The sequence below is a fragment of the Pipistrellus hanaki genome (assembly GCF_964339955.1).
Source record: "Pipistrellus hanaki genome assembly, chromosome: 1".
Taxonomy (NCBI): domain Eukaryota; kingdom Metazoa; phylum Chordata; class Mammalia; order Chiroptera; family Vespertilionidae; genus Pipistrellus; species Pipistrellus hanaki.
Genome location: NC_140503.1, coordinates 24487834 through 24731626, shown reverse-complemented (window position 1 = coordinate 24731626; position 243793 = coordinate 24487834). Strand labels below are relative to the sequence as shown.

Genomic DNA, 243793 nt, shown 5'->3' with positions numbered 1-243793 from the left:
GAAATGAGGTGGAAATAGCACCATGAGATGCACATTCCATCTCAAACAAAGGTGTCATGAGGGGCTGTATTATGGAGAGATAACTCCTTGAGGAGAAGCTAAGGATGTCATTAAAGAAATAACAATGTCATGAGCAAAGCCTCATGGTCTAGCAGGGCAGGGAGGGCACCAGTCTGGCTCTGAGAACTAGTTAGTGTGGCATCTAGATTAGTACCCACTTCCTCTTCTGAACCCCATTTCCCATTCTCTATGGTTCACCCCAGCTTCTTTTGACGAAATCTAACATCTGAATAACCCAGAAATGATGGCAGTCTCCATGATCATGACTCAATTTCTTATTCCCTTTCTCTCCCTCATCCTCCCCTCTTCCTTCCCTCCTTGCAAAAATGACTCAAAAAGGGGACATATGGGTACAAATGGGTTTCACGATTTTACGTCTACCATTTCATTGGTTAAAGGACACTTTTCATTTTGAATTTAATGAGTGTCAAAAAGCCAAACAAGTCTTTACCCAAACCCTCCTCCCTGCCTGCCTTGCTGGGTTGTGTCCTGTTGAGCTCCATACCTTAGCCGTGCTAACTCTTAATCCCATTTCACACACCCCTCATGCCTTTGTGCAATTTCCTTTTTTGTCTGTCCTTCAACACCAAGCCCCCTTGCCAAGGCAAATCACTGTTCTTCCTTCAAGATCCTACTTTCTCCTTGGAGTCTTTCCCAGTTCCAGGCTGGGTAAGGGTTTCCTTCCGTTGTGTCCCCATGGCGCTCTGCTTATGCCCCTAGATCATGCTTGATACAGAATTCCAACTCTCCTTTGCACCTTGGTGGCTCATATGCTTCGATGCTCCTTCCCATCACTTAGCTCTGGGAAGGGGCACTAGAACATACAGTGCACTCGCCACCCTCCCTTACCCGAGTTGTTCAGACCAGGAGCAGATGCCTGACCCAAAGGGACCAGTGCACAGGCACCCCAACCACTGTGACACAGCCTTCTACAAAGGATTCTGCTTCCTGGGAATGGCCTTGGAGGTGGGGCATTGGTCACATTCTCTTCACTGGGATGTTCCAGTTGGTCATTGGGCTGTGAGGTCATGATAGAGCACTGGGGCTGGTGGCTGTGCTGGACCTTGGGCAAGACAAGCAAAGCAGAGAAGCAGCTTGGGAGGGGAGGGGCCAGGCTCACAGGGAGAAGGAAGCAATGATGAGGAGACTATGTGCATTGGGGGAGGGAGCCAGGGGCCCTACAGGATTTCAGACTCCTGTGGCCTGCCATGTCTCCTGCCTTGGGTAGTAGAGCCCCACCCCATAGGCCTTCTAAATATTGCCTCCCTCCATTTTCTGAATGGGTTTCAGTTCCTTGTAACCAAAAGAGCCTTGGTTAAAAGAAGTTTTACCTCCCCCTCGGGACTGCGAGATTCTTGAGGTCGGGAACTTTATCTTACTCTTTCTGCATCAACAGAATGGAGTTCAATGCATAGAAATACATTTGTTGAATGAATGCTGAGCAATCAAATGAATGAGTAGGCCTACTGGTAATGAACACAGGGCATTGCTTGTGTCGCTGGGATCCTGCCCCTCCACACCTTTTAATACAAAAAACTCCTTTCCCTTTCATCATCGCAACTCCACTGCTTATGTCTTCCAGCACCTGGAGTCCGGACTCTGACAAGTGGAATATCCCCGAGGTTCTTTTCGCTTTAAAAACACCAGGCCTGGTACATTGGCATCTGAGGAGACAACAGAGACACATGGGAGATAACAATAGAAGACGGTACACCTGCTCCAGAAGAAACGTGGGGAGAAGCAAGCTGTTTGTAGAGAGATATAAGTATAGTTTTTATTTTATTTTTTTTTAAACCAACCCAACATTTCCACTGGCAACTGTCAACATAGCTTATGACATGAGCGCTGAATCTTTTTAGTTATTTCTTTTTCTTAAAAAATGTGTTTAAAATTAAACAGGTTTTTTATTTTATTTTCCCCCCTTAAAAATGTTTTTATGTCAATGCAGAAAGCCTGAAGATCTGTGGGCAGTTTTGTGTGTGTGTATGTGTGTGTGTGTGTGTGTGTGAAGCCAGGTCCTTTCAAAGTTTGCTGGGAGAAGCTCTAGAGGGCAGGACAATCTCTTTTTCTATAAACTCGGGCTCCATGGGATTATGGCAACTAAGATTCCTCCTACTGGGACGAGAAATAGCCCACAGGCTTAAAAAAAGAGCTTTAGGAGGTTTTAAACCAAGCAGGAATGTGGGAGACGGGGAGAAATTACAGCTCCCATCTTGTGAAAACGCTTTCAAACTTGGCCTAGGGGCCCAGGAGAGGTGAAAGGGACCCCTTGCCTTCTTATAAACCTCTATGTTTTTGCATTACCTCAAGAAATACAGCCAGACCGCTTAGTACGGTGCATGACAGTGAAGGGTGGGGCGAAGCTGACCTTTCTCAGAAGCACTGGCATTTTAAATATCTTTGCCCTTAAGTATCTCCCTAGTGGGACATCCCATCTCTCCTGGCTCAGATACAAAGCCAAAGATAGTACTCACGAAGGTGAAAACCCATTTTGTGTCCCCAGCTGCCCTCTGCCATCCCACACCACTCCTATTTCTGTCCCTTGTCTCCATTGGGCTGGCCTTCCTGCAGAAGAAAGAACATGGAGACATGGCCAGCAGGAGACAGAATTTGAAAGGCCCGGGCAAGGAAGAGAACAATGACTGCTTCTTTTGAACTTTGACATCCATCTCCTGCCACCACCCCACACGGATCTTTGGTGCCCCGCGTGGGTGTGCAAGATCTCTTCCACCCAGAGATGAAAAGGAGATGGGGGACAGGGCCTCGAGGGGGGCTGAGAGGCAGCTGTCACCTGCTGAGAGTGGGAGAGTGTGTGTCTGACAATTCACGCCTCTGCCCACTGGCTCAAACCTTGGGTTCCTCCACAGAGCCCAGCGCCTTTGTCACGAATGTCAGGGAGAAAAGACAAAATGAACGGACGACGAGCAAAACCTGACGGGAAAACGAAAGCAACCATGATAATGATTCCAATGAGGAGAGAGCCCCAAACCAGCCACATGGCTGAGACTGATTTCCACCACCCGCCAGGTGAGTGAGGACAGCGGTGCATCCAATAGCGCAGACAGGAGGAGCCCTGCCCTGATGACAGTAGAAGCACAGGAGGAGTCAGAAGGTGAAATAGAAGATGGTGAAGGGATCTGACCTTGGCTACAGGTCAGAGACATGGCGGAGCGGCGGGGGGGGGGGGGGGGGGGGCGCGCGAATGGGTGGAGGTGGATTTGTTGCTGTTGTTGGTTTGTACTGAATTAAATACTTGGTAGTGTGGGTGTTTCCCCCATTCTGTCTGATTGCTGAAGACTCTGCCCTTTCGGATCACCGCCGCCGCGGTGGAGGTCGGGTGAAGTCCCTGGGGCTCGGGTCCCGAAGCCACCTCTCCAGGGCTGCTCATCCCCGAGAGGTCCCTGGGGGTGGGGGGGTACCCTTCTCTCTGGAGAAGTCGTAGGCCTGCCCTGCCAGAGGCAGTGTCTGTGGCTCAGAACCCCTTGATGTAACAGTAGGCCTCCAGTGAGGCAAAGAGTATGTAGAGGAGCCACAGGGTCACAAAGAGCCCCGTCGTGGCCAGCTTGCAGCCCCGGGGGCCACCCAGCTCCCCGCCCAGGTGGGGCCGCCGGCGGTACAGGAGCACGCTGATGCAGACGAACGCGAAGATGGTGAAGAGGGTGACGAAGAAGGCCAGCGTGCCCGCAGACACGCGGAACTCCTCTCCCTGCATGGCCCAGTAGATGGCGGCCACGGACCAGGCCAGGCCAAGGCCCAGGAAGACGTTGACGGCGTTGCTGCCAGTGACATTGCCGATGGAGGCGTCTGCATACATATCGTGCATGGCGGCGGCTTTGCTGGCAAAGGTATCTGGAAAAGGGCAGAGAACAGATGGGAGCTGGAGGAAGGCTGAGACGAGGCGGGCCTGCCTTTGCGTGTGTCCAAAGGGCAGCTCGGACCGGCGGGCTGAGCCTGGGAAGCAGAGGCAGCTCTGCGACTAGCAAGCTGTGTGGCCTTGGCCAAGTCACGTTATTCCTCTGAGCTTCCTGTTCCTCGCCTGTCGGAGTCTGAGAGGTTTCTAAGGGCCTTTCTGGTCCTGCTGTTTACCAAGTGGGTTTGCTGTTCCCTTTTGACTAATTTTTTCAGGAAGGGAAGTTTGTTATCCCATAATACCTCCCTGGGGAACCTTGACATCCTGGGAAGCTGCTCAGAGTAGAGGCCTGCCTATGACTGTCACCTGGGGCGTTTTGCTCACGTGACACAGACAGCTTATTGCTCAGTGCCTGTGGGCTCAGCACGGCAGGTGTGGACAGAAGACGCACTGGGGAACCGCAATGGGGACGTGCAGGTGAGCCCTCGAAGCTGGTGTCTAGCACAGGGCCCACAGGCTGTTTGATGTAGATGTGGCCATGGAGTGTAGACCCAGGAGGGACTGTCAGGAACGATCTAGCCACCCTTTTATTTTGTAAGTAAGGAAAATAAGGGTCAAGGAATCTACCCAAAGTCAAATGGGAAATCAGCAAGAGATTTGACCCTAAAAGCCTCCCAAGGGCCCTTTGCATACCATCACTTTACATCCAAAGCGTTGTAGCCAAAGCCACAGAATCAGCTGGGGAGACCATGGCACAACCTCCTTTGAGCCCCTAAAACTGCCAGCTGCTCCCTGGGACAACTGCAAGAACTTGGAAGTGGCCCCAACTCCCCTGCCGCTGTCCTGGCTGGCCTCCTTGCCACTTTTCTCAGAGCTCCCAGAGAAAACATCTTGCCTTTGCTTGCCCATGACCTTGCTTTTTTGCCTCTGGTCCTCAGCAATTTCTTCCTTTGCCTAATCCGGTGGAAGACACTTTGTACTCACAGGTGTCCTTAGCAGAATGCTTGTGGGAATTTCTATTGTGACACCTTCAAGCAGGCTAGTCTTTAGCCTCTCAGGGACTGCCAGAGGGAAATATGCTTTGAATTACATTGTTTGCAATCTATTCATATAACGTGGAAGTTACTAAACTGGGTCACTTATGCAGATAACTTAACCCCTGTGGGCCTCGGTTTCCTCATCTGTCAAATGGGCATAATAGCTACCCGTATGGAATAAGATTGTGGTGAGCATTACAGGGACAAAACACATAAACTGCATAGTGCCTGCTGTTATATCAAGGTGCCCAAGAAATGTTAGCTGTCATTAGAATTGTTATCATTAATCTCTGGTTGACCCCTGTGCACCTTAGTGGCAGAGGGTGTGTTAAGCTCAGATCTGAGATAGTAAAGAAGACAACGAGGCAAAGGGTCACGCGAGCCCAGTGACATCCTCTTTGCAGACCCAAGCACCCTGCACTCTCACCTGGCACAGAGGTGCCAAATGCCACGAAAACAACAGCTGTGACCGAGTCCTTGAGGCCGATGGTGCAGCCAAAGTGGGAGGCCAGGTCCCCGATGATGGCTGTGAGCACACCGATGATGAGGATGGAGACGAAGAAGCAGGCCCAGCCACTGCAGTACTCTGTGGGGGGCACGCAGGCAAACAGAACCTTCCAGAAGACCGTCAGGAAGTGCATGACGTAGTCAAAGCAGGAGGGCAGCTTCTCCTCGCCTGATTCATCCTCCTCCTCATCCCCAGCTGGAGGCAAGACAAACAGGCCCAGGAGAGGGCAGCGAGGTCAGGGCCCACTCTTGAGAAAGTCGAGTCTAACCCCCATCACGAGCACAGTCAGCTGAGGGAGGCTCTAGAGCTCTCCCCGGCAGCCTGTGCGGGCCAGGGCGTGGCATCGGAAAACAGCTGAGAAATGGGAAACGAGCTGGGGTGTCCCATTGGTCAATGTGAATGCAGGGCACAGAGGAATGAGCAAGAGAGGAAAGAGATTAAGAACTAGCAGGGCAGGACACAAGGGGTGCAAGGCAGTGGAGGTGAGAGGTGGGGGGAGCGGGCTATACTGGTTGTCTAGGTGACATCAGCAGCGTGCCCACTCTCCACTGGACACCAGTAGGGCTCCTCTAGGATTTTCCTGACATGGCAACTGCAATAACCTCGTGGTTCTGGTTGCTAACCATCCCCAGAGGGACGGCTGTCATTCCAGATCATGTGGGAGCACCAGAGAGCCAGCGCCATCCTCTGAACACCCCACGGGACAGAGCGGGCCTGGGCTCCGCGTGTCCTTGCCAGGAAACGTGGGCAGACTTGCCCATTCAGCAGCCCGGGATCAGAGGATATGCTGAGGCACGCTGGCGCCTCGTCAAGGGCAACCTCTGTAATGCTTCGGCACAACCCAGGGAAGCCGGGTTTCCAAAGAGCAGGAGTCAGGACACTTGCGTCCCAATTGCAACTCTGCCACGGAGAGAATCTGTAACCTGGAGTAAGTCACCTCTTGTTTCTGAACTTCCTTTCCCTTTGAAAAGGGAGGGCGTTAGAGTGTGTGCCCTAGATTCCATGTACTGTCTCTTTAGGGGCAAAGTAAGGTCACCCGAGGGGGAACTGGGAGCTTCAGAAGCAGGCCAGGTGAAAGTGGGCCAGCGGCCACCACAGCAGCGGCCCTCCCTCCCTGGCTGTGCTTTACAGTGGCTCTGGGGCCTTGGGATAGGACCCCATGGGTTGCTATGACAACAAAGTCTCACGAAAAGAGAAAAGGCAGTACAAGGAGGGCTCAGTGGTGCTGAGAGGCTATATTGGTGGTGGTGATGAGAGCCCTGGCATCCCATTCCAACAGGTCCGCGGGCCTTTGGGATGCTGGCTACACTGTGGTCCCCCAGAGGGGACCCATCAGTAAATGCTGCAGGAGAGGGATTATCCAGGGTGGAGATGTGTTAGAGTGGGAAAGCAAATGTTTCAAAAACTCCAAATCCCAAGTTCACAATTCAGGGGTAAAACTGGAACAAAACTCTGGGTCCATTTTTTACAAAAATGAGGACCAAATTAATGAGAGGAAGGAATGGTGGAACCAGAATTGATGGAGCTTGTGGTTAGTACCAGACTAAGTAGCTACATTTCATACAAGTGGATATTATCCTCATAGAGTGATACCTTTCTGCTGACTTCTCTGAGAAAGGTAGCAAAAGTTCCCTTTTTGGGTAAGGAAATTGAGGCCCAGATAGGACAACTTATCCCAGTTTGGATGGCAGAACGAGGTCTTGAGCCAGAGATAGCCCTGCTGTTTTAGTTGTTCCATGATCGCTTCCCAATGGAAACGAGCTGGGGGGTCGCATTGGTCAATCTGATCTAGTGAAACAGACAAGCATCTGGGCTAGAGCTTAGGAAGACCAGGCATAGATCTTCCCAGAAATTGACAGGCTGTTGATGTGGCTGTTTTATTCCTCTGGTGTTACCTGCTTCTCCAAGCAAGGCCTGTGCCCATCCTGAGATCCTCTTACCTGCACTGACAGTGATGGCCTCCATGAATTGGTCCCTCCAGGAATGGGTCCCCACGACCAAGGCCATATTTGTCTTCTTGATCAGTTTGTCCACTGTTTTCTGTCAGGGAGATACAGACTTGGAACCATGAGGTTAGAATGCTCAGAACCACGGAGGAGTCTGGTGTTTCAAGGGAATGAAAGACGCCCTCCATCCCAGGGCGCTCTGTATGCATTCTGCAAGTTACGGATAGGATGGCCTTGGGGGTAGCTACTGGGGCAGTTCTTCCATTTCTCTTTTCTTTGGCTGTGACTGCTGACATTGGATATTTAGAGCAATACAATAGAGAACAATAGTGATGATATCAATAAACCTTGCTCTGGAGTAGTAAATTTTAGTATTTTTGTTTTAAAAAATACAATTAAGCTATAGCAATGACACGCCTAGAGGCTTTAGAGCTCATTTATTCCATACTAGAGACCCATTGCATGAAAATTCTTGCAAGAATAGGCCTTCCTTCCCCTGGCTTTGCTCCCAGCCTCCTGGGAGCTGCCAAGTCCCCACTTCCGGCCAGAGCACCGCTCTTGTAGCTCCCTCTGCCCCCACCTCTCACCCCTCATAGCAGGCATCCTGCCCTGCCTGCTCTGGGCCTGCATATGCAAATTAACCTGCCATCTTTGTTGGGTTAATTTGCATACTTGCTGCTGATTGGCTGTGGGCATAGTGGAGGTATGGTCAATTCACATGTTTGTCTATTATTAGGTAAGATAGATAGATATTGTGTGTCCTTATAATATTCCTCGGATACAAAATGTCAGCACTACAAGTTCACAAATTCAGTGTAAAATGGAATCAAAACCCTGGGTTGTCTCCCTCCCACCAGTCTATTACTCAATTTGACTTCACTTATGGCCTGACCTTGAACTCATAGGACTCTTCAATGATGACCTCTAGTTTGGGGTGTTTACCCAATACTGGCTTTCCCATTTCTGCTATTCTCTTGGCTTCCTCTTCCTCCGGAGTCAGCTTCCTGTCTGTCACCTCTGCAACAAAACAAAACCAGAGCAGCTTCAGCACACTCTCTATTCTCTTAAACATCTAACACTAAAGAGTAGTAGGCCTGGACAGTGGGCAAAAAGCATGTAGCTCTTGGGATTGGGGATTCTGTGTACTTTGGGTGCCTCTTTCTATAAAGCACTGGACACTTTATGACCATCAGACCATCAAAGGCTTCTTTGCTGGTCTGGCGTAAGCACTCTTCTTTCTATTTTATACCTCAGTGAGCAACCTGACCTTCTGAGAAATTCCTCCAAGGAAAGTCAGTCCCTAAGTTGTTTGGTCAGATATGGGAGAGATAGGAGCTTATCTCTGGACCTTTAACAATTTTGAACTGTTGTGCCTGACTGTTCAGCTACTCCATGTAAGAGTTCTTGAAGGTCAGAGGCACATTTAATATAAGGGTAATGTCCACTGGTTCATAGTAACATTGGCTTCCAGCACTCTTGGCACTGTCCCCTTTATAAAGGAGAAATTAGGACTGTTTCCAGGAATATCTACATTTCATACAAATGGGTATTATCCTCACAATGAGAAACTTGAAAGATTTCCCCAAAAAACTTCATGGTTTTCCAACAGGAAGCAGGCATGCTTCTTTTGGAACACAAATATTTGTTCAAAAACACAACAAAAGAGAGATCTTCCTTTACTTCCTCTGAAGGTATTCCTTTGTCCCTCAGCATCTTGACTCATTTACATGTGGGAGAGTTAGAAATTTTTTCCACTTCAACTGGAAAGTCCATTTTAAGACCCCTTCACCACGAAGACCTGTGTTCTGGATTACAGTGATATAGAGATGGAATATTTTTATTTCCATTTAATTAGATAATTGGTCTTGGCAGCCTGTTTCTTTCAGAGCTTGTTTAAATGTTTTCCCATCCAAGTCCACATTCTTGCATGCAATTGCTTCTTTTGTTCCGTTCCTTAGCTGCTTTTGCTCCACATAGTGAGTAGCCTAGGGAAATCCTCTGGTCTTTGGATAATTTCAAGGACAAAATGGGTCAGAGGCCAAGAAGATCTTCTCTGTCTTGGGAATTGGTGAGACGTGGGGAGGGGTTAGACTCAAGCTCTTGAGGTTGCAAGGAAAGGAATTCACTGAGTGGACTCTAAGCCAAAGGTCTAAGTTACCAAGCAAATAGCCCATTTTATGTATGGATTTTCTCAGTCAGCCTGAATGAAGATGGTAAGAGAGTGCACAGAGGATTCCTGAGCTGGCTGTTTTACTCAGGGCTCTGGCACCAAACACAGAAGGCAATTCCAAAATGCTTGGGAGCTGTCCGTGGTGCTGTCCTAATGTTAGTGCTGGTGAGGCTTTCAGCAATAATTATTTCTCCAGGTTCTGTGTTCCTCTGTATACTTCTAAGTCAGCAGATACCTTCTAGCAGCCTGGATTCTTTAAATTCTTTAATTATGAGTCTCTCCTTAGTTAAATTTGAAGGTAAATCTGGGTACATCCAGAGTTCTGGTTATAAAATTAGCAATCCTAGAAGCCAGACTGCAAGTCATTCTGAGAAAAAGCCTTTGGAAAAAGACATAGATTCCTTAAAAGCATGAGTACTCTTTTCCTCTACCTGTGGATTTTGGCAACACATAACAATGACTATTATAGCAGTGACAGTATTATCCCCCCCCCAATTCCTCCATGTCAGACTTTATATGTGCCACAAGAACTATATACCAATATAATGAGTTCCCCAGTGACATATAAATGTACCTGTCTAACCCCATGTTTAGCAATCAATCTAGCATTATATCCACCTGGAAGAATATTGATCAACCTATTGACCTGTCCACCCTGTGGTGATAGCCAGTTTTTCCATCTAGTTTTCCTGCAGAAATGTCTTTGACAAATAACCAATCCTCTATCTTTGTATCTCCCTCAGCCACAGATATATATATTCCATTTAAATCAACTCTCACTTAGTGTCTTGGTTTTATAATAATTCCCCCCCTTTTTATATTTTTGTAATAATCATTCCTTGTGTTCAAATTAATTTCTGGAGTAATAAATCTCAAACCTAAAAGATCATAGTGATTCTGATCATTTGTTTATGTGACTCTTCAGAAATTTCAAGTAAAGAGAATAAATGGCAAGTGATGTTGATATTCAGACTGGCTAAATAAACTCTCAAATATAGAAAAAGGAGGAGGGGAAAGAGAGAGGCAGAAAGGAATAGAGAGGGAGGTAGAGAGAGAATAGAATGGAAAATTGAGCAAATATTGGAAGAATAAAGAGCTTGCCAGGCCTGACAGGAATAAATTGCCAGGGATGCTCTACAGACATCCTCGGGAAGAAGTGGGGTGACACCACCCGTGCTCTCACTCCCAGGTCCCTGCACTCGGTGCAGTAGCTCAGAATGAACATATTTACTCTCTGTCTTTCACCACCAGGCACTGTTAGTCATGCTCGCCTGTCCTTCCAGGAAAATCCAAACAAAGATTTAAAATTCCCAGTGAATATAATGTCTAACCAATGGCTCCTAAATTAAAGGTTTAGCAGGTTTGGATTGAAAGATCTAGGAAATACTGTAATACCTTCTTTTCCTTTTTAAGCTTCTATTCGTGTTTGTGCAAATATGCTAAAAGTATAAAGAAGCTTAAGTTAAATCCCAGTCTTTTTTTTTTTTTTTTTTTTTTTTTTTGTGTGTGTGTGTGTGTGTGTGTGTGTGTGTGTGTATGACCTGTGGGAGGTGGAGGCAAAAGTTAGAACAAAGAAGCCCAAATATATTCTCAGGCAAGAGGCTGAGTGAGGTGGGGAAGGAACACCCAGTGCTAGACATCAATACCCTGGGAGACTAGTGGAAAATACAGGGTTGGAAATAGTCCTTATCCTATTGGTATGAAGAAGGAACAAGAGGCCAAGGATGTTGGAGTCATTGTTTTTTCAGGGAGTGAAAATGGAGGGGTTTGCCTACATTTTTTGTTTAAGGTTCCAAAGCAAATGTCCTTACAATGTACACTTCCCCTTTCTCAAACCCAGGGAGTAGCGAATCGGTGGCTTTGAACACCAATGAATTCTATAAGATGCTTTGCCTCTTAAATGACCTGAACTTTTCATATGTTCAAAGAACTTATAAAATGTAAAATGTTCTCTCAAAATATATTGAGACAAATGGTAGTGCTCACTTCACCTGTACCACAAGCTATGGTGTTGCTGGATGAGATGGACACGCTTTCCTATCTGCTCAGAGCTAACTCTTTACCATTGGGCCCCACTGATCCAAGCACATGGTTCTGTCCAAGTAGGTGTATGTTCTCCGACAGGCTTGAGATTCTGCATGAGAATCCCTCTAAAAGAGAATCTCCGAAATTTCTATTTCCAGCCGGACAATTATCCCCACCCTCCATTATATCTCAATTCTTCTTGCTGTTCATAGCACATGTGACTTCACGTATCGGTGGCAAATAAATCAAAGTTCTAGCAATTTAAACCTCAGCTGTGCTAACATGGAAGATCTCCAGGATCAGTAAAATTCCAGATTCTTAAAAAATTGCTTTTCACCATCTCACAGAAGCTCCTGATTCTTTTTCCCTGGATCACTCAAAAGATCAAAGTATTTTCTTTCAAATGCCATCATGATCCTATTGGGAGATTCAGCTTTAACTTCTCACCTCCTCTCTTGCCTCACGGTCTGAGATGGCAGATAAATGAAGACTCGGAAGAAGCCTATGATCCACTATCCCTTCCTAGTCCCCAAAAGGACCAGCCTAGACCTTTGCCCACGAACACCAACAGAAACGGTGTTCGAGATATTGTCTATTTCTTTACAATTACTTCAAGTGAGGAAATAAATCTCGTGGCCTTTAGGAGAACTTGTCAGGTTAACTTGAGCTTACAGTTCCTATTAAATAAATCAAAGGACATTAGTCTTAACCTGAATAAATGGCATTGGCAAGAAGTAGAAAGGAGAGGGAGGCAAGGCACCTCTTACCTGGAGACAACAGGAGCGCTGTTTGCGAATGGATACCAGACAAGGGGGAGAGAGAAAAGGAAAGAGCATTAAGGTCCCATCTTGAAAGTATCCCCAGGCTTTGTGGTTGCAGCAACAGAAAAAGCAGGGAGCTTAGTAGGTGAGAGCTCTGCAGCCACATGCAAAAGGCAGCGCTTGGAGCATGCGCAGCAGCAGCAGCAACAAGAGGTGGGAGCCGCTGAAGAGACTGCTGAGCACCAGGGCCCTGCAGTTATGAGAGGTTTCCCCACACCTTCTCTGCAGCTCTGAGGGTCAAGGGATAGAGGAGTAAGGATGGGGGACCAAGTGGGCGAAGTAGAGACATGGTTGGCCCTAAGCTAAGGAATCAGGTTATCACATCCATTCTGGAAAGGAGTGAGAATCCAGAATGCCAGAGTAGCTGGCTCATCTGTGGAGAATATGACTCTGGGGCTTGAATAGGAGCTCAGGGCATTGAGTAATGTTGTACTAGAGCGGAACCAGGCCCCATTTTTGTCTTCTATCCCTAACCTCATAAATTAGATCATGCTCAGCCTCCCAGTGCTCATAACATTTTCACGGCCACAGATGGCTTCATAGCTACTGTGTTTGCCAGAACTTCGAATTCCCCTGAGAGAAAGACCTGCAGAACGTTTTCCTTGAGTGTGTTTTTAAAAATAGATGTAGCCTGGAAGTCAGGGCCGTGCACTCCCCCCATTTTGGGTCGCCTGTGCCTGGTGGTCACTGCAACTAGTAGTTGTTCAATAAAAGTTTGCTATTTGCTAAATGCTTTGGCAATTATATTTTTTCATAAATCCTGTGGTGTTACATCTCTGGATGGTGGCCTTTATGTTCCAAAATTCTTTAGAAATACAACTCAGACCTGTGACCCGTCATCCCATAGTCACAGTTCCTGAAGACACGTGGATCCAGGATATTTATGGTATAAATTCAGGGAGAACAGCAAATGACTTTTTCTGTCTTCTACCATATGGAATTCCAAGGGGTAATGGATCAATGAATCTCCTTACCACAATGAGATTATAGATGATAGATAGATAGATAGATAGATAGATAGATAGATAGATAGTTCATTCTGTTCTTCTTATAAATCTGCATGAAAGAGCCCCTCCTGGGCCCCATTTCAAGTGGAGACCGGAGATCCAAACACCTGGTAGGTCAGACAAGGGACAACTCCTATTAAAGATTCTTGCTGCCCTCTTTTTCAGTCTGACATGCATCCCAACACCAGGATCATCCCTAGCACAGCCAGATGGCTTGCAGTCAGCTGCAATTCCATCATTCTCTGCTCATTCTCTACATGAATCTGAGACCTACCACCTAGCAGTTAAAGATGGGTCAGTGAGTTCCATTTCTTCCAGCTTTGAGTGGCACCATACCCTCCAGGTGTTGCTCCTGCTGTTGCTGCTGAGAGATGCTGAAGCTAAACTTTTATCTATATTGATTCCTGGGGTCAGGTGAGAGTCCTTTATCCCCCTGCTCAGATACCCCAGGGGCAAGCAGGAAACAACACAGCTCTGTGAGTAACTGGAAGCATCTGGGCAGCTTGTCATGGGGAACCCGTGAGTGTAGTAAGAGGAGGCACAAACAGGCCCTATTTGGGGGGTGTGGGAGTGCTTTCTCTTCCCAACTCAGACTTTCCATGTCCAGGCCCAGGCCCAACAGCCTTGACTGTGCTACTCAGCATTGCTCTCAGAAGTCCATTCTAGACCCCAATACTTACTCTATACCAAGACAACGATGTTTCCTAGTCATCCTCCCTTTTCTCATCCCCCAGCTTGTCCAAAACTTTAAACCTCGCCTCTGAAATCTGGTCTGTTTTCCAAGAATACAATCTCCTATTTCAAATCCAGTCCTTTACTTTTCTTTTTTGAGAATGCAATTATCATTTTGACCATTCAGAGACTACGCTACTCAGAATGCCTAAGACTCTTCCATGCAGCAGTGATAATGAAAAGCAATCTCCACTGTACTACTTCTCACTCCAAGAACAGCAGGGAATTCTAGAAATCAGGATGGATTTTCATTTGATTCTGAGTCTATATACTCAAGCGTTATGACCTTTCACTTTATGGTCTGATGCTAAAATATGGAAAGAACTGAAGAAACCAAAAATTAACCCATAGACCAGTGGTCGGCAAACCTGAAATGTGGCTCTTCCACAAAATACCACAGCCTGGGCGAGTCTATTTTGAAAAAGTGGCATTAGAAGAAGTTTAAAAAATTTGGCTCTCAAAAGAAATTTTAATCGTTGTACTGTTGATATTTGGCTCTGTTGACTAGTGAGTTTGCCTACCACTGCCATAGACAATAGAACAGGAAGCTAGGAAAGGGACATCTTTTCTATTGGCACCTTTCATCTTGGCATCTTGGTCATTGGGAAGAACTGGGGTATATCACACGGATAGCTAGATGAAATTTTTGTACCTATGCTCAACAACTCCACCCCCCCTCCCCACATCTCCCCCCCCCCCCCCAGGTCTAGGCTCCACCAGGGATTTACTGACATCTCCTTGGACAGAGAATCTAGTGCAACACAAAGGGGTTCTCAGACATAGGGAATCCACAGGTGTTTGTGTTTGACCATCTCTCTCTCCTGCTGTTGGTAGGAATTTGTTGGGGAGGCAGAAAAGAAGAGCCCCTTTACTGGTGAAATAAAGTTATGGACAGATTTCCAACCTATTTGTCTTGTCCAGAGCCACTGCCTTCTTTCCAGCTACTCTGGAAAGATATGGTCCTTTTGCTGCTTTCATTTACACCTAAGTTCTTGGGACTTGAAAACTAATTAAGCTAGTAATTGCTGCATCCAGCCAGTCATGAGGATGTAGAGTAAATGCACAAGGGAGGTGGGAATGATGTAGGGCAGGTATTGAGGCAATTTCTGAGAATATTCTCAGTGGCAGAATTTGGAGGGTTGGCAGGAATACAATCTGGGAAGCAATGGAGCCAGAGGTTTTTTTGTTTTTGTTTTTTGTTTTTCTTTCTTTCTTCCAGCACTCTTTGGCAGTCATGATCATGGCAGCATCTTATTGAGTGGCCAAGGAGAGAATGAGTAATAGAAGATGGAGCAGGCTTCTGCTTCTAGAATACCAGATGGGTCCAAACCAGTATGGGCATAGAAGTGATCCAGTCTGCAGAGGGAGTCCACAGGAGACAATGAGAACTGATCAAGCCTATGGGTCTGAAAAGAAGACCTGTCAGTGAAATATAGTTCTTTGGAAGTTTAGTTGCCAAATCACTTAGATCTGTCCTTGGATGAAAGGATTTATGATACAAATACGAAGAAGCTGCAGAACCATCACACTTTCTGACAAACAGGTGGGTCTGTTCAATCTTCCACAAAACTCCCAGCAGCATATGTCTCTTGGAGGGAAGTGAGAATGTCCTCCTCTTGGTATTTCCCAAGGGTACTCTTACCCATTCCCATACATATTTGTCCCAACACTTTCCAAGTAGTGGCTTCCAATCATTTTCTTCAAGGGAAGAAATCTTTCCTTACCTCTACCGTGGCTGCAACATAACCAATCCCTTAGGAATGGAACCCTGGCAGGTGTTCCAAGAGGCAGCATGTCCAGAAGGAAGGAGATGAGGCCACTTCTCTGGTGTGGGATCCGGGTTATCTTGGGAGCTGAGTGATATGCTCATTTGCAGATATGAAGCAAAGGCAGCCTTCTGTGAACCATTCAACACCGGTTTCTCAAGAATCAGCACCAGCTTCACCATTTAGAGTCCCTTCTCCAATTGGAAAAGTCAATACTCTGGGCCTGCTCATTATCAGTCCTTCTCCAGGGCTAAGGAGACTTCCTTCCCTTTGCAGACTCTCAATTTTCTGCTTTAAATATTGTCTTATCCTAAAGTAGCTTGAATCAAGTACCCTACCTTGCACTAGGAACAGAGGTAGAATGGGATGGGGTGGAATGCCAAGGAGAGGAAGAATAGCTCAGGATTGCAGATTACAACCTCAGAAGCCAGTTCTCTCTCTCAGAGAGTTCTCAGAAGCTGTGGCCTCTGACAAATGGCATACCTTTTTATGCCACTGTCTACCCAACTGTGAAATAGCCGGATAAAACACTTACCTCCATGAAGGGCAGAGGGGCCTATGGGACACTCTGCAAGTGAAAAACCTGCCAAGCATTCAACGGAGGTTGGGGAACGCAGCAGAAAACGGTCAAAGCATCATTGCAACATGGGCCCCAGACCCCCATCAGACCCTCCCCCATTCAATCCAGGCTAGAGAGTGAGGGGTGGGAGGGGAAGAAGGCAGGGAAGGGGCACCAGCATGCATTGCATCACATTCCTTTATTTTTTTCTTCTCCTCCCCACCCACCAAGGAATCCCCACATTTACAGGTTATTGTGTGTGTGAGGGGGGGGGGGGGCAGGGGGCTGCAGGGGAGAGTGCAGAGGACAGTGGTAATCAAATCATTGGAGCACAAGGCGGAAGTAACTCATGAGGGTAATGAGGAGCCGAGGCTGCAGTGTTGCCCAAAAGGTGGTAAAGGAGGACTTGGAAATAAACTTAGGCTGAGAAGGCAGAGATGATACCGAAACAGGGTGAGAGCGAGAATACAGGAGGGAAAAGAATAAAAAAAAGTATGTTGGTCAAAAGGAGGAAGGAGGAAAAGGGAGAAAAAACAGGGAGAAAAAATATAGTTGCTTTTTTCGTTGTTGCTTTTCAGTTTGTTTAAAATTTTTTTCTTTTTGTTGTCTTATTTTTTTTTTTTTAAAGAATCTCACACCTGATATTCCACGTTCCATCCTTTTCGGTTCACCAAGGGCAATGAAGAAATTCTCTTGCCTTTCGTATTCCTCCTCATCTATTATTTTAACCCTTATGGTTTTCCTGTAGGGACAACAAGAGAGAGAGTGTGTGTCGAATGGGTCGGCAAATTGGTTGGTCACTTGGATCACAGCCTTTAAAATCATCTCCCATCACTCTTGGCATGCAGCCCAGTCCCGCCATGGTGGCTTTGATAAGACTAAGGTGGATTGGATTGTTCTGATATTTTAAAAAATGGTCTTAGATTTTTTTGTCTTCTTGGTCATAGTTGTCCTTATGGATGAGAGGAAAAGAGAGCCAGGAGGCAAAGAGGGCAAAAAGATGAAAGGGATCCAGAAGGAAGTGGTAAGGGGGAAAGGGCTGATGGTGGGGAGGAGTCATCTCAGATCCTGCTGATGGTTAGTAGCAAGTGAGTTGGGCAACACATTCCATTGGGTGTCACATGGTAACAGTGGCATTTCTTTGGGCAGCAGGTAAACTACTGGTCCACTGGGTCTGACCCAGGCCCCATCTACTACAGGAAATATGTCAACAGTACCTAGCCAGGGACTTATTTCCATTCCTTGTGTATATACCCATTTCTTATGTGAGCCTCATAAAGAAAATTTCTTAAGGAAAGTATAAGGAAGGGAAATGAGAGAGAGAGAGAGAGAGAGAGAGAGAGAGAGAGAGAGAGGAGAGAAAGCAAGGAGGGTGAAATCCTATGATCTCATTCTTTATCTCACAGGGCTTCCATGGTGGAAACTAACATAAGATGTTTTAGTACTATCTGATATAGGACTCCTTTACTATTTATACCTGATGAAGTCCTGGGAAAGTGTGGAGAAAATTATGTAAATCATCACATTTTATATCCCAAGGATCCAAGGGACAAGGTGACGGGGGTCTCTGTTCATTTCTGGGCATCTCAACAGTACACTGTGTCCTTTAAAAACAAGTCATCAGAGAATCAAAGTTTTCTTGAAAATAGCTCTCCCCTGAAGACTGGCATGAGACTGGCACGGGCCCATCATCATGTAGTTGCTGTGTGCGTTTGGATCTCCCTGTGTGACTCCTCCATGGAACCAAGTGGAGTTGGTAGGTCTCAACAGTGAGTCATGCTTTTTTTTTTTTCTTTCTTTTTTTTTTTTCTTCTCTCTCTCTCTCTGGACTTAAATGCTTACCAAAGGGCAAAGAAGTGCTAAATAAATAATAGCCTAAGTGCCTCTGAGGCTCCTCCTCCATTTTAAAGGCAGGCTCAACTTTGCTTTGTATGAAAAAGTAGGCTGATCGGAGTTGGTTTGTTAGGCACAGGACTTGCTGATGTGTGTGTGTGTGTGTGTGTGTGTGTGTGTTGTGAGTCACTTTTTGGTCACCTTTCTAGCACTCTTTTGGACACCTTGCTTACTGGAAAAGACAAAACTCACTGATCGTCAAGAAGCATTTTCTGGGAACTTCTCCCTAGGCCCCAGACCCTCGGCTGTCTACGAGATGTGAGCCCAGCCTGCTGTCCCACTGCAGGGACTCGACTGTGTGATGGGAGCGGGCTGCTGTATGACCATGGGAATGGCCTGAAGGGATATGATTGACAGTTCTGCCAGGGAAGGTGTATTGCTGCAAATACTAGCAGCTCCCCCAGCACAGTGTTATCTTTCCAGAAGAGAATTTTCGGGCTTCCCTCTTAGAGGCCTGGAGTGTATGGGTCATTTAAGTTGGAGGCAAAAGCTCCATCTACTCTTTGACTTCTTGGTGAAGCTTCCACTCAGGACAGAATCCTCTTTCCCACTCCTGTAACTCTCTGCCTCTTTATCTAGATGCTCCTCATAGGGAGAGCAGAGAACTACCAATAGGTCTTTGACCTAGACCTGGAACTCAAACTTGTGCTTTCAGCTCTATCAAGGTCAGGGAGAGAAACACACCTTGATAGCAGGGGATGTAGCAGAGAAGATGGCTCCCGAGGCCTGCACTGGGGAATGGGAAGAACCACAAACAGAATCTAAATCTAAATACAGTGATTCTCAATGCCCAGGGACTATAAGCTCAGCCCTGAGAATAAGTGCCCCATGGAAATTTGTGCTGAGAGCCTGGGTGAATTTTCAAGGGCTGCTGTCCTGCCTGGCGCTGTGCTATCTGGTCTTTTTCTTTCCTGTATATTAAGCTGTTTAGGAGAATTAGGGAGCTTCATACACATACTCTCAGGGCTGTGGCTCTCTCCCTCTCTATCTCTCTCTCTCAGTTTTTCCAATATCCATTTACCCATCTTACAAAAATTACCACTGGCTCTTGAGCATCCCTCTTACAGATACCATGTGACAGGCTGGCAGATGTTAGGAACAGCTGGGAGCAAAGAGAGAAGAGGGAGAGAGAAAAAAAGAGAACAAGAAAGGAAACAAGGGGAAGGGAACCAGAGAGGTAAAAGAAAAGGGCAGAGGAGACAAACAGATTGGAGGAAGAAAGAAACAAAAGAGGAGAGAAGAATGTTAACGTTAGTGTGGAGGACAGGGTACTACACCTTTCTGAAAACTCATATCCACCATGCGGGGGCCCATCATCTCAATGAAGTAATTCTTGTTTTTCTGATACGCCTCACCATCAATTACCTTGATGGGAAATGTTTTGCTGTGGATGGAAAAAATAAGTAACATAAGCAAGGAGTAGAGTGGGGAGGGAGGGCAAGCCAGGCAGAAGAAGAAACAGGAAGAGAAGGAAACAGTGAAAAAGTCCAGAAAGGTCAAAGTTTGCCCCAACACCACAGGGCATAAAGGACAGGGGCTGCCCCAATCCCCTCCCGGCTTCACTGGACCCCTCTTGGGCTTCTTGTGGCTTCAGGATATGACCAGATATGAAGGCTGGAAAGTTCACAGGCTTTACAGTCAAAGGTTCTGGGTTCTGGTCCTAGAATTGCTATGTGACCTTGGACAAATACTTTAACCGGTACACAAGCAGGTTGAATAATGCTTACACATCCCAGGGCAGTTCAAGAGCCATGAAATACTACACATATAATGGCTTAGGCATTTAGGTCCTCCCACAATGCTTGCTGCCTTATCCAGGTGATGTGGATCTGAAAGCTTTATTTTATAGTAAAAGGGGAGGGGGAGTTGGCCGGTGGGAGTCTTGCGGGAAAATAGCAGGACTTCTCCCTTTCTCTGGGCAGTGACTGTCACAGGGAGCCCAGGAGGCTCCATTCGGTTGAGTTGCACATCTTGGGAATCCACAATGGGCCTCAGAAGCTACCGAGGCTCGCTCTCTCCAAATGAGCTTTGCAGCCCCAGGGAAACATGGACCAGGTCACATTAACTCCAGCGTACTCTGAATTGTGATGAGCTTATAAACCCTACGGTGATATTGTGACTAGCACAATCATATTGGTTTTTATATTAAAAGGTGTTATTTTGCTAATTTAAACATTGAAAAATATAAACCAATTTTAGTAACCCTGTTTCATTTTTGGTTTTTGTATTTTTTTTTTTTTTCTATATTACTAGGAGCTTTGAAAAACAAAGACAGACCTGGGCCAGGCCTCTTCCAACCTTTGCTTAATGATAGGGATATTTCAGGACTGGACCTGAGTCAAGCTGTTTAGGCCTGGCCCCGGGGGTGTGAGATATTGCTGGATGCTGAATCTCCCTCAGCCATAGGAAGGATGGGGTCACGCAGAAACCCTGTCAGCTGCCTGTGGGCATGCCCTCTTTCAGACTTAGAGACCTGGCTTTTGTTGGGGAGACTAAGGCCTTCAGATCCTCCTGTTATTTTTTGTTATGAAGTAGGAATATCTTTACATTCTGACGACCTCTCTGCTCTTTTTCAAATCACCCTGAGAGCTGGGTGTCTACAGAGCTTCCTTTGTCCACACTGTCAATCCCACAGAAGCAGATGTGAGTTCATGGCTCCTGAAGTGGATGTAACAACAGTTACTAATTCACCCTGGCCCCCAGTGCCCAATGCTTCAAAAACAAAGACTTCATCACCTCCTTACTTGCTAGAAAGCACCCACCCCTGGCTACAGACACACCTGGCTAGCCACCATTGGAAGGTGAATGTTCAACCTCCAAAAGGCCACAACACTTTGCCTTTCCTTCCTCTGGCATTGGGAGTGGAGACTGACGCCTGGGGTCTCATCCAACCCCCACCGCTCATTAGCTGATAACATTGGGCAATTCGCCAAACCTCTCCAAGTCTCATTTGTAAAGTGGAGTACTAGAACCTACCTATAGTGCTCTTAAATGAGATCATGCATGGGAAGTGCTTGACGGTGCATGTTTCCCTAGAAAGTGTTTAATAACTAGCAACCCTGGTTACTAAGAGCAGCATGACCTAGTTGGTGGTTTGAGAGTAATATATAAGGGGATCTTATCATTTCCAGCCATTAAGTCAAAAAATAAGGGAAAATCAATAAATAAGACTGTTGACCCAAGATATGGTACAGGCTGGAAATAGAAATTAGGTTAAGAAAGAACTGGCTAAAGCAGTATGCTAGATCCCAAATGGGTTGAGGGGCTTGGAACGTGAAGGGTGGTAGGATGGAGAGCAACTCTCATAATCTCCCAAAATCTGGTCCTATGCCCTTGTCCTCAACAAGCTCTGGGCTAGACAGATCACATGTTATAAAACATAACCTGACTTGTGCTTCTTATGGCTTTCAGTGACCAGATAAACAGAATACAAGAAGCCACAAACAACTTTGTAGAAGATAGGGAAATGAGGACAGACATTAGGTAGTGGCAAGAGGAATTTGGGTTAGCTAGCTGGAACCACTTGTTGGAGGGTGTTATGCGTGGAGGAGGTGGGTGTGAGATGCCCTCATGAGATCATTCTTAGGGAAGGCACCACATCTGTTTGAACATAAGGTGTCACCTTGCCTGAAGCCTAGAGAAATCCCTTGCAGCTCTTGAAAACTGAGAAAGTTCTCAGTTCTGCTCAAGCCACAAATGAGGCCCAAGAATATTTAAATTCCATTGGAGTCACCAGCCAGGTCTTGAGTTCTCTTTCTAAACTTATTCTTCCCCATTTCCATCAATGGCACCATCATCTATCAAATTGCTCAAGAACCAAACCTGGAATCACCCTTAATTCTTTCCTTTCCCTCTTCCCCTACCCCCTCCTTCTTCCAACCCTAATTTATTAATTGCCACAATCATTCCCTCCACTATCAAGACCTGCATCAAAACACCATTACTTCTCCCTTGGACTTTGCATTAGCCTCCTAAGAGATTTTTTGGCTCCTGCCTTTGCCCTCTATTTGTAAATCCTTCCCTGTATAACAACAAAGATTAGCTATTAAAAATGCAATCCAAAACCATAATTAGATAAATACAAAATCCTAGGACCTTGTATGATACAGGTGCTGTTGATCTCTCTGACTTCATTCATAACATTCTCCCCTTGGCCTTTCTGTTCCTTAAATCAAGACCTTTCCCACTTAGGGCATCATCTTTGCTGTTCTCCTGGTCTGGGTCTATGCTTATCTTCAACCTTTGAGTCTCCACATATACATCATCTCCTCGGAGAGGCCTTCCATGGCCACATTATCTCCTTGGATTTTTTTCCTCCCCTCTCCATCATGGGTCATTTTCCACCATGGTCCCTCTGCTCAGTCCCTCCAGTGCACTAATCACAGCTGAAGTTAGCTAGTTAGTTTATAAACTTACTTGTTTATAGTCTCTCTGTCCACACTAGACTGTGAGTGCCATGAGGATGGGAAACTTGTCTCAAATTTGCCTCTGTAGTCCTAGTACCTGGCATAGAGGAGCCCTCCCTCAACAATGACTTGCTGAGTGACTAACTGTGAATTTCTAACACACTTGAGGCTTCATGAAATTGATCTACTTTGTCCCTAATATAACTCATTAGGGACAAAAAAAAAATTAAAAGCTATGATGATGGAATGTCTAAGGATTCTCAGGGAAACCAAGAGGCCAGAATCCCAATGCTATTGAACTATACTCTTAGTTTATTAGCCTGCTAATTGGTTCAGTCCATGGGAGAGCTCTCTAACAGCAAGCCAGGATCTAACTTAAGGGTTTAGGCTAAGGGTTTTGGACCCTAAGTCTCTCCTATTCCCAATTGCTCTTTCGGTCCCTGTGGTACTTACTAAATGGTCATGGAGTCAGTTTATCCAGAGCAGCTGTTTCTTGAGGCAGGAATGCTTCTGAGGCTCCAGGGACTGCCCCTGCCTCGCTCTGAGCCATCTGCTGCAGGAGGTGTGAAAAAGCTTGCCGCATTCCCAGCTAAGACCTGGCTGTGCTGCTAGGGAGATGCTCCTAGGAGATCTCCCACCAACAGCCCAGAAGGGATTAGAGAACACATTGCTGAGCTTCCTGGCTGCCCCTCAGAAGATTCCGTTGCACTGAAGACATCCAATTCCAAATCAGGCCTCTCTGTGCTCAGGGTACTACAACCACTGAGTTCCTCTGGGGTGGAAGAGGGAGGGAGTCGTATTTACTTGTTGAATGACTTCTACAGGGATGTAAGCTAATACATGCATTTACATTATATTCAGCACCATGAGAACTTTCTTGTTTCATGCTTATTTAAACTGGGAAATATATCCATTATTCCTTCCCCTTTAAAAAAGATGAGACAGCCCCGCCGGCCTGGCTCAGTGTTTGAGTGCTGACATATGAACCAGGAGGTCATGGTTTGATTCCCAGCCCAAGTTTCGAGCTCAATCCCCAGTGTGGGGCATACAGGGGACAGCTGATCAATGATTCTTTCTCATCATTTATGTTTCTATCTCCCTCTCTAAAATCTATAAAAATGTATTTTTTTAAAAATCAAAAGACAAGACAATGATGCTCAGGGAAGTTAAGCAACTTGCCCATAGTAACAGAGCTGGTAAGCAACAGAGCTGGGATTTTAGTATATGTCTCCTATTACTCCTATAAGCTAATTTCCTACAAGCAAATGGGTAAATTCTAGGTACTACCCCCAAGCTGTGGCCGCAGTGAGGGACCACAGCATTCTCCCATTTAAATTCAGGCAGCACAGGCAGATAATAAGTGAGTGTGCCTCTGCACTGTGGTGTGAGTAGGTGGCTTCCTAACCCTTTGGCCCTCCCTTGCTAGAAATAATCTCTAAATAATCTCTGACTCTGGTGACCTCGTCCCTCCTGATTCCTCTGAAGAGTCTCTTCACCAGATCAAGAAGGGCTCCTTTTCATCATTTCTAAATTTACACTGGCTGCTCCTTGACCCGGGGCTATAGAAGAGAGCTGATGGCAGAGCTTTTAGCCTTTCCACAGGAGTCTTCAGAAGCCTCACATTTCTGTGTTGGGTTCTTTTTTTAGTCTTTATCTTCCTGGTTGGGAATCAGCAGCTCCCATCTCTTCTCTGGCAGGTTTTTGGCTCTGAACCAGGACAAAAAGCCCCTCCCACTTCCAACAGTTTTCTGTCAGCCCACCACTGCCACCCTCTTCACCCCACCAAGGTCTGGGGAAAGGCTCCTTGTCCCATGAGGAGGCTTAGGATGCTCCCACTTACTTTCCCTTGTAGATAGGGTCCCCCAAAACAGTGCTTCTCAAACTCTGGGGTGCTTATGTATCCCCTGGGGAATCTTGTTAAATGAAGATTCTGGTTCAGAAGGTCTGGGTGGGGCCTGAGATTCTGCATTTCTCACAAACTTTTTGGAGAAGTCTAACTCTTAAAAATGTAGGTGAAAGGAGGCAGCTGCTGGCTGTTGCTGGTTGGGAAAAGGTGGGGGGGGGGCTAGAATCAGCATGTAGCACATCAACCAAAAGCTTGAGTCATTAGGTCCATTCTGGCACTACGTCTTGAGAAGGACACTGAAATATACCCAGAATAGGGTGACTAAGATGATGAAGGGCCTAAAAACCACTTTTTAAAATAATTTATTAAAATGTATATAGTGCTCGCTTTGTGCCAGGCACTGTTCTATTCACTTATATTAATTTCATCCTCACAACAAATCTGTGAGATAGGAACATGCCAGGCAAGATATAATACTATTGTCTCCATTTACACATTATCACATTTTATCTTCACCAACACGGTACTGTTTTTGTTTTTTGTTTTTTGTTTTTTTAATCTCCATCTTACAGATGAAGAACCAGAGGCCCAGAAAAGTTAAGAGACTTGCCTAAAGCCAGAGCTAAATAAGTGGCAGAACTGGGGTTCAAATTTCAGACAGAGTGGCTCTAAAGATTGTATTTCTAACTGACATGTGGATCCAGAGCAGAGATTCTCCAGGGGGCGATGACAGTCCCTCCAAGCAGTTGTCACCAGTGCTGCTTCGGAAAGACTGGGGCCCCTGGCAGGAAGGCAGGCACTACCTCTACCACACAGCATCACACCAGGGAGGCGAGCCTGCTTAGAGGAGAGTGATTGTCCCACTCCTGGTGGCATTGAAAAGTAAAACGGTAAACATGCATCCAGGGGCCATAGAAAGGACCCTGCATGCTACCTGAGATCAAGTAGATGACCTATGAAGATCTACACCCAGTGGTCTACTGGTAAACCAGCCATTCAAGGGTGGGAGGAGGAATCTTGATTTGGGCTGTGCGCCTTCCACAGTATAAATTACTCCCACCATAGTCAATTTTAAGCTACTAATAGTTTTAATTACCAGCTTGCAAAATTCCTAAACATGTAACAATCAGCTCTTGTGAACTGGTGGGAGCCACTTGCAATATACGACTGACAAAGTCAGATTCTACCAAAATGTGTGAGAGAGGTTAGGAAGAGGAAAGGCAGTTCTGATTGATTTACACATTATTTGACCACATGCTAGCGTTTGCTCAAAGTGGGTCACTATCTGATAAAGTACGATATTAATGTGCTTATTCAAGCAAGCCTTTGGGGACAAAAAAGGTTCAAAGGTTTGGCTTTTGAACGCAGGTGGGTGAGGAAGCTGTGCTAGGTTGACTTTCTAAAATGTCTCACTAACAATGCTCTGCCCGAATCCCTGGAACCTGTGATTATGGTGAGATGTCACTCCCATCATGTTATCTGACACAGTTGTTATATGCCACAGCCAACCTTTAAATAGGGAGTTCATCCAGGTAGGCCTGATCTAGTCACATGGAAAGCAGAGATCTTTCTCAGGCTGCAGAGGAAGGGGAATCCAGAGGGATTCCTGCATCTCTTCCAAACATGAGAAGGATTCAATACGCTATTTCTGATTTGAAGATGGAGGGTGTCATACAGCAAGGAACAGGGCCCTTCAGACCTCAAGCCACAAGAAATAGGATTCTGCCAATAACCTCAATGAACTCAGAAGCAGACACTTCCTCAGAGCTTGATAAGAGCCTGGCCAGCCAACACCTTGATTCTAGCCTTGAGCAGAAACCCAGACACACTATACCTGGACTTGTGAGCTGTAGAACCGAGACATAATAAGTGGGTATTGTGCTCTGTCTCTAAGTTTATGAAAATTTGTTACACAGCAATAGCCAACTAATATGGGAGGCTTGTGTGCTTTATGGACAGAGCCATATGATCTCTTGGAACTGTCTTGCAGTATCTATTTGGTAATCAGAATAGTTGGGCCTGATGGCAGGGCCACTGCTAGGCTCTATAGCACATTCATGCAAGGTTGAGAAAAGATACAACCTGGATATATACCGCTCATATACCTCCCAGGTGCCTTCCTCTGGCTTGATAGCAGCATGGTAGAGTGCAGGGCTTGGCACAGAGAACGCTGGCTCAATGTCAGCCTCCACTCAGGGGCCTTTATGCCGTGCACAGCTGGCACAACTGCAGGCAGCAGACCTGCTTGGCAGACTCGCCTGATTCACTGTTCACCTACATGAACCCACAGAAATATGGGACAGGCTAAGGAGAGAGATGAATTTCATTGAAGAACTTCCTACAACCGGTGGGTGGGAGGATGAGCAGGCAGAGAGGTACAAAGTAGGAGGGAAGGGTGTATGAATGTGTATGAACCATGCTGCTTACAACTTCTCCATACCTATGACTAGTTGGGCTGATCAAAGAAACCCCACAAAGCTTTGGTTTCTCCGAGGCAAAATGTAAGAACATTTTGTCTCCACTGACAAATAAGATCTGTAGACGCATACACCCAGGTGTTTGAAGACTTGACACTGACACTATCCATCCTGGAATGTCTGGCTCATCACCAGGTAGCATAGCTGGTGATCCACCCCTGGCTTTCCTGAAGACCCCCTTTCCCAGTGCCTGTAGAGCACCTTACATTTGGCTAAAGGGAAAGGGCATCTGATGCCAGTAGAGGCAAAGTGGTGGCAAAACCCCAAAAGGGCCACTCTGTTTCTCAAAGGTCCCTGCAAAGTGAGGGGACTTTCAATGTTTTTTAAAAAGGCAGTCTTCTCAAGTAGGCACCTTCCTTTTTGAAGCTGCCTTGAAGGGCAGCTCTATCGGGTAGAAAAGATTTTATTTTATTTTTAAAAAAAATATATTTTATTGATTTTGTTCAGAGAGGAAGGGAGAGAGATAGAGAGTTAGAAACATTGATGAGAGAGAGAGTCATCAATCAGCTGCCTCTTGCACACATCCTACTGGGGATATGCCCGCAACCAAGGTACATGCCCTTGACCGGAATCGAAACCGGGTCCCTTCAGTCCCCAAGCCGATGCTCTATCCATTGAGCCAAACCGGTTTCGGCAAGATTTTAACTCACAAATTTTTATCCTCTCCACCTTTTCATAGAGGATAAAGACTAAACTCTTCATCCAAGGAATTGGAAGTTCTCTGTAATGTCCATCCATCCATCCATCCATCCACCCACCCACCCACACACCCATTTATTTATCTGAAGCATATTCCTGTTATCATGAAATGTATAATCTAGTGGTGTGAACATGTATACAAAGCACCCCTTTTGCACCTCCCCTTAGTTTGCTTATGCGGAATTTCCATGGGGTAGTGAGTAATACTAAGCTCTAGGAAATTTAGTACCTTCATGGAGGAAATCAACTTACTAACACTGTCCAGGCAGCTCAAATTGGTCTCGTATTGAGAATACCACAAACCTCAAGGAGGCTCCTAAGCTTTACTGTTGCTTATGGCCACATGCAAAGATAAGTGTGTGTGTGTGTGTGTGTGTGTGTGTGTGAACGCGCTTTGCTAGTACAAGAGTCCTCTCATCTCTTTAGGCCACAATAGATCACTCTTACTCTTTGCTGCCCTATGGTGGGGAGTGCTTTATGCTCCTGAATGGATGAGTATACATGTGATCAAGACATATACTAATTTAATGCAATATTTTTAAATGTAACTATTTAAAAAAAAAAAACCTGCAAGAAATCCAGGATGAACAAGATGTCAAAATTTTACATAAAGACAGGACCCGAGCCTGCACTCACATGACTCATCTCACCCTAATCCCCATCCACTCTCATGTCACTGTGCCTGTGGTGTAAGGAGAGGACATGGGACTGAAAGGCAAAGGCCCAGAGCTTGAGTTCTGCTGCTGCTTCTACTCTGCTGCCTTCTCCAGGCCCTTCCCACTCTGAGCCCAGACAGGGACAAGAGGCCTTATTTCTTTCTTAGGATTTTTATGAGTAACAATATAAACAAAAAACCACAACCCTTGTTTTTGGAAACCACAAATCTTAATCAGCTGTGTGTCTGAATGTATATGTATATGTGAGTGTGTGTATGTGTCTGTGTGTATGTATATGTGCAATAGCCACCCCATCTGGCTCCTGCTTCCATTTATTTAGCCCTGTTACTCCTTCAACATTCCTCCTTCAACAGTCAAAATGCTTTTAATATTTTTAAAGAAAATAAAAACATATCACTCCCCCACTGACTGCAGAACCTGACTTACGACTTAACGTGATTATCCTGATAGACATACTGTGTCAGAGCTTGCTAATGCCCTGATTCTGTTCTTACACATATTCTTCAGAGCACAGTCATTGGGCTACTCTCACACAAAGGCCACTTCAGCCGCTCCCCTCTGTTCCCAGACAAATCTAAACTCCTTTGGCCTCCAAAACATGCATAAAGGGAGTCACCTTGGCTAGAACCTGGTTGCTGTCACCTCGGATATTCATTCATGCCATCAGTTAAGTGGTGACTGATGCCATAAAAATAATTATCCAATAATGATTCATAACAATTAGTGCTGTGGATGAAAAAAAAGGGGCCACATGCTATCCTGACAAGCTCAGGGAAGACCTGCATTGCAGCCTTGCAAACTCAGAGACCTCAAGAAACAGCAAAGGATGGTCTGAAATGAAAACTTTAACTAAAAGTGGTGTCAAGACCCTGACAAGGGTAATCATGGGGAATCATGTCCTAAGCCAGTATCTTCCCTGACAAAGGTCAATCTTCACCTTAATTGAGCATGTCTTTTTGCATATAAGATAACATATCTCTGAAATGTCAGGGTAACTTGTAACTTCCCCTTTTCCAGACCCTTCAGGGCACAACCGAATGGTGTCGGGGCCCTGGGACAGAGACCATAATTTCCTTCATTATTATTAGTATCATGTTAATTATTGACTGTTAACTATCTTGCACCCACCTAAGTTAAAGAAATATGTGTCTATCATTTTACTTTTTATCCAATTCCAGAGGTTTCCCAGCTTTGCTTCCTCCTGCCACCCTAATCTATCACCAATGGAGTTCTTGTAACCCACGTAAGTCTCTTTCTTTAATTGTAATGTATAAAACAAGGCGAAAAACTGCCATTCTCTGGAGCATTATCCCAATCCATTGAGATTCTGCTTCCCGGCAATTGTCGACAGTTTTGCTCAAATAAACTCACAAAAATTCTTTACAGGACTGACTGTTTTTAAATGAACAGTGGTTACGAGTATGGCCTTGGGTGGGGCTATCTGGATTCAGTACTTAAAGAGTTTTAGGACATTTTACAAATTCCTTAATCTCTATTGTAGGAAATGGACCTCTGTGATACTTCTGGAGCACCAGTAGGCTTTTGATGGAATTTGCTGAATTCCTCCAGGGCAAAAAGAATGTAGGGAGGAGGGGAGAGGAACAAAGAACTGTACACCTGGGCCAGCATCATGATGGAAACCCTGTTTGCCTCAGTTAGACAGGGGAAGTGGAGGCAGCTGGGCCTCTGACCAATTTTTTTAAATGGCCCATCTGGAGAGATCAAGACCTCCTCAACGGATGAGAAAACAGGTGACCGATAGTACTCAGCCAATGGGGAACCAGAGGAGGGACTAAATAAATAGGCTATGTTCCCTGCTCCAGGTGTACCTGTACAATGGGATGTAAACCTGCTCTCAAAGAGTGTATTCAGCTTCTGTGTTATTTACACAGATGAGCATTTTCTCACATCTTTGAGCTTCAATTTCCTGCAAAAATTAAACCTATCTCATAGGGTTTTGAGTGGACTAAATGAGACAATGCAAGTAAACCTCCTAGTATAGTAACCAGAATAGAATGAGCAGTCATACACAGAAAGACAAATACCATATGATCTCACTTATATGTAGGGGGAAAAAATCATAGATACAGAGAACAGATGGATGGTTGTCAAAGGCAAGTGCAAAATGAATGAAGGAGGTCAAAAGGCACAAACTTCCAAGTAAGTCCTGGGATGTAATGTACAGCATGGCGACTACAGTTAATAATGCTGTATTGCATAGTTGGAAGTTTGCTAAGAGAGTAAGTCTTAAAAGTTCTCATCACAAGAAAAAAATTGCAGTTACTTGTGGTGATGAATCTTAACTAGACTTATTGTGCTGATCACTTCACAATATATACACATATCAAATCATTGTTGGATACCTAAAACTACAATAATGTTACAAGTCAACAATATCTCAATAAAATATATAAACATTAAAAATATAAGCAGTCATACTGTCGTACCTCAGAGGGAAGGTGGGGGAGGATATGTGGATGGGAAGAGATCAACCAAAGAACTTAAATGCATATGTCCATAACCCATGGACACAGACAATAGGGTGGTGAAGGCCTGAGGTAGTGAGGTGGGGAGGGGCTAAAAGAGGTCCATGGGATACGGGAGAAGATATATGTAATACTTCCAACAATAAAGATTTAAAAATAAAAAAATAAAGATAATTGCTGGTACAAGTAAAAATAAAAATAAGCAGTCATAAATGTTACTTAACTTGATATTAGTCTGTTGTTTAAGTTATAACTGAAGCAACCAATAAAAGGGTTATTCTCTTCAGAATAGGTTCAAAAGAGGGTGAGATAGTTGGGAGTTTGACAAGTGCTAGTTTGGAACCAGGCAGGGAAATTCCTGAACTCTGTGCTCTGGACTGAGGAAGAATTACAGACAAAGGGATGGGCCTGGAGAGGAAGGTGTGCATTTCCTCAACGTCATTCCTCACGTTCCTACCCCTGCACATGGACCTTGGCTTGCCTTTAGGAAGTCTGTTTGGAAATGAGGATTATCTTTCTCCTGCACCTGCTGCCCCAATGTTAGCTGCATGCTTTTCAGAAGGTAACCTTCCCTACCATCCTATACTGCTCTTTGTTCTCTCCTGGGGTGGGAGCCCAGGGGTGTGTGTGTGGGGGGGGGGGGGGGGGGGTTTGGTGGTGGTGTGTGCAGAGACAACTTATTTGCATATTTTCATCCCATTGGTTAGAGAAGGGCCTACTGGGGTCCTGTCTGATCTTCAGGGGAGATTATGTGTGGAAGGACCAACAGTATGGATTGGTCCTACAAAAGGCTCCTCAACCTTGGAGGAGGAGTTCTCACTAGAGGTCAAGTGTGTGGGCACAGCATTTGAATTCACTTCCTTCTAGCCTGATCCTGGCTGCTCTTGTTGACAGATAAACCCCATTCACATGCTTCCCCCCCCCGCCCCCCCCACACACACACACAGATGTAAGAATCTAGTTCTGCAGGCCCAATCAGTGGCAATTTCTTAAGCTCCTTCCCCACCCGGCCCTCACCTCACCACTTCTCCTGAGCTATGACTTCCTAACTAGATGAGGTGGTGACAGGAATGTTCCTCTTACAGAACACATCCGCCCTTCCTCCAGTTGCCACCTCTCAACCCCGGTTCAGGGCCAAAATGTTTGCAGTCAATATTCATTGCAAGAGAGACTTCAGCATATTCTTCTTCTCACGGTGGAAATAAAACGAGCTTCGGAAAGTCTGGGTTCACAGAGAGGCAGTGGCCGGCTGACGGGAGCCTGCCCCAATGCCCCTGAACCCTCAGGTAGAAACAGGTTTGCTTACACTGCACCTCTGTGGGCTGCTGCCTTTCCAATGGCATTCCAGGCATGCAGTGGTTAGGCGTAGCGTTCCACCTGAAATGGAAGGCGGTGGCGTCCCAGGATGATAACAGAAAACATAACGACGGTGACAGTAATATAATACCTTTAAAATTCTACATCTGCCTGGAGGCCCTTTAATCAAGGATTTCTAAGCACATCCCCCAGATCTTTCCCATTCATCTGCACCACATCCCCGGGAAAGAGCTGGCAGGGAGGGAGGTAGCAGCGCACTACAAATAGAGCACCGTATCATTATCTTTCATGCGAACACTATGTATTTAGACAGCATTTCTCTAAAGAGCTAAAGGGCTCCACACACATTATATTATCTAATTCTAGCTCATTCATACAGCATCCCCCATATTTGCTGCCTTGCAGGTACTTTGGAAAAGCCTTGGATCCACACAAGCTCACAGCTGTAATGCCTACTCCTCTCCGCCCATTCCTGATTGACTCACAAGCACTTCCCAGTGCTGCCCCTGCTGACCTTAAGGAGCCAAGACCACAGCACGACTCACCTCCTCTACATAGCACATGCTCGCTTTTATGCCAGTGACACCAAGGGCTATAGGGAAAAGCCATATACAATTTCTGTTGAACCGCACTTGGGTTTAGTTGGCTGGGTTGTGAAAGCTCCGTCTCTGTAGCTCTCAGATGGACTTCCTGGTTATGGTGAAGACACAAGGCAGGCTTTCGGTTTGCAGGGTGCTTTGATCACACTGGCCCAAGACCCACACTGAGCTTCTAACATAATCTCTCCATTCACCTTGAAAGTGCACATTACCCTGAAACCTGATCGAGTGGGCTTTTTCATGTGTAAGAGCTCCTGTATTTCCCTTCTGCTGACACCGTCAGGGAGCTGATGTTCTGTTCTGTATTTACAGTACTTCTCACAGTTGTAAAGAATCAATCAAGTGTGTAATTATTTCCTTATTTGTCTTTCCCATTGCCCTAGTCTCTACAAGGACTGGAGCTGTATTTGCTCTCATTGTCTTCATATCTCCAGACTGAAGCATGTGTCCGATGCTTAAAAATACGTGTTGAATAAATAAATGAGGGAATGAGGGACGGTATAAATCACAGTGAGCATTCTCTAGTTTAGTTTCTAATCACGCCCTTTTTGCATTGGCTTAAGTCCCATTTGAGGGCATCATAAGGGCCTCCACTCCCACTGCACATCATCATGTGGTCTCACCAGCCGCCCCCTTCATTCTCCAAGCCCTGGGGGAGCACACAGTGGTTTCTTAAGTAGAAGTCATATATTTGCCTTCCCCTCCCCATCTGCATCCCATTAGGCCTCGTCTCTTCCAATAATTTAATGGAGGTCTGGCCTCAGCTTATTCGTTTGACCTTCTCAAAAACCCAGCATCCCCTCAACAAACCTTCTTGCCTACACTACAAAGCTGAATGAGACAGTGTTTCCCCACTTTCTTCCTGGGAACAAGCCTAGTTTGAGCATCTTCCAAACTCCAGCGTTGCGATGCCATTCGCATAACATTTTGTGGTAGAAAAACACAAACTTTGGGGTCCCAGAGATGTGAGTTAAAAGTCTGAGCCTGTTGCTTACATACAAGCCATATGACCTTCACCAAGTTCCTAGCCTCTTTGAGCTTTGATGTCTTCAGCAGTAACTTGGAGAAGGTAGAATCCATTGGGTGGTGTGAGCTAAATGAGAAGACAGGGGCAGCAGGCTCAGTAAATGACTGTGCCCATCCTACCCCTCTATCCTTGACCCTTCCTTGACTCACCCTCCCCTTGGCTGCCACTCATCCTTTGGATGCTCCTAGCTGTCACCCCCTACGTTTTAGACTACATGCTGAAAGTGTTGAGACTCAGACTATATTTAGATGTCTTCGCTCTTTTATTTTTTATACCACTGTGTCGCTATGGTGATGGGGGGAGGGAGCAGGGGAAGGACAGTCTGAAAGGAAGAATGGAGCTCAGCCATGAAGATCAGTGGGTCTGGCCGGGGACCGTTCCTAGTGAGCTGATGCTCTCTGAGGACCCTTGTCTGTGCATTCCATCAGGCCAAGAGAAAGGAGGAGGCACTGCCTCGTAAAAGCTCTCAAGAAAAAAGGAGCTAAAGGGCCTGACTGCGGAAAGCTGCTCGCGCCTCTGGCCCAGCCACATCCTTGGCTCTGGGAGCCTTCCGCAGGTGGTTTCTCTAGCGATAGTCAGAGGACAGCAAACGGGGCTGGATGGAGGAATGACATCGCAATGCTGAAGATTGGAAGATGCTCAAACTAGATTTGTTATCAGGAAGAAAGTGGGGAAACACTGTCACATTCAGCTCTGGGTAGTTTGGGGGCAAAACAACAGGGTCCAGCGGACCAATGTCATCATGGATTCAGTCCCTGGGGGAACCCAAGTTTCATAAGGGCAGAGAGGAAGAGAAGGCTCCTTCATTCATGTGCAACACTCCACACACTCACTGGATTTTAATGTGGGCATGGCAGATTCAAGGCTGATGATAAAAACCTGCACTGTAAAGCCCAGTGTTCCTAAAGTGTTACTCAGACATCATTTCACTGGATTCTCAAAACATCGTGGTGAAGTAGATTACCTTTTCAGGAGGAGATGGCCCAAGAGAGGCTGGGGACTTGCCCAAGGTCACACAGCTGGTAAAGAGCAGAGCAGAGGTTTGAACCCAGGCTACCTGGATTCCAAATCCAATGCCCTTTGCAGTATTCCGATGGCTGGCAAAACCAACTTTTAGAGCCACAGAAAATGTGTGTGAAGAAGGCAGCCTATAGAGAAGTGTGACCAAGCCCAAGCAACTGGGCAACACTGGCCAAGGCACTCCCTGCTGTTTTGATTGTTGACAACAACACGGTCATTAATCACCGAATCTGTTTTAATTAAATGATCCTGAATAAGACCGTATCATCCTGGCTATTTCCCAAGGCAGACGTGGTGTCCCCACATGATTGGGCATCTTCTCTGTTTCACACAGTTTCCTGTCCTGTGGCCTAAGAAAGGCTGGAAAGTGGCTTTTGCAGCATAGTCTCTTGTTAGAGCAGCTTCAATGCTTGTTGCTGTCCACCTTCTGGGGCTTGAGAATAGGAATCCCGGGGGTAAGTGATTATCTTATCTTTTTACCCTGCTGGTCATTATTCAGCCAAGCTTCACACATTTCTGCCTTTTCAATTTTTCCTCACACTCTGTCTAGTCAAGTTTCTAAAGAAGGGAACTTGTCACAAAAGCCATCAGACAGAACACTTAGCATTTTCCTCACACACACGCACTTTCAAAGTACTTTTCCACCTCTCTCCGGTGTTCAGTCTCTAGAGGGGATGTGGTTTCTGGGAGGATGGCATTTAAGAGAAAGGAACATGGAACATTTTCCAGAATTGCCTGATGGGGACTCAGAAAATAGTCACTGAGGAAGAAGAGAAATGGAATTTGAGAAGAAATTAGGGACCTGCCTGAGGGGTAAAACAACAACAAACCAACCTGGATTGTAGGTCTGAAGAGTCCTAGGTCTCCGAATTTCCATAATTTTGTTTCCCAGGTGGCACTTGAAGATTTTGAGAGACAAAAAGCAGGGGAGGAAGAAGATGCTTATGTGTTGTTTATAAAGTGGATGGTGAAAGGGGAGATCTGGCTGGACAAACCATATAGTAGGGGAGAGATGGGTAATGAGTGCTTCCTGGACTTCAGTTCAATTACATTTATAAACCATTATTGAGCCTCTATGGACAAAGCATGTGATAGGTGTTAGGGAATGAAGTAGTCACTAAGTGAATAAGACATTTTACCCCAAAGAGCCTGGCATGACACACATGACAGATGTTGGGGAACAGTGAGCTAGAAGCCCTCATTGCCAAACTCATAGCTTACAGATCTGTCTGTAACTCTCTTGAGTTCTAGTTTTGGGAAGGGGAGAAGACTGATGTCCCATTTTTCCATGCACATCAAGATGAACACACACAACACACACACACACACACACACACACACACACACACACACAAACACAGTACTACTACTAATAATATTGAGACACATGCAAGACATTATCATTTTCCCTTTCCTTCCACACATCCTCCCTGGACCTGTGTGCTGTTGACAGGAAGGAGAAATGCTGACCTGACTCCTCCTAGACAGTTTGTATTGAGGATTATTTAGTGTGATGCCTCTAGGGCCCTTCTCTCGCCTTTAACCTACTCACCTCCCCACCTGCATACCTGCATTGGCCCACATTGACTGAACCTCTACAATATGCCCAGCACTGTGTTTGGCACTTAGTAAATGTCAGGCATTTAAATGGCATAGATGCCATACATAATAAGATGCTATGCTACACAGAGATAAAGAGTTTCCCTCCTCTTCAAGATTTCACAGCCCAACGGGGAGGGCGAACATGTAAGCAGATGTTTATACTGAAAACTCAGGGTGACTTCTGTAACTGGGAAGGACCTCGGGCCTTTGAAGTTCCTGTATGTCCTAAACCACTTATCGTTTCAAAATAATGATGACAGCTAATACTTACATCTCATTTAATATGTTCCAGGCACTGTTTTAAGAGCTTTACATGTGCCGAAATCGGTTTGGCTCAGCGGTAGAGCGTCAGTCTGCGGACTGAAAGGTCCCAGGTTCGATTCTGGTCAAGGGCATTGTGTTGGTTGCGGTCACATCCCCGGTAGGGGGTGTGCAAGAGGCGGCTGGTCGATGTTTCTCTCTCATCGATGTTTCTAGCTCTCTATCTCTCTCCCTTCCTCTCTGTAAAAAATCAATAAAATATATATATATATATATATATATATATATATATATATATATATATATATATTTATATATATAAAGAGCTTTATATGTGTTAACTCATCAGATTCCCACAACCCAACAGGGTAGGAACTATTATTTTTTATCTTCTTTTAGGGATGATAAAACTGAGGCACCTTCCCAAGGTCACACAGCTAAAAAACTACAGAGAACTTGTACTGAGATGGTTTAGCTCCATAGTCCAGGGCCTTAACCACCATATTATACTGCCTTTCAAATGAGATCATTAAAACTGCTTTTACATGAGGCAGAAGGAGATTTTGGTCTCCATCATCCACTGTCTCCTTTGGTTTTCTCTGGCTTCCTTACACCCAGCACTTATCAAGTGTTCCTCATATACCAGGCACTGTGTTAAGTGCTTTCAACACATCTTGTAACCTTCATTACAGCTAGATAAGACGGCCCTAGCAGTGCACCTGTCATGGACTGAATGGTTGTATGCTCTCAAAATTTTACAGTTTCAAGAACAAGGACAAGTTTTTCCAGTTCCCACAGCCTAAGACTAAGACCAGGCATGCCAAGCCTTCTGCTTTGGAAATGAGTCTGTACCCACCTCGTGCTAAGTCTGAATCAGATTCCGTAAACCAGACCTGCGACTCCATGGAGCCAGTGCCAAGTTAGCAAGCACTTGGAGGGAAGACGATGGGAATATCAGCCAATGATCCCCTTGTAGCTCCAAAGGCCCTGAATCACTGAAGCCTGTGGCTGCTGCTGGTGTCAGCTTCCACAGGTATCACTAACCAAAGCACAGGTCTCACTGTGTTGGATGATGATCCAAGAAAATTCTCAAGGATCTCTAGCCATCTACCCAATTTTTAAAATCATGACCCAAAAGGGGAAATAATTCAGGATTGTCCTTCCTCTAGATGTCCTGGCCAAAGTTCACACTAGCATATTATTCAGATAGCCATCATAAAGATGAGAGAAGGAAGACAGTTTGGAGTGAAGAATAGAGAACAGGCAGACAGGCAGATGGTACTCTGTAAGAATAAATGCCTTCCTAGAAAGGCTCTTGGGTTGCCGTGCAACTTACATTCATCTCCTTAAACTTCCTGGAACATTGGCTACTCGTGCACATTATCTATCTATCAACAGCCAAGCAGTCATATAAACACTGTCCATCAATGGCCACAGGGGCTTATGTCCAACAAGTTCAGACACTTGCCACTCAACCTCATTTATCTTCATATTTTTTATTGCTCTGCTATATAAAAAAAAAATCTTGAGTGCTATAATCGCCTCTTTTTTCCTGTCTTAAGCAATGAATCTCTATCAAATACTCAATTCCATTTTCTCGATGTACAAAAACATCCCTTGAGTTGCCATTCACAATTTTAGCTCTTAGGTAAATCAAACAAATTCAAAACAGTTGCTACAAGAGCCAAAATGGGAAGAAAAAAAAAAACACCCAAAAACTCAGCACCATCACTTATATGAATTTACTTCATGGAATTTGAGCTCTGTGTACTGTTAGTCATTTCTATTTTATAAAAGAAACACACAAGCCAGAACTTTGCAGTCCCTCTAATTGCCAAGTAGGAAATTAGCTAACAGGTCTTCTGGATATTTATGGTGTATATATGCATGCATGGAATTGTGCTAGAAACTGACAAATTATAGGTCTGATTGTCTGCCAAGAATGCACTATATGTGCCTAATAGGCAGTATTTGATAGCTATAGAATAGGAGCTACGGGAAGTGTGCAGTCAGTGGAGAGAATGATCACTTCATAAGTATTTATTAAGAATACAGCCAAGCTAGTGTGGCTCAGTGGTTGAGCGTCGACCTATGAACCAGGAGGTCATGATTTGATTCCTGGTCAGGGCACATGACTGGGTTGCAGGCTCAATCCCCAGTAGGGGGAATGCGGGAGGCAGCAGATCAATGATTCTCTCTCATCATTGATATTTCTATCTCTCTTTCCCTCTCCCTTCCTCTCTGAAATCAATTAAAAAATATATTTTAAAAAATAATGCATAAGGTTCAGGATGTGAGGTGAAGAAGAGGAGAGAAGGTTACAAACAGTACAGTTCTGAAAGAAGAAAATACAAAGTACTTTCAGCAGACCATGGGTAGACCATATGGCCAGAGCAGGAGGATGGTGAAAACACGTAAGAAGTGACATATATTTATAGTTGGTGATGCTCTCTCAGTAATAACAAAACCTCTTACTTAGATAGGAGGGCTTTGGGAATTCTATTCATCTCAGCAGATTTTCTGGAGAAGTTGATGCCACCATCTCCTATGGATACTGCTGTTTCTTTCCTAAGGGTTGGCTGACCAGCACAATTCTCAAAGCTGCATCAGCCAGGAATGAGTCTGTCCTCCCTGTTATCCTCAGGTAATGGTCTCTTCCCCCGCAGGTGATAAAACCCTTCCCTGCTGCTTCCTGCTACTGTCTGCTGACATCTGAGTCAGTTGCCTCAGATGTAACATTGAAGACTTTGGTACTTGGCTCACAATCTTCCCACCAGCATCCCTGGTGATGCTAGTGGCCCCAAGGTGACTAATGCAAAATCCTTTGACCTTCTCATCTTTAATGACTTCGCCATTGCTTCAGCCATCTCTCTCAAGTCTACACCCTGAGCTCTGCCATCACCGAGAACAGCTCCACCTCTGAAATAAACATTCACACAGACCAAAACTGGACTCACATGCTTTCCCAAGACCGTTTCTCCTCCTGTGATCCATATGTCAGTGGACATTCACTGTCCACTCACTCTGCATCCTGGATCACTCTCCTGCCTACCCCCACTTCCAATCAGGCATCAAGTCCTGTTGTTTCTACTACTTACAGCCTAGGAACACAATTTCTCCTTTCCATTCCCTCGTAAAACTCACGCCATCACCTTTGGCCTGGGTTCCAATAATAGTCTCCTAACTCATCACCCTGATCTAATTCATGCCCAATCACTCAGTTGCATTCTCCCAACACAGCTGTAGCCATCTGTTCAAGTTGCAAATCTCATTAGGGCCTCCTCCCCCTTTTAATGGTTCTTTGCTGTCCTCCAAACTTAAGCATGCTGAAAAGGCCCTTTTCTGGAATGCCGTTTCTTGCCCAGTCCCTGTACATCCTCAGAATCTCTGGCACCCCCTTCTCTGAGAACCTTTCCCCCATTTCCCTGGACTGGTTTGGTGAGTCTCTCATATCCTTCCTCAGTAGTCTGTGCTTGCTTCTGTGATGACACTTATCACACTTAATTGCAAGTGCTTGCTTGTGAGGCCATCTTCAACACCAAGCACAGTTTCCAGAATGTAGCAGGAGTTCATAAACACTTGTGAAATGAACGAACAAATGAATGAATGAAGAAAACATTTGAATGCAGAAATTGGAGGTAAGACAAAGTTAAAAATAAATTTAAGGTTTCATACTGGGTGGGGAAGGTGGGAGTGATGGAGCAATGGACAGAGAGAGGGACATCTAGAAGTAGAGGAACTGGTTTTGGTGAATGAAACTGATGCTTTCAATTTGGACATGCTAACTGGAAGGTTGTGGGTAAACATAAGGGAACAGAGCTTAGGAGACACAGATGTGGGATTTATACACAAAGAAGATATCTTAAGTAATCCACATAGAAGATGTCTTCACTATAGAATTCATAGAGAAAAGAGCACTGTGCAGCGGCTTCTTCATGAAGGAAGTTTTAGCAGTTACCCAGATGATTCAGGTCTTTTTCTTTTCTGAATAATTATCTCCATTAAAATTTTTTTTTAAAGATCTGCTCTGTGTGTGTTTCCTCCTAACAACTCTCTCTCTCTCTCTCTCTCTCTCTCTCTCTCTCTCTCTCTCTCTCTCTCTCTCTTTGAGCATATTTTGCAAACTCCAGCTGTTAATAACCTCATCACACAGTCAGGCCATTATGACTTCCAATGGCTGGAGTTTTTTTAAATTACATTTTCATTGACTTTAGAGAGGAAGGGAGAGGAAGAGGGAGAGAGAGAATAATGAGAGAGAATCATTGATCAGCTGCCTCCTGCACACCCCCTACTGGGGATCAAACCAGCAACCCGAGCATATGTCCTGACGGGGAATAGGACCGAGACCTCCTACTTCATAGGTTGACGCTCAACCACTGAGCCACACAGGCCAGGCTGTTGCTTGTTTTTATGCAGAGTGGTGACTATTTTTCAATTGGCATTTACTATTTCCCCTTAAAAGATAATTTCTTTAATCAACATTGGCTGGCTATTGATCCACCCATGTTTTATAAAAAAAAAATATATATATATATATATTCTTGTTCACTCTCCCTCCTGCCTCCTCTTCATAAGAAATTCTACATTCTGAATTTTCATCTCCTCCATTTCAAATGAATATTTGTGAGCCCTTAAACATATCACATAACATAAGCACATCCTTATTGCGCCTACTTGTCAATCTCAAAAGCTCAGTCCTATCAGTGGGTGAGAGTACAGCACATTGGCATGTCACAAGGGCTACATTTTACCACTGGAAGCCAAAATCAGCCAACATTTTCCAATTGTAAGTATAAATGTTTTATTTAGCAAAATAACAATTATCTTTCAGAGTTGAAATATAAAATACAAGGGAGCTGGACAAATCTGATAATGTTCTTTCTTGGCAAGGGAAGAATCTTATCTTTTGGAAGAACTGTGCTCTTTATTCTAGATAAGTTCAATATGCCACACTTATGAATCCTACAGAATGACTACAAATGTCCTTGATGACTGTGGACCGCTGGGTGCAGACCTGTGTCGAGTATAAAAGTGCCTCCCTGTTGTGTGAGCTGCCCTGGTGAAATCTGGAAGTGTAGCAAAAACTCCCTTCTAGGGATAAAGCCTTTTGAGGGGCCATGAACTGCTTTGATAATTCATGTACCTTTTTATCAGAAAATCGTGCATGCTCACAAACAATATTTTGTATGTAACTTCAGAGGGTTCACAGACCCTTTGAAAACCCAGCCATTGGTCTCCTAAGGGCCCCTATGCTCCAGGATAATGATCCATTGTGGATGGGGGAGGGATTTCAGGAACCTCAGAATGTACAAAAAACAGCTGCAACGAAAATGTGAACTGCTGGGCAGTAGCTCCAGCTCCCGGAAGGGGATGCCTGGCTGTGTGCAATCTCGCCCAGCATGGCACTGAGCGGGCTGCCCTCTTTCCTTCTGCAGGATACCAACTTTCCTGCCCATTCTGTTATGAGATTTTATTTTATGTCAGCACAGCTCTGGTTTTATGATGGAAGTCAGCACAAAATAGCTTCTTCCAAACAAAAGTTTGCCTTATGGTCATTTCAGCTAAAACAAACCCCCTTTTTAGGAAGAGGGAGGGGAGGCGAGGAGGAGGCCCCCGTGCTCTTTCTGCCTCTTCCAGCTTCTTCCCCACCAAATCCTGGCTCCTCAGCTTCTCTAATATCTTCCTGTCCCTTGACCTCTACTCACTTTTATCAGATCTCATTTCCTTTTATTGAAGCTGGCACCTGGAAATCCTCTATCAGTTCCAACCTTTCAAATATCTTGTATTTCTCTCATTCCACATTGCTTTGCACATGTGTGATGTCTGGGTCCCACACCATTCTGGAGAATCCTAAAGGGCAGCTTGGTGCTCTAGATCATCTGAGTCAGCATCTCCTATGTCCATTCATCCCTTTTAACTTGAGGCAACAATCTCCTGCCATCAATGATTTTTTTCAAACTTCACTGACCTTTAATTTTTCATAATCATATTTGAAAGTGTGACCTAAAAAAATATGCCAACTTAAGCAACCACTAATTACAAACTATGCTGTGGTCAACTGTGCCCATCTCACCAGCCTCCTCCTAAAGGCATTCACTAAGACTTTGTGAGTACAGGAAACAGGAAAGCTCTTTAGTTACTGAGACAATTTGAGATTTTTATCTCTCTCCAAAGGAAAATCCTCTAAAACACCATTATGCTACAGATATAGTTATCAAGCCAACATTTCTCGACGTGTTACTTGTTATTCAATATTTCCTAACCCATATACTTTGTTCAGGCTGTCCTTTGATTCTGCTCCTAAAAAAAAAAAAATCTTTCAGGGTTCCTGAGATCCTGACTCCACGAATGTTTCTGAAGAACCTTTATTGTTCTGTCCTTAACATCAGGGCCTTCCTGCCCTGTCTATTGAACCTGGGCCTTCAGCAATACTCAGCTACTTGCCCTTCGCAGGTTCTCACAGTCTTCTTCGAATTTGCTAAGGTGGTTGTTTCTGTCTGGAGAGCTCTTCCTCCCTTGTAGTGATGCCTGCCCCTCCTCACCCTAATCCGGACCCACATGGATGCCCCTCCTCTGGATCTCAAGGCTCTTGTGTCATAGAGCTCATGGCACAGTGTTATCATGTGACTTACTCGACTGTACCACACACACACACATACACACACACACACACTCACTCACTCACTCACTCACTCACACATCTCACTAGACTGGGAGCTCCTTCAGTCCTTCAGATCAAGGACTGCATATTATCTGTCACCTAGCTCATGCACCTCCTTCCTCCAACCCTCTACTTTAGAGTATATTCATTCCTCTCATTCTAACCAACTGAGCTGCCATCTTCTTACACATCCTCCCTCCCTGGAAGAGTGACTGGTCTACGTGGCCTCTGACACCAGAGGGACAGACTATCTTTAAGCTAAAGATGTGAGCCTGGCGACAGCCTGCAACCTTATCCAGCCCCGTGGAGGGGACCAGTCTGGCAGAAGAAAGCTAACATCAAAGGAGAAGACAGGAAGCATCCAGGAGACATTCCTGGCTGTGGTCATCCCTGGGACTGCTCTGTCCATGCTTTGCTTATCTGAGCCAGTGAGTCCCTTTCTCCAGAGCAAATGCAAGTTGGGAAGCCAACTTTGCCAAAGACAGGGAGGGGCAAAGTAATATTGGCCACCTTCTTCATGTTTCTATACATGAAGAAGGTGGCTCCATAATTGAAAAGGGGGCTCCATACACCTAGCTGTTGTTAGTTCAAAGCCTGAAACTGTGTCTGTTATCATGTGGACCCAGTAACAGCGGTGACAGTGACCAAGTCTGCCATATGACAGTGAGCACGTCATACTACTGGGTTAGCAGTATGAGAATCCCACCTGAGAGTGTACAGTAAAGTGACTCAACACACATTCTGAGCATCTATTTGGGTCTGAGTTTGTTCTCTTGGTATTTGATCAACCATCCTGCAGAAATGTTGGCAAACTATTCTTATCTAACCAAGAATAATTAGCTCTTCCAGGACACAGCCCTGAAAGACCAAATGAGGGAGAGTGTAACATGCGCACTCAGTGATGGACAGGCTCAATGGCTGCCCAGCTGGCTTCCTATTTGCATGGTGCATAGACCATTGGGCATGGGAGAGAAGACAGCTGAGATGGACGTGGTCTAGCAGCTGTGTAGCTCTGGAGAAGTAACTTAACTGCTCTGGACTGTGTTTGCCCGTTTGCCAAGTGTAGACACTCACTTTGCGGCACTCACGGGACCACTGAAAGGATGCGATGAGAGAGCACATATGGTAGCACCTTGCTGTTGTTGCCAAATCCTTTCTAGGAGAATCCTGTCAGGCCCTTCTCTAAACACAGAGGCCACTGCAGGGCTGGCGGGGCTTCTCTAATAAACACATGGTCTGAGGCGGACAACTGTTCAGGAGCTGGCCCCGTGCACCTTTGTCGAGGAACTCAGGTGGGCCCTTCTGCTTGCTTGCTTCTCCTCCTGGCTCCAGTGCCAAAACAAGCTTCTGGGCACTTCTCTGTCTGCCACTGCTCAGAAATTCTATCCGCTTAGCCTTTGGTCAGGAAAGCAGTCTCTAGTCCATCCCTTGGTACCTGCCCTAGCTAACGAGCTGGGCGGAACCTCACAGGTGCCTGCAGCTTGTGCAATATCCAGGATGTTTCTGTCTTACGGCCAGCCCTGCCTAAGACCCAGTGATGACAACTGGCCAGACGGTCTGGGCCAGCATGGGCAAGGTGCCTGGGGGCGCTGTCCAGCCCCCACTCTGCTTCTTTCCTTGCTGACCTTTGCATAAATAGCTTCCAGCAGCTTCCCAATCCGCTTGACTGAAAGGGGACACCTCTGACACCCATTGCACCCCCCAATCCTCCCCCAGGAGAGGCAGTGGTAGAAAAACAGCCCTGCCACCACCAGGAGAACCAGCACAAGGAACACAGCCTTGCTGTGGCACATTTCTAGCCTGTAAAATGGGGATCGTAAAACCCAGCCCCAGTCATGTGCTCAGTAGGTACTCAGTAACCCCCGTTTCCTTTCCCATCTCCCCCACCAGTTATAAAACCAGCAGCCACCCCATCCCTGGGATATCATACATCTCTGGCAGAAAAGTGCATGCAGACCCAAATCCACAAATGAAATTATTTTCAACAATATAAATTTGGGGGTGGGGCGGGGATCTATCTCCTTATCTCCATGACCTGCTGAAACCCAAATTCTAGAGTCTGCATCCTCCCTCCCCCCAACAATGGGGGATGCAGCATGAGCTCAGGTCCTCCCCGGGAGTGGGAAGTGAGGGTGGGGGGAGCAGGGCTCACTCTGGCAGCCTGGCTCCGGATGAAGACAGACTGTCCCCCCTGCTGCTGGCGGGAAGGAGTTCCATGCTGGGTACAGCTCAGCAAAGCCCCAGGCTGGCGGGCTGGCGGTGTGTGACAGCCACAAACATAATTCCCGTCTGCAGAGGCTGCTTATGTTTCCAGAGCACTTTATCTTCTTTCATCTGCTTCCCCCACTACAATAGCCATGTGACACGGGCATTATCGTTCCCATCTGACAGACGGGGAAATGAAGCAGAGAGCAGCAGCGTGGCGAGTGGCTGTTAGGAATCAGACGGAGCAGTGCTCACATCCTGGCTCAGCTGCGTGACCTTGAACTCGCGGCTAACCCTCTGGCCCCAATTTGCTTGTCTGTGCTATGGGCCCGAAGGCGCTCACCTCTCATGGGATTGTTGGGAGGTTTATGAGCTTGTCATGTGGTGAGGAGAAGGGAGGCTCTGCAGACCTGTATCTAAAGCCAAGAGCGGAGGTGCCAGTTCCCAAAGGGCACCTCCCGGCAGATCTGCAGAGAGCTGGTCCCGGGCCCAGGTGTCCTTATCCAGAGCCTGAGCTCTTCCAAACTTCACCTGGAGTGCTTCCCCGCTGGGCTCTTGAACTGAGTGGATCCTAAAAGGAACCCTAGGGCCCTCTGGCCAGCCAGCACTGTGTGGGCGGCTGCAGAGCAAAATAGAGAAAACACACACTTCCTTTGGGTTTGGATACCGTATCTGCCACTCCTCCGACAGACACAAAGGCCGGAGATCTGCATCCCCATCTGGCTCACTTTGTGCCTCGGTTCCTCCATCTGTGGAAAGGTCGCGACTCACTTCTGCCCTGACCTTGGAAGCCGTCATGTTGGACCATGACAGCAGCTTCCTGCCCAGGCTCCCTGCGGCACATGGTCTTGGCAGCTGTGTCTTTTTTCCAATTTCCTGCCCATCACCTGGGCCCCTGAGCCCATGTTTTCTCCTGGGAATGTGGAGTTTGAAGGACACCGTGGCTGCCTGAAGCCAGAGGTAGACTGGGAGTGTCGATGCAGGTTTCTCCAGGGACAGGAAGAATCCGTGAAAGATGGGCCAGAGGTGAGGAGAAATGAGGCAGCGGCGTGAGAAAAGCAGGAGGAACCCACTGGGTTCCAGAGGAAAAGACGACAACATCCCAGTTCCGGTTGGGCCTCAGAAGGCCCGTTTGCCTAACTTGGGTTCTGCAAGGTACCTCTGTATCTTACGCATCCTGCCTTTTTTAGAGCTAGATTTGGTGGGTTCCTGCTTCTGGTCACCAAAGGAGAGTGACAAGGACAAGGCACTTGCCCTGATTAAATCAGTCGTCGGCTGTTCCTGGTGCTGCCCAGTTGTCACCGCACCCGACCACCACCCTGGGCCCTACTGGTCATCTCTGAAGGTGAGCCCTTGGCAATGAGCACTCAGGCCAGTGTAGACCAGGAAGACGGCCTACGCTTTATTGTACAAGAAGACTGCAGCTGACCCTTCTCCATCTTTTCCTTGGACGTTCCCAAAGGGGAGGCAATACGGATGGTGACTAAGAGCACAGGTTCTGGAGCCAGACAGTACAGTTTCGCATCACAGTTCCAACCACTTCCTGGCTGTGTGACCTTGAGGAAGTTACTATACCTCTCTGTGCCTCAGTTTACTCATCTGTAAAATGAGGCTATTTATGGTACTTATCTCAGGGATGCTGTAAAGGTTGAGGCACTTGGTATAATAAATAAATCCTCAACACACATCTGTGATTTTCATGTCCTAAACACAACAGAGAGAGCATTTAGAACAGAGACCATGGCAGGCAGGGCTGTGAGTGGAGTGTGAGTTCATCATCTCCACTTAGGTTTTGGGAGAGATACAGAGGGAAGTGAGTCACTTCAGGGAACACCGAGGCTTTGAAGAGGGACAGATTGAAAGATAGATCATCTTGCCGAAACCGGTTTGGCTCTGGATAGAGCGTCAGCGTGTGGACTGAAAGGTCCCAGGTTCGATTCCTGTCAAGGGCATGTATCTTGGTTGTAGGCACATCCCCAATGGAGGATGTGCAGGAGGCAGCTGATTGATGTTTCTCTCTCATCGATGTTTCTAACTCTCTATCCCTCTCCCTTCCTCTCTGTAAAAAGTCAATAAAATATATTAAAAGAAAAAAAAAAAAGAAAGAAAAATAGATCATTCAAGAGACTGGCAGGTAAAGAAGGAAGCAGCTTGCCGAGCTCAAGGAAGGCCCTCAGAGCCACCCCTCTGGAGAGAGACCGGAGGAAACAGTGGGAAATGAAATGCAGTCCCCAGAGGAGAAGCCGGACTGTGGGGCTGGGCAGGAGAGGAAACCCTGCTGCCCGAAAATGTGAAGGGGGCACAGACCTACTAGCCATGTTGGGGGCCACGGGGCACTTGAGAGAGATGAGGCAATCAAAACCACTGGAAACATGAGAAGAATGGCAAAGCAGGGGAGTCAGAATGAAGCTAGTGCAAACCTTAACTGTAAAGATTTTTATGAATTTGGATACCGCCCTCAGAAAAATCTTTAAAGAAGGAAAAAAAAAAAAAAAGCCCACGTCTTTGAGGATGAATGAAATCCCTGCGGCACATCTGCAGACTGCTTTCAGCTCATCAATACAAAGTTACTATAAATGGGTCTGTGCACAGAAAGAGGCTGAAAATGTATGACAGGCCAATGAGACGTTACTGATTTAGAGCCGCGGCTTCTCAAAGCGGGCGGCTTGACTACAAAACCTGGCCCTGCTGCTCTGTGACCTTGAGCAATCTCTCAACTTCTCTGAGCCTCAGTTTCCCTGACTGCAGAATGGAGATAGTGAGAATTTAGCCCATAGAATTGGAGGCGGGGGGGGGGGGAGGGGGGGGAATCAGTTAATTCCTAAAATATCATGTGACCACAGTAAGGGTTCAATGAGCATTAGCCATTCTCTCTGCCTGTGGTTTTTCTTTCTTTATATGGTGTCTCACACACACACACACACACACACACACACACACACACTTCAACAACCAACCCATTACCAAGTGCTCTCTTGAGTGCAGGGGCAGGTGAGGGCACAGTCTGGCTGAAGAACGGACACAAAACTTCTGAGGAGCCCAGCAGCCCAGGGATGAACTTGGTATAAGGTTCCATCATCATATGCCCTGTCTGACCCCCGGTCCTGACTTTGGGTGTAAACCTCCAATGTGTTAAGACACCCTCACCTCCCTGCTGTCACTCTGCGGCCACCACACACTACAGACCCCGAGCACCAGCCCTCTGCCTGCTGCTCTCCCTCCCCTGCCCCTCTGCCCCCGGGAGGGGAAATCCCTGGGCAGCGGCATCCGCCAGTCACACTCCCTGGGTTAAGTGATGCCCTGGCTGGGCCGACTGAGCTCATGGAAAGGGAGATTAGAGGCTCCCTGACATGTGACCAGGACAGTTGGCATGGCGAGTGTCCATGGGCGTCCAGTAGGATGCAGCCAGCCAGGAGCAGTGTCGCCAGAAGCCCAAGGGGTGAAACCCTCCCCTGCTGAGGTTTGCCTTCCTTTCCTACCTCTCTTTTTTAAAATCTTCCCTCTGTCCATACTGTCCCCTCTCCCAACCCCTATCTCATTACACAACTGCACGGGCTAAAAATACTTCTGGCAGCCGTGATCAGACCCAAACTGAGCAAGATGCAGATTTAATGAGGCTTCCATAAAAACAAGGCTCCTTTTCCAGGCAGAAGAATGTGTCTGCGCCAGGAAAAGGGGGCGGGCAAGGAGCGAGCGTGAGGCGAGGAGCTGGAGACGCTGGTTAGATGCTGGCTGGCCCTGCGGCCTTTCTGGAAGGGACTCAGCGCACAGCTGGGGACTGCACCCGCCGGAGACGGTCAGCCGTCCTGGTCAGGAGCATCCTCAGAGCCACACTGTGAGCTCAGCAAAGGGACCTCCAGCTTCTCCCAGGCCGGGGATAAACGTGTCCCTCAGACAGTCAAACACTTGGCAGCTAAAAAATAAATGATAACACGAACATGAAAAGCTGCTGACTCCAGAGTTCCTGTTAGTGCAGAGATCATAACCAAGAGGGTGAAGAGGAGGCAGGTTGAGAAGGGTCAGGCAGACGTGAAGACAATGTCTGCCATGTTTCCTTCTCCAGGAGAAGCCATCTCCCTCCAGCCGGCAGTTCTCTGGGCTGCTGCAGGCCTGAGGTTCTAAGGCAGGGGTCCTCAAACTTTTTAAAGTGGGGGCCAGATCACGGTCCCTCAGAGAGCTGGAGGGCCGGACTATATGAACTACTAATTCCTACTGTAACACCTCGGCTGCGCTCACTGCCCAAAAAACCTGGCGGGCCGGATCAGACTCCTCTGCGGGCCGCATGTGGCCCGCGGGCCGTAGTTTGAAGACCCCTGTTCTAAGGGGATCTCAAAGGGAAAGGTGAGCCCATCCTTCCATGGCTCAGCTGCCAGGGGGTTAAAGTGACCCGCGGATTCATCTCACCAGAGCAAGGATAGGACCTATTGTAATTGGTTACCTTTCCCAGGCCCTTGCTGTTTTTCTGGCCAATTCCCATTGGAAATACTGAGTTTTCCCAACCTGAGAAACAGTGTGTGTGTGTGTGTGTGTGTGTGTGTGTGTGTGTGTGTGTGTGTGCGTGATGATTAAAAGCAGGGGTCAGCAAACTATGGCCCGCAAGCCAAATCCAAACCAAATTTGGCCCATGACCTCTTGGTGTGGCTAGTGGTTTCAGAATGGCTTTTACTTTGTTAAAGGGATGCAAAAGCAGGAAGAAAGAATAGGAGACAGAGACCACATATTACCTCCAAAGACCAAGATGCTATCTCCTCTTTACAGAAATCCTTTGCCAAGCCCTGATGAAGAGTGAAGGCTATGGAATGAGACAGACAGATTTAGGTCCAAATCTCAGCTCCTCCACAGACAGGCTCAATTAATTTATGGAATTTATCTCTCCGTGTCTCAGTTTTCCCCGTTGTAAAGTTAGGCTCATAGTACTTGTCTCACAGAGAATGAAGATACCAGTTTCGCATCATGTTGGTTGCATAAATGCTCTATAAATGGTAAGCAGAACTACATCGGGAAAGTGAGAAAGCATGGCAGAAAAATGATCTAGATTCTTCTCCGGGATTACCCCAATTGCAAATACTCTTTCCCTCGGTTTGGACTATAAGACTGGTTTGGGAACTAGGGTCCTGAGATTTTTGAGGTGTTCCGTGGATGCCGGCATTCTGGGCCATGAGTCTGACAACAGCCCTGATGATAAATACCTAAAGCCAGAATTTACAATTCACCCAAGTCACTGCCTTACAGCTTGTGCTCCAAGTCTGACCTTGTTATGCACAAGACCTACTAAAGCCATTGCCATCCTGTTGAGAGCCCTGTGCTGACTTTCCTACGGCTTTCAGAACTGTGAGACAGCAGGAAAGTATCCAAGAACATGCAGCGAGAGATCAGACAACTTTTAATAGGGCAAACACTAGCCTATCTTGTCCTCGTCTTTACCTTTCCCAAAAGATTGATAGATAAATGAGTTCAAGAGCCCCAAAGAGATACTAACACTGCATTCATTCATAACTTGGAATAAACCACGCAGCTACTGAGCCAAAGTGCTTCTGAGAAGACAGTGCTGATAAGATCAAGGTGAAGGCCGGATCAGCCATTTGGCTTAGTGTGGTCACAAACTCAGATGGTGTTCCCGGCAAGTTGTCATGTGAAGGTCCATGCTGGTCACAGAAAGTAGCTGGATGGAAGATGTGGACTCAGCACCTTCTATCTAGGGAAAACAGCACACAAATAACCACAGTTCTTCCTAGATTGACGGCTGGGTTTTGGCACGGTCTTTATTGGCTTAAAATAAAAAGAGGCATTAGAAAATTTTGAGATATATTTTTTGCAACAACAAAAAAAGCCAGCAACTTTAAATTGTAACAGGATGGCAGGCCAAGCCTGGGAATGGGAATGTGCCCCATGTGGGAGCTGATAAGGGCAAATGATTGGGCGCCTGCACCGTTTCCTCTGTGCTCACTGCCTCCTCTAAGGGCCCTGAGCACCAACAGGATTCCAATCTGAAAAACTTAGAACCTGCTTCAAAAAGATGACTCTACTTTGTGCACATGTCCCCCTATAAGGTTAGAGAAACCCAGAAGAAAGGGAGACCAGTGTAATAAAACAAGAAAAAAGATATAAAAGGTATACAAGTAGAAAAAAAGTAAAACTACTCAGAGACAACATGATTGTTTATATAAAAAGTCTTTAAAATATATATAAAACAACTATTAGTTGCTAATAAGTAAATTTAGCAAGGTTGTGGGACATGAGGCCAATGTACAAGACTCAATTGTATTTCTATACACTAGCAGCAAACAATTGGAATATAAAATTTTTCAAAAAATATTTTAAATGTTTAACATAGCATCAAAAATGTAAAAATCCTTTGAAATAAGTTTAAGAAAATATATGTAATACATCTATACTGAAAACCCTGAAACATTCCTGAGGGAAATCAATGATCTAAACAAATGAAGAGACGCATTATGCTCATGGGCTAAAAGTCTCAGTGTTGTTAAGATTTCAGTTCCCTCCAAATTGGCTTATACACTCAACACCATGTTTCCAATTATCATCACAACCAGCTTTCTAAGTAAAAATTGATAGATAAGCTGATTCTGACACGTATATGGAGATGCAAAGGACCTAGAATAATCTTTGAACAAGAAGTACAAAGTTGAGGAACTCCCACTGCTTACTAAAATGCCACAGTAATGATGCCGGTGTGGTACTGCCAAAAGGATAGACATTAAATATCTGTGTTTTCCAAAGGTCTTAGGCTCTACAGCAGCGGTTCTCAACCTGTGAGTTGCTACCCACAGGTTGAGAACCTTTAGCAGGGTCGTCTAAGACCATTGGAAAACACGGATATTTATATTATGATTCATAACAGTAGCAAAATTACAGTTATGAAGTAGCAACAAAAATAATTCTATGGTTGGGGATCACCACAACATGAGGAACTGTATTAAAGGGTCGCGGCATTAGAAAGATTGAGAACCACTGGACTAAATGAAATTTACTTTGCAACTTTGTTGTGCTAATAGTCTCTCATGCATTTTTAATTTTGTTTCAAGAAATAGAGAAGCCTTCCTAAAAAATGAACTACATTCATTATCTGTAAATGGAACTCAAGTTTCATAGTAGCAGGAATCGTAGCATTTGCAGAGGCCTTTAGAAACTGGAGAATCTTCAGAATACAAATCATCATCCCATACATTGTTGACTTAGAAAGTTCGCATATCATTAACTCTGTCCTAGTAATTTTAAAATTATGATATTGCCGCTGATTGCAATGAGGATGGTAATTACTTTTCTAGGAAGGAGGCTAATGTGCCAGCTAGAAAGCCAGGGTGGGACAGTGATATCACTAGTCACCTGGGAATTTCCTGATGATGGAAGAGCTCAAGGTTAGGCCCACGTTCGATTATATCGACTGGTGCCTGGCCCACTGCCAGATTGTGAAGATTTGAGGAGGCAGACGCTCTGTTACTTGACTTTGTATCCCCAATACCAAGCACAGGACCTGATCCAAAGGAGAAAAGTTCTCAGGGAGAATTTTCAGAGACATTCAGATTTTAGCTGGGTCACAAAGGATGAGAGAAAACTCCTCCAGTGACCAATGCCATTACTGGCTAATGTACCAGGTAGAACAAAGATGACCAGTCAGGATCCCACAAGTAGTCTAGTTTGGAGGGGCAACAGAGTAATGGAGGAGAGATAAAAGCTGAAGCTGGAAGGTAGGTTAGGTGTAGTTGTTCTGACCTCAACAGCACAGCATGTAATTTGGGGGTTCTGTATCTCTTCATTTGGTAAGCAAGTTCTTATGTTGTTCCCAGGCTAAAGGTGGTACAGAAATGGGAAATCAGTCACAGCAAAGCCAGATTTCTTATACATCTACTGTGGCTGATACATTTTCTCAGAAATAGACTAGCACGTTTCACACTTGGGTTGTAATAAATGTTGCCAGCAGCGGCTGAGTGCTTGTAGACAAGCATCTACACATCAGATCTTATCAGCAAGGGCACTCGGGGCATTTTCAGTCTCAGTGTGGGGAGACATTTGGCTTGCCCTGTGCACAAAGCCTTGGGACATTTCCAGTAAAAGCCAACCTCTTGATTTGTAGAGATACTACAGTAGGTTAATTCATGCCAATCCCATTCGATGGGGTCCTAACATTATCACAGCAGCTCAAAGGGCCATAGCTTATCTTTTGATACAAGCTGATTTGCACAATAGGGGTGAAAGATGGGTGCATCTGCAAACTCAGGACCGAAGTCTTCATTTCTGCACATCTTTTTATGCCAGAAATGACTCCAGCGAAAGCTTCCTGCAATCCTTTTAAATTTGGGGTTGGGATAGAAAAGGATTAAAGGGAGACTGAGGTACCACAGGAAACAAATTCTGCCATCCAGATAATTTCCCTTGTCTTTCTCTATTTTCTTTTCCAAAAACTTCGTTTCATCTTTCAGGGCAGGTCTTACAATCTCTCTCTCTCTCTCTCTCTCTCTCTCTCTCTCTCTCTCTCTCTCTCTCTCTCTCTCATGTTTGGCATCAATGAATGTGTTTGCCCTTAGCTCTGCTTCTCTGGGACATGCTTACAATGACTTCCAAAAGGGTAGCTTTCCTCCCCGTCACGCCCATTGGTAGGCTGTCTGATAGCAAGAGCTTTTTCTGTCTGATTCATGGTCAGTTCCCCAAGGCCTGGTACAGCTGGTACATAGTGAGGCTCAGTAAAAATTCATGGAAGCACCGGATGAGCAGCCCAAGTTATTTCTGAGATTTTCTCTCCTGTGTGTGTCTCAGCTGAAGGTTGTGGGTTAGGATCAAGGGCTCTCTGCGTCCTTCCCTCTTATCCCTACAGTGTCCCTATCGCAACAGCTTGTTTTCCCTTGCTGTCTCGTTTCCTCTGAGACCAGACAGATCTCTGGGCTCCTCCCAAAGCAAAATGCCCTCTTTATGAATCAAAGATCTGTCTCCCAGGGTTTGGCAGTAGCACCCACTCTGAATTAGAACAGCTGCCACTCACAGTGATGTAGTACAAGTGTACCAGAGTTTAAGAAGCTGCCATCCTTAGATAAATTAGCTTTTAAATAGCAATTACATTATTTTTAGAACATGAAAGTACCTTAGAATTTGCCATGGTTGCCCAGTGCATTGAGAAGAAAATCTAAACTCCTTACTGTGGACTGTGGGGCCCATCTAGCTCTGCACCTGATCTCTTGTGCTGCCATACTGGCCGTCCTTCATTTTCATCTCTCCTCCAAGCTCTTCGCCACCTTTGCATTTGATGTCTCTCTGCCTGGATTGCTTTCTTCTCTATCTGCCAGTTGAGTTCATTATGAAGTGCACCTGTGATTTTCAAGGCAGTGCCCTTTATTTTCTGTAGAACACTAGCACCTTTCACAGATTGTAACTTATATACTTATTTATGACTTATGCCCATCTTTCCCAGTGGGCTGAAAATTCCTCAAGAGGAGGGACTTTATTTTTATTGCTACTGCATTCCCATCACCTGGCACAGTTCCTGGTGCATAAATGATTCTTGTTAAATGTTTTTTAATGAAGGGATAAATAAAGAATCTACCCTCCCTGGCCATCTTTCCTCCTTCTTCTCAATGCAGAAGTAGCTTCTGCAATATCCCTGACAGTTGAGGTGTCCGGCTGCTCTGAGTGTAATCGAGTTGCTTCAGGCCCACAATATCCTTCCTCTAAAGCCCACTGACTGGCTTTAGCTTTGCAATATGGAGACACCTAAATGAAGTCACCTCTTACTCTTCCATGGGTCAATTTTTCAAATACTAGAATCTTTCAAGCCACCGTGACAACCCAAATTACTGCGTTCATCCTGTCTTATGTTCATCACTAATGTCTGCGATAGATTCTGTTACTTTAAGCAAAATGATGTATTACCAAACCAATTTTAACATATTAACATATTTATATAAATGAGAACATATTTTAACATATTTATATAAATGAGAACAAAGTTCCTACAGCATCTCATAAACATTATAATGAGACGATGTTGGATGAATGACATTATTTGAGGATCTGGTATAATTCACAATATAGTATGACCAGTGTACAAATAATCATAGCAGGAGACTGAATATGATTGGAGACAAGAGAAAAACAAAGAAGGGCCCAAAGACAGTGGAGTATTGGCCAACAATTTACCTGTTGTGATCTGTTTCCAAAATGTGTCAAGGAATAATAAATATTTACCCTTCCCAGTACTGTGAGGCTTGAGAAAATGCATGTGAAAACCTTTTGGAAACTGTGAAATACTGTTCAAACATAAGGTAACAGTGGTGATGATGATGAGGGATAAATTTTAAAGTATGTCCTGAATTTTAGTGGGCAGTGCCAGATGATGCAGGAGTGGGGCAGGTGGGACCATTATGCTGAAGGGCGTAGCACCCCGAGCCAAGACACAGAGGCTGAAAGAACCAGGAGTGTTGGCATCCTGAGCAAATACAGGGAGCAGTGGGACATGCAGGGAGGCCAGATGGAGGCCAGTCTGAGTCTTCTGCCACCGAAGAACTCTTTTGTTTTTAATTAGGATGGAGTCATGCTCCCGTAAACTCAGACTTTGAGCAGTACTTTGGATTTTTTTTTTTTCCCCCTGTCACTGTTTAAGTTGGTATTGGCTCAGAAAAGAACCTATTGCAGGTCTAGATAGTAATCTATTGCAGTGGTCCAAATGAAAAATATAATTAAAGCCTCATTGGTGGTATTGGGAATGAAAAAGAAAAGTTTTGAAGAATAGTATGGGTCTGGAAGCCAGAGTATTTGACCACTGAATGAGATGATAGGCTCAAAAATGACTTCTGAGTGACCAGGAAAATAGTGCTGCCAGGGACAGCAGCCAAGGCATACAAGGAGTAGAGGTGAAGTAGAAGATATGGAAGGGAGAGCCCTAAGGTGGCCCCCAGGTCACACAGAAGGTGGCAGGTGGATGCACACATCTGGTGCAGAGATAAAGAGCACAGAAAAGGAAGAGTACTTGAGAAAGATCAAGTTCAACTTTAGGTATGTTGAAAATGAGGTGTCTGTTGGACATCAAGACAGAGCTAGAGAAGAGAGACTGAAAATCAGTGGAGAGGTCTGGGCTGAGGATAAGAATTTGTGAGCCATCAGCATATGGGTGTTTGTTGAAATTGTAGCATGTAGGATGAGGAGAGAAAGTGGCCAACAACAGTGGTAAAAGGAAGGTGAGCCAGCCAAAGATGTTGAGAAGGAAAAGTTGGAGAGGTAGGAAGAAAACTTGGGTCCAAGCAGGTTGAAAGTTTTAAGAAGAGAGTGAGTGGTCAGCAGTGATAAATGCTGAAGAGAGCATGTGACCATGTTAGCTGTGTGTGTGTGTGTGTGTGTGTGTGTGTGTGTGTGTGTGTGTTAAGATGCAAAAACTTAAATTAAGTATGAGACTATGTGTGATGCTTTAAAATTATTTTTAAATATATTTTTTATTAATCTCAGAGAGGAAGGGAGAGGGAGAGAAAGATAGACACATCAATGACAAGAAGAGAATCATCTATCACTGCCTCCTGCACGCCCCCTACTGGGGATCAAGCCCGCAACCTGGGCCATGTGCCCTGACCGGGAATTGAACTGGCTAAAATTAGTTTTTGAGATGTCTTTAATGTCAATAGAGAGAAGACAATGGGATTTGTTGATGGTGGAAGTCCCTAGCGGTTTCACATTAGGGGGTGAGGGCAATAGCCTCCAAAAGTATGCTGAGGTGGAAGGAATGACTATTGACAATTCAGTAAAAAAAATCTGAAGGCCAAGGGAAAGATCAATAGTGTCTAAGGAATGTGTTTGTCTGTTGGCTTGGTTTCATTTTATTGAAACAGACCTAAGCCTGCTTATAGAAAAGACACTGAGAATGGGGAGGAAAGGAAGCACAGGAAGGGAGAGATTGAGACAGCAGCCAGGGAGATAAGAGTTCAAGGAGTAATGTGCCTGGGGTTGCCCAAAAGGCTGGGGTCAAGAGCTCAGATGAAGAGTCCCTTTGATAAGCAAGAGGTGCACACCTAACCTCAGACATGGGATGCATAGAGGGATTCCAGGTGAAGAGAGAAGGTAAGAGTGCTCTCATTAGTGTCTAGAGTAAATCACCAATTGAAGGTGAGGCAGGTGGATGGGTTTGGAGACTTGAGAAAGGTTTGAAACAGTCTTTGAGAAGGTGGGACAGCAGCCAACAAGAGAGGAATACAAGGCTGCTGCATAGCCATAATGGTTAGGGTGGGACTAGGGAGCAGGGTTTGCAGTGAGACCATCTCAGGTTTAACAACTTCTCAACAGCTAGAAGTGGGAATGAAGAAAATAGGCAGTGAGTAACCCATGACTGGGGGTTTCTGGCTCTTCCAATTTGTTCTAATGTGGCTCCCAGACACCTCTCCATCCTGGCTGAATGAGTTCCCCAGGGCTGCTGTAACAAAGGACCACACATTGGGTTGTCTGAAAAAAATAGAAATTTATGGCCTCACAGTTCTAGAGGCTAAAAGTTTGAAATCAAAGTGTCAGCAGGGCCATGTTCCCTCTGAAGGCTCTAGGGAGGCGGCTCCTTCTGTGTTTCTCACTAACTTCTGGTGATTGCTAACAATCCTTGCTATTCCCTGGCTAACGCAGGGTGGGACAAAACTGGGTTTACAGTCATTCATATGGCAAATTACACAATAATTAGTGAATAGTCATATAAGAATAAACTATGTGTTTGCCTCATCCTATAGATTCATCACTCCAATCTCTGCCTCTGTCATAACATGACCTCCCCCGTCAGTCTGTGTCTCTGTCTCTTCTCCTCTTCTTACAGAACATCAGTCATATTGGACTTAGGGCCCAGCCTACTCTGGTATAATTTTAAATATTATATCTGCAAAGACCTTATTTCTAAATAAGGTTACATTGTGAGGTAGACATAAACTTTTGGGGAACACTATTCATCTAAGCACACTGGTCTTTGTGCCCAGTGGAGACACTAGCATGGGTCTTGAAATAGTGTCTAGACCTGAATGTATAATGCTATGATCAGAGGAGAAAGCATATGGAATTTGCCAACTTTGATAGAGCTAAGTACTCTTCCTACTCCTTCCTTTTGTGTTCCTTTATTTATAAAGTCATTTGTATTCCAGAAAGAGCTCTTATGTAGCCATTCTTATCTCAATATTAATCCCTTAACACAGAGAAAATGATCCTGCTAAAGAGAAAGGGAGATTAAAAATGAGGCAAATTACTAAACTGTTAGCACTATAACCACAGGCCAAGTCAACATTCACAGATAGAACCAGTATTGCCTAAATCAGTTCAGAACCCACCTCTGGTCTATCTCATTCACTTATAACAAGTTCAAGGTCAAATCCAAATTCAGCAGTCTAACCTGAATATGGCAGAGAGGGCATTGTTTGTTTGTTTGTTTGTTTGTTTGTTTTACATTGTTGGTTGTTGGTAAAATTTTCTTCTGTGAAGATTTGATAGTAAGTCTCATGAACTATGCCTTTCTAGATGGCATTCATAACCCAGAAAAACTTTTGCCTTTTTCTGTAAGAAAATTTATAAAATAAAACCCTAGGTTCTTTTTTGTTGGCTTATTTTAATTTTTCAATTAGAGTTGATATTCAATATTATATTGTGACTTGGACACTTAGGGTAGGTCAGGTTGTATCAACAAAGGTAACCGAGAAGTCTTAAAGGAAAGGATTTAAACAGAAAGAATCTAGCCATGCATGGAGCACATGACATTTCAGTTCTGGGCTTTAGCACTGTTGACATCTGAGGATCATCTAGGATTTTAGAGATGAAAGGGACATGAGGATCATTTAGTTCAACCTTCTCATTTCGCCGATGAGGAAACTGATAGGGGAAGCAACCAGTTCGAGGACACATGAAGAGCTTTTAGCAGAGCTGGGAATAAACTCAGGTCACTTGATTGTTGGCCTATATGCAACAGTCACCTGACTGTTCCACTCTATGCAACTGCACCTGAAAGAGACAGGTATGTGCAGGAGAGTGAACCCAGGTCTTACATATGTCTGTGGTGATTTACTTGGCATCCTCCAACCCCCTCTTCAAAATTCAGGTTCAGAAATATGAGGGATAAAATTCTTGGAGGTGTATGGGTTTTAAAAAGCATTCTCTAAACAGCTCTTCTCCCTAGCTCCATCCCTACCACCTTTGGCAATTCTATTAAAAATAGCTTTGACTTGAAGTTGGCCTGGAGATCATTATCTACTCTGCAATTATACAAGCCCTCAACTGAAGCCATTACCATAGCAAGCAAAATCTGAGAGGGAAGCTGAATCCCTGCTGGGATGTGCAGATTCCTCACCGAGGGACAGGGACGGAAGGAAGGAGGGAGAGAAGAGAGGAGGGAGGGAGGGAGGGATGGAGGGTGGGAGGGAGGGATGGAGGATGAGGGAGGGAGGATGAGTGAGAGAGTGGAGAGGTGGAACTTCCTAATCTCTGCCACCTCCTAGGAGACTGGGCAGGTCTGATAGGAAACTTCACAGTGATATCCTAACCTCTAAAGTGATAATATTAACAGAAGTAAAGGGGAGGAAATTAGGTTTAAATTAGGCCATGAGGGTGGAGCAACAATGATGGCTCTATGAGTGCCCTTATAAGAAGAGGAAGAGACACCAGAGCTTTCTCTGTCCACTATGTGAGGATATATAGCGAGAAGGCTGCCACCTTCAACTCAGAGAGTGGGCCCTCTCCAGACACTAAATCTGCTGGCACCTTGATCTTGTACTTCCCAGCCTCCAGAAATAATGTCTGTTGTTTAAGCACCCATTCTATGATATTTTTGTTATAGCAGCCCAAGCTGACTAAGACACTCACACAACCAATAATTCATCTCAAGAATCATATGATGTCCCAGCTTACCAGCAACCTCAGATCTCATCCTGTTTAACATTCTCACTTCACAGCAGAGAGTAAAAGTAAATTGCTGAAGACCACCTAGGCTGCTTCGTGGCCAATACAGTTTCTCAGGCCGGAAGCTAAAAGCAGTGGAACGTACCAGATAGGAGCCTGTGCTCTGGAGCAGCAGTCGCTAACCGGTCCATGAGGTCAGAAAGGTTGGTGACCGCTACTCTGGAGTTAAGACTTAACTTTTGGATTTACCACCAACTACTTATGTAATCTTACATTGTGAGTTATAACATAGAGTTATGTTACATCTCTACAGTCAGCTTTTTCATCTGTACATTGAGGATGATAACCTTACAGGGTTGGTGTAATGAAATAATACTTAGCACATTGCCTGGCAAATAATACATGTTGTATGAATGCCAGCTTTGTGATGAAAACCAACAAAGATTCATCTCCCCTTCCACAGTGTGGAGTTGCTGCTGGGATGTAGCTGACCAGCCAGAGACCACTTTTGCCAGCTTCTCTTGCACTAAGCAGGGCAGACTGAGTGACCACCAGAGGAGAGGAAGTAGAAGTGATGTGTGACACTGCTGGGCCAGAGGGCTAAGTGACAGGTATAAAGACCGCCCTCCTCTATCGGCTGGATTGTGCCAGAGCAATTCTACAGCCCAATGTGGTGGAGCAAATGGAAGCAGCCTGTGTCCCTGAGAAATGGCTCAGAGAAGAACCAAGCTATTTGCCTGTGTATGAGTAAGACACAAACTTAATATGTAAGGTTGTTACAGCAGCTAGTATGAAGTACCCTGACTAATATGTTAGGTTGTTACAGCGACTAGTATGAAGCACTCTGACTAATATGCTGTTGCTATTATTATGAAAGCATGATATATTTTCAGAAAATGAAAGGGAAAAATAGACTGTTTAACCAGTGTGACTCTTGGCTACAAGTTCTGGGTTTGAAGGTGAAAAAGGTGTGCATTTGCAACACCCATACCCGCACTAACAATGCTGAAAACTCCATAAATGCACAACTAGTCACGCAAACAAGGTTGCAGGGTAGAGTGTGAAATATGGAGAAGAGCCAACAGCCACCTTCTGGTTGAAAGGACTCAACCCTCTGAGGAAAACAGAGCCCCTTCCTCCGTTGTCATGGGAACAGCTCAGCAGCGCTCTGGATGCTCTGCAGGAGGCTGCCTTGGAGCAGAGCTGGAGAGAGGGCTTTCTTTCCAAAGGAGGAGGAAGGCTGCTTCTGAAAAAGGAATCCTGTCAGCCCTTCTGATTCTTGCAGGGGCTGGGAGTGGTTCCCTGGACTCTGGGCCAAGGGCCTCTATTTTTTTTCTCACAGCATCGCCCAGCTGGCAAGAGAAGGGCAATCACTCCAAATGATTATGGAACCAAGTTCTCTGTTTAAAGATAAACTCACTCAGGAGGAGTGGTTTCCTCATCTCTACTGGTAAAGCTGTACCTCTGCTCCAGGACAGGATGACTGAGTACCCCTTGTCTGAAGAAGCAAAGCTAACCACCAGAGAAGATTTGGGGCAGGGGTGGGGGAGGCAGATGTGTGAATGGGGACAGGGAGCAGCCACAAGTCTCCGTGTGACTATGGAGTTCTTTAGAGTCCCACTCCCACACCACACATTCACACCAAGATTGGCAACAATTATTGTCTCCTGACCCGTCTTTCTTTTCGCTCTGTTTCACAGAAGACTCATTTCTCAGCCCACTCCCAGCTGCTTCTGACTCAGACACACCCCCGGGGCCACAGTCCCACACCCAGTCCTATGAAGAGCTCCAGCCTGACTGGGTCAAGGACGGTGGGGAGGGCTCTGAGGGCACAGCAGTTAAAAGCCTGAGCTCTGCTGTCAGACAAGCCTGGCCCTGTGACCTGAGTCAGGAAACTAAGCCTCTGAGCCTCAGTTTCCTCATCTGTAAGATGGACAGTAATACTATCTACTTCATAAGACTCCTAGGGGTATTCTATGATATATTGCATGGATATCATTTAGCCAGAGACCTGGAGCATAATGCCAACTTAATGAATGTAGACTTGGCAACAACAACAACAAAAATAGTTTAGACTAAATGATCTCAATGGTTTTCCTGATTGGAGGAATCTGTGATTTCTATCCCCACTTCCTGGAAAGAAAATGTATTATGAATCTCTTCCATAGTTAAGGTTATTTCAACAATTGTTTAAATGTTTTATTCACTCTCCTTTTCTTATTCTCCTTTATAAATAATTGTTTATGCTAAAAACAAAAAACAGAAAGAAAGAAATACAATAAAATGTGAACAGTGTATTTGGTAGCTGGACACTATGTGGGATGGTTTATTTTCTTTTATGCTAGAAACAAACTGCTTTAAAAAAGTGTATTATTCAACATTCCATGTGATCTCTGCTCTCTTTTGGACATCAACTTAAGAGATCTTAAACATTGCCCAACTTTAATTATCTCTTCCACAGAGAATAATTTCAAGTCTCCATTTCCAGCCTGACTTCCCTCCCAGACTCAGGGCCAGCATACATCCATGTGGATGAGCCAGAAGAATCCATAATTGATCAATTGCTTGTGGTTTCTTACTGTTTACAAAGCCCTGCTACACTTGTGTTTTTAACGCTCAAAATAACCCTGTGATATGACTATTAGTATCACCACCCCATTTTACAACGGAGATAAATTAAAAGGCTAATCTACTCCATTTCTATTTCATTCAGAGATAAAGGATGGAACCAGGAATTTCAACCCAGGCATGTCGATGCCACTTCACAACAGGTTGTTTTTGTTGTTTTTAAATAAATCTTTATTGTTGAAAGTACACAACAGGTTTTTCCCATTGGTATAATGTCTGGACATCCCAAGTTAATGATCTCTCCACTAAATCTAGTGATTTCTCTGGCGTCTCTCTTCTCACCAACAGCATCACCATGTCCTCACTCACTCAGTCCCCAAACCTGATAACCATCTGAGTTCTCTTACTTTTCTCTAGCGTTTCATTCTATTAATCATGAGGCCCCATCAACTCTTCTCTTTCAATGTCTCTCAAATTGTCCCTTTTCTCAATGTCCACTGTGACTCCTGATGCTCAGGCCCTATACATCCTAATGACTCAACTCTGCAATCGCCTCCCAATTGGTCTCACTAACTGCAGTCTCTTTGTCCTTCATAGTAACCTGGTTAATCTTATTTATAGTCTCTTATCCAAAAACTTCAGTCAGTCTTGATTGGCAACAAAATAAAGTTTAAAATCTCTATCACCTAAACCTATAATCCTTGCTTTAATTCTTATTTCCCTACTTAGTATTCAACTCTATCCATATACCTATGACCTGTCTGAGACCAGTAAGTGGGTTTCTTCCCAGGTGCCAAGAGATCAAAAGGTGATGTCTGCCTGGAGCTCTGGGTTGAAAAAGCTTATGAGACCATATTTGGGTCAGGGGAAAAGGTGCTAAGTCAATCAGCAATATCTGCCCTTGTCAAAACAATGGGGAGAAGGTGGCATTCCATTCTTATCGCTTATTTTTCCTATTAGTAGGAAGCTCATCTAGACCATGACCTTGGTTTTGTTCCCTCCTCTAACTCCCCTGCAGCCACTTGACACAGTGCCTTGTATGTAGCAGAGCAAATAGTAGGAAGCCAGTAAATATTTTGAAGTTGAACCATACATTTTTCTGAACTCATTTTGAGCTACAACAAGGCAGAGGCCCCATAAGATAGAGCAGTGGCTCCCAACCCTGGGGAGCTTTTTAAAAAAGCACTGATGTCTGGGTCTCATTCCCGTAGGTTCCGACTTAATTAGCTTGGGCAGGATTCATCACTAGTAGTTTTTAGAGCTTCCCCAAGGTTGAGAACCATTGGTTGAAGAAAAGGGAAGTGGGATTCTGAAGTCCTGGTGTTAGTGAGTAGCTGTGTCATCATGAACAAATCACTGTACTTCAGTGGGTCTCCATTTCACAGGTTAGAAAAAAAGGTGGTTTTACTGCATTGTATTTAAGGTACATCCAAGTTATAACAGTTTTTCTTTCTATTTTAGAAAGAGTTTCTCTCCACCAGCAGAGTCCAGCTATTATATTGGAAATCTAAAAGCCTTCATCAAAGGCTCCCAGAATTAGAAGAAATGGGAAACCTAAAGTGTATTCTTTTCCCTACCCCCAATGGAAACATTGTTTCTCAAATCAATCAATCAATCAATGAGGTTACCTGGGGTTATTAAGCTCCACCCATTCTTAGCATCTTCCACCCATTCATTTCTGCCTTCTATTTCCCTAGTAATGGCTCCCAAATTCATTTCCAAGTAATTTACACGCACATTAGACTAGAAGAAGACAGAAAAGATTGGTGATAGAGGAAGGAGAAGGGGTTGGGGAGTAAATAGAATCCAAGACACCTACAGTTGAGTATCAAATGTTCTGTTCTTTGAAAACAGAGTCTGGGTGGTGCTAATACTGGGTCTGTAGAGGACATGGTGAATGTGGACTTGGTAAAGGTCAGACATCTGGGCATGGTGTGCTGAGCAGGCAGACTTTCTGAACCTCCCAGGGAGCATAGTGCTTTATTGACAGGCCTTGCAAACCAGTGTTCTTTAGCCATCTCCTCGGGGTTAGCTCTCAGCTCTAACTGTTCTCCTTTTGTGAGCATGATCAGTGGTTGCTGAAGGCTGCTGATAGTGATGGCAATTGGGTTAAGCAGAGTCCTGCCTAGGACCAGCACCAGAAGGCTCTTCCCTGTGCTAGACATTTTTTGCTCAGTTCCACCTCAATGACCTTCTCTGATGGCAGCCACTTTGTTATATGCTCACCAAACATGGCTTCCCAGAATGTGGACAATCCAGTCCACCCGATTTTACAGCTGAGGAAATCAGGCCCTTCTATAGAAGGGACTTGCCTGTGTTTGTCCATTAGGCGGGGAGTAGCATCATGGCACTCTGATGGTGTGTGCCTAGGTCTGAAAGGTAACAGGAGGAGAAGGGACACCACAGAGTTAGCCTTTGGCCTCTTCTTTAAATGCTAAATTAAACCCTTTGTGATTTCCTCTACTCCCATGTCTTCAGTCTCAAAGTCACTCTTATAGCCCTAGCTCTGAACCTAACCTGAATGCCAGGTCCATATTTCCACTTGTCTACATTTTCCCATATATGTCCCATTACTGTCTCAAAAACAATATGCCCCAAAGGGAACTCATCATTAATCCCCAAATACCTCACAAACTTGCTCTCTACTTTTATATTTTCCATCTTATTTAAGGGCAATTCTATCCATTCTGTCATGTTGGATTAAAACTATGCAATCATATTTTTACTCTACACTCTTATTTTCCCTCTATAGTACCACCTAATCTCTAAATATATTGGTTATCATCATAGAATGCCTTATGACCCATCTATTACTATCTATTTCAATAAACAAACCTAGGCCCCCATCATCCTTCACCTTCATTACTTTGATAGCTCCTTAATTGATTCCTTAATCCTCTTTCTGCCCCTTATCCATCCTCCATATCGCTGGCAGACTAACCCTTCAAGAATCAAAATGAACTTTTGTTGTGACTTATGGCCTATAATGACCAAGTCCTTTAGCCTGTTGTCCAGGGACTACAATTCGGTCATACTCTGAAGTTCTCTCACTCTATACCCTGCTCCAGTCTCACTGTACTACTCACTCCTTCCTCAATGGGCTCCACAATTCCTCCTCTTGACCAGAAATGTTCTTCCTTCCATATCATCTTGATAAATCCCTACTTCTTCTTTAAGACTCGCTTCTTTAATGAAGTCATCTCTCATCCCACATATTCTCCCAGACTGATGACTTTAACATTTTAGTTAGATTGATGACATGCTGGTTATTAGGACTATGACAAAAAAAAAAAAAAAAATGCTAGAAGAAGCAGTGTAAAAAAGCAAAACCATATAAAACCTGGAGAAGGTTGTCGTAGGGCAGCCTCCTTTAACACATTTTCTTTCTCTCAGTCAATGGGGCCCAGCCTCAGGCTGTTAAAATCCTATCACCTTGTAATTTTTCCTTTGTATTTCTATTTTAGCTCTTGCCATCTGTCTTTCATGATAGGTGTCGGTATAACAGTTTTCCTTCCCTAGCAGCTTAAAGATTCATGCAGAGAGAACTGAAAAGTCTGATCATTAGGGTGCCTTGACATTTGTCAATGGTATCACCAGGTTATTAGCCTCTGTTGTACTTATGGGCACAGGGGTTGTGGTGCGAACTGTAAGGGGTGGCTGCATATAGGAAGTATGTCCCATTACTGGCTTGGAGTCTGGGCCTAAATACCCATGTATAACTCCTTGACACTAGGCCAGACAAGCTTCAGGAGATGCATATTCCTATATAGGGTAGACCTAAATATAATTCCTCTCTACACTCAACCCAATCTCAAAATCATACTCTTCTCAAGCTTGAAAAGCCACACTCAATGCCAGTGAATAGAGGACAGAGTTCAACAGAGTATGGGGAAACCCAAGGAACCTTCCTTATCCTCCTAGGGAAGCACCTACAGAAAACATGTGTCTCGGAATCTGACCATTCTTATCTGGACATCCTCCCAGATGTAAAGGAGGAGGAATCACAGCGAGGAAACTTCCTCCAGAGGCTACCATTACATAGTAACTTCTATCACCGTGAGTCAGGTGCCTGTGCTAAGAGCTTTACACACATCGTCTCACTTAATCATCTCAGCAATCTTATGTGGGTATTAATGTTATCATCCTTGTTTTACAGAGAAGAAAATGTTTATAGAAGTTTTCATTTTGTAATTCCTAAAACAGAGCATTTAGTAAGCTTCATTCATGTTTTAACGTATTTATTGAGTATTGAGTATTTTACTACTGTGCTACACATTGTGGGAGAAATAAGGATGAATCAGATATGCTCCCTGACCCGAGAAGTTCACAGGCCAGTCGAGAAGACAGTTAAATATTTAAGTAAACCAGATTTTGTTAGGGAGATGGACAGGTTGGCACTGACTCAGAAGTCTCACATAGAAAAGAGAATTTGGTCCAGGGGCTTGGCAAGATAGGTAAATTTCAAAAGGCAGATATAGGAAGGCATGTGCTTTCTGGGAAACTAAACTGTGGACTCCTTGAGGGCAGAAGCAAATCTTTTATGCGTAGTTCAATTCAACAGATTTTTTAAAAATCAAGCATCTTCTATGTACCTGCAGGGCAGTATGTGAATGAAGAGGGGGTAGAATATAAAGATAAATAAGATCAAGTCCTCGACCTCAGACCTCTGGGCAAATTTCTTCCTTAGTCAGTAGCATATTTCTTTCTCTAGCCACCCAAGGAGTCTTCTCCTCCTCCTCCTTCCCTCCATGAACACTTGGCCTACTTGTTCATTTGACTCATCTGCCTGGTCTAGGTCAAACATCCAGAACAGCATCTGGGACTGTAATTCTGAGACCTAAAAGACTAGGAAAAGGAGTTCCATATCCTGAAATATTTAGAAGTCATTTACTGAGCCTATGCCTGCCCATGTTTCAGAAGAGATTTAATAACCTTCCTTAATGATACTCAACTCACTTAAAATTCACCTGCTAATCCACATGTTCACACCCTTAATGGAGATGCAACAATGCTGATGTCTAGGAAGGACAGGACACTGGCTTTCCAAGATTTACTTTTACACTGTGAATGCGTGTGTGTGCACATGTGAGCTCGTGTGTACGTGTACATGTGTAGGTGTAATGGCACGTGTAGGTCCAAGTGACACTTTTCAGGCTCACCATCCACAATGGAGGAACCAGGTCTGGTTTCCTGCTGCCCTGTAAGGGTGACATCCATGTCCAGGGAACCACCGCATGCCTGACTAATTGGTCTGAATGGCAAGGCAAGCCCTCTGGGAATCCCCAGGGACTTGTCTGAGAAGAGCTATGAACAGTCATAATAACAAAGGCAGAAAAAAATAACAACAGTCCATCTTGGCGCCCTGGCTGTAAATGGCTCATTTACTCTGGCAAGAGGAATGGAGTTTTAATGACAAATTGTAATGCCGCACAGCAGGCTTGGTTATGTGCTGTAAATTATTTTGAAAGAGGCACTATGCCATAATAAAAAAAAAAAAAATTTTTTTAAAAGATTGTTCTCGGCTGTGGAGCCTGGACTGAGCCGTGGAATGAGGGCAATTGGAATCCCCTATCCTCACATCCACCCCCTTCCAACATTTTTCTGCTCCCTCTCCAGGTCTATCTTGTCTGTCTCCTGGACGCTGGAGACACTGCATTCCAGTCTGGCTCTGCCACATACTAGGAGCATTAGTTTACTTTGGTGACCATGTGAGGAATGGACGTGGAGGGGGGAAGGCTAAAGACACCAAGACCATTTAGGAAGCTGCTGTAGGAAAAGAAAATGGAGCTGATGAATGCCTGACATAGGGGTGGTGATGGGCAGATGGAAAGAAGGGGGTGAATTATTGGAGGCCATTCTGAAACACACCTATTAGAAAAGTTGTTAGGGAAACAGACATGGGATTTGATTGGATGCGAAGCAAAACAAGGGTGGCTTGAAAGAATCCCAGGTTACTAGCTCGGGTGACAAGGGGTAGGTGTAAGGTGATGCTACCAACTGAGGAAGAGGCAGTTCCATGAAGAACATAATTGTGAGGAATGCCTGTGAGACATTCAGGTAGAGATGTCTAGCAACAAAATATATGGATAAAGAGATAAATTTGGGTCTTATCAATTCAGAAATTGTGGGCAAAACCTGAGTGGATAAAATAGATCAAGGACACTGTATAGCAAGGAAGCAAAGATGAGACCCTGAGGAGCATCAATTTGAATGAGGCATGATGGAGAACAAGCTACCAGCAAAAGAGGCAGAGGCAGAATGAGAAGAACCACGAGAATGCTCTGGTCTGGAGCACATGGGAGTAAGGAGCATCAGGAAGGCCAGTGATCCACAGTGTCAACCCCTGCAGAGAAGTCTTAGACGATCTCAGAGATGGCAGAGGGCCAAGGAATGAAGGGAGATGGGGGCATAGCAACATTAAGATGTCTGAGAAGCTTGGATTGGAGTTGGAGGTTGGAGAGGGAAGGAGCTGAAATGATGTAGGAGAGGTGGCAGAGGGTAGAGCTTCTGCAATGCTCTGGGGTCAAATATAACTTAGTTAGACTCTCAGCTTCCATACAACTGTGTGCTTGTAGTAGATGATTTTTTTTTTATTGTTGCTAATCCTCACCGAGGATATTGCTTTTATTGTTTTTTTTTGTTTTTGTTTTTGTTTTTTTAGAGAGAGTTGAAAGGACGGGAAGACACACAGAGAGTGAAACAATGATGTGAGAGAGACACACCTACTGTTTGCCTCCAAACGCACCCCACCTGGGCCAGGGATCGAACCTGCAACTGATCCTTTGACCAGAGATGAATCTGGAACCCTTCAGTTAGCAGAACAACACTCTACCACTGAACCAAACCAGGCAGGGATCCAAGCTTGTTTCTTCATCAGTAAGATTAATATAGTTAAAGCTAGACTATAGGATGTACAGTAGGTGCTCTATATATGGAGCTACAGGAGGACACGAGTTCATAGGAAGAGTTTTCTAAAAGACAGAAGGGATAGGGACTGGTAGAACAAATTCAGGGACTGGCCCCAGTGACGTCAAGTTGTGCAGTTCAAGTGCTACTCATTTCTCTTGCTGAAAATGAGAGAAATTGTGGGTTTCCCAGTTCACTGCACTTGAACCGAGATGTGTTGGTCACAGAATGTGACAGAGTCTGTAATTGTTTATGAAGGCACTATGTCTGTGTGAAAATCAGGGTGAAGTTTAAGGATAATAGAAAGTCAAGATCTTAGTGATTGTTTAGAAGTGACAAGGACAGTGAGGAAACGACAAAGTAGAAACAAGATGAAAAATGAAACAAGGTCATGAGGAAGGAGGGAGCGAGTAGGGTCAAGGGCTGTCTTTGAACAGGAAGAGGGACATCCCCCTGCACAACCTTCATGGGAAAATTCCCAAGTAAGCAGATTCTCATCTGGGGGAAGGGAGAATGGGATAAGAATGGTTAGCGATCTTCCAAGTTGCCTGATCATCACGTAAAGGAAAAGCTAGAGTCCAGAAAGCTAGATTTCCATACACTACATGCATAGTTGATGCTGAGCTAAAGCAGAACTTGAATCCTTTGCCTCTTTCCATGGCATCTGTTTAATTGAAACGAATTAAAAAACAAAAAGTTGGCTTGCCTTGCCTTGATGAATTCCCCTCCTGGCGATCCCTCCTTGCTGGGTTGGAATGGGAAAGAGGAAACCAGACAAGAAATGAAAGCCCTCCATCTATATAAATTCAGGAAGTGCTGCAGGCTTCACTGTAATATTTAGAGGCCCACCTCCTTGCACTATATACGACTTTAGTTTATTAGTGGGGATCCTCGTATGTTAGTGCTGAAAAAAACCCACAATTGCTTGGGAAGAGGCAACTCATTTTACAGATGAAGAAAGCAGTTTGCCAAGCATACAAGGAATCCAGGGCCAAACTGAGACTAGAATTGAGGTGTTCAGACTCCCAGCCACAGGAGTGCCATTGTGTGTGTGAGGTGTGGGCAAGCAAGCAGAGCTCTGGCAGCTTCAACTGGCTGCTCTAAGCAGCTCAGAAGGCATATTTGGAGGAGACAGGAAGCCCTTTGTCCCATTCTTCAGTTGCATCTCAGGGCAGCCTTATGAGGTGAGGATCTTGGCAATGGGTATTCAGAGAGGGGTGTCTAGATTGACCAGATAAATGCAGCTCTTTGCTTTCCTGCTGAATACCTGGCACAGTGAGCAAGTGTGTGTTGTTTGTTGGTCTCTAGTGAGGAGAGACGAGACAGTGTTTGCAGGAGCACAGGTAACCTCAGCCCATCCTCGGGCATCTGGGGATTCACCACAGGACAGAATGAGACCTTCGAATACCTTTCTTGGGGCCAGCCAGCAATTCGCCTGTCTCTGCTGCCTGCCTCTCACAACACCTTCAGCTTCCCTGCTTATCACTGACTGCTGTCTTTGGAGTCTAACTTATTGCTGGGATTGACACTCAATAAAAGCCAAGGTAAAACGTGAGCTAAGAAATCCTTCTCCACCAACCAATAGCACCTACCATTCGCTTAGCACCTTTAATGGAATGGCCTTTGCCATTTGTTCAAGCTAAGAATAATGAAGCCGTGAGGGAAAAGATAAAAATAAACAATGGGATGTAAGTGATGCTTAAAACTCTTTGGGGATCCCAGCTCAGGCAGAATAACCTCCACTCAACAGGCTGGACAAGTGGTCCAGATAACAACCCTGAGGTGATCTGCCCATAGTTGGTGGGCCCTGATGCCACTCCTTCCTTCACTATCACCCAGATAAAGACACAAGACGTCTGGGGGCCCTTTCTGGTGCAGGAAAATGCCTTAACATTTTCTTAGGTGGTAATTTATTCAGAGTAAGGTTCATTGACGCTTAAGAGGAACTGATACTCAGCAGGTCTTGGTCAAGTCCATGCATGGGAAGGAGAACCCAGGATGGGGCAACAGCACATCTAATGGCGGGATCAATGAGGTCATACTATGCTGAGTACCAAAACCAGGAGGCCACTCTTGATGGAGATCATCCCAAATGCCCCATTCAGCTGATATGACAGGAATTCAAACACAAAAGGGCTTGTGGAGACACAAGCTTAAGGGATGTTTTGTTGAAAACCCAGCTCTGATAGAAGCAAAATTCTGGGATATAGAAGAGCTGAGGTCCTAGTGAAGTAGGATGGTCCCCTAATCCAGTATCCCTGGTGTCCTTATAAAACAGAGGAGCATGCCAAGTGGTGACAAAGGCAAGTTGGAGTGACGCAGCTGCAAGTCCAGGGACGCCGAAGCCTGCCGTTGACCCTTCAGAAGCTGGGAAAGAGGCAAAGAAGGGTCCTCTGTGGTGGAAGTGTGGCTCTGTGACACCTTACTTTCAGCCTGCTGGCCTCCACAGAAGTGAGACAATAATTCCTGGTTGTTTGAAGCCTTGTTTGTGGTACTTGGTTTACAGCAGCCCTGGGAAACGCACACCCATGGCTTCTATGAACGTGTGTGATGAAGTTCCTGCCTACTCCAGTGAACCCCCTTTATGCCATCTCACCCTTCCTCTGGTCACCCTGGATTTTTCAAGTTCTAGAACACAGTAGAGCCCATCTCTCTTTTAAGGCCTTTGTATGTGTTAGTCCTTTCCCAGAGAACATTACTCTTCCAGATGTTCATGTAATTGGCATTTTCTTATCTGGTTTTGCTTAAAGTGTCTACTTCAGAGAGGCCCTTCCAGGCCATCTTGCTTTATTCCTTCACAGCACCATTCTTGACCTAAAGGTGTTCAATTTTTTTAAAATATATATTTTTATTGATTTTTTACAGAGAGGAAGGGAGAGAGATAGAGAGCTAGAAACGTCGATGAGAGAGAAACATTGACCAGCTTCCTCTTGCACACTCCCTACCGGGGATGTGCCCTTGACCGGAATCGAACCTGGGACATTTCAGTCTGCAAACAGACTCTCTACCACTGAGCCAAACCGGTTTCGGCAATTTTTTTTAAAGCTGTTTGTTTACCTTACTCTTCCACTAGACTGTCAGCTGCATAAGGGCATGGGCCATTCAAGTAGGCATACTATTCTAAGCCAAATTCACGGTCACTGTCATGAAGGAGTTTGTTTACCAATACATTCTTGGCTTTTCACACAGTGCTTGGCACAAACTACTCAATGACTATGCTTTTAATGAATGAATGGGTGGATGGATGGTGACTACACTGAAGGCTCCTCCTGTTATATCTCCCTGTATTGAAGGAAAGAGCACCCACTATGAGGCACAGAGGGCCAATCAATGTAGTTGATAGAATATTTTTGTTGGAATCAGAAATAGAATTAGGAACCAGGCCACTAAGACTTGAAACTCATGCTTTTTCTATCAGCGTATGCTAAGAATATCACGAAAATCTGTTTATATGTCAAGTTTTTATAAATAAAATCATATTTTAGAACTACTGAGGGGGCTGACCACTTAAAAGGAATCCTGAGGTAAACCAATTTATAAAATGAGCAACAATTTCCTAACTCATAATTTGTGAAAATTCAGTCTTGTGACTATTGAGGTAGTTGGTATCCAGGCCAACCGTGATTCCTGCTTTGAAAACACAATGATATGTATTTGTACCACTTGCTCAGAGGTGGATACATTTTCAATACAGACTCCTTGCTGTCACCCCCTTTTTCAGGGTTGGATGCCAAATGCAATGATCTGTTAAAACAACAACACCCACCAGTCTGTCTGATTTGAGAACTGGTGGTGACAATCTTTTATTTTTTGCCAATTTGGAAATTTCCCAGCACCTTGTTAATTTGACTCTCTGGGGAAAATGGGATCTTCAGTTCACCTTTGTGCGGGAGAACGATGATGACTTAGTACAGCCTGTCCTCTAAGCCAGTCTCCTCGCTCTCCTCCCTGTGCTTGGCCATGATTCATTTCCACAGTACCCCAATCCATCACGCCTCTCAATCCCCTCACACACCTCTCCTGATGCTCTGCAAGGAGGGGAAATGCATGGCAGGTGTTCCCTGGGAGCTCACTTTCAGGACAAAGGAGGCAACAGGGTAGAGGGTGGCCCTGCCACAATGCCAGCAGCTGAAGCCTCTGCCCTGGGGAGAGCGGAGGGTGCAGGTGCTGGAAGAGCTTCCTCACGGCCTATGTGACTCTCTTGGAGCAATGGGTCCCAGGAGGAGAGGAGAAGAGCTTGTGGCTCCTCCAATAAAGGGAGTGGCTGCTGAGCACTGGGCTCTCAATCCCTAGAATGTAAGCACCTCAGGGCAGTAGTCTTACCTGCTCTGCTCACTACTGCATCTTCAGTACCTAGAATGGTAGGGACTCAGACATCATTGTTGACTGAAGGGATAGACAGAATGAGTGAATAATCCTGAAGGCTTCCCACTAGCCATATGCAATAGCTTAGATGTGACAGACCCTTCTTTGAACCTGTGGTTTCTTCCTGCTCTGAACTCATATCTTCGCCCACTGTGCCACCTACCTAGATCAAGCAGACTGAATCCTAGTTCCACCTCTCCCGTAACTGCACCAACTACAAACTCCTGGAAGGTAGGGACTTGTTCTGCTTACAACTCTTTCCTTGGTCCCCATACTTGAAGCAATCCAATCACGTGTCCTGACTTGGAGTTCAGAAAAGGTGGCCTCTATGGCTTAGCCCAGAGCCCTGCATAGAGCAGGCCCCAGGAAACACTTGCAGAATGAGAGAGTTTAGGTTGTGTCTTCCAGGCTCCCGGGTGGGATAAGGACATAGGGCAGAGAGCCAAGGTCTCAGTGCTTCATTTGTCTTGCTGTGTGAGGACACACAAAGGGTCCTAGTCACCTTGAAGGTTAAGCAAAGAGGAAATCCATACAGTAGGCCTCCTGTTGGCTACCACCTGGAAAACACCCGCACAGTGCCAGGCCCTATGCTAATATGCATTTCCTATTTACCAGGATGTTAGATGGAACTTCTCCTGCTGTTCCAAAATTGGCAGTTGGAGTACAGGGCTCAGTCAAAAAGGCCTTAAGTCTCCCCAGACTTAAAGAAAGCAGTCCAGGCCAGAAACCTCCCTCAGGACTTTGCAAAAGGCAGTTGAGCTGGCTCTGGCCACGCCCTCTCCTAGCCACCACTCCAGGAAGCCCCCTTTCAGGTCTATAAAACAGGACAGGAGGGACGCTGAGCTGTTGACCAGGGGGAAGATATGTGGCTTCTCCCTCTCCTTTCATAAGGAAAGAAGTGCTTTCTCTCACTGTTGCCAAGACAAGTGAAGGGGCACCAAGAAAATTATTCAGAAATATTAGGGGTACCTCCAAGAAGAGGACACTGGTGTTTCACTCCCAGTGGATATTTTGCATGTCAGTTTGGTACTGCCACTACGCTGAGCAGAGCAAAGATTTAAGAGAGTTCTTGAAAGAGCTAAGTTGAGACCTAAGAGTTGGGGGTGGGGCCATACGGGGACACTGGATGCATGTTTGCTGCTTCTTGCCCAGCGGGTGGCCCCAGGGAGCTAGCTAGGTGAGGGGGAATATCTGTGCCATGTCCTAATGTCCCTCCCATTCCTCCTTGCCTCTGGGTATCAGATGTTACGAAAGAGGGGCCCAAAGGGTGGAGAGGAGCTGGGAAGCTGCCCAGGCAGCATCCCCCCTAGAGGTTGGGGGAAGAGGCCTGGCCTAAGGGAAGTGTGACTGCCCCTCTCCTAGTAGGTCTGCAGTGACTGTAGAGCTGTATCCACAACACTGGAAGCCAGAGGGAGTGACAACCCAAGACATTTTTCCTGTCCCCCAACCTTGACCCAAAGCATCAGAGGGGTTTCAGCCTAAAAGGTGGCCAGAGTGGCAGTGTCCCAGGGCTGACCACACATTCCCATTGCTACTCCGAGAACCAGAGGGACAAGCAGTGGTTCGCCCTTGAAGCCTCCCCTTGAGTCATGAACCTGACTACGCTGGGGGAGGGGATCCTCAAATGAGATTTGAGATTGGCACTTTACACTAGATGGACAGGATAATTTAACAACAGAAGTTGCCAGGAAATCATGGATTCTATCCAAGAGGTCATTAAAGTGCACGCCCCAGAGAGGGAGGGCAATTCAACATGAGGCTTTTGGAGACAGTGAGTGAGGATAAAACTGTGCTGTATACGTCTTGAGTTCAGACTGCGTAACGATCTACTTACACATGGTTATATCACTGTGTACTTACAGCGGCCACATAAAGTGTGATATACAATCCTCACTGAAGAAAGAAATCAAAGTCTATGGAGGTAAAATAATTTGCTGAAAGCCACACAGGAACAGGTACCAGTGCTCTCAACTTTTATAGAACATTAATCCCATTCCTTCCTGTGGACTGAGCTCCAGATGTGTTCAAAGGCAGACACTATGGAGGATTCAGAGGATGAATTAGGGGCAGGCAGCAGTGGATTTGTTCTGGTACCACATCTCACCTGGGATTGTAGGCCAGTGATTGAATGAGTCTAAGCCTCCTCCTTTTCCTCCTCTATAAAATGGGCAAAGTACCTACCACCAAGGCATTGTGAGGATTTGGTAACACTTTTGCGTAGGCCTAGTAGGTAATGCATAAATACATTAATACTAATTCTTTCAGCCCTCTTCTTGAAAGCCTCACTTAAAGTGTACCCTCCTCCTTTATCTCCCTGTGGAGGTAGGATCTTCAAACTGAAACCTTTATCTGCAGCACTGGGCACTTCCCACAAACTGCTTTGCATATGTTTAGTTTCCTTACCATCTGTCAGGGGTCCTCAAACTTTTTAAAGTGGGGGCCAGATCACGGTCCCTCAGAGAGCTGGAGGGCCGGACTATATGAACTACTAATTCCTACTGTAACATCTCGGCTGCGCTCACTGCCCAAAAAACATGGCGGGCCGGATCAGACTCCTCTACCATAAGCTACTTAAGGGTGGAACCATATTCCCACTTCTCTCTATGCTCTAGCGCTGTGGTCCGCAAACTGCGGCTTTCGAGCCACATGCGGTTCTTTGGTCCCTTGAGTGTGGCTCTTCCACAAAATACCACGGCCTGGGCTAGTCTATTTTGAAGAAGTGGTGTTAGAAGAAGTTAAAGTTTAAAAAATTTGGCTCTCAAAAGAAATTTCAGTCGTTTTACTGTTGATATTTGGTTCTGTTGACTAATGAGTTTGCCGACCACTGCTCTAGCGGCTAGAGTCTAGCCCAACGCAACGCCTCAGCTGAGATGTTTGTCTGAGAAACAGCTGGGAAAACTGAGGCCTATGGAGGAGAAAGAGGATGATGATAATAATGCTGATCGTAACAACAACTAATTTATTGAGCAAATACTCTGTATCAGGCATGGTACTAGGTACTTTAAATGCATTCTCTCATGGACTCCTTCCATCAACCCTGGCTAACAGGGTTATTTTGCTGGTGGGATAGCTGAATGGCCTTAACTAACATTTTTCAAGAGCTTACCATATGCACAGACACTGTTCAAAGTGTATTCAATGTGTATTATCCTATTTAGACCGTACTGCAAATCTATATGATAGATACTAGCATGCCCATTTTATGGGTAGAAAAGTAGAGAAGTGTATATGTTAAATAGATTGCTCAAAGTGGTGTACTTAGGAAATGAAAGCTCCAAGATTCAGAGCCTTGACATTTGTCTCCAAAGCACAGCCTTAACTCCTGTGTTCTAGTGCTAAGGGTTAGGTGACTTGCCAGAACATGTGTAGCTAATAAAGGACAGTTTGGAGATTTGTGCTCCCTGGCTCTCAAGTTCAGTCAGGTCCACTGTCTTTCGGTAGAAACAAGACTCCAAAGCAGAAGTTCATAAATACATCACTTGCCTGTTTCAGTCTGTGGAGCTCTTCACAGGACCAAAGAGTTCGTGAGGCCCCTCCTAACCACTTGTCAACCGGACAACCTCTCCTCAGACTTAGTGGGAAGATTGGTGAGGCTTCAGATATGACACCAGGGGCATATGCCCTAGCTTCAACTGATCATAAATCAATGTTCACCATGAGAAGTTAAATGCTGTGATTTTAGGAATAGTACCATCCTACAGAGCCATCCCTGATATCCTCCTCTTACACCCCTTAGGAACTCAGTACCTTTCGTATATCTGCTCTCTCCTCTACCTGGCTGACCTCATAGTGAGCTTTTCTTTCATCTTGTGATCTGTTTTCTCTGAAAAGGGTGCTCACTTGGCCTCTACTCCTGGGATTTGTAGATCCTTCCCAATGGCTTCCCTACCACCAATGACAAGAACCCTGCCATAGAGTCCAGCTCCACAGAGTCCAGTCCAGCACCTAATGGCCAACACAGACCCATGTGCAGCCAAAGAGAGAAATCAGCTATTGCCCCTTCCTGGGTAGGGCTGACTCCAGAGACCCCATGAAAGAAGTAGGTCTGGTATGTAGGATAATTTTTTGATTGATTCACATAACTGCTATGGACAGACAGGCTTCCAATATCTCTCCAACAATCAGCCCTGGCTTTATTGGGAGATACTATACCCCACTCTCTCATATACCAGAAAAGAAGCTAGAATCCATTAACAACTCAGATTCATGTGGAAGTAGGGTGGGGTTGATGGGGGTGGAGGAGCAGATGAACATTGCTTTATCTCTGAAAGATTCTTCATTTGACCCTAGGGCTCCCTGAAATATGACTTAACTTCTACACAAGTATTTGTGAGTTTATGTATAAGGCATTCAGGTAATTCTTTGCTAGAGTTAGTTTGAGGCTGCATTCTTGGACCCAAACCAACCTTGTGTAGGCTAGTTGATTTCTCCCAAAGACTAACACAGGAATGACACTTGATTTTCTCTTGGGATTCGTATTGAAATTCCATATTGCCTTCTGATCATTATATTCATTTATGAATGGAATATATTCCCCAGAAGACCTAACACAAAAGTAATTCTCTGGATGTTATGTGTTTTTTTTTATGGAGGGTCCTCTTGTTCTTTATCTTAAGTGACTTTTCCCCCCCATCAAGTCTAGAGGGCAAGATTCTGTCCTATACATTGAATTAGATTAAGCATAATCTAGATTCTTCTGCTCCCTTAAAAAAAGGGGGGGGGGGCACAGTTCTAGAAGTTTTCCCCAAAGAATGTAAAATTAACTCATTGTCTTTGCCTCACCAACAAAGTTTTGGTCTGGGGGCTGCACCCATTGAATGATCTAATCATTGAGCACAAATATGAATGGCATTGAAGTGTCTTCCTGAACTTCATTCTGTCCCCACCTACCTCCAGGTAACTCTGTGGGGGCATATTCATCCCTCCACAGTTCCCACGGTCCACAAATGAGAGCTGTTGGAGATTAGTTTTTACTTCTAAACAGTGATCTCAGATTATTTACTTGGTGACATAAAATTCCTAACATTTCAACATTAACTGTTGAAGGCCCAGCCCACAGCAGCTGAGTGAGCACGTATTCATGAGCTCAGAATTACTCCATGTAGACTTCACAGTGATCCCATGAGGAGGTCCTACCATTGTCCCCACTTTACAAATTAAGGATTTATTAAGTTTAGAAAGATTAAGTAACTTGACCAAGGTCACTACATGGTGGCCTGAAGATTTAAACCCAGTTGTGCTGGGACCAGGGCCTGGGAGCACCTCTGGAGTGCAGAGAGACACTCTAGAGCAGCAGTTCTCAACTCCGTGTATTAGGATCACTTGGGTTGTTTTTAAAATATACTGATGCCTGGGCCCACCTCAGCCCAGTGAAGTCAGAATCTCTAGAGGGAGAGACTGTAAAGAGGAGCCAGGCTGAGAACCACTCGCACACAGGAATGAGCTGAACTCATGCCTCCCTGAGTGTTCAAAATTGAGATCCCAGAGTTGATGTGAGTTCTAACAGCAACAATAACTTGGTTTTTCCCTGCAAAACCTGAGTGTTCTAAAATCCCTCAATTACTCTGCCTCTTCTCTCCCCACTGAGAACCAGTAGCTCTATCCCCTTTTATTTGGATTCTAAACGTAACATGGCTGTTAGCTGTGGACATAGCTCACAGCACCCAGTTGCTTATCCTCTGTGAATTTTCTCCCTGCACCCATGCCCCTCTCACTGTCCCTCCTCCAGAATTAGTCATTCCTTCTTGTAAGTTCCACAAAACTATGATCATCCATCCCGTAGAGTACTTATCTCATTGTACTTATCTCACTGTTTATAAAGAGTTTTCTCTACCCAACCCCCAGACTGTGAGTTACACAGGAACTGGGGCTGTGTCTGAATAGTCTCTGTACCCCCACTGTGTAACAAAGCATTAAGCACAGAGAACAGACGTCTGGTTGGAAAAATACCTTTAGACATAAAGAGCTAAATTCTGGTACCAGAAAAATCTTTAGAGAAATCTTTCTCCTTCTGTTGCCACAACCTCTCCTTCCTTCACCTCCCTTTGATACAGACTTTTTACAGGAAGCAAAAAACAAAAGTAATTCCCACCCTTCAAGGTTTGGCTCAAAACCTATCTCCAAAAAAAGATGTCTCTTGGATTGCCCCCAACGCTCGTAATGATCTCTTCTGGTGAATTTTTAAAGTCATCACCGTCTGCGTAATTCAGTTGTCAATCGCCTTCTTCTGTTACTGTCATCAATAGTTGTTTTTCTTCAATGCTGATAGGTGGATGTCTTACCTTCCTAACCAGGAGGTGAACTCCATGAATTTAGGGACTGTCTCTAAAGTGGTAGACCATTTTGTTGGCTCTCTTGCTTGATATCTCCTGACAAACTGTAAGCTCTGTGAGGCCTGACACTCTCTGACATGACCCTTCAGAGGCAGCCCCAGGCTGGCACAGGTCAGGAGCTCAGTGGGGCTGTGCTAAATGAAGACACTTGGTAACCCCTCCTAGCCCAGTGCCCTGAACTTCCTAGGTACTCACTAATCATATATACTGACTGGGTGTGAAATGAAAAAGCAGAGTTCTTATTCTGAGATGTGGTTCCTATGACACACAGAAATTCTAAGATTAAGCCTTATTTCCTTTTCTTTTTTAGCTTTTTGTAAATGCTTATTGGCTCTGAAATGGAAGTATCAGGGAAGAATCCCTCATCCACTCCCAAATTCCTTCCATATCAATTTGACACAAAGCCTCTAAACCTTCAGTTCAAATCTCTGGATGCATACATCTCCGTGATTAAATTCAACAAGTCATTGCGGGGAAAAGACCGTGGAGCCAGCTGGGCTGGTTGGTGGCTGCACACGCACACTCGCTCCTAGGTAGGACTTCTAAATATGGAATCAGGAGTGCTACTTAACTTCTTAATGAAGGAAACAGAGATGCAGCTCAGCTGTGCCAGCTAGGAAACACAGGTTTCTGCCCTGTTTTTTTCTGATTTGATGATTCAGTAGGGTCCCCCACAGATGGCAGGCTTGGTACCCAAAGGCAGCCACATTGCCAAACAGATCGCTGTTTTCTGCTTTCCTTTGGTGCAGTGAAAGTGGGGTGGGGAAAGGGGGACAAAAGAAACAAATGAGTTCACCTGCCCCAGAAAATCGTCGCACCACCCTGTCGCCCAACACCAAATCCCAGGCCCCGTTTTCCGCCTCACAGCTGCTGCTGCCTGGCACACACAGCTGTTGCCACCGTCTTCTACTGAGCTGCGGTTAGCAGGGTAGGAAGAAGGGGAAGGGCTCCTATGTCACTGATGAGGGGGCACGAAGACAGGCGCTCAGCAAAACTGGCTTCAGAGCAGGTGAGCAGAAGGAAGGAGGGCAGAGCCAGGTGACAGTGGGCCCCAATGTCGGAATCGGAGGCTAAGGTAGCCTTTGGAACACCCAAGTGTGTCTCAATGCCACCACCAGCTGGACCCGGTTGCCATCCTTCACCACAGGCCGAAGAAAGGGCATCTTGTTTGGCCAACCCACACCCAGCTCCAGCCACATGGGCATCACCCCTTTGGCAATCTTTGAACTGTAACAGCTGCTGTGGATGTCTCAGCACTACAGGCAGCTCCGAAGATCTGTAACATCCATGATGCCATGGCCAAGGAGTGCAAGCTAAACTACCTTTGCCAGGAATCTGGGTCTGCAACAAGGCTGGAGGGTGGGGGTGGTGGGGGTGAGGGCTGAATCACTGTATTCAGAAGGCTCGGGGCTCCCCCAACTATTCTTTTTCTTAGTAAAGAGTGATGGGCAGATAGGTTTTGGGGGTTTTTTGTTTTTTGTTTTTTTTAATCAGTAGTGACTCTGTTTAGCTCTTTTAATGGTGCCTTAGAAGAGTTGTGAGATATTATTGAGGGAATAAATGCTCTCCAAAGAGGCCCAGCAACAGAAAAGGGAGAAGGGCCATTACTTCCGACCCTTGTCTAGCTCCTCAATATGGTTATTAAAAAATATTAGAAAAAGATTTGAGGGAACAAGTAACCTATCTGTTTTATATATATATATTATTTCTAAAATTTGGGTCACCTAACTCCCTGCTCTCAGGGGAGCTCGACCACTGTGATGCTCTGCCTTCTTGTTCCATCTCACGCTGTAAACCAGTGTCTTTTGCAGTCTATTTAGGGCCAGGTTTTTCACATGTTGATGGGTCTTTTGTTGACGGTGGTGATTGTGCTGTTTAAAGTGGCCCCCCAAGTAGAGTGTTGAAGTGCCGGCTAGTGTTTGATGTGCCTACGGAGAAAATATGGGTGTTAGATGAGCTGTGTTTGGACATGACCTGTAGTGCTGTGGCTGTGAGTTTACTGTTAACTAGCCATGGGTATATATTAAGTAAAGTGCCTCTAAACAGAAACCCATTTAAAACAAGGTCTCATCAGTTAGTGGAAATGCTGCAACCAGAGGCTCACAGAAACCTAACTCTGTATTTCCTCATGAGAAATACTTCAGTATCACTAATTTGGTGTTTTCAACAACTTTATGGAACGTAACCATTGCAAATCACAAGAATCGACTCTACTTTTTGGCATAATTTGACAACTCAGAATGGTTTTCTATGGTATTTCGAATCATAGAGACTGCAGGATAAGTGAGCAACGAAAAGAAGGGTAGACAGGAAACGGTTGTATTACACAGCATGAAGGTGAAGAGCATCAGCTTTGGGGGCAAGGGGACCTGTATTTGAGTCCTGACTTTGCCACTCCTTCGTTGTATGAGTTTTTTCTTGCCGTGTAACTAATTACCACAAACAACATTGACCATTACCTTTCGATTTCCATGGATCAAGAGTGTAGGCACAACGTAGCCATAGTCAAGATGTCAGTTGGGGCTGCTGTCCTGCCTGAGGCTCGGGGTCTTTTCCAAATTCTAGTGGCTGCTGGCAGAATTAATTTCCTTGCCACTGCAGAACGTGCACCTTGCTTCCTCGAGGCCGGCAGGAAAGAGACTCTCATCTCTTTTAAAGAGCTCATCCAATTGGTCAGGTCCCCCTAAAATGATTTCCCTTCAAGTCAAGGCTTAAAAGTCAACCAGTTAGGAACCCCAATTACAACTGCGGAATCCCTTCACCTTTGCCTTGTAACATAATCACAGCATATGACCATTGCCATGTTCCCAGTAGGTGACTGTCTTGGTTACGTAAGATGAAGGCAAGGGTGAGTCATCTCCGAATTCAAGGATGAAAAAGAAAGGGATGAGGCCCTGAGTAGGAAATCCAGAATGAGGCTGGAAAAGATGCCGTTCTTGGGTCCATGAACTTCCTATTCTGGGTGGCGTCGGGGAAGGCGCAGCACCTTGGGCAGCACTAGGGCGAGTATTGCTTGTCTTGCTCCAGATCACAGCCACCAAGAGCAGGCTGCTCCATCTGCAGGAGCCCAGGCCCTATAGGCTTGTGGTTTGCATCACGGGAGCCCACATATGGGACTCCACTCTGAAATGGTAGTTGTTCTATTTAAGCTTCCTGATCAGCAACAGGCGCTGGGGTAGAGGGTGTACCCTGGGGCCTGGAAGGCAGCTTGAGTGAGAGAGGCCTCAACACTGCCTATAGGCGCTCAGAGACCTGCCCAGGAGCCCTCAGGAACCTGTACTGTAATTAGTATAGTCGTCCCAGCCCCAGTGTTCCACTGGCAAGTAATTTCACATGTAATTATCCTCACAACAAAAAAGATTTTCCCCATCCTCCTCCCTGCCCTTCCTCCTCCTTTCTCTACGTACCTTCTTTCTTCCCCTTCAACTCCCAAACAAATCCAGGAACGTCCACATCAGGATGCAGAGGAATTGACCTCAAGGTCACCTTCTACCCTGGCCTGGGGCTGCTCTCTCCTTGGAGAGCAGCCTGTCATGTTCCCTGACACCGTCAAAGAAAGCTCGGATGGCATTCCCCTCCACCTTCCTTCAGACAAGACTCTTTGACTTTCTATCTTTAGATCAACTGTCTCTTCCTAAAAACTCACCTTGGGCCCAGGGAGGGACGAGAATTATTGCCGAAGGAAACTGAGCAAAACGCTGGCCCACGGAGGTCAGACCAGCTGTGACGTGGCCAAGATTCAATTAACTACTTAATAAATTACTAGCACCTGACACACCTGATGAGTAATTTAGGCTCGACATCATGTTGAACGCTTTGTGGTTGTGTTCAGTCCTTGCAACAACCCTATGTTGTTATCCACATTATGTAGATGAGTAAAAGGAAAAGTTAGATAACTTTCCCCAGATCACATCACCAATCAGTAGCCAGCATGGTCTGTGTGACACCTGGTCCAAGCATTTAATCGCCCTGCTCTGTTACCCTATTTGTAGTTGGGCTTCTACCCACATTGTTGCTCTCACAGTTTGGTTATTTGCTATTGGCAATTGCATTGTGCAAACGATAAAGCAAAATATCCAGCTCCCTGGAATTCATTCAGCGTCCCCTACTCAGCTGTCCGTGCTGCCAGCCATGGCTTGCTTTTTCAGACAAGCCTGCCTCGCTTTGCAGAGGGAAGCAGGTAACATATCCACATTTCGGGACAAGCAAACCTGCATCTCTGAAGCAGTTGCAAAGCATCAGTAAACTCCAAAGGGAGAGAAGATCTGGAGAATGAGACCCTCAGTTGCCTCCCCAGTCACAACATGAAAACTCTTAACTACACACTGGGCATCATTGCCAACAGCCCAGAGTTCAGCCTTTGGAAGGGTAGAAGACGAGAAATGGGCCAGTATTCCTAGAGCATCAGCCACAGTCCCTGGGAAGTTAAGAACGTTCAATGGACCAGGACTAAGGAGACTGGAAGATAGGAGACCAATATAATACCTATAATAACATAACTAAACTGATTGGGCTTGTGGCTTAGAGAAAGTGGCCATTTTATTTTTTATTTTTGGGCCCTCATCTAACTTGCCAATAGGAATTGAAAGGTTTACAAACCCAGTTCATCTGTAACGAAGCTTCTAAATGAGCTCTGGCCTCCTGCTGTCTCAAAGCCTAGAAACAGCTAATCTCAGAGGGAGCACTGGTCTCACACTCCCTCCTCCTATCCCACCCCCCACTCCTTTGGCCATCAGTGAGAGGTCCCCCATGCACTGAAGTCTACACAAGGCATCATGCAGAGCTTGGGTATTCATTCCCAATAGCTCCTCTAACAAATTACCATAAACTTGGTGGCATAAAACAACAGAAATTTATTCTGGAAGCTGAAGTCTGAAATCAAAGTATCAGCAGTGTTGATGGCTCCCTCGGAGGTTCTGGGAGAGTCTACTCTATGCTTCTCTCCTGGCTTTGGGCATTTGTCCAAAATTCTGGTGTCCTTTGGTTTGTAGCTGCATCACTCTGCATCTCTGTCTCTGTCGTCATATGGCCTTCTCGTAAGGATGCCAGACACACCTGGGATCGAGGGCCACCCCCCGCTGATGAGTATAACCTCACCACAACTAAGCTCATCTGCAAGGCTACTTCCAAATAAGGCCGAGTTCTGAGGTTCTGGGTGGATGTGAATTTTGGAAGGGGGACTCTATTCAACCCAATGGCAGTTTTGGCAGATCCCACACTACAGCAGGGAAAGGATTTGAGCTTCTCAAGAGGAGGGGACCATGCAGGTGGGGAGGTGAGGGGAGACCACCCTGAGCAGTCAGTATCCATGGCGGACTGAGGCACTGCCCCTGCATTTGAAACATTTCCCAGAAATCAAGCCCAAAGGAGCCAAGGAAGTCACGCAGAAAACAAAGGCAACTTCCCCCATTGCTCAAAACACAGCAGCCAGCCTTTCTTCCAAAGTGCACCATTTGAATTATCCAGGTAAAATGCCAGGTAATTCAAATAATCTTACTCTGCATCCTCCCCACCCCCCACTTCCAAGCTACATGAAAAATAGGTAAATGCCTTCAATCTCTCCTTTCATCTCCCTTTTAACCCTCGGAGAGATGGGGACACCCAGGAGCTCAGGCCATGAGGCCTTCCACTTAGCCTCCCAGATAATCCCAGGCAGGAGATCTCAGGGCAAAAAGCCTCATGGTCCCCAAGGCAACCCTTTCTGCTAGTGGGGACCCGTTTCTGAGGCCTTCAGAGAAGGGCTGTGCAGAACTGCATCTAATCTGGGCTAAGCAGATTAGTTCCCTCCCAGCAAAAGGTTCTGGGCTGCTGAGCAGGGCGCAGTGGCAGGGGGCTGTCATTACAAGGCCCAGATAGGACATAATTACATGCTCCCTGAAAGGAGCTCCTAATTGAATTACAGGGTGTCCCCTGAGCATCAAAGGCAGCCGGGGCTCAGAGGTGGCCCATCAGCCCACGAACTGGTGTGGGGCAGGGCTCAGGCTGTGGAGTTGCTCAGGGACGCCCAAGCCCAGAGCACAAGGGAGGGGGAGAGGGGTGTATTCTCTAGTCCCATGTCCCCTGGGCTTGCTGCAACCTGGAGGAGGTACAGAGCCAGAGGGCATGCCAAAAATTCACTCCATTCATTCATTCATTCGTTCACTCATTTGTTCATTCAGAAGACATTTTTTGTGTGTCCCTACAATGCAGGGGTGGGGAACATCCCGCCCTAGGAACGTGTAAGGCCCAAGAAATCATTAGATCTGGCCCTGCCAAGGCATTAGGGGTGAATTAAATGTTTGACTAAATATAGCAGGCTAATTTTCAAGTTGATAATTTTTTATGGCCTTCGAATGATGTTATAAATATAAAAATAGCCCTTGGTTCCTCACCCTGCTATAATGGGACACAGAATGAGGCACTCAGCGGGACCCGGGGAAGAACCAGGCATGGCTGTGGTCTGAGGATATGGTCTTCCTGGGGACCATTTACTCCTGAGGCCATCTTCTACCTACAGCTGTGTGTGCTGTACAAGCCAGAGCCAACTGCCCATTCTCTCAAGTCCTTCTGGTTGCCTGGAGGGGGTGTGCAATTATTCCAGTTTAAATTCTTTTGAATGACACTGAACGGAATCCCGAACAAAGGCAGGGGCAGTGCCTCTGTGTGGCCATAGCCCTCCGAGTTCCCCTCTTTTACAACAACTCTCATACCCTCCTCTTCTCCCCCAGACTGGGAACTCCCTGAGGACAGGGGCTGTGCCTTTTCTCACTATGCTCAATCCACAGAATGAGCTCAGCAAGAGTCTCTAATTGGATCCTCAGCAACTGACATCCTCCTCCCGCCCTTGCCCGTCCCCCCTCACCCAATTGCTTCCTGCCTCATTGATTTGGAGGCCACTCACATGCTCTGCAGGGGCTTTCAGTGAGACACCCCCCGCCATCCCCTGCTCTCTTCTATCAGCTCCCCCTCAAACCCTTGATCCTGGATGCCTTCAGATATCATGGAGACATCAAAGGAGACCCCCTGAATCTCAGCCCATGGTCCTCAGCCAGACTCGCCCTGTTTCCCAGGCAGCAGGGTAAAGCACTGCCAGCTGGTAGTTTCTGGTGGTGATGTGACATCAGCAAGGACCATCTGTACACTGGCTGGGGCAAAGGTGGATCTCTGTCAGCCGTCCAGGGTGATGAACCCAGATTTCTGAACTGGCGTCAAGGAGTCCACTAGCCTTTGCCAAGTTCCCTGGGCTTAGCTGTCCCCAGTTAAGAAGAAAGACCAGTCTGGCTGTTAAGGAAGAGATTTGAAGTGCGCTCTTAGCTTCTTCCATAGGAGGGGAGGGAAGCCTGATGCTTTCAGCCTCCATACCTTATTCTGATGCTAAAATATGTAACACAATAGAAAGATCACGTGACTTCAAACATCTAGGTTTTGATACTAACTCTTAAAAGTTGCTTGCTCTAGGGTAAATTATTTAATCTTTCATAGACTCAATCACCTAATTTGAAAAAAAAAAAAAAAAGGTAATATTAACCCTAAAGGTATAACAATATCCTTATACTTTTTTTTTAATATTTTCTTATAAATATTACAAGTTTTATTAAGTAAGAAAAATAACCACAATAGTAATCTACCCCCCACCCCAGATCTGAACAGTGTTAAAGCCCTGGTAACCAACAGTGTGCCACGGATTCTGATATTTCTCTAGAATATTATGCTATTATGCTCTCCCCCTGGGGCCACTCTCATCAAAACCACTTTAAACTACTAGATTCCAGAATTTTCAAAGCATTGTACATGTATCAGTTCCTTTGAAAGTTGGCCTTTGGCTATATTCATTCTACTCTCTCCCAACCCTCCCAAAAGAGGAAATATATGTTCTTCCAGCAGTCTTCATAGGTTAATTAAAATGTCATTTCTCAAAAAAAAAAAAATATATATATATATATATATTTAAAATAAAAATTAAAAATGTCATTTCTCTCAGCTTTGGGTAGAACTACATTAACTCACTAGTTATCTGTTGCTATATGTTATTAAAACAATGGAAATCTAATTACTTTTCAGCTCATAATCTTCTAAAACATGGATTCCATAAAGAGGGCAGATGGTATGAATGGTATGAATCTGGTCTGTGGTACGAATCTGGTCGGGATCTGCTGATCAACTTTATGAAACCCACTAGATCAGTAGGGGTTCTGGAATATTCTGGTCTATTAGGAACTTATTTGCTTCATGTGTCCAATAGGAACGTATGTCCTTGTGGATTCCCCCTGGGTTGTGTAGGATGAGGAAGAGTGTGAGTTGATGCATTTTCCTCATTAGGATTAGCACAGTATTGACAGGATCATGGTGACTTCATGCTAATAATGCAGACTCCTAGATTCTTTATCCCATTAAATTCTCTCCATCTCTCATCCCTAGACTGGCATTGACAGGTATTTGGCCTTTTCTTTTCACATGCACAGTTGAGCCCAGACACAGACTCAATAATCCCTCTCAAGATACCCCTGGACAGCCACTACTATCTGACTTAGTGGACATAAAAGGCATTCTATTGTACTCCCCAGCCTGTGCCCTGGGACATGGGCACCTGACGTCACGCACTGAGGTGAGAATGCTCTGGCTTCCAGGGAGTTCCTGGAAAAGCATCAAATTACAGCACCAAAGATAAAGATGGGACGCCTGCTGGATCCAGCTAAGGCCAGCTGACCAGCTGACCAGATGTCCAGTAGGGGAAGGGTGAGGCAGAGAAGGCTGTCATCTGCCCTTGGCGAGCAAGAACGACAGGGAAACTTTCTGTTTCTGTCTGGGACACAGGCTGCTCTGGAAACCCAAACCCTGGAAGAGACATTAAAAGTGACTCAGTCCCCAAATATTGTACCTGAGAATGACAGCAGATTATCTTCTGACGCTAGTGTCCTGGAAAGGACAGAGCAGAAGAGGGAGAGAAATGACCCTGGTAGCCTTGAGATTTGTGTCACTGAGCACCAGGCCCTATGTATGTATTCTGTTGATCTAGGCAGAGGCCAGCTTAATCTTGGCTGTTGAGTCAGTGGTCAGCTTGATGGATCTGATGGGGCTAGAAGCTCAAGAAGTGGCTATTCTTCTCATTCTCTAGCTTATTGCCTCAGCATAGACCCTTGTAAAACCAATGCTCTCTCTACCTGCAAACCTTATATAATGTGTCCGTTTCGAAGAGATAGATGACTGTCCCACCTTACTTAGTAGGGACTTCCTTCTAAGTGACATTGAGCACCACTTACAGATCCAACCGCTTAGGTAGCTTACCATGGAATCCCCAAGACAACTTCATTTTCCACCCTACCACTCAGTATCTTGGAGAGGATTGTTGAGGCTGACTACTGTTGGGTTGGGGTGGGGCAGAGAGGAGCTTGGCTTGACACAGGGCAACCAACATGTATCTGGCCAGTGGTCTTCACATGGCCAAGTTGGGGAAATGGTGGGGAGAGGGGGGGGGAGAGTGGGGAGCATGAAGGAGAATCAGATTCTCTCTCTTGTAAATCTGAGCTAGAAAAATAGAAAGATATTTCCAGGTAGGAGTTGAAAGCATTATGGAGGAGAAGCAGTGAGATAGGACTGCTGGTCATAGAGGTATTGCAAGGTGGAAGCCATGAGGGAGAAAGCCACAGAGAGAAGCAAAGAAGCCAGGAGGCAGAGACCACATGGCCTACAGGGGAGCACATAAGAAAGAGAAGGTGGTCCCAGGGCACCCTCAGCCTCTGATGGTTCTCTGGTATCAGTTTCAGTCTATTTTGGATCCTCACAGCTCAACCATCTTGTCTTAACATCCAGTAGGCACTCTGTGGTGAAGGAGAAAAGAGCACCACTGGGAGTGGTTTGTTTCCTGGGAGATATCAGTCTTCTTGGCTGATATCTACTTATCGTGATGATAGTTCTTTCCATTGAAATGTCAGGCTTTCTTAAGGGATACACAGCTCACTCTTGATCACTCAAGGAAATCGTAGATCAGACAGTGGACGGAAGGCAGCCCAACTACAGATGCCAACAGTGTGAAGAAAGGGGCTATAGGGACTAGAATAAGAATAAAAGAGGAGACAGGACAAGAAGAAATGGGGTGGAAGGCACTGAGTGTGAGCAGGACTGGACACCACAGCACCAGTGCCTGCAGCATATACAGTAGAAAACGAAAATATGCAGCAGGAGGTGTGTGTGTGTGTGTGTGTGTGTGAGAGAGAGAGAGAGAGAGAGAGAGAGAGAGAGAGAACACAAACAGAAAGTAAGGTATGATCAGGGAAATACAGATTTGCAGACATGAAGACTTGCAGCCTGGGCCATGGTTAGTGAGGGTAGCACAGTACACCCCACATCACCACAGTTCATCTGGTGGTAGGAGGGTTCACAAGGAGAATTCACGTGTGTTACACAAAGAGAAAATCAACAGACCACAAGCTCTGGAAAAAGATGGACTACTAGGGAGAAAGGGCAGTATTAGTCACCCATAATCTGTAATTTGTTCTACTGCCATATTCTGAGTATTAAGTTACTATCACGATGTCACTCCTTTTGAAAGAATCAACAAACAAACGTACAACAGAGTGTTGTCTGTATCACAAATAACTGGTTTTGTGAAACCTAACAACCAAGTGATAAATGAACTGGACTCCATCAGTGACAGGTTAACCAGGCTGTGTCTAGGCATGCTGAGCCATTGCTGGAATGGGTCAGGATGGTGCCACATCAATGATCAAACTTAAATATAACACACACACATAGATTTCATAAAAGCAAATTCCTCCATAATGAATAAGTTTCACTTTCAACTTGATCTACTCTACTTCTCCAGGTAATTTCCTACTTGGGTACCTGGTAGGTGATAGGGGTGAGACTATAATTTCTATGCATAATGGTAACTACCTGAGAATGTGTATCCTATGCTTTCCTTCATGGTCACGTAGCAAAACTCTCAAATCATTTGATTCCTCCAAAATGCTTCTAGCCTGTGCAGAACTTAAATATGGGGAGTTTGCTCTATTTGTACATCAAGGCATTCTCTCTCCAATAATCAATTATATCCTACTGGCTCTAGGCCAGGGTTTCCTATTGTATTCTAGAAGCACAATTTACCCTCTCCTTTTCAAAACAACAAGAAAATAACACCTTGAATAAGCTGAAGACCATAGCTCTAAATTTCTACTACCTTCCTTGCAGAGTTGCCGCAGGCAGAGCCAAAAGGTGGAGAAGGAATGAGTGCTCATACACCATCCAAATACATCTGGGAAGTTGATGAAAAGTTGGACAACGTGGAAGAGTCCTCCCCACTTACCCACATCACTTTGCCCAAGTGTCCCTTTCCATCACTCTTGTGAGTGAATGAGGAAACTTTGATCTTACGAGCTAAGAGTTGAGACAAAATAAGCAAGGCCATGGCAGGATCGCCATTGGTACCCCTTTATTATTACTGCCTGAGGTCCCAACTAGCACCTCTCCAAGCAGTGCACAGGAGGGCCTGCACTGGGCATCAGCCTGCTTCATTCTCTCACTGGCCAATCATGTGGTCAATCACAATGTGCCTTCTCCTAAAGCCAACCTGACATTCTCCCTCATAGGATCTCCAACCCTGCAACTCTGAGCTTTCCGGAGGATGAGTTTGTGTGAGAAGACCGGGGCGGGCATGCATATGGTTCCTGACTAAGGCAGGGAGAGGGGTGCTGCCTGATCCAGTGTTGTCTGAGGACCCTGCACCCTTAGGCCTAAAACAAATGAACTAGGAAGGCTCTGGACTTGCAGTGATTTCTGCAGACATGTAACATTTAAGTAGATTCGGGGCGATTTGTGGATCCTGGAGTTGGAATATGTCCTTCTTTGCTATAATTTTTGACAATTTCAGTAAGAAAGAAAAAATTATCAGGGTGCGGGACCTTTCTGGGTATAATATTCAAAGCTCTGCTAAAAAGGCCACATAGCCTGTGACACTCCTTTAGGCCCAGAAGAACTATCGTTGAAAAATCCACTAGAAATGTCCCACTGTGCTAAGTTCCCCCATTCGGCAACTGGCATAGACATGGATTTTCTTCTTCAGGTCAACTCAAAGCCAAGTACATAGTTCCACCACGAGTTCCATGGAGCCATGGGTCCTGGTGACCGACTGGCTACCTAAAGCTGGGGACAGAGCTTGTCACTGGAAGTCGAGCACTGAGGCAGAGACCAGGGGAAAGGGAGGATACTGGCCCTTAGAGAATGATCACCACCTCCATCTGACTCCCACCTTCACACCACTTGCAGCTCATGGCTTTTCTTAAGCACAGAAAAGGCATTCTGAAGGCAAGTGACCTCCCTGGGTGGCAGGAAAGAGAGGATCCTAACACTCTTCTGAATCAAAGAAAAAAAAGGAAGGGGGTTTGGGGGGAGGGACACACTTCCAGTTTCAGACAAGTTGGAGAATGTTTACGTTGTGTCCAGAGCACTCCAAACTTTCCTAAGTTTTGATGGAGAGGTCCCTAAGGGTTGAAATGGCAAGGATCAACCACCCCTGGTGGAGAATGGCCTGCATCATTGTGAAAACATTTCATTATTTCATGGAACAAGGTCTTTGTCTGTAGTTTATCAGCAAGGCCTGAAAGATGTCACCTTTTCTCAGTAAAAGATTGCTAAGTTAAAGTTGTGTGTGTGTGTGTGTGTGTGTGTGTGTGTGTGTGTGTGTGTGTAATTTCTATGGGTTCAATATTTTCCTTCTAAACAGTCTCAAGGTGAACCAAGAGGTTTAAAATAGTGCATAATATATTCTTAGTGTTGGTTAAGATATTAGTCACATAATATTCTTGGATTTGTATTTCCAGAGCATCTTCCACACAAGAATTTCCATCTCCTTTCCAAAGCTAATGTTTTTCTGATGGGTTAAAATAAAATGGAAAAGTCCAAAGATATTAAATCTGTGCCCTTTAAAAACTCCTTTCTAACTCTAACTTTCTTTCCTAGACAGCTGCTGGACAAGTTACTTTCCCTCTCTGAATCCAGCTTCATCATTCATGAAAATGGGAGATTAGACACCTTCCAGCATTTTTTCCCCACAAGATGTTTTATTTTTAAAATACATTAGTATTGGTTTCAGAGAGGAAGGGAGAGGAAGAAATAGAAACATCAATGATGAGAGAGAATCATTGTCTGACTGCCTCCTCCATGCCCCACACTGCAATGTGCCCTGACTGGGAATGAAACCATGACCCCCTGGGTCATAGGCTGATGCTCCCTGAGCCATGCCAGCCAGGCACCTTCCAGCTTTAACAGTCTAATTTTGTTGGGAAATATGTGGTCCAGCTAATACACCATTCTTCTTCAGAAGAGGCCTGGGCTGTTTAATTACAGCAGATCTTGGTATTTGCATATTTGACATCTGTGGTTTTGACTACTCCCAGAGACCCCAAAGGTCTATGAGCTCCAGTAATCTGTTATGTTGCAGTGGCGTGCCATGAGCCTGGGCTACAGGAGCTAGTCACGTGTTCAGTGAGTGAGATTAACGTGCTGGCAGAACCCACAACTCTGTGAGGTTTTGCTATTGTCAGCTCAAAGGCCACGATTCTCATCATGGACAGCAGTGGTAGTAAAAAAAAAGGTAGGGATTCTTCTCAATAGTATCCCTCTCAAATGTCAAGAGTTTATTGTAATGTGAGTTTAAATTAATCATGTACCCACCCCATGTCATCTATTTCACTACTATCCCAATGGCTACTCTGAAAACTTTAGTGGTGTCATGCATACAACAAGGATATTTTATTCTTCTTTTATTGAACTTATTTCAACCATATGCCTCTCCCAACCTGTCTACCTGTATCTTCTCCACCTGAGAAGAAGATCCTTGCAAGTGGGGATGCCAGCTTGTCTTTATTATCTCCAGAGTCCCTAGCAATGTACCTGGCACACAGCAGATATTTAATGAACATCTATTGAATGTCTGAGCACCTTCTATGAGCAAGCGTTGTGCATTTTCTTCATATTTGAATGTAGTACTTATCACACACCTGCAGGTTAGATACCATGATTCCTATCATCCCAACAAACTATCTGGGACTCAGATAGGTGAAGTGACGTGTTCAAAGTTACACAGCTGGTGATTGATGGATTCGCACCTGTCTGTCAAGATTCAAAGTTCATGTTTTTTCCATCTCACCATCTTTGAAGAAGGAAAGCATAAAGCCAAATAAGTGAATTCACAGATCCAACATTATTGATAGAGCATAAGCCCGGCTTCACCTGGATAGATTTAGAGGAGTGTGGTGGGGGCAAAACTGACAATGCTACTAGGCTTGGTGGGCAAATAGAGCTACATAAAGAGGGAAGGATGAGAAAGTGTCAGTGTTGCCGGCATCACACAGCTTCTGTCTAAGTATCCTGAGGGCTTCAACTCTAAGTTGGGACCAATGGCATCAGGAGGTTGTTAGAAATGTAGAATCTCAAGCCCTATTCTAGACATTTTGAAACATAATCTGCATTTTAGAAAAATCTGTGTGTGGTTCATCAGCACATTAAAATCCGAGAAACACCACTCTCAAGATAGTCTACGGTCCTTCCTGGCTCTAATCATTTAATATTTTAGGAGTTGAGACTAGGAATCTTCATGATAGCCCAAAACTAGCATGCTTATTAATGTGGGTCACACAGAGATCCAAGCAACCTGATCCCCTCCACAGCGTCTTCTGAAGAATATTGTTAATTCATCGATATTACTATCAATGGCCTCATTCACTGAGCACATACCATGTATAAGGAACAGTGCATACAATATCTTATATCATCATTAACAGTTCTGCAAGAAACATTATTATCCCCTTTTTACCAATGACAAAATAATCTCAAATTAATAAAATTCCCCAAAACTACATGGTTAAATCTATAATAGAGACAAAACCCTAACCCAGAGTATTTAGAGTTTGTGGTTTTTCGGCTGCATTATACTGCCTCCAGTAAAACTTAAAGTATCAAGCATAGGGACGCAATGTGAGGAGAGACTAGCAGGTTTTGGACTCCATCTTCTGCAATGAAGAAGATCCAAGGGGTAGTCTAAATCTACGAAGGTCTAAAAAATAATGCACAGGAGTAGATGGGAGCATAGACTTGTTCATCTAATCCTAGAATACCTGAACCAGAATCTCAAATGTGTGGAGGTTGAGATACATTTAGCACCAATATCACCCAGAAGTGACCATCCATGAAGCATAGTTACATTCAAGTTGAAAATGCAGATGGGAAAGTTTAGTATATTTAGAGATCCTAGGTGCACAATTGATTATTCATGGGACAAAGAAATCTGGAACCAAGCTTCTGCTCTCTCAAAAACTACCCTTCAGTGCCATTGGTGAGTAGGTACCGAACTAAAGGAACCACAAGTCTGTCAAATTATGGCCAATGCTGTGGTCTTGATGTCATTTAATGCCTGACAGTAACCTCTTATATACTGACATTGCCATAAATGTGTATGAAATCTCACGGAGTTGTCTTCCCAGCATAGGCCTGTCCTTCATTTGTATGTATAAACACTCTCCCCAGAGCACATATAAATGGATCATATTTTATAGATGGTACATGTTTTTACTTACGCTAACAAATGACTATCCTTCCCAGCAAAATGACTAAACAGAGCTCTAATAAATCAATTTGTCAGTGGCTATTTCACTTCAGGAAACAATATCCCCTGACCCATCTTTGGCTGGTGCAAACATGACCTACATTGAGTGGCCTATGTCAATAGTACAAAAAAATCCTAGAGCTGGAGGCACTGTAAAAAGTTCTGGCCCTGCCTGCATGCAAGAAAAGTGTTGTTATTCCCACTTTACAGATGAGACTATTTAGTTCTAGAGCTGAGACTAAATGACTTGCCCAAAGTCACCTTATTAGGAAGAATCTGAAAGAACAAGAGCAGAGTTTCCTGAATGACTCACTCAGCTCTGTTGTCAGCAGAATTCAACCTCTTTTAAGCCCTGTCCCAAGGCTGGACCTGGGGAGAAGCTCGTCTATGGCATCTCTTTTTCAGATCTATGGATCCTCTTTCCCATGAGTTCCTCTGCTCTACTGGAAATTTATGTTTTCACCTCCCACTGAAAATGTTTCTTGGAGCAGTTTGACACACACACCCCCATTTCTATATACCTCCTTTGCTCTTCACACCTTCTCCTGCCACTGCTTATTGTTTGTGGTCACCACAGGAACTCAAAGACAAGGTTCCCCTTTCTCATCCCCATCCTTCTTGGCCACCCTGGAAAGTCTGCCCTCCCATAAGCTGCAAATCCTGGGGGAAGTCATTCTATCTTCTCAGCTATCTATCTGAAAGAGGACAGAGGGTCCAGCATAAGAAGGTTCAATGGGGAGAGTTACAGAGGCAATACAGATGTAATACCCAGAGTATGAGAAGGACTAAAAGGGGCCTTAACCTAAAAACTATTTCAGGAAAATCCCAGGCTGTGAAAAGAGATGACCACACAGAAGATGTGTTTTCTCCCACAATTCTCAAAAGGCATCTCCTTCACTGTTTAGACAGAATTTGGAGCTTAGACCTGTGACTAAAGACAGTGGCTGCTGCCCTGGGAGCTCTGCTCCTCCAACATACCTCCAGTACTCAAGCCATACTGACTCATCTCACCTAGACTAGGCAAGCCTCATTGAAGAGCCTACAAGCATTTAAACAGATTGCAAAGATTCAATCAATTTTGCAATTTCCAAATTGAAGGAGAGGTACCTGATATCTGGTTGTACAATACTACTACAATATGGCACTGGGGCGGAGGTGGGGGGGGGGGGGGAGCCAGTGTCACTTGTTTTCTTGAGGATGTCCTGATTGGGCTATCACTGTCTCAGAGTGAAAAGGATTGGCTTCAAAGCTCATAGAATCTCTTGGCACAAGGAGAGCAGGAAGGAGACACCCAAGTAATCTCCTAGCTCTTGCTTAATCACAAGAATTCTCCAAAATCTGATATCAAAATTTCTGTCACCCCACACCTCCACCAGCCATCAGGTTGTGTTTCAGTAGACAAAAATCGGTGTCCTGAGATCCTATCTCAGGATTCCTTGCCTAGAAACATTTTTAAAGAGAGAAAACTAAAGGAGAGTTTGGAAGCAGAAACTGCCAGTAGTGTCTGCTGATCCTGCGTACCTGTGATGGAACCAAAGTTTTATATTAACACAAAGCCAAGGAAAATTTTAAAAAGTGGTGCAGAAGGATAGAAGGATATGGCAAGGGATAGCAGGGGATAGAATACTGAAAGTTACTTACACAGTTTCATTATTCTTGAACTCCAACTCCCCATATATGTCTTCAAAATCCTCACCACCACCCCTGGCTGTCCCTTCCACTGTCCTAAAGGGGACGATGACTGTGCCGTTGGCACCTGATGTCCGCAGAACCTTGACCTCCATGACACCAATACTCTCACTGATACGAATAGTGTCACATTCAAAAGTGAAGATGCCTGCATGGTCATCATCCAAGATAGTGACTTTGGCCACACAAGGGGACACCAGGACAGCCCTGGAAGGCAAGGGAAGATTATTCAGTATTGTTGGAGCCATCCCTTCCTCTTGCTGCTCATCCTCTATGCGGACATTGCTTAACCTCACAAAGAAGTATTCGTCCTCCTCAAAAATGTCATCATCAATGATGCCCACAGAGAACTCCTTCTTGGTCTCTCCTGGCTTCAGAACCAGGGTGCCCTCTGTGAACTCATAGTCAGCCCCTGCATTGGCAGAACCATCTTCTGTTTTGTAGTCCACATACATGATCTTGGATGTGTCCCCCCCTTTCCTCACCACTGTCAGGAGTACAGCCCCACAGTTCTCCAGGCAATGGTAAGAGCATGGGTCAAAGAAGACCTTGGAGGCAAAGTCCTCAGGCTGATCAGCGTGCACCTCACTCATAGCAGCGGACTTCTTGGCTTGCTCTGCAGCATGTTTCTTCAGGATATTGCCTGCACCAATCATCATACGGATGGCTTGAATCCGGTAGAAGGCGCGGCTCTTCTGTTGATGGGAAAGAGCATAGTAATTGGCCATCTCTACCAGCTGATCTAAGTCCTTCTCTGGATATTTTTGCTTCAGATCCTTGAGAATCCGGATCATCTCCCTTCGGGACTCATCCACTTCTTTCCCTTCTGGTGGCACCAGATTCCCATCTAGAAAGTGGGAATTCATCATTTTCCCATCCATCTCAATGCTCTTGGAGTGGCCACCCTCTGTCTCTATGATAATTCCTCGGTGTTTATCTGTACGGTACCTTTTGTGCATGTATTTGTAGAACAGCAGTCTCCTATCTGCTATCCAGGCCAGAAGCACACACACTGGGAAAAAAAAGAGAGTGAGGAGGCCTTCCCAAACCTGGACCACACCAGGAGAGAAGACTGCCAGGATCATATAGAGCCAGATATAGGCAAAGATGCTCCAAGCAGCAGTGACAAAGAACACTCGTAGGTGCTTGATCTTACGAGTCTCTCCATCAGGGATCACGTACACACAGATGGCAATGATGATGAACATGTTGTAGGATGCACTGCCTACGATGGTAGAAGGTCCCAGATCACCAGCAATGAACCCGTGACCACACACCTCAATTAAAGTGAGGAGGATCTCAGGAGCAGAGGAACCCAGAGCCATAAGGGTCAGGTTGGAGACAGTTTCATTCCATATCCGAATCATTGTTGTGCTGGTCTCTCCATTGGGCTTTTTGATTGTCACTTCTGTCTCTTGAGAAGTAATGACTTCAATAGATGCCATGAAGCGGTCAGCAATGATGGATACCCCAAGGAACATGTATATCAGGGCCACAAAATAGACAATGACCCTGGCAATCTTATCCCCAAGGGAAGGGTTCTCCGGGTACCAGATTGGTAATATGACACCCTCCTTGCATTCCAATGACCCCCAACAGGATTCATTGTTCTGCCCTGTGCTGGGCACATCCTCTGAGCCACCAGTCTCTGCTCGAAGACCATTCAGGAAGAGTACAAAAGTTATCAGCCCAAAATGGAGGAAGGCAGAGGTGAGAGGCTGCAACCTTAACCACGCCATACATGAGACTTAGCCACTGGCTTCCACTGCAGCACCAATGGTCCTCCTGACAGGCCAGAGACCTAGAAAAGACCAGAGAGGTAGGAAAAGGCATGAGGAAAAGGGAGACAGCAATGGCAGATTCCCACCAATACAAACGGGTATTTCATCTTGGATAACATATTGCACTAACATATGGGGCAGTCTCTCACTTGGAAAAATACATATCAGTGGGAGACACAAATAGCTGCTGTGTCCTCAGGACCATCTGGTGGAGACTCGGTTGTAGAATGGCTTAAAATAGCTGGGAATATTGGTAATGGAAACATAAGTGATGCCATCTTGTCCTGTCTCCCAACCCTACTGTTATCTGTGAGAGTTCTCAAGATCAACTTAAGCCCAGGTGTTGCTCAGTGGTTGAGAGTCGACTTATGAACCAGGAGTTCACAGTTCAATACCCAGTCAGAGCTCATGCCCAAATTTCGGCCTTGATCCTCAATAGGAGGCATGCAGGAGGCAGCTGATTAATGATTCTCTCTCATTATTGAAGCTACTATCTCTCCCACCCCTTCCTCTCTTAAATCAATAAAAATATATTTTTAAAAAGAATCAACTTAAAATAGGCCAAAGATGGCCTGAATTTTCATCCCCACTTATACTATTTCTAGGGTTTTCAGTCTTCTTTACCTCAATGTTATCATACTCAAGAATCTTGCATAACATAGGTTTGCAAGACTTGAACTTATCATAAGCTAAACTCCAAAATAGAACAACACCTTGTCTATGTGTAATTGAGCCCTCAATGCAAAACTTCTGCAGGCAATCTGTAATTCTGAGATTGCTTGGAAAATCGAGAGGATTGATTCTGTAGTGAGTGCTTCCTGCAGTGTAGCTAAAACAAAGTCCTATAAGTTGTGCCTAAGACCCAGTCCACAGCAGCTCTTAGCCCTCGAGCAAAACATGCTTATGAAACAGTTTTGGTTTCCAGTTACAGGAAGATGAAGATCAGTCAGCCACTCAAATTCCAAACCAAATCCTGAAAGAGCCAAGTGGTAGAAATCACTATTGATAAAACGTGCAAGTGGCTCTCAAATGTTTTTAACTGGAGACAAGATTTCGGGGTGAAATGCAGCCTCGTCTGGAGGCTTCGAGCCATTAAAAGGTGAATTCAGAAGAATGGAAAGAAACACAACTGAAACTAAGACTCATCCTTCCACTCATTGCCTCATTCAGGTCAAATGAGAATGCAAATAACCATGCAATAGCTTTATTTTATTTATTTATTTGTTTATTTATTTATTATTTATTTGGCTGGGTACAGTGAACTTTATTGATGGTGCACAACAAAGTAGGGCTCCCTACGCCCCTCACCATCTTCAGGGGGTCTGGGATGGAAACGGTGGTCAGGAGATTCTCAGTGTGTCCAGGGACTGATCCAGGGCAAGGACTCCCCAGCAGCTGAGGGCCTTTCTTCCTCTACCATGCAATAGCTTAAAAAAAAAAAAAAAAAAAAAAAAAAAAAAAAAAAAAAAAGACTACTTGCCAATTTTTCTTCTATTGTTATAACCATGTTGGGAACTTCTAGTAATAGAGAAATGCTCATTTCTATCCACACCTGCTCCTCCTCCTCTGCTGTTTCCCATCTCAGAAAATAACACCTTCATCCACCCAGTTACTCCTGCTAGTCTTCAAGCCTTCCTCTCTGACCTGCCCCTTATCCAATCAAGCACTAGATCCTATGAACTATTCCTTGGTCTCTATCACCACCATCACAGCCCAGAACACCATTACTCCTCACCTGATGAATTTATGCAGCAACCACCAAACTGAACTCACCACTCCAATTCTTGCCATTTTCTAATAGTATATGTCCTCTTATAGCCACACTAATCTGTTTTTAAAAAGCAAAACAGCCCTAGCTGGCTTGGCTCAGTGAATAGAGCGTCAGCCTGTGGACTGAAGAGTCCCAGGTTCGATTCTGGCCAAGGACACATGCCTGGGTTGTGGGCTCAATCCCCAGCGGGGGTGTGCAGGAGGCAAAAGATCAATGATTCTCTTTTATCATGGATGTTTCTATCTCCTTCTCTCTTCCTCTCTGAAATCAATAAAGAAATATATTTAAAAAAACAAAAACAAAAACAGAACAAAGACTTACACTACCACTTCCTTCTTTCCCCCCTTTATCTCCTGCTACTCATTCTCTTACTGCACTTCAGCAACCATGAACTTCATATCAGGTTGTTTTCCACCTCAGGACGTTTGCACATGACATCATCCATGCATTCCTGAAATGACTGTTTCTTCTTTGCATCCCCATTCTTTTTTCTTTTTTTTAAATATATATTTTATTGATTTTGTACAGAGAGGAAGAGAGAGGGATACAGAGTTAGAAACATCGATGAGAGAGAATCATCGATCAGCTGCCTCCTGCACACCCCCTACCGGGGATGTGCCCGCAACCCATGTACATGCCCTTGACCGGAATCGAACCCGGGACCTTTCAGTCCCCAAGCTGACGCTCTTATCCATTGAGCCAAACCGGTCTCGGCTGCATCCCCATTCTTAACAATCCAGATCATAGCTTAAGTTGCCTTCTCAAGAAAACTTTCCTTCGCCCCCCACAAATGGTCCAACTCCTTCTGTTATGTTCTCTCATCACACTCTTTTTCTTTCACAGCATTTATAAAGCTTTGAGGTTACCTGTATTTTGTGTGAGATTATATGATTAATGTCCAACTTATCTAATAAACTATGAATGACACAAAGGCAAAGACTATGTCTATTCTGTTTATCATGGTATCTATCCTAATAGTGAGATAGTTAGTGTTCAGTAAGTATATGTTTTTGGAATAAATATATGTAGTCACTAAGGAAGCTTATTCAGTGCTATAACTGAATTATGTCTATCCCTTCCACCCCCACACATCCAAGAGTTGAAGCCTTAAGCCTCAATGTGAGATAGGGCTTTTAAGAGGGAATGAAGGTATAATGAGGTCACAGGGTGGGGCCCTACCCTGATAAGATTGGTGACCTTATAAAAAGAGAGAGAGGGTAGAAAAGAGGGGATAGAGGGGAAATGGAGGTGGAGAGGGGAGAGAGAGGGGGAGAAGGAGCAATCTACCTTTTGTAGACATAGCAAGTGGCCATCTGCAAGCCAGGAAGACAGCTCTTGCCAGAAACGGAATTGGCCAACACCTTGATATTGGACTCCCAGCCTCCATAACTGTGAGAAAATTAATTTCTGTTGTTTAAGCCACCCAGTCTATGGTATTTTGTTATGGCAGCCTGAGCAGACCAACACCACTCCAATGCTGGCCTTCTTTAAAGCCATTTTATGATCTGAGCAGAGCCATTTGTTTTAGAAACAGAACATACAAATACCATAGACAAATTCTCACTCTGTTTTAGAGGTTATATAGGACCTCTTTAAACTCCCAAGGCTTGTACTCAAAGAAAAGTTCTCTTCGGACATAGTACGCCTTGGTGCATGCCTTCCTCCCAAAGGGCTGGGTTGATTAACTTGGTTTCTTATTCCCCAGAATGGCAGCCACGTGCTGAGGCCCACATTCCCCATGAGTCATCCATCGTAGCAGGTGTTTGGGGCTCTGACCTCACTCTGAAGAGAAAAAGTTACAAGAATGACTAGAAGAGCAGAGTGGTTGAAGGTGTTCAGCATCCATATTCAAAAGATTGAAAAAGCTCTCATAATCTGTGATGTACACAGAGACCCCATTCACAGGTTTAACAATCACTCACCCTGGAGAGATATGGATAGAGACAGATCTTGGCACCCTGCCTTGACCTCTGGAAACCCCATACCTTGTAGATTCTGATAAGCCCCATGCAGGAGGAGACAGAAGGTGGGCACAGCTGGAGCAGTTCTTTGATCAAGAGCCAACAAGGTGACAGGAGGTGGCAGCTGGATAGACCAGCCAGCCCCAGGAAGCCAGGCTAGCCACAGGTTAGGGAAGAAAGCTGGCCTTCTGCAGTCAAAGGACACGGAACACTGAGGTAGTGCAGTTATCCTGATTAACAGGGACAAGGACTCCTACTTCTCTTACCCACCAGGAGAGTCAAGGAGGATCATGGTCTTTGTTCTGCTCAGTCTTATGGACACCTGTGGCAACAAGTTTCTATGGAAAATAAGCTATCATGTGGTCAGAATCAGAGGCCAGTTTAGAAAGACTTTTCCCTAAGAAAACAGATGAACTGAAGGAAAGGATAAAAGAATACAAGGCAAGAAGGACGCCAGTAAATGCCTGCACCAGGTTTTTGGAACTGAAGGTAGAAAAATGACCTGTGAATTCCCAGTTGTTCTTTCCAGCCTTATCCAGAAATGGTTTCTGCCTCAGGTTTTGGAGGGAGAGGGACACCTCTCATGACCAAGCCAATGGTGCTTCCAACACCAATTGAAACAGATCCCAACATCCTGGGGGCCCATCCCAGCCCTTAGAAACCCAAGTGTTTCTAGAAGGCTCTTCATCAGCCCTAAGGCATACTCAGGAATATGACTCAGCTAGCGATCCCTGAGAACCACCCCAAATGATGAAGATATTAATAACAGCAAAAATAACACTTAAAACTGACTATTGTGGGGTAATGCTAAGTACTTCTTCAGTTAATCTTCATAACAATCCTGTGATATTTGTACTATTTTTATTCCACCTTAGTTTTAGTAAACTAAGGCTTAGTTAAGTCATTTCCTCCAATTATAAAGCAAGGAAGTAGGAGAATCAGAACTCACACAGAGCCATAAATGGTTTGGCTCAGTGGATAGAGCGTCAGCCTGTGGACTGAAGGGTCCAGGTTCAATTCTAGTCAAGGGCATGTACCTTGGTTGCAGGCACATCCCCAGTGGGGGGTGTGCAGGAGGCAGCTGATTGATGCTTCTGTCTCATCAATGTTTCTAACTCTCTATCCCTCTCCCTTCCCCTCTGTAAAAAAATCAATAAAATAAATCTTAAAAAAAAAAAAAAAAAAAAAAAAAAAAAAGAACTCACACAGAGATGACATAAAATGGTCTGGTCTGGTTTTCACCACTCCATTTTACTAAGATGTCTCACTTTGTTAGAAAATGTCCATAACCCCCATCAGCTTCCAGTCCCCTGTGGGTCTTAGGAACAATATGACAGCCCCACACATCCTAACAGGAGAGACTAGCTATTTGGTACACTGGCTAGTTGTCCAATGCAGTTTCCCACCCAAATATTCTTCCATCGGTTCAAGTTGACAAAAAATAACAAAAGCAGGTGAATTGCCAGGCCTGATACTAGAGGCTGGTGGGGAAAATGAAAAATAAGATACCTGGTTTGCCCTCAAGGGTACTATCCAGCAGGGAGGGAGAGCTGCACAAACAGGCACACTTACTATATAATAAGAGAGAACATGAGGAGGGCTCGGAACCAGCCTGGGGAGTCAGGGAGGCATGCTGATGGAGGTGATCTCTGAAATGAGTCTTCAAGCATGAGTGAGCTTCAGTCAAAAAAAAAAAAAAAAAAAAGTGGGAAGGGTATTCGAGTCAAAGAGAACGGCCTAAGCAAAGACTCGAAGACATGGGGAAGCCTGCTGTGTGTGGGGGATTACAAGGAGGCCTGTGGGAAGTGGGAGGGACAGAGGATGAGTGTTCAGAAAACTGGACACGCAGGGAGGGCTCAATTTATGGCATTGTATATGCCAGGCTGAGAAGATGGGGTGGTATCCTAAGGGCAGGGAAAAGCCAATGATAGGATTTTAAACAGAAGAATGACATGGTCTGGTTTGTAGTTCAGAAAAAACCAATTCAGCTAAAGGGTTTAGGCATGGCTGTAAGAGGGACAAGACCAGAGCAGGAAGATCAGTTAGAAATCCTTTGGAAATAGAACAGATACAGATGAAGAGGGCAGGCCTAGTGTGTAGACAGTCTGCAGATGATGACCCTCTGTACCCATGTCACATTCCTCTTCCTCAGCTGAATGGATGCCCCAGCTCAGCCCACGGCCTCTCATCTCCTTCCTGGATTATTTTCCGAACACCCCCCAGGCCATCTGCAAGGTGCCTGTGTCCTCAGCAGTAGCTCTTGACATCTTTTAATATCACTGGCAAATTTAATTAAAGTCACTGTTCCTCTGCTCTTCCAGATCATTAATAAAACAGTGCCACCAGGCCAGACTGAGCAAATTCTCCCTCTGCTACGCCCTCCACTTTCTCCAATAGGAACACTGCTCCAGGGCTGTCACCAGTTTGTGTAGAGTCGTTCTCTGCTTCTAAATCTGGGCTCCTACACAGGCATCACAGCCAATTTACACTAAAATTTTAGGTGCAGTCAGGCTGCACTGGATCCAACGTGTCACTCGAGTCCAAGAGCACTGCATCTTCGTCACTTCCTCTGTCTACAGAGCATGCGGGTCAGTGCAGAGCCCTCTCTTTCTATGGCCATGTTCTCCCCCCTACCCCCGCGCCAGAAACACAGGAACTAAGTCCCTTGCACTTCCAAGAGTGGGAAATATGTGACCTCAGCTGCTTAGGCGGTTTGGTTGTCACCACTGGAACTTGCATCTCAGGAGGAAAACGTAACGAAGCTGTTTTTTGTGCATTATCTCTTTGAATCTTTATAGCAAAGGAAGTACTATTATCATCATGCCTTTTTACAGACAAGCAAATATGAGCTCGTAAAGATTAGTTTGCCCAAGATCACAGTTATTAAGTAGAAAAATAAGTATTTGATTCTGGAAGCCTTACTCCAGAACACATGGTTTTAACCGTGCTGGATATGTACTTAGGGTTTAGGGGAGTCTTTGAGCAAGGTCCTGGAGAGGGCAGGGAGAGTCTTTCTGGAAATGGAGGCTTCACCACAAGAATGGAGGCTCTGCATACTCCAGGGCAGCCTAGAGCAGTGAAAGAGCCCCAAATGTGAAAGCAGGGGGAAAGAATTTTCTTCCCAGCCATGCCTCAGCAAGCTGTGAGACTTTGAAGAGTCTGTGAACCTCTCGGGGCATTAGCTTCCCTATCCAGAAAAATTCATATCAGGCTGGATGATCTCCACAGTTCCATTAAGACAAAGATGCTTTGAGTGCAGGCAGCCTGTCTCTCAAAAGGCAAAGAAGGGATAGACACAGTTGAGTTGGGCCTGAGTAATGTGAGAGCCAGGTACAGACTTGAGACTCCCCAAGAGACCTCAGTGGATAAGAGAGTAAGTTAAGATTGGGTGGTAGAAAAGGGGAGCCCAAAAGAAAGTCAAGGAGGGCCTACCTTCTGGATTTACCAAAAGCTCCTTGGATCAAGTCCATTTTTTGAACAGCTACTCTTTCAATGCCCATTTGGGGCCAAGCAGATGTGCTGGTGATTGGGAATACAGCCATGGATGAGCTATACTATATCCCCAACCTTAGAGAGTTCATCTTCTGAGGGACAGAGACAAGCAAGTAATTACGGGAGTAATAGATTACAATGATGTCATGGGAAGTGATATCTTTTTCTCGAGCTGCTCTGAGCTCTCAGGTTGGTTGCTACACAGCTCCTTCAACCATGTGGTCAGTGGCTGCAATGCATCATGGCTTTAGAACACAGAGAATCTTGCCATAGTACATGATACAATATTTGACTGTTCCTGATTCTCCGATTTCATGCAACTGTACTATTTTGCCTTCCCCAAAGCCCCTCAAACCCTTGTGGCATCCAAACAACATGACAACTTCATGGAACCCTGCTGACATTTTCCCAGGCACTACCATCCCAGTGGAACCCCCCTGAATGGTCCAGGCACCAGCAGGCCTCCATCTCCTTGTGTTCAGGACTTTAAAAATGACAGCAAAAGTCACATCTACTCATTTGGTACCTACTCTATGGCCAGCACTGTGTTAGGCACTTTTATAGCTGTTATTTAATCCCTAAGGACCCCACAATAAGACAGAGATTGCTGTCTGTTTTAGAAATGAGGAGTCTTGGGCTCAAAGACAGATAATTCACCAAAGGTCCACTAGCTGAGCGAGGGACACCGCTGGGCTGTGAAACTTGGTTTATCTATTACCAAAGACTGTTAATCTCCTATGCCTCCCCTAAAAGTCTAGGTTTCAAAGCCTTGTTGATTCTATGATTCTTTAGGTTTACCAGGCTCTGTGGAAGCCAGACCATTTTGCCCTATGCAAGACCTTAATAGATCTGGGGAGGCACAAACGGTGACAGGGTGGGCCAGAGAAATGGGAAAAGGAAGGGCTTTGCCCACTTAAGTTCCACTTCTCCCACTGCTGGATTTATATCTGCATTCAAGTCATCCTCCAAGGCGGAGGCACTACCAGCAGTAGGTCCACATGCTAGAGAGGTTGTGCATTAGAATAACTTTGAAGCTCTAAAAAAGACAGACAGCTGGATCCTACTCGAGACCTAAGTTTTAGACTCTCTGGGAGGGGAGCCTAGATATTTAGTTGTTTTTTTTAAAAAAAGTTCCTTGGTTGATTTTGAGTACACCCAAACTGGAGAATCCAGGGAGAGAAGACAAGGAACATAGCCTACGATACATTTGCATCTCAGAGATTCCAACCATTAGGGACTTTCTTTGGACCAGGAAAAGGACTCTCGGTGTATCATGAGCTGACTCACAAATGGGTCCCACAAAGCCTTTCTAATCTGGGCAATGAACAAACATCCTATCCTCCTGCACTCTCACTTTCATACCTTGCCAAAGATAGTCAGCATCAACTCCCTACTCACATAAGTAGATTTTCCCTCTGTTTCTCCCTAAGCCTGCTGTCTGCTTGGTTTACACTTTTACTAAAGAAATGTAGAAGACCCAGGGTTCCCTAATCTTCACAGGAATATGATGCTACTCATCCATGTTCAGCAAGACATGTTTCTAGTTGTTTTTCTTTAAGGATAATGTCTTAGGTTAACTCGGCCACACTTTTCCTCGGGGCTTCTTTGTTTGTTCATTCATTTTGTTCATTTATTTATTCATGCATACATGCATGCATTTGCATGAAACCCAGTCTGTATGTCACAGGTTGGCTTTCACTAAATTATACTGGAAAAATGCACCCAACTCATTTTTTTGCACACTCAAAACAAACAAACAAACAAACAAACAAATAACTACATAAAAATTCCTAGAAGGTAGAAATTTTTGTCTGTTTGGTATTTATGTATCCCCAGTGCCTATAACAGTGCCTGCTATGTAGTAGGTGTTCAATATTTATTTATTGAATGAATAGATAATTGATTAAAGTATGCAAAAATAGAAGGCATAACATCCAGTAATTTTTCCCACTCTTGGCAGTGTTCAAATGGAGCATCCCATCTGTCAGGGATGCTATGAGCAATGTTTTTCAAATTTCAGTAAGATGAACAAAATATAATTCCTGACTAGGAACACACTTCACTGGAGAACAGTGACAGAAAACCAATTACAACAAAACAAGGATTAGGTTTGGAAGCATTTGCAATGCACCAACAAGCTCAGAGGAAGAAAGCTCTAAGGCTGCCTGAGATTGTCAGGGCCAGTCCATGAACCAGGTAACTTTAGACCTAGGATCTGGAGAATGAACAGGAGTGAACTGGGTAGAAGCCAGTGCATCTCACACAATGGTAACAAAGCCCAGGCTAAAGAGAATGACAGCCTGGATGAGCCGGGTGGGTAAAGGACAAGGCATTTGAAAAAAGCTGCAAAGGTGAGGACTAGGTCAGAAAAAGGCCTGTATGCCCAGCGAAGGAATTAGGGCATCATCTTGGAGGCAATCAGGAACCACTGAAAGTTTTTGATCAGAGGAGGGATAATATCAATGTTTTCCCTTTGAATAGCAGATGTAGAGTGATGACAGCATGGACCTTGTGTAGGTGAATAAAGCAGGGAAAGAGTTGGAGGCAGAAAGACTAGTTCAGAGTCTCTCACGGCCTTTGAGAGAGACGTGATCAGAACCTAAGCAGAGGCAAGGAGTGCAGGCCTGCTGAGGAAGGAGTGGATTTAAGAGCTCTTTCAAAAGTAGAATCAAAAAAGAGTGCCGGAGAGAAGCCAAGATGGCTGCTCGGGTAGGCAACTAGCCGCAGCCGCACACAACAATTTTAATAAAATACAACTAAAATATAAAATGGACATTACCCAGAACTACAGGAAAGTCGACTGACTGGAAATCCTACAACAAGAAGCAAGGAGAAAACCAGAAGGAAGCACGGAGGAGCTGTAAAAGCCTAAGGTACGGAGACACGCGGCGCGCGGAGAGGACGGAGCCGGAGAGGAGGGAGGCCGAGTGCCTGGCGGGCGTTCCCTAGCGGAAAGGAGATAAAACTCCGACTGTGCTGGGCCCCTGACTGCTCTGAACCCCAGATCTGGGCCAGACCCCGGGAACTCAGGCTCAGCCATAGGGAGCTGGGCTGTAAGTCGGAACCCCGGGGTAGCGGAGAAAGGAGGTCCCGGAGGCGCGCACACAGCGCCCAGAGAAGGGACGGTCGGCTGTGCCGCGGGATTGCCCTGACGGGAAGGAGACTGGGGCTCCAGACTGCTGTGAACGCCACCTCCAACTCCACTTCCAACTGAACTGAACCCCAATACCGGGCTCATTGTGGGAGAGCATAGACTGTTTGGCAGCAGGCGAAAATTGAGGGCACCTTTCTCTCAGAGGCGCCGGCAGCGAGCACTGAAGGACCCGCATAGGGCGGGGCTGACGGAAGCCAAAGCTGCAGGCTCCACCCTGAAACCCCGTCCCATCTGTAACTGCGAAATGCGACAACAAAATAGATCACAAACGAAAGAAATGGAGGACAAAAAGCGTCTGGATATAGAGTTCAAATCTACGCTTATAAGGTTTTTCAAGAATTTCCTAGAAAAGATGGATAAGGCCTATGAGGATATGAAAAGAGATCAACTAGAATTAATAAGGAGTCAACAAGAAATGATAAGGGATCAACAAGAAATAAAGTATACATTGTCTGAAATAAAAAATATTCTACAGAGTCCTAAAAACAGAAGGGAAGATCGCAAGAATCAAGTCAAAGATTTGGAACATAAAGAGCCAGAAGACACTCCTCCACAGAAGCTAGAAGGCAAGAGAATCCAGAAAATTGAAGATAATGTAAGAAACCTCTGGGACAACTTCAAGCGAACCAACATCAGAATTATGGGGGTTCCAGAAGATGAGAGAGAGCAAGATATCGAAAACATACTGAAAGAAATAGTGACAGAAAACTTCCCCCACCTGGTGAAAGAATCTGACTTACAAGTCCAGGAAGCGCACAGAACTCCAAACAAAAGGAATCCAAAGAGGACCACACCGAGACACATCATTATTAAAATTCCAAGAGCAAAAGATAAAGAGAGAATACTAAAAGAAGCAAGAGCAAAGAAGGTAGTAACTTATAAAGGAGCACCTATACGACTGTCAGCTGACTTCTCAACAGAAACCATGCAGGCCAGAAGGGAATGGCAAGAAATATTCAAGGTGATGAATAGCAAGAACCTACAGCCAAAAATAAGCTACCCAGCAAAGCTATCACTCAGAATCGAAGGCCAGATAAAGAGCTTCACTAATAAAAAAAAGCTAAAGGAGTTCATCACCACCAAACCAGAATTATATGAATTGCTGAAGGGGGTTCTTTCAGAAGAGAAAGTAAACAAAGATAAAAATTATGAACAACAAATACGTAATTATCAACAAGTGAATCTAAAAACCAAGGAAATTAAAAAAATCTGATGAACAATATTAACTGTTGAATATAATAGAATCAGAGGTATGGAAGGGGAGTGAACTGATGATTCTTGGGGAAAAGGGGAGAGGGGGGCGTGGGAAGAGACTGAACATAAACTGTGCACCTATGGATGAGGACAATGGGGAGAGGGGAAAGGGCAGAGGGTGGGGTGGGAACCTGGTGGAGGAGAGAAATGGGGGAAGGGAACATTTGTAATAATATGAAAAATAAAAACTTATTTAAAAAAAAAAAAAGTAGAATCAATACATGCTGGAGACCAATTGAAAACAGAAGATGATGGTAAAAGAGGAATTAAGAGGCATAGCAAGGACCTTTAGGCACCTTGTATCAGGCACCTTCATCATCCCAATGGGCCTGCAAAGTTCCTCCTCATTCAGGGATCTCCAGGCCCAAAGAAATGGAAGCTGATGGAATCAACATAAAAAAAAAAACCATTGAACGTCGATACATGTTTGGCTTCAGGAATGTCCTGTGACTGTGAGATCAATGAGGCCAGTGAGAGTTCTGGGCGCTCCAGGGAGACAGCAGGAAGGCTCTGGACTTCAAGCAAGGCACCAGAGTGCAGTCTCATCGCCATAACTATTTGTTGATTCAATAGTCCAGACGATGATAAGCTCTGGAGATGCAGGTCTCTGCCGTGGAGAAGTGCAAAGAAAAGTACAGAAGATCAGTATCTGAATGTGGGTTCTGGGAGTCATGAACACTAGCTGAAAGCATCATGGAGGTGGATTTCTCATGTCTATTTCAAAGAAGAACACAGTTTCGCAAAGAAGAAAATGAACTCATGGGAGGTACTGCCCCTATGAAATACTGCTACCAAAAAAATAAAAAATAAAAAAAAATAAAAATAAAAAAAATAAAATAAAAGCTTTTTTTTAATCCTCACCTGAGGACATGTTTTTATTGATTTTAGAGAGAGAGGAAGGGAGAGAGAAACATTTGGTGTAAGAGAAACAGCAATGAGTTGCCTCTTGTAGGTACCCCAACCAAGGATGGAACCCGCAACCTAGGTATGTGCCCTGAGGGGGAATCAAACCCACACCCTTTTGGTGTATAGGACAATGCTCCAGTCAACCGAGCCACCTGGACAGAACTAAAAAGTATTTTTAAAAGCTCCAAAATATTGAGATGAACTCAAGTCCTAGAGTGACTACAAGAAAGCCTGGTTCTGCCTACGGATTTGTTCATTGGGCACTTGCTATGTGCCCATCACAGTTGTAGATTCCGTGAGGATCATTTCTGCCTAGATGTGCTCCCATATTTATGAGTGCCAACGGTTTGACCCACTCGGATCTAGCTGCCGGAGATTCACATTATACCTCACATCTAGACTACTATAGTAGCTTCCCCTCTTGCCCCATCTCTTACAGTCTACTTGCCACAAAACAGCCAAAAATGTCTTTTAAATGTAAATCTAATAGATCATGCCATTCTTTGCAACTCCTCCTCCTGAAGAAACTCCCACGCCCTTACTGGACTCCTAACCCACGGCCCTTAACTCCTGCCACTCCGATGGAGGTGGAATCCTCTAAGTTTCCACTCCGATGGAGGTGGAATCCTCTAAGTTTCCAGAATACACCAAGCAAGCACCTGCCCTTGGACCTTGGCACTGACTGTTCCCTCTGCTTGGAACACCCTTACAGAAAGATCGCCGTAGGTCACCTTTTCAGTTGCATTCATGTCTCAGTCGCCCCTTTCTCAGAGGCTTCCCCCACTCCTCTGATCTAAAGGTGATCCTGTGTCTGCTCCCCAACACTGTCACCACTTTTCATATCACTTGCTGAGCTCGTCACTGTTTCTACTTGTCCACTGCTCTGTCACAGAATACAAACTCTATGATAGAAGGAAACGTGTCCCTTTGCTGACCACAGTATGAATGGAACCAAGCAGAGTGAATGCCGGTACTTGTCGAGCGGATCAATGTTAAGTCTGCAGGATTAAGTGTGGACAGATGCACCTGTGAGGGAAGACTTCAGAATTGCTGGGAGAGGTCAATGGTGAAAGCCAGACCTCAGACAGCAGGCAGTTTTGTTCATTCAGCAAATCAACAGGACCACATAGTCTGTGGGTGGCAATTCTGAGTTGTTACAAAACACAATTCCTTCCTCTGCTGCAGGCCTCTCATTGGCACCTTTTCTCCACAGTGTGTGGCATAATGATAACCCATATTTATAGTGCATTGTTAATTCAATAAATATCAAGCAATTCTATGTGCCAATCGTTTATAAAGGCCTTCTCACTCACATGATTTCATTTAATCCTCTTGTAAGGATCTTCGTACAGATGAAGAAACCGTAGCTCAGTTAATTGCCAAGAGTCTCCATGTCAACAATTAATGGATCCAGAACCAAGCTTTGGTCCCCTGGTTGCCAGAGGTCTCCTTCCACCAGGCCTAAAGCAGTGTCATGTCAGCAAGGACCAGGAACAATCATCCCCTGCCCCTACAAGGAAATCAGGCTGGGTCAGGACAACCTTAGGGGGCACTGTTCCTGACCCTGCCTGTTCCCCAGAGGGAAGCACCTGGGCCCTAGCTCTTGTGGTCACCCATAGAGAGAGTGCCAACACCCTTCTGCCCTGTTACCCACCCAGAGGGCAGCTGGTGATTAGCTGCCTTTATATTCCTTTTCCTCAGCTCATTCTCCAGGAGCTTGCTTTATTTTAATGCCATTTAATTTCTCTTAATTTTTAGGTGTTGAAATAACAGGATTAACTTATATCATTGCCTGAATGAAGAACAAATGGATGCTGGCAAGCAGTCAAAGTCACCTCTCTGAGACATGGCTAGGGTATTTTCTGGTACAATCAACTATGAGGGTTCCCTGCACCCCTCTTTCACAAGAGTGGGTAGGAGCAGATGCCTAGGGTTCTCAGCAGCTCTACCACTGAATTTGCTGCTGTGCTCACTCCCCACTCTTCTAATGATTCTCCCTGAAGTTGATACTCTGATTAATTCCTTCTGAGAGCCTGGAAGCACTGGCTCAGGATGACTCTTCCAGCCGGTGGGCTGGGCCCCTGGATAACTACTGAGCAGAGTGGTTCCACACAGAATCTACAGGGCTCTAAATGCATCCTTCCTGGATGGAAAAGAAATGACAGAAGCTCAGAAGTAGAGGCAGGACTGGCTGGAGCCTTTGGGGGCCTAGAGCACCACTAGGCATTCTGGGAATGCCTTAGAGTGTTGCAGTGGGGGAGGGCAGTGACTCCACATGGCAGTGCCAACCTAGGGGCATCAGGGCACTTAGCCAGCTTGGGGTCCCTCACCCTCAGACAGTCAAGGTGGCTGGGCATGTTGACCATTACAGATCCGATGGGACAACAGATAAACTGGGAGCTTCAAATTGCAGGTAGAAGGTACTATTGGCACTAAAAGTATCTTAGCAGGAGGCAATCCACTGAGTGTGGAACAAGCTTCACCATACAGAACTGTCAGGCCAGGGAGGTTGCTTAAAAGTCAACACATCCAACATAACCTCTTTGATAGATAAGGAATGCAAGGCCCAAAGAGCATAAGTGGGTCTTGCCTATGATTGTCAGGAAAGATAAGGACTAAAACATAACCTTCTCACCACCAGTTCAGCGCTGTTTCCGTGACACCTCGTTGCCTGTTCCTCGCTTGATTTTTTTACTCCACCACTGGCCTCTTTTTTGATAAATGGCATAGACACCCCCTGCTTTCTTGACCTTGTTTCACCTGCATCAAAAGTGAGGCAGGAGAGAGAGAACCAAGTTGACAGTGTAGGTAAATACCTGTACTTGCCACCTCCCACAACCATATCAAAATTACAACTAAAATACAGAATCCTCATCCAGAACCACCAGAAAGCTGACTGAATGAAAGTCCTACTAGAGAAGTAAAGAATAAAGCACACTAAGACTGGTAGGAGACTCAGAGGTATGGAACGGGCTGGCCTGGGCACCCACAGGGGTCACTATTTTAATTGGGAGGGAGATCGTCTTTGGAGGTTGCCCAGAGGAGCAAGGGGTCCCAGCCTCACACCAAATCCCCAGCCCAGGGTCCCAGAGCTGTAAAGAGAAGTTCCTATGGGCAGTAAGAACTATGGGCTGTAAAAACCAGTGTGGATTGGGGCTCAGTGACATAGAGGCTGCTGGAGACCCAGCTGCTCCTCTTAAAAGGCCGGCACCACAAATTGAACTTACAAGGTCCTGCTTCCTCTGAGCTCCAGTGCTAGGTGAGGCAATGGGGGACCCAGACACATATGAGGAGAAACTGGACTGTCTGGCATGGGGGCAGGAACTCAGGGGTGACTTTCTCCCAGAGGTGCTCACAGCAGTCATTGGCCCTATGCTAGTACCTTCCTGGTCACAGGGCTGAAGGGCAGCCATTTCTGTTTGCTCCGCCTTGGTGATTCCCTGAGACCTCACCCCACCCAATTTACAACCCCACTCAAGCTGCTTACACCAGCTGCTCAGGCTAAAACCTGTCAAACAAGCTGCAGCTGGGACAAAGAGTCCCAAACCTATCAATAAAAAGGCCCAAGACCCAGCACCAGGACCAGCCTGCCTTGGTTCACAGCTGGGTCTCGTCTGGGCACTTCCAAAACCCCATACAAAAAGGAGGAATCTACAGATCTCTCTTTAGCTCTGATGGGTGGCCCCAAGCATTGGCTGGATGTATTCTTTCCTGGAGACCCAAAAGCCAGTGTACCCAGTGGTCAGTGTCAGACAGACCATACCAGATTACAGCTCTACACATCCATAAGCGACACACTCAAGGGGCAGACTCAGTGAGCACAAAAGCCCCACTGAAGCAAGACCTGCTACATAGGGAGACCAGCAGCTCTCCCACTTTATTAGCATCTGGTCCCCTCAGCCAATTGGCCTGGAGATAAATTCCTCCCAGTGACACCAATAGCAATCAAGTCTCAACTACAACAAAACTGTGCATACAGCCCACAAAGGGGTACACCTAGAGTGTCCACCTCAGGTGATTGGGGAGGTTGAGCCACTGGGCCCTATAGGACACCTAGTACACAAGGCCACTCTATCAACTCAAGGAGACATAGCAGCTCTACCAATACATAGAAACCAACACAGGGAAGCAGCCAAAATGCATACAAAAGCAGACAAAGAAACATGTCACAAATAAAAGAAATGGAAGAAAGAAAACTACTAGATATATAGTTCAAACCACAATTATAAAGTTATTCAAGAATCTTCTAGAAACCTCCAAGGGACTTAGTGAGACTTTCAAGAATCTTAGCAAGAATGGCAAAAAAAAAAAAAAAAAAAAAAAAAAAAAAAAAAAAAAAAAAAAAAAAAAGGAAAAGGACCAGTCAGAAATTAAGCATACACTGACTGAAATAAAGAATAATATTTCAGAGTTCCACAGACCACTGCTGGTCCGTGAGGTCCTAAAGGTTGGCGACCACTGATTAAAGGAAGCCTTTGGAGCAGCGGTTGCCAACCAGTAGTCCTCGAACCACTGGGGTCCATGAAGTCTGAAAGGTTGGCGACCACTGGACTAGAGGATCCCAAGAATCAAATCAACAATTTGAAATATGAGGAAGCAAAAAACACCCAACCAGAAGAGCAAAAAGAAAAAAGTATCCAAAACTATGAAGTCAGTGTAAGGAGCCTCTGGGACAACTTCAAGTGTACCAACATCTGAATTATGGGAGTGCCAAAAGAAGAGAGAGAGCAAGATATTGAAAACCTATTTGAAGAAATAATGACAGAAAACTTCCCCTACCTGGTGAAAGAAATATATGTACAAGTCCAGGAAGCATAGAGAACGTCAAACAAGAGGACCACACCAAGACACATCATAATTAAAATGCCAAGGGCTAAAGACAAAGAGAGAATCTTAAAAGCACCAAGAGAAAAACAATTAGTTACCTACAAAGGAGTGCCTATATAACTGTCAGCTGATTTCTCAACAAAAACTATGCATGCCTGCCCTAGTCGGTTTGGCTCAGTGGATAGAGCATTGGCCTTTGGGACTAAAGGGTCGCAGGTTCAATTCTGGTCAAGGGCACATGCTGGGGTTGTGGGTTCCATCTCCCCAGAAGGGAACGTGCAAGGGGCAGCCAATCAATGATTCTCTCTCATCATTGATGCTTTTATCTCTTTATCCCTCTCCCTTCCTCTTTGAAATCAATAAAAATATATAAAAATTTTAAAAAGAAGTTAAAAAAACAAAAAACTATGCAGGCCAGAAGGGAGTGGCAAGAAATATTCAAAGTGATGAATATTTAACCAAGATTATGCAACCCAGCAAAGCTATCATTTAGAATTGAAGGACAGATAAAGAGCTCCACATACAAGAAAAAGCTAAAGGAGTTCATCACCGCCAAACCAGTATGATATGAAATGCTGAAGGGTATTCTTTAAGAAGAGGAAGAAGAAGAAAAAAGATAAGAAATATGAACAACAAAATGGCAACAAATACATATCTATCAACAACTGAATCTAAAACCAAATGAATAGAAATCTAATGAACAGAATAAACAGGTGAATAAAATATTATAGAATCAGAGGCATGGAAATGAAACAGACTGAGGAATCTCAGAAGGGAGAGGGAGTGGGGAGCAGGAAGAAATTAAACCACGATCTTATATGCATATATGCATTACCTATGGACACAGACAATAGGGTGGCAAAGACCTGGGGTGGGGTGGGAACCAGGTGGAGGGGAGCTATGGGGGGAAAAAGGAAGGACATTTGTAATAATCTCAGCAATAAATATTTTTTTGAAAAGTGAGGCAGGTTACTACTCATTTATTTGCTCCTTTATTTTCCAGTGAATACCCCATGTGTTTCAGGTATCATTGCAACAGGGAGTAGGGGAAAGAAAAAGCACTTGGTCCAGGAGGTGGGGTGAGCCCAAGCAAAAACAACAACAAATAACCTCCTCCCCCACATTTCAATAGGTGTAAGGACCACATGAAAAATAGATGCTGTGCTCTCAAAATTCGGAGGAAGCCTCCCCATCAGGAAGAGCCGTTTGTATTGGACAGTAACGGGCAGGTGGGTTCTCAGTGAAAGGTACACCGTGAATAAAGCACAGAAGGAAAAAGGCCAAGTTTACCGAGGTGCCCCATGGAAAATGGAAAATGTGAGACCAGACATGGCGTGGTGAGCCATGCCACGGAGGGCCTTGAATATGAGCAGTTGGGACTGCTGCAAATATTGGGAGGCCCTTCAAGGGTTTGTTTGTTTGTTTGTTTTTTCTGGAAAATGACAAGCCTAGAAGGACGTTTTAGGAGAGGAATCCTGTAACAGGCCTGAACATTAATTGGAGGGGGAGGCTGAAGTTGGAAAGATGTCAGAAAGCTATTTTTATAGTATCATAGCAACTACTTACTACAGGTCAAGAAGCATTCTGCAACAGAATAGCTGCCAGGTGGTACACACACACACACACACACACACACACACACACACACAGATGCTGGCTGCTTTAATAACAATAATTGCTATTATCGTCATTATTATGTAGCAAGTCACCAAATCTATACTCAGGTTGTAGTAAGATGGATAGAATGGGAGGGGGAGAGGGGAGGGACTTAACAGAATTAGCAATTCTTGGGGGACGAGGGAGAGGAGTCAGCAATAAACGTGGGGTTTTTGAGCCAGTGTGACTGGAAGTGGGCTGGTGCCATCAGTGAAAAGTGGGAAGTCAGGAGGAGCAGCACCTTAAAACACGTTAGCAAGAATTCAACTTGGGGAGCTGACAGGAAAGCCTTTTGGAGGCACTGCGCAAGTGGCTGGAAACAAGACTCACTGGGATTGTAGAGCTGGAGTGACAGACCTGGAACTATCGGCACTGGAGTAACAGCACACACCATTGCAGGAGATGCTGAGGGCTAATGGAAAAGGGGAAACCGAGGGGAAGGAGAGGATATTGGAGAGTGGAAGAGGCAAGAGAATGAGTGGGACTCAGAGAGTTCAGTGCGAGAGAAGTCAAAAGGGGGAAGTTTTAAGAACTACTGGGCAATCTTCTCTGATGGGGGGGGGAGGGGTAGATTAGATAAATAGATGATTGACAGATAAATAGATAGATGACAGATAGATAGGTCATCAGGAGGAAGTTGTTATGTTTTGGAGAATAAGAAGTCCTTGGTGGATGCCAGTTTGCCAGAGATGAAGAAAAGCGGGAAAGCAAGGGCCTGAATGAATGATGAGGAAATAAAAACGGGTGATTACTCTAAAACTCCAAGAGTTTTTTGTAAGTAAGAGGGGAAAAGAGCATGATGGGGGGGATGGAATTAGACAAGTGATGTTCATTTAGGACAGGGTTTGAGGGCAGGGCCGGGTGGATCCTGAGCACTATGCAGAAGGGGGAGGAAGACTAGTGACAGGGAAGGATGAAGAACAAAGTGGGGAGGACAGGGTGCAAAGGAAGAACATCAACCAAGCTCACACGGTTTGGCTTCATTCCACAGGATGGACATAGCAGTGCGTGACTTTGAGGTCCTCCCCTCTCAAGTGACTTGGGAACTACCACATGAAAGCCAGGGCAGGATGATGGTTTCCAGCCCCACTTCCGGATCCAGTCCCTCACATGGCCTATTGTTCTTGCGTACAACCAGAAAAGCACTATTTATCATTCCAAATATCGATGTCATCCATGCTACTTGGCTCATTCCAAATTACATCCAGGACGAAATAGAGCTGTTTTCTTGGAACTGACTCTGTGTACCATATCTGAATACTCTTGATGTTGGAATTAGCCTTTATTCATTCTTCATATTACCAAAACATAGGCATACACAGACATGTGTGATTCTTCCCATCTAGATATCTTTGCTCAGTTGTATCTATGGATATACATACTTCTTACCCTTCCAGACTCCTTCCCCAGCCCCCAGAGATCTCTTATCTCTGGGGGTTCTCCTTGCAGCCCAGGAGGCCAGGAAGTATGTTTTACACATGCTGGAGCCACTTTTTTCTTTCCCCAGGTGTGACCTGCCCAGTGCTGGGTTTAGAGTGCCCATTCAAAAACCAGACAACCAATCTCACTAAAAATAGTGGAACTTCTCTCAGGTCCACCCAAGCTGTTGCAAATGGTAAAAGTTCTTCCTTTCTTATAGCTGCGTACTATTCTATTGTGTAAATGCACCACAGCTTTTTTTTTTTTTTTAATATAATACATTCATCTGCTTTGTATGCTAAAACAGAAAGGGGGGCACTTGCATATGCATATATGCATAACCCATGGATACATACAATAAGATGGTGAAGGCCTGGGGCGGGGGAGGGGAGGGCGGGGAGCAGGCTAGAAGAGGTCAATGGCAGGGGGAGGGGGAGCTTGGAGAGTGGATGTATATAATATTTTCAACAAAGATTTTTTTAAATAATAAAATAGTAGAACTTCTTTCTAGAAGGGCAACTCTTCTTTGTATGCTAAAACAGAGAGAGGAATCCCCTATCCTCCTTCACAGCCACCAAGACAATGATACACTACGGCTTCTACCACAGCCTCCTAACGCTCTGCCTCCCTCTCTCTCTACATCCCAGTCTCCGCATACTCTCTGAAATACAAATCTGGCCCTGCACTTTGATACTGAAAACTTCCCTTAGCTCCCAAAGGAAATTCAGTGGAAATAATTAACATGGAGTACCAGCCCTTCGAAGTTTGGCCCCTAGAGCTTCTCAAAACTCATCTCCCTGAATTTTAGCCTCTGGCTTCAGTCATTTGGAAGAGTGCTCATCCAATACTGATCCCTTCCCTCATAACACTTTCTCCCCCACTCCACCCCTCCATACTTTCACCAAAGCCAACTCCCACCCATCCTTTCCTTCTGAGATTTAGAAATCTGTTGTCCCTAGGAAGCCCGCCTTAAGCCACATAGAGAGGTGATCTTCCGATATGCTTCCATTGTGCCCAGGATTTACCCTCCACTAAAAGGAGTCATTTTATTTTATTTTATTTATTTTTTTTCCCCAATAATTTTATTTTATTATGAGAGTTCTTGAGCATATTTGTACCTACTATATCAGCATATTTAAATAAAATATAATGATGTGCTAGTGATATATCTTAACATGTTTATGTTCAGTGCCATCATTTTATTTTATTTTATTTTATTTTAATTTATTTATTTATTTATTTATTTTTTACATATTTTCTTGATTTTTTTTTTATTGCCCCCCTCCCTCCCTCCCACACATCCCCTCCATCCCCATAGTTTTATGTCCATTGGTTGTACTTATATGCATTTATACAAGTCCTTCGGTTGATCTATTATCTCCCCCTGATATCCCTACCCTCCCCACTGTAATTTGACAGTCTGCCTGTTGCTTTACTTTCTCTATATCTGTCTCTTGGTTCATCAGTTTATAAAGATCTTTATCATCCACCGATGTGTGAGGTCATGTGGTGTTTCTCTTTCGTTGATTGGCTTATTTCACTCAGCATGATGCTCTCCAATTCCATCCAGGTTGCTGCAAATGATGAGAATTCCTTCTTCTTTATGGCAGCATAGTATTCCATTGTGTAGATGTACCATAGTTTTTGGATCCAATCATCTGCTGACGGGCACCTAGGCTGTTTCCAAATTCTGGCTATTGTAGATTGTGCTGCTATGAACATAGGGGTGCATATATCCTTTCTGATTGGTGTTTCTAGTTTCTTGGGATATATTCCTAGAAGTGGGATTACTGGGTCAAATGGGAGTTCCATTTTCAGTTTTTTGAGGAAACTCCACACTGTTCTCCACAGTGGTTGCACCAGTCTGCATTCCCACCAGCAGTGCACGAGGGTTCCTTTTTCTCCGCAACCTCGCCAACACTTGTCGTTTGTTGATTTGTTGATGTTGGCCATTCTGACAGGTGTGAGATGGTACCGCATTGTTGTTTTGATTTGCACCTCTCGGATAATTAGTGACTTTGAGCATGTTTTCATGTGCCTTTTGGCCTAAAAGGAGTCATTTTATATAGATGGTCATTGCCTGTTAACTGCTGAAATGAATGTGTGTTTATGAGGAAAGGGACCATTCTCTTTTCTTTGCCTCTGTACCCAGCAAATACCTGGCAGAGTAGGTTGTTGTTGAATATTTATTGAATAAACTAGAGGCCCGGTGCACAAAATTGATTTATTGGGGGGGGGGGGGGGTCCTCAGCCTGGTCTGCACCATCTCAGAGACCAGGAGCCCTCAGAAGATGTCTGACTGACAGCTTAGAGTGGGGAGGGGGCCTAAGCTGTCAATCGGACATCTTTAGCTCTGTCACAAAGGCAGGAGAGGCTTCTGGTGAGCCCAGCTACTGGTTGAGTGGCACTCCCCTTGTGGGAGCGCACCGACCACCAGGGGGAAGCTCCTGCATTGTGTGTCTGTCCCCTGGTGGTCAGTGCACGTCATAGTGACCGGACATTCTGCTATTCAGTTAATTTGCATATTAGCCTTTTATTATATAGGGTAACTGATTGAATAAGTAAATGAATGCTTTTTCTTTTGGAGTCAAATGTATTTCTGAACGGCACCCAATATTTGAACCTCTAGACAAAGCAAGGAGACTTGAGTGAAAAGGGACTTATCTTCCATTCTTATCTGACCTTGGTAGCTTGAAGAAAAGCCAAGATGTGTGACAGATTCCCCCAAGTCCAGATTGTGGCAATTCAAACCATAGAACAGTGCCTACGATGACCATCCATGGACAATACCAGCAACTGTACCCAGAGCCTGTATAAGGAACCGCCTTGCACAAAGATAAGAGGACACTGCCTGGGCCTTACGGCCTCAGCCCAGGGAGCAGCCTGGGGGAAGGGAATGTTTTTACAGGGCCAGTTTGATAACTCTCTTCTCCCTTCTCTGACCAGAAGGCTGTGGAGGGCAGTGCAAGAGATGCTAATGTGGAGCTCAGAGGAGCATGAGCAGAGAGGAGATGTATCTCCTCCCTCCAAGTCTGTTTGTTTAATATAACAATACTGAATAAATACTCTACGGTGGGCACAGTGCTAGGCCCTGGGGATACAATGTGAGTAAATTCACCAGCTGTCTTTCCTCCCTCCCTGCAGCTTACGGTCTAAAGGTGTAACTGGCATTATTCAATCACATTCATAAATTTAATGTACATCTTTAAATTTCTTTAAAATAACTGGTTCAGGTTATCCTATATAATCAAAGGCTAATGTGCACATCTACCGAACGGCTATGACACACACTGACCACCAGAAGGCAGATGCTCAACACAGGAGCTAATCCCTGGTGGTCAGTGCGATCCCACAGGAGGAGCACCACTCAGCCAGAAGCCAGGTTCAGAGCTGGCGAATGCAGTGGCAGTGACAGGAACATCTCCCACCTCCATGGCAGCAACTGCCAGCTTAGGCCTTCTCCCTAAGCTATCAGTCAGACATCCCCCAAGGGCTCCCAGACTGTGAGAGGGTACGGGCCATGCTGAGAGACCCTCCCTCCCTCCCAAGTGCATGAATTTCATGCTCCAGGCCTCTAGTAGGTCTATAAAATAAAGGAATCTGCCCCAAAGAAGGCCTGGGAGGCTCCCTGGAGGAGGTAACCAAAGGAGTAAGTCCTGCCCTGCCTTTGTGCAAGGGGTGAACAGGAGGACATTAGACACCCAGGGGGGTTGAAGTTCAGGAGAAGAAACAGCCTTCCCACCTTCACTCAGTTCAAGAACCACTTCAACCAAGTTCAGTTCCCTAGGTTCCATCTGCTGCTCTTCAACCCACATCTATATTCTACTTAAAGAAAAACGAGGCTGTGGTGTGGACTTCTGTGTGGGGACTGCCCATAGGAAATGCAGACTGCAGTGAGAGGCTGGGGGACCCACCCCTCGGCTAGTCACCCAAGCTCTGATCACTCACCATCCTCATTTGAAGAACTGCAAGGCATGAGGGACAAGTTCCTCTCCAACTGGGACCCAGTGCGGCAGGGAAAGAGGAGCCAGTGCGAGGCCAGGTGCCCAGACCGAGGGAACTGACCCCCTATTTCAGGAAGAGCCTGGCGCAGCAGCTATATTTGAAAATCGAGGTAAACAAGAGCTCGGCTCAAGCGGATGGGACACAACAGCTGTGGAAGATTAATCACATGCGGCTGTAAGTCACCAGGTCGCCAGAGGCCCCGGGCTTCCCTCTCGGTGCCCCAGCAGTGGGCCAGCTGTGCTCCTCACACCCACCCCCAACTCCCTCCTCTTGGGTGTTTCTTGACCACCCAGGAGCTCTACACCTTGCTCCCTCCCAGCTGCGGCCTGCGTTTGGGGGGGGGGGGGGGGGCGCGGGGGCGGGAATGGTCCCTAATTTCAGTCCTGCCCAGGAAACAGACCACCAAAACCTTCTGTGTTTGCTTTTCAATCGTCTGAGGGGAGAGAACCAAGGGGAAGGGGGACCAGGCGAGCAGCGAGCCGGTAAATTTATGGCACTGCATTAAAGGCGTTTGTGCTATTTAACCACACTCAAACCCTCCTGGGTTAAAAATAAAACACGGTGGATGAAGACGAAAAGCTTCTTTTTTTCCCCTGGATTAAATGGCTTTCTTTATGTCCTCCAATGGCTTGGGCACTCAAGGGAGGTCAGGCAGGGTCTGCAGGAGCAGATCTAGCTTCTGAATGAGGGCGTGTGTGCGTGTGCATGTGTGCGTGTGTGCGTGTGTGTGTGTGTGTGTGTGTGTGTGTGTGTGATGCAGGGAGCGGGTGGTGGAGGGGTAGTTACATACTTCGCTTCTCTCCACCTGGCCCGGGACCGCCCAGACCACCGCCGTCTGGAGGGCACGGAACCGGAGACCCTCCTCCTCTCCCCGCCTAGGCCGCCGCGGGGGGGGGGGGGGGGGGGGTGCGGGCGGGCGCGCTGGGGTCGCAGTTCCCGACCCGCCGCCGCGGGGTCCGGACGTTGGGGGGCGCGCGTGCCGGTGTGCACGCGGGCGCGCGCCGGCTGGATGAACGCGGCCCCCTCCAGGCCCCCACGCCCGCGGGCACTCGGCGCCTCCGGGGCACCGCACGCCTGGCACAGCCAGCACACACGCATCCGGCGCGCAGCACAGCAGGCTGCTTCCCACTGCGCACCCGCCACCAGCCCGGCCGCACACACATGGCCAGGCACCTCCAGCTCCGCTCCCTCCCTCACCCCTCACCCCTGCTAGACTCTCTGCCAGAAGCGCGCACACCCCCCACCCCCAACACCGCATCCCAAACGTACACTTTCCGGGGCGCCCTCCCCCACCTCGTCAGGCACTAAGACCCTCGGGAAGGCAGTGCCTATGGATGCTCTAGAGACAGAACTTAATTAGCACCATTCTTCACGAGCTGGAGAGCCCTCTTGGGGACACGCTCAAGCCCCCCAACCTCTGCCTCCCCTGCCTCGGCCACCCGCTGCGGGGGAAGGGCAAGAGGCTCACCCGTTACTCACCGTGTCTTCCCGGTCGGTCCCCCCGAGCGGAGTGGACAAATGAAGGGGGGAGGAAGGCGTGCGAAGCCCCCCTCGGCCGGGCTCCTCACCGGCGGCCGCCGCCGCTCATCGCCCCCGCGGGCTGCCCGCCGGCCGCAGCCGCGTCCGGGGCATGTCAGTCGGCCGCCGGCTGCCGCGGCTCGTGGGCTCGCAGCTGTCAGCGGGCAGAGGGGCAGCGCATCTGGAGCGCGAGGGCCGGGCTGGGGCTGGGGCCGGGGCGGGGCGCGTGGGGAGGGGTCCCTCGGCGCGGATCTCAGGAGCAGGGAAAACCCGCCCAAGACCCCGCCGCAAACCCCCGACCCCGGGCTCCGGACTAAGCCCGGGAGAGGCCCGGAGTCCCGGCCGCCGGCTGCAGGGGATCCCTGCCTGCCGGGAGGGGCAGGAAGGCGGGCAGCCGGCGCGTACCCGTGGCTCCGAGGGACCCCCCGGATTGCAGGCGCGGCGCCGGGGTTTCCCGGGGCTGGGAGAGCGCCGGCTCCCCTCCTCGCGCGCCGTCACCGCGAGCGACGTCTCGGCCTCGCCGCGCACGGAGGGGACGCGCGGAGGGGCTGGTTTCTGGGAGAGCCGAGAGCTTTGCCCACTAAGCTGCAGCAAGAAGCCAAATCAAAAAGCCAATCTCTGAGCCCGCACGGCGAGCGTCACCCTATCAGCTGGGAGAGAGCGCGCTGCGCGCAGTGACAAGCCGCGCGTCTGCATCCTCGCCTGGCCGTGGGGGGAATTTTCAGATCGCTCCCCGGCCGGCGGGGTGGAAGTCCAACCTGCACTTCGTTGAGTCCAGAGAGACCTGAGGACGAATGCAGATACCACCCCTCGCCCGGGCCGCCCACCCATCCGTCGGAGCCTGGCGCCCTGCTCCTCCGGGCCAGCGGTGCTTGGGAGACGGCGGCGCGTCCTGACCTGGATTCCTCCGAGTCCCGAGCTCCGGGCAGCCGGCAGGGAGGGCGGGCAACGGGCGCGCGGCACCGGCTTTCCCCTTGTCCTTAGGAGACGCCGTCTGCAATTCCAATTCTGAAATTGAGTTTTCCACCAAACGTCTGTGGTTTTTAAATATAGCAGGGGGACGATTACCCAGGCGGGGTCCACCCAGGCCTAGGGGGGGGGGGGGGGGGGAGGAGTTGAGGAGGGTGGAGGTTGGCAGTGGAGGGAAAATAAAACTCCTTTCCTCTTCCCCCCTCCCACCCCCTGCTGTTCTTGGTGCAGAACTCAGTCTGTCATTTTCTCAACCCAAATCAAACAACAGCTTGTGAGAGACGCTTGGGTGAGCGCTGGTATGTTTTGGTTTGGGGTTTTTAAGGCTAAAAATAAGAGGGGGCTGCCTCCCAAATTGCTGCTTACTCTGAGCCTGGAGCCTGGAAGAGAGATGGTCCTTTGATGCAGCAGCAGAACTAGGGTTTGGGGCTTGGCTCGGGCGAAGTGTACACAAGTAGCCTTATATCAGATGCCTGTAATTTCTGCTATATTTGTCAGGCGTGGTCCTGGAGGCGGGCAGGCCCCTCCTAAGAGTGGGGTTTCACCTCCCTAGGACATCGATGGCGTTACACAGATATAAAATGATCATGATGGCTGCCCTTTTGTAGAGATACCCTATGCAGATTCTGGGACAGAATATAAGAGGGGGGCGTTGTTTCTCTCAGGCCTCTGCTACCTAAACCAAGTGTGCGGGGCCAACAATACTTCCCAATTACCAGCACCTCTTTAGGGCCCGGGGCTTTGCTACTGAATTTATTCAACTCTTGCTAAAGGCGGAGTGACTTGTGCGTGTTCTCTGCGTTCTGGGTAGACTGAAATAACAAAACCCAACTCAATATACTGAGCCTCTGTGTCCTCACCAGTAAGATGCGAGTAATAATAATAACATCCACCTCAAGGAGTTGTGAAGATTCAGTGAGATTACAGTCGGGTATAGAGTAATTCCCAAGTATGTGAATTCTCTTTCTCCTCCCAACCCTGCTTCTCTCCCACCGGAAGTCCTACCCCCGACTTCCTACTGTGTTCACTACATGGAGTTTCTCATCTATTTCCTCCTCTCTACTACATGCATGCAGGGCTGGAAAACAGTAAATTTGATGACAGTTGGCCTTTGATTTCTGCCATTATTTATTTCTTTATTTCTGGTTGTGCTAGAATTCAAGAGCATTGTCGCAGGAAAGCCAGCAAGCAAACCACTGACAGTCAGCATTTAGAGCAAGAGCCACAAACTTCATTTTAAGCTGGGAGGACACTGACGCCCAAAGAAGGGAGGGGATTCGATCCAATCACAGAACCCTACAAGGGTAGAATCTGTTATGGGCTGAACTGTGCTGCCCCTCCCCACCCCCAAATGTGTATGTTGAAGTGGTAACCTCCAATAGCTCAGAAAGTGACTGGAAAGGGTAATTAAGTTAAAGTGGGCTTGTTATGGTGCGCCCTCACTGAATGACTGCGTCCCTCCACGCAGACAGAGGGACGACCATGTCAAAATAAAGCAGGAAGCCAGCCATCTGCAAGCTGAGAAGAGAGGCTTCAGAAGAAACCAAGCCTGCTGGTTCCTTGATCTTAGACTTCTAACCTCCAGAGCGTAAGTAAATAAGTTTCTGTTTTTAAGCCACCCAGTCAGCGGTAATTTGTTATGGCAGCCCTAGCAGGCTAATACAGAGTCCAAGTATTCTGGCTGATTCTATGAGTCCTTAATTAGACTCCAACTTCAAGGAGTTACCTAGGGTTATTTGGAATCTTGAAACAGGCTGGATTTTATACTTTAACAAAAAGGAAGCAAGGACACCAGCTCTTATTGGATGCCTGCTATGACCCTGTACTATGTGTTGTTGTTTTAAATATATTTTTATTGATTTCAGAGAGGAAGGGAGAGGAAGAGAGAGATAGAAACATCAATGATGAGAGAGAATCATTGATTGGCTACCTCCTGCACACCTCCTACTGGGAATCCAGCCTGCAATCAGGCATGTGCCCTTGACCAGAATCGAATCCGGGACCCTTCAGTCCTCAGGCCAGCACTCTGCCCACTGAGCCAAATCAGCTAGGGCTGTACTATCTGTTTTTACATGTATTATGTCACTCAACAAAAACAAATTTATGGAACACCTTCTATGTGCCAAATACTATTCTAGTGTGGGGATAAAACTGAATAATGAAGATAAAAATCCCTGCCCTCATGGAACCTATATTTTAAAATCTTTTTAAAATTCTAGAGCATGAATGGACCTGAAAAGTATTATGCAAAGCAAAATAAACCAGGCAGACAAAGTATCACATGATCTCACTCACATGTGAAATCTAATCCTACCTAATAAGAGTAATATGCAAATTAATCATCACTCCACTACACCCATAAGCCATGCCCACCAGCCATGCCCACCAGCCAATCTGGAGCAAATATGCAAATAAACCCATACAAGATGGTTACAGCCACAGAGAGCAGGAGGGATGCCTGGTTTCCCCTGCAATGGAGGAAGCCAAGCTTTCTGCCTGCCCTTGCTGGCCTAGACCTCCACTCAATGCTACAAAGTTTCAATTATAGAAGGTAAATAAATTCCAACAAAAACGGCTGCCACCACCAAGCGAGCAGAAGGCCTGGCTCTGCTCCAGGCTACAAAGTTTTAATTGTAGAAGATATATAAATCCCAGATACCAGGACCTCGGCTTGGGTCACCAGGGGGCATGGCTGGCCTGCAAACCACCACAAGCCCTTCACCCAGGCCACTCCACACCCCAAGGGAACCCCCACCCTGATCTAGGACATCCTTCAGGGCAAACCAGCAGGCTCCCACCCATCCTATCTAATAAGAGTATGCAGATTGACCATCCAACACACAATATGGTTAACCCCATGTGATCAAAGATCCTGCCCCCATGTGGACACAAGATGGCCACCACAAGATGGCCAGCAGAGGAGGGCAGTTGGGAGGGACCAGGCCGGCAGAGGAGGGAAGTTGGGGGTGACCAGGCTTGCATGGGATGGCAGTTAGAGGCAAACAGACTGGCAGGGGAGCAGTTAGGCATCAATCAGGCTGGCAGGGAAGTGGTTAGGGGTGATCAGGCTGGCAGGTGGAGGCAGTTAGGGGCAATCAGGAAGGCAGGCAGGCGAGTAGTTGGGAGCCAGCAGTCCTGGATTGTGAGAGAGATGTCCCACTGAGATCGGGCCTAAACAGGCAATTAGACATCCCTCGATGTCCCAGATTGGAGAGGGTGCAGGCTGGGGTGAGAGACACCCTCCACCCCACACGAATTTCGTGTACTGGGCCTCTAGTGAACAAAATAAACTGATGAACAAAATAGATCCAGAGACATAGAAGCATGGAACAGACTAATCAATTTCAGAAAGAAGGTGGGGGTGGGGCAGTGAGTTGGGAGTGAATAACAGGAAAAACCTATCCTATATAATAAAAGCCCAATATGCTAAGTATCCAGTCATCCAGTCATCTGTTCAATCAAAGCATAATATGCTAAGGCCACTCAACCACTTGCTGTGACCGTGCAGTGACCACCAGGGGGCAGACAGTCATCCAGTTGATCCATCGCTATGACATACACTGACCACCAGGGGGAAGATGCTCCAACCAGTAGGATAGCTTTCTGCTGGGGTCCAGCCGATTGGAACTGAGGTGGGCTGGACATGCCCTAAAACCCTCTCAAAGCCCCTCCCCCTGGCTGGCCCCGCCCCGGTGGGCCCCCATCAGGGTGGGCCGGCCAGACCCCACCTGTGCATGAATTCATGCATTGGGCCTCTAATATGTATATATGAACACAGACAATAGAGGCCTGAGAGGGGCAGTTGTGGGGTGGAGGGAATCAATGGGGGGTGGGGGTGGACAAAGGAGACATCTGTAATATTTTCAACAATAAAGAATAAATTAAATGCAAAAAATATATGTATTTTTAAAATTATATTAAAATGAACTTTTTAAAAAAGTATTTTACTTTGTATCCAGTTAACTTATTTAATATTTAAATAATAGCCTAACATTTATGGAAAACTAACAAAGGGCTAGCCATTGTTCTAAGTATTTTATGTGTACTAGAGGCCCAGTGCATGAAATTTGTGCACAGGGGAGGCTATGTCTGTCAGCCCAGCCTGGACCTAAATGGGCAGTTGGACATCCCTCTCACAATCCAGGACTACTGGCTCCCAACCACTCACCTGCTTGTCTGCCTGATTGTCCCTAACCACTCCCCTCCAAGCTGATCGACACCTAACTGCTCCCCTGCCAGCCTGGTCACCCTCAACTACCCTCCCCTGCTAGCCTAGTTCCTCCCAACTGTCCTCCCCTACAGGCCTGGTTACCCCCAACTGCCCTCTGCTGCTGGCCCAGTTACCCCTAACTGCCCTCCCCTGCATGCCTGATAGCCCCCAACTGCTCTCCCCTGCTGGTCTGGTCACCCCCAACTGCTCTCTCTTGCAGGCCTGGTCCCTTCTAATTGCCCTCCCCTGCTGGCCTGATCACCCACAACTGCCTTCCCCTGCTGGCCATCTTGTGGCGGCCATCTTGTATCTACCTGGGGGTGGCCATATTTGACCACATGGGGGGCCATCTTGTGTGTTGGAGTGATGGTCAATTTGCATTTTGCCTCTTTATTATATAGGATTAGCTCATTTAATTCTCATAATAGCCCTATAAGGTAGACCAGTTACATCTAAGGTAGATATATAAATTCTATAGATGAGAAAAGTGAAACAAAGTAGAATTTCTTAGATTGTTTTTCTAGGAAAACAATCTTCTAACCTGAAAATAAAAATTTTACTATTTACCAATATTTATAATTTTTCATTTTGTTTTCTTATGTTGGCTAAAACTTATAAAACAATATTGAATAACAAAAAAGAATAGGCATCTTTGTCTATAAAATATTAAAGGAATTAATATGCAAGTACATTCTATTTGTGCAAGTATCTTCCATCCTTAAAGAAATCCTTTCTCCTGACCCTCTCATAAGAAGTCCAAAGGAAAGTGATCTCAGGGTAATTCAGCAGGTCAGTAATGTAATCCAGGATATAAGACATTTCTATTCGACTGTTCCTGGCATGTTGACTTTTCCCCTCATGTTTGTAAGTTCCAGAGTTGGTAAGAGGTTTTAATGCAGGACTAGCTGTTCCATTTTGTTGAGGGAGAAAAACTTATCACAGACCTGAATTAAGTATCACTTAATTAGTGTTATTAGGCCCCACAGGATTTCTGCCATTGTGGGCTTCTTCGGGTCACTGACCTTGGACACTAGTTATAGTCTCTGAAGTTCAAAGGTGAGGTCCAAGTGGGGAAGAACAGGTTTCAATTATGATGAAGTGCACAAAGAAAGCCATTTGCAACAACGTGGATCAACCTGGAGGCCATGCTAACTGAAATAAGCCACACAGAGAAAGACAAATACTGTATCTTATATAGAGAGTCTAAAAAAGTCAAACTCATGGGACCAAAGAATAGAATAGTGGTTGCCATGGGGTATGAGATGGAGGAAATGGGGAGACGTTGGTCAAGGGGTACTTTCAGTTGTAAGATTAATAAGTTCTGGGAGTCTAATGCACAGAATGATGCTATAGTTAACAATACTGTATGCTTAAAATTTGCTGAGAGAAGATGTTAAATGTTCTCACCACAAAAGTATAGATTATATTAAGTCATCACATTGCACACCTTAAAAGAATAATGTCATACAACCTAAATATATGCAAATTTTATTTGTCAATCATATCTCAGTAAAGCTGGCAAAAAAAGAACACAAGGAGACACCTGGGAAAGGTTGAGGCTCTAAGGGGATTCCCCAGGGGAAAGATTGAAGGAAATGAAGTAGACACAAATACAATTAAAAGTCTGGCAGTGAACAAGATAAGAGAGGGACAAACGTATTCAACATCAGATTCTGAGTTACTGCAACTTAGTGATGGGAGCTAAAGCGGCCACGAAATCGCCTTCTCAAGTGAGTTGAGGGGGACAATTTCTTCATTCATTGATGACACAATTATTCACTGAAAGCTGACTACACCTACATGCCAGTGTCCGGGTATGGAGATTCAGCAGTGAACGAGAAAGTTCCTGCTCTCACTGTGCTTCTGTGTCCAAGGGAGATAATCAACAAGTAAACTTAGGTGTGTTTTTATAAAACTTAAAATGAGAATAAGTGACACAAAGAAAACTCAAGCCAGATGGAAGGCTGTGGTGGGCATGTTTTAGCAATCTAGACTGAATTCTCTGAGAAGGTCTCTCAGAAGAGGTTAACACTTGAGCAGTTAACAGGCATCAGTGGAGTGAAGGAGTGAGCCTTTTGCAGATGTGGGGGCGGAGGAGCAGTGGTCGGGATGGAGGAATGAGAAGAGCCTAGAGAATGATGGGGGAGAGCAGAAGGAGACAAGGGAAAACCTACTGAGGAGGAGCCAGGCAGCCAGGAGTCCCTGAGGCTTTAACTTGATCTCATTTTCTTTAAATACCTTCTACCTCGGATACTGTATCATTCCTCCTCTTGGTGTAAGTAGTCCTCTTCCTAATGAAGGGCTGTTTCCTTGGGTAGGTGGGTGGGGGGTGGACTCTGTTGCCCACCAGCAAGGTACTTTGTATATTGCCTATCTTTTGTCTATAGCTTAGAAGTAAACAGATCTATAAATAGCAAAGTCTGACCCTGGTCAGCTGGCTCAGTTGGAGCATCCTCCCATACACCAAAAGGTTGTGGGTTCAATTCTCCATCAGAGCACATACCTAGGTTGTGGGTTCGATGCCTGATAGGGGCACACACAGGAGCAACCAATCAATCTTTCTCTCTCCCCTCGATGTTTTTCTCTCTCTCCCCTCACCCCCTTCCTGAAAAATCAATAAAAACATAGCCTGGGTGAGAATGAAAAAATAAAAATCACAAAATCTCAGTGGAGCACCAAGATTAACTTGCCAAGCTCTACATCGAACCAAAAGCAGCAGGAAGCCAGACAGAACAGCTCCAAACACCCTGAGCAGTCTCTTCCCCTGAGAAGTCATCACAAAACTTGTGATCTTGATCTACTCGTATTGACGATTCTCTGCTTCACCAGCAAGAAAGGCGATTCCCGATGAAAAGAAGACAGCCCTTGAAAGGTTTGCTCCTCTCAAGATGGTGAACAGTATGTACCAGCTGTTGCAACTGCATCTTCTTCCGTGTCACTGATTTTTAAAAAAGAGGGGGGGAAAGGACATTACATAATTATGAAAGAAATATTGCTGGGAAATTAGACATTCAGAAAAGTATAAAGAAAAATTATCCAAATATCATCACCTGGAAGTAACTATTAAGGTCCTAATTTTAAATAATTACATTCTTAATATACTAAAAATGGGGTCATTTTGTATCCTAATTTTAAATTAGCATTATTTAGTCATTACTTCCCCATTGACACTACCTTTTAATTCCACAAGCTGGGTTGGAGGCTCTAGTGACACCAAGGGAGATAGTGCAGAGAGGGTATGGCTCTCGAAGTCCAAGCTCACCTCCCATGTGGTTGCTTTCTGAGGTAAACACCACCATGCTACAACCTTGGCAGCTTCTTGGCTCTCCTCTCCCGTTCATAAGAGGCTATCATACAAAGAGGATAGGGGAGACTCAGAGATCTAGAAAGAGCAGATTATTTTATTTGGTGTAGAGCAGTTGATCAGACTTGTTTCAATACATAACACATTGCTGAGGAACACACACATACACTCCCACACAAACGATATTTAAAATTTTTTCACTGCCCATATCATTGCACACACATCCTGACTTTTGCCCTAACAAGTGGGCCTTTTTAACTAGGAAAACTGACTGATTCATACTCTTAAGAGACAGGGAGAGCTGTCTTCAGCAAAGATACTATCAGATTGTTCTCTGCCTGACTTAGAACTACAATTTCAGTTGCCTCCTTATACTAGTATTTGGCTCATCCTCTTAATGGTACTTGTAATGAGTTTAGCCTATAGAGGCTTTTAATTGGCTTTTGTATTCCTACAATTTTGGTGTCTTTGTTATTTCTTTCATTCTTATCATAGCCAAGTCTAAAGAAGCCTATCAAAGACCAAGGCCACTACTTATTAAAGAAGCTAATCATAGCATAGAGGTAACTTTATTGTTGTTTTTATCAGAGCACAATATCATATGATCTTCCATATCACATGAGCTGCTTGTCCCACAGAATTTCTCCTTTTTTAAAAAAAGCACTTAAAAAGTAGGAATAAAAAGGCTAAATACACATAAATTGTGACTGGCCTAAACCAATCTTGGGGGTTTTAAAACCCCCTTGCCAGATACTTTTCAGCTGTCTTACAGTTAGGGATGGCCATGTGATCCAGTTCCCATATGGGCTAGGACAAAATCTGTAAGATATTTCCTTCCAAATGAATGGAAAAAGTATTTTTCCTTTGCCTGCTTTTATCACTTTTGATAGTAATATGAAGTGTTAATGCCTAGAGCTGTGTTAGCCATCTCGTGACTGGATGGTTGATGACATTTTTTAATATTCTTTTTTTCTTTTTCTTAATTTTTTTAAATTTATTTCAGAGAGGAAGGGAGAGAGATAGAGAAATAGAAACATCAATGATGAGAGAGAATCATTGACTGGCTGCCTCCTGCACGTCCCCAGCTGGGGGGAATCGAGCCTGCAACCCTGGCATGTGCCCTTGGCAAGAATCAAACCAGGGATCCTTTAGTCCACAGGCTGATGCTCTATCCACTAAACCAAGCCGGCTAGGGCTGCTGATGACATTTTTGAGTTGCCAATCATTTCTGGAACTGCCCACTTTAAATATCTTTCTTAAAAAACAAGGACATTTTGCCTGGCCAGTGTGGCTCAGTACTTGAGTATTGACCCATGAAGCAAGCACTAGTTCAATTCCTGGTCAGAGAACATGCTAGATTGCTGGCTCCATCCCCAGTACGGGGTGTAACTGATCAACATTTCTATCTCTTCCCTTCTCCCTTCCTCTCTCTAAAATCAATGAAACACATATAAAAAAAGAAACAAGAACATTTCTTATGGTTTAAGGCACCCTTTCTTGCAAGTAAACCTATCCTAATTGATACCTGCCCAGGGTGCCAGTGAGTGAGAGTTTCAACTTTCCTTTTTTTTTTTTTCTTTTTTTAATTTTATTGATTTTTTACAGAGAGGAAGGGAGAGAGATAGAGAGCTAGAAACGTCGATGAGAGAGAAATATCGACCAGCTGCCTCTTGCACACCCCCCACCGGGGATGCGCCCGCAACCAAGGTACATGCCCTTGACCAGAATCGAACCCGGGACCTTTCAGTGGTAGGCTGACGCTCTATCACTGAGGCAAACCGGTTTCGGCAAGAGTTTCAACTTTTCTGAAGGGCAGCCGAAATACTGTAGTAATACAAAACTACAAACTGACAAATTCTATTTCAGGAGTTGACAAACTGGGTGAACAGGATGCACTGCATTGATCTTTCAACTGGTAGACGCTGATCTCTCCAAAAGGTGGACAGACTTAGATCAAAGAGTGAGCAAAAAGGAACCAACCAGAACCTATAACCTAAGATACCTTACATACAGAGAATGTGGCACACTCTTCAAACATTTTCTCTGTTGCCGAAATCGGTTTGGCTCAATGGATAGAGCGTCGGCTTGGGGACTGAAGGGACCCGGGTTCGATTCCGGTGAAGGACATGTACCTTGGTTGCTGGCATATCCCCAGTAGGGGGTGTGCAAGAGGCAGCTGATCGATGACTCTCCCTCATCGATGTTTCTAGCTCTCTATCTCTCTCCCTTCCTCTCTGTACAAAATCAATAAAAAATAAAAAATAAACATTTTCTCTGTTAAATCTAAGATATGTTGGCATTAATATTTATGTTTCCATCAATGCCTAGTGGGAAAAGGTTAATCTATCCTATATAATAAAAGGCCAATATGCAAATTGACTGAAGAGCAGAACCACTGGTTGCTATGACATACACTGATCACCAGAGGGCAGATGCTCGATGCAGAAGCTGTCCCTGGTGGTCAGTGTGCTCCCACAGGGGGAGCACTGCTCAGCCAGAAGCTGGGCTCATGGCTGGCTAGCACAGCAGCATTGGTGGGAGCCTTTCCTGCCTCTGCAGCAGTGCTGAAGATGTCCAACTGATGGCTTAAAGATGTCCAACTGTTGGACGTCCCCTGAGGGCTCCTGGGCTGTGAAAGGGTGCAGTCCAGGCTGAGGGACTTCCCTCTGAGTGCACAAATTTCGTGAACCAGGCCTCTAGTAAGTATAAAAACAGAGAGTTACATTCATGATTACAGACTTTTCAAAGAACTTGGGACAGGCACTGAGGAAGAGCATGGAGTTTAGCCTGAGCATGCATCCATCTCAAAGTAGATGGTACAAGTTGTGCATTTTTCAGGGTCAAAGGAAATTATAAAAAAAGTATCTCTTGATTTCATCTACTTTATAACTAAACATTTTAATTTCCATCTATTTTTAGTGAATGAATGATTCATTTTACAAATTCATTCACTGACCGTTTTAAATAGTCATCTTCCTTACTGCACCTAACATACTTTTGGATCTATAAAAAACTGAATATGTTATCTCTTCAGGAACATGGTGTTAGGAAGTTCCTGAACTTTGAAGTCTGACCAGAAAGAATTCAAATTTTCTGCTCTTAACCATCTGTGACTTTGAACATATACTCCTTTATTTCTTTGAGCCTCATTTTATAAATGAGGATAATAATACAATACAAATGGCTGTTGGGTGATTTAAGTAAAGAATGTAAAGTATAAGACACACTGTAGATATTATAAGTAATAGTCTTTGTGTCAATTAAGTTCTAACTGGAAATAAGTGGAACATTCAAATTAGGATATTTTAAGATTTTCTTTCTTACAAATGGATTATTTCCAAAGGTGGGCAAGACTTAGAACTACATCTAAAAAAAAATTATGATAATAATCCCAAGGTAAACAAATAAACCTGCTCTCCGAATTTTATTTATAAGAGTGTTTATAACATCACTTTTGTCTTAGGGAGTCTCAGAAAATAATGTAGATGTCAAGTATAGGCAACTGTTACATTCATACAGAATATAATAAACCAGAAAAACAATATTGTAAAAGTAAATGTATTGACATCAAATACATTAGTAATACAGTGAAAAGAGCTGATTTTAAGATACTATGGAGAGACTCTTTCTGTTAAAATTATATATGTACATCCTATCTAATAAAAGGTTAATATGCAAATTGACTGTCACTCCAACACACAAGATGGCTGCCCCCATGTGGTCAAAGATCACTGCCCCATGTGGACACAAGATGGCCACCACAAGATGGCCAGCAGGGGAGAGCAATTGGGAGGGACCAGGCCTGCAAGGAAGGGCAATTAGGGGCAATCAGGCTTGCATGGGAGGGTAGTTAGGGGTGACTGGGCTGGCAGATGAGGGCTGTTGGGTGTGACCAGGCCTCCAGGGAAGGGCAGTTGGGGGGGATCAGGCCTGCAGGAGAGGGCAGTTGGGGAGGAGGTCTAGGTCTGCAGGGGAGGGCAGCTGGGGGTGATCAGGCCGACAGGGGAAGGCAGTTAGGGGCAATAGGACCAGCAGGGGAGCAGGTAGGCATCAATCAGGCTGGCAGAGGAGTGGTTAGGGGGTGATCAGGCTGGCAGGCAGAGGGATTAGGGACAATCAGGCAGGCAAGTGGTTGGAAGCCAGCAGTCCTAGATTATGAGAGAGATGTGTGTCGGGCATCCCTTGAGGGGTCCCAGATTAGAGACGGTGCAGGCTGGGCTAAGGGACACCCACCCCCCACCTCCCACCCCCGTGCACAAAGTTCGTGCAGTTATATTTATAATCTAAATTTATATCTAGATATGATTATTTAAAGCCAGGCTTTAGGATTCTTTGGAAATCTTTTATAAATTGCCAACTTTTTTTCCAGTCCTGACTTAATTGATTTTATCTTTTTGGGGGGAGGTGGCGGCGGGGAGGGGAGAGATAGGGCTTCTCATGTGTGTTTGAATCAGAAATATGTCTGAGATGCTGTGACTTCTTTGGAGTGAGGTGCATGGTGAATGTGGGAAAAGGCTGTTTCTTCCTTGTGTGAATTTAGAGAGCACTACCTTGCAACAAGTGTTGCTTGTTCCTTTCTGGTTAATTATGTGCAGGATATCTGGAGCCAGGAAACTGAAAACTGCAGGAAGGATGTGAGGCAGGATCTTCCCTTTAGAATAGAGACTATAAAAAGTAATTGGACTGGCCACACTTTAGCTCACCATGGGCTGGATGATTGATGTCCCTGTGCAGAATTGCTTAGGGCAGAATAACCCAGAAAGCACAGCTGCTCTCTTGTTATGATCTGATCTAATTGTCTGGCTTAATCTATCTAATGGTGGAGGGATGGAGTTCTGTCTACAGCAAGGAATGCAAACTGAAGTGCTTACACTGTAGTAATAATTATAGTAGGAAGCACTTATCATGCCAAAGAGTGTTCTAAGGGTTTACTTGATTACTTTAAATCCTCAAAAATCCCTCTGAAGAAGATAGTATTATTACTAACTCAATATTATACTAGTAAACTAAAGAAAACTATACACAAGAGGTTAAGTAACTTGTCTAAGGTTACAGAGCCATAAGTATCTAGGGGAAGAAGTTGGAAAACAAAACTTTACTAGTGAATGCTGGTAACTGTTGATAGCCTTTGACCATTTCCTGAATTCAGAAAATAATTCATATGTTTGCAAACAGGAATAAAGACAATAGAAAATATAAAAATCCATGGACTTTTAGAAATAAAAACAAAACAAACAAACAAACAAAAAAACCACTACCTTACCACCCTAAAATGTAAAAATGAAGTGTAATAAAATCTTTGAGTAACAAAGGCTAATTATAACACAATTTTGAAGCAGAGGTCAAATTAAAAGTGTGCCCTTTATAACTTTGTGAAAACCATTAGATGGATTAAGGACTTCAGGGCAAAAGGCCAATTAGGGTGTGGTGCCCCAAAAATTGCTTATTCAGATAAAACAACTTATGTATCTTCCCCAGTGACCTCTAATAGACCCAGGTTACTTGGTATTAAAGGGGTTGGGAAGCCAAAACCAGTTTGGCTCAGTGGATAGAGCATCGGCCTGCGGACTGAAGGGTCCCGGGTTCGATTCTGGTCAGGGGCATGTACCTTGGCTGCGGGCACATCACCAGAAGGGAGTGTGCAAGAGGTGGCTGGTTGATGTTTCTCTCTCATCGATGTTTCTAGCTTTCTATCCCTCTCCCTTCCTCTCTGTAAAAATCAATAAAATATATTTTTAAAAAAGGGGGTTGGGAATTAGAATATATGTATGTGAGAAAAGAGGAACACCCTAAGAAAGTACATCTTATAAAAAACCATGGATATCTGGCACATATAGCTGATTGGAATAAAATAGATAGGGAGTCTGTTGAATTTTTGGTAGTTTTATTGCCAGAGGAAATAGGGCAAGAAAACACTAAGAAAATCATGATCCAAAAGGAGGATCTGTTGCCCTCTATTTCAGAGGTGGTCAAGAAGGACAAAGGAAAAGGAAATTTTTTTTTTCCAGAAGGTAGAGTCAGGGCCACAAAGAATAATGGAACAAGAAATCCCTCAATTCTCTGTAGAGCAACTGAATCAAGGAACATTCCTCGCCTCAAATATGGAGGGCGTTAGCAATATTTGCCCACCAAAATTTCAAAATCCCTATGAAGCAAATGCAGATAGCCTTACAGAATCTAAGATTTACTTCTCACTCACATTGCATGCCAGTCTTCAGTTGGCTTTAGATATTCAATCTCAGATCAAGACCCAAGGAATTGCTTCAATCTGGCACACCACATTACTGTAGCAGAGAGCAACTCAGAACAACAATGTGACCCAGAAGTTGCACATTTAATTATACTAACTTTTAATTGCTAAAAAAAAAGAAATCAATCAATCACATGGCCAAGCCTATTAATGTACTTAGGCATTAATGGGGTTAGAAGTACAATATAATACTTCAACAGGAGCAGGCCTAGAAGAGAGGGGCCTTATAAGGAGGAGTTATTAGGAAAGGTCAGTGAATATTTTTATAATAAAATTATCTACGGTATCAAATGTAAAACTGATCCTAATAAATGGAATTTGTCTAAACTATCTAATTAGAAGTCAAAGACTATCAGACTAGATTAAAAATAATCCAACTGTATGGTCTTTGTAAGTGCCTCACCCAAAACATTTGAGCAGAGAAAGTCTAAAAGTCAAGGCCTGGGGAAAACTAACAAGGAAATCTTGTGTAACTATACTAGTATCATACAAAATATGAGATTTTAAATCAAAAAAGTATTTCTAGTGATAAAGATGGACACTACATAAAAATAAAAACTTCATTAGGAAAATATAGCAGTTCTAAACTTATGCTCTTAATAGCATAGTCTCATAATATATGAACAAATTTGCTATCTTAAAGGAAGATTTTAACTTAATTTCCTCACAGTAAATTAAAAGGACCAAAAATATAAGGATATAAAATAAATCTATACAACACAACAAGCTTAATAAAAAAGATAAGTATAGAACACCACACTCAACAGCAGCAGAATATATTCTTTTCAAGCACAAAATATTTATGATAGTTCATAAACAAATCGCAATAAATTTCAAGCAATTCATATCATATAGAACACGTATTTGACAATGATAAAATTAAGTTAAAAATCAATAACAACAGACAAGTAGAAATATTGCCATGTATTTGGAAAGTTTATTTGTGGGTTAAAAAAAATGTCTTAATGAAAATCAGAAACTTCTTAGATTTGAATGATAGTCATATTCAGTACTTGGGAGATACTGCTAAAGTCTTATTTTGAGGAAAATTATATATTCCTAAAAAAGCACAAAAGAGGCTCAACATTAACGAGCTAAGCATTCCATCTTTAGACATTAGGAGGGAAATAGAATAAACTTTACAAAAGCAGAAAAGATATAATCAAAATTTTAAAGGAAGAAATAACATAATTACATGAGATATCTTGGACCAAACACAATCATGGGCTGCATGTTTTAGACGAATCAACATATCAACAGCATCTTTTACAGTCCATCCTCATAACTATACTTACCAAAAAGGAAAGAAAAAAAAGAAATTGTAAGGGAATGAGGGGAAACCACAGAGGCTAAGGGAAGAAGCAAAGCAAGAGTGTGGTTTCAGCTCGGGGTAGCCCAAGTATGTCAAACTCAAAGGCTAACATGGGCCAAATAAACAGGGTCTAAGTTTATGTGGGCTGCACAAAAACAAAGCTTCAATTTTCATAGAAACGTAGGTTTATTTCGATTAGGGGCATGCTGAGTACAAAGGGCTGAAATAAATGAGTAATTGTTAACGTAAAATAATAAAACATTTTAATAAAAATTAATATTTTTTCTTGAACATTAACTTACCAGACACTGAATAACTGCACAAATTAAACATAACGCAAATAAACCTATTTTTCTTGTTCTCCGAAAGTGAAATATTTCCTGTTGCGCACATCAAACAAGTCAGTCCAAGACTAATGACACGGCAATCGGTTGCTAAAATAGTCCCTGCTGGTATTAAGTGGAGAGAAATGGTGCACCTGCATGTGAGGCGCATAAGGGAAATGAATACAACACCATTATAGTAATCAGTCATTAGCGAACATTGTAAAAATTAAATTTGAAATTTTTATTAAAATGCTTCTTACATAGCATCATATTGGGGGGGGGGGGGGCCACAAAAATATTCGTTATGGGCCACATGCAGCCCACAGGCCGCAAGTTTGACATGCTTGGTATAGCCTCAGCCTGAAATCTCCAGGAGCTCTAATGCATACAACACACCACCGTCTTTGCACATGGCGACAAGGATGTGAGGCTTTTGTACCTCCCTATCAGGCAATAGGCAGTCACTGTTTACTGACTGTTACAGAGATGAGTGGAGCATAACTTCCAGACACCTCCTGGTGATGTTGCTCCAATCTACTAAGGGCAAGCTTCCAGAAAATGTTGCAGGTGTGAGCCATTAGTAGCATCATGTGAGGCACCTGGAGAAGAGTGGGCACACAGAATCAATATAATGAGACCCAGGAGATCTAGACAGAGCACCAACATCGTCTGCTCTGCTCCACCCCTTGTACCACTCAGGTCCACTTGCTTTGCACATTAGGTTCACTCCATTCTTTTACAACTTCTCCAGGATTCTGGTTGATCACAATTTGAAAGAAGCCAGAGACAATATGTAGATGATGAGTGTGGTTATGTTCCAACAAAAAGTTTGTAAAATAGCAGCAAGCCATGTTTGGCCTCTCAACCATAGTTTGCTAACCTCTGCTTTAACCTTCACACTGTATCTGAAGGACAGTGCTCCATGTTTATAGGATATCATCTCCAAGCTGTTGCTTCAGCTGTGTTTCGTAGAGGCCATTCCATTGCTCTATCAGGCTAGCAGTGCATGAATGATATGGAATGTAGCAGCACCAGTGAATCACACAGGCATGTGCCCACTACTGAATCTTTTTTCATAAATTCAGTCCCTTGATTTGAAGTGAGAGTATGTGGAAGATCCCACATCAGTGAATCAGATGCTCTCTGAGCCCCTGAGTAGAGGTGCTGACCACTTTCAAAGCAGATATGAAAGGTAAATTCACACTTAGAAAATACGTCAATCTTATTCAAAATGAATTGCTGTCCTTTCCAGGGGGCAAGGGGTCTTATGTTATCAAGTGCCACTAAGTGGCTGGTTGATCTCCTCAAGGATTCATGATCAAAGGCATAGTATCAGACTCTGTTGTTGGCAGGTATGGTGGCAGAGGTAGCAACGTCAGCTTTGGTGAGGGATGCCATGCTTTTGTGCCCATGTATAGCCTTTATCTCTGCCATAATGGCTCCTCAATTCATGAGCCCATTAATCAGCACTGTGGTAACCGTGAGTGTGGCTGGTTGACATCTCCATTGCAACTCTCCTTCTGATGCTTTCTAGAGATCCCATAAGATGTCTTAACCACCGATATTTCTAGGATCACCACAGGATCATCTAAGGAAGTATCTTCTAGTGGACTAACGCCACCGTGGCTTTATCCAGAAGGACGTCCAGAAGGTCATTTGGCTGGCTGATCTAATTAGCATCTTACACTTTTATTTTTATAGAAGAATAGGGATGGCCTTTGAAGAGGGGCAAGTCTCCCGAGAACCATGAGAGTATGACCTGTTAGCAATATCACTGGCAGCAGCTGGGGGGTGGGTATGCCAAACTGGTAAAAGGACCCCAGGAGATCTGGGTGGGGCACCAACAGCATCTGCTACACTGACCAAGCTGGGTTTGTCTCATAAACAGAGGAGTGGATTAGAATGCTAATCTAAAATTAATCTTTGTAACTCATCACATTAACATCTTAAAGGAGAAATATAAGATAATCACCTCAATAGATGGGGGAAATTTCAATCATTCCATGTCCACCATAATAACAATGTTATTAGCAAACTAAGACTAGAAATAGATGAGCCCTGGGTAGTGTGGCTCAGTTGATTGTCATCCCATGCACCAAAAGGTTGTGGGCTTAATCCTAGGTAGGGAACCTGCAGAAGGCAACTGATTCATGTTTTGCTCTCACATCAATGTTTTTCTCTCTCTCCCTCTCCTCTCCTCTTAAAAAAAAAAAATCCATTTACAAATTTTTTAAAGAAGTAAGTGAAGGCAAACACTATAGTGATATCTGATATGCATATACATAACAGGTTTTTGTTTTGTCTTGCTTTAGGGGGAAACTTGGAATACTTCGGCAAGACAAGGTCCAATTCCTTTTTCTCATAATCCAATGCAGAGATAAGCAGGGGCCAGAGCACTGTTGGATGGAGGTGTGGTTCTACAATGGGGGACAGGGAGATGTGTACTATATAGCCTTGCTATAAGGCTTATAATTATTTACTAGAGGCCTGGTGGATGAAATTCATGCACGGCGGGGGGGTGGAGGGGGGGGAGGGGAGCATCAGTCTGGCCTACATCCTCTCACAATCCAGGACCCCTTGGGGGATGTCCGATTACTGGTTTAGGCCTGATCCCACAGGGATTCCTTTGTGGGACAGAGCCTAACTGGCAGGATAGTGTCTAACTGGCAGTTGGACATCCCTCTCGCAATCTGGGACGGCTAGCTCCTAACAGTTCACCTGCCTACCTGCCTGATCATCCCTAAGCCCTTGCCTGCCTGCCTGATAGCCCCTAACCACTCTTCCTGCCTGCTTGCCTGATTGCCCCTAACCACCTCTGCCTTTCCCCGCCCCCCGCCACCGTGGCTTTATCCAGAAGGACGTCTAGAAGGTCATTTGGCTGTCTGATCTAATTAGCATCTTACACTTTTATTATTATAGAAGAATAGGGATGGCCTTTAGTGTAGAAAGTATAGTTAGCAAGCAATTGAATAGATGGCAGCAGTTCAGTAATTTGTTTGCCACGATCTCCTGCCCCTTTGCTATCCTAACATCCATACAAGGATCAGAGCAGCCTGTATGCAGGGAATAATCAGTCAGGACCTAGACACTAAGACAGCTAGGTTTAGAAACCAGTCAGTCAGATAATTATCATGAAACTTCAGCTGCTTTTATTGATCTTTTTTTTTTAAACAACCTCATTAAGATATAATTTATATACCATAACATTAATCTATTTTAAGTATATAAATGAACTTTACTGTAACTTTAGTTATACAAACACCCCTCCACAACCTAATTTTAGAACATTTCCATCACTTAAAAAGAAACCTCATGTTCATTTACAGCCATTTTCCATTCCCATTCCCAACCCTAGAAAACACTAATCTATTTGCCTTTTTTGGACATTTAACATAAATAGAACAATACAATGTGTTTCTTTGTGGTTGGCTTTTTTTCACTGAGTATAATAATGGTTTTGTAGTCATCCATGTAGTAGCATGTGTCAGTAATTCATTCTTTTTTACTTGTAAGACTATACCATATTTTATTTATTCATTTACCAGGTGATAAACATTTAGGTTGTTTCCACTTTTTGGCTATTGTGAAAAATGCCACCATGATAATTGTGTTCAAGTCTTTGTACGGTCATGTTTCCATGTTTACTGATAACCTTAGGGAAATTCGATTCAGGCACCTTGAGGAAGAAGAGTATCCAGTCCTGAAAAAGTTAGGCTCAGGCTTACTCCTCCAGCTGAACTGGGGAGAGGAAGTGTTCCCAGTCCCAACTATTTTATAGTCAGGCAACCAAAGGGCACCTCAGGATCACCATCAGTCAATGTAGAGGATCTACAAAAAGTCTATATACTTACTTTATGGTAAAACCTCCTTTTTACAATCAGGAACAAGACATTTCTATACAGCATTGCACTGAAGGTTCTAGCCAGTTAAAGGCAAGAAAAAGAGTTAAAAGATGCAAGGCCTGGAAAGGAAGAATCAAAACTGTTATTATTTAGAGCCCTGACCAATGTGGCTCAGTTGGTTGGGCATCAAGTGCAGCAAAAAGCTGCCGGTTTGATTCCCAGTCAGGACACAAGGTTGCAGCTCCACCCCAATAGGGGACATGCAGGAGCTATGTTTCTCATTCTTCCTCTCCCTTCCTCTCTCCCGCTAAAATCAATTTATTTTAAAGCTTAAAAAAAATGTTATTTAGAGACACAGAGAAAAATCAAAATAATTTTTAGATAAATTATTGGAACGAGTTTGTAAACTCTTTGAATTTTTGTAAACTGAATCTGGAAACAAAACCAAGATATACAAGTCAGTTTATTTTATATAACCATCAAAACACAACTTTTAAAATGTAAAACCTAATTTAGGAAAAGATTACATTTACAATAGCATATAAAAATGAAGTAGCTAGAAATAAATCTAACTAAAAATATGCAAGCCCTTCCTGGGGAAAACAAGAAGACTTTCTTTAAGGACAATAAAGATGACTTGGACAAATGGGGAATTATGCCATATTTATATATAGGTAAATTCAAGACTGCAAAAATATGTCAATAATTTTCAAGTACTCCTCCTGAATTGACTTATAGATTCAATTCAATCTCATTAAAAGTGTAATAAGTTTTTGGTTGTTGTTTGCTTTAGGGTTGTTTTTGTTTTTGTTTTTGGTTAGTGGCTTAATAAGCTGTTTCTAAAATTTCTATGTAACAGCAAATGACTAAGAATAGTTAGGAAACTCCTAAAGAAAAATAATAAAGTGCAAGTATTTTTCTAGTAGATATCAAGGCTTATAACTAAGCCAAATTCACAAGCCCAAATTGTACTTGTACAGAAAGAGACAAAAAAAAAAAAAAAAAAGACGATTAAATCAGTCAGAATAGAGAACTCTGAAAACAGACCACATGTACAGACAGCATAAATTACAAATTTTTGACTTTTTAATGGTGTGAAAGTAGAAACTGACTGAACCTAAACTATGATTTTCAGTGGTTTAGGTGTCTTGAATGCAACTTGTGACAATTTCAACTTACATTGGGTTTATTAGGACATAATCCTATGGTAAATCAAGAAACATCTGAATTTGCAAACTTGACTTATGTGAGAGGCGATAATATGGATCAGTGAGTTAAGAACCTTTAAATAAATGGTGCTAGAAAAATTATTTACCCAAACAGTCAAATATAAAAGTGGAATGCCATCCTGGCCAATGCTCAGTGGTTAGAGCATTGGCCTATGGACTGAAGGATCTCAGTTTGATTCCCAGTCAAGGGCACATAGCTCAGTTGCAGGCTCGATCCCCGCACCTCTGTCCCTGTACACTCCCCACCTCCAGGAATTGGGGCACCTGTGATGGGAACCAATTGATGCATCTCTCTCACATCAATGTTTCTCTATTCCCTTCCTCCCTCCCTTCCACTCTCTCTAAAAATCAATGGAAAAAATATACTTGAGTGAGGATTAACAACAACTAAAAAAATGGAATGTCAAATTTTACAGTCACTTTGGAAATCAATTTGTCACCATTAAATAAAACTAAAACTGAGGATATTGTATAATCCAGAAATTCCACTGTTGGCCAAACATGCTGGAGAAACTCTTACACATTTTCATCAGACTTTATGTGCCCTTGTTCATAGCAATATTACATGTAAGAACAAAAGATAAGGAAAATTCAAATCTCTACTGAAAGAGGAATCCATAAGTTACTTGTAATATATTAATTCAATGGACATACAACATAGTAGAGAAAATGAATGCATTCACCTACATGAATGAACATGAATAAAACTTTCAAAAGTAGTATTGAAAAGAAAAAGCACCCAATTAGTATGCACAATATGATTTCATCTATATTAGTTAATAAACATGCAAATCAAAACAATATATAATTTAGGGATACTTACATCTGTGATTAAAATGTAAAAATAAAATAAGAGGAGTGATAATCAAATAACCAAATATCCAGGGTAATTAATACCCTGATTAACCGGGAGATTGTTTATGAAGAGTGAGGCATGAAATCAGGGAAAAGCACTTCAAATATATAGGTAATGTTCTATTTCTTAGGTTTGGTGATAGGTCTAGTATTTTTCAAAATTGCTACTTTTATACTTTAATCATAAAATATTCTTTTGTGTATTATACATTAAATATTTAATAAAAATCACTGCAGATATAGTGTAGGGATGGACCCTATTCAAGCCAAAGATCTCAAAATCTGGTTTCAATGTATATATACATACACCAAGAAGGTATGAAAAGATTATTACTCACATAATGAGAGCCGGGTGGCTCCAAACAGGCCCAATAATGGCTTGAGAGAGAGCAGGAAAAGAGGTTGGTTTGGGGTTTTTATGGTGACCAGGGAGGGTGACTCGAACAAAAGTTCCCGTGCATGGTTTAAACTTCAAAGAAAGATCATGTGGGCTTTCTTATCAGCATGCCCACCTGTGGGCCAAAGAGGGGAAAGGGAAAGGTGAGGCTTAAAAGATGCCAGTTAAACATCAAAAAATGGAGTCACACTCTTTATTACAAAAATATTTCAGACAAAAATGTATAGGGAACAAAGTGGTATCTGCCATTTAAAAAAAAATGCAGATTGAAGAGAGAGGGAGAGACAGAAACATCAATGATGAGAGAGAATCATTGATTGGCTGCCTCCTGCACGCCTCCTACTGGGGAGTGAGCCTGCAGCCCTGACATGTGCCCAGACCAGGAATCAAACCGTGACCTCCTGGTACATAGTTCAACGCTCAATCACTGAGCCACATTTGCTAGGCTATCTGCCATTTTAGAAATAACATGTCTGCGGAGAAAAGAATGTCACTTCTCCCATTCTTCTCCCCAGGAATACTCCACTAGAATAACTATGGTCAAATTGTTAATTTGGTAGAAATTTAAATTATTTACTATTCCACACAAGAAACCGAATATCAAGAGGGATTATGACTATAACATAAGTCAGCTACCGAGTCCTGTGGAGTGAAAAGAGTAAGAATTATTCATGAATGAAATTATTTATCCTGGGATTATGCAATAGAGTAAATATCATGTGGGTCTCTGGTAGTACATTCTTTACCATCATGGGAGTGAAGAAGTTCTCTAACTTTACACCAACTCACTACAAATGAACACCAGGCCTAAAGTTTTCCCAGAAGAAAGTAATTCATTCTTACTGAAAAGAGACAGACAATGAATGACAAGTGTACATCAATTTTTGAACCACCTACAGTAGAATTAAAGTTGAAGAAACAGATTGCTAAAATATTCTGCATTCATGAAGATTGGAATCGTGGGATGAGTAAAGAATGAGAAGAGAGAGTAAGTTCAAACTGGAAATATTTGAGGAACTTTTAGAAAGAGAATTGTATACCCTAAAATTCTAAGTTGCTAGCACAAATGAAATGCAAATTCCTTTATCTCATCCCCCACCCCGCCCAATCTTTAGTAGTCTTACACACACATACCCTTTTGAATTCGTCTGAAAAAAACGAAAAGTCTGAGCTCAACATCTGGTTTGATGTTTAATATCAGGTCAGCAAAATTATAATACTGTAAAAAAAACTTATTATGAACTAAATGGCGTTCTAAGCTTTTTACATACACTAATGTATTTAAGTGTTGAGAAGTGTCAAAGTCATATTTAAGAAGTCAAGATCATGCATCAGATCATGCAAGATCAACATCAAGCAAGGTAAAGATTAGCTGCTGAATAAGTTAAAATCCAAATTGAGCAAGACGTGAGGGATATATTGAGATAAACAGTTCAGTACAGCAGCAGTGATCAGACTCATAGCAGAATGCAAAAGTGGCTTTTAAATGGCCATGGCATGTGCTGCAAGAATAAGGGCCTTTTAAAACTGCTTCTTTCTAGGAAACACAACAGTCTTCTAGTTGCTTCTCCCCCGTTCCAGTGCTATCCTCTTCCTACCCATCCTCTATACCAGCGGTCGGCAAACTCATTAGTCAATAGAGCCAAATATCAACAGTACAACGACTGAAATTTCTTTTGAGAGACAAATTTTTTAAAACTTAAACCTCTTCTAACGCCACTTCTTCAAAACAGGCTCATCCAGGCTGTGGTATTTTGTGGAAGAGCCACACTCAAGGTGCCAAAGAACCGCATATGGCTCTCGAGCCTCGGTTTGCCGACCACAGTTCTATACTGTTGTCAAAATCATCTCAATAAAATGCAAGCTTGAGTTTTTCACATCTCTGCTTGATGCTTTTTAATCCTCACCACCTCCAAAAGTCATCTCTAAACCTGTAAATATGACATACCCTATCACTTGTTGTCAAGGTCCCAACTGCCTCTTCAGTCTCATTTTCTAGCACTCTTCCTGTGCCACCGTACTGAACCATATCTGTTCTCCAAACATGCTCTCTTCTCTCACACCTCTTGCAGGCATACATGTTGATACCTGTGCTGCTAATGTCCTTCCCTATTTCAGGCAGCTGGGGCAATCCTATTCATGCTTCCACACTCAGCTTCACAATCACTTGCTCTGGGACTCCTCATGCTTTTTTTTTTTTTTTTTTTTTTTTTTTTTTAATAAACCCAGTTTCTTTTTTTTAAATTGAGAAGAAGGAAGAGAGAAAGAAACATCAATTATGAGAGAGAATCATTGATTATCCTGCATGCCCCCTACTGAGGATCAAGCCCTGACAGGGAATCAAACCATGATTTCCTGGTTCTTAGGTCAATGCTCAACCATTGAGCAACCCAGGCCAGACCTCCTCATTCTTTTACACTTTAAGCCTGCTGAGCCTTTGTTGTGCTTCCATAGTGATTTGAAAATGTTTACATTAGAACACTTACTGCATTCCACTGCTTTTTAATTCTTAAAATATTGTGATATATAAAATACAAACAAAAAAGTGTATGTCAAAACTGTAAGGCTCAATGAATGATCACAAAGCACACTCATGTAACCATCACCCAGAGCACACTTTCCTGAGGGTCAGAGGTCAATGATTTAGGCTTTGTAGATATATGAACTCTGTCACTACTGCTTAATTCAGTTGTAGCAAAAGCTGTGACAGACAACAGTAAACAAAAGGATATGGATGTGTTTCTATAGGGATTTTATTAACAAAAACAGAAGCAAGACCAGATTTGACCTGACCTAGTTCAATTCCCATGTAATCCTTCATGGATGCCTATTTCCTAACCTTCCCAAAAGATAAACATGATTGTGACATATATAGTAATTGCTATTTTTCTTAATTTTACCATGAATCCCTAAATACAGTTTATTTTTGATATTTCTATAAATGGAACTTATATATTCTTTCATATTTGACTTTCTCACTTCCTATTACACTTATGAAATTAATCTATGTTACTGCAAATAACTATAGTTATAGTTCTTCTATTTTCATTGTTGTAAAGTATTCATTATGTAAATTTATTTTTTCATTCTACTGATAATGGGTATTTGGGTGATTTTGGTTTTTTATTGCTATGAATTATTATTATGCGGCTATGAACAATCTTATTATGTATTGATACACAGGCTCATATTTCAGTTTCCAAATTAATGGTTCCAATTTATATTCCATTAGCAGTGTGTGAAAGTTCTAGTTGCTCCACATCCTTCTGATTCCTGCTTTTCTCCTTTTTAAATTTTAGCCATTCTGTCAGCTGTGTAGTGGTATTTCAATGTGGTTTTAATTTGCATTTCTTTCTCTGATTAATGAAACTGAACTCTTTCCACATTTGTTTTGGCCATTTGGATATCCTCCTTTGTGAAACTTTGTCCTTAACTTATCGATTTATAAGTTCATTTTACTTTCTGGACACAAGCCTTTTATTGATTGTATATGTGGCAAATATCTTCTCCCAATATAAAGTTTGTCTTTTCTCTTTCTTTATGTTATCTTTTGGTAAGCATCAGTTCTTAATTTTAACTGTACACTTATCAACATTTTCTTTTACAATGATTTTATGTTACACCTAAGAATTATGTTTCTGCATTGAATAGATTATCTACTATTATCTAAAAACTATGGGCCCAGTGCATGAATTCATGCACCTTGAAAGGAACTGTGGGTCTCGAGGCTGCAATGGGCAGGTTTTGGCCCATCCTCCTCACCCCTGCCCAGTCCTTTCCACTGCGGCCCCCAGTACTCTGTCTGCCAGCAGCCCAGGTCCTGCCACCACTGCTCCCATGTGCTGAGGTCACCCGCCTGCTTGCGCTCGCTGATTGCGCAGGGCGATTAGAGCTGGCAGCAGCAGTGATACGAAGAGGGCCAGCACCAGCAGCGGGTGCAGGCAGCAGCTGCCAGCCCAAATCACCCCTCAGGAGTAGGAGGTAAAGAAGCCCTGAGGGGTGATCAGGGCCAGCAGCCGCTGCTCACATGCTGACCAAGCTGAGTGATGGAGGCTGGCACTGGGTGCTGGCAGTGGGTGCAAGCGGGGCTGGCACCAGCAGTGGGTGCAAGGACCTGGCAGGACCTCAGTGCATGGGAACAAAGAATTTTCAGTTACCACCAGAGGCTTGCCCCAATGACAATGATTGGTGCCCTGCCTGGTCTGGCACCCTCACTCACCTGCTCCACCATCCCACCACGTCCAATGCCCACCATGTTATGTACTCTGCCGTCTGCTGCCAACACCCATCATGTTCCCTGCACACCCCATGGTGGTCAGCACACGTCATAGCGACTGCTTGTTCAGTTGTTCTGCCGTTCAGTCTATTTGCATGTTAGGGTCATATATATATATATATATATATATATTAACCCTTTACATGTGATATATAAATAATGGAATATTGATTTCATGTGGTGTGGGATAGAAGTCAAGATTTTATTTTTTGCCATGTAAATATTTTATTTATCTCAACACTAGATATTTAAAAAATCTTCCTTTACATAGTATTTTATAATGCCTTAATTTTTTTTAAATAATTGACATACATAACGGTAGGTCTTTTAGTTCCTGGAATCTCTATTATTTTTAGTCATGTCTATTTGACTATCCTTGCTCATGTACCTTAATTACTGGTCTTGGGCAAATCTTGGTCCTTTGACTTTCCATCTAAAAAATACTTATTAATGGACAGACCCCCCCCCCCCCCGCAAAAAAAAAAAAAAAAAAAAAATGAAGGAAAATGAGAGAGGCAAGTTAGCAAAAAAAAAATAGAAGCACATCGGATTTATGTAAGACAACAGAGTTTTTAGAAAGCAGGAAATCAGCATTGGTAGCATATACAGTCAGAGTGAATAAAAATGACCAAGTACTGAATTTAGAAAGTGAAAGGTCACTGATGATATCATTCAGGGAATCTTAGAGAATGAACGGGTAGAGAAGAAGCTCAAGCAGAAAATTTATTATTGGGGGTGAGGGGAGAATGTTAATAGAAAAGGAGAAAACTATTGATGTATACCTGGTACTATAAAAACACTCCTCTGTATGTTATTCCATAAAAATTACTAATATTTATCAGAAGAAATAATCTACCTTGAAGATGTAACAGTAATTATGAAGCATATATAAATAATATGATGCTCTATTCTAGTACTTTTGTTGGGTGTAAGATCATTGAATACTTTTGTCTGCCTAACTCCAACTGTGCTCATAAGCCAATTAATATATTTGACAAGACATCAAAGATAAGGCTTATAACCCTTCCCCCAAACAGACTATTTTATGTTGAAAATGAAGTGATCATATCCTTGGCTCCATTAGTATAATTGAACTTAATTTTGATTGAAAGGCCTACCTCCTGTTTCAAACCTTTATCCTAATTATGCTGTTACAAGGACTGCAAAAGCAAGCAACTTGCCCCAAATCACACAGCAAATAAAGGGAACTGTCTGGATTCCAACTCGGTCAAGGCCTGATTTCAAGGCCTAATCCTTCCAGTTACACCAGTGTTAACTTGTGTTCCCTCGAGCAATGGGAACAGTCCCCACTCTCTGGGCGCTTCCTGAGGATTGGACAGGAACACATGAAGACTCCACCGACTGTCCTGGGAGCGGTAACGTACTGAGGGTCCGTACAAAGAGTTATAGAAGCAAAAAGGAGAACACAACTATCACTTTGGGAGTATACCGCTTAGCAGACACTGTGCTAAACTCTATAAATATCCTTAGAGCTATGTGAAATACGAATTAATCCCATTTCAAAGACTAGGAAACTGGGGCATGAAGATGTCCCAAATTGTACAATTATTAAGTAACTGCGTTTGGCCCCAGCGATCCTGAGAAGCTGCACGCTGTAAGAATTGGGAAATGCAGGCTCTGTAATCACCAGACTTGGGTTAAAATTTGGCTCTGCTGTATGTTGTTACCTTCTGCGAGCCTCTGGGCCTTAGGGAGGGCGGTCTAAAAACCCGCTATCCATCCACCCCCTGGTGGGGCCAGGTTCCCGGGGTGTAGCCACCCGCGTTAGATTGCGCGACATCCGCTCCCACCCAGCGGGCCCCGCCCCTTCCGGAGTCCGCCCCACGCTGCTTCCTCCAGCCGCTGGCTCTCACCTCTCCCATCACCGTCCCCGACATCCGGACAGCGGAACGCCGTAGCCAATATCTGCGGCTCAAGCTCCTTCGAGGACAAGGACTCAGGCTCTCAGATCGGGGTCCTCCGGGGGGACCTCCGCCCGACGCGAGCTATCGATCCATTGTCACTCACTTAGGCATCCCCCGGAAATGGCAGCGCGAACATTTGGTTCCGGCACGCCGGCGTGTAATTGGAATTTCGAGATTTGAATTCCTAATCGCCTTTACCATCAAACTGATGGAGAAACCAGTATTTCCCGTGTTCCAGCTCTTGACTAATGTCTTCTGAAAACACTCCCAGTTAGCCACTCAATAAAACCAGCCAAGGGGAAAAAATTTTATTGTAAAGCCAGCACTCTAGCCTCTGGCTATTTATGGCATGGGGAGTTTACAAGCTTAATTTTTATTTTTAAGTGCTACGAAAGGTTCGGTTGATTGGTAGCAAACAGCCTACTGTCTTGATATAATTGGATCGTTAATGCTAGTGCTTTTGCTGCCAATTTTTTGTCTTTAATCTTTAGTCATTTATGAATATGAATTTCCTGCTCATTCAACAACCATCCAACACACCTTGCAGGTCATCAGAAGGCTCACGGAAAACAGAGATGAAAAGATATAGGATCCCTGCCCTAAAGAAGCCAGCAATCTAATAGGCACACAAATGAACGTGTGCCTAAAGTACATCGGTAGCTTAGGAAACGGGCCCCCACAGGGGCCGTTGGCCAGGGTGAGTCAGAGAAAGCCTCACCTATCAAATATTGAGATTACAATAATATAGAGTGTAGGTGAGCAGAGTAACATTTCCCACAGTATCCCAAAAATCTTTCCATTTGTCTTCGTTTCTCTTTTGCCACTGAAACATATCTAGTTTATTTTCTTACTATCTTTCCATCTATTTAAGTAGTCTTTAAGTGGTCTCCACAGGAGAAATTCCTAACTGCCAATAACACATGTCTGCAAGACTATGGGGTCAAATATGAAAAGAAAAAAAGAAAAAAAGAAAAAAAGGAAAGAAACCATTGTAATTCTCAAGTCTTATCTTTGACACAGTTGAAAGTTACCTAAAAGATATAAATGACAGGAACCTCCTGCTTTTGCATACAATATTCATTCTGATTTTCTTAGCAAGGGAATTTCAGGCCTTTTGTAATATAATAGACCTGATTCCTGCTACTATGCCCTTTTCACTACAAACGCCATCCTAGAGGAGACACAATTCCCTGAGTGTTCTGACTAGCTTCGGAGTATACATGTTTCCAGTATTTTTTCTTCAAAGGACTTATTTTCCTACTGTAAATGAGTGCCTATCGGGAATATAATCCCTACCATCCCGGTGTGTTTTTGTGTGTTGTAGCATACCATAAAACTGATTTGAGCAAAGAGGCTGAAACCTGAATATTCATTAGTTGATGAAATCAAAGAGAGCTTAAGTGATCCCATTTCCAGCACAAAATTCAGTACGTATCTAACTCTTTAATTTATCTTTTTCATTTTATAGAAATAGGAGTTAAGCTTGGGTTAATTCCCATTCCCAGAAAAACACAATATAATTATAATTTGGCTCAACCATGGTAATATAACTCTCACTCCAGGGATCCCAGACTGAGCTGGAGCAGCCAAGTCTATTCGGCTCACAGATATGGGAAGCAGGCAGCAAAATCTTCCCTGTGAACCTTCAGACTCCCTCTCCTTTAACTGACTCGCCAAGTGCCAGGAATATAATCCCCCAAAGAGAAGAGCCCTTCTATGCTGGTGCTCCTCTCCCTGTCCCCTCCCCCTGCCTCATTATCTACCTGCTGCAGCAGCTCCGGGCTTTGGGAGAGACCTACACATCGAGATGGTAGGTGACCTGGGGAAGGCAATGTGAAATTAAACCAACTCCTTTGGGGGTTCGGGGGGAACATTTGTCATAACAGATAAGAATAAATGGTTTCAGGACTTTGATCTCTCTGGATATAGATTGGGATATGAAATGAAATATAGGTGCGTCTGGGTACTAAAAATTTTAATGAGTTATTTCAAGATTATTTCATCAGCCACAAGCAGTTCAAAACTGATCCCTCTCTTCCCCAAGTTCTCATTCCTCATGAACAGAGGAGAGGAAGAAATGGGGTTTGGGATTTGGGAGTGGAGCCAGATGTGTTGGAAGGTAAAAGGTGGGAATGCTGATTTTCTACCTATTACATGTTACACACACACACACACACACACACACACACACACACACCACAGTGTCACAAGACAAGATGGCCTTCCTATGAAATCCATTCCCAACTTGGAACCTGTGGTCTGACATAAACCTGAGAAAGTCCAAGATCTCCTCTAGGTAGTGTCCTATGGTCTTGGCTTGCCCTCTGGTGGTGTCAAACTCAGTGTCGTATGGTCTTAGCTCGCCCTCTGGTGGTGTCAAACAGTGACTCCAAGGCTTTCTCACACCAAGGGGATTTCTGATGGCAGCATGACAGACCAAAATTAGGCCTATTTAAACCTACTCAAAGACTAGCCTCCATTCACCATCTACAGGAAATCAGACATCCCATCCCAGAAACCTTTGTCCATTTTCATTCTATCATTTATAATGCTTCCAGCAGGTTGAACATTTAAGGGTTAAAAGGCAGAAAAACAACCAGAGAAAATTGTTTCAACTTGACAATATTTACCATCTGTAAATAGAATATTTTCCATCTACTACCGTATTTCCCTGAAAATAAGACATCCTCCGAAAATAAGACCTACTAACAGGTTTCCTTCTGAGTGAAATATAAGGCATCCCCCGAAAATAAAACTAAACATGAGAGATTTGGTCCACTGATTCTTGGATTGGTATGATGATGTTCCAGGAGATGATGACATGATTGTCATTAAATAAATGAGTAAATTCTTGATACTGTAGGATTCACAGTTTGTCTGGTTTGTGTTGACAACTACCGTACTACCGTATCATACACAGGTAATAAATTTCCTTTATTTTCATTTAACAATAAATGTGTACCGTATTCTTCTTCATGGAAAAATAAGACATCCCCTAAAAATAAGACTTAGCGCATCTTTGGGAGCAAAAATTAATATAAGACACTATCTTATTTTTGGGGAAACAGGGTAGTTAATAATAATAATAGCTACCATTTTATCACCTATATTTTCTTTGCCTAATTGACACAGACAACTACAAAATTCCAATTCACAGATGAGATGACTGAAACTCAAGTGGGTTATGTAATTTGTGTAAAATTAGAATTTGCAATCTGACAAACAGACAGAGCCATGATTCCAATTAAGGTCTGTTAGTCTGCATGGTTTCCCACTGCACTTTGCTGTTTGCAGGAGGAATATATGAGATCACTTAGAGACATATTTCCACACAGGGGATGTGCCCACAACCAAGGTATATACCCTTGATCAGTATTGAACCTGGGACCCTTCAGTCTGCAGGCCAACGCTCTATCCACTGAGGCAAACCAGTTAGGACTAAAGTACTATTTTAGATGTGACATTTTGTTAAGAACTTTTGTTGTCACTAATAATCCTTTTCTATTTAATAATGATAGCTATGCCAGTTACTGAGTGCTTTCTCTATGCCAGTTATTGTTCTAAAAGCCTTATATAACTAAATCACATTAACTCTACTATTATTATCATTTCCATTTTCCACATGAGCAAACTGAGGCAGGAAGCAACTAAATAACTTCCCCAAGATAATGCACACATATACATTAAATATATGTATATTTAATTCACACAATATAATGTTCTCCTCACTATGGTGGATAGAAAGGAGCTTATGTGCAGAGGATCTGGAGAGAAGTGCTGAGCTTTGCAGAAGCTGGGGAAAGACTTGCTGTGCATATGAGAGTAATGAGTTAGGGGGAGAAAAGCATGCATTGGGAGTGTATCAGTTAAGAGCAAGAGAAGATGCAGAAACAGAAAAATCAGGATCCATCAAGGCTGGGCCCTACATAGGAAAATGGCCAAGTGAGAAGAGGATGGTTGCCCATAATGAACATTGTGGGAAACATTTAATCAGAGGATTTCCTAAGTTATTCATTATATGGTGTGCAGTGTAAACCATTTCTTCTCTATGAAACCTAAAGTAAATATTACATTTATTATTAATACTTTGTGTCAGGAAGCTGAATTTTCTTTAGGGTGGGGAAGTTAAAAACAATGATAACATACCAATCAACTGCATTATGAACTGAAATGCTACCATGGATTCTCAAAGGCAAATGTATCAGTGCCTTAAATCAACATATTAATTCCTCACCAGGAACTTTGAAAGACCTTCCACAGCAAGTCAGCTCAGAAAGCACGGTTGTGAGAAAGAAAAGAGAGAAAAGATTGGACAGGGTAATTAAAAGAAACATTCTCTGCCCTTGAAGTTGAGTCTTACCAAATGCTACTGCCACCCTTGTAAGTGAATACACCTATAAGTGCTGAAGTCTTTTATTAGTTATAATGGTTTTTAGTGGATTCCTTAGAATGTTCTACACATATAGGATCATGGCATCTACAAGTATAGGTCATTTTACTTGCTTCCAGTCTAGATGTTTATTTTCTTTCCCCGCTCCTCATCGACCTGGCTACAACCTCCAGTTCAACCTTGAGTAGCAGTGATGAGAGCAGACATTCTTGTCTTCTCTGTGTTCTTAGAGGAGAGCGCTCATTTTTTTGCCTATGAAATATGATGTTAGCTGTGAGCTAGATTTTTTGTTGTTGTTGTCAATGCCTTAAATCGGGTTGAATATGTTTCTTTCTACTGGTTTGTTTTTATCATAAAGAGATGTCAAAATTTGTGATGTTTTTCTGCATCTGGATATGATCATGTGGGTTTTGTTGTTGTTTGGTCCTTAAGTCTATTGACATAGTGTATTATATAATTTTTGATTAATCTTGCATTCCTGAATGTCTCACTTGATCATGCTGTATATTCCTTTCTATATGTCACTGCATTAGATTTGTAAGTATTTTGTTGAGCATCTTTTAAATTTACATTCTTAAAAGATATTGGTTGCCCTAGCTGGATTTGCTCAGTGGATAGAGTGTCAGCCTGAAATTGAAGGTTCCTGGGTTCAATTCTGGCCAAAGGCACATGCCTGGATTATGGGCTCAATTCCCAGGGTGGGTGTGCAGGAGGCAGCCAATCACTGATTCTCTCTCATAATTGATGTTTCCATCTCTCTCTCCCTCTCCCTTCCTCTCTGAAATCAATAAAAAAAATAATTAAACTGAAAAAAGATTTTAAAAGAGATTCCTCAGTAGCTCTGATGTCTTTACCTTGTGATGTTTTTGTATTAGAATAATACTAGCCTCATAGGGAAGTGTTCCATTTTCTTCTATTTTTTTTTTTTTTTTTTGGGGGGGGGATTAATACTAATTCTTCTTTTGAATATTTGGTGGAATTCACCAACAAAGCCATCTGGGTCTGAGCTTTTCTTGTGGGTATTTTTTTTTTCTAAAATATTTTATTTACTTCAGAGAGGGAGGGAGATAGAAACATCAATGATGAGAGAGAAGCATTGACTGGCTGCCTCCTGCACGCCCCCTATTGGGGATCGAGCCTGTGACCTCCTGGTTCATAGGCCGATTCTCAAACTCTGAGCCATGCTGGCCAGCTCTTGTGGGTATTTTTAAAATACTAATTCAATTTTCTATTCAGATTTATATTCCTTTTTTAATTTTTTTTTAATTTCAGGGAGAAAAGGAAAAGAGATAGAAACATCAATGCGAGAGAATCACAGATCGGCTGCTTCCTGCATGCTCCCCACTGGGGATCGAGCCAGCAACCCGGGCATGTGCCCTCACCGTGACTAAAAATCAAATGGTGATCTCTGGTTAATAGGTCAATCTCAATCACTAAGCCATGCCGGTGGGGCTTATATTCCTTAAATCAGTTTTGGTAGTTTGTGTCTTTTCAGAAATTTATATAATCAAAATTATCTAATTTATTGGCATATAATTGTTCAAAGCATCCCCTCATAGTTCTTTATTTCTCTAAGGCTGCTAGTAATGTCCCTCTTTCATTCCTGATTTTAATAAGAAATCTTTTTATTTTGGTAAAACTAAAGGCTTGCCAATTTTATCAGGTTTTTTTGGGGGGGGGTTTTTTTAAACAACTTTTGGTTTTAGTGCTTCAAGTATTTTGCTGCTGTGTCACTAGGTGCAATTACATTAAATATTGTTCTCCTTGGAGAATTTACTTCTTTATCCTCTTCATCCCTGACAGTTCTCCTTGCTCTGAAGACTGCTTTGCCTGAAATTAAATATTTCTTGCTCCTTTCCCCTCCTTTTCTCTTCCTCTCTTCCTTCTCCTTCCCTCCCTCCCTTCCTTGTTTCCTTCTTCTTTCTACAGTCATGTCTGCCCTATTGATGACCCATCAAAGGCATTAATTTCTGATGTTTTTAATTTCTAGAATTTCCTTTTTATTCTCAAAACTTCCATTTTTCAGCTAACATTTCCCAACTATTCTTGCATATTGCGTACTTTTTCCACTAGAGCTCTAAGCTCTATTCGTCAGTGATTTTAAATTATCTCAGTCTGATAATTCCAACATCCCTGCCATATATGAATGACTCTAATGCTTGATTTATTGCAAACAGTGCTTATTCTACTAGTAGTATGCCTTGCAGTTTTTGTTGAGTTGGACATGATATCCACTGGACTTGAATGACATAGCACTAATGTGGAGGGAGAAACATTCTATGGTCTTATGATTAGGTCCCAGTCTTTTAGTGATCATGGGCCCCTGAGATGGACCTTCACAACTGCTTCTCAGTCCCCACTCCCATTTAGGTGAGACAGGAAGGCTAGAGGGGGCTGGAGTTGGGTATTTCCTTTACCCCATTCGGTTAGATTCTGGGAAAACCCAGTACGATTTGGCTCTAGTTAAAAGTTTCCTCTGAGGCCAGGCTTTTCTTCGAGAACAGAATTCAGGGAGTGGGCATACGTATTTCTGAATAACTACTTCCCCCTTCCCTGCTGAAAACACAAGGACATTTTTCTCTGATAGTTGCTGTGAGGAGCTGGTGGACTCCAGGAAGTAAAACTTGCAAACGTGTACCCGCAGCCTGGTACCTGGTAATGAGTTAATTACCCTTTAAATTATTCCCAGAGGTGGTTTCCCCTCCTGTAACGTGTGATTTTCTATATTTGTCTCAAGTGTTCAGAGAGGTGGGTTTTGTTTTGTTTTTTTTTTGTTTTTTTTTTGTCCTGTTATAACATGGATTAAAGAATAGTCATGGATGTTGTTTTTCAGCTTTTTTTCTCTGTTAGGATTGGAGTTATGATTTCCAAGGTTCCTATAATGTTGAAATGGAAACCAGAAATCTCCTACTTTGTTTTTTAAGAAACGGCCAAGACATTTCCCAGACTGGTCATACCATTTATTACACCAGCAAAGTAGTTTCTCCACATCCTTGTCAGCATTTGGTATTGTCAGTTTTTTAAATTTTAGATGTTCTAACAGATGTGTAGCTACTTATCGATGGAAGCTAAATTTGTATTTCCCAATGGCTAGTTTATTTGCCATCCATAAATCTTCTTCAGTAAAATGTCTCTTTTGCCCATTTTCTAATTGGATTGTTTTTAACTGTTTCATTTTCAGAGTTCTTTATATATCCCAACTATGCATCTTTTGCCAGATATGAGACAATATTTCCTCATTCTGAAGATTGGATTTTTATCCTTCCAACAGGGTTTTTGGAAAGCAAAGGCTTTTAATTTGATGAAGTATCCAATTTTTCAAGTTTTTCTTTATGAACTTTTTGGTAAGAACGATGCACTAGGTCCTAATAACTTTATTTTTTTTCCTAAAAGTTTAAGTTAGAGGCATGGTGCACAAATTAATGCACAGGTGGGGTTCCTGGCCTGGCGAGTGATCAGGGCCGATTGGGGCCATCTCACCCAGTTCCAATCAGGGCTGATGGGGGCCAGCCAGCCAGGAAGGGACTGTGGGAGGGATCCAGGGCAAATCTGACCCTTTTGCCCAGCAAGTTAACCTACCAGTCAAAGCATCTGCCCCCTGATGGTCAGTGCATGACATAGTGCCTGGTTTAGCAGTCAACCGTTCAGTCAGACACTTAGCATATTACACTTTTATTATACTATCTAGAAGCCCAGTGCACGAATTCATGCACTGGTGGGGTCCAGCCGGCCTGGCCTGATCAGGGCCAATTGGGTGAGGCCAGCCAGGGGGAGGGGATATGGGAGGTTGGCCAGCCGGCCCCACCCACAATCAGGGTGAGGGATCCGATCAAGAATGGGGCTGGCCGAGGGGGGGAGGGGAACAGGGTGGGGAGGCCCGCAAGCAGTTAGCCGGCTGGCCGGGCCGGCCCGGCCCCTTGGTCAAACTCCTGGTCAAATTCCTGTTTGAAGAGACATTTGCATATTAGCCTTTTATTTCATAGAATAGGATTTAAATCTGATCCATTTCAAGTTAGTTTTTATACAAGGAGTGAAGCTTAAGTAGAGATTTAGTTTTGTTTTGTTTTTGCCTATGAAACTCAATTACTCCCTTAGATAACTAAGTCTTATAAATCATGTCTAGCACAAATTATCCACTAGGTAATCAGCTTGCTTTGCTTTTTGTTAACATTAACCCCACTGAAAACAGAGATTTTTGTTGTTGTTATTATAAATCCTCACAGGAGGATATTTTTCCATTGCTTTTGGAGTGCTCCCTTCGATAGCTCAGCTGGTAGAGCGGAGGACTGTAGCCACTTCCTGTCTAGCTATCCATTGCTTTGGAGAGACTAGAAGGGAGAGAAGAGAGAGTGGGAGAAAGAAACATCGATGTGAGAGGGACACATTGAGTGGTTGCCTCCCGCACACACCCCAACCAGGGCTGGGGAAAGAACCTGCAACCCAGGTACATACCCTTGACCAGTAACTAAACCTACAACCCTTCAGTGTGCAGGCTGACACACTAACCATTGAGCAACACGAACCAGGGCAAAAATAGGGATTTTTATTGGGGAAGAGGTGGGTGGATTTATAATTTTTTTTGGCAATTATGTAGAGAAACAAGGCTAACAGAAAGAAAACTGAGAACAAAAAAAACTAACTTTCCTCAGTTCTACCCTTTTGCCTAGCAATTATGTATTCGGGTACTCCTATATTGGGTGCGTATATGTTTACCAGTTATTTCTTCTTGATGGATTGCTCCCTTTAGTATTATGAAGTGGCCTTCTTTATCTCTTATGTCCTTCACTTTGAGATCTAATTTGTCAGATATAAGTACTGCTACCCCAGCTTTTTTTTCATTTACATTTGCCGGAAAAACCTTTTTCCATCCCTTCACCCTCAGTCTGTGTGTGTCTTCTTTTTCTGAGGTGGTTTTCTTGTAGATAGCTGATATATGGGTCATGTTTTCTTATCCAATCTGTTACCGTGTCTTTTGATGGGCATTTAATCCATTTACATTTAAAGTTATTATTGATAGGTACTTGTTTGTCGCCATTTTTATTCTTTACCCCTGTGTTCCTTCTTTGCTTCCTATTTCTTTTTTTTTTATAGCAGACCCTTTAGCATTTCTTGCATTGCTGGTTTGGTGGTAATAAACACCCTTAATCCTTTTTTGTCTGTAAGCTCCTGATTTCACCCTCAATTTTGATTGATAGCCTTGCTGAGTACAGTATTCTTGGATTCTGACCCTTCCTTTGCATGACTTTGTATATTTCATTCCCTTCCTTTCTGGCCTGATGTGTTTCTTTTGAGAAACCAGTCGCTAGTCTGATGGGGTATCCTTTGTAGGTAACTTTGTCTCTCTGGCTGCTTTTAAGATTCTTACTTTGTCATTGGTGTTTGTCAATTTAGTTATAATGAGCCTTGGCACTGGCCTTTTGGGGTTCATTTTGCTTGGGACTCTGTGAACTTCTTGGGACGTTTTCTGTCATTATTTTCTGTCATTATTTCTTCAAACAGGTTTTCTATTCCTTGCTCAGTTTCCTCTCCTTCTGGAACCCCTATTACACAGTTGTTTTGTTTCATGGTGACCCAAAGTTCCCTTATTTCTTCTTGGTTCTTCTTCATTTCCTCTTGGTTCTTACACATATTGTCGAATTTGTCTTCCATTCTTTTCAGCCACCTTATGACCATTTCTCTGAATTCTTTCTCTGACAGGTTGCTTGCCTCCATTTCATTTACTTCCCTTTTCTGGTGATGCCTGCTTTTCTTTCATATTTGGGCTGTTTCTTTGTCTTCCCATGATCTCTCTTCTCTGGGTGTCTGGTTATGTAGTTCTCTCTCTCTTGTGTTGATTTAAAGGCACAAAATACAACACAACAAGGTACAATGCACAAGGCACTGAACACAAATGTATTCATGAAATTAATAACCCAAAATAAAGGTGACCAGAGAAATGAAAATTAGAGGAGAGAAAGAAGAAGAGAAAAAAAGAGTGCAAAAATGAAGTTGGGAAAAGGAAAAAAAAAGAGAGAAAAGAAAGAGAGTAAGAAAGAAGAGGGGGAAAAAAAACTATATATATGGGGAGAAAACTCCAATAGAACAGCCATTAATACTAACAAATGCCAGCAAACAGTACCTGGAGATGAATGCAAACTACAAACAACAACTAATATCAAGCGAGGTGAGGGAAAACAGAAGCAAAACAAAAAAACAAAAAGCAAAACAATCTCACAAACAAGCATAAAAAAACAATATAATAAAAAAATCTAGCAAATAACAACAAAAGGACATAGAAAAAAAATTTTTGAATAGTGAAGAAAGAGGAGAGGAGTGTATGAACTTGGAGCAGGGGATTGGAATTTAGATGTATAAGTAGGGTGAAATTTTAACAGGGGGTAAAAAGAAGGAATAGAGAAAATCTAATGCAGGAATAGGGTAAGAAAAACAGGACAACAGCCGAAGCCGGTTTGGCTCAGTGGTAGAGCGTCGGTCTGCAGACTGAAAGGTACCAGGTTCGATTCCGGTCAAGGGCATGTACATTGGTTGTGGGCACATCCCCGGTAGGGGGTGTGCAAGAGGCAGCTGGTCGATGTTTCTCTCTCATCGACGTTTCTGGCTCTCTATCTCTCTCCCTTCCTCCTCTCTGTGAAATATCAATAAAATATATTTAAAAAAAAAAACAAAACAAAACAGGACAACAAAAGGGGAAAAATGAGGAAGAGAGTGTTGGCATAAAGGTAAAGTTGAGAGAGAGTAAAATGATGCTAAAGGAAAGATGAAAAAGGTAAAATAGTAGTAGTAATAATACTGATTGAAAATAAAAATGTATTAAAAAGGTAAAATCAAGTGAAAAAAGAAAAAAAATTATTTCTTAAGTAAAAGATGAAAAGATAAAAATAAAAATGTGCCGCAGTGAAGGTCATACACTTCCTCTACTATTCTGTTTGGCACACCTGTTTCCTAGTCAGGACATTATTGAAGTTCCCTGCGTTCTATTACTCCTCAGTGTTGTAAGTCACAGTCCTGATTTTTAAGCAAACAATATGTCTTTATTTCTTATATTCCTTTATTTGTGTTTACACAAGAGTCAATTTGTGATTCAACCCCTGGGTGGCAGTGTTTCTGGATTGACCTCGGGGTCTATAGGTACTCTCTAGCTAGTGTTTAGATTTTGTTTTCCCAGTGGCACTTAATACTGGTGTGGGGGAGTGGGTTGCCCCAAAGCTGGTTCTCTGATGGTTATTCCCTGCTGATTCCCAGGTTCCAGAAAAACAACTTTCCCCTGTAGTCTCAGAATTTTCACAATTGGGTGATGCTATGTATTGGGCTTAGTAATCAAAAGCAAGGATTTAAAGAGAGAGAAAAAAGAGCCAGAGTAAGCATTTGAACTCCGGGGCTGCACACAAATGCGTGCAAGACTGTGCAGTCTTTTTTTCCCCTTGAGTCTAAGCAGCCAGCACACTTTTTAAAAATTTTAGGCTGTTTTTTTGCACACAGATCAAAATGGGTTGCTTTATAGAGTTCCCCTCTGTTAGCAGCTCTGCAGACCCCCTTCTACATTCATGGATCATGCCAGCACCAACAGCCACGGATTTTTCTAGGCGCAGACTTCCCTATGTTCTCCAGCTCCCGCCATGCACGTTTCTCTCTCCTGCTGGGACCACAGACCTTATCTTATCCCATGAAAAATCTGACCATTCCGACAGTGTATAGCTCTTCTGAATCCACATGCTTGTGCCCCTTGGGGACTGGTGTTCTTGGGTTTGCAGCTGTTCTGTGGGGCCGTAGTTGTAGAATCCCCAGGCTTTCCAGGCTTCCAATAACATCCACTTTCCCCTTCAAGATGGCGCGGTCTCTGCATCCAAGCCAGTAGCTCCGGGAGGGAACCCAGTAGCAGTGGGGGCTGCCTAGTCAGGGGAGCCCCGTCCAGCAGTCCCCCCTGAGTCTCCTGGAGAATAGCTGTCCCTCAACTCACCAACAAACATTCCCTGTGCACTCACACACTCTCCTTTTGTTTTCTCATTCACACACTATCTTGCAGTCTGCCTTCCTGTCAGCAGCCATCTTCTTCCTCTTTCCTCGCCTAGCATTTCGATCATAGCAAATGCTGGCCCAGCCATATAGCTCAGTTAGTTAGAGCGTTGTCCCAACATGCCAAGGTTATGGGTACAATCCCCATTCAGGGCACATACCAGAAGCAACTAATGAATGCATAAATAAGTTGTACAACAAATCAATGTTTTTCTATCTTTCTCCCTCTCTCCTGTTCTCTCTCTGTCTGTCTGCCTCTCTCACTCTCTCTAATCAATAAAAAATAAAATAGATCATAGCAAACACTAAGTTTTAAAAAAAATTATAATTTGCATGTAATCATGTTAAGGCATAAGCATATCTTAAATCAGGGTTTCTCAAAATACAGTCATCTGTGGATTATCTGAACAAATTTTCCATATCTGCATATAATATGCAATACCTCATCACTTCTGTTTTAACCAGGAACAATATAATTATCTTAACACATATTGATGGTCTCAATACAATCATTAAGTGATGCTTTGGAGACTGATTAAGTACACCATGTAAGATACTAGAAATAAAAACAAGATTTTTATCAATATTACTTTCCTACATAGGTTTAACATATGGCATTACTATGAGAATTTAGATCCAGACCTACAATTCTCATTAGGAATAAAATTGAAGTATCAAAATATTGCCCCAAAATATTGGTGGAAAAGAAATATGGATACGTATTTGTTAGTGAAAAAAAAGTGACAGTTTTTAAGTAGCAATGTTCACATTTTTATTGAGTGCTATAAAATATATGTTTGCAAATGGCAGAGTTGGGAAGCAAAAACTTGAACCTGATCTTTAATCATAATTATCTGTCACCAAATTACTCACAACCAGCCTTCTGCAGATCTGGAATTTTCTTTCCACCAGACAGGAGTATGTAGTGGAAAATCAGTTGATAACATTAAAAAAAAAGAACCAACATAGTCAAGCTGTCTTAGTCTTCAGGGTTTCTGGATTTCGTCCTTGGAGGAGGTCAGGATCTTCCCAAGGCCTGGGTCCTCGAATATTCTTCCAGTCATCAAAAGCAGACTCCTTTATTTTCTATAGAGCCACAAAAATTAAAGTATATAAGAGTCCTGTGGCTTTGATTAGGACATCATGAATGAATGAATGAATGAATGAATGAGTGAATGGAAAGAATCCAATAGGCCCTTAATTATAATGTTAGCAACAACAAAAAAATCACTGCATATAAAGCATAACAACTAAACATATTTCTTAGGATTTGGAATTTTTCTTACTTCTATTTATGTAAATGCCTACCTTTTTCTTTATCAGGATAAATTATTCTATTAAATAGGGGGAAAAAAAGAGTGCACATGCTTTTTTGAAAGCACAAAGAAAGAGAAGAAGCTAGGAAAACAAAAGTCTGGCTGGTCCAGCATAATAATGACTAGCATGGGTTAGCATGAGTGATAGTAGTAAATGAGAGGAAAAGAACAAAGGTGGAGACCCTGAAGTCTGCTGGAAGGAAAAAAAACACAGACCAAGATGATTTGTCCTGCACCTGAGAAATGAGCATGGATTTAAGGATGAAAAAACATTCCTTATAGCTGCCATGAGCAAAACTCTTTCAGGTAATAAAAACTAGTCAACTACAGTTGGATCCCTGTATCTTTAGTTATTGTGAAGTGTCTCCCAGGAATAAAAGTAGGATAAAAGGGAAGAACATGAGTGTTTCTTCACCTTCTTGCAGTAACTTTCATTCACCTGCTTTCATTGTTCTGGAGCAATTTAGTGAATTAAATAGAAAAAGAGGCTCAGAGAACACAGGCCACCTTATGTCCAGAGACAAGAAATAACATACATTTACAATGAATTTCTAGCTTTATTCTTTTACAGTAATGAACTGTATCACCTTGGACTATCTGGGCACTAATTCCCTCATATTCATAAATAATAATAGAACGGTTGGACCAAATGATCTACGTGGTTTCTTCAGTTAGCAATTTATAGGTTTCTAAAAGAACTAAAATCTACTCTGAGACAAACCCTCCACAGCATCATTACTAACCTAGTGCTTATATATTGAGAAGTAGAAAGTTATAGTTTTAACAAAATAAGAGGGAAGTAGTGAATGAAATCATTCTCTAAATTTCACTTATAGTTTTATCAGGAGTTTATAATAGATATAGATATAGATATAGATGAGCAAATTTTTATTAATGTGCAAGAAAAAAAGTAAATTTTCTTTTTTTTTTAAAATATATTTTTTATTGATTTTATACAGAGAGGAAGGGAGAGAGATAGAGAGTTAGAAACATCGATGAGAGAGAGTCATCAATCAGCTGCCTCTTGCACACCCCCTACTGGGGATATGCCCGCAACCAAGGTACATGCCCTTGACCGGAATCGAACCTGGGACCCTTCAGTCCCCAAGCCGACGCTCTATCCACTGAGCCAAACCGGTCCCGGCGAAAAAAAGTAAATTTTCAAGTATAGTTATGAAATGATCCATTTATAAAAAGGTTTTAAGAAAGGATAATGGTCTTCACCCAGATAACATAAGACACTCATGCTCAAGATAATTTAAGAATAATTCTTAGATGGGATGCAAAGTTGACAGCTCAGCCGAAACCGGTTTGGCTCAGTGGACAGAGCGTCGGCCTGCAGACTGAAAGGTCCCAAGTTCGATTCCGGGCAAGGGCATGTACCTTGGCTGCGGGCACATCCCCAGTAGGGGGTGTGCAGGAGGCAGCTGATCAATGATTCCCTCTCATAGATGTTTCTAACTCTCTATCCCTCTCTCTTCCTCTCTGTAAAAAATCAATAAAATGTGTGTGTGTTTTTTTAAGTGTTATTTAAAAAAAAAAGTTGATAGAACAACTTCATGTAAAAGTGCTCCAGTCTTCAGAGATCTTTGGAGAATAGAAGATTCCCTATAGGATTCTGCAATATACACAGCATAACTGATTTTTCAAAACACATAGTCACTGAAGTTTAGGCTATACATGTCTGAGCAAGATCACCTAAGGCTCACGAATTAACAGCCAACTGCTATAGAACTGACTGGAGAACAGAGTCAAGAAGTACTGAGGAAAAGCTGTGTCAATATTGGGTTTTCAGCCCTGTCAGAACGACTTAATACTAGTTGCTACCTTGACATCCAGTTGAGATCCCAAAAAGGCTGCTCTTTAGGAGTAAGAATTATGCCGAGAGGAAGACCTACTTTGTACTCACCCAAAAAGCTTAAAACCAAGTAAGCTCCGACAAGATCCTTTGAGGGGACAATTTGGAGAATGAGACTACAAAGAGGGGTTTAGGAAAAACCACAGCCTTTCCACAGTTTCTCCCTTATAAAGTATAAACTAAGTTCAAAATGATCAGCCGATAATTAAATTGCCTGCTAAAAGTTCAAATTTCTTCAATGTATTATTCACAATGTCCACCTTTCAATAAAAAATGTCCAAACACACAAAGACATGGAAAAATACAGGGCGGACAAAAGTAGGTTTACATAGTACAGATAAATAATACATTAATCTATATATATAAAAGCCTAAGCAACCGTTATGACCAAACTAGAACCAGTCGACCAGTCACTATGATGCGCATTGACCAACAGAGTCCCCCAGTCCCCTACTTTTGCCTACCCTTGTATAATCCAGCAAAAAAAATGAACTAAAAGAGATAGAGAACATCTTCCCTCACATTCTATATTACAAGGTAATACTTATTACTCTTTGATTTTTTTGCTAATAAAATTGGTAGAAAGTGACACCTCATTATAATTTTAACTAACATTCCTATTATAAATTGAGCATCTCTTCATATGTTTAAGAAATGTATTTATTTTCCTTCCCTTGAATCTTTTTAAAAATATATTTCTATTGATTTTAGAGAGGATAAGAGAGGGAGAGATAGAAATATCTTAGATAGAAATTACAGGGAATCATTGATCAGCTGCCTCCTGAATGCCCCCTGAGGATGGAGCCCACAAGCCAGGCATGTATCCTGACCGGAATAGAACCGTTGACTTCCTGGTTCATAGGCTGACACTCAACTATTGAGCAATACCAGCCAGGCTCCTCTGAACTCTTTACATGCTTTGCCCATGTTCCCACTGACCAACTGAATGGCTGAACTTTTCCACATTGATTTGCATACGTTCTTCATATTTCAACTAGAGGACAGGTGCATGAAAATTCATGCACTGGACAAAGGGTCCCTCAGCCCGGCCTGCCCCTTTTCACAGTCCGGGAGCCCTCAGGGGTAGGAGGTGACCTGGCAGATCAGGGGAAGGCACACCCCATCACACCTCTGCTGCTGCCTCTGCTGGCAGTGCAAGCCTCAGCTGGCCCTGATTACCTGAGCCTCGGGCAGCCCTGGATGGCTAGGCAGCCACCATCTGAGGCTTCTCTGCACCTCAGGCCGGCCCTGTAGGGGATTGGGGGACTCTGAAATCAATAAAAATATATATTTTTTAAAAAGATGAATAATTTTTTCTGCACTGTTAATAATTTAAGTTTACCTTAAGGCAGACACTAACAAAGAAGATTGTTAAAGAGAGACTATATTAACACTGTACCTCATACTCTGATTCCAATGACACTTGATTCATTTTCAGTTTTTTTTCTAATTCAGGATCAATCTGTAAAAAGAGAAAGAAAAGCCATATGTTAAGTCTGTAGAATTAATTTTCAATTTAAAGTTATATAAGGGACGGCTAGGATGGCATTGAAGATTATAAACACATGGCAAAATCTCCACCATCCATCCATCCATCCAATCGCATAACGGTAACTGATGTAGTAGTATCACTACCACTACTAACAGCAGCTAATACTTACTGAGTACTTGTTATGTGCCAAGCATTTTGGGACATACAATATTACCTCTTTTAATCCTCACAAAAACCTGAAATAAGAATGATTATTATGATCACAAGTAAGGTTAATAGGATACAGGGAATTGGAATATTTTGTCAAAGAGGCAGAACTTGACTCTGAACCTTGGCCCTCTGCCTCCAGAGATACATGCTATTAACCACCACCCTAAATTATTACTTAGAAATGTTATAAAAATAAATAGAATGTTGCTCTTAAAAACGAAAGAGAACACCTTCCATATGCTGTAAACAAAGAACTATCTATGAAAAAATTCAACGGGAGTCCACAGTAATAAATAGGAGTTGACGCCATAGTGCCTGTGTATGGCAAAATCTTTGGGATAGCTGAATGTGACTGAACATAGCTTAAGATCAAATTAGTACTAGAAATACAACCTGAGGATTACACTCGAATGATGCACAAAGAGATGGGATGAATGAAAGAAAAGGTATATTATGAAAGCTAGATGCAAAAGTTCCAACACACGTCTATTAGAAGTTTCAGAATTAGAGAGTAAAAGAGAATGGAATAAGGGCAATAATTAAATAATTAATCAGTAATTAAATGAATCATATATAGAAAAAAATAAGTCCTTAGACTGAAATACCACAATAAAAGATAGCCATAAGAAAATAAACAAAAGCCCATTCTTAGTCAAATAATAGCAAAGTTTTAAAATATTAAGGATAAAAAGAAAGTCTGAAAAGAATAATAAGAATGAAAAAACAGCTTATTTAAAAAGGGATGAGAATTAGAAAAAAGACTGTTGATCAGCAATTTAAAATGCTAAAATAAAATGAAAGTATTCTTCAATATTGATTATCGAGAGATTACTTTGAACCTCAATTTTACTGTTACTATATTCTCATTTCTTCTTTCTTGGCTTCTACTTGATTGAGGTTTTCTCTATCACCGTTTTGAGCGGTAGAAATGCACACAGCATATCAATAATCCCAGGAAATATTGAATTCATCTATTAAATAGTTTTTTTCAGACTGAAATTTTTAGAAATCCAGCTATATACCATACTATTTATAAGAAATGTACTTAAAAAATATTGAAAACACAAAGTTGAAGGCAGAAGACCAGAAAAATGATGCAACACAAAAAAATACTAGTGGGGGTGGGGGTTCAATACATAGCAATATTTTTAATGGACAAAAGTTTCAAGGTAAACAGCATCAAAAAAGAACACTTTATATCGATAAACGCAACAATTTTTCAAGATGTTAGAATTATAAAATATTATGTGACCACAACTGCTTTGAAATTTACACAATAAGAAATACAAAAAAAAAACATACTATAGGAGCTTAACATATCTTTCCCAGAAAGTAATAGATTAGGCAGATGATAGATATTATTTTTAAAAGTAAAATAATTATGTTCTTTTTCTAATAGGTCTATACAGAATTTTGAACCCAACAAATTTAGATTGCTACCATCCCCTCAAATATACACACTAATGTCATATAACTGTTCCCACTCCCCAAACATCCTTCTTTAGCTGAAGATGGTACTTAGGGTGATAGCTTAGACCATTTTGGGAAAAGTCTTACTAAGTTTTTCTGGGTATCGCCCATGTATACAGGAGGTATACATATTATTAAACTTCTGTTTGTTTTTCTCTTGTTAATCTGTCTTTCAGGGAGAATCTCAGCCAAGAACCTGAAAGGGTAAAGGAAAAATTATTTTCCTCCCCTACAATTGATTCAATCACTCTGAAAAATAGTTTAGAAATTATATACATACCCTATACCCTAGCAATTCTTTTTTTGCACACGTGCAACAAAAGAAACAAATAAGAATGTTCAGAGCAGCATTATTTTCACTAGACAAAAAAAAATACAAATCAACCCGATTGTCTACCAGGTAAAATAAATAAAAAATTATAATACTTAGTGGAATACCACCTAGCAATGAAAGAATCATGGGATCAGCAAGTATGGTCCATAGACAAAATCTATTGTAAAAATTAATAAAAAGAAACCTCATTTAAAATCAAGTTGGAAAACCAGAAGGGGTAACTCACAAGATCCACACTCATCATGAAGCCCAACAGGAAGAACTCGGTTTATAATAGTTCTCCCAATTTCCTCTTTTCCTCCCAATCTCAAATTCTTTTTTCTATATTTTGTAGTATGATCCGTTTTGATTAACTCCCTAACCCAGTTGTAAGTGTCCTTCCATCTGCCATTAAAATAACAGTTATATATATATGTGTGCGTGTGTGCATATATATATCTATATATATGGAAAGAAGAGGAAGAGAGAGATAAAAACATCAATGATGAAAGAGAATTATTGATTTGCTGCCTCCTGCATGCCCCACATTGGGGATCGAATCCGCAACCCAGGCATGTGCCCTGACCAGGAATCAAACTGTGACCTCCTGTTCATAGGTCAATACTCAACCATTGAGCTATGCTGGTCCAGCTAGCTTTCTTTTTCAGAGATGTCTGGATCATACTGGCATTGGTTATTATTATTTTTCTCATTTCCATTATCTGAATCTTAGAAAACCTGGTCACAATATTTATAATGTTAAAAATTAAACTAGCACTTTTCTTACAAAGTACAACAAACAAAGCAAAAAAAAAAAAAAAGACTGGTAATGCTCAGAATTACAACACATTTAACGGCACACTTCTATCATATTACTTGGCATGATGCAACAATGGATGACCTATTATTACAAATCCATGGTTGTCAGCATTAGGAATCGGGAGATAAAAGAGCAATTGCCACTAAGGAAGGCAGATAAACTATGTCATATCTATTTCACACTAAAAATTTGACAGCTATTGCTTTCAGTTTATTTTCTTAGCCCATCTCATGGTTTCTATTTTTTTCTTTTCCAATTAACCATTTGCCTGCCATAAGCATCTATAGACCAACTTTAAAATCATTGTTTGTGAGAATTTTCAACCAAAAATATTCAAGATCACCCGAATTGTAATATATTTATTTTTATAGTATTTATTGTAAATTTTTTAAATTAAATTCAAAATATCATGGCGTGTGGGAATGGTTTCCATTTTGGACACGTGGCAGTTAACTGGTTAAAACAATTTATTTTTTAATTATAGTTTATACACCTATTAGTTTCTGCTTTACAACATAGTGATTCCAACATTCATAAACCTTACAAAGTGATCACTGCAATAAGTCTAGTAACCACCTGTCACCATACATAGTTATTACGATATTTTTATGATCTCATGGCTAGATGGGCCAAGACATTCTAAAGTTCTAGAAAACTCTGTTCCCTATGCTGTACATCCCATCCCTGTGTCCTCTCATTGCTTCTTTTCTTCCCTTTCAGCCTTCTATATACATGACTAAAAAGCAGGAACTTTTATGTCCTGGGATGCTGGACTTTCAGTCCTAAAATCAGGACAGTTCCAGGGAAACTAGCATGGCTGATTATCCTGAACCAATACCATCTTTATCCATCCCAAAACTTCTCTGCTGAACTTACCCTCTCTTGCTTCGTCTCAACCAAATATGTCCTCTCAACCCCACTTTTTACCCTCCTTGACTTTAACCTCAGCAAACTCGCCCTCTTGACTCCCTTGATTTCAACTCATGTAGCACCTGTCAATCTCAACCAATTTTATCCACCTCTTCCTCCCTACCGTTTGAACACAACCTCACCCAAACAATGACTCTTGACTTCACCTCAGTTTGACTTCTCAACATCAACCTCTCAGTCTCAGTAGGTCTTGCCCTCTGATCCTTGTCACCTGAACTCTGTCCTCTCCCCCTCCTTCCATAGGCCGTGACCAACCATACCTCCCATCCTGGACTCCTCTTGCTCTCTTAACCTCCAACAACCTTGTCTCTCACTTCAATCAACCCTTTTCTCTCAACTGTACCTTTGTTCTCTTTACTTTAACCCTATCTTCTAGACCCCATTATCCCAATCTCCCTCTTTGTCTTTCCTTAACTGAGTGATGACCATCACCATTTATTGAATCCTCATAACCAAAACCTCTAATCATCTAAGGTTTATTCATATTTTTATATTATGTACATCAATCACATCAGTAACCAAATACTATCAATTTGCTGCTAAACTTTTTTTCTGAAACCGTTTATTTCCATCTTGATTGTACATGTTTTATTTATTTCAGGTTCCATTATTGTTCATCTATACTACTGCCAAACAACAGGTCTCTTCACCTCCAGTTGAAATAATCTCTTCTCTCCATCTTGCTCCCCCAAACACCATCATCCATCCTGTCCTCTTGTTACAGGGGAGTTATTTCCAAGATGAAAATTTGACCACATGTCTAATACTCCCTCCCCTCTGTGCTATAGAATAATAATCATTTCTACCATTCAGCTCTTACTCATTCTTAAAACTTTAATTCAAAGGTTGATACCTCTAGGAAACCTTCTTGAATACCCTTCCCAAGTCTAAACTGAAGTTCTAGTAATGTTTTACACAAAATCTTAATATAGCATTTTTCTCAGCATCTATATATATATAAAAGCCTAATATGCTAATGGCCCTTCCAACCATTTGACTAGTCACTATGACATGCACTGACCACCAGAGGGCAGACGCTCCAACCAGTAGGTTAGCTTGCTGCTGGGGTCTGGTGATCAGGACTTGGCGAGAGGGGTCGGACATACTCTGGAGCCCTTGTGTGGACCCCCTCTTGCCCCAAACATGCACCAGTAGGGTTCCTCAGCCCTGCCTGCATCCTCTAGCAATCCTTCAGGGGATGTTTGAGAGTCAATATCAGCCTGATCCCTGTAGGCCAGGCCCAGGGACCCCACTGGTACACAAATCTGCAAACTGGGCCTCTAGGTGTTATATGTTTGGATACATATTTATATTTAGATGTCTTCCAATCTTGATTATGCAATAAGCTTTGTAAGAACCAATTTCTTAAATCTTTATCTATAGGATCTAAGACATAATAAATATGATAAATATTCAATTATTTTTCAAATATGTACATGTCTGCCCTGGCCAATGTTGCTCAGTGTTTATAACATCGGCCCAAGCACTGAAGGGTTGTGGATTCAATCCCCAGCCCTGGTCAGGGCACATTCAGGAGGCAACCACTGGATATGTCTCTCTCATAAATGTCTCTCTCTCTTTTTTACTTTCTCCCCATCTCTCTCTCCCTTCCTCCCCCTCTCTCTAAAAAAAAAATCAATGGGGAAAAAAATATTCTTCGGTGAGGATTAACAACAGAAAATGTACATCATTCCACTTCCAAAAGTCAGATTATTATAATTTTCATCTTAAAGCAAAAGGGGGAAAAAATCCTCAATAAAATAATGGGGAATGCTAATAGAAAATTTTTTAATTTGGTTGATAAGTGTTCTATTCCCTTACAGAAACCATTGTACCACATACTTTTAAAATTAATGTAATATTTATTCAAAACATATTGTCTTTAAGATTAGTTAGAGTTGATGTTTCTCTTAAAAATCAAAATTAACTGAGAACATTGAATACTCTTTATTTTTGCATCCATGTTACTGAGGTCTGTTAATGAAATATATATATTCCTTGGGAAAAAATTTCCAATATCAGATGTGTGTTACAAACAAAAACTACCTCCTTATCAATCAACCAGAGTTCTTATGTAACATTTGGCTTAAATTTGACAGTAATTATGTAACCACAGAGTGTGAGAATACTAGCTCTACCCCTCAACAGCCATGTGACCTTAGACAAGTTATTAAACTCTCTAAACTTCAGTGTCCTCACCTGTAAAATAAAAACAACCATATACATATGAACCAGTACAGTCCTTCCACAAAGGCATACCTATAAAGATCGGTATAACTATTTATTATGAAAAACAATTTTTTTAGTTACTAATGATGCATAGCAATATAATGTATAAAATTAGTAGTATTAATATGAAATAGCTAATTTATAACTAAAGTAATAAAATGGAGTGAAATTGTTGTCCCATATTCTTTAGTCCCTTCTAAATCCTAAAAACAACTATACCAGAGCACGTTGTGGCAGAAAGCTAACAACATTGCAAATTTTCTAGTGAATGAGGAGAAAGATTAGTAAATTCTTCACATTTCATGATTCATTTCCAAGTGATCATTAATGTTATTTTGATAGAGCCCAATCACTAATATATCAGCCTTGAAAAGCTAGATAAAACTCAGACTGCTTAGTATACTGAGTATACACATCTCCTAAAACAGTACATACATATACACAGACATACATCAATCCCAAATACAGTTCTTACTTTAATCTTCACAGCATCATAACGGATTTGTGAAAACTCACGAAGACCAAAAGAACCTCCAACAACCAACAACTGAAACAAAGAAAGGGAACAATTAAACAAAATAGAAGGGCAGAATTCAGTCTACCTGTAGATCACTTATCTAAATGCCAATAGTGACAGATTATACAAATCTTTAGATTATTTTCCCATTCATCTATCAGAGTAGATGCTTTATGTACTGTCACTGGGAAACATTTTAGCACATTACCAAATACCAAAACCAGTACCCCATACCTTATGGTTTAAATAATATCATCACAAGCATTATATTAGTTGATCCTTACAAAAGACCCATGAAATAAAGAAAAAAATCCATTTAATAAATGACTTGTTCATTATCATAATGGATATCACCAGGATAAAATTCTGGTCTCATTTCTTTAGGACCAATGGGAGAGCATTTTTCTCCATTATCTTACGAAGCGATAAGAGTCTCATGAAATATGCCATACTTCTCAGTATATGGTCAATCTCAAAAGAGCCCTCAAATTGTTCTTGCTGCTTTATCATCTCCTCCAATAACCTAATGAGCTTTAATTCCTCATCCTAAAGCTGCAAAAGTATAACAACTTGGAAAACATTAAGTTTAATCTCTACCTTTCTTTATTATCAAAACCAGTGTCCCGGTACATGGATTCGTGTACAATGAAAGGAAATTAATTAAAAGAAATATTTTAATATCACTATTCGCCCTTTCTCTATCATAGAAGTGTCAAACCAAATTCACGATCAACAATAACAGATAAAAACACATGCCCTAGCTGGTTTGGCTCAGTGGATAGAGTATTGGACTGCAGACTGGAAGGCCCCAGGTATGATTCCGGTCAAGGGCACATGCTCGGATTGCAGGATCAATCCTCCAGTAGGGGGCCTGCAGGAGGCAGCCAATCAATGATACTCTCTCATCATTAATGTTTCTATCTCTCTGTCCCTTCCTCTCTGAAATCAACAAAAAAGAAAAAAAAAATTTTTTTAAAGAAACGCACACAAGTGTTTGGCATCAGTGAGAGCTTTATATGTATCTCGCATGTGCGAGTTAACCTAGCCTTAATAAACTTGCTTAATTAAACCTACTTTCTGATGTAGCTAAGCTTTTTTTCAGTCCAGTGAAGCAGCCCAGCTTCTCTTCCAGGTAATTGTCAGCCACACAGCAGTAAATATCAACACGAAGTATATTATTATTGTAGATCGCGCAGAGAGAACAAAGGATAAAATATTTAACTGCAGCAGTGTTTGACTATATTCTGGGCAGTGAGAAAACCTGAAGTCATTTTCAAGGTCCACCATTTCTTACTTCTTTTCAGTTGGGTCAAGTTTCTAAGCTTTCTAAATCTCCGTTTTCCAGCTAATGAAAAGAAAATAGGATTTGACCAAGTCTCCTATCTATCTACTCAAGGACTTCTGTGAGGATCAAATGAGATGAGGCACATGAAAATGCTTCACAAATATTTGGTTAAAAAGTGTAAAATGTTTGCACCTGGCTATAAAGCAAGTCATGTTCCTGGGCTGAAGAAACTCTGAGGCTAGTCGCTAGGGAGAGGAAACTGGGTGTTGCTATGTGACGTCATTATCTGGCAACCATTTCCAGACTGAGCTGGGCTGTGGGCCCCATTTTATGCCATAGTGTCTTGGCAGCATTGGCTGTAATTTGGTGGGATGTTGCTCTGGGGTGGTGGTGGGGCCTGTATCCCACTTGGGGGAAGCTGAGTATTGATTTGTTGGCGCCGGTCCAGTGTGCTGTTTATTTTTAAATGGCCAGTGTGCATTACAGCAGCTCCTGTGTTGAGTGTCTGCCCCCTGGTGGTCAGTGCGCGTCACACCGACTGGTCAGAGGGAAGGATGGACACTTAGCCTTTTATATATAGATATTAATATTACCAACTAAAGAAATACAAACATATATGAAGCATCATGACATAAAAAGCTATAAATTTTGAAAATGGAATACCAACAAAACCCAATAAATGACCACATAAAAATTTAAAACATCAATCCCAACAAATACATGAAATTAAAACAACACAGCCCCAGCCAGCTTGGCTCAGTGCATAGAGCATTAGCCCGAGGACGGAAGGGTCCTGAGGACGGAAGGGTCCCGGGTTTGGTTTGGGTTCAGTTCTGGTCAAGGACGAGTACCTTGGTTGCAAGCTCAATCCCCAGCCCTGGTCAGGGCACATGTGGGAGGCAACCAATAGATGTGTCTCTCTCCTAGTGATGTTTCTCTCTCTCTGTTACTCCCCCTCCCACTCTAAAAATCAATGGAAATATATCCTCGGGTGAGGATTAATAAAAATAAAGTCAAAAGACCACAAATCAGCTATATATCTGTTATATATAATCAGTTAATATTTGCAATGTCAATATGTAAGAATTTTTTGTAAAATGAAATATTTTATCTTTGTTTCAATGTAAAGACACTCCCCTGGTTTTCCTAACTCCTTCCCAGTTTCCTTCTATTCATTCCCCACCTTTACAATCTTCACACCTTCTACCTGTTCACGACCAACACTAAGACCCTACGTGATGTCTTCCAGTTCCATGGATTTAACTATAGTCCCTATGACCTAACAACCTCCAAATATACATTTTCAATGGGAAATATCCCCCTGAACTGAAGATCTGCCTTCCTATGGGACATCTCAACTTAAAAATCTAACAGTATATACAAATTGACTTTTTTTTTTTTTTTTTTTTTTTAAGCCTCTTGAATTTTACTCCAACACACCCTTTCTGCCCCAACCTGCCCCTAACCAATCTTTCATGTCCCGGAAAAACGTCAATTCCTTTTATCCATCTCAAGCCAACTTCTTTGGAGTCATCTTTAGCTCCTCTCATTCCTTTCTCAAATCAGTTCATCCCTGAGCTGTCACCTCAACTTTTCAAAATATTTCTTGAGTCTGACAATTTCTGACTTTTGTCCTTCTCTGCCCACCGGAATCACAGGACCCAAGTTATGGTCTGGTCTTTGTCCCGGGTTCCTGGAAGGGAGCTAGTAACCTGGGATTTCCTAAGTTCTTTAAAAAATATAAACATCGGCCAAAACTGATTTGGCTCAGTGGATAGAGTTGGTCTGCAGACTGAAAGGTCCCAGGTTCGATTCCAGTCAGGGGCATGTACATTGGTTGCAGGCACATCCCCAATAGGGGGTGTGCAGGAGGCAGCTGGTCGATGTTTCTCTCTCATCGATGTTTCTAGCTCTCTGTCCCTCTCCCTTCCTCTCTGTAAAAAAATCAATAAAATATATATTAAATAAATGAAATAAAAAATATAAACATCGACCTTGCGAGGGCTGCTACGACGGGGTAGGCGCCGTGCTGACCACTCAGCTCACAAGGCTTTACCGGACTCCACAGCAGCCTGGGAGAAGCCAGTTCACAAACTGGGACCCTGAAAAAGGGAGGTGCCCGAAGCTGTGCCGTTAAATGAAGTAAATCCGTCTCGTTTGAGTGACCCCGCGTCTCGTCCAGCCGTAGAGGGGAGGGGTAAAGTACAGGGCGGTTCAGCAATCCTTCAGATTTGGATTACAATCCGGTTCTCGCGTCGCTCCCTGAAGCAGCAGGAATGGAGGGATGGAAGGAGAGCGGACTCGCGAGGCCATTACCCGCCGGAAGAGACGAGAACAGGGCTGACTCAAAGCTCCAACCTTTCCGAGCCCAGGGTACAGCCCCAGACTCTCCCTGGACAGGCTGCCCGCTCCCTCCACCCAGACAAGCTTGAGGTCCCACCCCTCCCACAATCCCGCCCCACTCTCTCCTCCCGGACTCACCAACATGGGGACCCCGTAGCGAAGGGTCTTGTTCTTGCGCAAGGCGCGCGTCACCGCGTGTGTAAGCATGACGGGCCCCTCCGACCCGCGTGGACGCCCGGCCAAGCAGGCCCGGCGCGGCCTCGCCGCCGCCTAGCGAATCCCAGGGGTTCAACCTCCCCTCCAGACAGGGACGTCCCGGACTCACCACCTTCCCTTGCCCTCCCAGGCTGGGTCCGCCCCCGTCGGGCTTCCGCCAGACAAAAGCAATCAACTCGTCGTAACATACTTGCGCGTCCGCCCGGAAACTCGAGCGCCGGAGCTTTGGTTCCGCACGCTGGCTGGGTATAGGGACCTAAGGATTTGAATGTTGTTTGTACTCCTGGGCAAGTGATATGGTAACCGGTACCTCCCACGATCTGAGTCTAAACCAGTGTCTTCTCAGAACACTCCCTGGGACTTACTTTTTAAAGGAAAAAGTAAAGTGGGAGATCGTTTCTCTGGCTATTTGTGGGATGAGGAGTTTACTAGCTTAATATCGATTTTTTAGAAATACATAAATTGCCACAAACGGTTAGGCTGAATGGTAATCGATATAGTGTCGTGCTATCACCGAACCTTTAATGCTTTTACTGTGAAATGGCCTGTAATCTTCATTCATGAATGCCAATTCTACAGTCATCCAAATGAGCACACCTTTCTGCAGGTCATTAGAAGGCTCCAGGAACATAAAGATGAAATATAGGATCCTTGCCTTAAAGAAGCTGGCAATCTAACTGGCATTCAAATGAACATGTGTCTAACTGATGTGATAGTTTAGGGAACCGCCCCCAGGTGCCATTGGCCGGGGTCAGTAAGAGAAAGCCTCACCTACCAAGTACTACACAGTCACTTCAATTTTCTTAGCAAGGAATCTAAGGCCTTTAGTAATATGACTAACTTTGGCCTGTCTTTTCTGCCACTCTTCCTCTTTCACTCCATACTCCAGCCTGGAGGAGATATTATTCCAAGTATTCCATAAACTTCCACATCTTCAAAATGCAGCTTCAGCTCTAACCGGTTTGGCTCATTGGATAGAGCATCCGCCTGTGGACTGAAGGGTCCCAGTGAGGCAGCCAATCAATGATTCTTTCTCATCATTGCCTCTCCTCTCTCTCTCTCTCCTCTCTCTCTCTCTCTCTCTCTCTCTCTCTCTCTCTCTCTCTCTCTCTCTCTCTCTCTCTCTCTCTCTCTCTCTCTCTCTCTCTCTCTCTCTCTCTTCCTGCCTCCTTTCTATCCTCCCTCCTTCCCTCCCTCTCTGAAATCAATGAAAAATATTTTTGTAAACAAGAGGAGAAAGCTATCAATCCTTTCTTATTTTTTCTTCTATCTGCACCCAGTGATACACTATTTTTTGTAACTAGTAGTACGGAATTGTTCCATGAATAAGTTTTCTACATACATTACTTTCTTCTTAAACTCAAGAGACAAGGGCAGTATGGTCGAGTATAAGGAACACAGAACAAGTTCTGCTTTTGGCTTCAAATCTTGAGTGTTAAAACACAATGACACTAACAAGGGGACAGGAACTTTGCCTCTGTAACGTTCTCTTTTTCCATCTTTAAAACAGGAGAATGATTTCAATCTAATAAGGTTGTGTTTTGTTTTTTTAAACACTAAGAGACTCCGACTACAAAGTGCCTGGTGAGTATAGAATATCACTAGTATTTTTATGTGAGTCCTTGAATTTTGAGTGGTGTCCTGGCCATGCCAGGGCTCAGTCAGGTCTGACAATGGTCATTCTTCAACTCATTTCCAGAATGACATGAGGGGAAATTTTTGTTGGACTTTCTCTGGCTTTCTTGGAGGGTAAAAGATTTAAACACACACACACACACACACACACACACACACACCCCACACACACACACCTAGAAAATGTGTCAAAGTTCTTCAGTCTGGAACTCAAAAGAGACCAACATTTGGGTGCTTTCTCCTCTCAGATTTACTCCTGAAAGTCCATCGCAACCTGCAATAATCTTTGTTAGTGGTCCTCAAACTCTGGTCTGGCAGGGCCTGCTGCTTTTGTAAGTAAAGTTTTCCTGGAATACAGCCACACTTTTGCTTAGTTACAATCTATGGTTGTTATCACACTAAAACTGCAAAGAACCAAGGCCCATAAGCCTTACATATTTACTATCTGGTCCTTTACGAAAAAGTTTGCTGAGCCCTGGTTTTTGCTGTTCAAATTCTAGTTTCTTTCTGCGAAGGATTGAAAAGGATCACCAACTCCTTGCACTACCTCCCATCAAGGGGTGGAGTTTAGGGCCCCTTTCATGGTGACTCTGGGCTTGGTCTGGTGAATAGGACATCAGCAACGTGAAGGATGCAAAGCTTGATTCGTGTTTTCCACATTGGGGCTGGCCTTCTAGAAAACACTTCTCTAAGACCCCCCTCCCCTGGCCCAGTCTGTGAGGATCCCGGTCTAGTGGATTGTAAGATGAAAGGCAATGTGGAGAAGAACCAAGTCGCTTAGCTAGTAGCCAGCACTAATGTCCAGGACTACCTATGCTCTGCTCTGCCATCAGAGAAATGCAGCTGCATGTGAGCCCAGGTGCTATCAGGAGGAGAAACACTCAGGCAGCCCATAGAATCTTTTAAAAGTTTATTAAAATATTGTTTTAAGTCACTTAATTTTCCAGTGGCTTGTTATATAGTTGATAACTGACATCTGTTCTTCGCCCATCAGGTAGAAGGTGGCCATTGTGTACACTCAGCAGATACGGATATGCACTTGGACTCCAGGCCTGCACTTCACTTAAGCTCTGTGACAGAGCCATAATGACCAGAGTAAACTGCCTTTCCTGTTCACATCATAGTCAGCGATAAGCAGAATCAATATTCAGTTCTGACAAATCCTTTTTCATCCTATGGTGCAAACTCATTTCTGCCTCTATGTACCTTTTATGGCTTTGGGGGATGAAGGGGCCAGAAGTAAGATACTAAAGATTGGCAATTGCCTTCAAATGTTGTATGCAAATACAGAAGAGTACAGCTATTACTATTTTGTACCTAATGTAGCCAATTCTCTATTATCCGAAATGGAAGGCTGAGCTAGCATGGTTCAGTAAACCTTCATTTTCTGGATTGCTGAGAAGTGAACTCCTCATTGGCTTTAAGTAAATTCCCAGATCTAGAACTAGCTAGCTATGTATCATGAGTAAGTTAACCTCTTTAAACCATGAGTTACCTTATCTGTAAAATGGGATTGCTGATACTATGTTGCATAATTAGTAAAGACTTCTTTATCTTAGTTATGCAAAAGAGCACCCAGGGCAGTACCTAGCACAATGGAGACTCGGGACAGTACAGAGCCATGGTTATGAATGCAGGTTCTAGCTGTATGACTTGGGTGGATTAATCTCTCAATGCCTTGCTCATCTCACTGTGAAATGGGAATAGTGACAACAGTTGTTGTGAGGCTTACATGAACACATGCTTAGGACAGTAGCTGAAATGTTGAAAAGAGCTCAATAATTGTGAGCCAGTTAACAGTGGCACATGACAGTGCCTTTCCTTATCCTCTTAATCAAAGCTAAGCTCAAATTGACCATTTCGGTTTTTCTTTCCTCTTTCCATTGTTTTGTCAGAGGCACTACCTTTAAGGAGTTGGCAAAAAGAAATTTAGTAGTCTCCAAAATAAGGTGGAAAAATTATAAAGACCACTGACAAGTGCAACAAGTTTTTATTAAATGCCAATATTGAGTGAGGCACAGTTGAACCTTATTTGCTCTATCTGGTATCAAATAGCAAAGCTTAGGAAATTATCACCTACTTGACGGCCTCACTAACATATTTAATCTGTAGTTATATTCCCTAGAAGATAGTTTTATGACCATGTATCTTCCAAGATGCTACAAGGCATCTACTTGCTATTTAGATCCAGGAACGCAATGTGACACTAGGATCAAAGTAGAAATAAAGCAAAATAAAATAAGGTTCATAAAGAAAATAATCTTATAAGAACTAATATGGCCCATGGATAAAAATGCACAAATATCCAGCAATAATAGTTTCATATTCAAATCAGCATTGCAGATACAGAATTAAAATGGAATTGTGTGATTCCATTTGCCAATCTGCAAATGAAGAATTATTCAACTTTCCTGATTGGCATTAAATACATTTAATAATTACAGTAACTACAAAGTTCTTTTGTACATGACTCTGTTAATGATCGATTTGCATCTGAAAACATTACCCAATCCTCTCCCTTTTCACTCAGCAAAAAGAACATGAACAGTAAGGACAACATTTAAAGAAACAAGACCTGGTGTTTGGTATAACTTGATTCCTTAGACACAGCAATGCATTCTTGCATATTATTACATTATCATTAAGTGCATCAGGTAAGAGATTAGGTGCTTTGTAGCCCAAATATAAATATCAACATCAGGCAAGAGTTTGTGGCAGTTAAGAACCTGGTTCCAATCAGAACAGAATTCCTTAAAATACTGGCTCCCTTTTTTATCACAATTACCCTTTTAAATGTAAATGCTGATTCTGGTCTCTAAGATTTGCAGATAAAAGAGAAACAGCAAAAGCTTACCCAAGATCATAATCACCTCCCAACTTATTAGAGCTGAGAGGTAAAGAGTTTCATAACTCAATATTCTGCTTCTTGGTGATGTTAAAAAAATAATTTAACATCAAGATCACCAATAAATACCACACTTTCCAATAATGAAATTTTAGCTTAAGAGTGACTATATGTTATCTTTGTATCTTCAGCACCTAGCATGCACTCATTTGCCGAGGGAAAAGAAAACCCTCATCTGTACAAAAATAAGTTTGGCTAGATTTGACTACAATAAAATCTTCATTGGCTCCACATGAAATTACATCCTAACTTGCTTATTTACACAATAAAAACAATGTCCAATGTCAAAAAACATACTTCTCTAGAACTATTGAAATTTGTCTCAGAAAAGCTCATTTAATTGAATTTGATGTTAGATCTTTCTCAGATTATTCTGTGGCATCTCTCAATTATGCATGAAGCTTGCAACACACTTGTATAGTCAATCAGTTCCTTTGGTCTTTATTTAAGACCCAACGAGAGAAGATGGAAGTGGATTGAGATTTAAAAAAAAAAAAAAGAAAAAAGAAAAAAAAAAGCGAGTTTTGTATATGTTCATGTAGTGGATATATTCAAGATATAAAGATGAAATAGAAAGAGCACTTAGGCAGCAAAGCAAGGGTGTGATCTGTGTTAAGTGAGCGCACCTCCCTGAGCCTTGTCTTCTCATCTGAGACAAATACATCCTAGCATCTTCCTGGTTCCTTCTGCTGCAGTGTTCTAGTTTGCCTCTGATTGAACAGGTGCACAACCTGAAATGCCACTACATTTTGCTGGAGGTTGATCAGTCATTAGCAAATGAGAAGCCAACAAATGTTCTGCTTCTTATTCCATTTATACTTTGGGCAGAAGCTCATGGAGAGCTGGACTCTAAAAAAGCCCGAGTGGCCTGGCCAGCATTGACCCAGGAATCAAGAGGTCACCAGTTCGATTTCTAGTCAGGGCACATGCCCGGGTCGTAGCCTCGATCCCTAGGAGCGGTAATCAATGATTCTCTCTTATCACTGATATTTCTCTCTTTAAAAATCAATAAAACACATTTTTAAGTAAAAGAAGTAGAGGGGAAATTGCAATATAAGCTTCCATTTTGAGAAAATGAAAAGGCCCAAGTGAAATCCTCATTTTTGGCTGGAGCCATGTCTGTATATAACTTAAATGGTGTCTGGGTTTAAATGCCATGGAGTATTTTTTGTTTTGTGGTTTTCTTTGTGTTTTTTCTCATTTACTGATACTGCAGACTAGAATCACCTGGTAAACTTTATTTTATGATGCCTGACTTCCACACCCAGAGAGTCTATTGAATTGGCCTAGATACAGCCCAGGCATCAGAAGTCTTATAAGCTCTCCAGGTGATTCTAACCTGAGAAAATGGGGATATTTATTGGCATTCAGAAGTGATTCTTAAACTTTAGCTGAATCCATCACCTGGAGGGATTATTACAGATTGCTGGGTGCCCTATTCAATAGGTGTGGGATAAAGCCCAAGAACTTGTTTTTCTAGCAAGTTCTCAGTGATGTTGATGCTGATACTTTTAACCAGAGACCTCACTTTGAGAACCACTGCAGTGAGGAAATATCACTGATGGTGGCACCTGAAGACCTGAGTTTAAACACTGATTCTATTACCACCTATGCGATCTTAGGAAAGTAATTTTATTCTCTTTAGTGTCTTTATAACAATACTTAGATTTCAGAGTTGTGAGGCATGAACCAATAGTGTTACCAATCAGGGTTTAGTACAGTACCTGGCACAAATGCAGTAACAAACATTAATCTCCCTTTTCCATTACACATGACTAGAAGGTGTGGTTAATTAAATTAACAAAACAGATTAAAACTTGGCAGGAAATGAAAATAGACAATTGAAGCAAACAATGTCTTATTAGGATTATATGTACAATATAGAATGATATAGAGAAGTGTTCTAAGTACATGGCCTTAAAAATACTTTCTTTTTAAAAACTTTGAACACAATAATTTAGGTAGTAGAAATAATACAATCTATAAAATGGCAGGAATATTCGATTCAATTCAGAAAGAACATGGATTTTTTTTTTTTAAAAAGACCTACAATGGATTCTGACATCTAAAATGTAGTCTTCCAGAGAATGAGAAATAAAAACATAGCACACCTGCCTAAAATGTTAATATATTGATCTTTAGATGCTATTTAAATCCAGGGAAAACCAAAGTTAAAATGCATCAGAATCCCTATTATCAACCAAAGCAAAATTTCTACCAGAGATGGGATAGGTGTTCTCTTTATTTACATACACCAACAAATAAGGATAGAGCGAGCTTTCCTTCCTGCTTGCGCTCTGCTTCGTTCAGTATGTATGTCTCAGGTCCTCTCAAGAGTGAATGTGCACACCCTGCAGTGAACCCTGGGAGGCCAGCAGGCCCCTACAGAAGTGAAATGGCTACACACACTTCAGGTACAGGGAGGACCCCGAGACTGAGCCTCCACAGTGGGCAGATTGAGGTGAGAACTGGAATACTGTCAGTGTTTCTCTGAGGAATGTACAAATGCCAATTGTCTCTAGGTGAACAGTTCAGGTTTAAAGGCATAAGTCACATCAGGATTGTTTAAAGCAAGTTTCTCCCTATAGGAATAGCTGACCCAGAGGCACGGTCTTACTGGGATTTTTACTTTGAAAAGCCTTCCCTTTCCACTCTGGCCTGGTGTCTTGATGCGATAGCTTTCTTTTTTCTGAATACCTTTTAAAAAAATGTGATGGCTGCATTGTGTTGTGCATAGTACCATTTCTTTTATTATTGTGTTCAACTGTCACTTAACCTGATAACATGTGACTTTTCCTAACTAGACTGTGAGCTCCTCAAGGGTCCTTAACTTGTCCCCTTCCTCCAGGGATCTTTCTCAATGATAGTTGCTCAGTTCTCAGTAACTGTTCCCTGTGGCTGAATGCAGCGTACATTTGACACCAAACTTACATTGCCCTGACTATGCAGATTCCATTTTTATGGATATACATTTGGTTCCCAACTGGAACAAACAAACAAAAAACACCTTTAGGATGGAGGCAATATGTATTTTCTTTCTTTGTAAAAGTGTCTTAACAAAGCTGATGTCCAATCAACATTTGTAAAACACTTGTTAGAACATCTATGCTAAAAAATAGACACAACTGCTTGCCTGAGGGGAAGTCCTCCCGCTCTTGTTGTCAAGACTGTATGGACAAAGCCTACAGCCTAGCTAGTATGTTTGGAAGATGGAAATGGTTTTCTTAAAGCCAGGAAATTAGGCTCGCTTCAGCTCTCCTTACTGCTTTAAAGCCACCCTTCAATACCACTGACACAGGACGGCTCCCACCTCATTAACCTTAGTATTCCCCAACATCCGTTCACCTGCAGCTTTCTCTCAAGGTTTCCCTAGGAAACCTCCCTCCCCCTAAAACAAACTCTTTTCTTCACCTTCCCTGCAAAATGGTTCATTCATTAAAACCATAACCAGTGTTTCGTGGTTTGTTTGTTTTTAAATAAATAAATAAACTAGCAATCCAAACTCTCTAAACTGAACTGAATCAGAAGCAAGGCTGGTTTCATGCCTACCCTCCGGAGAGCAGTTTCCTCGCTCAGAGTTTGCCTGTTATCAGCCCCCGGAGAGGGGCTGGCAGCCTGGGGGTTCAGGCACCACCTCGGAGGCACTATCTTTTTCCTCTTTGGAGTTTCTTCACTGCGTTGTTTTGGCCCCATCATAACAGCTCTGACCACAATCATTCCGGCTGATCCTTTTACAGGCTGTGAGGTATCAAAAAAGTCACTAAGATAGGCCAGAGATTGGTAAGATTGATCTCTAAAGCTTGAAGGTTTTCTGACAGATTGACTTGCGCAAAGACGGATTATGGCATTTTGCCTCAACTTCACCTTAACTGTTATGAGAAATAAGAATTCTAAGACTTTAAACTAGTTGCTTCAGTTTCCTTCCTTTTTCTTAGGACTCAAACTGGGCATCCTGTCGGGCTCACTCTCTTAATCCCTCAATTAAGGTATCACCCCTTCCACCAGAAATCTAGAAACCAGAGCAGCTTCCTACCTCTTCAACTCTCCATAAGGCTTCACTATTATACTATCATTTATGCATATATGTGTATACATGTGTAAATATATATATTTGTTTTTTAAAAAGTAAAAATGGTCTCCTCGTTGTATTTTGTTTGATGTAGGCACCCAAGTATGTCATTAGAAAGTAAATAAAGGCCACAAAAATTTCCCAAGGAAGATCATTAGAAAGAAAAATCCTCTCTTCCTCTTATATCGCACAGCTGGCCTTTGAGGCAAGCCAGCTAAGAAAACACGTATCACCATGGTGACGGGAAGACTGGACTTTTCCCTTTGGTTGCAGCTGATTCTGTTGGCGGTCCTAGGAAAACACATAACTCCTCATTTGTCCTAAGCAAGTTTTTCTTCAGCTTTCCTTCAAACAAAGCCTTTACTCTCCCATCAGAAAACGAGGACTTGGAGATTTTGAAGAGCCAGGTTCTGGTTGGGAAGCAGTCTCTTTAAATCATGTGTGAGCTATGCAGAGAGAGGGCTAGAGACGGGAGAATGGCAGGGGAGGAGGAGGAGAGGAAGGAAGAAATGTTATCTTCATCAGGAGCACTGGAAGAAAGCGAGCTTTTCAAAGTTATTGCCGGTATCTCATCAAGGCCCAGGCTCCCAGCATGGTGAGGGCAAACAGTGGCACCAGCACCACAGGCATGGGAATACCGCTCGGCTCCCCTTCGCCTCGATGTCCTAGGGGGCCATTTTGCACCTGTAACTGGAAGGGAAAGAAAAATGTTAACTCTAGTGAATAATGTGCGTTTACCACAACTGAAATGTCCGGGTTGACACATTACCAGGGTCTATGACTACCCAAAGCTGCAAACCCAAGCACTATCTAGCAGTGTGTGTCCTCTTGGTTTGTCCTCACTATATATGTCAATGTCACTGATTCTTCGGAAACAAAGTAAGTCTGATGGGGCGACATTTGCCTTTTCTGTGCTACTGACCTAAAGGGACCCCTGGGAATAAGCCAGATAACCTCTTTCTGCTTTTGTACTGCCTCCACCAAGCTATTTGTGTATCAACTCAGGAAATGAAGATATGAGATGAAGTCTGCAGATCCTATAGGAAACCTGAAAATTATTGGGTAGGACAGGGGGGATGTTTACTTAGAAAGAATCAGTCAGTAGAGTGCAATAAGAGCAGATCTGAGCAATGTTTATTTAAATTATCTGTTATATAAGCTGAAACTGGTTTGGCTCAGTGGATAGAGCGTTGGTCCGTGGACTGGAGGGTCCCGGGTTCCATTCCGGTCAAGGGCATGTACCGTGGTTGCGGGCACATCCCCGGCAGGGGGCGTGCAGGAGGCAGCTGGTCGATGTTTCTCTCTCATCGACGTTTCTAGCTCTCTATCCCTCTCCCTTCCTCTCTGTGGAAAATCAATAAAATATATTTTTAAAAATAGTAATAAATTATCTGTTATATAAGCATAAAGTGCATAAGGGGTAATTCCATTATTTCCAACTCAAAAGGCACCCCACTCCCTCCTAAGATGAGGTTGTGTCCTCCCTCCCCTATTTTGCGAACTGGACACAAATAAAGGTGAAACCTGTATGGAATGGAGGCAAATAGAATAAGAGGTAAAGAAGTGAGAAGATATCACATCCACACATCAGTTTAAGAGAGAATAACTTTAAAGACACACCAAACCTATGTTGCAAATGCCCCCAAAATCTTCGCTACGGGAGAAATTACGTCTACAGGCTTCTCTTCCCATCATTCACATTATAAGGCACTAGGAACGAAGAAGTGGGTACAGGGATAGGTGCTGTCTTGACTGAATTCTGGATTCCATTTCCGTTTTCCTGGAGCTCAACTTTGAGCACCAGAGCTTTGATCAGGAGAGTCACCAAGCTGATAAGTAAAGTGCTCATGGAGGTGATAGGGAAAAGCACACAGTGGGTAGGTACGAGAAAATCTACCATCTTTGTATTTAGAGTTTTACAAACAATGTCCAATGGCAGACACGTTTTCCTTCCCCACTAAAAAAATTGATTGTGGTTGTATACTCTCCCCACCCCATTTATTTCAATTTGGTTGTCAAGCTTTATCTTTAAAACTAGGACATGGGTTGCAAAAATACTGTCATGAATGTCCTTTGATGATGCGCAGAGTTCCAGAAGACCCCTGCCAGACAAGCTCTTCAAAAGAGTGAGAGAAAAATATCCTAACACACCACTGAAGATTACCCCACAGGGTTTATTCACAATGGCACAAACGCCTGGGGCCAGGGGCTGGCTGCAAAGGACACGACACCTACCCTGTGCTGTACTTTCAGGGATACAGCATAGCCTGCGTTACGGAAGAGGTTCACAGCATCCTGGTGCAGCAGGTTCTTTAGGTCTTGGCCATTTATCTGTCGAAAACAGCAAGAAAAAGGAGTAAGAGTCAGAATGGAAACTCTCTGAAGTCAAATATTTACTTTCATGTGATCAAACATTTAAAAAACAACCCCTATAGAGCAAATTCTAAGATTTAGGAGAATGGATAAAGTCAACTCAGTGTAATGTTTTTCATTTTCAAGGCTATGTTTTCCTAAAACTGAGTTCCATGGACCTCAGTTTGAAGAGCACTTAAGTTTAAATTTAAAAAAATAAAACAAATAAAAATGGTAGTCTTGGCTCTATGGTTGAGTGTCAACCTGTGAACCAGGCATCACGATTCAATTCCTGGTCAGGCCATCCCTGGACTCAACCCCCAGTGTGGGGTGTGCAGGAGGCAGCCGATCAATGATTCTCTCTCTCCCTCTCCCTTCTTCTCTGAAATCAATAAATAAAAATGTTAAAAAATAAGTATTTTTTTAAAAAGGTAGTGTCTTTCTTCTTAGCTTCTATGGCTTGTCTCATTTGGACACCTGGAATTCTTTACTGTATTTGTATGTCTTCCATGAGCATCAGTCTGGCTACCTACAGCTCGCATGGTCTTCTGGGTTTATTTCCAATCGCTGGCATTGCCAACTTCATCTCTAGGAATATAATTATTGATACATGAAACTCTCCCACAGTTTATTTTGATGTGATACAAAATCTCCTGGCCCATTCCATTGGCCTTGTTCTACTGTGAACAATTTCCCTTGATTCCATTGATACTCCTATCCTCCTCAAGTTTCTGTGATGATCCAAACTCATAAAAAATGTTTCACGGTAGGTCAGTCCTACCACTCAGGGGTGAGAGATGTGAAGAACCACTGGTATTACTACGTTTTAGCGTCAGGAGTGACACTGGCCACAGTGATCTCTATCCAGGCTGCACTCTGTGACACAGCATGGCCTTCCTTATGCAAGATCTATATATCTTTCATGCATGTTAGGGTCATCAACGGCAACAGCAGCAAAAACACCTAATATATTGATATTTAGTTGATAGGCCCTGTGCTATACGCTTTACATTATGAATTATCTAATTTAATTCTCACAATAATCCTATGAGGCTGACACTATTTTTACCTTGTTTCACATATGAAGAAACTGAAGCCTACCAAGGTTAGGAACTGCACCCAAAAGCATAGTAAGTTTAGAAACCAGGGCTAGTGTGTTTAAAAACCAGAAGGGAGATACACCCTGCATTTTACTGCTCCTTCTGCATTACTCCTCTGCTTTGACTCACCAACTATTCTCTGCTCAGCTAAAGCTCAGGTCATTGGCATGTTCAAACCTCTTACCTTCCTTGTCACAGCGTTCCTTCTCCAGATGTTCAGAATAGTCCTACTCTATCTCCTGCCAATATCCTTGGTGAATTAATCTACCAACAGTTTGGCCTTCCCAAATTAATAGTTTCTAGCTCTATTACGTATTAGTCACTAAGTGGCATAAGCCTTGGACTTCAACCCTAGGCAGTGAATTCCAATCACCAAATCTTACAGTCCCTTTTCAGCCTTCAGTCGGCCTCCTGTTTTGCAATTCTCTCCTTAGTTATGAACACTTAGCTCTCTTAGTTCTTATACTATACCTTTCTTAATTCCCTTTTCCTTCTTTCCTTCTTAAGGCAAGTAAATATTCCTCAATGTCAGTTGTCTTTTGTCCTCTTATTTTTTCTCCCATGTGATTATTCATAATTTCAACTATAATCTGCAAGACAACTCCAAAATTTATATTCTGCCCTAGTTGGTTTGGCTCAGTGGATAGAGCATCAGCCTGCAGACTGAAGGATACCAGGATCAATTCCAGTCAAGGGCACATGCCCAGGTTGTGGGCTCGATCGCCAGTAGGGGGCATGCAGGAGGTGTAGGAGGAAGCCAATCAATGATTTATCTCTCATCATTGATGTTTCTTTCTTTCTCTCTCCCTCTCCCTTTCTCTCTGAAATCAATAAAAAAATATATATTTTAAAAAATTGTATTCCTACTTCTACTTCTGGATTTACCAATTTCCTGCTGGGTACCTGGCACCTGGATATTCTGCTAGACCCCACCCAACATTTCAAAATCCTCTATTATTTCCCATAAAACCGGACTATCCCAACTTTCTTTTATTGCCACTACCATCCTTTCAGACTAAATTTTTGATAATAGTTTTAAATTTTCTCCACTCTATCAATCTTCATATACAATATGTTGGCAAAACCTATAGTCTAACATTATGACATGACATGCCTCATATGCTATTATTTTGTCTAGCACCTCTCTCTTTAGACTAGGGATACTTTTAGTTGAGCTACCATAATCACCTTCTTTCTGATTTATTTTCCTCGGTCCTCCCTCATACTACTCTATCCAAACTCTACATCCCCAGTCCAATCTTTCTAAAGTACAATTTTGTTTATACCACTCTGTGGCTCAAAAACAAAAACAGAAGTTGAAGCAGGGGAGGAAAGAGTGCATGCCAGGTTTCTCATTCTGATATGCAAAGTCCTCCCCTTGGAACCTACCTTCCCAATTTAATCTCTCATTATTCCCTTTCATGTATCCTATGCTCTAGCTAAATCACATAACTCATTACCCTGACACAAAAACAAACAAACACAAAAACATATATTCTTACTTTCATACCTGTGCTTAAGCTATATCCATTATCTGAATACCCTTTCCTTTTAAAAAAATTCTTCTTATCTCCTAAGATTGATCTTAAATAGGATCAGTTCTGATACCCACAGTGTAGAAATGAATACAAGGTTTTCCAATTGATGGACTTTGATCTCATGCTACTAAACCATATTCTGATCATATCTTTTGTGTGTGTGTGTGTGTGTGTGTGTGTGTGTGTGTGTGTGTTTTAAAGATATGCCACAGGGAAAAACTTCCAGATGTCTCAATGGTTCAATTATTTTAGTTAATTCCTGGGGAAAGACTATTGATTGCAGTGAGAATATTCACTTAACTAACTTAGCCTGTGATAACTGTATTTCTCACTGAAAGAAATAGGTATTTATTTCCTCTCAGAGACAAATAAGTTAATGATGTAGTCACATTAACAAATGCCAGATGTCATAGTTCAATATCAAGAGCCAAGTTTCATAATAATATGAATGCAAATGAGAAAACTATATGACATTCAACGGCAAGAATACAGAGTTCATCCCTGGCTGGGTGGCTCAGTTGGTTGGAGCGTTGCCTTGAACACCAAAAGGCTGCAGGTTCAATTCCTGGTCAGGGCACATACCTAGGTTGCGGGTTCAATACCCAGTTGAGGCGCATATGAGAGGCAATCCATAGATGTTTCTCTCCAACATCGATGTTTTTTTCTCTCTCTAAAAAAATTGATAAAAACATATCCTCAGATCAGGATAAAACAAAACAAAACAGTGAGTTCAAAATAATCTTTGGCATGCTAGTCAGTAATAATTGCCAGTAACCACTACATATTTATCATAATCTCTGCAGCTGTCCAGTCATTTTACATGTAAAACTTATTCAGTTTCACAATAGTCCCGTAAGTTAGGAACCCCTATGTTATTGATAAAACTAGAGAGGTTATGCAGCTTGTGCATGGCATATATAATGGGAGCAGCAAAGCCAGGATTCAAACTCAAGCTGCCTGGCCCCAAAACTTTCACTTTAAAACACTATAGAAATTTACACTATAAGCAGAATTTTATTTCAGTAACATATCACCATCCATCACATTAATGCTGTAAATTGAATTTTAATTGATTTTGCAGTTTCATTTGTATCTAGGTTGTCCCCCCAAAATGTATGCACACAAGTTGAATAATTATAAAGGCAGTGTTTATTAAAATACATTTCATTTTCAAAATTGAGCTATCAACTGTTAAAGTGTATATACATTTTTTGGGGAGAGACCCCTGCATGTAACACACTGAAAAAATTTAGAGCTGTATAAAAAATATAAGGTGTTTATATATTAATATTTTTATTCATTTGTATGTACTGAAGTAGCGTTAAAATTTAAAAAGCAATTTAGTTAACTGCTATGTCACTGACAAGGCCTTTCTAAATGTGACTGATTTGCTACTTTGAATCTCCATAATACATAACCATCTTAAAGTCAAACTAAATCATGCCCTATGTCATAATCACTTTATCTACTACTGTAAACATCTTGAAGAGCTTGTATCGAAACATCATTGTAATCCCTATAATACCCAAATAGTGTGTTGAATAACACTTGAGTATAAGAAATGTCACATGATTTTCCGAAGGTTGGTTGCAGAATACACCCTGCAAACAGCCATAAGTCACTACACGAAGTCTGAAGGACATATTCTCAATATGACACAAAGCTGAGAAGCCTGTGCTCTATTAGCAGCTTTACCCACAGATGACTCGTGTGTATGTAATCTTGGTCCTCTGCTGAGCCTCCTTCTGCTAATGGGGAAGAAAGATATTGGTGACATCAGGCAAAAGAAGGTGCTCTACAGCGTACAGGCATATTATGCTAGTTATGCCTTTGAACCTTCCTATTTAAGCCTAAAGGTATTCGAATAGAAGCGGACTTTTATGCTAACTGCTTAAAAAAATCAACAAATGAAATGCCAAACAAGAGGCCTTTTAGAAATGCAAAGGGAATTTATTTTTTTTAAGAACCATTTTTCATCCTTTGCCCAAGGTAAGCCAGCCCCATAAAACAAATTATGATTCTTTCTGTCTTGGCAATGTCACCTCTACTCCAAAGACAAATTTGCTTTCTAATATTTAGCTCCTCTAAGCATTTTTACAGATTCCAGCTCATTATTGATTAACCATCAAGTTCCGTAAGCTTTACCCCTAAATATATATGACATCCTTTTTAAAAGAAAAAAAAATCATCATCTTTACTAATCTAGACCAGAGAATCTCAGTGTGGTCCCAGAATCAGCTTGTATGATTTTGATTAACAACGTGGAAATTAGGCCTTATCCTAGTATTCTATGCTTTATCCAAGCCCTCCAATTGATCCTGAAGTTTAAGTTAGTTCCAGTCTAAAATGCCTGAAATTGTCTTCTAACTGGTTTCTATACCCAGTCTACTGAGCCTACTTAATATATACTCTATGCATCCACAGATTTCATCAGTGATTTTCCATTTACTGGAATAGTGATTTAAAAAAAAAAAAAAAAAATATATATATATATATATATATATATATATATGTGTGTGTGTGTGTGTGTGTGTGTGTGTGTCTGTTGACCTATTACAGAAGATAATGAAGGCAATCCAGTAGGTCAAGACCAGTACTGAATTTTCTTAAAGTAAAATTAGAAGAAAACACAATATATCAGAAATAATCACATATAGATTATTTTGTTAAACTTTGCTTCAATTGTGTGTGTGTGTTTGTGCGCACATACACACACGTATATTTCCTATTACAGTCGATAATTTAAAAAGTTTAAAAGACATCTGCCTAGAGCAGTGCTTCTCATACTTATTCACACTCACCCAGGGATCTCGTTATAATGCTGGTCAGGGGAGGTTCCTGAGGCTCGGCATTTATTTCTCACAGGTTTTCATGTGATGGCCAGATAGTCTTGGACCTCACTTCTAGTACCAAGAGCTATTCAAATGAGAAATCTTAGAATACTACTAAACTGCTACTTCAGCTTCCATAATTCATGGCATAGTAAGTTTTATTGATACAGCAGATTTACAATATGCTAGAAAATTTTACTAAATGTTCAGACAATTGGGATAGTGGTGTTCTAGCTGTTCTGATGGGAAAACAAAAAATCTTTGCTTTAATTAGAATTGTTAGCAGTCTTTAAAATGAGTTTCCTATTTCCTGGAAAATTAGGAAATGAATAAAATGAGTTAAAATTTGTTTTCTTTGATGAGTAATAATTTTGAATTGCCTCAGGATAATCTAGCATTACCTCAGGATGTTAGTTACAGGAACTCTATAACTATAGGATACTATAAATGTATATGTGTAAGATGTAGAAAAAAATGGGTTCAATTTAATAAGCACTGGCCTCAGGTTATACTCTGGGTATTTAAATTTTTAACCAAAATCCTTAAAGGAACTGCAGTTGGAGGGAAGGGATATCTCTTTTTTATCAAAGTTGAAGGGAAGAAAATTATCTAGTTTCAATTAATCAGGACCATCAATGCTATAATTCAGGGGTCCTCAAACTTTTTAAAGTGGGGGCCAGATCACGGTCCCTCAGAGAGCTGGAGGGCCGGACTATATGAACTACTAATCCCTACTGTAACACCTTGGCTGCGCTCACTGCCCAAAAACCTGGCGGGCAGGATCAGACTCCCCTGGGGGCTGCATGTGGCCCGCGGGCCATAGTTTGAAGACCCCTGCTATAATTCATTCACTGAGCAACTAACTTACTAGATGCTTACACCGTGTCAGCTAAAGACCTACATGCTGGGAACACAGAAATGGGATTCTGTATATTTCAATGTCTCTGCAGCTGACTGGATGAGAATTTTTAGTGGGTCTTTCCTATTGATTTCTAGATAAGGGCAAAAACAAGACTTTCATTTTTTAATTTTCCATAGCACCTGGCACAGTGCTCTGCAGGCCATCAAGTATAATAGTTGATAAATGTTAATGACTACTCAACTCTTTCATTCACCAAATTAATAAGTGTACTTGAAGAGAATATGAAATGCAGCTGACTAATGGCCCAATCTGTGCCATTTTTGTTATCTAAGAGGTTTGGTCAAAATGAAACATTCATCTGTGCATTATAATAACCAGCTACATCACCCTGAGCTTTATAAAAATGTATAGTTCACTGAGGATTTACTTTTTTTAACTACCCACCTGACACATGGGAGAAATGAGAAACCTAAACAGATTCCCCCCCCGCCCCACCCCCGACAAAAATAAAATTTCCTCAGATTCTCTGGTAACCTATACAGATATTATACCATCTTTACCATCACACACAAAAAATGAACTTTGGGTGATGAATCTCCAGTCCTCAGCTCAGCTTCATGTCTGCGCTGATAGTTCTGGAAAAGATGACTGATCACGGTAACCTATTGAACTCTACAAATTGGATATTTTCTGAACCAAAAAGCCAGGCAGGAATATTCCCAAGAAAGGGGTAGGAGTAGGAAGTAGGGTCTAGGGAACAAGGGACAGCGAAGGAGGCCGAAGCCAGTTCTCACCGAGAGGATCTTATCACCCTCCTGGAGCCGCCCATCCAGGGCCGCAGCCCCATCCTCTTTGATGCGGCTGACGTAGATGCCACTGTCGTTGGAGACATACTGCTGATCTGTCCCACCGACGATGTTGAAGCCCAGCCCTGAGAAAATCATGGAGGAGTTGTGAAGGAGATAGGGGTGAAGAAAAAGAAAGGGTTTAGAGAAGAAGAAGATAAAGAGAGAGGAAAGTCCTAGTAGCAAGGGGAGGCTGGTGAGTCAGACTGATGTAGCTGGTGAATATTCATGGGCAAGGTCAGTGAATAATATCACCAAGAGTGGTCAAATGTATCTAGAATTGCCCACTCAGATCAGGTAGAACTAAAAATACAAACACAATGGTCAATATAGTTTGTTGAATATAAAAGGAAAGATCTATGTTAACTCAGTGAAAGAATAATGATGATTCTTATATAAGATGTGCTTCTGTTCACATCTGATTCTACTGATGGCACTCAGTGGACCCAACTTTTTGACTTTCCTTTTATTCATGTAATAGGGTTAGCTGTGTCCATGAGAAGAAGTATGCTTTTAACTAATTAGCAAATAAACTATTCTTAATTTAGTAGAAGAGGGATTACCAACCAAACTTTACTTTCCATACTTCTCCAACCTTTGGGAGAATTTGTGCATGGTGGTATTTTGGAAGAAATGGTCTTGGTAATCTTATTTATTTTTTCTATTTTGAGTTGAGGGGGCAGTAGTGTGTTGGCAGGAAACCTGGGAAATAGAAAGGTAACTGATGCTTCATTATAGAATGAAATTATCAAATTCACTCTTCTTTCCTTTTCTACCTCAAGTGCAAGCAAGCTCGTACTTTGGTACAGTGATTGCTAAGTTTTATTTGCAGTAGAAAACTGATTCAATGATTAGCAATTCCCCATTTCAGCTTCTCCCCATCCCCAGGTAACCACCATTCTTTCTATTCCTCCCTTCTAGGAGTGACTATTTTAAATAGGCATAAAATTTCAATTACACAAGATTAAGCTCTAGAAATTTGATGTACAACATTGTAGAGATAACAATAGTGTATTGTACACTTAGAAATCTGTTAAGAGTCCTAGCCATTTAGCTCAATGGATAAAGTGTTGGCCTGAAGACCAAAGGGTTCCAGGTTTATTCCAGTCAAGGGTACATATCTCAGTTGCAGGGCCTGGCCCTGGTTAAAGGTTTGCAGGAGGCAATCAATCTATGTGTTTCTCTCACACTGATATTTCTCTCTGTCTTTCCCTCTCTCTTCCACTCGCTAAAAAATCAATGGAAAAATATCCTCGGGTGATGATTAAATAATAAATAAATAAATAAATAAATAAAAACTATAGTGTTGATAACATAACTCAATCATAACTTTTTTAAATCTGTTAAGAGAGTAGATATAATTTAAATGTTTTAATGCAAATAAAACAAAATAAACCTGACTATCAAAATAAACCTGACTATTATTTTCATGTACCAACCATTAAATTGTGGGATTTCAGTTTGTGAAAACCATTGTTATAAAAGGATTTTATCTATGCAATAAGAAGAAAAGAAAAAGAACTTCCCTAGAGTTTTCTTCATGTCAAGTACTGTAGAAGTGAAAACACAGAGCAAAGAGAAAGGAAATAGTTTAGAAACAATTAAAAAACAAAAATCAGGTAGTACAATTGGCAGGATTAGCCATAATCACTAGCCTACTTACTGATTTCAATATAGAGCAGATACTTAAAAAGACATATGTGGGCTTTCTAAAAGTTCTCCTCACTGGTGGGATGAGAATTTACATGTAAAGCTCATAATATTAATATACGCACTAGAAAATTAATCTGTGATTTAAGAAAATGCATGGCTGAAGAGAGAAGCAGCAGGAAATATTTCACTTAAATAGTGTAAATTGTGCACAATAGAATATCTGCAGCTAGAGAATGAAAAGAAGGATTTAAGATACATGACAGAAGAACTACTTCTGGAAAATGACTATTTCAACTTCCTTGAAGGTAGTATATAAAAAATTTAAAGTTACTAAATGATTTCTCTTAGAACACTCTTAATTTGTATTATAGTGGGTGGCAGGTATTGGAAAGGGGCTGGTGGAGCTATTTGAGATAAGATGGAAAGGTAGGTGGAGCCTACCTTATGGAAGGCTATGAAATTACTTAAAAACTGTGACAGGTTTACCCTAGCTGGCTCAGTGGATAGAGCCTTGGCCTGTGGACTGGAGGGTCCTGGGTTAGATTCTGATCAAGGGTACATGCCCGGATTGCAGCCTCTATCTCCAGTAGGGGGCATGAAGGAAACAGTTAATCAATGATTCTCATCATTGATGTTTCTATCTCTTCCTCTCACTTCCTCTCTGAAACCAATAAAAAAAAACATTAAAAAAAAAAAAAAAACAACTGTGACAGGTTTGAGCAAGGTGGCTCAGGCCAACTAGCCTCTCTCAATAATGGAAGAAATTATTTGGAGAAAATCTTTCAATGAAATCCAACATCCTAATCAAACACTACTATAGCTGCCACTAGAAATCTTGGATAGAAAGCACATTTTTAGCAGATGAATGCAATATAGTAGTAAGAAAGGGAAGTGGCCCTGGCTAGTTTTCTCAGTGGTTAGAGCATTAACTCACACACCAAAGGGTTGAGGGTTCAATTCCCAGTCAAGAGCATGTAGCTTGGTTGCAGGCTCAATCCCTGGCTAGAAAAGAGTACTTGAGGGAGACAACCAATCCGTGTTCTCTCTCACATTGATGTTTCTCTCTCTCCACTGCATCTCCTTTCCACTCCATCTAAAAGCAATAGGAAAATATCCTCGGATGAGAATTAAAAACAAGAAAAGAAAGAGGAGGAACTTGGCTACTGGTTATTTAAACCTATAGAACAGTGTCTAAAAAAGAAGAGTGGAAGAAATCTTACTGAAATGTTCTAAAAATAAACAAGTGCAGTCATTCCCTCCAGAAATCCAGGCATGTTTATAACTACTGCTGCTTCAGTTGTAAATGAACCACACCAATGAAAACTCGTGGACTGATGTGAAATCCCTTTCTTCAGCCTGAACATTTACAGAACTGAACTCACTTATAATTCAAAGCACTGCTGCAATAAACAGAAGACACCGAAGTACTGAGTAGCAGCAACATTACCAATTCAAACCTGGTACCTATGGATATCTAAATAATCCCCAGTTCATGTGATCATTAAAAATTACCGGTGCCGAAACCGGTTTGGCTCAGTGGATAGAGTGTCGGCCTGAAGACTGAGAGGTCCCGGGTTCGATGCCCTCTCGGGCCAAGGGCATGTACCTTGGTCGGGGGCACATCCCCACTAGGGGGTGTGCAAGAGGCAGCTAATCGATGATTCTCTCTCATCTCTCATCAATGTTTCTAACTCTCTATCCCTCTCTTTTCTTCTCTGTAAAAAATCAATAAAATATATATATTTTTTAAATTACTGGTGATTGGCCTTGGCTGGGTAGCTCAATTGGTTAGATCACCATCCCAATATGCCAAGGTTTGGGTTCGATCTCCAGTCAAGATGAGCACATACAAGAATCAACCAATGAATGCCTAAGTGGAACAACATATCGATGTATTTTTTTTTTCTCTCCCTCTCTCAAAAAAAAAAAAATGGCACTGTGTTATGTTCTGAGAAAGACATAAAGCTAAACTAGACAGTTCCTGCTTTAATCATAAACAGAAATTTACCCCTTTTCCTGTCCCTTTTAGATTTTGCAAAAGCAAATAAAAATCAGAAGACCTGGTAACAAACTCAACTCCATAACTTAAGAGATTCATGGACTAAAAAAAGTCATTGCACCTCTGAACCACAGCTTTCTTTTCTGTAACATAAGGATTATAATGTTACCCTCCCTACCTCAAAAGGTAATTGTTAGGATCCAATTATCTTAATAAATCTAAAAAACCCACAAAACTCTTATAAACTAGAATTGCACTAAAGTAGTTGTTAATGAACTAGTAGTACCTGCTTACAGTCCCAAATCAGATAGTTTGATGGAGAAAGGATGAATAACTGTACAGTACAAATGTGAATAAACCTGCAATGTAGGAAAACAGAGAGATTAAAAAGTCCATCCAGCCTGCCAGTGTGGCTGGGTGGTTGAGTGTCAACCTATGAACCAGGAGGTCACTGGTTCAATTCCCAGTCAGGGCACATGCCCAGGATATGGGCTTAATCCCCAGTCGGAGGTATGCAGGAGGGAACTGATCAACAATACTCTCTCATCATTGATGTTTCCATTTCCCTTCCTCTCTAAAATCAATAAAAAAAAAATATTTTTAAAAAGTCCATCCATCCATTAATGGGACAAGACTGGACAAACTCAAACTTTAAGTATGTCTATAACCTTTAACCCAGACATTTCTCCTCATGAGCAGTATCTACAAAGAGTGGAATTTAAAATAAGCAATAATCAGTCCAGCACATGCACCAACCAACTGCAACAGATGTCAGCTGGAAGCAAAAAGGACCATCCCAGTACATATCTGTTGATTATCACCTGTGTCTTAGAACAATCTGCCATAAACAGGGTGGACCACATTTCCTGTTGGTCAGGGAGTCTTGAAATACTCCTGTAATAAAAATACTCCCCATCAATTTCAAAGGCATCTCAGTTTGGACCAATGTGATCATCCTATCTATAAGGATGATGTAAGAATATGTTAATTGCAGCATGTTTTTTTTTTTAATATATTTTATTGATTTTTTACAGAGAGGAAAGGAGAGAGATAGAGAGCTAGAAACGTCGATGAGAGAGAAACATCGACCAGCTGCCTCCTGCACACCCCCTACCGGGGATGTGCCCACAATCAAGGTACATGCCCTTGACAGGAATCGAACCTGGGACCTTTCAGTCCGCAGACCGATGCTCTACCGCTGAGCCAAACCGGTTTCGGCTAATTGCAGCATGTTTTGTGATAGCGTGGACTGACAGTAATTTAAGTGTCTATTCTTTGGAGAATTGGTAACTAAAACCTAGTTAAAAGTTAGAAGCACTGAATAATCCTATCTAATAAAAGTAATATGCAAATTGACCATACCTACACTATACCAACAAGGCACGCTCACCAAATTAATCCAACCAAGATGGTTGCGGGCAGGTTTGGGTTTCCCTGGCAATGGAGGAAGCCAAGCTTCCTGCACACCCTGGCCAGTCCAGGCCTCCACTCAAGGCTACAAAGTTTCAATTATATAAATCCCAGATACCAGGGCCTCCACTTGGGTCACCGAGGGGCATGGCCGGCCTGCAAATCACCACAGGCCTCTAGCCCAGGCCGCCCCACACCCCAAGGAAACCCCCACCCTGATTCAGGACATCCTTCAGGGCAAACCAGCTGGCCCCCACCTGTACAGCAGGCCTCTATCCTATCTAATAAAAGAATAATATGCAAATTGACCATCACTCCAACACACAAGATGACTGCCCCCATGTGGACACAAGATGGCCACCACAAGATGGCCAGCAGGGGAGGACAGTTAGGGGTGACCAGGCCGGTAGAGGAGGGAAGTTGGGGCAAACAGGCTGGCAGGGGAGCAGTTAGACATCAATCAGGCTGGCATTGGAGTGGTTAGGGTGATTAGGCTGGCAGGCAGAAGCAGTGAGGGGTAATCAGGAAGGCAGGCAGGTGAGCAGTTGGGAACCAGCGGTCCTGGATTGTGAGAGGGATGTCCGGCTGCCATTTAGGACCGATCCCTTGAGGGGTTCCAGATTGGAGAGGGTGCAAGCTGGGCTGAGTGACACCCCCTCGCCCCTGTGCATGAATTTCGTGCACCAGACCTTTAGTCTTCTGATAAATTAAAAACCCATTCGCACAAAACAGTATTACCTATTTATAAAAATGCATGCATATTTAAGGACATGTGGAGACATATTAGAGTGGGTAATTATTAGGGGAAGATACACGATGAGGTTAGAAATGAAGGGTAAAAATAAAACAAAAACAAAAAAATCTTGCATGTACTGATGGTGACAATGTGTTATGGATCTAAAGGATATAATCAATTCAGTTTCAGCATCTACGATCCAAAAGGGGTTAAGGTGAGAGAGCAAAGAAAACGACTACTAGTAGATTCACTAGAGATAAAAAAAAAAAAAAAAAATTTAAATGTGATGCGAACCAAAATATCTAAACTGTAGTCACTAATATTGGGGTGGGTGGAAGGGCCTAAAATGAAGTCAGGAGGCTATTAAGAAAGTGGGGCCTAACAGCCTATGCACATTTGAGGCTCAATTCTCAGAGCTGCTATTAAGTTGCTAAATCTGTTGCTAAACACAGCTCAAAGCTGAGTCATCAATATCCTGGAACAACTGCTACATGGAGTTTACCTCTTTCCTGTAGTTTCTGCCTTCCTTGTTTGCATATTGGAACTAACCAAACTTTGTTAACCTTCATTTGCATGAAAGAATTACATTTTGTGATTTTTCCCTTTAAGAACCCTTATTTTGTTCTTCCTGGGATTCAATTTAGGTTGCTACTTGAATCTATGTATCCTGGGCTGCAGCTTCTTTTGCTCATATTAATGCTTTTTACTCTTTACTACAGTCTAAAATTAATTTTGGTTTGCAGTGGTTAGATTAAAATGGGTGGTTTAGTCTCAACTTTAGAAGTCTTAAACACAACAGAAGTAAGTATGGCATAAGAATGACATCTCCTCCATAGGACTGGGAGAGAGTGTGCCTAGGTTAAGAGCCTTGGAAATTTAAACAAGAAACGTCTTCTTGTGGACTGCTCCTATTTCCAGGTCTGGACCTTGAGCTTGTTTATAAATAAGATCAGTAATAGCAGCAGCAACATCTAATATGTATTGAGCATTAAATATGTACCAGGTATTCACTATGTACTGCACATATATTATCTCATTTAATCTTCTCAAAAAAAAAAAATGTTACAGGTGAATTTAAAAGGTAAGACATAAAAACATTAGGTAACTTCACAAAAGATCAGTTAGCTTTTCATAAAGCCAAGACACTAAGCCAGGATGTTTAATTCCAAAGTGTGAGTTATAAGCCATTTTATTACTACACTGTATCTTTGCAGAAAATATAAAAAATGGCTTTAGAAAAAAAAATCTTTGGCTCTGAATAACAAGTGTTGGGATAATTGTTGTAGAACAGTCCCCAAGGGCAATATATTCCAGAGAAAGAATTGGTCCTTCTGGAGACCCTATTGCCAAACTTTCAGGCCAGAAAAGGAAAAACCTTTAATTTATTCAGTTGTAAAATAAAAGACCAGTGTTTAACAATCTGTTATCCTAGAAATAATGTCTGAGCATAATTAAGATGAAAAAAAAAAATAGTCCACTAATATCAATGATAAATGTTGCTTGCTGAGTTATGAACTCCAGACTGACAAACACCCTATTTTCTCCCTATTTACTTTTTCTGTACAAGATAATTTTATAATTTCCCTTAGACATCAATCTAACTCTACTAAATACACAACCCAGTACTTATTTATTTTGTGATAAGATAAACATAACATAAAATAAAACTGTATGAGACACACAATTCACTGTTTGTTTAGTAGTAAACAGTCACATGAAATTTAACATTCTAACCATTTTTAAATGTGTTACATTAATTCAATGGCATTAAGTGCAACCATCACTATTCAGAACTTTTTTTTATCATACCAAACAAACATTCTGTACCCATTAAAGAATAACTTCTCACTCCTCCTTCCTCCAGCCCCTGAAAACCTCTATTATACTTTCTGTTTCTATGAGTTTGCTTATTCTCTATACCTCAGATAAGTGGAATAATCCAATATTTGTTCTTTTGTCTTGCTTACTTCCCTTTGTAGATTCTTACTGTAACATGTATCAGAATTATTTCATTCCTTTTAAAGACTGGATAATAATCCATTGCATGTATAAACCATATTTTGTTTATCTAGTAGTCAATGTACACTCGATTGTCTCCATACTTTGGCTGTTGTGAATAATGCTGCCGTAACACTGGTGTATGTCTCTGCTCCAGTCCAGGAAGTTGTGTGAGTTCTTAAACTTTGTTCTCTCTTTTAAAGATTCTCTAGTTGTTTAGGATATCCTTTGAGATTTCACATGAATTTTAGAATAGGTTTTTCTATTTATGAAAAAAGGCTGATGAAATTTTGATGGAGATTACATTGAGTCTGAAGACTGTGTTGGATAGTGTTATTTCCTTAACATTATTAATCTTCCAATCCATGAATGTGAGATATATTTCTACTTATTTTTGTCTTTAATTTCTTTCAGCCAAATTATATAGTTTTCAAAGTATAGGTTACTACCTTCTTGGTTGAATTTACTAACAGTATAAGTATTTTATTCTTTTTGATGCTATTGATAATGGAACTTCTTGCTTAATTTCCTTTTCATATTATTCATTGTTAAATGTATAGAAACTTAGCTACTAGAATTTCCAATAGCATGTTAAATGGAAGTGGCGAAAGCAGGCATTCTTGTTTACTTCTGATCTTAGGAGGAAAAAACTTTTATTCATACATTGTTGAGTATGTTAGCTGTGGATTCTTCATATATGACCTTTGTCATGTTGAGGAAGTTCCCTTCTATTCATAATTTATTGATTGTTTTTAACATGAAAGAGAGTTGAATTTCCTCAAATACTTTTTCTGTTGAGATAATCTTGAGGGGTTTTCCTTCATTCTATTAATATTATGTATTGCATTGATTGATTTTCTTAAATTTCTTTGCATTCTTAGAATAAATCCCACTTTGTCATGGTATATAATCCTCTTAATATGCTGTTGGATTAACACAATGTACCTCTCTGATCAGCCTGATTTACTGTATAGCAGCAATTTCTGGATCATAATCACAGGAAGAAGGGCCCAATTACAATCTAGCAGCTTCACTGAGTTGATGAGATAGGGAATCAAAGTTTGTGGATGATGAGGTTGCTAGAAATTATAGGGTAAAATTCTGAAAAGGAGGTAGTTAGACAGAAAAAAGGAGTTCAGGGCACCTGCATGTGTCTTTACCAAGTACTAGGTCATGCATATGTTGAGTAAAACTCCACAAGGTTGGACACACAAAAACTAGGGAGTTGTATGCTGGATCATTCTTATAGCTCACATAAGTCAGGGAGATCTTCAAGTCCAGAGGTTAAATTACTGGGCATTTTTTGACCCAAAATTATATATCCCCTGGAGAAACCCTCTGATACAAAGATGAAACATGTCAGTTGTCATTTTGTTACCTCTCCCAAAAGACAGTTAACAAATATGCATTGACAAATAACGACAGAAAGAGGGAAAATCTTTCACCACAAAGGAACAGAAGGATGGTCCAACAATAAAAGCATGTATAATATTATGCCCTCCTCATCTGACAGGGGCAACAAAGAATATGGCCTACCAAACATATTTCAGGCAGTGCCTGCCAGGATCTATACGGAGGCCTATTTTTATTGCTCCTAAACTTCGCTTTCAAATATCGAGGTAGGCATTCTTATTCTCTCATTCCAGAACCAGCCCTTGTTCAAGCACTGAGAGTAAATGCCAGGCTTCTACTACATCATGTCTCGGTTTGCTTCATTGCTTTTGAAGTATTTCAATCTCTTCATTTTTGCCTCAAAATACATTCTGTACCCTCTCTACTACCCTCCTTTCAACTTTCTCTTACTCCAGCTCTTCTTGCCCAACATACGGTAAATGGCACAATGTATGATCATTGCCATTGCCCGAAAATATAATACTTTAGTTTTGTACAAGGGGAAAAATAACATTATCTAATTTGTTTCCAAAATGCTTCTTAAAGACGTTTAATATTTTCTTGGGGTTTTTTTTTGTTGTTGTTTTGCCTGACATGATTCATTGCCTCTGACTCTTCAAGGAACACAACATATCTGATGAGGATCCATAGCACTTTCATTATTCTACCTCTTAAAGGTACTTGACACATGCCTATCATAACTACCTTCCTATTGAACTGCAGCATTCTTTTTTAATATATTTTATTGACTTTTTACAGAGAGGAAGGGAGAGGGATAGAGAGTTAGAAATACTGATAAGAGAAACATCCATCAGCTGTCTCCTGCATACCCACTACTGGGGATGTGCCTGCAACCAAGGTACATCCCCTTGCCGTAATCGAATCTGGGATCCTTCAGTCCGAAAGCTGATACTCTACCCACTAAGCCAAACCGATTAGGGCTCAACATTCTTTTTAATGTATTTTTATTGATCTCAGAGAGGAAGGAAGAGAAAGAGAGAGCCAGAAACATCAATGATGACAGAGACTCAATCACTGGCTGCCTCCTGTGCACCCCCTACTGGGGATAGAGCTCACAAGCTGGGCCATGTGCCCTGACTGGGAATCAAACCATGACCTCCTGCTTCATAGGTTGACACTCAACCACTGAGCCAGGCTGAACTGCAACATTCTTAAAAATAGGGATCATTTTTAAACTTTTTATTCTAGCATCCATGACTTCTAATCATAATGTAGTGAACACTAAATGAGTATTTTTAAAAATAGCTTCCCTTCATTTCTGAGTCTCCTGAGACCAATAGTTTGTTCTGATTCATAATCTAAATATAAATTTTTTCTTCAATACATAATTTTGATCTTACTCAAATATAATAATTGGCTACTTTGCTGCCTAGCCACATGATTTCAGAGAAGAAGGGAGAGGGAGAAATAGAAACATCAATGATGAGAGAGAAACACTGATCAGCTTCCTCCTGCTGATAGTCTTAATCAGAGAGATATCTAGCCTGGGTCAGAAAAGCTTCCTGGAGGTGGTGACTCTTAAATTCAGTTTTAACCACTAAATACAAAGGGGAAGAAATCAAGATGGAACCTTAAAGAAAGGTTAAGTTTCGCCCTGGCCAGTGTGTTCAGTGGTTAGTGTTGGCCTGTGCAACAAAGGATTGCAGGTTTGATTACAGGCCCCACCAGTTGGGGTAGCGTGTAGGAAGCAGCCAATCTCTCTCTCACATTCTCTCACTCTCTCACTTTCTCCCTCTCTCTCTCCCTCTCTCCCTCTCTTTCTTTCTCTGTCTCTCTCTCTCTCTCTCTCCGCACCCGCCTCCTTTCCAATGTCTCTAAAAATCAATGGAAAAAATATCCTCCATGAGGATTAACAACAACAAAAAAGAAAGGTTAAGTTTCCACAGCAACATAGAGACTTTTAATCATCCAATCTCTACCAATTTTAACAACCTCATCTCCCTTAACTCTCCTTCTATCTAGTCTGGTTTACTCACTGAATTCAGAGTATGCTTAATTTATTTTATTTTCTCTATTATTGCTTAGGCCATACCCATCCCTGTTCCTCACATGAGCCTAAAGTCAATCTACAAAATAAACGTAAGCTCTATCTTCTTTAATTGGTCAATCTGGCCCTTATCAACAACTCCATTCTTTAAACTTTTCTATTACAGGATCAGATGAACACATTCCCCTATATACTTCCTTTGCCCTCCCATTACATATATGTAGGTCATAATCTGTAACCATCTGCACCTTTGCACAAAGATTTAACTTTTTACATGAGAATGCCAAGTATGTAATTTCCATGAGGGCTAGACTTCATGTAATCAAGAGAAAATACAAGGATATAGCCTTTCAGTTTCAGATCTAATTGGTACATGAAGGAATAGGTCATAAAACTGTTAGCACTGTCTCAGGTTAAACAGAAGCACATGAGAGGCTTGTAGAGGCTTACGTGCTTGGACTTAATGAGTTTTCTTGTTTTTAGGTTCTCACCTTGACGTGCCCTGGCTCTGTCAACAGCAAACTATAAAAACTTTCCACTGTGGATTGTGTAAGTCATTTAAGATGCCTCAAATCCTTTGGGAATAAGGCATGATATTATAAAATAAAGGTCAGGAGAATGATTGGAGTCAACTCCCTAAACATGGCTTCTCTACTGGGATGTAGCATATGAAACAGTAGACTCAAGAGTTGTGGGTTAAATTCCTAGCTCTTGAAACTCACTGGCTTTAGAACTTGGGCAAATACTTAATGTGGATTAATCACTTATCCTTAATGTGGATTATTCATTTACCACTCAAGTTTGCTGTGAAAATCAAATGAGTTAATACATATATAAAGTAACTAGCACAGTAACAAAAAGATATTTGCTTAATTATTCAATATTAAAACATTACACCAACCCATTTATCCCTGCAACTCCTTTTAAGAGACTAGAGAAAGAGAGATCTTTCCCCACTCTTTCAAGATATCTCAGGAGCAACTTACTGAAACCCACTGAACAGGGAATCCTAATCCTAATCCTAATACCCAATATACAATAAGGTTGTCTTTATGACCAATCTCTACCTGTTTCAGTGGGGGGTTTGAGTGGGGGGAACCAAGATTAGATTCTAATCATACTTCTTAGTGTAACAGAGTCTTTCCAACATTAAGAACTCTCAATTTTTTTATTTTTTATTTTTTTATTAATTTCTTTATTGGTTAAGGTATCACATATTTGTCCTCAACCCCCCATTCCAACCTCGACCCCCCATTCATGCCCCCACAACCCTATTGTCCTTGACCACTGGTTAGGCTCATATGTGTGCACATTAGTCCTTTGGTTGATCTCTCCCTTTTTTATCCCCATTTGATAAAGGAACAAGTAGGAGGCTTAAAGACTTAATCAAACTACACTACCATAGAAAGAAAACTGGTAGTGTTCCATAAAGCATAAAAGGTGAACTCTTTAAACGCTTGAAGACATTTGAGACTGTGACCATTGTCTTTAACAATTCTTCAAGCACCCACTATAGTCCAAAATGGCAGGAATCATAAAATAATATGTGAAATGACCAAAGAATCCTGAACTCTTGGAAGTGGAAAAAATGTGCAGTCATCTGACCTAAGCCTCTCCTTACACAGAGGAGGAAGTTGGAATAGGAGAGAAGCCAAACTGCATGCCAAGCTTCTTTTTGCCTCCCCAGATACCTCCTTGTTTTAATTTTCCTAAGATTTCATTATTTCCTTTAAAATAACCAAGATCAGACAGAACAGTTCATCTGCCTTGCAAAATGGACCCAAATACTGGAAATATCCAAGATGTTTGCCCCTGACAGAACACTGGCGACATAAAAAGCAAAGATATATACACTGAGTGGCCAGATTATTATGATCTCTGAATGCATAATAATATGGCCACTCAATATATATATATATCTCAATATATATATTTTTTGAGTGGAGATATATATATATATATATATATATATATATATATATATAAATAAATAAATAAATTAGAGGCCTGGTGCATGAATTCATGCATGGGTGGGGTCCAGCCAGCCTGGCTAGGGGGAGAGGACATGGACGGTTGGCCAGCCTGCCTGCTGGTCAAACTCCTGGTTGAGGGGACAATTTGCATATTAGCCTTTTATTATATAGGATATACACTGAGTGGTCAGCTTATTATGTATTCAGAGATCATAATAACCTGGCCAGTCAGTGTACATTCTTACAGTTACCTGATTAAATTATCAAGTTCCTGCATAGGAAGTTGTACACAAAGAATGACAATCGTATCCACAAATAGAAATGCATACTAAGAACTAGAGGCTTTTCATAATTCTTCTATAGAAAGAAAGGTCCCTATGGGGACTACCAAAATCACTGGAAGTTTCCAGTGGTGATAACTGACTTCTTCCTAATGTATTTGCATGATGATACAGTGAAAAAAAAAAAAAAAAAGAAAAAAAAAAAAGCTGAATTAGACTGTGAGACTTCTTAGGAATACCACATACCAGGTAAGGAACTCTGGGAGGTAATAACAGAAGTCTGATATCTTTTCTTATTAACTGAGCCACCCAAACTTCAAATGATTGTTTTCATCTAAGTTCAATACAAAATTTGTGGCTCTATTCTCTTGTTTATCAACTTACATGAGTATCACCTGAACCTACTTAAAGAAGCCACCAGGTGAATAAATACACATATAGTATAGAAATTAAACCCCTTTTTGGGGAAATATATTAGCTAGATATAGTTATTCTTCTTAATTAGTCCCTTGAAGTTTGTCCTAACTGCAATGATTCAGAAAAAAAAAATGCTAACATCTGTAAGATCAACATGGAATTTTAGTGAATGTGAGCTAAACATCAAGCAACATTGTTAGGCAACTACCAAAAAAGGTAAAGTGATACTATACTGAACTTTAAAAATATTTAGTGACTAGAACATGGAAGATAATATCAGAGTTCTGCTCTCCTCTAATAAGGAGATCCTGAAAATATTGGATGCCACAGCCAAAGGACTATGTCAAAGTACATTAAATTCCTAAGAGACTAGAAGAAAACCTCAAACCACATCACAAGAGATCAAAAGGAGGTTAGAGCAGCAGGAAGAGACAAAACAGAAGCAGGATGCTTTTAAATCTTTGCAGGGCAATTAGAAAAGGAACTACCATTGTTTTTAATGGGCCCTATGCAAAGAACAAGTATCAATGGATGAAAAACATAAAAACAGTCCTGCCACTGCAGCTCACTTGGTTGAGCGTCCCGTGCAACAGGAGGTTGCTGGTTTGATTCCCAGTCAGGGAACATGCCCAGGTTTCAGGCTTGGTCCCAAGGAGGGGGCATGCAGGAGGCAGGCGATAACTATTTCTCTCTCTTCCTCTTCCTTCCTCTCTGTAAAGTCAATAGAAACATATTTTTTAAAATGAACAACAAAAAAGGACAAATTTTGGTTTAATAATTTTTCTATGTTAGCTTCAAAGTTAGCTCCTTGAAGGTGAAAAGAGATATTTATGTAAAACAGGAAAAGAGAACCTAAGAAACTTGGGCATAAGAGCCTTTGATAAAGGTTTAGGAGCTCGTATGGCACATGACACTAAACCATGCAGATAAGCCATGAGTTATATTCTGATAAGTAAAACCACCTTCCCACCATTTTTTTTGTAACAAGAAAGAAGGCAAAATATGAATGATTCTGAAAGCCATATGTTATGGGGAAAAATTTATAAAGGGTAGTCAGGCTATTACAAAATTCCATGTGAGAGAAGATAATGGACTGTTCTAGGTAAAACAGAAAAGAGTGGAAGGCTCACAGAAACACTTTGGAGATGGAGCTCATGGTATTTAATGACATCGGAGACTCTTGGAATAACAGTATTTAGTGGGATTTACTGTGTTCATCTTGCCATTCATCTATTAACAATAACAACAGTAATAGCCGATACTTACCTAGAGCTAACCATGTGGTGGGAAATATTCTAAAAGTATTACATAGTTGAATTCATTTCACTCTCATGACCCTATGAAGTGTATTCTATTATGCACATTTTACAGAGGAGAAACTAAGGCTTACATCAGTCAAATGGTCAGAGAATAAATATCAAAGAACTAGGAGGAAATCAGATGCCAGATTGAGACCTACATAATCCCACAGCTAAAGCTCCTAAATCCATACACTAGACAGGTGCAAGGGAAAGGCAACAAAATTCGGGACAGGCAGCATGCAGTCATGGTAGCAGCCCCGTGAGTGAAGAGCATCAGGGGGAAGAGGGCTGTGGGTAAATGAAGATTTGGACGGTATCAGAATCAGGGAAGCATTAACCATGTCAAGAAACAGAAAATAGTTGGCACTCCAGAAGCATGATGTCTTGTTTAAACACACACACACACACACACAAATGATAAAATACCTGCTTTGAATCCAAATTCCTGGAGACCGGACCTAATAATTAACTTTTTTTTTTCTTTCTTTCTTTTTTTTTTTTTTTTTAGCAAAACTCTGGTTAATTTTGAGGCAGAGCCAGGTTTGGGAACTTCTGTAATGGATCGCTAAGTTTTCTTTCTGCTTTAAAATTTAACTTTATACGAAATGACTTTCCCAGAAAGAGGAAAGGGAGGAAGACTAGCACCAAGAAAACGGCTGTGCATTTACAGTCTACACCGCTTATAATTCCATGTTTATTAAAGTCTCTAGTAGAAACAGGTATGGACCAGGCAATGGGAGGAGGGGTGTGCTGTTCATTGTGTGCTGGTTAAAAAGCAGGCTTTCTCCCAGGATTTTCTGGTACCGTTAGCAGAAAGAAACCTGTCCTGACTATAATAAGATGGTAATCCAACTCAAAAAGAAAAAAGAAAAAAATGAGACGGATTCCTCAGGTCCTTGTCTGGCTAACGACGGATGCCAAAATATTGTTCTACATGCTCAAAAGCGTGGCAGGAAACCTCTAGGATGGGGCCTGCCCTCTCTGAGTCCAAAAATATCTGGCTCAGAAGAAGAGGTGCGCGCCTGCTTTGCAATCACACTTCAAGGACCCTACTCCCAAAGATGCCCAATTCCGAACGTACCTGAGGGTCCTCGGGTAAGATTGATCTCTTCCTCAGTGACCAAATAATCCACTCTTCCGTTCATATTTTACTGCCTGTCAGGTTTCCCACCTGGTCAACTAGGTCTCGCACAGGTGAAGGTGAATCAATCTCAGTGGGGCGCCTAAAAACACGGTACTTTCAGTTTCTGCGGCCCCTGGACCGGAAGCGGAAGCCGAGCGCGGGGAGCACCAGGAATGCTGGGAATCGTAGTTCTCGTGGCAGATGGGGCTGCGAAATCTTAAGACTCTTGATTCCAATAATTACAGGCGGTGGTTGTTCCCTGTGATTAAGCTCCTAGGCACTAGAGCAGAGTGAGCCTGGAGCAAGTTACTGCTGCGGGTGGGGGATGGAGGGAAAGCAAAGGTGAGAGACGTAAGTCAGTGTCAAGGAAACATTAAAAGGAAGATACCCTGCAATTTCTAAGAAATCTCCACCAATGGAGCAAAGAAAAAAGAAAAAAGAGCTCTGTTATTCTGTGATCACCAAACCAGACTAGGCGTTTCACACAATTCCCCCATATGATTGCAAAGACAGACAGAAACTTGACTCTTTTATGTAGCCAGGCAGATACAGTGCACAACCTGCACGTTTTCACGGAAGACGTGCAGGTTGTGCACCGTTTCCTATACACCCTTTGGTCAGGCACCTTTTTGGTGGCCATCTGTGTTAGTTAATTGCCATAATGAAGAGTAAAAATTAAAACTTTTCTATCTCTATGACAAGCAGGTCCTTACAGCTTTGAGCAAGGCAACTATAGACTTATAAAAGGGACAGTGGAAGGATTTATGGTTACAAATTCACTCAAGAAAATTCTTTAAGAAAAGGGAAAAGGGTAAAGTTCTCTTTGTTTTAGTAAAAGAGAAAGTTTAATCCTTAAAAAAAAATTCTTACAGTAAGACTAGTGGGTGAACTAGCTGTGACTTCAACCCAGCCTTCCTGACTCTGGAGGTAAAATTCCAAAGCAGGGCTCTAGGGGTCAAAAACTCACAAGCCTGAAGGATCAAGAGGGTGATTTAAATCTAGGAAACTACCTGGAGTTAGACCACCGGAATTGGTGGGGACTCTGGAGGACTCAACAATGCAGTTCCCATTAAGGCATTCAAATTCAAATTAAATCATTAAAACAGAAGCTACAGTACTTACCAAGCAAAACAAGAAAGAGGTGGATTCCTCAGGAAGGCCTTTTATTAGCTAATTCAGAGAGAAGTGAATATGGAATAGTGGGAAGAACACAGGAGATAATGTTAGAAGGCTTGATCTCAAGTTTTGATTTTATCTTCTTCCAGTTATCTAGCTTTGTGAGCAAGTAACATAAACATCTCCCGTGTTTCCCCCAACTGAAAAAGTTTCTTGTGGACTATTGAAGGGGAAACTACTAGCTTGTACCTGGGAATATTACCCTTCTAACCTGGACACACCCCTTCAAGAGAGACACATAAAACAGTAAAAGGAAAAGAATCATCAAGTAAGTTCAGGAAATACTGGTAATTAGTGGAGTAACAGGTTAGGCATGTAAATCGCCTCTATATCTTAATGTAAGTATAGTTTTTTAACAATGATGAAACTTGAATATGTAGGAAGGCAGAAAACTGAGGATATACTGATTTCTACTCAGAAAACAATTGAGAAAAATTATGGAATCAGGATAGCGATGGAGGATTGGTATTTAGGGAATAGCAAATACAACAGTCTGAGTGCTAAAAGCAGAAAGAATTGACAAGGTGATCAAATAACACTGAAAAAATAGTCTAGAAATAGATCATGGAGGTACACTAGTGCAGAGATATGCACTTAATTCTATTTGCAACAGGCTAAAATGAAATTTTATTTACTTGTATTAAAGAATTCTGGAAATTGATAGTTCAGGCCTCCTATCAAGATGCCTCAGTCCCCTGGCCCAAGTTCCTTCCAGCTTTCTGTTCTCGTCTCCAGTCCCCTCCCCTGAATATGGCCTTTGCTTCATGGTCCAAAATGGATTTTGGAACTTCAACCCTCATTTACATTCCAAGAAAGTAGCATAGAAAAGGCAAAGAAAGGTTCATTCCATACCTTTATGAGACCTCTTTGAAGTTTCATGTATTACTTATATTTCAACTAGAGGCCCAGTGCACGTAATTTGTGCACTGGGGGAGGGCGGTATCCCTCAACTCAGACTGTACCCTTTCTAATCTGGGACTCCTAGGGGGGATGTTCAACTGTCTCTTGCAATCTAGAACTGCTGGCTCCTAACCACTTGCCTGCCTACCTTCCTGTTTGCCCTAACCTCCCTGTCTACCTGCCTGCCTGATCACCCCCTAAGCACTACCCTGCCATCCTGATAGCCCCCAACTGCCCTCCTCTGACAGCCATCTTGTGGTGGCCATCTTGTTGGGGCCATCTTGTGATGATGTGGGGCAGCCATCTTGTGATAATGTGAGGGCGAGGGCCACCTAGGATTTTATTAGTATATAATAGATAGCCAGAAACCTGTCTTATGATTATACCTAACTGTAAGGGAGACCTAGGATATGCTATATTTTAGTGGAATGGAAATGTGCCAACTAAAAAAAAATCAGGGCTACAATTATGGGTTAAAAGATGAGAATGGATTTTGGCAGGTAATTGGTAGTCTGACCCACAAAGTAAAAACATTGTTTGTCTGAACTAGCCTGTTTAAGACCTTATGACCTTGTAGTATTAAAAAGTATGAATCTTGGGTACCTCAGCCTACTATCTACAAATATTAGTGGAAACTTTGCCTCACAGCTTGAGGGACCTTATTTACAACTTGCTCTATCTTTGCACATTTCATGTCATATATTCACTTTGTCTTCCCAATCTTGTGTTTCTTCCTATCTTCTCTGATAGATTAAATAGAGAAGGTAACCGGAGACCAGGATGGCAGGACACGCACAGGCTTTATTGGAGGGAAGGGTACCACTGCCAGCTGCTTCCACGGAGAGGGGCGGAAGAGAGCAAGGGCTAGGTTACAAGTACCTTTAAGGATAGGGGGCGGGGCTTAGGGCATTCAGCACACACTGATTGGTGATTAGGGCCCTAGGGACTTAGGAATGGGGGCTTAAGGTATTTGTTAGGTGCTGATTAGTAGTTCAGTGCTCAGGATTGTCTGGCCGCAGGTGGGGTTTACGTCTGTCCATCAACTGGAGGAAGGGAGGATCTATCATTCCAGGCTTCTGGTAATATTTAAAAAAAATTGAGAGTCCGGGCAAGGTCAGGGGGCAAAAGTCAGTATTCTGTAGCTACTTCCAGCTGTGAAGGGGCGTAGTCTTTTAGGGGCATCTACCCAGAGTCTCAAAGATTCTGGTGTTCAGTTATGAATTCAGTGCTAGATCTCTCCCACCTTCTGGTTGGCGAACACCTGCATTCTGTTCTGTAAGAGACTAGTAAAACAGTGCATGAGACAGATGCCAAAGAGCAAAATTAAGAGTATAAATACCAGTGGGCCTAATAATGAGAGGAGCCATTGGGTACCTGAGCAAAAAACAGGTAGTTTTTCTGTGCTGGTCGAGGGGTGTGCAGCAGCATGATTTCTCCAAGAGACTGGTTAGTGAAGTCTTGAGAGTGATCCTGTTGAGTCACTTGGGAGGTAAAAGCTGGTCCTGAGGCTGCCACAGAATCACTTGTATGGTTTTGCTGCTTTTCTGTGCTTAGAGCTGAAATACAATCTGGGGGGTAAGATTCTTGGGGAGGTAAAAAGATGGGGCTCCTTGGTGTAGCCCGGATTCCAGTCAGAACCCCATGGGCAGAAGGTCCAGCTAGGAGCTGCAAATATCGAGAGAGAGAGAGAGAGAGAGAGAGAGAGAGAGAGAGAGAGAGAGAGAGAGAGAGACAGACACATGAGAGGGGTGTCCTGGAGTTAGAAAAAGCTTGGTGAACGAGGGAGGGTGAGGAGACCTGGTATAAGGGCTTAGCTAGGAGAGAAAAATGTGGGATCCAAGGATAGAAAAATTCTACCAGTGGAGGCCAGCTGTATGCCTCTGAGACGTGTAGTGCTGGGTTCTAACAAGCATTCTTGGAGGTCTCTGGGTAAGGCCTGGCCAAACAGATGACTGTCTCTGAACCCCAGGAGCAAGATTGTCCAGGTGAGTGGGAGACAGATCTAGAGCTGAAAGATAACTGAAACCCAGATGTTATTTTTAGGGAGAAAAGAGTAGGGGTCTTAATTGCCTCACTAGTGATATGAAAGGGGAGAATAGGTTACCATTGGAAGTAGGTTCTTGTTTTTCCAGTTTTGCCCCTTGCTGGGCATTCACATGTTTCTTGTAGTTCCTGAGACAGGGTTTCAAAGTAGGTAGAGCAGTGATTAAGCTCCCTATGGCAGTTCCAACTCCTGCTATGATGTCAAGGGTTAGAAGCAGAGGGATAATCTGGACTCCTCTTTTGTGTCAGATATGATGGATAGGGGGACAGGTAAAGACTGATTATTGAGGCTGCATCTACGTTTGGTGAGAGACAGATGAGAGTCCAGGTTCCCGTCCAGCTGATGGGGAGACAGATGTATGAGTTTTCCGCACAGAGGAAGAAAAATCCCTGATGATGGAGACAAGCTGATAGGTGTAAGGAGAAGAGGTGGATTATGAGATTCCTTTTTCTAGTTCCACACTCCAAGCTGAGAGAGTAGTCACCATGGTGCTAAGAGGTGACAGATGAGTGATTGAGACTGTGTTGCAGTGAAAGTGGGAGGAGAAGGGGAAGGAAAGGAGTAGTGAAAGCTAGGGACCTGGATGGTTGGATAAGAGGTTAGAAACTGAATATTCTGGTTTAGCTTAAGTGTCCAGCAGCCTTGTCCTGCCAGGCTTGGAGACTGAAGCCTTACTTTCTTGCTGAGAGTACCTTACTTTCTCTTTCTTTCCTTTTCTTTTCTTTTCTTTTCCCCGCCCCCCTTCTTTTCTCCATCTCATCACATGCATAAACCTTCACAAAAACCTTCACAATTTCAATTAGCCTTCAAACCTTCCTTCTATGTCCTTCAAAAATGCATAACCATGCCTTAGACCTTCCATTAAGTATTTCTAAAAGGCAAGGGTTGGGGGGAGGGAGAAAACAGGCTCCACAGTCTGTTTCCAGGCTAGCCAGGCCTCTAGCCGCTTGAGTTTTTAAACTGCCTGCATTCTTCCTAGAGATAGAGGAGATAAGGCGCTTACAGTCCAAGGAATGGTTTGGCCTTTTGGATTGAGAGAGTGAAACTGAGGTAAGTGACTGTGGTTTGAGACAACTGGGTTTTGTGAGGGGATGCACAGTAGCCCTGGAGGAGCACCAAGGTAGAATGAGAAAAGAGTGAATGGGGTAATTTGAAGTGGCTAATGGCTGTGAGACTAATCTGTCAACCCCCATAATAGAGACTGAGGAGGGGACAAGGGTCCCAGCGAATTCAGACAGGGCAGAATGAGTGGCCACAGTGTCAATGAAAAAGGAGATCGGCTTACCTGCCACCGCAGTCATAACCGAGGCTCTGTCCTGGTGATGTAAGTCTGTGAGGCCCTGTCAGGGCCTGGGCAGCTTCTTGGGTGGCCAGTCCCAGGAGGTCTGGGAGCTCCAAACTGGATCCAGAGGGCGGCTGGCTGGACTGGCTGAGGCCAGACGGGAGGGCCAGACAGTCTGATTTCCAGTGGCCTTCCCTCCGCACCTTGGGTAGGGCCCAGGCAGGGATCTCGTGTTTGAGCAGGACTTGGCTCAGTGTCCTTCGCTGTTGCATTTGAAGCATGGGCCCGGAGGCTTAGCCCCTGACTTACCCGTGGGAGGACTGGCACTTCGTTTGGGGTTTGTGAGAGTGGTGGCTAGGAGCTGGAAGGCGTCCTAATAGATCTCAGCCTTGGCCTGATCTCACCTTGTTGATGGATTTGAGTCTCCTTGTCTCTATTTTTAAAGACCTGAAAGGTCAGGTTAACGAGGTCTTTTTGAGGGGTTTGGGGACCTGAAGTTGCGGCATATGTCCGGGATGAAAGGTGGTCAGTCAGTGGAAAAAGAAACCTGAGATGCCTCTCAATCTGTGAAGTTGGACATAAGAGAATGAAATGTAGACTCAGGAGGAGGAAGTGGTGGAGGAGGAAGGCGGAGGTGGATGGCCATACCAGGTGGGGCCTGCAGAGGCGGGACTTACTGGTTTAAAATGGCGGCCATGTACCTGAGACCACGTAGTTGGAGAGGGGCAGGGCTTGTTGCATCAGGATGGTGGTGACCCTGTGGGAACCGGAGAAGAGGGGCGGAACTCGCCATGCCAAGGTGGCAGTGTTCACATGGAAATCACATTTAGCTGTTTGGAACTCAGAGTCTTAGGATTAGAATTCTCAGAGACTGGGGAGAAGGCAGCTGCTGGTTCTACTTGAGAAAGATCAGAGAGCGAGAAGGGAATTCAACCACTTGTGAATACCTTTGCTAGAGGCTACTGGAGCCGAGATTAGGGGGGCGCACAGGGAAGGCGGAGCGCGCGGGCAGGGGAGGCGGGGTAAACGGACGGGGTTAGAATTCTCGGGTAGGAATGCCCCACCCTACAAGTGCGGGACTAGGAGGAGCTGCGCAGGGAGGGGCCTGCAAACGCAGCCACTTTCTGGCTCCGTGGCCACCACCGTAGATGAAGGGGGGAAAAAGTTAAAACTGCTCACGAAGTCCGCTCCAAGGACTCCCGCACTCAGGCGCACGACTTGGGGAAAAGTGCTTACGTAGTTAGAGAGGGACAGGTTTAAGGTTGTAGAGAAAGGGGTTTTAGAACAGATTTGAGGAGTGCAGAGAGGATTTCCAGCTGATAGAGGAACATGAGGAGTAAAGCAAGGTGGGAGAGCGGGAGTGAAAGGGGGAGGGGAAGCCTGATCGTAGGACTCTCTGAGGCTTCCTTGTCTGGTGGCAAAATTATCTAGATCTTGGAGGATATCGGGATGCCATTTTACAAGGCGGTTTGGCGGAAGATATTGGAATTGAAAACGTCATTTTAAACGAGCTTTTTTGGTTCGATGTAGCCAGAAAGACCAAGGGTGGAGAGATTGGCGAGGAGACACCTTAGGGGCGTCTGGATTGGGTGAGAGGTACCCATGACCGGAGGGGAAAGGGCCACGGAGAAGTTGGGAAGGGAATAAGAAGCGTCCTTCTTTTCCCCCTAGCCAACCTGCAGATAAAGTGACGAGAAAAGGTCCCAAGGTCGTCACCCTGAAACCTTTCCCGTGGAGTAGAAAAGAGTTTTCCTGGCCAGGCGCCTGGGCTTTCGTAGAACGTAGAACGTGAACGTAGAATGTACAACGCTAAGCCGAGTAGACAAGAAAACTCTGGGGTCCTTCCAAGTCAAGGGAACAAGGATGGGAGGGGAGGGAGATCCCTGAGGCCTACCGGTAAGGATTCCCACATGTCCGGGTAAGGCAGGGTTCCCAGAGGTGTTCTGAACGGGCCAATCAACTCAGGATCCTAACACCGAGCAGGGCCAGAGGATTTACCACGTTCACCCGAGTCCGAGGCACCATCATGATAGATTAAATAGAGAAGGTAACCGGAGACCAGGATAGCAGGACACACACAGGCTTTATTGGAGGGAAGGGTACTCCTGCCAGCTGCTTCCACGGAGAGGGGCTGAAGAGAGTGAGGGCCGGGTTACAAGCACTTTTAAGGATAGGGGGCGGGGTTTAGGGCACTCAGCACACACTGATTGGTGATAAAGGACCTAGAGATTTAGGAATGAGGGGTTTAGGGTATTTGTCAGGTGCTAATTGGTGGTTCAGTGCTCAGGAATGTCTGGCCGCAGGTGGAGTCGTATTTTCCGGCGTATAAGACGACCCCCTAATTATTTTTTTATTTTATTTTATTTTTTTACAGTTAAAACAGGTTTAGGCCCATATTCACTGTATAAGACAAACCCCCCCCCCCCCACTTCAAAGAAAAGACTTACTTTGCCGTCAAGATTTGCAGGTAATTTTTGTGCAATTTTGGTCTTTTGCCCCCGATTTTCTGTTGACTTTTTTTCGGTTCAAAAGTCGTCTTATACGCCGGAAAATACGTCTGTCCATCAGCTGGAGGAAGGGAGGATCTCCTACTTCAATATTTTATTCTATCACCTCTCTGATGACTAACTCATAGATGTATTTGAATTTAAGACTTCACCATCTCTCCTTTGATATGGCATTTGTTCCAAGTTGCTGCCCTGTAATTGATTTCTTTGGTTTCAGGCTCACATATTGTATTTTTTTTGTATGTTTAAGTGATTAAACCTCTTTACTTGCTGTGTTATTATACTTAATCAGAATGTATTAGCTTGTTAGAGCTACCAAAATAAATGCCAGAGACTGAGTGGCTTAGACAACAAAAAATTATTTTCTCACAGTTCTGGGGGCAAGAAGTTCAAGATCAAGGTGTTGGCAGTATTGATTTCTTCTCAGGCCACTCTGCTTGGCTTGTAGATGTCTGTCTTCTTTCTCTCTGTTTAAATGATTTTTCTTCTGTGCATGCACACATCTGCATCCAAATTTCCTCTTCTTAAGGACACCAATCATGTAGATTTAGGGTTCATCCTAAAGGCCTCACTTATTTTCCTCTATATAGACCTTATCTCCAAATATTATTAACACTATAGCCTGGTGTACGAAATTCGTGCACTAAGTGTGTGGGGGGGGGTTGGGGGTGGGGCCGTGTCCCTCAGCCAAGCCTGCACCCTCTCCAATTTGGGACCCCTCGGACATCCCTCTCACAATCCAGGACTGTTGGCTCCCAACCACTTGCCTGTTTGGCAGCCTGTTCAACCTCTAACCACTCTCCTGTCAGTATGATTGCCCCCAACTGCCCTCCCCTTCCAGCCCAATCACCCTCAACTGTCCTCCTCTCCCAGCCCGGTCTCCCACAATGGCCCTCCCCTGCTGACCTGGTCACCCCTAACTGCCCTGACGTGCTGGACTTGTTGCCCCCAACTTTCCTCCCCTGCAGGCCTGGTCCTCCCAACTGCTCTCTCCTGCAGGCCTGGTCACCCCTAACTGCCCTCTGCTGGTCTGATCACCCATAAGTACATTCCCCTGCAGGCCCAGTCCCCCCCAACTTCCCTCTCCTGTTGGCCATCTTGTGGTGGCCATCTTTGACCACATGGGGGCAGCCATCTTGTGCAAGGGCAAGAGGGTTAATTTGCATATTATCTCTTTATTGTATAGGATTATTAAATAGGATTCTGAGGTACTGCAGGTTAGAGCTTCAACATATGAATTTTGTGGGGACACAGTTTATATCATAACACAGATTACAGTGATGTTTTACAGATTTAGAACTGTGCTATATCTGCATTGGCCCATTACATATTGGTTTTAGTTTAATCCTGGTAGCAGTAGTATTTTTTTGATTTCCAAGTTCTTGGGGAAAGTTGCACTGCAGACCTCAACTACTCATAACAGCAAGCATCAGTAAAGCATTTATAATGATCTCATCTTCTAGCAGCCATCTTGGTTGGTACTCTCCATTCTTTTGTATATATAACTCTCTTTACAAGAAATCTAATTTAGTCCCCTAGCTATAAATGCCATTGATATTCCAGAGCTCACCTCTTCAGTTAGCATTAGGTTTGCATAAGTCAATTGTTTATGTATCATCTCAAAATTTGGATGCCTAATATGTACCTTAAATTATCATGATAAAGATAGAATTCCTAATCCCTACACCTTCAAACGTATACTTCCTTTAGTCTTTCCCCTTCTGTGGGTCACTTTACTCAGCTCAAATAAAAATCTTCACAATAATTTTTAAAATTGATCTTAGAGCGAGGAAAGGAAGGAGAGAGAGAAAAAAAAAATCTATGTGAGAGAGAAACATTGATCAGCCCTGCACAGACCTGGGATCAATCCCACCTGGCCCCTTTTGGTGTAAGGGATGACGCTCCAACCAACTGAGCCAGAGCTTCATAACCATTCTTGATCATATTCTTTCCCTCATACTCTGTATACAACCCATCATAAAGTTCAGTTGTCTCTACATACAAAAAATATATAGTGTGCCCTGGCCAGCAGCTAGTGGTTAGAGCATCAGCCCATCCACCTAAGAATTACAGGCTCAATTTCCAGTCAACAGCACATACCAGGGTTGATTCCTAGCTTGGTTGTGGTGTATGGAGGAGGCAACCAGTCATGTCTGTCTCTTACACATCTGTGTTTCTCTCTCCCCCTGCCCCTTTACTCCCTCCTTTTCACTCTCTCTAAATATCAATGAAAAAATATTCTTAGGTATTTTTTAAAAGGATATTTTAACAACAATAACACACACACACACACACACACAAACATACATACATATATGTATACATAGCCTGTATTTGACCATCTGTGCTACTACCATCTTATTCCAAATCACCAGTATTTATTGCCTGGACTGCTGCTATTCTTCCTAACAGTTTGCCCCATTGTCACTCTCCACCACCAATTTTTTGTTCTCACAGAAGTCAGGGAAATCTTGCAAAAATGTAAATTAGATCATGCCATTCACCTGCTTGAAATTCTTCAATCAAGTCCATTTGACTTAGGAGAAAAGTCAAAGTTCTTCATATTGCCCGCAAGTTCCCATATGATCTGGTCTCTGCCTAGTTCTATCATTCATCTACTACAACAACTCCCTTCCCCCATTCACTACTTGGCATTTTTACTGGCCTTCTAATATTCCTCAAACAAATTTATTTTGCTTCAGATCCTTGTATTTGCTGGGCCTCTGCTCCCACTCCATGTTCTCCATGTTCAGTGCTTTATCTTTATTACCTAGAAGAGTTGGTATTAGGCCTTCAATGAATGAATGTATTTCAGTGATAATGAAACTTAAACTAAGTCACTTGCTGAAGGTTACACCGTAGTTGTCCTTTGCTGTCTCATCACCTGCTGCACCCACTAGTGTCCTATTTCTGCTGTTTGTTTTCCTTTCATTTATTCCCTTTCACATTGTCCTCAAAATGAATCCAGAATGTTTGCCTTCAAAAGGCAGTCTCCTTTTTTTTTTTTTCCAGACTGCCAAAAGAAAAATTTGTCCCATTGCTAACAACTGATTAAAGTATATATCTGTATCTTTGTGTGCAGCTTTTATATACACTGGTGACAGTTTCTTTAAAATTGGAACTTGTCCTGGCTGGTGGTTAAAGCATTGGCCTGTGCACCAAAGGGTTGCAGGTTCAATTCCCAGTCAAGGACATGTACCTGGGTTGCGATTTCAATCCCTGGCCCTGGTCTGGGTGCATGAGGAAGGCATCCAATTTATGTGTCTCTTTCACCTTGATGTTCTCTCTCTCTCTCTCTCTCTCTCTCTCTCTCTCTCTCTCTCTCTCTCCATTTCTTCCCTCCTTCTCAATCCCCCTTCCTGCAATGTCCCTCCCTCCCTTCCGTTCTCTATAAAAAATCCAGCTGGTGTTGTTCAGTGGTTCAATGTGGAGAGGTCACTGGATCAATTCCCTGTTAGGGCACATGACCAGGTTGCAGTCTCAGTGCACAGTAGGGGGGCAGTGTGCTGGAAGGAGCCAAATAAGCAATGTAGATGTTTCTTTCTCATTGATGCTTCTATCCCTCTCTCCCTCTCCTGTCCTCTCTCTATAAAATAAAAACATTTTTTTTTTAAAAAAATCTAGTTACTGTCATTTAAACAAAATCAATGGAAAAAATATCCTTATATGAGGATTAAGCAAAGAAACAAAAATTAGAATTTGCTGCTTCTGGGCTCTACTGATACCATTTTATGCTTTCACTAGAGGTCTGGTGCATGAATTCTTGCATGGGTGGGGTCCAGCTGGGCGACTGTGATCAGAGCCAATTGGCCAGCTGGGAGGCGAGGCCAAGGGTGGTTGGCCAGTGACCCTACTCTCTGTTCAAACTCCTGGGTGAACTTCTTGTCCAGGTGACAATTTGCATATTAGCTTTTTATTATATAGGATGGTAATTAGACTTATCAGACACTGCTTTTTGGGGATGAAACCTTATTATTTCAATATTAGATGCAGGTGTGCTATCTCTTGCTTCTTAAGTATTTTGTTTTCTGCAATTTATGACACCATGGATGAGCCTGGAAGACATTATGCTAAGTAAAATAAGCCATAGAGAAAATGACAGAAACTGAATTATCTCATATCCTCACTCATAATTGGAATCTTAAATAAATAAATTAAAAAGCCCAACCAGTGTGTCTCAGTGGTTGAGCATCAACCTATGAACCAGGAAGTCATGGTTTGATTTACAGTCAGGGCACACGCCCAGGTTGTGGGCTTGATTCCCAATGTGTGTGTGTGTGGGTGTGTGTGTGTGTGTGGCAGGCACTGCAGGAGGCAGCCAATAAATGATTCTGTTTCATTACTGATGTTTCTCTCTCTCTCTCTCTCTCTCTCTCTCTCTCTCTCTCTCTCTCTCCCCCATCTCTTCCTCTATGAAATCAATTATATATATATATATATATATATATATATATATACCCTGTTTCCCCAAAAATAAGACAGTGTCTTATATTAATTTTTGTTCCCAAAGATGTGCTAGGTCTTATTTTCAGGGGATGTCTTATTTTTCCATGAAGAAGAATATGGTACACATTTATTGTTAAATGAAAATAAAGGAAATTTATTACCTGTATACGGTACGGTTATACGGTAGTTGTCAACACAAACCAGACAAACTGTGAATCCTACAGTATCAAGAATTTACTCATTTATTCAATGACAATCATGTCATCATCTTCTGGAACATCATCATAATCCAATTCCTGAATTTCCTGGTGAATTTCTTGTGACTCCATTTCTTTCAGAATCAGTGGACCAAATCTCTCATGTTTAGCAATAGCACTGTCTTTAAATGAGTACTTCTTGTCAAGGTAGCCTGCTCGCAGTGCATTTGCAATGCAACTGTCAGTGATTTTCTCCCATGAATTCTTCACCCAAATCACAACTTCTTGCAGTTTAGGTTTCACAAAGTTTCCACGCTAATTTCTCTCCATTCTATTTTCAGTGTAGTCATTAATTTCCATGCACAAATTGTCTTTGAACGGCTTGTTTATTGCAATATCAAGAGTCTGGAGATAGGCCATCATTCCTGGGGGAATCATTATCTGATCTATTTTTATTTCATGAAGAAATGTCTTCATGTCTTTAGCGCGGTGAGTGCTGGCTGCATCCCAGACTAGCAGACCTCTTTGGCTCCCTCGCATAACTAGCTGTAGCATTAAATCGACCCAGTTCCTTATAACTGCTTGTGTAGCCCAGGCTTTTTCAGTTTCAAGAATAAAAACACCCAAAACACGTTCAATCTTTTCTTTCTTGCCCTTAGAAATGATTTAAGGTGGGGTTTTAGTGCCATCCAGATGAATTGCCAAAATATAGAAAACACGTGCACTTTTGTAAGCAGTGGAGGGAATGTACACTAAGGAGGCACCCCGCTGTTCAATTGTTGTTTGAGATGATTGGCCCATAAACACTGCAGTTTCATCCATAGCAATCATGTTGGAAAGATTGTATTTAGAGAAGTCAGCATCATCAATAAAGGACTTGATTGCAAGTGCTGGCTTAATAACTGGAGTATCTTCCAACCTAAACAATGTTGTAGATCTTCTTAAAGACAGTTCACTTCACTGAAGGAAATTATCCAGCCAGTGTTGTGATGCTTTGAAGTCTTCAGGGGCTATGTCAAACTGTGATGCCATTGCAAGGGCAAATTCTTGAATCTGAGCCCTACTTACAACCAAAGCCTTTGCTCTCCTGTCAACAACCCAATCACAGATCAGGTCTTCCAGCTCGGAAAATAATGGTTGCCGACCTGATCCACACTTGTGCTTTTTAGCATTTCCCTTGTCCACTTGTTCAATGGGGTTACCATACTCTGCTCACCATTTTCGGACCAATTGGATACTCAACATCTTTTCTTTGCAGAAAGCAGTAAGAGTTTGGCCCCAAGAGTCTTCCACAATTCCTTTCTTGTACTCCACGGAGTAGCTTTTTCATTTTGCACTCATTTCTAGAGGTAAAAAAAAGGAATTGGGATATCAAGGTGGGGAGAATCAGAGGGGAGATTACCATTTTAGTAACTCCTTTTGATCCTCCTGTGTCGTTTTGATTGCCCCCTCTGATCCTCCTGTGTCATTTTAAGTGATCCCCCTTCCCCCACCCCTGTGCTACTGAACACCTTAACCAGAAATCTCCCCTACCCCTTTATCAGACATTTACCCCCTGGGGCCTGCCTGGGGATTGTCACTGGGCTTGTTGGGGCCTGGATCTGGGCTGGAACAGGGTCTGCCACTGACTGAGAACCTTCAGTCATCATGAGGGTGGCCGCGAGCATCAGATAGTGTTACCAGAGACAGACCAGCACTCACCACCTTCGCTGCATCCCATCCGCTCTAATCCTCCTGTTCTTCTACATGTATCTGCAAAAGTCTCCTCTCTCCCGTCCTGCGCTTACCGCTCACTCCGACCTCCGCTCCGCCTCCACACAGCAGTGATGTCAGGACTCCACGTAACGTCACTGGTTGCTAGATGCCAGTCGGGGCGGCCCTAGTGACTAGTTTATAGTAAATTAATTTTAATTCTGAGACAGAGCCTCGGGGGGGGGGGGGGGGGAGGGACTTATTTTTGGGGGGATGCCTTATATTTCACTCAGAAGGAAACCTGTAAGTAGGTCTTATTTTCGAAGGATGTTTTATTTTCGAGGAAACACAGTGTGTGTGTGTGTGTGTGTGTGTGTGTGTGTGTATAAAAGCCTAAGTGACCAAAATGGCTGAACCATCAGAACAACCGGTTGACCAGTCACTGTGATGCACACTGACCACCTGGATGTAGATGCTCAGTGCAGGAGCTGCCCCCTTGTGGTCAGTGTGAGCACTGCTCAGTCGGAAGCCGCGGTGATGGCTGGAGAGCACAGCTGCGTCAACGGGGGCCTTTCCCAATTTTCAGGCAACACTACAGAGTAGTGGCAGTAGGTGCAGTAGGTGCAGAATGCATGCAAGCGTCACAGCATCCAGACCAAGTTCTGGCTCCTCCCTGGTCACCTGCTGCTTGGCACACTGCTACATCCCTGAGAGGATGTCCGATTGCCAGTTTAGGCCTGATCCCTGAAGGGTTCCAGATTGCGAGAGGGCACAGGCCAGGCAGAGGGACCGCTCCCCGTCCCTCCACATGAATTTTGTGCACCAGGCCTCGTGTGTGTGTGTGTGTGTGTGTGTGTGTATGTGTGTGTGTGTGTGTGTGTATTTAAAGTCAAACTAACCAAAACCTAGAGTAGAATGGTGGTTGCCATGGCTGAGGGGTGGGGTAAATGGAGAGATGTTGGTCAAAGGGTATACTTTGAATATAATATGAATAAGTTCTGGGGTCTAATGCGTAAAATGGTGACTATATTTAACAATACTGTATTGTATACTTGAAATTTGCTACCAAACTAGATCTTAAGTCTTCTCACTACACACACACGCACATACACACAAGTAACTGTGTAGGGCAAGCATGTCAAACTCACAGCCCACGGGCCACATGTGTCCCACAATGAATATTTTTGTGGCTCAGCCATTATAAGGATATGTAAGAAACGTTTTAATAAAAATTTCATAACTGATTTTTACAATATCCTGTTATGCATACTTATTAATAATGAGCTACAATGTTCGCTAATGATTGATTAATTATGTTGCATTCATATCCCTTACATGCCATTTCTTTCCACTAATACTAGCAGCAAATATTTTAGGAACTGATTGCCATGTCATTAGTCTTAAACTGACTTGTTTGGTGTGTACAGCAGAAAATATTTCACTTTTGGAGGACAAGAAAAATCGGATTATTTGTGTTATGCCTATTAATTTGTGCAGTTATTCACAGTCTGATAAGTTAATATCCAAGAAAAATATTAATTTTTATTAAAATGTTCTATTATTTTATGTTAATAATTACTCATTTATTTCAGCCCTTTCATCCAGCATGTCTCTATAGAAATAAACCTATGTTTCTATAAAAATTGAAGCTTTTGTTTTTTTGTGGCTCACTTAACCTTAAACCTTGTTTATTTAGCCCATGTTAGCATTTGAGTTTGATATGCTTGGTGTAGGGTATGGATATGTTAGTTAACTTGATTGTGGTAAATATTATTATTATTATTTTAAATATATTTTATTGATTTTCCACAGAGAGGAATGGAGAGGGATAGAGAGCTAGAAACATCGATGAGAGAGAAACATCGACCAGCAGCCTCCTGCACAACCCCTACCGGGGATGTGCCCGCAACCAAAGTACATGCCCTTGACCAGAATCGAACCCAGGACCTTTCAGTCCGCAGACCGACGCTCTATCCACTGAGTCAAACCGGTTTCGGCTGATTGTGGTAATTAAATCACAATACATACAGATATCAGATCATCATGTTATACGCTTCATAAATATGCTTATACATATACAATTTTATTTGTAAACTAGGGGCCCAAAATTTATGCATTAGGGTCAAGGAGGTGTCTCTCAGCCTGGCCTGCACCTCTTGCAATCCAGGACCCCTTGCTCATAACTGCCTGCCTACTTGCTCCTAACCACTTGGCTCACCATTCCTTAGTGCTACCACCACTGCTGCTGCACTCACCAGCCATGAGCTTGGCTTCTGGCTTAGCATCCCTCCCTCTGAGGGAGAACACTTACCAACAGGAGGCAGCTCCTGCAATAAGCAGCTCCTGCAGTGTGCATCAAAGCCACCAGTCATCTGGTCTTTCCACTGTAATGGTTGCTAGGCATATATATATATATATATATATATATATATATATATATATATATATATATATATATACATATACATACATACATACTAGAGGCCCGGTGCATAAAATTTGTGCACAGAGGGGGGTGTCCCTTAGGACAGCCTATATGCTCCCCAATCTGGGACCCTAAAAGGATGCTTTACTGCCAGTCGAACATCCCTCTCACAAGCCAGAACTGCTGGTTCCCAGCCACTTGCCTGCCTGCCTGCCTGATTGCCCCTAACCCCTTCTGCCTGCCAGCCTGATCACCCCCTAACCACTCCCCTGCCAGCCTGTTCAGTGCCTAATTGTTTCCCTGCTGGCCCAATTGACCATAACCACCCTCCCTTGTCAGCTTGGTCACCCCCAACTGCCCTCCCCTGTAGGCCCTGTCACCCCTAACTGTCCTCCCCAGCAGGCCTATTGCCCCTAACTGCCCTCCCCTGCTGGCCTGGTCACCCCTAATATCCCCCCCTTGACAGCCAGTCACTCCTAACTGTCCTCCCCTTCCAGCCATATTGACCCTAACTGCCATCCTCTGCTGGCCTGTTCACTACCCTCTGCAGGCCTAGTAACCCCCAACTGCACTCCCTTGCAGGCCTGGTACCCCCAACTGCACTCCCCTGCTGGCCTGGTCACCTCCCTTGCAGGCCTTGTCCCCCCCAACTCCACTTCCCTTCAAATCTGGTCCCCCCACCACAAACTGCCCTCCCTGCTGGCCTGATTGCCCACAACTGCCTTCCCCTGCTGGACATTTCATGGCAGCCATCTTGTGTCCACATGGGGACAGACACCTTTGATCACATGGGGATAGCCATCTTGTGTGTTAGAGTGATGGTCAATTTGCATATTACTCTATTATTAGATAGGATAGAATATACCTCAGTAAATATGGTTGGGAAAAGTGGTCCTTCTGACCATGGAATTAAAAAATAATAAATTTCAGCACTTGTCATGGTTTAAAGAGGATTTGGCAAACTAGGACTAGAAGAGAGCTTTCTCAATTTGATGAAGAGTATCTATCAAACAGTGATATTCATACTGAATGGTAATATATTGACTCTTTCTCTCTAAGACTGGAACAATAAAGAATCTCATCTCTGACTATATCTGTTGAACTTTTACGGGGAAAATTACCAGTGTAAATAGGCAAGAAAAAGAAATATAAATAATGTGAAGACTGGAAAGATATAAAATTGTTCACTGACTACATGATTGTTTAGTTAGGAAACCCTAAGAAATCTATGCAAAATTTATTGAATTGATAAGTAAATTTTGCATAGATTATGAATATAATATAAAATGTTTAACACATTTCTACATTCTTATAATAAACATTTGAAAATTTAAATTTAATGAACAATACCTTTTTTTTTTATAATCCTCACCCAAGGATATCTTTTATTGATTTTAAATATATATATTTTTATTGATTTCAGAGAGAAAGGGAGATGGAGAGATAGAAACATCAATGATGAGAGAAAATCATTGATTGGTTGTCTCCTGCATGTCCCCTACTGGGGATCAAGCCAGCAACCTGGGCATGTGCCTTTGATCAGAATCGAACCCAAGACCTTCAGTCTGCAGGCCAATGCTGTCTTCTAAGCCAAACTGGCTAAGGCTCCATTGATTTTTAGAGAGAGTGGAAGAAAGAGGTAAAAACAGAAAGAAATATATATGTGAAAGAAACACATCAATTGATTGCCTCCTGCATGAGCTCCCACCAGGGCCTGAGCTAGGGAGGAACCTACAACCAAGGTACATGCCCTTGGCCAAAATTGAACCTGGGACCTTTTGGTCTGCAGGCCAACACTCTATCCACTGAGACAAATAATACCTTTTATAGCCCTGGCCAGGTAGTTCAGTTGGTTAGAGTATTGTCCCAACACACCAAGGTTACAAGCACATACAAGTAGCAACCAATAAATAAGTAAACAACAAATCTCTCTCTCTCTTTCTCTCTCTCTCTCTTTCTCTCTCTCTCTCATTCTTCCTTCCTCTCTCTAAAAATTTAAAAACCAATATTTTTTATATCTCACTGTAGTAGATTGTTTGTAAAGATGCTCTCAGTAATCACTTGTGTACATATTGCTGATATGAAGTCATATTAATCAAGACAATATATTATTCTCTCTACTTCTTCCTCTCAGAAACCAATTAAAAAAAAAGATAATGTACATTGTCAAAACAATGGCCAAATAGGTCAATTGAAAAAAATGGTGCCCAGCAATAAACAGATAGAGCAAAGAAAGACCAGAAAAAATTATTGATTTTTGAAAAGACAGACAATAATACCCCCTCCTCCTGCAATATATCAGTGTCCTAATTTCAGGAACCTATGAATATCTAACCTATCATGGCAAAAGGGAATTTGCAGATATGCTTAAGGGCCTTTGAGAGGGATGATTATCCAGGTGAACACAATCTAAACATACGAGTTCTTAAAAGAGTAGAACCTTTCTAGGTCTTGGTCAGAGGCTGACTACAAAGAAATGGTCAGAGAGATGCAGTTTTGCTGGCTTTGATGGTGGAGGAAGGAAAGTGGGTCATCTCCAGGAGTTGGATAAGATAAGGAAACAGATCTCACCTCATGCTTCCAGAAATGAACACAGCCTATGAAACTGTTAAGATAATACATATCCATTGTTCCAACCATAAATTACATGATAATTTTTACAATCCTATATAATAAAAGGTTAATATGTCAATTGTCCCCTCGACTGGGAGTTCGATCTGGAGTTCCACCAGAGCCAGGGGGCAGGGTTGGCTGGCCAGCCCCCTGCGGCCCCTCCCCACAGCAGGCCTGATTGTGTGGGCTGGCAGGGCCCCACCCATGCACAAATTCATGCACCGGGCCTCTCATAGCAAATAAAAATAGGTATCAAGATAATTTAATAATTGTTATGCAAAGTGCTGAGGGAGGTTTGAGAAAACCTCAGCATATTGTTTGTGCTTTTCAAAGAAATAACCCAAAGGACTAGCTATGAAAGACACAGGTTTATTAGGACTTACATGTACATTAGCAGTGACCACCACTTTGGAGGTTTTTCCATCAAGTCCTATCTGGCATGTGGAATGGCCACTCCAGGGGCTGCCAGCTGGTGGCATTGTTTTACTGAAACCCAGACTTTCCAATACAGGGTTTTATAGAATATAGAAAACAAAGCAAAACAGGGCATGCAGGGAGAGGGGTTTGTGCACACATACAAGCTGTATAAGATCTAAACACTAGCAGTTTACACTCCACTTCACGTTGAGAGGCAGTTTCTTGTTTGCCTTTCTTAGACGGAAGAGCTGGCCAGGCTCTCAAGGTCTCACAGTCTACTTACAGATGGTCTTCACTATATCCCAGAGGTGGGAGAGGGCTTTGGACCATGGGAAGGGGCTCATGTTCTCATTTATATATACAAATGAAAAAGCCTAGTCCTTAACAAATGATGGTGAAAAAAACTGTATATTTATGTGGGGAAAAAATTAACCTTGACTTATACTTCTACTATATACAAAAATTAATGTGGGAGGATCTTACAACTAAAAGTAAAAGCTAAAATGCTTACATTTCAATTTTATTTTTTTCTTTAATCATTATCCAAGGATATGTTTTTATTTTAGAGAGAGAAGAAAAGAGAGGGATAGAGAGAGAAAAACATGGATATGAGAGAGAAACATTGATCAGTTGCCTCCTGCATGTACTCTGACCTGAGATGGAACTCACAATCCGGGCAAATGCCCTGACTGGGAATGGAACCCATGATATTTTGGTGCATGGAATGGCACTCCAACCAATTGAGCCACACCAGCCAGAGCATAAAATGTTAACATTTTTAGAAAAAATAATAAGGAAATATTCTTGTTAACTTGGTTTCATAGGACACAACAGACATTAATGAGAACAAAAAATGATAAATTGGGATTCCACAAAATAAAAAATGTCATCTTTTAAGAGGATGCTATTCACATTCTGGGTTGGGTGGCTCAGCTGGCTGGAGCATCATCCCATCCACTGAAAGCTGAGTTCAATTCCTAATCAGCGCACATACCTAGGTTGTGGGTTCAGTCTCCAGTTGGAGTGCATATGGGAGGCAACCGATCAATGTTTATCTCTGATCTCTCTCTCTCTCTCTCTCTCTCTCTCTCTCTCTCTCTCTCTCTCTTCTCTCTCTCTCTCTTTTTCTCATCAATAAACATATCTTTGGGAGAGGATAAAAATAATGCCATTCACAAAATGAATAGGCAATCCAGAAATTAGGAGGAAGTGTTTGTAAAATGCCTATGAACAAAGAAATGTGTATCCAAAATGTATAAAGAATGCTTACAAGTTAACACTAAGACAAATAGCCCAAAGAAAAATAGGCAAAAAAAAAAAAAAAAAAAAAAAAAAAAAGAAAAAGAAAAAGAAAAAGAAAAAGAAAGAAAAGAAAAACTTGAACTGTCACTTCATAAAAAAATATGGAACTATTCAACAAATATAATTATGACACATAATGTCATTAGTTACAGGAAAATGCTCATTACAACTAGAATAAGGAACTGTTTGCCATCCCCTAGCATGCCTAAGCTTAATTAGGTTTGTGTGAAGATGTGGAGCAACTGAAACTCACATACATTTATGGTGGAACTATCCTATCTAATAAAAGAGTAATAAGCAAATTGACCATCACTCTAACATAAGATGGCTGCCCCATGTGGTCAAAGAAGACTGCCCTCATGTGGACACAATATGGCCACCACAAGATTATATATATAACTTCTGTGTTTTCAAAAAAATGTATCCTGGCTAGTATGGCTCAATGGTTGAGCATCAACCTTTGAAACAAGAGGTTATTGGTTCAATTCCTAGTCAGGGAACATGCCCAGGTTTCAGGCTCAGTCCCCAGTATGGGGCATGCAGGAGGCAGCTAATAAAGGATTCCCTCTCATCATTGATGTTTCTCTTGCTTTTTCTTTTTCTGGGTTTCAGTAAAACAATGGCACCAGCTGGCAGCCCCTGGTGTGGCCAGTCCACAGGAAAACTACATGGCGCTAAAAATCAATAAAAATATATTTAAAACAAAACAAAAACAAAGACTGCCAAGTCTTTCCAAAGTGATTGTATCATACTATTAGGGGCTCGGTGCACAAAATTCATGCACGGGGCGGGGGGTGTACCTCAGCCCAGTTTGCACCCTCTCCAATCTGGGATCCCTCTCACAATTCAGGACTGCTGGCTCCTAACTGCTTGTCTGCCTGCCCTAACCGCTTCTGCCTGCCAGCCTGATCACCCCTAACCACTCCCCTGCCAGCCTGATTGCCCCTAACTGCCTTCCACTGCAGGTTTGATAGCCTCTAACTGCCCTTCCTTGCAGACCTGGTCATTCCCAACTGCCCTCCCCTGCTGGCCTAATCTCCCACAACTGCCCTCCCTTGAAGACCTGGCCCGTCCCAACTGCCCTCCCCTCCTGGCCATCTTATGGTGGCCATCTTGTGTCCACATGGGGGCAGTCTTCTTTGATCATATGGGGGCAGCCTTCTTATGTTGGAGTAATGGTCAATTTGCATATTACTCTTTTATTAGATAGGATTAGTTAAAATATATTAAAATATTTAAAAGTAAGAATATACAATTACTTTAAGGAACACTGGAAATGTTTTTGACAATATTCAATACCCATTCCTAATTTAAAAGTGAAATCCTGAGAGTAGAGATTAAATGGCAGTGGAATACGTGGAAGTCTCCTGAGCCTTGTCCCGGAGCAAATAGAGGGAGCAGCTGAAATGAGAGAAATTCAGCTTGAATTGGCAAAGGAGACACAGCTGGTGATACAGTTTGTAGCTGGGAAGGGCAGAGCTCTCCTGGGAAAAGGTAAAATCAAGGATCTGAGCAATAAAATCTGCCAGATCTCTATGTCCAGAAGGTAGGGAGAAAACTACATGGCACTAAGCCGTGGACAGGCAAAGCATCTGACTGTGAGAAAAAGGGTCCAAGGGACTGTGGGAGGTAGTGGATTTTAGAACCTGGATTTGGGATATGAGCTCAAAGGCAGCCCTAAAGAGCTAGCTGCCTGACCACTTGTAAAGACGCGGTCCCTCCTCACTCTGGAGCCTGCATCTTTCTCCACTGAACCTAGTTTGTAGGACCTTTCAGATACAGACACTTACCCATGGCCAAGGTGCAGGAAAAGGGGTGGAGTTGTGGAACCTAGAGTAAGGTGACCAGACGTCTCGCTTTTGGCAGGACAGTCCTTATTTTTAACAATTTGTCCTGCATCCCGCAGTGTTTTAAAAAAGTCCAGATTTTTGGAAAGAATGCATGACAAGCTAGGGAACAGTGGGAGAACTGGAAAGGAATATATGGTTTTCAGCAGCCATGTGGCTATTTAGCCAGGATATAAGTTTTATATTATTTTTGTTAATTTTATAATGTTAAACTTTAATAATAACAAATAATAGTTGAGAACTGATTATTGAGAACTGCTTATCAAAGTTCGCAAGGATGAAAACATTTTGTAACTGTCTCTCAGACTATACACATCGTACTGTGTGCATGTTAGTAAGCTAGTTAAACAAGTGATGTCATTACAAATCAGCTATTCAGATAATTTAGGTAAGTAATGTATTTATTTCATAAATACATACATTTTCTTGAATTTAGCAGACAGTACTCATATTATTTATATTTTATAGTGGCGGCAAAAAGTCTAGTGCCGGCCTTGAAAGTGACACAACTTACATTACAATTAAGTGTTGAGACTTTGAAAGCCATTTTATATGTGAAATATAATTTAACAAATTCTTGTGAAAAATTTCATGACCTTTTAAACAACATAGCAATCTACTAAAAAAAATTCACTCAAATGAGAAATATGCCAAAGAAAAAAATAATACTATACATAATTTTTTTATTTATTATATTTGTAAATTGTACTTATGTTGAAATTTAAAATATATATTACAATACTATTTTTGCGTTCTATGAAAATTTTTGTTGCTCCATATAGAACAAATTTTTAATCAAGAACCTCCCTACCCCCTCCCTCCCCCTGGTCAATGGTGTCTCACTTTACCAATGTTAAAATCTGGTCACCTTAACCTAGGGAGAGTTGGCAGCGGCAGACGGTCCAGGAGAGATGGAAGTGCGTCTGGTGCTGAGTCACATCAGGTCCCCGGTCGCCATTTTCTCCAGAGAGATAGCCCCTCCCTCCATTCTGAAGGCAACCAATATAGCCACACCCAGATTCCACCCTGATTAACACCATGGGATGTGAATACTCCCTAAGGCCATAGGAACTGCCCAAAAGGAAAATATTTAGAAGCTGGGCACCTCAACTATGCAGTTATACTGCCAGGATCCTTCAGAGTGCTTCAGTGTGCCTCACTGGCAAACTTACTCCGGGTGCTCCTGTGAGCTGCCACTGGGAGTAAGTGCCTATCCACCACAGGTGCATCAGTAAAAGCTGAGTCTGCCCACCCCACAGCTCCAGAACTCTGGGCAACACAGTCACACCTTTCTAGAGTGCAGGGACCCTGAACCACATCATTCTGACAGACAGTTCTATTGTCTGTCTTGCACTGTGAGTCCCCACTGGGCAAGCATGATTTCAAATTAGAGTGCAAGACAGCAAAAATCAGAATACTCCCCTCCACAACTGCTGACTTCTAGACACAGCAGTTGTGCCTCTCAAGCTTGTAGGCCTACATTAAGAGAACCCAAACAGTTCAAGTAGGGAACTACACTAGATTACCAAGCCCAGGAGAACTGAGAGATTGCATTAGTAGCACCGTCACCAAAAGAGCCTGGATAGCAAAGCAATTGGATCTACAACTAAAATATTACAGGAAAACATGGGGAGACAAAAAGGCAACCCTCAAAGGAAAGAAAAAGATGAATCACCAGAAAGGGAGTTAAATGAACTTGAGGCTAGCAGCTTAACTGAGAAAGAATTCAGAGTTTTGGTTATAAGGATGTTTAAGTGGATGGATGACAAATACACACAACTCAATGAGAACTATAAGGAGCTGAATGAAAATGTCACCAACATGAAAAGAAACCAAGAGGAGATGAAGAATGATATAGCTGCAGCAAAGAACACATTGGAAGGCTTCAAGAGTAGACTAGAAGAGGCTGAGGACCACATCAGTGAATTAGAAGACAAGGTAGGAAAAAACACACAAACACAGCAGCAACTGGAAAGCAAGAGGAGAGCCTAAGGGAGCTTTGGGACAACACAAAACAAAACAACATTCAAATAATAGGGATACAAGAAGGAGAAGAAGAGAAGAAAGGAATAGAAAACCTCTTTGAGGAAATAATGACAGAAAACTTCCCTGGTATGGGCAAGAAAAAAACTATGCAAGTCCAAGAAGCACAGAGTCCCAAACAAGTTGAACCCCAAAAGACCGACACAAAGACACATCATAATTAAATTGGTGAACACTAATGACAAAGTAAGAATCTTAAAGGATGCCAGAGAGGACAGAAACTTACCTACAATGGATTTCCTATTAGAATATCAGCTGATTTCTCAACAGAAACATACCAGGCCAGAAGGGAATGGAATGAAATATACAAAGTGATGCAAAGCAAAAGACTGAATCCAAGAATACTATACCCAGCAAGGCTATCATTCAAAATTGAAGGGGGAATCAGGAGCTTCACAGACAAAAAAAGGGCTAAGAGAGTTTATCACTACCAAGCCAGCAATGCAAGAAATGCTAAAGGAACTGTTGTAAAAAGAAGAAAGAGAAAGTCAAAAGAAACACAAACACTAAGGAAGAATATGTCAGCAAACATTTATGTGTCAACAATAACATTAAACGTAAATGGATTAAATGCACAAATCAAAAGACATAGGGTAGCTGAATGAATAAGAAAACATGACCCATATATTTGCTGTCTACAAGAGACCCACCTCAGAGCAAAGGATTCACACAGACTGAGAGTGAAAGGATGGAAAAATATTTTTCAGACAAATGAAAATGAGGGGAAAAAAAGCTGGGGTTGTGATACTTATATCTGATAAAATTGACCTCAAAGTAAAGGCCATAACAAGAGATAAGGAAGGCCACTACATAATACTAAATGGATCAATTCAACAAGAAGAAATAACTCTGCTAAACATATATGCTCCTAATGCAGGAGCACCCAAATACATAAGAAAAAAAAAGAAAGAAAAAAAAAAAAAAAAAAAAACCTCCTGGAAGATATTAAGGGAGAAATTGACAACAATACAATCATAGTAGGAGACTTTAATACACCACTGGCATCACTAGATAAATCCACTAGACAAAAAATCAGCAAAGAAACAGCAATTCTAAATAACACACTAGATCAAATGGACCTAATTGACATCTTCAGAGCATTTCACACCATAGCCAAGGAATATATGTTCTTTTCAAGTGCACCTGGGACATTTTAAAAAATGGACCACATATTAAGTCACAAGCAAAGTCTCCCCAAATTCAAAAAGATTGAAATCATATCAAGCATTTTCTTGGACCACAATGGCATAATATTAGAAATAAACTATAATAAAAACATTCCAAAGAACTCAGACACTTGGAAGCTGAATAGCATGCTATTAAACAATGATTGGGTGATCAACGAGGTCAAAGAAGAAATTTTAAAAAATGCCTGGAGACTAATGACAATAATAACACAGCAATGCAAATGCTATGGGACACAATGAAAGCAGTACTGGAGAGAGAAGTTTATAGCTCTACAGGCCTACCTTAAAAAAACAAGAAAAAATGGCAATAAGTAATATAACTCAAAAACTCAAAGAATTAGAAAGAGAACAACCAGAAAAGCCCACAGTGAGCAGAAGGAAGGACATAATAAAGATCAGAGCAGAAATGAATGACATAGAGACAAAAAAAAAAAAAAAAATACAAAAGATCAACAAAACCAAGAGCTGGTTCTTCAAAAGGATAAACAAGATTGATGAACCTTTAGCCAGGCTCACCAAGAAGCAAAGAGAGAGTACCCAAAATAAACAAAATCAGAAATGAAAGAGGTGAGCTAACAGAGGACCCTACAGAAATACAAAGGATTGTTAAAAATACTATGAACTGCTCTATTCTAACAAGCTACACACCTAGAGGAAATAGACACATTCCTAGAAAAATACAACCTTCCAAAGCGCACTCAGGAAGATTCTAAAAATCTCAATAGGCTGATAACAATGGAAAAAATTGAAGCAGTCATCAAAAAGCTTCCAGCAAACAAAAGCCCAGGGCCAGATGGCTTCACAGGGGAGTTTTACCAAACATTCAAGAAAGAACTAAAACCTATCTTCCTCAGACTATTCCAGAAAATTCAAGAGGAAGGAACACTTCCAAGCTCTTTCTATGAAGCCAACATCACCCTAATACCCAAACCAGATAAAGATAACAGAATGAAAGAGAATTACAGGCCAATATCCCTTATGAATATAGATGCCAAAATCCTGAACAAAATTCTAGCAAATTGAATCCAGCAGTACATCAGAAATATCATACACCATGACCAAGTAGGATTCATCCTGGGGATGCAAGGATGGTACAATATTTGCAAGTCAATAAATGTGATACAACACATAAACAAATTGAGAGATAAAACGTTATATCAATTGATGCCGAAAAAGCATTTGACAAAATCCAACACCCTTTCTTGATAAAAACTCTCAGCAAGGTTGGAATAGAAGGATAATACCTCAACATAATAAAAGCCATATATGACAAACCCACAGCCAACATCATACTCAATGGGC

General features: G+C 43.0%; 3 protein-coding genes and 1 long non-coding RNA gene across 8 annotated transcripts; 1 reads left to right on the top strand and 3 right to left on the bottom strand.

Annotated features, from left to right (window-relative positions):
* Window positions 1-2992: 2992 nt before the first annotated feature.
* On the bottom strand, window positions 2993-126188 carry SLC8A3 (solute carrier family 8 member A3). 4 transcript variants are annotated; one of them, XM_084892696.1, is made up of 8 exons: window positions 125650-126188; window positions 97897-99745; window positions 19652-19758; window positions 12364-12381; window positions 8294-8418; window positions 7396-7495; window positions 5375-5650; window positions 2993-3909 (listed from the first exon to the last, which is right to left on the bottom strand). In XM_084892696.1, the coding sequence occupies exons 2-8, from the start codon at window positions 99681-99683 to the stop codon at window positions 3533-3535; spliced, it is 2790 nt and encodes a 929-aa protein (XP_084748822.1). In that variant the 5' UTR covers window positions 99684-99745; window positions 125650-126188; the 3' UTR covers window positions 2993-3532. The 4 variants fall into 4 exon arrangements, with proteins under 4 accessions (XP_084748822.1, XP_084748823.1, XP_084748824.1 ...); XM_084892697.1 differs by lacking the exon at window positions 19652-19758 and adding an exon at window positions 17120-17223; XM_084892698.1 differs by lacking the exons at window positions 12364-12381; window positions 19652-19758 and adding an exon at window positions 17120-17223.
* Window positions 126189-167292: 41104 nt separating this feature from the next.
* Window positions 167293-182175, bottom strand: COX16 (cytochrome c oxidase assembly factor COX16). 2 transcript variants are annotated; one of them, XM_084893922.1, is made up of 4 exons: window positions 181908-182175; window positions 178100-178171; window positions 171560-171622; window positions 167293-168072 (listed from the first exon to the last, which is right to left on the bottom strand). In XM_084893922.1, the coding sequence occupies exons 1-4, from the start codon at window positions 181974-181976 to the stop codon at window positions 167956-167958; spliced, it is 321 nt and encodes a 106-aa protein (XP_084750048.1). In that variant the 5' UTR covers window positions 181977-182175; the 3' UTR covers window positions 167293-167955. The 2 variants fall into 2 exon arrangements, with proteins under 2 accessions (XP_084750048.1, XP_084750049.1); XM_084893923.1 differs by lacking the exon at window positions 178100-178171 and having other exon boundaries at window positions 181908-182146.
* On the top strand, window positions 181535-189997 carry LOC311627453. The gene is made up of 3 exons (XR_014795913.1): window positions 181535-181799; window positions 183496-183569; window positions 184615-189997. It is a non-coding gene; the product is annotated as an uncharacterized lncRNA (long non-coding RNA).
* Window positions 185592-216552, bottom strand: SYNJ2BP (synaptojanin 2 binding protein). The gene is made up of 4 exons (XM_084893840.1): window positions 216372-216552; window positions 200072-200208; window positions 192830-192925; window positions 185592-191284 (listed from the first exon to the last, which is right to left on the bottom strand). The coding sequence occupies exons 1-4, from the start codon at window positions 216433-216435 to the stop codon at window positions 191150-191152; spliced, it is 432 nt and encodes a 143-aa protein (XP_084749966.1). The 5' UTR covers window positions 216436-216552; the 3' UTR covers window positions 185592-191149.
* Window positions 216553-243793: the final 27241 nt, after the last annotated feature.

Coding starts and splice junctions, on each gene's coding strand:
- SLC8A3 (XM_084892696.1), bottom strand. CDS start 99,683: ATGGCGTGGTTAAGGTTGCAGCCTCTCACCTCTGCCTTCCTCCATTTT. Junction 19,759..97,896: donor TTCAAGAATAATGAAACTGT/GTAAGTAACTTT, acceptor TTCCATCCACAG/CAAAACATTTCCCATCAAGG. Junction 7,496..8,293: donor AAGAGTCCTATGAGTTCAAG/GTCAGGCCATAA, acceptor TCTCCCTGACAG/AAAACAGTGGACAAACTGAT.
- COX16 (XM_084893922.1), bottom strand. CDS start 181,976: ATGCTTACACACGCGGTGACGCGCGCCTTGCGCAAGAACAAGACCCTT. Junction 171,623..178,099: donor ATGATGCTGTGAAGATTAAA/GTAAGAACTGTA, acceptor CTCTTTTTACAG/ATTGATCCTGAATTAGAAAA. Junction 168,073..171,559: donor CATTGGAATCAGAGTATGAG/GTACAGTGTTAA, acceptor GTGGCTCTATAG/AAAATAAAGGAGTCTGCTTT.
- SYNJ2BP (XM_084893840.1), bottom strand. CDS start 216,435: ATGAACGGAAGAGTGGATTATTTGGTCACTGAGGAAGAGATCAATCTT. Junction 192,926..200,071: donor AGGGTGATAAGATCCTCTCG/GTGAGAACTGGC, acceptor TGTTTTCGACAG/ATAAATGGCCAAGACCTAAA. Junction 191,285..192,829: donor CCCTGAAAGTACAGCACAGG/GTAGGTGTCGTG, acceptor TTTCCCTTCCAG/TTACAGGTGCAAAATGGCCC.